The 219322-nt window shown below is 42.7% G+C and overlaps 1 protein-coding gene across 4 annotated transcripts; it reads right to left on the minus strand.

Annotated features, from left to right (window-relative positions):
* Positions 1-18235: 18235 nt before the first annotated feature.
* On the minus strand, positions 18236-206239 carry APBA1 (amyloid beta precursor protein binding family A member 1). Of its 4 annotated transcripts, none has more exons than XM_081067513.1 (13): positions 206110-206239; positions 82243-83499; positions 57397-57492; positions 52863-52902; positions 49438-49583; positions 39932-39964; positions 38835-38921; positions 38023-38208; positions 34049-34228; positions 31533-31745; positions 25204-25323; positions 22993-23133; positions 18236-21924 (listed from the first exon to the last, which is right to left on the minus strand). In XM_081067513.1, exons 2-13 carry the CDS (start codon positions 83428-83430, stop codon positions 21853-21855), a joined length of 2502 nt encoding a protein of 833 aa, XP_080923639.1. In that variant the 5' UTR covers positions 83431-83499; positions 206110-206239; the 3' UTR covers positions 18236-21852. The 4 variants fall into 4 exon arrangements, with proteins under 4 accessions (XP_080923639.1, XP_080923638.1, XP_080923640.1 ...); XM_081067512.1 differs by having other exon boundaries at positions 206009-206207; XM_081067514.1 differs by lacking the exon at positions 206110-206239 and adding an exon at positions 205801-205854.
* Between the last annotated feature and the right edge of the window lie 13083 nt (positions 206240-219322).

The following is a 219322-nucleotide window of genomic DNA, read 5'->3' on the forward strand; positions in this document are numbered from 1 at the left end:
TCTCTTCAACTTCTCATAAGGACACTAAATCCCATCATGGGAGCTCCAACCTCATGATTTCTTCTAAACTCAATGATCTAAATCCAGATCCATCACATTGGGGATTAAGGCTGTAACATATGGATTTTGAGGGGACATAAACATTCAGTCCATAGCACTGGTTTACCAGGAAAATAAATAATAGTAATAAAAAAGACATGTAAAATGCAACCCCCTTTTATTATATTTGTTAGAACAGTTTTAAGTTCACAGCAAAACTGAGCAGAAAGTACAGAGATTTCCCATATACCCACTGCCCCCACACATTCACAGTCTCTCCCTCACCGGAATAGTGTATTTGTTGCAATTGAGCAAACACATTGACACATTATAATCGTGCAGAGTCCACAGTGTACCTTGGGGTTCATCTTGGTATTGCACATTCTAAGAGTTTGAACAAATGTATAATATAGTAGCATGCAGAATAGTTTCTCTGCCTTAAAAATTCCTCTGTGCCCTTGTCTATTCATCCTCCCTTACTCCTAATCTCTGGCAACCACTGAATTTTTTACTGTCTCCATAGTCATGCCTTCTCCAGAATGTCATATAATTAGAATCATACAGTATGTGGTCTTTTCAGATTGGCTTCCTTCACTTAGTCATATGCATTTAAGGTTCCTCCATCTCTTTTCATGGCTTGATTGCTCATTCAGACCCCTTTTAAAATGATTAGATTCAACCATCACAGCACTCCTCTATCAAGTTAACATTTCAAAACACCCTCATAATCTGAACTTGCTCTTTTCAGGCACCAGCAACAAACAGTTCTTGGCCATGTCTGAGGCCTGCACCTTGAGGAGTGTTGGTTGGGGTACCCATGCTAGCCTGAGTTTCCCGGTTTCACTGGAGCTGGATCTGCATGGCAGGCCCTGGGAAGGGTGATGAAGAGGACGGGGAGAGGGGGCGTGGACAGACTCCCTTTCCTCTGCACCCTCACAGAGAAGGTCCAGGCTTTTCTGAGCCGTGGGATTAGGAAGAATGGGAGAGGGAAGAGACAGCTGCCACCTCCACCCAGCAGGAGAGGAATTCAGGAAGCAGAACAAAGGAGCACATCTCCACCACCCTGGCGGCAGCAGAATGCAGAACAATGGCGGGGGTGAGGCAGCGAGCCTGAACAAGGGCGTCTTTTTTACTGATTCTCCTCCCTGGGGCCTCTGCCAGGGAGGCCAAGTCTGGGGCCCAAAGGCACCACATTTCTTCCACTTCTCTCTTTCTGTAGGAGCCTTCACCCTCTTTCATTCAGCAGGAATTTATTGAGCTACAGAGTACCAGGCCGTGGGCCAGGGGCTGGGGACAGAATGCCGAGCAGGGAGAGAGGGGAACAGACAAAAACAATACAAACAGTAAATGCGGAGTTACATGTCTCTTGCCCGCTACTGAACTGCTTCCAGGCCCCAACAGGGAGGAGGGGCTGGTCCCTGTCTTGTTTGACTTTGAAGACCAAAGGCCTGATTTATCAGAGCCCTGGTTTGAAGGGGTCCCTCACTCCTGATTGTGAAACAGGTCCTGGCAGGGCTATCCCAGGAGAAGCTCTGCACCCAGTGCTTGTGGCAGCAGGCGCTCACCACCTTGGGAACTGTTAAAGACAAATTCTTCTTACAGCTTAGGGAATGCAGCCAATAATATTGTAATAACTATGTATGGTGTCAGATGGGTACTAGCCTTTATCGGGAGAATCACTTCATAAATTGTATAAATGTCTAACCACTATGCTGTACACCTGAAATCATTATAAAATAACATTGAATGTCAACTGAATTAAAAAATAAAAAATAAAATATTTTAAAAAAGAAAAATTCATGCCGCCTGTTAAACATGGTAAGCAAGAATTTATTCAAGAAGGAACCGCTGCAGTGGGGTGCTGCAGTAGGGGAAAGAGCAGGCCCAACTCTGAGTACAAGGACAAGTGGAGGTTTATAGCCATGGAGCAGGGTGGGGGGTCAGTGGGTGGAGAATGACTAAGAGGGGACATCAGGGCTAGGGGCACTCTAGCTTCACCAACGCCACAGGACTTTTGCTGAAGGTAGGCCAAGGATGGGGGATGACGAATTTGATCAAATATTGAAGGTGTTAAAAAAAGAAACAGCCAAAATGGAGTCACTTTTGCTAAGCCATGTCACCAAACCAACACTTAATATCTAACCTAACTGCAGTTTCAGCCTCTTCCAGGACTGGAATTTTAAACCGATCAATCTAAAATTTTCTAGGTCAGCACTAGAGAGAAAATCTGCCTGATAAGAACCCCTGCTTTCCCCTCAGGTAAGGTGACCTTGTCACTCTTTTAAATTCCTGACTCATCGTCTTTCTGCCTATCAAAACTTTCCATTTTGTACAACGCCTTGGAGCTCCCTTCTAGTTGTTAGAGAGGATGCGACCCAATTCCCGAATCGCTTAATAAAGACAATTGGATCTTCAGATTTACTCAGTTGAATTTTGCTCTTTAACAAGGGGGATCAGATACCAAAGGTTGGGGGATTTCCACTGAACAGACCCAGTAAGATCCTTGTTAAACCTGGACTGAGCAGGCCAAAGACAGAGCTTGGTCAGAAAGAGGATTCAGAGGAGCCAGACTCAGGTTTGGTCAAGGAGAGATTCTTTGTCAGAATCTGCGAACACCTACTCTTGGGAGTGGGAACCTCTCAGCACCCAGCGTCCCTGGTCACAGGCGTGTCACTGTCTCAGCAGGACTATTCTTTTTATTCCAACAGCTGGCAAGATCCCTTGTGTTTTACCCTAACAAAGGAGCTAGGGTCAAAATGCAGAATAAATTCTCAGCATCGATAGAATCATGATTTTCCCCCTTATATTTTTAACGTGGACAGTGATGTTAATGGATTTCTAATAGTGAACCAACAGTTTTTCTTTTTGCTGCTCTGGAGTATTTTATAGAGCATTGGGTCATCGGGTCTTTGAAGGTAGGGTAGAATTTTTTGTAAAAGTGTCTGGATCTCGTGCTTTTGTGTGAGACAGTCCCCCAATAAAGTTCTCTATTTCTTCTATGGAATTGTTCTGTTTAAACTGTCTAACTCTAATGGGGTCAACTTTGATAATTTTTTTTGTATTTCCCTGAGAAATTCATCCATTTCTTCTTGTTCTTCAAATTTATTTGCATGAAGTCTGCAGTCTCTCATAATTCTAAATTTTTCTTGTGTTCCAATGGTTATTTCCCCTGTCCCTCTTTACTTTGTGTACTTGCATTTTCTCTGACTTTTCTTGATCCAGTTAGCTAATGATTTGCTTAGTTTGTTAATTTTTTAAAACCATGATTTTATTAATTAATTACATTAACTGTTTCTCTAGTCTTTCCCATTAATTTCTGCTTTGATCTTTTATTATTTTCTTTTTTGTCCTTTTTTTGGGTTTTCTTTGTTGTTCCTTTTATAGTGTTTTGACTTGAAAATTTAATTCGTTTGATTTTATTCTTTTGTTTTTACAGGTAAATGTGTTTAGTGCAATGAATTTTCTTATTACTGCTTTAATTGCATCCCATATAGTCTGATACATTTTTATTGTGATTAGGAAACCCTTTTGAGGATTAAGAATATAAAACTATGAATATAAAATTAGGTACAGGGCTTTGAAGGGGGCCCATGTAAGTGAGTTGCCATGATATTTAAATCTGACCAGCTTCACAGTCTATCCACATCTGTGCAAAAATAAGGCTTGGGAGTTTACACCCGAGTGTAAGTGGTTGATATTTTTGAGACGGGCAGGAGTCAGGGAAGACCCTGACACCAGGAGTCACAGAAGAAAAGAAGTGGAAAGAGAAGAATTGTAGTGGTGCACATCTTATGCTAAGTACCTGGCAAAATGTATCTCAATAATTTTTACCACATGCCTGATTATTTTTCTATTGCCATTTTATAAATGATTAAAAGGAGGTTCTGCAATGTTAAATAACTTGATTCAGATCACACAATTGCTAAGTGAGATTACAGCCATCCCAGTCCAACTCAGAAGTCTGTGTTCTTTTCCATACACACACCACATTGCTGGTGCCCAGCAAGGACTGGTCACATGCTCTTCCCACCCTCTCCTGAAAGTTCAGCAAGTTCCGGAGCCCTCATACAGGCTTGCGTTCATCCACTCGTTCAGCAAGTGTTTATCAAGTGACAACTAGATGTTGGGCACCGCTCCAGGAACTGGGAATAAACAGAGAACAAAACACATGAAGTCCTTGCCCTCATAGAGCTTATATTGTAGTGGGATAAAAAGATAATTAAAATAATAGCCATGATAATAAGGGCTTCGAAGAATTGTAAAACAGGATAAAGGGATGGGAGGCGATGGGTGTTGCTGCTTCAGGCAGAGTGACGGGGTGAGGCCCTGCTGCACTGTAGTAGAGGAAGAGCTCAGAGAAGCCCTCTCTGGTGAGGTGACATTTCCATATATATCTGCATGAAATGAGGGTGAGCCCCATGGATGCTGGAAGAGGGAAAAGCCAGGGCAAAGGCCCCAAGGCAGGAGTGTTCCTGGTGTGTGTTCGGGGACTACTGCGGTTGGAATGGAGTGAAGAAGCAAAGGATGGATAGGAAATGAGATCCGAGAGGTAGTGGGGCCAGATCGCACTGGGCCATTGCGAGGCCCTTGGTTTTAGTCTACGTGGAATGGGATCGATTTGGCAGGATGTGCGCAGGGGGATGAACGTGATTTTTGCCACGGTAACAGGTTTGCTCTGGCTGCTGGTTGGAGCGGGAGGAAGTGAGAAGAGAGAAGACGGGAAATGGTTAGGAGGCTGCTGCAACCGGCTAGGTAAGGACAATGGTGACTTGCTCTACGGAGGGCATGAGACGTGGTCCAATTCAGATGTGGCTCCTGCCACAACTGTTTCTGTCCACGAGGTGGCGCCGCTGACTTACGGTGACTTGAGGACGTTTCTGCCACGATTGTAAGTTTCTAGCCAACGGGTGACCCATTCTTTGAACAAACACGGTGGTATAGACCCCATGTGCCAGGCACTGTGTTAGGCATAATGGGTAAAGCAGGAAGACAGACAGTCCCCTCCCGTGTGACAGTCACGGAAGCGCCGGGAAGAGAGACCGATGAAAGGCACAGGACAGCACAGTGTGCCGTGTGCTGTAGGAAGCGCGCGAGACATTGCACAGCGCTGAACAAGCCATTCTAGGAGGGGGAATGGAAGATCCAAGAGGATTTCCAGAAGCAGGAACAGGCTGGTAAGCATGACAGGTAGAGGATGAAGTCGTGGCGAGGAGAAAAGCTGAGTTTGAAGGACAGTCAATGTCCAGAAGCAGTGAGGAGTTGCCACTGCTGAAAACGAGGCAGGACACGAGTTAGAACCAGGTCTGGAAAGGCTCTGCAAGGCCACGTGATCGGACTTGGTGCTGCAGGCACCTGGGGCTCCTGGAAGAGCCCAGACGCAGCACGGAGCATGGGGGAGAGTACAAACCACTAAGATGTTATTGCTAATACCATCAGGAAAGGTTCGGGAGTTAAGAACAAAGATAGCAATTGCAGCATCATTTAAAATAGCAAGAAAAAACATTGAAATTGGCCTTAATTACCAATAAATAAGACTAGTTAAATTATTTTACATTTATATTTTTAAAAAAACTATATGTGTGCTAGAATGATATATTTCCATGAAAATGTTTTCAAAGAATAATTAATGGCACGAGGAAGAATTGACATTGTAATGTTAAATGAAAGAAGCAGAATCTAGGAAATAGAGCATGACACACAGCACACACAGGCTGAAAGGAAACATACGAAACGTTTACAGCGATTCTCTCTGGGTACTGAGATTATGGGTAATTGCCATTTTCTTTTTTTCTACTTTTCTAAACTTTTGAACATGTTCACAGGCATAAGCATTAGTTTTGTGTTCAGAAAATCAGTTATACATAAAGATTAAACAGTGATTTAAAGTAAGGACTTACTTTATGATTAAGAAAGGTGGCCATAAGAATCTGATTTAGAGGATTAAATACTTTGGAAGCAGAATTGACACAACTTTCTGGCTAAAGGGATGTGGGAGAGAGAGGCAAGAGTCAAATATACCTTCAACATCACTTTTGCAGGCCTTCTCCATGCAGCAGCCAGAAATATCCTGTTGAAACATGTCAGACCAATTCCCTCCTCTGTTCAAAACCCTTCAATGGCTCCCACCTGGCTCAGAATAATAGCCAGAATCCTTAGAGTCACTTACAAGGCCCCACATAAAAGTATCCACCCCACCCGGTTATCTCTGACCGATGTCTTACCCTCTCCCTCCCTCCTCACTCTACTCTGACTGCTCTGGATTCCTCACTATTCTGAACATGCTGAGGTGTTCCTGCCTCAGGGCCCTTGCACCTGCCTTCTCCCTGCCTGAATACTTCTCAGAATCTCTTAGTCTTGCCCTCTCAGCTCCAAGGCTTGACTCAGATGTCTTCTTCTCGGTGAGAACATATCTGGCTACCGTCTTCAAAATTGTGACTCTCTGGCACTCCCATCCTTTCTCTGCTAAATTTTTCTCCTTCTCATACATCATGGCTTAATATAAGTACATATTTTACTTATTTAACTTGTTTGTTTTTTTATCTCTTCCATTAGGATATAGATTGAAGGAGGACAGGAATTTTGTCTGTTTTGTTCATTGCGGTCTCCCTAGCCCTTGGCACAGAATTAATGCTAAATAAATGCTTGTTGACAGACTGAACGACCATAATCTAACTAAAGAACCCAAACATTCCATTTACCACTAAAGACCATCAGATTTACCATGGGTTAGTAAAAGCCATTAGATGGCTAGACTTCTTTCAATAGTAAGTTCTCTTGGTACATTTACAGTCCATTTTTAAGAATTCCCTTCCCACATGATCCATGTATTTGTTGGTTTCTTTGTATTCAGGAACAGCGTAACTCTATTTGTGGCTTAGAGATTGCGGGTGGTTGTGGGTCACAGAGGCTAGGATTCTGGGAGATGCTGTGCTGATACCTCTGAGAGCGCATGTCGGGGCCGACCCTAGTGTGCTAGCTCCAGTGTGGTGCCCAGGACATTTTCGTAGCACTTATTGGTCTGGTTCTGGCTGGGGAAGCATGAGTCCAAAGGAGGCGTTGGTGATTTCTGCTTAGGGAGTTTCTGGGCATCAATATCTAACATCCACTGAGAAGGCAACTCCAGCCTAATGTCAACATACCACCAGGGTGAGCTGTGGCTCCCCAGGTGTTCCTCGTGACTGGTGTCCAAAGGCGTGGAGTCCCAGCCCAGGAGAAATGCCACCTCCTGTCCATATAGGCTAGGACCCCCAAGAACAAAATGAGAGCCATTGCACTGGATGGAAGGTTCTGGAAGTCCGGGCAGGGTCAGTGGAAACCCCTCTCTCCTTTCCCAGTTCCAAGCTGATGTCTCCTCTCTACGTAATCTATTTTTTTTTTAAATGGAAGTAACTAGAATGGAAGGTTTTATTCCATGCTGTATCTTCACTCACTTTAGATAAGCCAAGGGAATGCCAGTTGACTATTTTCTGTTACTAAAGAGAAATGAGGATTACATTGGCCCTGCGCAATCCACGGGGAATGAATCTCGACCATGCCGGCCCTCAGACTCATTTCCCGCTAGGATCAGACCCATGGAATTTATTGAATTAGCTGCTGTGTTCCCATGTGGCCCACCAGGTGGCTGTAGAATATCACAGATTGGCCTAGCCACCAGGCCAGGACTGGAGAAGGCCAGCAGAGCCAGGCACACCATGGAGAGACCTGGCCACCTCCACGCGGGCCCATTCTGAGTCTGGATTCCTATGGAAGACCAAACTAGGATGTCGGCCCCTGAGACTGTCCTCGGATAAACATGGCTAACACTCAACGAGAGCGTACCATGGCTAGGCGCTGCTTAAGGACCACATCTGCTTTATCGCATTTACTCTTCAAAGCCAGCCTCTGAGGTAAGCACTGTGATTGTCCCCGATTTTCAGACGAGGACACTGAAGTACAATGAGGAGATTGAGTAATTTACCCGATGCCTCAGTGCTCATGAGGATCAAAGTCGTACGGGAAGCAGACCCCACGGACGTGCCCACCTCCAGCCACACAGCAGACGCCAGGCCCTTGCTGTGCACCTTCAGGCACAGCTGGCACCTCTCGCTCGGCCCTGCACCCTCCGTTCCCAGCACAGTGGCTGGTACCACGCCGTGCTCAGAAGTTAAAGGAATGGACTCAGGACGTCTGTAGGGTGAAAATGCAAGCTGGCAATCAACAGCACAGATAGAACTCACTCGTGCAATCCCCTAGAGCTCTTTAGTGAAAAGTGAAATAAAGGAAACAAAACAAAATTGCAAATGGACTTGCTCCAGTCTGGACAAATCTAACTGTAGCCAACTTGTCCTGACAATCTGTGGATTGACTATGCTCCCCGTGACCCCAAACATCCTGCTCCTTGGTCCCTACTGCAAGGTGGCTGCACACCTATCTCCTCACGTTTCCCTGCCATTACCCTCCCCCCAAGCTCCCTGTAGGTGACGTCTTGTGAAGATCATCCTGCTTGGCATTCCAGGTACCTGGGCACATGCAGGCCACACCCTGACCTGCAGGAAGAGGGGAAGGCCCTGCATAACCGGGAAAGTGCAAGATGGGTTGAGTTGAAATCATCACTCTGGTACTTCAGGCAAATTACCTACCACATGTGAGTTCAGTTTCTTCATCACTAAAATGGGGTAATACCCACTTTGTGATATTGCCATGCAATAAAATGATATAACAATGGAGCTCATCTGCTTGGCATTTTAGGCATATTAGAAGAAGGTTACTTCTCATTATGAGTGTTAACGGGTCTGGTTGGAACTTACCAAATCCTGGAAACTGTTTTGCTTTGTTTCTAAGTTACTAAGAGAAATGGAATATTGGAGGATTTCCAATGACTGGGTGAGGGAATTGAATATAAAGATTGCTTTGTATTGTTACCATTGAATTGTGTCCGTGCTGCAGTTGGAGGTTTCAGGGGGCTGGGACCTGGCAGAAGTTTGCTCAGCGCCAGCAGTCCAGGGCACTGAAGGGACCTTCAGATATCACCCAGAATGCACCTCTCTTCTCCTTTAGCCAAGGCAGGCCTGGGCAACCCCACAGAACCTGTCCTTAGTGTTGTGACAAACACCCAGCAAGACTTGCTGACACTTCGACCTGTTTGCTCCCAAATGGGCCATTAAAAAATTATTATTTATTTTATTAACAAATATTTGGAGGCCAAGTCTCCACAAGAAAGCTCAGAAACAGCCCAAGCAGAGTAAAGAAGCTAGACTAGAGCAGGTGTGCTGGTAAGTGTTTAACAACCAGCTCTGAGGGAAAAATGATGAGTGTGTACACACACACACACACACACACACACACACACTAAATGTAACTGATATAAAGGATGTGTAGCACACAATTTACAAATAATAAAATACATAATGATAAATTCAATAACGTTTAATGTAAATGCCACATACACTTCATTGTGACTTGATATTTCTTGCAAACTCCATCATCAGTTTCCATAATTCCAGCACTAAGGATAGTGTCACAAAACCAGACTACAGAGAAATGCGTGATTACTATCTGAATCAAGGTGTCACTCACGTCATTGACACATGAGTGTAGGTCTGACATGAATGTTAGCTGATGTTTTTGTTTATGTTAACAGTAAGACAAAAGTGAGAAAACCAAGATGTATGTCAGAATGTCACTTGTTCATCAGTGATGTAGGTTCTTTGCTGAATTGGATGATGGTTTTTGGATACTGAAAAATTATTTTCTCAAGGTTTTGTGCTAGCCACCATGTAATGGCCACAGACACGAAACGTTTAAGTTTAATCTGTATTATTAACATTTTCTCCATCACTTTCTTAAGTCTAGACAATCAACAAAATAATAAATCAAGCCCTGATGTGAAGTGTTTGCCAATATCTGTGGTGTAAATACTCCCGCCCTGGCCAATTTTGAGCTGTCACTATGATGTCACTGAGTCAGAAGAAGAAATATGCAGCAGCACATCAATAGACAATGTTCCCATGAAACAGACACAGTAGATACGAATAACCTGAAGAGCATGGATTCATAGTAAAATGTAAAAAATAATTAGGCAGCAATTGCGTTTTGATTATTGATTACCTTTGTTTTTAAATCTGTTAATTAATTTTAATAACGACTGTGTTTAATGACAAAATTCCTGAAAATGTAACAGTCGGTTCTCGAGGGTGATGACCTGGCTCCAGCACACCGCTGGCTAGAGAGGTCACACACCCAGGACAGACCTCATCCCAGGCTGCCGAGGGGCAGCTGCAGCCGCCGTGACATGGGAGGGGTAATGTGAGGGGACTCCAAGGTCAGATCAAGTTGGGTGGTCATCCTCTCAAGATCGGTGGCCCTCAGGAGTCATTAAGTCCTGTGGAGGCCACGAGCAACCGAAGGTTCCTCATCATCCATGGTGTGATCAGTGTTTCCTCTGACAGGTGAGGGACCCAGGGCGATTCTGGGGACAAGACGTGAGTCTGGGGGTGTAGGGGAGAAAGTCATTCTGTTGCCCCACCCTAGGAGATAAGTTACTTCACTTCTGGTTTTCCTTGTGAAGTGGCTTGTGGGTACGGTCCCTAACCCCCAGACTGGGGACGTCTGACTTTAAGCCCTCATTACTCAGCGTCTGTGTATCCTTGGGCCATGTCTCCGCCTGAGTCTCTGAGCCTCAGTTTCCTTATCAATGGGGAGGATGCAGCTGATTGGGGAGGACTCAGGTGTGCCCAGTGATGGAAAAGAGTATATTTCATGGACATGCCCTACAGACCTCAGGGTTTCATCTTCTCAGGGGCCAAAACAGTTTTTCCAGCACTGCAGCTCTTCATGAGAGCAAACTCAATGTGGACCTGGAAAAGTTCTCACATTTATAGCCTCCACAAAAAAAGGAATGACTTCCATCTGACAAAATCCAAGAGTGGGAGCAGCATCTCAGGACCCATGTATTCTCAGCCAGAAGGAGTTGGAGGAAAACAAAGTTGAAGCTATTGAGCAGGGCTTCCGAAGTGTTTTGTGATCAGCCCCAGGTCACGTTTTCTCCTCATCTCTTCCATTTGCTTCTGAATTTAGCTTTGATCACTATGCATGATATGTACTAAGGCATAGTAAGTATATGGATGACACAGCATGCAGTTGTGAGAGCTGGCAGAGAAGTCTGTGGAAAGCTGTGCCTGTGGGGCCAGGAGGGATGGCTATCCTTGTAAAGAATAGTAAATGTGAACTCGCAGGGTGGGGACCAAGGAGAAACAGAAAACTGTGAGCACAGAGTGGCATTAAGCGGGTCTTTCACCACTTCCCACCTCAATGACGTAGTGACTTAAAAGAGGAGCTGGCTGAATACACACCTGGCCCAGGACCAGAGAAGCAGATCGGATTCGAAGGAGCTGCTGGATGGTCGCCGTCCTCACCAACAGTGGGAACAAGGAGCCCAGCGGCTCTGTGCCTGAGCTGTAACAGCAACTGCTCTGCGCTGACCTTCAGTGCATTTGGGCTGATGCTTCATGTCTGCCATCCACATCTCACTCACTCAGATTTCTCTTGTGGCCAGCCCTAACTTGGAATCAGACAGGGAAGGGAGTTCTGGAAAACCAAATTCCAGCTTAGATAAGTTGACACACCCTGTTTGCTTCCATAGTTCCAAGTGCTTGTGGATACCCTCACCGTGTTCTTCCAGGCTTCTGTGCTTCTGCATGGAATGTTCTTTCCAACCATGTCACCTGGCAAACTCCTACAGCACCTTCAAAACCCTGACACTTCTCTTCCAGAACTAGTTCTGTACTTGGTATGTAATGACTGCCTCAGCTGCACTTGCTAAATGCGTCAAGGGCAGAATCTCTAATCTTGAGTGCTGAGCCAAGCTGTGCCTATTTTACAGATGAAGAAGTATTTCCTCAGAATGGTTGAGTAACTTGCCCGGGGTCACACAGTGAGAATACAATTAATATAATAGCAGAGCTATAATTTGAAACCCTGTCTGTGATTCTTCTTCCAATTATAACCCACTGTGACTAGAAAGTTGAGAAAAGCTTGGTCCCTGCCGGTAAGAAACTCTGTTTAGTGGAAAGACAGCTGGTGAGATGCCAGTAGGAGCAGAATGTGGAGTGGTCTCTGGGGAAGGAAGCCCAGAGTAGCAACAAAGGCAATGCTTCCGGAAATGGTACCCTCAGCCCTCTAGGCATGGCATCTCCCAGCCTAGCAGAAAGGAGGGGGAACCAGCAGTTAATTGTGCCCTTCTTCTCAGCTTTCACAAAGACTCTGGAGGTGCCCCAAGGCTGAAGTCCAGGCTGCGGGCCTGGCCAATAGGAAGATGAGACCCCTACCTCCGCTCCGCCCCGCCCCTTCCTTGGTGTCTGTCAGCAGCTGGGATTGCACAAGGGGCATCAGCCTGGGAGCTAGTGGAGTGAGGTTCTAACTGTTTAGGGTTTTATTTCCCTTATCTGGAAAACAAGGGACCTGAGATGGGTGGCTAAGAGTCCTCATTCACTCAACCACCATCTGGGATTCTAGGTGGTTAGCGGGATTTGCCACTTCTCATGTTGTTCCACCCGAGGGCGCCAAATCCTAGCTCTTGCCAAATCGATCGGTTCCTGAATGAAAAGGGGTGATTTAGCTATGTGAGCTCAGAGGAAGTGATGAGTGTGAACTGAGCACGATGAAGTGTGTGTGTGTGTGTGTGTGTGTGTGTGTGTGTGTGTGTGTGTGTGTGTAGCACCCAGAGTTCTTACAATCACCTGCGTCTACCACCCCTATCTGTGGTAAGGGAGACCCACCTGTTTGGGGCAGAAACCACCCACAATCATCTCCCACAGGGGCAGCACATCTCGGGGGTTTGCTGAGAGGTGCCAAAGAATAGGCTCTACTACCAGCTGGTTCTCACCTCACCTTGATGATATGAGTACCACAGAAGGGTGCCGCCATTTGGGGGACTGCAGAATTCAGGTAAGGAACCCTCTACTCCTCTCTCCTCGCCATGGGATAAGGAAAGAGAAGCATTTCTCTTACCCCCAGCCAAGAACTGCTTGTGAAGCTCGGGTGCCCGAGCCCTCCCCCAACGCGAAATGAGGCACTGGTGACTTATCTAAACGTGGCTGAGGGACTGGCCCCGTGGAACGTGCAGCACTGTGGTTGGTGGAGACAAAAGTCTCATGACATGCCACGTGGGAGAGGGTCAAGAGCACCTCGCCTTGCCCTCTGAGGGGGGAGGAAGACAGACCCCCAATGAGCTTGCTGGCTGGTGAGACTGTGGGCTGCAGACTTGCTGGGGACACAGCTCAGGCTGAAGAAGTATATACTTTAGAGAACTATGGCCTGAGACCTTCTGAAGGATGGGGCTGAGGGCTCGAGGATCCCCCAGAACCTGGGGGTGTCACTCACCATTTATCTATATTGAGCCGCTTGTCAATGAACTGGATTAGCAAAAGGAGCCAGACAACGAGAGGCCCATGACCTTTCCAAGAGCAACACCCAAAGTTGCAAAATCACTGTCCATCTCCCCGCCACACCATTAAAGGGGACACGCAGAGAGGGAGGGAGGAGGGGGAAAGCAAAGCCCTCTCCCCCAGCACTCTCCCTTCCTGACCTCTGTGAAATGGGCTCATGCGTTGATGATATCATGTTAAAAGGTAATGATTTCACCCTTTCACGGGAAACTCTTGTTGATTCTTTATGCCATCACCTCAAAGATCAAAGATGGGTGATCAGTCCACAAAAGATACAAGGCCCAGGACACCGTACCGCAAAATTTCTTGGTGTTATTTGGTCGGGTAAGACCAAAGGAATGTTATTACATAGGTAAGTGAACCTCTTAAGTTGTTTACTGCCTTGGACTATGCAGCTCTTAACAAGCATGTGCCGCATGGCTACATATATCATGCTTTCCCTTTCCTGCAGAAATCCACTGTTTCACTGGTGCCCAAGACTCCTCTTCAGTCTGTAAGTTCCCTTAATAAACTCTTCAAGTATTTTTGGAGTTGTCAGCCTCTTCCTTAGGACTCCAGTCTCAGGCCCTAGGAAATTTTCATAACTGGGGAACCAGCCAGGAGACAGGAGAAGTGGGGAAGGGAAAAGAGGCTTCAGAGGGCGAAATGATGAGTTGGCCCTTGACCTGTGTGGGGATTGGGGGCCCACGTGCTGGATGCTGTGGCCTGCTGCATGAGTACCGGATACCCGGAAAACACCGGCTGGGTTGGAGCGGTTGTTTGCTGAGTGTCTCTGGCTTGTTGTGGTAAGGGAGGGTGGCAAGTGGCCACTCCAGTGGGCTGGCCGCTTTATTGGCAGTTGGGTTGGTAACTGACACCCTTTTTTAAAAGGCCAAGGCAGAAAGTTAGGAAACTAGAAGGAAACTCCAACTGGAAAAGGATGTACATTTATTCAACTCCTTCTTGGCTACTAACTTAGCTGAGCTTGAGGAACAAGATACCAAAATAGAAACTGTAGCTTGCTGCTTTGTAAAATTGGAAGGGAGAACGTTACAGTGGCACAGGATACAGGCAATAGTCATGAAAGCAGAATGGGAGGCAAAAACCTTGGAATCCGTGGGAAAGACAACAGTAGACTTTCCGCGTGCCCCCTCAGGGATAGTTACACAGTCCCACCATATGCCATGGGCTTGTGGCCCAGGTTTTGTCACTCTCCCTTCCTGACCTCTGCGAAATGGGCTCATTGTATTGATGATGTCATGTTAACAGGTGATGGTCTCGCCATTTCACAGGAAACTCTTGAGTCCTTATGCCATCACCTCAAAGACCAAGTGTGGGGACAGAGCCAGGAGAGCAGTTTCCAGGCTCTCGGCCTCACGTGGAAAGGTGCTGGCTCGGGTAGTAGATGGTCATCAGCTATAACCAGTTAGCTAATTAGCCACTAATATAACTGCTGTGGCTACTCTAGGGGACTGGTTGGTTGGCAGAGAAGTTGACGGCAGATTGCACGTTGTGTGGAGCCTGCTTCCTGTGTCTCCAACCCAGCCGCCAGCGAGAGTATGGTGGTGTGAACCCCTTATCTATGGCTCCGTGGGTGTTCCTTTTTTGCCTCACCATATTCTGCGTTCTTATGTGGGGAGTGGGACCAGAGACCCCGTGTGACACCAAGGATGGGCGGTCAGTCCACAAAAGATACAAGGCCCAGGACACCATAAAACTTCTGGGTGTAATTTGGTCGGGTAAGAAATGCCTGATGCTGGGGTAGTGCTAGATAAAGTACAAGAAGCTCCTGTTTTCAAACAATAAAAGACTGGATTGTACTAAGAAAACCCTTGTGGGCCAGTGTCATGTGGGGTCTCTGGTCCCGCTCCCCACATAAGAACACAGGACATGGTGAGGCCAAAAAGGCACACCCACGGAGCCATAGATAGGGGAGTCACACCACTATAGTCTCGCTGACGGCTGGGTTGGAGACACAGGAAGCAGGAACCACACGATCCACAATCTGCCTTCTGCTTCTCTGCCAACCAACCTCACTTGTTAATTGCAATCCGCACTTGCTAGCTTAGCCATGGCAGTTATATCAGTGGCTAATGGCTAATGGGTAACAGCTGATGGCCAACTAGTCACAGCTGATGGCCATCTACGACCCGAGCCAGCAACTTTCCATGTGAGGCCGAGAGCCTGGAAACTGCTCTCGGGGACTCTGTCCCCACAGCCAGCAACTATGAAAGCTATTTGGGACAGATTGCCGGCCCCTGGAGCGGGTCTCCCTGTGTGTCATGTCTCTGCCCCTTCTCATATTTCTCCCTCTAGTAACTTGGAAGCAGGTGCTTTGGCTCAGATGAAAACCTTGGTGCCAACACAAGATTTAGCCCACTGGGTCCATCAAAAAAAGTGGACATTGAGGGGCAAAAGTAGGATGGACTATTGCAAGGGAGTAGGTTTGCCCATAAAGTACAGTGACATCTTAGCAGCTTTACCAATTGGCAGCAAGAAAGCGTCCTCATCCGCCTGTGCATATGCACAGAGCTAACAACCCAGTAAAAGACTGACAACTAGATTATACTGGCCCCTTGCCTAGTAGCAGAGGCTCAAAATATGCTCTCACCTGGGTAGAATCAGCTACTGTCTGTTACAGGCTTTCCCTTGTAGACAGGCAATTCAAAAGACAACTATAAAAGGGTTATTCAAATTAAGCACTGTGAATGGACACCCGTGTCACATAGATAGCGATCCAGGATCTCATTTCAGAGGACATGGACATTAGATAATAATATTGAATGTAAGTTCCATTCACCATATAACGCTGAAGCCGCGGGGCTGATAGAAACGTAAAATGGTTTTGCCGAAACAAGACGTGACTGTTGTTAGGAGAAGGCTCCTTGGCTGGGTGGAGAAAGGTACTTGAGTCGGCCTTAATTCATCCTAATACTAACTCCACAGGGCCTGTTATGCTGATGACAGATGAGAGGCAGATGGGGAAGCCCTCATGCTTTATAGGTATGGAAGGAGGCGCCTCATGCCATCGTGCCCAAGGTCCTGGCAGGGAAACGAATCCTGCGATTTGGGACCCCATTGTCACTGATGCCTGGACAAGGCACAGTTGATTGGGGGTTACGATGGAAGGTGCCAGCTGGCCGGATTGGATATTTTTTGCCACAGAGTGAGGACAGTCCTTCTCAGTTTGGTCTCCTGTTCTGGAAGCTGGACCTCTAAAGGCACTGTATACTTTACAGATAGCCAAAGATATTCAGAGAGGGCCCCTAGCATGAATCCTACTCTGGCACCCCACCCATAATGACCCTGCAAGTGGCCCAGGTGCCCAGTCCTTCAGCTCAACGCGTCTGGCATGTACCTCCTTTCCAGAAGCCTGCAGCAGCAGCTGTTCTGACCACAACAGACCAGGCTGCCAGGGTGATTTTCAAAGGAGAAGACCTCCCATGCAGGTTCCAGCTAAACACCTTTTTATTTGCCCCCAGCTTCTTGATTTTTATGCTGTTGCCTTCAGGGCACACACTCAACCCCAACCTGTTCCTGCAACGGACTCCTGCCTGGGCTCACATATGTATTTGTTCTTCCTGCTGGGTGTGTTGGCGTGGTTCTTGGGGCTCCTGGTGGAAACAACCTCTCCTTGTTCTTTTGGTCGTCATTGTTATTGCTCTTTTTTGGCCCCTTGCATGTGCTTACATTAGTGTTGCGACCATTGTCTACAATGTGGACAACTGGTGTCATGAAAAGTGGCATCTAGGTCCCTCCATCCCCTCACAGGCCCCAGGGACCATCGTGGAAGAGGGCCTCATGTGAGATTGTGAAAGTCTGTCACGAGGGGTGGTTAGACACAAAGATTCCCAATGCTTCATGTGACCGTCACCATCTTACAAAGCAAGCTGACTGCTGGTTCACGCCAGGAGGGGTGGAAAGGAATGTTCTGCATCGGGAAGTAGCGTGGTGTTCGCTGTCTTGGGTTATACAGTTCTTCACGAGCATGGGCCATGTGACTACATCGATCAAGCTTCCGTTCCCTTTCTGTGCCAAAATCTACCTTCTCACTGGCGCCCAAGACTCTGCGTTTGTAAGTTCCCTTGATAAACTCGGGATGCAATCCTGGAGTTGTCAGCCTGTTTCTCAGGTCTCCTGGCCCCAGGAAATTTTCATAGCAGCAGCCCCAGGCACTGTGACTGGGCTTCACTGGGAAGATGGGCAGTGGTGTTTGCAAAGAAAAAGCATGAGGGGCATTTTGCTTTAGGAACAGGGTTGGATGCTCTGTGTTGGGGGGTCCAGTGTCCCCAGCATGCCTCTGGCAGCAGAGAGGTCATGCCCAGCAAGCTTCAAAATGTGGAATTACAAAGTACATCAGACATGTTCCAGAAATCCTCAGGACTCTTTAGGCAAGCCTCCCCCAGGGCATAGCTTCCCTTCCACTATCCACTATTGGAGGCCACGTCCCCGCACTAGAGATTTTTTTTGGAGGAGACGGGAAGTAACTAACTCCTGTTTCCCTTCCCTCATTGAGAAATCCAGAGGGTTCCTTTTTCCCATCCAGTGTGCTTGCTCTAAGGTGGCCGGCAAGACTGGAGTATCGGCTGTAACAGGTGACACAGACTATTGTGTTTAAAACTGAGTCGGTTGCACAGAATATGCCCATTTAAAAACTGCCTGGGCTCTGGGCATCAGACATGCTCTACGGGATGGGCAGGTGGTAGTCTGTTGGGGAAAAAGACAAAGTCTGTCCCTTGCCTGGGTCCCATCCTGTCCCATCCCTGCAGTGGTTAAGATACTCAGCCAGGGCCAAGAAGTGAAGTTCTTGTTTATTGTTGCGGCAACTCTTACAGACATTAGCGTTCAGTTAAATAAAGAAAACATTAAATACATCACAATCCCCAAAACACTACGGAGGGGAGGGCGGTGACCAGACTGCCAGAGGAAGTACATTCAGTGGGTGTGCAGCGTCCACATTCCAGGCTCACGTGTATATATACTTTATATATATATTTATTTATATTTATATAGAGAGATCATTGAGTTTTGTGTATACAAAGAACGATATTGTTACAAATACAATACTATACGTCTCCCAATGCTTTACAATAAGTTCTATTTCACCCTCTTTACAGACCAATAGTACAAGTTCATACTGTCGGGGCTGCTGAATATGTACTACAAACTTCCTTCCCACCGTCTTCCCGTGCTGCCCTGATGGAGGCGGATGGAGATTCGGGTTGTGTGTGAATTCAAGTCGGCCAAACCAGGAAAGGAGCAGACAAACACAAACTCAAACCGACAAGTGGCCTCGTAAGTGGGTGAGTAAACAGAGCTAAGGGGAGGGGCCCTTGGTTGTAAACATTGGTAACAGCCACACCCCTAGGTTGAGGGACCCAAGAAGGGCTCATGGATGCGTTTCATCAGCCTGCAGATGGGGGCCTGGGGGTGACAGGAGCAATGGGGGAGGTAGTAGGTTACTCTGGGACCCTCCGAGGCCAGTGTGGATGGGTGATGTTCACGAAGCAGGGCTGTCTGTAGGGCCTTGGAGGCCAGCCCCAGGATGGGCCCCAAACCCCACAGAGCCTGCTCTGGTGAGGGGACGGTGCTCCAGGCATCCGTCTCTGGGGGTTTCATCACGGGAACCTGAGGCTGGAGGTGGCTCCCTGAAATGTTCGAATCTGAGAAGGCAGAGATGGGGTGGGTCCTGGTGCCTCCTCGCTGGACCAGGAGCGGGTAGATGAATCTGGGAATCTGTGCCCAAAGCTGAATAACCAGCATCTCCTAGCTGAGTGGCCAGAGTGGCTTTCTGCCAGGGCCGTGTTTGGGATGCTCTGTAGGTAGCCTTCCCCATTACAGGGGTATTCAGATATTTACATACATAACGATACATGCTGGGATATCAAGGGATATTGACTGCCACTTCCCATGGGACTTCCAAAAACAGAGTTACTAACGTTTAAGATTCCACCTCCTTGGTTAACCAAGGAAGATGAACTTCCTCCATCCAATGGGAGCAGAGGGAAAAGAATACGCTTCCGCCTGGTGACCTTGTACCGAGCTCCAGCAACAGGTGCTATGTGGGTGGGATGGGCCACTTTTACCAACACGAGGGTATGAGGTGGATACATAATCTTACTCTTCGGCTAAAATATGAGTCTTCTCAGACAGCTTATCAAACTGGCTTTTTCAGCACCTGTCAAAACTAAGATTTTTGCGCAGAAACATTGGAAAGTATATTCTCTCTTCTCCCCATTGGCGGAAGACCCTTCATTGTACTTACTTGGGAGGCTGCACAGAGAATGCTGGCGGCGCCCCGTCCCTGGCCAGCCGTGGGCAGGCCTCTGCGCAGGGGCTTTGGGCCAGCAGCCTGAGTGCTTACCTGGGGGCACACAGGTACAAGCCCTCCGATCGTTTCCCGAGGTTCCCGATGCTTGAAATACCACCAATCACACTGCATTCCTGTTTCCCTCTCTCTTTTTGATTACAGGAACGATGAACGTACGACTATTTATGTTATCAGACACTCTCCAGTTTGATAAATGGAGAACCTGGAGCCATGGTTGCTGACTGCCCACCTGACTCCCCCGGAGAAGAGGCGGCCCTTTCCCAGAAACAATGTCGGGGGGCAGCGCGGTCCCTCTTCCTCAGGACTTGTACCACAAACTGAGAGATGAGCCGCTGACACCTTTGAAAGCTTCAGTGTTCCTGACTCTGAACAGAAAACTCAGAAGGCACAGAGATCCCAGGGGAACTGACTGCACACAGCTCTCTGATGTAAGTCTCCTGTTCCTCTTTATATTCACTTTTCTCGCCCCACCGCCCTCGCCAAATCCATCCATGCAACCAATAGTTACATACGACCCAACTTGTGTTCACCGCATTCCTATTTCCACACACACACAACATAAATATCCCAGATGCAGAGAACAGGGGCTATTGTTAATATTATAAAATAGTTTCTCTTCCCTGTCTCTGCTGAGGTCATGAATGAAACAAAACAAAAACCAAACCAAGCTACACCACATCCACATGAAAACAAAATGCTCTTTGGACCAAGAATAAGTAAGAACTGGTTCAGGAGGATGTTACTACAATTTCTGCACTGAACTGAGACAGAACCATACACGTGAGGCACCTGATAAAAACATGTAACATTCCACACGGGTTAAACTCTCACACCCATGAGGCAGCAAGATGATGTTTCTGGAACACATCTGGGGATTCTGAGGCATATCTTGAGGTCATCAGTGACCCCTCAGTGTTGTGGTTTATGTACTCTTCTAGCCTTTCCAATGTCACATCCCGCCTAGTGGCCCTGAGCAGAAAGGAAAGCCGGTCCTGCCTGGGAACAGGACGTGTGACATGACTGTACCCACATCCTCATCTTGCAGGTGAGCAGAGCCTTCCCAGACTCCCTGTGTGTGGGGGGTGGGGGGCGCGGAGGTCACTAGGAGAAGACGTTGAGCCAAGGGCCAGGCCTTGCTCACAGAAGGGCATCTCTCTCAGGACAGGGCTGATCAGCCCCTGCAGGTCTCACCTGCCAGGGGAAGGGGCCTTGCAGAGAGGTGACGTGGGTTTTCCAGGGGCTCTGTGTGCCTGCCTCCTGGACGGTGGGGAGGAGGGAAGGGTGACATATATGCAGGTGAGTCTATGTGTCCATAAGCATGTGTGATCGATCCAGGATGCGGAAAGCACCTGCCTATGTTTTATCTCGCGGTTTGTCACCTCAGGACAAGCTGGGGAAGCTACAGATGGCCCAGGGATGGCCCACTATGTGATGGCGTCTTTGTCCAAAGCAGTTCCGCTTGCGTTCGTGAGGGACGAGGCTCCTATTAGAAAACACAATTATGCTGAAACTAAAACTAGCTAGGGGAGAAGCCTAAGGTTGGCTCAGGAATTCTGGGCGGAAATAATGTACGGTGCCCCAAGCACAGGGTGGGCAGGGCACATCCATCAAGACACGGGCTGGTCCCCCGTTCCTACCATATTCCCACACATTGACTCGAGGAGAGCAGAGATCAGTGATTGAATTGTAGGCACTGCTGAAACAGCTTCTTTGCTGCCCCTGGGAGCTCCTTCTAAGAGGTCTGGGAAGGGAAGGTTCCCCCGTGGGCAGTGACAGCCCTCCTCGGGCCGCCCTGAGGGCCCCTCAGGACAGTCAAGTCCTGGGCAGACACCGGGTGGATACTGGCCGCTCTCTATCCTCAAGGGAGTACATACAAAATTTCCCAGGTATTAAAAATAAAAATGCAAACTGAAGACAGACAGAGATAAAGAGGTCTTTGAGGATTCTCTCCTTCCTGTGTAAGACAGAATGCTGGGCACGAGAGGGAGATGTCTCAGTGGGCACACAGATGCAGCACGAGAAACACAACCACGAGTGAGGTGAGTCCTCCATGCACGCCGCCAGGCGGTGGGTGTGGCTTCAGATGTAAACGGGCTGCTCCTGGGCCGTCAGCAGTCGGTACATGGCAGCCGGCATAGTCTTCATGTGAATCTGAGGGCAGAAGCACACGTTATCAGGGGCTAAGGCTCGGGGCCCAGGGCTGGGGGAGAGGGGGCATTTCTCACCGGGGGGGATTTGAAGATACCCACCCCGACCCCACTACTAACAGTGGCCTGACCCACGGGGCCTCCAGGAAGAGTGGAATCTACAGGCTTTCTATAATGTTAGGGGCAGCAGAGTAACATGCAAACCAGGTAAGGTTTATTTTCCCAGTCACATGCTTTTGCTCTCACAGTTTTTTTTTTTTTTTTTAAGAGAACGCTTTAAACAGAAGTAGAACTGCTGTGGGGTTCTGACTGGTCCTGCCTCTCTCTCCTCTGGCAGGTGGGGCAGCTCGGGAAATCATCCCTGGAATAGCCCTTAGGACCTAAGTTGAGTCCATACCAGGCATGCCAGGCAGACCCCTCTGGAGGCTTGTACTGTTGATTAGACTAGAATCTAAAACTTAAGTTTTCCAGGCACATTTGGTGAGATGAGATGGGAAAAAATGGAGAGAACTGGGCAGCCATGGAGAGAAGCTGAGAGCTAAAAAGAGAAGGTGAGATTGTTTTTTCTTCTTGTCTTAGCTTCCACACAGAAGTGAGATCAAACAGTAATTTTCTTTTCCCTTCTGACTTATTTTACTCAGCATTATACCCTTAGCATTATATCCTCCAAAACAAACTCACAGATACAGAGAACACATGAGTGGTTCCCAGAAGGGAAGGGGGCTGGGCACGAGGGTGAAGGGGGTCAACTCCATGGTGATGGATGGTGACTAGACTTTTGAGGGTGATCACTATATAGTGTATACAGAGGTCGGATGATAATATTGTGTACGTGAATCTCATATACTTAAAAAAGACTTGCAGCAAAAGGAATCAAATCGTCCTAAGACTAAAGGGGACTTGATCTTATCTTATGGATAATGGGTTTAAACTCTGGTCTGAGACAGACTCTTCTGGTTGTGGAGGAGAGTGTGGGATTGGGGAAGGACACTTCCTGGAAGGCCTACTCAGGACCTGCGTGAGCCCAAGGCGAGGGGCCCCAGAGGACCCCGGACCTGCGCCCCACTCCTACCTCTCCCACAGCATTGGAGAGGATGTGGACAATCTTCTCATGGGGGGTGGCCACCACGCTCTGTCCGTTGATTTCAATGATCCTATGTCCCACGCGGACTCCTCCTCTCTCGGCTATTCCCCCTCGCATGAGGCTGCAGATCTGTGAGAGTCAAAGGCCAAGTTACTGTGTTGGGCAGGGAACTGGGTGGGGACAGAAGGCTGCCTTTTCTGGAGCCCCCTGCCCCCTCCTCTCTGAGAAGCTGCCATGATGCGGCTCTGGGCGTTGGAATCTTTGTTTCTTTGCACAAGAAATAGGGCTCTGTATGCCCACATGGTCACTTTGTTCATGCACTTTGCACAGAGAACATTAGCAGGTCACTGGATTTCACAGACACTGAATTCGGACTACTTTTCATTCCAGGTGGGTCCTGTAAAAAGAACTGTTTGGGCCTGTCACCAAGTTGCCAGGGCTTTTCAAACTGGCAGCTTGTATATACCTCAGGTGAATATTACTTCCCACAGTCATCACCAGGACTCAAATGTCACACTGTATAATGCTAGCAGCTACTTTTTAGGGTCACAGTCATAGGAGCCAAAGGGGCGACAACCCCACTTGGTGTTCCTAAGTGTGCCTGCTGGAGGGGAGCTGCTCCTTTCCGCTTTCCCAACTCACAGAAATGACACTGTACCTGGTTTTCATCCCAGTGGGTGGGCAGGGGCTGCAGGTCGCTGGAAATGAGCCTGCATTCCCTCATGTGGATGGCTCTGGGCTCCACCCTGCAGGCTATAGCCACCCCCACCTCACACACAAAGCAATCAGAATTTTCCAAGAAGGGTATGTTTTGAATTTACCAAGTTGACTTTTCACTCCCGACTACGCACCTTTATTTAAAATCCTATGCAGAGAAGGCTGCAACATCTTGTCACAACACACTTCCTGTGTCTATGGGCGTGTGAAAACCTTCAGCCTCTCACGTACTTTGGGTCAAGAGATTCCTTAGGGGCTACCCACAGTTTGAAGAAAAAAACAAAGGATGCCAATAAACCCACATCTGTTACATAACAACCCTTTGTTCACACCGGAACTTTTAATATTATTCAAATATGAACAAAGCAAACAAGGAAGTATACAGAGATAAAATATGATATCAGACCCAAATTATTAATATAAAGAGTGACCCAGGCTCCTCTCCAAAAAGCACATGAGGCTACATAGGTACAAAGAAAAGATGAACTGGGTGGATTTTTCAACTCCGATTAGGAACCTCAAATGGCTATTTCTAAACCTTAAACCATAACTTGGAATACATTTTTGATTACCTACAACTCTTGAAATTTAAGTAGGAAAAAGAATAGACGTGTTGTATCTGGAAAGATGAATGCCAAGAGAGGGAGGGCATATCCAAAATCTGTAAAATCAAGAAGGTTACAGATAGAGGATAGATTTGCCACTCATATCCAGAATGATTATGGGTCCAGAAAAGTAAGCAATGCTTAAAAGGAAGTGGTATTGAGTATGGAATATCTGTTTGGGATGAAGAAAAAGTTCTGGAAAGAGATAGTGGTGATGGTTGTGTAACACTTTGTGAACGTACGTATTGCCACTGAATTGTACGCTTAAAAGTGGTTTAAATGGTCAGTATAATGTTGTGTAGGTTTCACCATGATTAAGAAAAAAGGGAAGTATTTTTTTAAGGCAGACATCCAAATGATAAAAACACTCTGTATCCCTAAAGTGCAAATTGAGGTTAAAAAGGCAAAGCACAGACCAGTCATGCGTAACAGCCCTGGGGGTTGGGGTTCCCAATCTGGGCTGTGAGCTGCAATCAGGGGTTGCTTTGAAGCTCAGCCCCCAGAGCTCCACGCCCAGGCTTGGGGACCAGCAGCCGCTCTGCAGGGTTTGTATAGACAGGGTGGTGACAGGGTGGCAGTCCCTCAGAGCCAGACGGGAAGGAAGCCCTTGCTGTTACCTCCCAAATGATCTCCAGCTGACAGCTGGGAGGGCCACCCTGCACAGTCACAGAGTGACTCGGGCTCTGAGGGCCAGGGCTCTGAGAAGAGCCTCCCTTGTCTCCCGTGGAAAGGCACAGAAATCTCTGCCCATGGAGGAAGCTGAGCCTGCCTTCACCCATTCCTCCCCTTCTTTCAGGGAACTGACCAGCTTAGAACAAACAAACACTGGGCCACATTTTTGTCAGACGTTTGGAAACGGTTATGGAGTGGCACTTACAATTCCATTCTGGACGCTGAAACCCAGCTGGTAGCGAAGGTCCGGTCTCCTGATCAACACGGTGGTCACCGGAGGACATCTCACGATATTCAGCTTTACCCGGGCCTGATTCTTCAAGCCCTGAAAAGTGAACAAAGCGCAGTGGACATGGTGACCACTGAGGCCGACAGACGGGATGGGGGCAGACGGCACCAAAGGCAAACGAAGTCCCAAGGACACTTGTTTTTCCATCGACTCCTGACGTTACCTGCGGGCCGCTGCTACGCTGTATCAGCACGGGAGAAACCGCCTGCTTTACACGCAGGCCTTTCCTCCGTGCAGACACCAGTGTCTGTGGGCAATGTCTTCATTTGTGGAAATGGGCTATGTTCAAGGGATCTGAATAAAGTGGTTATCTGTGCAACTAAGAGGAAAACTGCCGCGTGGACTTTCGGGCTTGGAAGATGGAGGGTGCACAATCTCTGTCTCTTAGTCAGGAGAGAGACAAGTGGCAAACAGACTTTTTCTCTGAAAGGCAAACTCTAGCGATTCCTCCTCTTCTAACAAAGAACATCTAATTCACAGCCACTGGCCCAATTCATCCAGGCTTGTTGTCTGTCTCTGACTCTCCTGCTTCCCCATGCTCTCTACCTGTTACATTTTATCAACATTTCCACAAGCACCTGGGGAAAAGCAGGGAGCAGACAGGAATCCACTCGAAGGCCTCCGTGGGGGCATGAATAAGGTGCTGGTGGAGAAGGAAGAAGAAAATAAGAGTTGGAGATTGTCTGCAGTTTTGTGATGCTTGGTAAGACGCCCCTCCCTCTAAATCAGAATGGAAGGCAGAGGGAAAGGTGGTCTTTGAAGATCAAAAGGGGACTTGGTCTAGTTTCAGAGCCTGTTTAGAGAGCTTCTCCCACTCCAGTCTAGTCTGTGGTGAGCACAAGCCTTCCTTCCTGTTTCCTGAATATGCATGACCGTGACCAGAGCCCTAGAAAATCATCACAAAGCTGTTTTCCCTCTCTCAGGCAGGGAAAAGCTTTTGCCCCTGCAGGTCCTACCACCCTAAGAGGAGAGTGCCTGATAAACATAATTCAGCCCTGGGATATAAACGCCTACCTCCCTGGTCTCCTGGAGCCTGCCTGCTCAGCTAACTGCTGCCTGATGGATTGTCCAGGCCAAATGGCCTACAGCAGGTGCTTTCCGACCCTTTTCAAGTCATGGCACACGGAGAAAAAGAGGGTCGTTTTGCACCCTGTGGTAGGTAAGCAGACCACAGCGCTTGTGGTTGGCAGCCCTGCTTTGAGAGGTGAGGTGGGAGATCCCAGTGCTCCTGTGGGAAATACACGTCCCACTGGACTCCCACGTAGCAAGGCCAGCTGACTGGGAAATGGCTACAGGTCAGCCGGGGGCCCTCGCCTCCGAAGGGGCAGAGGGGAAGGGGAGAAGCTGTTCCTACACGCTGGTGCTGTGGGGTAGGTGGGCAACCCCTCCTGAGGGAGAGCTCTGAACACCGGAGGCGGGACAGGTGTTCAGGAAAAGAGGGGCTCTGTGCCCCCCAAGTCCACTCTACCCCCTTGGAGATAGCACTCGATCAATTCACAAACGGGTACAGCACGTGCCCTCGATGGGCAGAGTGGAAAGAGAAGTCTGGGAGAACAATGAGAAATCCATTTCAGTCTGAAAGGGGGCCACCTCTTATGCTATAAATAGATATCTGCAAATTTCACAGCCACCACTGTCAGCCTTCCCTCCTTGACCCGTGTGCAACAGCTCTCTGTCGGGGGGCAGAACTGAGGTGATGACTCCCCTGCTTAGGCCTCTGCTTTCCTCATAAGCACCTCGCTGAGCACAGAGGTGAAACTGGTATTAGATGACTTGAGCACCGACAGAAATTTGTGGCAAGAGTGCGATTTGCCTCTCTCAGTGGCAGAAGTGACCCACACACCTTTTGTTTCTAAGTAATTAAGATATGCTTTAGATTGAGGGATGGATAGGTGTTTTTTTTTTTTTTTTTTTTTTTTTAACCTCTGGTAGTCTGGCTTTATTATGCTCGGCTAACAAGTATATCAGTGATTCCCAAAAAGAGGACCCCACACGGGCAGCAGCAGCAAGACCCGGCCACTTTTCTTAGAAATGCAGTCTGGGGTCCACCCACACCGACTGAATCAGAAACTACCGGGTGGGACCCAGCGTTCTGTATGGTAACTAGTCTTCCCGGGGATACACACTCACTGTTGAAAACTGTAGAGACGACTACTGCAGAACACGAACTCACCTGTATCCAGGTGACTTAACTTCTCTAAGGGATGATTAGAGCCAATGATGTCCATTTACGACTCACTCCTATGGCCAGTGTGCTCTCCGAGAGTAGGGGCGAGCAATGTTGGGTGGGGGTGATAGCTTGTGGGAGAGATGGTTGGCCTGATGGCCACTCGTCCATCGGCATGTCGGTACCATGCGTGAGCACCCCTAAGACCACTGTCCCTCAAAACCCATCCTGATAATGAAACCAGCCGAACCATCTGTCACTGAACACTGGCTTCTTGCTGGGTATTAACCTGGAGAGTCGCAGGAGCTGTCTCCTTCAATCTCCTTGACAAACTGGCAGCTATAATTATGCCCATTTTATGGAAGAGGAAACTGAGGCTCATAGATACTAAACAACTCGCCCAAGTTCACCCACAGCAACTGTCAAACCCAGGTCTGTCTGCGTTCAAAACCACAGCATTTTCTAGAGACAGCGGGAGAGGCTGTGTCATTCATCCATGAGTAAGGCTTGCTCAACGAGAAGCCAGAAAGAGCAAGGGAAGAACAGATCGTGTCCCCATGTCCTTTATTCCAGCCTGGCACGGGGGCCGTGCTTTCTGCTAGCTTTCCTGCCTGGCGAGAGTTTTTCAGGGCTCTTGCCACTTGCTTCCCCACTGCTTTTGATCGATTTCAGTTTGTCCTCTCCACGTGTGCATTTTCAGGAGCTCCATTTAATTTCCCACCTCCAGCGGTTCAGCTTGTGTCCTCGGTGTTCTGAATCACTCTGTTTTCTGTGGGGTTTGAGCCTCCCAATAGCTGTAACGTGGCTTATGGTGACTTGGGGTATGCACACAGGCAGCCATTACCAGCATCAACCTGTGGTTTCTGGACTACCTCTGGGAAACTTCTCTGGTTCAAGAAATGATTTCAAAGAGGAGCAATGAACGAATGAGCTGACAGCAAGTCTCCCTGATCTTCGGCCAGACAGCAAGTCTGTCATCCATGCTGACAGGGGGACACTCTGGCTTTTTGCTGCTAACAGCAGGGCTTGGTGACAGGACTCGGCTGTGTTAGGAGAGCTGGGCTCAAGTTGTATTCCTGCCACCACAGATCCGTGGGGTCTCAGACACCCTGCTACCCTCTTCTTCCACCTTGATCTTTTCATCAGCCAAACAAATGGTGACATCGTCTAAGCTCTCTTCCACTTCTCATTTCTATGATTGCACTCCTTTTCGTGCTTTTTTCTCTCTTTCCTAAATGTGTTTGCCGACAACACCGCACCTCAACCATTATGCTTAGAAACACCTATTTTTAAAATTAAAAATAGGCTTCTTTTGCAGAACACGGGGGTGGAGTTTCTTCAGATACCATTCATGCATGTTTCTTTTTCCTTTTCGTGCTTCCTATTTTTCCCTCACTTAATCAATAAATATTTAGTGATCATTTGCTATGTGCCAGGAAATGTGTTAGGCACTGGGAGTGAGTGGGGCAAGGCCTCCAGGAGCTCGGGAGGGCTGTTGGGCATAACCGGGCAGACAGAGGCCTTGAGTCCTTTCTCTCTCCACAATCATACGAGGCCAGGAACATGTGGGAAATAAGAGCAAAGAATGCGGAAAACCGGGCAACCAGTTAGAATCACAACCCTTCCGACAAAGCCACCTGTGTTAAAGGCTTACATCTATTAACCACGGATTATGTAGGTATGTTTGTGAGGTACAGGGCAAGCTTAGAAAGCATACTGAAAAACAAGAAAATGACTATTTTCTCAATGTTACCTAAAAGTTCATGTTGCTCTGATGGATCCCTTCCTTTTGTGTGACTTAAGATGCCAGATTTGTCCCTCCGCGACAGAATTTCTAGATGGGGGAAATGTGCTGCATGATGAGGTTTGGAGAGATGGCAATTGGAAATAACCAGACCATGCATTTGCTCTGCTGCTCCTCATCAATGCTTTACGTTGGGTCTCATTAGCTTGGATTTCTGAGCGACCATTTTATTGGAGATGCCCATTAAATAAATGGTCATTCTGTCCCCATGACAACGGTGGAATGGTGCTGCAAATTAAGAAATCTGATGGGAGGGGAAGGGTAGGGAAGTAGGGAGGGGAGAGAAGCCAGAATGGTCTCTATGGCAACGGGGAAGCAGAACCAGGATAAGCCCAGGGAACAGGAAGGGGAAGCAGTGCTCTAGTTTAAGAAAGAAAAAAAAAAAATCAGGAGGGCAGGACCATGGAGGAATTGAACAGGCAGACTGCTAGCATGCTTTGCCTGCCAATTATTATGGTTTAGGAGTTATGACAGAAAAGATAAGAGTTAGGGAAGAAAGCAGTTAACACAATTCAATACCTATAACTCTATTCTAGCAGTGTATTCTATTTCCTACTACTGGGGGAAAAAAGGTCAGCATGCATTAAAATGGCAAGACTCAGAATACGTGGCTTTAGACCCTGGGTCCTCAAAGCACAGCCTGACTGGTGATGTCATCACCCAGGAGCTTGTTGAAAATGCAGAATCTTACCCGAGACCTGCTGAACCAGAACCTGCATTTTAACAAGACCCCTGGGTGATTCAAATCAGTCTGCAGAGCACTAATTTATCTGGATGAGCGTTGCTTGTGACATTCATCGCCAGGAGCACTGACACAACACTGAAACAAACCATGCTGAAATGAAACCATGAAGAAGCCCAGAACATTTCCTGCAAGGGCCCCAAGGTGGCGAGGGAGCGACAGTGTGAGTACCTGCTCAGGTGTGGGCAGAGAGGGTGTGCTGTACACAGAATTCAAACAAAAACATTAGTTGCTGCAAAAGTCATTGAGGGTTCTGCAATTATTTTTAACTTTTTAAACCGCAATGACTTTTGCACCCACCTAATGATACAACCCAACTAACTGTCCTCATTTGGGGCTGGCCATTCTAGCTGAAATCAGTGGAGCCAGAGGCACCATGGTTGGGCCAACCCCCTTTTTCCCTTCCACAAAGCGGTGCCTCGGGGCACAGAGGAAGGGCAGCTGGTCCTAGCTGGGGCCTGCCCGCTCAGTACGTCTCCGCTGAGGGAAGCCACGGACACACTGGTTTTCTTCACACTCGCCATCCTCACCAGCTACATCTCTGTCACCACCTCCTGGCCTTTTAATTTTCTGCTTCCACAGAGGCTCCCTTTACAGACATTGGAGGTCAGCGACTCATGCAGACAACCTTTTTCCGTTAGGACCTTGCTCAGGCAGTGCTGACCGTGCTCTGAGCGGGCCCTGCTTCCATCCGTATGTGTGACCCACCCATGATGAGGCTCCACGTGCCCTCCGTGGGCTCAGCATGCCTCATCCGCCTTCTTCCTGCAGAGGCAGGAAGGACGGCCGGCGGGACCTGGAGTTGTTTGTCAGGGCTGGGAGCGGGGTCCCGGGCACGTCATTCGTCATTCAGTCTCTCACGCCTCATCTGTGGGCTCTGCCATGAGGAGGGGCGCTGACGGTGCAGGGCTGGGCACGGCCTGGCAGGTGTGTCACGGGCACCCGCATGCCGCCTGGCCAGTCCTCAGGAGGTCCTACATTCCTGCCAGGCCTCAGCCCCACCTTCACTCCGAGTACCCCTCTGCCTGCTCCTCTGCCCCAAACCTTTCCAGACCCAGGCCAAGTCCCCAGAACCCTCCCTCACTGACACCCCTCTCACGAGTTCTCTCCCCCACATCTGCACTCTATCTCCCTAAGGCATGCTTTCTCAGCCTCAGCATGGCTGCCATTCGGGCTGGGGGACCCTTTGCTGTGGGGCGGGGCTGTGCACGGGAGGCTGTTTGGCAGCATCCCTGGCCTCTACCCACCGGATGCCGGCAGCACCTCCACCTCCCTGGTTGTGACAAGCTGCACTGTCTCCAGACAGTGGGGGTAGGATTCAAGAACCACCGCCCCAGGTGACTGTCCAGATTACCGAGCTGAGAAAAATTCTGCTGAGGCCGACTCTGGGCTTCGTGGGCGAGTGCTGTGACTGATTAGTAACGCCTGGGACGGGCGTGGTGTGAGAGTAAGTGCATAGCGACTGGACTACAGTCACACTTCCTGTCCTTTCAGGGCCACAACAGAAGTTACTTCCCCCCACTTCCAGGTACCTTAATAATGCTCTGGCAGGTGGACAGAGGCAGGCCCACCAGGCTGGTGCCATTGATGGACATGATCTGGTCCCCGATGTTCAGCCTCCCTGACTTCTCAGCAGGCCCACCGTGCATCATGCTGGCTATGATCACGGTCGGCAAGATGGACCCCCAGCCGGACTCCACGATCACCACACCTAGGATCTCTCCCTTCTGCTTCTCTATGAAGACCTGAAAAGGAGACAAACGCTTACAAAGCCGGAATCAGCAACCATCCAGGGCAGCTACAGAAACCAAAGCATGTCCACTTTTCTTGTCTGGCCGAAAGACACAGTTCCCTGAAGACTCCAACCCAAGAGTCCTGTCGTCTCGGTACTCCATGGCATTGGGGTGTGTGAGACGCGATGTAACACAGGCCCCTACTTTTTTTTTGTATTTCTTGTTCCATATAAGCAGTCTTGACTTGGCAATATAACCACGAAGGGCACCATGGTTTGTTTTTTCTCCTATCGTCCCCTGGGGGTGGGGGTAGGAGAAGAGACTGTGCAGGTGGGAGCTTTGGTGGAGAGTTACGGTTTCCAGAAATAGCTTTTGGAGTCTATACACTGGTTCCCCTATTCCACAGTGCTTTGCAAGTTCTCGCCAACATGTAAGAGTTAGTTAAAAATAAATAAATATCCGTTACAGAAACACTTCTCTGCAAGGAGAAAGCTTAGGAAAAAGAAAAAAAAAAAAAGATGCTCAAGTTATCACAACCAAAAGGCTGGCAGTGCAAACAGGAAGACCGTACTCTGGACATGTGTAATTTTGTGTGGTCTTCCCTGGCAGGGCAGAGGAGATGGGAGTTAGTTTTGGATACCTGCCATCTGGTAAGGTTTGCAGAGACACCACAAAGGGGTAGGACACTTCCGGGAAGCATCCAACAAAGAATATGTGTGCGTTTACTTATTCCTATTCACAGATACACATATGCTCTAACACACACTGCAGTGGTGGCTGTGGGGGTTTGATCCTTCACTGCGTGGTGTCCCTTTCCTCTGGCTGCCGAAGCTCACAGCTGGTCCCTACCCTGGAGAATTTCCTTTAGCCTAATGAGAGACAGCCCCCCTCCCAGTCACGGGTTGAATTGTGTTCTCACTCAAATTTATGTTGTTGTCCTAATGCCCTGTGCCTCAGAATGTAACCTTATTTGGATACAGGGTCTTTGCAGAGCTATTCAAGTTAAAATGAGGTCATTAGGGTGGGCTCTAATCCAATATGACCAATGTCCTTAAAGAAAGGGAAATTGGGACAGAGACATGCATAGAGGGAAGACCACAAGAAGACACAGGAAAAAGAGTCATCTACAAGCCAAGGAGAGAGGCCTGAAACAGATGCTTCCCTCACAGACCTCAGAAGGAATCCACTCTGGTGACACCTTGATCTCGGACTTCCAGCCTCCAGAACTGGGAGACAATGAATTTCTGTCATTGAAGCTATCCAGTCTGTGGTACTTTTGTTATGACACTCCGAGCACACTGATAAACCCCCATCAAACCTTGGTGTCAATAACTGATTGGCACAGGGTACAAAACCTGCCAGATCCTTGGCCCAATTTGGGGTAAGTCTGTCCTGTGACTTGTCACTCAGAGCTTCTCTGTGGATCAGGATGAGGCTCATCTCCAGTGAGGCCACATTCCTCTGGAGAATCCCCACTACCCTGCCACCCACACTCTTTCTTCTGAGTGCATTCTCCCCCAGAGTCCCTTCAATGAGAATCCCTGTCTCTGGCTCTGCTTCTAAGGAACCCAGTCACCTAACATACAGTGGATTAACAGATCACTTTCTCATAAGGGTACTTCTTACTGATTGGATAAAGTCCTGGCTGCTCAGCTGGACTTTTAAACCTTCCAGTTCTGACCCGAACTCCGTGCTAGCTAGCGTCTTCCTGTCCCTTCCACATGCGCCCCTTTCTCCAGCCACACTGCCACACTTATGGCTCCCCAGACCATTCCTGAGTTTCATGCTTCTGTTACTTTGGCCGAGCCCTCTGCATGCCCCTATACTTTCCAAAGAACACCCAGGCTTCCAGGCCAGCTCGGATGGCCCCATTTTCTTCCAGACACGCCTACAGAGCTGCGTCTGAAACAATGGAGCTATCCTGCAGGAATGAAGTGCTTATTGTCTGATTTGTTCCATTTTGCCAAGCGTAGTCTTTTCCGAGTGCTGCTATCAGCACCACCATGTCACGCTTTCTGTGCCCTTCCCTACACTGTGGGCTTGGTACGGGCGGAGTGCAGGTTCCGTCTGCCAGTGGAACTCACCCCAAACTCAGTTCAGGATTGTCGGGGGCAGAGAACACGCCGTCTCATTGGAGATGGCCCTGCACTGCAGTCTTGAATCACAGAGCCTCAGGCAAGGGGAGCCAGAGGTGGCCCGAGCCCTTAGCAATGTCGCGGCCACACCAGTCCTCACGCCCCCATGCCCGCCCCGCGCTCCCGGGGGCCCCGACCCAGCTGTCCCAGCGCGGAGAGCAGCTTCAGGAAAGCACTTACGTCTTTGCAGTTTTCCGACTTGGAGAAGTGGACCAGGTCGTCGTTGTACATGTCCTGGGTATTGAGCAGATCGCTGTACTCCTTCTGGCTGAGGTCTTCGGGGTTAATGCCGTTGGCCCTGAGGAATTCCTGGTACGCCACGCTAAAGGCCTGCCCTATGGACTGTGCGATCAGCTGGGCCTAGAGAGCAGCCGGAGAGGGAGGAAAGATGGAGGTCAGCAGGGCAGCCCTACTGATGGACTGTCGAGCGGTAGGTACGCCAGGCCATGGACCTACATGGAGCACTAATGCCTGCCAGAGGTCATTTCAAAATTAGCGGGGACAGTTTTGATTATGACAACAACCATAAAGGAGCCACCAGCAATCAGTGGACAGGACTCAGAGACGCTGGACTTACAGCCATGCAAAAGGACGGTCCTACACAGGGATGAGTCATTCTACATTTTACACAATTTTCAAATATCCCACTGGACAGTGATGGACATGTAACCCCTGGGTCTAATTATCTGAGTCCAGAACTCAACTCAAATCTGTATAAAAACACAAAGTCTTTAATTGCACCCATCAAATGTTCCAAGAACAAAATTACTGTGTAAACTGAGAGAATCTGATACTTCATATTACCCAGCACTTTACCAGGAGCAAGCTTCATGACTTGGCAAAATCAGCAGCATTAAAATTGTTCGTGGTATCTGGGTAAATTACATCACTCTCAGCCTGCACATCTGCTGTCCTGTGGGGTAATTCTGTGTGTGCGCCTGTGTTTGCCTACCTACTTACTTATCTAATATCTTAATTAGCCCTTAATTCAAAATGTCAACTAGAATGTGTTTACAATATTCAGCCGAGTGCTATGTTCTCATATCCCAACTTATTAATCAAGTAGGTGTAAGCACCTGATGACTCCATTATTCCTTCCGGAACGCTTAGGCCTCAGCATTTCCATATTGTGGTAAAAGTACAATGTTACTGTAGCTTGCTTCCCTTGGTTTCTCCTTTGTGTTACATTTATGACAATGCTTAGGTTAGTTTGTAGAAATGTTTTCAAAAGGGGAGGTTTTATTATCTATGAATTTCCTGTAGGGATGACAACGGGGCATTTATAAAATATTTGTTGAGAACTCTGATCTAGTCCAATGTTGCATTTTCTAGGTGAGGAGACTGCGGTCCAGAACCTCAAAGGAACCTGCTCAAGGTCACACAGCTCACAGAACGGGAACTCTGCTTCCACTGTTCTTTCTGCTGCACTGGGCTTTGATAACCATTCCCTGTATTAATTCATCAACATTATGACTCAGGGTAGCCACCAAGCACTTCGTATGTAGCCACACTGCATTCCGTGCTGTACAAGGACCATCACAAAAATCGTCACATTAAATCTATGACTGATGAAAGCATGACTGGTCCACAAGCTCTTGAGTCTGTCTCACAATACAGAAAATTTGGGATTTTAGAAAGGGAACAGGATGCGTGTATCATACATTGTATAATAACCCTTTTAGGGCCTGGGGAAGTGTCCTATCACTAAACACAGTAATATTCCTGCAGCAAAATGTGTAAGATTCCTGGTAAGCTGGACAAATCCTATAAATAGCCTCATGGCAGTTCAGGGCAGGTTTATCAGCAAATTGGCTACAAAGCTCCCTTTTGTTTCTCAGAGCTCTTTAGACTTTGGAATTGTGGCTCTGTTTTATAGTCCCCATTGGACAGATCGGGAAGCAAGTGTTGAGAAGTTTAACTGTCCATTCTCTGGGAAAAGGGTGAGGTGGGGGACTGAATCCTGGTAGACTGATTGCAGAGCCCACCCTCCCTGCCCACCACACCGGACTGCCTCTCTGTGAAATTCAGACGGGTAGAAAAATAACCAAACCAAACCAAATCTCTAGAGTGATGTTTTAGAAAGACACAATTCTAACCTCTTTTCCTACCTTCCCTAGTTTTTGCTAAAAGCAGCCAATTAACAGTGACAGTAGGACTTTCTGTGTGGCTGGCCGCGGGAAAAGAAACATTTTTCTCACTCTGAGCATCTGGTGACTTCACGTGCCACAAGTCACATCAAGGACCACCACCTGCATCCTGCTGCAAACTGGAGGTGAAACCCTGCTTCAGCCACCAGAGGCACAGTGGACAGACACCCGAAACACACAGGCCTGGGACCTTGCTGAGCATCACGCACAGCCGGCTGACGTGGCTGACGCACAGGCTGCGCTGTTCACGCAGCAGCAGTCACACAGCAGCCCGATGAGGGGGACAGGGGCTCTCATCTTACAGAAGCTAAGCGGCCACACAGCTGGCCCGAGCAGGCAGGCGTCATAGCCAGCTCTCCCTGGTCTGGAGCCAATGACCTTCTTTCATCCTCTGCTTAGGAAGCCAAGGGGTGAGATTCCCAGGTCCTAATCTTGCTCTCCATTCTTTCCTTTCATCATCTTCCTCAACAGGAAGCCCAAGGCACAGAAACCCCTTCTTGGAGCTTCAAGCCAGAAGAATGTAGCAGAGCGGTCCTCATCGGTACATATATGCATGCCGGGAGCCTCCGGCCTGGTGAGCAGAGCTAATCCCACCTTTTCATTGGCCTGCCGGACACATGAGGCTTAAGATTCTAAATTTAACTCTTTTGAAACTTTCCAAGAACCTTCTAAAACTCATGTTCTCTCAGTTTGCAAGTTTGGCCTCAGTTTGAAAGGCACAGTAGGGAGAATGGTGAAGAGGGGCACTGCAAGCTCTCTGCCTTCTCGGCGACCTTGTCCCGGGGCTGCTTTCTAGAGAACCAGATCAGGACAGGATGGTGCAGGAAGTGAAAGCATCACCTCCTCTCCAAGGCTGCAGCTGTGACAGGTCCAGTTCCTCGGAGAAAAGCTGCTTGCCCCTGACTCCTAACTTGTTGGAAGAAGGCAATATACTGCAGTTAGATAGATGAACACTCTCCTGGAGAAAAATGACCTCTTTTAAGGAGCCAAGGCGACCACATGCAGCTTAAGTAGTAAGAGCTCCCTGCTTGGTATGAGAAACACTGCTTATTCCACTGCGCAGGAGGAAAAATTAGCACCGTCAGGGGCACTGACATGGCCTTCTCGGGGCTCTGCAGTTCGAAACCATGGTGGGGCTGTGGCCCTGGCCTGGAAGGGGAGCTTCTGAGGCCTGCCACGCTCTAGGAGGTGCTCAGGGGCTAACGCAGCTTGAAGCAGGTGGCCTCGCCAGCAGTTCTAAGCACAACTGGGAGGGGAAGAAGGCTGAATGGAAGAATGGCTCCCCTCTGTTATAAACTAATTTCCTCTGTTGACTTCATCACCTGGAGAGATAGGGGGGAGGGGTAGGAATTACTGGCTTTAGGAGAAGGGGAGCAGCTGGTTTTCCTAAGGACTATAGGTGGGTGGGTGGATAGGGACAGAGATTCTGACTTTCCCGTAGCCCCCAAGGCAGTCCTGCACAGCCGGAGAACTGTCCTCCCAAATGCCCCTCCCAAGGGCCCAGGTGAGTCCTGCACAGGCCCCCAGGGTCTGACTGAACTCCTCCCATTCTTCTCTCACTTGAAGCTCTCCAGCAGTCCGGTCTCCTGGCCTTTCCTCAGCTATAACAGGAGCCCCTGCCTCAGGGCTTTTGCCCTTGCTCTTTCTCCTCTGACTTCATTCAGGTCTCTGCTTAAATCTCGCCTCCTCAGAGAGGACTTTTTTTTGAAACAGCCCCTGTCCCTCTATCCCCTGACCTAGTTTTATTTTTTCTTTATCAAACTTCCCATTATCTAATTTTATATTAAATCTATCTATCCGTTTATCTTCTGTCTTCCTACAACCCTCATGATGAGTGCTTTGTCTGCTTTACTCAGCCTTGTATCCCTGGCACTAGCACAGTGCCTGACACATAATAGGTGCTCAAGAAATATCTGTGTCCCGATGATTCAGGTTCTGAGAAATAGAATCTAGGCCCCCAGGGACAGCTCAGGTCAAGGGAGGGAGCTCACGGAAAGCCACCCTTACGTCCTCAGACTCAAAGACGTGGCAGATCATCTTGTACTGCCTTTTTCCGTCCTGGGATGGGTGGGAGGCTTCCACGTTCTCCTGGGAGTTGGAGCGCGGCATCCGCCTGCGGGCCATCAGCACAACAATGTTCCCAATGTCTGCGATGTAGGAAATGGTCCTCAGAGGGTGGTCCATCATTGTCTCCTGGAGGGCGGGAGGGAGAGGACGGGAAGTCCAGTGCAGCATCTCATGACCCCTAAGAGAGTCGGCCACCCCCCCAGCCCAGCCAAGTGTGGTCCACAGGTAGGGGGCGCTCCAGGGCGCCCTGCCAACACCCTGCTGGCAGATTTACCGGCACCCGCCCAGGCCTGGGGGCAATTCGCTAGGCTAATAATAACCCAGGACGTGGTCTGTGGCAGCTGAAAAGACGTTTCAATCATTTTACAACCAGTAGAATCTCTGGTGGGGAAGCTAAAAAAAAGATAAAAAATCTACACAGGATGGCTGCATTTTGTTTTCGTGTGTGTGTGATTTTAAACAAAATTTCTTGAAAGGCTAATCTGTTCAAGTTTGTGAATTTTCTGATAAAACCTTATGAGAATGATTAGCAAATAATACCCATGGTTTATTTTTTCCTTTGACCTTTAAGAAGAGTCTCAAGGTCCGCCCGGCCCTCTCCACCAACCCCAGCAAGCACTGCAGACACCACCTTCTAGCTTGTACAGAAGTCAGCGTCTGGGGGCAGGTGCCCTACAGACCGGGTACAGTCTCTGAGTTGCCACGCTGCTAAGCTTCGCCCCGGGGAACGGTGGGAGCCAGCTAATTACTACCTGTGTGTCAGCGTTCAGCACTTTGATTCTCTGCGTAGAAATGAAGAGGTCCACTTCGGTCATTGGCTGAGATTCGCCTTCAGGAGCCTGAGAAGAAAAATGCACCGAGGAAAGCTTAGCACATTCCTCGGACGCGCGTGCATGGGAGCAAGGCGAGCTCACACACAGAGGCACTGAGACTCAGTCACCAGAACAGCAAGGCAGACTCCAGAATTAGGTCGTCAAAGCTGAAGTCACCACACAGAGGATGGACACACGGACGAGAGGGAGCATCTCCATGTTACAGGGGAAATGCAGGGTCCCCTTTGCTTCTTCCCCTCTAGAAGCAGTCACTCACTGCCGTCGATTTGGTTCTACAACCAAGGATCGTGAATGGCCCTTTCTGCAAAGATTTCAGAGCCCAGAAGACTGAGGAAACAGGGCACTGACTGATACCCCAGGACCCTGGCGAAGTCAGAATCTGCCCCTGCTCAGGGGATGGGGAACAATGCTTATAGCAGGTGCAAACAAAGTCATTTGGATGCAGTTCTGGTAAGAGGTCTTCATGTTCACACACCCACACAGCAACACAGAAGCACTGCCCTGAAACCACCCCATTAAGAAAGAGCCCCAATGTCTCAACATCCCATGGGTAGCTCATAAGCACCTAGAAGCTCCACAACCAAAAAAGCACATCCGTCTAGTTCATTTAGGGCTTAACTCCGCACGTGTGTGGTTATTAGCGAGTTTTCTTTTTTGCATCCAGCAATCTGACAAATCCGCAAATCAAACATGACTATAATTGAACAGACCCAAGTCCCTGCCACAATAATGCTCCTGAATGGTGGAAACTTTCACACTACTGTACGATTCATTTAGCATCTCCAATCTGCTCCCTGCCGTTCCTCTGAAGTGAAATGACTCATGAGCAACAGAAAACAGCCACTTTAGGCAACTGAGTTTTAAGAAACGGTGGCTTATGGGGCGGTTCAAAAAGAAATCTGAACAAAAAACTTGCTGGATGCAGAAAACAAAAACACGAAATAATAATAAGGTAAAACATAAATAAATGAAAAGAACAGGCAGAACACCAAGCTGATGAAGTATTTGTACTGCACCTTCTTCCTGCTTTTGGCTAATTTCTGGGCCATCTGCTTAGCATGGAACAAACAGAGACAGGAGAACAGTTAGAAAAGAATTTGCAGAGACTCAAAGTCAAAGAAGGAATTGACAAACTAATACCGATAGTGGTAAAAGCATTTCTGTGGGAGGTGGACTGAAAAAAAAAAATCCCACTGTATAAACAAAGGATTTCCTAACTCAGAATTTAGCAGGTGTCAGGGGCAGTAGGAGGAAAAGAAATGGATTGAGTCACTTCTTATACGTAACCGCAATCAATGTTTTCAAAGAACCAACTTTTGGTTCTGTTGACTTTATTGCATGCCTGTTTTCTAATTCATTGATTTTAGTCTATATCTTTATTTTGTTCTACTTTTTCTGGGCTGAATTTGCTGATTTTTTCCCTAGCTTCTTGAGATGAAAACTTAAATGATGGATTTTCAAATGTTTTTCTTTTCTGATATATTTATTTAAAACTATGAATCTCCTTCCAAGCACTGCAGTAGATGTAGCCCACAAATTTTGATATGTTGCAATTTAATTATCATTTCATTCAAAGCATTTTCTAATTTACACTATGATTTCTCCTTTGGACTTTGGATTATTTAGAACTGTATTCTTAATTTTAATATATTTGGAGTTTTTCTAGTTATCTTCTTGGTATTTATTTCTGAATTAATTTCACTGGGTCAAGAGAATATACTCTGATTTCAATCCTTTGAAATTTGCTGAGTTTTAGCTGTATGGCCCAGAAGATGATGGCTTCGGTGACAGTGTTGTGTAGACCTACAAGATGCATTCTGCAGTTGCTGGGGATGACGTTCTACGAATGTCAATTAAGTCAATTATGTTGGTTAAGAGTATTGTTGAAATCTTCTGTTCCTGATTTTTTTTTTGTCTGCTTGTTCTAATATTTATTGGGAGACGTGTGTTAAAATCTCCAGCTGTTACTGTGGATTTGTCCATGTCGACTTCTGTCAACCTTTGCTTCACGCATTTTATAACTATAAGGTACATACATATTTAAGATATTTATGTTTTCCTATGAAACTGATCTTTTATTGTTGTACCTCTTTAGTCCTTCTTGCTTTAAATTTGTATAATATTAATGTAGCCTGGACCTAACTAGAAATGGGTATAGTGTACCCTTTTCTCATAAGACGTAGTTGATAAAAGCAGAGAGTCTGGGGCTGAATTGTTTAAAACTGAGTCTTGGCTCTGCTACCTAACTAGTTGTATGACTTGGAGCAAGCCACTTAACATCTCTGTGCCTCAGTTTACTCATCTGTCAAATGAAGATAAAAATAGCATCTACCTCAATAGGGCTGTTCTGAGGATAAAAATGACTATATGCAAAGCTCTTACAATAGTGCCTGGTATATTGTAAGCACTATATTTGTGTTTGCTCTTATGTGATTATAATTCACCTGCACCAAGATCCAATGTCTTGGCTTTTAGTAAGGCTTGCTATATACACACAGATCTCGTACGAATAATGGCGAGCCAACGGGCAAACCAGAACACTGCTGTGGTGATGGGGGTGGGGTGGAGGAAGGTGCATTCCTTGGTACTCACCTGCTAGAAAACCTCTTTTGCCCTCAGCAGCACATCTCTGTTTTATTAATGACTAAAATGTGTTGTCTATACTACTTCATTGTGGAGAAACTGAATGAGTCAACCATCCAAACACCAAATAGCTCATCTGTGGTACACCCAGGAAACTAGGGCAGCCCAACTCCCACACGCCACCCTGTAACTGTTCATGGTGGTCACCATGAACAGCGCGCTCTGGAAAAGTCCAAAGGCAGCAACTGCAAGTGTTATCCTAATGCTGTGCATGGCAGTGGAAATATCTCTGCACTGAGGAGTGGCCCTATGCTGATGTTACGTCACACCACAGATTTCCTGTGTGGAATCAGAGACTTCTGCCAGGGGAATTCTGACCTGTGCCAGTTATAATCCTACGATAGATGACTGCTGTGAGATCCTAACATTTGTCTGTTTTCTACCACCCCTCCTGAAATGATATGACATGAAATGATATGGCAGTAACATAAGAATTTCCATTGTTTTTGATACCAAAACAAACAGCTATTGGTCAAAATTCTTCACTCTAGGGAACAGAGATCTGAAAGGGCCCTTTCAAAGGAAAACAAATCTGCCACCAGTGGGATGCCCAAATACGTTTTTAGTTTTTTTGTTTTTACTGGAATGGGTGATAAAGGAGACAACCCAAAAAGGCAGATTGAGTTTCATGAAAGGCTTTCTGAAATAATGTTGATGAAGTTCAAGGTATTTTATTCACTTAGAGAAGTAAATCCCTCATGATACTCAAGTGCCCTGGAACAAATTGCAATTAAAAATTTAGACGCCACATTAGAAATGCTGATGGGGTCGCAGCCAGAATGAGAACCTGGAGTAGCAGAGAGAGGTGAGAACCATAAGACCAGCATGCATCTTAAAGCAAGAAATGACAACATCCATTTAAATCCTCGTGTTTCATGGGATTGATTACGGCTTATCATCCAGGGTGCTATGTGCAAGGTCATAAACTGTGGTACTGGCCATCCAGTTGCTTGATCCACAATGCGTATCAAGTGTTAACTGAGGTTATTTATGCTGGAGACCCTCCTGACTATTCTAACTTTTCTTTCCCCAGCTGACAGCATCCTTCTAAGTGTTTCACGTCTATCAGTGTAAAAGCTTACAGCCCAGTGAGGTAGGCACTACATTATCCTCATCTTCCAGAAGAGGAAACTGAGGCACAGAGAGGCTAATGAACTTGCCCAAGGTCACACAGTGGTTAAATGGCAGAAACAGAGTCAAACCTGGAAGTCTCACTCTACACGGCAAACTGCTGGCTATGCGATCTGGGCAAGTGTTTTATGTCTAAACTTCTCTGTCTGAAAAATGGGGTTATTAATACCTACCTCCCAGGATACCCCATCCCCCTCTATTTTGAGGTACAAACGAGGTAATGTGTGTGAAAGGCCTGCTATAAGTGTCACCGTCCTTTCTATCAGCCACAGCTCCTTCACGTCAGACGAGAAATCACATGGCTGAGACAAAGCGACTGGGAGAATTGTTAATTTTACAATTCAGTTCTAATTTTTGACACCTAAGAGAAAAATCTTCCCATTAAAGAATGGAAAAATCTGATCTTTTGTGCTATACTAGTAAAGACAGATATAAGAATATTTGATCATGAGTGATCCTTACAAAAATGTATGGACCAAAAAATGTCAAATCATCATTTGTGAGCTAATTAGATGAGCTTCACAAATGTAGACGAAATGGAGACATACACACCACACTCTGCATGGATATGAAATAGTTAATACAGCTCAGGTAGGGTTCAGCAGGTCCCCCCATCTTCCAGTTGAAGCATGGAGGTATACTGGGCAGAGAGGAAGACAAGTGAGCTAGCGGCTCTGCCTCCAAGTTTGCTTCTTTAGACAGGGTTCAGGCATGATTCTCATTCTCTCTCTCTCTCTCTCCCTCTCTCCCTCCCTCCCTCCCTCCCTCCCTCCCTCTCTCCCTCTCTCCCCCTCTCCCCCTAGGTACTTTAGATACTGACAGTGTGAAGGGCAAAACTCTCTCCAGAAGTTTCTCCTAGAACGTGTTCCAGAGACTCCTAGCAACCAGACTGTAACAGGCATCACACAGGGATAATGCATTCTCGGTCCAAATAACTAGGGGAGCTTCTGATTAAAGTGAATGAAATCTCCTTAGCACAGGACTTCCCAGCATCTTTCATAGGCAAACATACATGGCAATTATTCAGAAAGGAGATACGTTTTGCAGTGTTTCTTCCGCTTCTTTGCCAGCGGAACCCTGTCAGTGAGAAGTGCTTGGCTTGACTGGAAAGCCACAGAGCCAAGTTGGAGAACAGATGCAACACAACGCCGGGTGGTCCACCCTTCTCTACGGCAGTGGCTCCCAAATTGTAGGGTACATCAGACTCTCCTGAAGGGCTTATGAAAGCACACATTCCTGGTTCCTACCCCCAGGAGTTTGAATGGGGTGGGGCCTGAGAATCTGCATTTCTAACAAGTCCCCAGGAGATGTTGCTGCTGGGACCCCAGGGATCCCACTTTGAGAACCACCGCTCTAATGCATTCCTTAGATATACGGGAACTTCCTGGAAGGATATTATTTCTTCTCAATAATGGTGAACAACAAAGGCAGAAAGAATACATTAGAAGGGTCCAAAGATGATAAAAAAGGTTTTCAAAAAAATGGCAGATGTCTTCTAATTCTGCTATTGCATTCAGACACACCGTATTCGTTGTATTTTGGTAGATGGAAAAGCCTTTTAATTTCCGATTCCTCAGCCTGCCTTGTATTATTGTTACCTCAATGCTCTTCTTGACTCTCTTATCAGACTGCACGTTTTCAAGGTCAAGGATTAGATCTTGGTGAATTTTTAGCTCCTAAGATGCCGATAACAGGGGTCTAAGAACAGTTTGCTTTTTGAGCCAAATTTCCTTCGTTTTTATCTCACATTAAGTAGAAAATACCTACTAATGTGGCCAAACCACAACTCCCAATTCTCTCCTCATTTGGCAACTACATCCGTAAATTCTTTGCTAAATGAAAAAAATCATAATTTTTACAACTCTAAGTGTAAATCCAACATCAATATTCAATTCTAGTATACAGTTGGTGCTCTGTGAGTGACTGATGCCATAATTAATGAACAGAAGAGAAATTAAAGACTGTTTTAAAATGGAAACCAAGGCTTCAGGTTCAGCGTTTATTCAGAGCCTAAGGACCACAAACACCATGGCTGGACCCACAGTGAGGTAGGTCTCACCTCATGCATTGCCTCCGTGGGGTCAGAGAATGTAGCTGGAGGAAAGAGAGTGGCAAAATGAAACCCCAGCAGGGAGTGAGGGAGGAAGAAGGTACCTGAAAGGAAAGGAGGAAATTCCTCGGCCTTTGTGTTGGTAAGAGCACCCAGGCAGAAATTACTCATCAGTTTTTGGTGAGGATATTGCTAAAAGGATTTCCCAAATAGAATCCCTACAGCTTTTCCCCTTCCTTCCTGGGTGGACACTATAAAGTCTGTAGCCACATTCTGCTCTGCATCTCTCTAGAGACGGCCTAGAAAAATTCTTTCCTGAAAGGGCAGTCTCTCTTTAGGAAAACGCATGGCCTCTCCTCCCTTAGAGAAAGGTCTCCTAGGCACACGGGGGTACTAGTTCCAATAGAGAAAGGTCTCTTAGGCACACGGGGGCACCACAGTGCCCGCTCCCCTTGGAGAAATGCTCTCAGCCCCCTGGTTCCCTCTGCAGGTGATGAAGTCTCTGTGATGCTGCTGAGTAACTTTCTAACAGGTGTGGGAATAAACCACGGGTCTGAACATAGCTGTCTCCACTAAGAATCTGAAATAGTTTCAGGCTGGGTGTAAAGGCCAGCGCTCCGATGGGCATTTAAATGAATGTAAAAGGAACACAGGTAGGAAATATCTAATGACAGACAACAGTTCCTTCAGATGCAGAGAAGCACACTGTAAAATGAGGCTTATAAATGAAATGTAACCGTTTAATCTTACCGCTCCATACCGAATTCCTTACACGAGAGTAATCTTTGGTAAAAATAAACATACGATGTCTTCCAGATGCCTATACTGCTCTGGGCAGGTCTAACATGGATTTATAATCAGACAGCCCCTCTCCTGCTTATTCTGTTGAACAAAGCCATCAAATGTTCTGTTTAAATGAACAGTGGAACTTGTGGACACCAACCCTATGGAGCTTCAAAGTAAACTTTCTGGTTTCCTACTAGGGAGCTGGACTTTGAAGAAGGGAAAACAGCACTCTCGGATACCACTGTGGAAAGCAGAAGATATACAGGCATACCTTGGAGTTACTGTGGGTTCAGTTCCAGACCACTGTAATAAAGCGAGTGTCTCAATAAAGTGAGCTGCGGTGAAGGGTCCCGCCTTCAGTTTGTAAAAGACACTGTCTATGAAGTGCAACGAAGCGGAAAGCAGTAAGACGAGTCCTGCTCGCAGTTGACGGCACACGGAGTGGGATCTGGCACAAGATGCCGTCGTCTACCCTGAGCAGTGCTTTCTGTTCAGGTCATGGACCTGCTCTCCCCTCCTGGCCAATACGACATACGTGTCACAGTGGAAAGACAGAGCAACTCTGCCAGTCAGCAGGCCAGGAAACAAGGTGCCCAGAATGAAACCTGAGCTTTAATACGTCTGAAACCTGACGGACAGAACCTAGGAAAAACTCATCTCAAAGCAACATGCAGTGTTTGGTCTCAGGGGTCTTCAGTACTCTTTTGAGGGCGGACTGTTGCTTTGTTCTGGAAGATCCACCTCAATGGGCCTTGGGAGTATTCCTTAACAGGGGTGCTGGGGGAGGGGCGCTCCGGAATTCTGGAGGAGATTTATGTTTGGCGCGTGTCTCTATCCTGCACACTACAGCGTGTTAAGCGTCCCTGGCTCTGACCTACTAATGCCAGTAAAAATGCCCCCAGACACTGTGGCAACCAAAAGTGCCCCCTACCCATTTTCAAATACCCCTTTGGACGTCCCTCCCTGTCCCACAAGCAGTGAGTGAGGCATGCCAGGTCTTTGCATTCCCATCGACCCCGGGGAAGCTGACGGCACCATTACCCTGGGGAACTACATGCTATGTTGAGAGCTTAGCTAAGCTACTCCATGATTTTGCTGCCGCAGTAATGGCCTCAGTAATGGCCAAGCAGCCTGTGGGGACCTTAAACTGACACTAGCCCCTCATGCAAATGCATGTCCTGGATTACAGCCAGAGTCACAAACACATGTAAGCTCCTGATGTGACTTCCCAGCAGCCCTTGTGAGCAACAGTCTCCTCCTATGCGACCCCTATGGAGCTTACCAAATCCCAGATCTGCTTTGGTTTGAACTGACCAATCTGGCCTTAGATCAGGAACCCCAAAGCACTCTCCCCATGGACCCCACTAAAGGCAGGTGCCCAGGCCCTGCGTCTCTCTCTGCCTACACCCTGCCTTGACCTCCCCAGGTGGACGCTCTAGGACTTCCCCAGGACCTGTGAGTAGCAACTTCTCTATCTTAATTCCTCTTGTGGTCTTTTGCTCATCATCGGGCACCCCGGGGCTCTACTTAACAAATGCTAGTTTAACTCAATCATAACACACTGTGTTTGGTAACTGTGGGGCACGAGGAGTCAGAACAATGACCCCAAAGAGCTTTTTTTTGAAGTTCACTGCTCTGGATGAAATAAGACGGGCTGGTGCTTGAGAAACAGCTTGTTCTCTCAGAGAGGTTTCTGTGTTCATGCTTTGAACACTGTGTCTGGGAGACCCTAAATGAAGAAGAAGACAGTAGGAAGACCTGGCAGTACTAACATCACCTCGTTATGATAAGGGGTGACAGTGAAAAGGAATTGGGTCAAGCTTGGATGGGCAGCTCAACAAGAACCTGACGTCCTACCAGTAGCATCACTGTAGGTGTGAAGGGCAGGCTGACATGTTTTCACGAAGCTGTCCTGTTGGGAAACACGGGGTAAGATGCATCTCTGTGGATAGGGGGTGGGACTTCCCTTGAAGGAAGTGGACCTTCTCACTGTCAATCATCCTGAAAGAGGCTAATTTTGGGAGAATACATGAACACCACAGAAGTGGGCCTGGTGGCTGCAGGGTCTCTGAGACATAAACAAGAGTTGTGCAGCCCAGATGACGTGGTGGAGTGGCTCCCTGACACATGGAAAAACTGGTAGGCCCTTGTCAGTAACCTTGCCATTGGGCTACCTGTGATGTGGTTGTACATTCCTCTCTGGTTTATACATCCCAATTCCTAAAACTTCAGTTGTATTTTCAAAAGTTGCAGCATTGGTTTACTATACTATGAAGGATAAGTAAGGGAAGGGTCAGTGCTGAGCTTGGGAGAGGACTGCCTCCTCTAAGCATAGATAGGTGGTAGGAGCAGTGAGTGACTCTTGGAGACCCCAGCAGCAGGAGCCATGGAGGGAAGTTGAATGAGGAAGCAATTAGAGGGGACCTGGGGACATTCACACAGCACCTCAGAAACTGCAGAATAACTGGGCTCAAAAACCGTCATAATTATGGCATCAATGGAAGTTTGACCTTGTCTAGTCGTCACAATGGCAGAGCCCGGGTATGGGAGTAACACCGCAATCAGCTCAGATGGGGCAGTGCCACCTGAAGCACCACCTCTGTTCTGCAGAACCTCTGTGAATTGCTGCCACTCTTCCCTTCAAGCTCTCAGGTGCTGTCTCGCCTGTCGAGGGCTTCCCTGCACTCCTACAGCACTTACTATCTGACACCCGTCTCTCCTCTTCAGGGATACCCACACATTCTCTGGCTTCATTCATTTCTCATTTGTGCTGCTGACTTGGAAGTTAAGGATCTCACTTCATAAATCGCCATTGCCCTCCTTCACGAGGCCTTGCACAACCTGGAACACCTAAGTGCTTAAAAAATACTTTTTCCTTGATTGAGAGATTAAGAACTCTCCATTACTGCATCCTACCCATGCTTTCTCATTCCACATTGCTACACAAACACCAGGATGACACGTGGGAATGTGTAAATGACAAGATACAAAAAAAGGAATGGTTTATTGGGAAAGAATTGATTTTGACCAGGTGACTGGATAAAACCAATTCTGAAGTATCCTAACCTGTTCTAACTTGACTAAAATACCTGGTTCTGGGTTTCAAATCTCCCGATGGTTCCAGTGTGGCTGCCCAATGGTTCTGGGTGCTGGTGGCACTTAATGACACTTGAATGACATGATGGCAGTTTAAGTATCCCTGTAGTCCTGCTTTTGTTCATAATTCTAGGTGGTATTGGCCTCATGAAGATTCTAGACCACTGCATTTCCATGGGCTCAAACCAGTTCTGGCTGGTTCAAACAAGTTGTAGATGATTTAAACTAGATGAAAGTGGTTCTTCCTAGATCAAACAGGCTCACTCCTTCTAGATCTTAAAACATACTCGAACAGGTTGACTAGCTCAAACTAGTTTAAACTGGGTTAGCCCTGCTCAGACTTGTTCAGACTGGCCAAGTTAGATCTGATCAAATGGTTCGTTTTACTTGAAGCAAGCCAGTTCAGTTTAGCTTGAACAGGATCAACCTGTCTGAAAGCCATGGGACCTCGTTTGAACCACGCCAGCTGTCAATGGAAAGACTGACACCTCTCACACTGGAGACGTAATACGCACAGTGATATTCATTATGTGAACTTGTCAGAGTTTATGATCATAGGGACTTTTTCTCAAGACTGGCCAGTAAGAACAACTGAAATATCTGGTATTTATACATAAGGACCCCAGGACACTTTGGAAATCTTTTTGCTGTTTAGAACTGTTAGCAAGCACATGGATAAGCAATGCCTGCAAGGTCATCCCAATCCACTCTCCTGTACATTCGGGACTAGATACGTGAGGTGTGGGGTGATCAGTATGGACGGCTCAGGTGCCCACCTCTGCCTACCACCCCCATGGAGCACACACGCCCTCTCACCTTGATCCTGCTCACAGCTTCCTGGGCCTGCATCATGCGCACGTTTTTGGAGGGAGTTTTGTCTGAGAGCAGCTGGGTGGAGCCAAGGTAATTGGCAGCAAAAATGATTCCATCGATTAAGTCTTCGGGGTCACACGGTCCGGGAACTGTAACATACAGAGCCACAGTGGTAAGTGAAGCCACCCAGAGTGCGGGGGTTGCCGAACCCCTGGCATAATACCTCTCCTCCATTGGCACAGGGGGCCCAGTACCCAAGACCCCTGAGGGCTGCGTCAACCTGCTAGTCTCTGTATGCCTGCCTTCACTCACCCTTCATCTTCAAACAGAAGGAAGAGTTTTTTTCTTAGAGTGACTTACTTCACCCATGCCATTTACTGTGAGAAATGATGGGAATATTTATGCAAATACCAAACATACAATTCAGTGATGAAGGATGTTGTTTCTCCTGTTAGACTGAGCTCTTTGGGGACAGAGACTATACCTAGTCATCTTTGGCTCTCTTGTGTCTCATCAGAATCTGTCATCTAGTGGGTATCAAATAAATGTTTGCCTGCCCAATGGTGAGGTAGGCAGTTCCCTGACTCGCCACCCATTCATATCTCCCCCTCTCCATTTTATCCACAATGGGGAACACAAATTTTATAACTCAGAAAAAATGGGATATGTGTGTCAGAATGTCTGGATTCCCATAAGAGCCTCTGACTCCCAGTCTGGGAGACAGATAATGGTATCCCAAAGCCATGGTCTCATCCTGCCAACCTTGCTGACTTACAGACTATAAAGTTCCCAGCCTGCATCCACATACAGATCAATTCCAAGGAAAATCAGCATTTTAAATCATTGATCAGCCTTTTAAATCTAACCTTAGTTTTAACTATTTAAAAGGAAGGTATCTGATTCTACCCACAATCACCTGTAAACTCTCCTTGAAACTAAAACATGTCTGGGACTAATACATAACTTTACAACACACGCCTTAAGAATGGTATTCTAATTCTGCCATGAAAACACATGTCTTCTTTGGCTTGGGTGCCGTATTTGGGGAGACTAAAATATACATGTTAACCCACAGTTAAAAAACTTCAGGGTCTTAAATTAGATACCTTGAAGTGGAATCATCTGCTTTTTCCTCCTGGAGAGCTAATCTGAAATGGTTTTAATTCTTATCCTTAAACATGAAGCTCACCTTGAGCTTAAATACTCACGTCCCATGATAAACTACTTACCAGGATACAGATTTAAAATAAAATCTATTCATTTTTTCCCCTAAAACCAAGATGGTGGTTGAAACAAAGAAATTAACAATGTTTTAGGAAAGGCCTTCACAAAACATCTGTGTGGTAATGAAATAAGGAAACCTGTTATTTGTCTTATTCTCGATCTTTCCGGGGAACGACTTCTGGACAAACACTGAGTCACACCTGCCTCCACTACATACCAGCAATTTACTTTCTTCTCAACAGCCACATGCTTCCTGCTCTGAAACTTTCATAGATGTGACAAGGATTCAGGTTATTTACAATACATAGTTTAGTTGTACAGCAGGGAAGCACTAGTCTAATAAAACAACATATGGACAAGTTTGGACCCACACTATGCTGTCTAAAAAGTAAAAGATTATCATTCTTCTATTAGAAATTCCTGTGATGATGTACAATGTTACTTAAACATCATTTTTGCCAACCAGGTACTGAGAAAAGACCTCACCTGGGATAGCAACTTTTAAAAATGTTCCATTTATTTTGTGAAAATAAAAAAAAAGTTCAAAGAAACATAAAAATCAACCACCTCTCTACATGACTTCCGATATCATGTGTTCATCTCTGATTTAGCTCTACTCACTGAAAAGAGGCCCTCTTCACCTGCAATAAGTGTGGATACGCAGATTTGTTTAAGAGCAATCCAAGTAACATTTAAATGACTGTGTAAATATCAAGCAGCCCAGAGACAGAAATATTGGACCCAAACAAACTGTACATTCAAGATATAATCTTATGTCCTTTATCCTCCAGGGAAATTGATTATATTCAAATGTCACTGTCACTTTATCATACCCTGAAAAAAAAGTGCCCTAATGTCCTAAGTTCTTTTTAGGCTCAGATGTTAGTATATTATGAAAAAAGTTAAAAATAAAGTTACAATGGTCTTAAGTCAAAGAATTGAGTTCTTCTTTTCAGTGATGCCTTTGTGTTGCCCTGCAGGTGAACAAACCCACACACTGTATCGTCATCCTTGTGTTAATGCTGAGCCTAAACCACGGGATAGGAAGAACGGAGTTTCCAATCTTCTGAAAACTCCCTGAGGTGCTCTCATGGAATTCTGGAAATTCGCAAAAATGGTGAAAATAATTTATAGGTTACTCAAGAAAAAAACCCGAGTAAGTGAACCAAACCTTGGAGCTTGTCCTGGGCTTCAGGCCCGAAGGAATCCTGATAACTCATTCCCAGGCAGCGGAACACACCGACTGTTTACTCACAGGATACAAAGGCCAGACATGGCCTCAACTTGATGCCTTGGCCTCCAGAAAAATCCTCCTTCAAGGAAATAACAATCTAGCCTACCCTCCTGGTAGAGGATCAGTGTTACCGCTAGCTAGGGAGTGCCTTTGTGTGAATGAGAAATAGGTGCTCCATTTGTGTGGCCTGACCTCAGCCTAGGGTGCCTAGCTTGGGCTGAGTTTTGGCCCCACTAGTGTCTGGGTATCCTTGCGCCGTGATAACCTGCACAACCGCGTGTGGCAGCCTTGCACTGAATACAGAGAGGGCTGTGGAGTCAGACGGCCGGGGCACTGCCTGGCTCTGCCACTTGCTATGTGCGATCTTGGGAAAGCTGCTCACCCTTCGATGCCTCAGTCCTCTCATGCTTAACATGGGGAAAAATAACAAGATGGATGTGAGGATTCAGTTAGTGATTACATGGAAGGTGCTTAGAACAGTACCTGGCAAAGAGTAAGAGCTGATAAATGTTACTATTACTAGCTCTTCCAAGCAAGAGAGCAAGAGACGGGAGTCATTGGAAAGGTCTTTTTCTCTTCTTCTTTTAAGGGAAGAAGTCCAAAATTTCTCCGTTAGTTAGAGCTCATTCCCACTTAAATAGTGCTTGATAGATATAAGAGGTGTACGGGACAGCAGGTGGAGAGACTTGGGCTTCAGATCCAACATGACCATGACTAAGCAGGGGGAAAAAGTCCCCCACCCAGCCTCAGGTTCTCATGGACAGAATCAGCAAAGGCAGGGAGGAGGCTCTTTGAGAGGCTTACAGCTATTGTTCTTCTTGTCTAAGATTCTAAGACTGTTAAGACTGTGAATTAAGTGACTCTGGCATTTCTTCTCCACTGAAGTCTTCCAGCCCCGTGCTTCAAACACCCCAAATGCTAAAAGATTCATGAATGACTCAGTACTCACTATTTCCTTCTCAGCTCTTACCTTCAACGTAGGTTGGGAATGAAGCCAAGCTTTTTCTTGACTGTAATTAAGACAAAGAGATTTCAGAAAGGGCAAAGCATGATGAAAAATGCATTAACACAACCATCCATGCAACATGAAAAATAATACACTACTAATGGCAGATATTAAGCTGTTGGCAACCATTTCTGGTTACAAAAAGTCAAGTGTAAATAAACATGTACATTTTTTATTAAAATGTTACCCAAAGCCCAGAACCATCCATTCATATATTAGATAATCTGAAAATCTTACATTCCACAACAAGAGAAATATCTGTCAGCTTAAAAAATACCCCCAGACCAAAATTCATAATCTGCAATAGCAATACAAAGGGCTCAATTTCTATTTTTAAGAATCTGGGTTTCTAAGTGAAAAACTGCTAATTAACAAAAGCACCAAGAATATCATTATATGTTGAAATTAAGAATTTCCTTCGAGAATTTCATTGCACTTTAGGTCTTTGCTTGCGGTGATCTCTCATTGTGCAAAAAATGTTTGCTAGAGTTTTTATCTCTTCCTTTCATTTATTACTGATTTATTTTAGTTTAAAAATTCCATTATGTATTTTATTACCATGTGCTACCGTGTTTCCCCCAAAATAATACCAGGTCTTATATATTAATTTTTGTGCCAAAAGACACATTAGGGCTTATGTTCAGGGGATGCCATCCTGAAAAATCATGCTAGGGCTTATTTTCTGGTTAGGTCTTCTTTTCAGGGAAAACACGGTATTTCAAAATAAGGACACAACAAACAAAGGAGTAAATTAAAAACCCTGGTATTTCTTATATTAAGTAACACCTTGGAGCAAAGGTCAGTTTTCCAACAGCACCATTGGAAATGGATATGATCAACTAGAACCCTTCTAGAACCTGATTGGATGGCAGTCCAGTGCTGGCTCTCAGAGAAGCAATACTTTCCATTTGGTTCCTTTTACCAGTGAATGCCCTGGAGATAACTCTGAGTGGAACTAAGATTAGGAGTAATGGAATTTACAGCTGATCTGTCTGGGGCAGGGTGATGTGAGCCTTACAGGAGAGTGAAGAGCTAATGTCAAAGACAAAAGTCTCCAAAATGGGCAAAAAGTAGGGATTGCATGGCCAATGGTTATCCTCAGAAGGCTTAAAGATTTTCATTGCTAAGAATCTACCAGGAGTCAGGGGATCATTTCATCATTTTTAGAAGAAGGGTATCTAGTACAGCACAGCTGCTTAGCAGGTTGACTTGAATCGAGGGTATACTCTGAAAAGCCTGGTGGACTGGAAGGGTGAAGAGCCCTGCATGAGGGCTGAGAGGTCATGGGAAACGATCATAATAGTTTATACAGTGTTCTTTACTTGGAAGATGGGGATAGCAAAGGGATGATAAATTAGTCAATACTTGCACAACATTCTAAAAAACAGTAGTGTTAATTGTTATGTGAAAAATTGGAGGCAGTTGAAGACATCTAATTTTAGGAATCTAACTCAATTCGGGAAAATGACAAGAATTCAAACTAATCACACAACACATTGTGCAGTAAACCTGCTGCCGATGTGTTCATTGGGATGAAATGGTTCCTCACACCAAAGAGGGCGGGTTTCTAGTTTCAGAAAGGATCACTTTTAAAGGAAATAAAGACACAAGTCCACCAGGAATAAAAGATTATTGGCTGTTAATGAATTCATGGGAAAATGCACACCACGTGAAAGCCAAGATATGCGGATAGGAGAGAACTCCAATTTCAGCAGTACTTTCCATTAATTTTACTTTCTATTTACCCAAGCAAGAAGACAGGCCCAGTTGAGTGCCAACAGCCAAGTCTGTCTAATTCTGGTTGGTTTAAAGAAAAACAATCTATAACTTCAGGATATGCAGACGGACGCTAGCTTCTTCATAAGGCCAAAGATTTTAAAATTATTATCCCCCAACCATCTCTGTCTTTGTCCTCAGCTGCTAGGGGCCTGGGGTAATAAGGGTTTACTTTGTTTAATCAAAATGGTTAAGCCTCCAGGTAAACCCAAGAAACCTATTCATATTTCCTTGGGCTATTAGGACATTTTTCTGAATGCTAATCTCAAGGACAGTGTCCAGATTTTAGCAGAAGCTACAGAAGAATTACTTCAGTTTAATGCTCTAAAAATTGCCGTTTCATTTAGAACCACAATGGAAGGCATTTGGTACATTCACTTACTCTCTATTCATGAGCTCACAACTGGCTTTCTTTAGCCTCTGGAGTAGTAATTTTATTTTTTTAAAGAGTTTTGTGAAATGAAAGAATCTCTAATTATTGCACACAAAGAGGATTTCATCATTATTCCTAAGGATATGCAGAGACATGTGCCAAGTCCTGCAGGACCTGAGAAACTAACAAATTTGCCTTGCTTATTATATCTGATGAATAATCGAATGTTGAACATTCAGATGTCTGATTAGCCTTTTGTTTTCTCACATGTGGGCAGAGATGAATATTAGTTGATACTTAACATTCAAAAATTAATAAAGCCACAGTGAAGAAGATAAAGGCCAAAACCTTTGGGATTTTCTAGGAGGACACACAAACCATGCGCAGAACCCGGTAGGCCTGACAACTGGAATGATGAAACACAAGCTACCTTGTCCATGCAGTATGTGACCTGCAAGCACGTTTCACCCCGAGCACAGCAGAGCCTGGGGTTAAGAGCCTGGGCCCACCACATGTGCTCTGGATTCAAATCTTCGCCCACCCAGTTGTGAGCCCTGGGACCTCAGGTAAGTGATTCAACCTCTCAGCTTCCTCATGTCAGGTAAGTGATTCAATCTCTCAGCTTCCTCAACTAACACATGAGGACAATAGTTCCCGCCTCACAAAATTATTTTAAGGATTAAATGAGATACTATCTGTGATTTGTTTGGCCCAGTGCCTACACACTGTATATGCTCAAGAAATGGTCAGTCTCATTCCTGTTATTATCACGGTGGACGCCATTCTTTTCTTCTTGCTATTTGTTCTCACCTCGTACTGTGAATAAAGTATAAGGCAAAGCTGGGGAATGCAGGGGCAGCAGAAACTGTGACTCCATTAGGCCTGTTTCTGTGGCTTGGGGTCTGAGGATCAAGCCCAGAGGAAGACCAAAGTACATTTCAAATCTAAATTCTAATGGTGTTGTTTCAGAGAAAGTCTCTTTATGTTTGTTTGGCTTAATAGGAACAGATTATTAAAAAAAATACACGTCTCCCTTGCATGAATATTTAATGGTGAATGTATGTGTATTCAGTGATACTTTAAAGGTAAGTCTTAACTAAAGCTCCCATTAAAAGTGAGCTGCCACTCAGGTTAAAATGGAGATTGCTTTCTTCCTTCCATTGCACTTCACATAAAAATTATTAGCAAGAGGAGGGAAAGTGAGACAATCATTCATTATGCGGTTTACCGCCCTAATGCATATCCTCACTGGTGATTAGGGAGCATTTACACATTTACAGCAAGCTGCGCCCACACAGAGATCATGACACAGGTCACTATCTACCTGATGCTGGTTCATAAAGAGATGGGGGTGGCAGTTAGCTGGGTGTAAAAAGATGACAGTGCTGGAGAAGGCAGGGCCTCCCCTCAGGGAAAAATACCTGCCCTGTTTAGCCCTAGAAACCTCAGGGGGAGCAAGCAGCATCTTCTTGCTTAAATTTTATCGGCCAGAGCTCAGTCTGGCCTCCCTCAGTAGGGCGATACTATGATTTGCTGTCCAAAGGGACACGTTAGGGCCATACTGTCCAGGAGCTCTTTGCTGCACGTGGCTGCTGAAGTGAACTGAAACTGAATAAAATGAAAATGTCAGGTCTGTGGTCCCACCAACCACATGTCAAGGGCTACCTAGTCGCCACACATGGCTGGTGGGCACCACAAAGGACAGTACAGAAGTAGAACTTTCCCATTGCTGCGGTCTGTTCTCTGGACAGCGTTGCTTTCGAGAGAAGGGGTGCTTATCAGTTGTGTTGTTGGACAACAGGTGTCAACTGGAAGCACTGCAGGTAAACCAGGACAAGTGGTCACCCTGTCCTCATGAAAGATATTTCACTGGGGCCTGAAATAAATGGGTATTTGAAAATCCCATTTCCCAAACCACATAGCCACTGTACATCCACGGTACCCGAGGCTCCTAACACCATGAGGCAGGATGCAGCTACACCGTGTTTGATGTCTAATGGCCTGCACTGTCCAAGAGAACTTTCTGTACGGGTGGAAACGTTCTGTCATCTCCCCGTCCAATACAGTTACCAGTCACATGTGGCTACTGAGCAGTTGGAATATGGTGTGTAGGCCGGAGGAAGTGACTTTTTCATTGTATTTACTAATTAACATAGAACCCTGTGGCTACTGGCTCCCAAATTGGATGTGGCGGCTTTCATCATCGAATTGCACACTGGACAGGAGGAAACAGAACTGGTCTGCCCAGGGTGCTTTGGGACAGAAGCTCTGTGGGAGGCTGGAGAGAGTACAAGCCAGAATTAGAACGGAAGAAAATGGGCTTTTGAAACAAAACGGCATCCCACCTACCTCTTTGTTCGTGGAGGCTTCTGCGGGGTCACTGGGGTGGAGGGGTGTACTCGAAGACTCTGCGCCCAGGGGCGAGGAACTGCCGGGCGATGGAGACTGGAACATAGCAAGGGGATAACACAGTGAGAACCTGGGGGACAGGTGAGCACCCAGCCTGCGGACAGGGATGGGGGAGAGAGGAGAACACGGTACAGAACTGAAGACATATTTCAGAGCGGAGAAAACTGCCCCGGAAAAGAGCTGCCAACTACACATCCGAGAATGCTCCAGCTTGTCAAGCTGGCTTTGAAATTTCTGCCATGTTTTCAAAGGAGCACTTGGAGCACGGTTCCCCACCCCTTAAGCCAACATATAGCAATTTAATTTATATATAGTAAAAGTTGAATGTCAAACTTAAAGCTCTGGATAAAAATTATGGTGATTCACAAATGTTGGTGCTCTTAAATTTGTTTCTTACTTAAAGATACAAAGACTTTGGATAATAAATGTCATAAAATCACCTACTTTCCCATTTGAATGGGAAAGAAGAAATTACAGCACATATTTTTAATGAGGTAGCTTGGATTGACCTGAGTGATTGGAAACCACACCACTTGTATTTTCCTAGTCAGTTCAGATTTTAAATATCTTGTCTGATTTAATCCACAGGTAACTGAAAAATTCAGAGAAACGACAGCATCCAAACATTACCTTCTCAGAAAAGTTCAAACATTCCTTGTTAAATGATATATTTAAAGCAATTCTACTTCTGGGTATTAATCCAAAGAAAACAAAACCACTAATTCTAAAAGATATATGCACCACCATGTTCACTGTAGCACTATTTATGACAGCCAAGATATGGCAGCAACCTAAGTGCCCATCAATAGACGACTGGATAAAGAAGACATGGTACATTTATACAATAGAATATTACTCAGCCATAAAAAAGAATTAAATCTTGCTATTTGCAATGACATAGATGGACCTAGAGAGTATTATGCTAAGTGAAATAAGTCAGACAGAGAAGGACAAATACTGTATGATTTCACTTATATGTGGAATCTAAAGAACAAAATAAATTAACAAATAAAACAAACTCAAAGTTACAGAGAGCAAAATGATGGTTGCCAGAGGGGATGAGGGTGGGAAGATGGGTGGAAAAGGGGAAGGGAATTGAGAAGTACAAATTGCCAGTTATAAAGTAAGTCATGGGGATGTAATGTACAGGGAATGTAATCAATAATATCGCAATAACTATGTATGGTGACAGATGGCTACTACACTTATTGTGGTGATCACTTCATAAGGTATATAAATGTTGAATCACTATGTTATATACCTAAAATATAGTAATATTATATCTTGACGATAATTTAAAAATCAAGAAAATCTTTAATGAAAAAAAATAAGACATGAAAATAGTTTCGGGGTGTATGGTTCCCATCAGGGGTGCTACTACCTCAGGTGATAGGTTCAGGCTCCTTGCACAGACAGGCCTTACTGGAAATATGACATCCCAGGCCAGTGCCTGACACATAGCCCGTGCTTCATAAATACTTGCTGAATCAATGATGAGAGCAAACAAGCAGGCAGAGGGATGGGACTAAGCCAGGCTCTGAAAACCTTTGTCAGCCAATACTTGAACATTTCTGTATGCGCCTGAAACCTTGGGAGACAGAGGGACTCTTCAGGTGATTCACAGGGATGCTTAAGAATTCTACAGCGACGGTTCTCTGAGAGTCAGAACGGACTGCTTCACAGTTTGTTGGTGATGTTTGATAGTGGACATAAAACAGAACCCACACAAGGATCTATTCTCTGAGGAAGTGTGGGGATGTGAGTGAGGGGAGGTTAGCAAAACAATCAAAATAACACGAATGGTTACTTGCATCTCATCTGACCTCATGGGACTGGCCCCCTTGGGGAAGGTGAGGTACAGAGACGTCAGTAAAATACCTGTGTGGAAAGGAAGAATGTTACACAAAGCAGTGGTGCTGAGGAGGGGAGGGGACATGTTAATGTACAAGAGGGACCTCAGTGAGCAGTATGTGAAATCTTAAAAAAAAATCTTTCTCAAAAAGTCTGAATTACAGGAAACACAAGCGACACCAAATGAATGGAAAGAGGATGTGGTGCAATGTGATATTCTTCCCATGGAGACGTTATGGTTCCAACCTATTGCTGTGGGGCCTGGATTTGTTTCCCATGAGCCCATGTGCCTGATTCTGAGCGGGCAGGTGAGGAGCACTGAGCCTCTAAAATGTTCACATGCAGAAATCAGTCGCTCTGCAGTAAATCCAAGAGGATGGGTAACAGCAGATGTAAAGTAGACCAGGCTCCTCAACCTCCGGATACAAGAAAATAGCCCTGCATGCCTTTAAAAATAACACAGAATTTTCCATTTAACATCCAAGAGAGCTGGTGGGTACTTGCAGAGTTAGCTCTCTGTTTGGCTTACTCAAAATTAATGTAGTAAAGTCTTCATGAGAATTTGATGCCTTTAAATGTCCCAGTTTTTCAAATTTGAAGAGCTTCCTTAGATATTCACATCTATTTTTCCTCCAAGTAATTTTCTCTGTCACAAAGATTGTAAAGGTCTAGTCCCTGGGGAAGCTATATGGCTGTTTTTTCTTTAATTATTTGGTTTGAAGGTGGTGTAACAACGTCATTAAAAAAAAACAACCACCCTGCGTGGCCAGATGGCTCAGTTGGTTAGAGGGCTCTGAACAACAGGATTGCCGGTTCAATCCCCACATGGGCCACTGTGAGCTGCGCCCTCCACAACTAGACTGAAGGCAATGAGCTGCCAGAGGGGCGGCCGGATGGCTCACATGGTTAGAGCACAAGCTGAGCTCTCAACAAGGTTGCCAGTTCGATTCCCGCATGGGATGGTGGGCTGCGCCCCCTGCAACTAAAGATTGAAAACGATGACTGGACTTGGAGCTGAGCTGCGTCCTCCACAACTAGACTGAAGGACAACGACTTGGAGCTGATGGGCCGTGGAGAAACACACTGCTCCCCAATATTCCCCAATAATTAAAAAAAAATTTAAAAAACAACAACCCTCCCAAGAGTCCCACAGTTCCTATTTCTTTGTCTATTTTCTGTTGCAAATCTTCTAAAAATTGATTCTTTGCAATGCCATGGGCACCAGATCATCTCAGGATGATGTGAGAAGACAGGTTATGCACACAGTGGGCTGGGATATGAAAGAGGCAGGTCAGACCCTACAGTAGGCTAAGTGACCAGTGCTGGGCACCCATCATGGAACACTGGAGAAGAGACACAAATGTGACTGCACTGAGCACTGCTCTACTGAGGCTCTCGGGGGGCCCACACCAACCTTTATCAGCGCCCACTTCCCCTCAGACAATGGATGCTCTAGCCTTCTGCATGCAAATGAGTTCATTCATGTTTCCTTCCAGTTGTGTGTGCAGTTAATTACCTCCACCCAGAAAGTTCTCCCTCATTTTCTCCTATATTCAATGCATAATTGAAAAGCCCACATCTTGCTGAAGCTTTCTTACTCTGTTCATGGTACATTCTCTCCTGATGGCATATTCCAGGCTTTGTAATGATTTGTTTCTGTGTATGTCTGCCCTCCCCCAAGAGCTCTTTGGGAGGGATCTTCTCTTATTCATCTTTGTAATCCAAGTACCCAGGCTTGGGTCCCATAAACAGTAGGCACTCAGTTAATGTTTACTAAATAAATGATTTCAATGTAGTTTCCAGCTTCGCCATGCACCGAAAACAGATCAACCACTACTCTCTGTCCTTATATTTTAGTGGTCAATGGGAAGCCTTTTTTGATATAGCGCTCCTACACTGTTACATGGAGAATGTGAAATCTGCATTTTGAATTAGAGAAATGGTCTTTGCTTGTGAAGATCCTGACCTTAGCTCCAACAAACTCTTTTGAAGCAGAAAGTGGCCCCAGCATGAGAGAGGACCCCACAGAGCACAAGCTTACTGCTGACCACACCACTGTTGACCAAGTCAAGGTGGAAAAATGCCTTTTGAGCAGATGCAGCCTCCATGAGGCCTAAACAAAGGTGCTAGTATCAGCTCTTCTCAAACACCTACTTTGAAAGCCCTTTGCCTCTTACCTCCAACTTCTGCCTTGTTACTCTCAAAAGTGGAGAGAAAACCAGACATTGGAAAACATTTTTTACTTTCAAAGAATGAATTGGAGGCAAAATTTACCCAGTGAGATATGATACAAAACTAAAAATTATTATTACATATATCTGTGACTGGAGTCTCATGCCTTCTGGGTTAACAGATCAATATTCAACTTTAGGCAAATAAGACCAACAGTGGGAAGCACATGAGGGCTTAGAAATTCACAAAGGTAAGTGCCAAACAGGGAGATGACAGAGGGAGTGTTCAAAGATGACTCAACAACTCCCTGTTCTGGGTAATTACAGGAGGTCTCCTTGAGCTCAACAACTTGTCTTCTGCAGACGGTTTTCTAGCAGATTCTCCCAAACTATGATCTCAACTTACAGTAACAGGTCTGGGGTTACAAAAAGCAGAGCTCTCATCCTGAAGACTTGAATGCTTCAATGCCAGAACAAGAGATGGACAGTCCCATTCTTAGGTCAGAGGTGGCCTAATGATGCTACAGGGTCCAAAGAGAGAGCCAATCTTTCATTTAAATTCTGACTAACCACCTCCTGGGGGCAAATACCGTATTGCTGATGGTAGTGGTGAGAGAGACAAATAGCTGAAGGAATTTTCAGGCTATGCTTGCAGAGGAGAAGAGCAGCACATGAATAACTATTATTCATTTATTCCTTCTGCAGACATTTCACTGCCTACCTGTGTTCCTAACACTGGGTCAGGAAACAGAGGAAAGAGACGCTGCGGTCCTGTCTTCCATCCCTTTCCAGACAATGGGAGGAAGCAGATATGTGAAGGCAGGGCTCTGGCAGGTGGCCATGATATTAATCTGTAAGTGGGGACACAGGGTTGGGAAGGATGGATTCTGCAAGAGGGGAGGGGTGTGTACCAGGCGATTTTTCACTGGGAAGGAGATGGCTTCAGCTGAATCCTGAAAGTGCAGTATTCATGAAGTAGGATGGGGCAGGGAAGGGGGAAAGTACTGGAAACAGAAGCAGGGAGGTATAAACACAGCTCTACAAGGAAGCAAGGATGAGCTGAAGAACAGGGCAGGGCTCCTCACGGGAGCCCACTTGGTGACAAGCAGTGCTTACACTCCCCAGAGGTGTTTTCTTTGTGAGTCATGGTCCTGTGGTCCTTACTGAAGAAGCCTAATCAAGGCTCTTCCTAGCTATTTCTGAGCTGAACTGGAAGAGATACAGGATTAAGGGACTCAGGTATTACTTTCTCGCTCTTTCCCCTAATTCTCTTTCAACAGTGGATATCTGCATGAAGAGATTACAATCTGGAAAAGTTGATGGCATGATAATAAGAACACCCCAAAACTAGATGTAAAGGGACCCCTAGCTCTTCCCAAGTGGACAATGTTCTTTTCAGAGAGGCCTACGGACAGAGAGCAAAGCTGTGACTTGGGGAGGTGTACCGAGATCTTAAGAGACCTCTGGAGGAATGCTAGTCAAAAGACATGAAATCATGAGTTCTACCTGAGTCATTCATTCATTCATTTAAGTAAAAGTGCTGACAGTGCCTGAGGAAGCCCACATCCCTGCCTGTGCTCGAGACGCTTCTGGTCCATCAAGGAGAGAGACCTATAAACACACGGAAGGTGTCCTCTGTAAGCAGTGGTCACTGTCTGAGTCCCTGAGGAAAGCAAGTCACAGTAACACGAAAACAGCCCCTACGGTGCCAACTGCTCACAGTGATAGTCTCCATGATAGCAGTCACCCCCAAACACCAGCATCTCCCTGGTCCACGCTTTGGCAGCTGGTCTCTGTTGACTGTTGGGACCATCTGGCATCAGGAGGCAAAGCAACCCCTGCCCCAAAGAGCAAAGGCACTGAAGAGTTTAAGTGCAAGTACTGTCAAAATAAATATAAGGCAGAATTTTGTAAAGTTGAAGAGGGCGAAATTGAAGAACTGCTCAAACCAGCTACAGATAATCGAAGAGCTGGTGGGGTTATGTCAGTTAACAATTAAGAAGAGAAAAACGGAATGTTCGAGGTGCTTCAAAAAAGCATGACTGGAATATCAAATGATTAAGAGAGGCCCTGGGGAAAACTGAGTCAGCTCTTAGGTATTTTTGCTGAACTGGTCCTCTGCATGGTTGAAAGGATCCTTTCTGAACATGCTGGAAAAGTTACATGGGAACTGAAGAAGGCTACTCTATTGTGTGATTGAATGACTTAAAAAAAATTACAACTCTGTAAATCAATACTCTGTTCTAAGAATTCGTGTATAGTTATAACCTACATGTTTTTAGTCAACAGATAAACTAAGCTAACGCTTATAATTTGTAGGATTAGTTTTCAAGGTAAAGTTCTCATCAAGTCCCCTCTTCCCCATACTTGCTTTGACTTGTTTTGAAATTTTAAATGAATTAATTTTACATTAGCGTTTTGAAAGTACACTTATGGGGTAATTCTTTAGAACACTCCTGCCCCCTGTGGTTAAAATGTGACGTGACGGCTGCCATAACAGGCGGGGGTGGGAGGGGCGGGGAGAGACATGTACCTGCTTTGGCTGGGGCAGGACAGAGTTCCAGTAGCGGAGACACAGAAGCTTGTCCTGCCACAAGACCCAGGACTCAGAAGGCCCTGGAACAAAGCCTGTTGGTTGGTGGAAGTAAAAAAATCTATCAATGCCTAAGACACTGGGTCTGGTCTTCAAATACACCAGTATATAAATACTGGTGTATTTATATATATACCTATAATATAGGTATATATATATATACCTAATATAATATACCTATAATGGTATATTAGGATCCATTTTCCAAAGCATAGTGTGTGTGATCACAGGGAACACAAGTTACATTTCTCCTTTGAAAAGGACTTTGATGTTTTAATTTTATGTTGTGGCAGAACGAGTACAACTTAACTTAGGCTTCAGGATAGCGAAGCGGGCAAGTGCTCAAGCCCCAGCTTCTGGCCAGTGAGTCTTAATTCTGGCTCTACCACTCATGGCTCTGATCCTACTGAGAACTAGGGAAACCAGTTGCTACCCACCTCCTGGGGTTGTCGTGAGGGTTAATTAGTGGCAATGCACAGAGGGTGTCAGCTCAGCGCCTGGGCATGCACAAAGTTCTCATCTGATATCTCATAAGCCTTTCAAGAGCCCAACAGTTACAAAAAGGATTTCTCCCCAATGGGGGGTGCTCACAACAACTCACACCCATGGGGATGTTTTCGTTGTCTCATCTTCTTGGTTCCTTCCTTACTAAAATTTTATTCATGTTTAAAATTAAAAAGCACAAAAAAAGGCTCTACAAGATTATACCACAAAGACTCTAAACGCATTTATAAGCCTCAAGACTCCGACGGGTACATTGGTAAGAACAGCTCATCAGTAGGTAAGACAGGGCAGTATATGCAATGGTTGTGTGCAGTTACGGGCATGTCCACTGTCTGCCACTCCAGACAGCATTTTGGAAGATGAGTGGTGAGTGACGCCGTACGGTGAGCGATTTACAAGAGAGAGCCAGGTGCATGTGCATTATACAGTGTTCATGGAGCGCATGGCTCATGCATGACCATGACACACCAAGATATGCCACTGTTTCGGACACCTGGTGAAAGACCCCAGCTGGCTCTAGCCAACCTTGATGAGTCCCAGTACAAGTTGGTCCCTTTCCTCCAAGGAAATTCAGTGCTAAAACTTTTACTGCGACAAAGTGTAGGAGAAAATAATTCTTTAAAAACTACAGTTTTACCAAATCTATTTATAGTAATTTCACCTATATGGAACAACTCACAAAATCTGAATAAAGTGGTTTTTTTGTTCTGTTGTTTAATTTTTATAAAGTCACCAAACAGCCAACATACCACATGAAACCCAAGCACCTCATGAACCTGACTCGCCTGTGTTATGGACTGCATGTTAGCGTTCCCCTCAAATTCCTATGTTGAAACCCTAACTTCAGTGGGATGGTATTAGGAGGTGAGGCCTTCGGAGGTAATTAGGTTAAGAGGATGGAGACTTCATGACAGGATTCGGATCCTTAAAGGAAGAGACTTGAGAGAAGCTGCTTCCTCTCTCTCTCCTCTCTGCCACGTGAGGACAAAGCAAGAAGAGACGGCCGTCTGCAAACCAGGCGGAGAGTCCTCATCAGAAGCCGATTGTGCTGGCGTCCTCATCTCAGACTGGCTCCAGAACTGGGAGAAATCAACTTCTGCTGTTTAAACCACCTAGTCTAATCTGTTTGATTACAGCAGGCCAAACTGACATCTAGAGACTTCTCATTTAAGTACCTATTAACTCTCATTTTTAAACACAGTTTTAACAATCTCTGAGCAAGTCACTCCTCTATTCAAAAACATTATTGGCTCCTTTTTGCTTACAGAATAAATCCTAGACTCTTTACCTTGGCACTTAAGACACTGCAACACGAGGCCTTAGTTTCTTTACCATTTCCCCTTCTAATTCTTACTCTCTATTGTCAAGCCAAACCGATCTACTTTCTATTCCCTGTACACCACATGTGGGGGCTGCTCAGTGCCTCTGTTTATGCTCTTTTGAATGCCACATGTCCACAAGCCCTCAAAAGCCCATTTCAAATATTACTTCTTTCGTTCAGTCTTCCCAATTCTTAGGTGATAGGAATCCATCTCCTACGAGAATTGCTTGTATTTTATCTGTGCTATTCTTATGATGCATCAATTTTCCCCTTGCATATCATTAAAAAAATCTCAAAATACTATACACTATTTACAATACATTTTAATTATATTTTAACAAGCACCACTAAAAGCAGGATTTGGTATTAATGTTCATGTTTTCTTCTCCAAGTGCTTAATACAGGGCTCCCCAAAACATAGACAACAGGAGTTCCATACATGTGTTGACTACATAGAAGGCTGCATGGCACCAATCCTTCTGTAGCAGAGGAAAAAGGAAACGGGTTTATTACCCGTATAGGTCCTGAACACACGTAGCAGTGCACTTATGTGCTCATGGGGATATTTGTACCCCCGTGTAGCTCAGGAATCTCCACTGGTTCTTGATCATGGTCTGCCTCCATTCTTTGACAGACATTGCTGGCAAATCATGTGTCCTTGTATGATTAGAAAAGTACGGTGGACACACACAGGGACAAGTGTTCTCAAAGATGGCATTTCCTATAGGCTATAATGAAACACGTGGTCATTCAGTTCCTTTTCAGCCTGAACATTCTGGTTCCAGGCCCTTCTCCATATGAAATTTCCAAGGCGTGGTTAGCAAGGGCCGGCCACTGCACTGGCTCACTAGCTCTTCTGGTAAACCATTTCAGGGACTGGGTGGGGCTTCTCTCGGTCTACTGTCCTCAGACAGTTTTTCACTATGCAGGTTAGTTTGACTAGCTTTATCCCATTTCTTAAATAAATGTATTGTTTTCCTCATTGATCTAAATGAGGAAATTGTTTTAAATTCACCTTATTTCACCTTAGAATTATTTTTTTAAAAAGGAGACGATTAGTTTTTTTTCTTGCTCCAAGATGTATCTGTGCTTCTGAAGATTGAAACTGGTTAAGAGATTCATAATTATTCACTCTCAATTCAAACTGTATTATGAAAGCACATTTGTATTTCCTTAAAGTGGCGAAGTCGGAAAGTGAGCACAGGCATAGCGGTGGCATAATTATGTCATGAAAATGATAATCGCCTGGGACTAATACAGTATTTCATATACACATTTATAACAGATTAGATTAATACCAAACAGGGTATCTTACAACCGAGGGGTGCTTTTATTGTTGGAGGTGGCCACAAAAATAATTCATTTTGTCACCATCAAAAGGGCTCTAAACTTCTGAAGCCATGTTCTCAAAGAAAAAAAAAGATGAGTTAATTATGAATCAGAGTCATCATTATAAGGTGAGATAATTTATCCTCTAACAAAGCTGATCTATAAACAGAGGTTATCTTTTCCCTTTTGAAACAGCCTGACAGTACTTAATTGAAAGGCATTATAACTTGTGATGGACAAACGAGGGAACGTGTTATTCATTTCCCCGTCTAGGTCCTTTCAACCCTTGATGGTCTTCTTGTACTTTTATTCCCAGGCCACCTAATCTGAGACCAGTGAGCAGAAAGAAATACCAAACTAAAAGAAGTAATTTTAGTTTGTGTGAAGAGATGCAAAACTATTTGCTGTAATAACACATTACCAGCTCAGAAAAAGAGCCACCATTTCAGGAGGGCTTTCTCTGGGCCAGGCACTGGACAGTATACCTTATGCCCATTACCTCATTTACTAGCAGAGCAGTTCCTCATGTGCAAGCTACTAATTTCCATTCATTTTCATGAGCACCATGGAAGCAAAAGATACATCACGGAGCAAGAAATTAGAGGCTCCAGTGCCCAAAGTAACTCATTTATTAGAACCCAGCGAATGAGAACACAACGTTGCCGGAGAGAAAGCAAAGCACACAGCATCTTTCCAAGTGATCAAGCGGCCTTTTCTCTCTGCAGGTCATCTGGGACTTCCCAGCAACAGGCAAACCTGATTACCTTTCTCCCACCTTGGGTACTGTTCACTCTCCTCATCTATTCCCGCTCTGCTCACTTAGTGCTGCTATCATGGGAAACACAGAGGACAGACAACTTACAGTCGGATAGGACTAGGAGAAGAAATGCAGAAACAAAGCAGTGAAGCCTGAGGATCCACCTACCTCGTCGTCATGACACTCAAATTGGTACATCCAAAAATTCTCCATCTTTACAGGTGCTCTGGGGGCAGCAGGGCCAGCTCTGGGGCATCCACTTGGGAGCTGAGGCTAACTCCTGACCGCAGTGTCTGTCTGGTGGCTTGTTTCCAGGGGTGTTAGATGCCCCAGTCAATAATGCAACTTGTTGTAACAAGAGCTGTGCCCACCTCCCAGGGCATCTGACCCATCAGCATTAATGCCTTGGTGCCTGCACGGCCCGGGGAAGTCGTGGATCACTGGTCGAGAAGCATCACCTGATGTTTCTGAAAAGAAACATCTACCTCTCCTGGCGGCGATGCCTACTATTTCTGGGGAAAATAAACTCGGTTCTGAGGTGCTACCAGAAACTCTCACGCGCTCTAAACCCTGCTATGTTTATAGAACCTGTGAAAAAAGCACCCAGCTTATGTGGAAGGAAGGGGCGGGAACTGGGGGAAGAGGCTCTCTGAAGACCTGTGTCGGAATGCACCTGAGCACAGGTTGCGAGTTTAGAGAACATTGTGGTCAGCCAAGGCCTGGGCTTCTGGGGACACGGGCTGCTGGAAGTGGCCCTTCACTGTCTCTTCAGGTGTGCTGACATCCTTGCACTGCAATCTGAATAAGGGGGATACAGCAAACCAGCTACACAAATACAGAAAAGAAAGCTGCCCCTGGGGCCAGAATGGTATGACCCAAACCAAGAGATAATTGAACCCAAACTGGGTTCAAGAGCTGGACCATATCTTCTGGTCCTCAGCAGACTAGAGGAATGCCAAGACAAATACGGGTGGAATTGGGCTGGAGGGCGCTCATGGAAACAGAGGCAGGCAGGGTGGTTCTGAAGGAAGAAGACAGGGGGGACAGCGGCCTCCCAGAGCCAAACTATCTCTTAAAGATCCACGGCAACGGGGAAGGAAGCGGAAGCATGAAAGATGAGAGGCACAGAACTGCCAAGAGACGTATCCTGATGGATGGCGTCAGCCTCCTTTCTCACCATACCCTTTATCAGGTGTGCTGACAGGTCTCTGTCTGAGGCCTCCTGTTTAGTTAGCAAGTTGTGGAAGGGTCATAAGGTAGAAAAAAGAGAAACAAAAGACCTGAACAACCTACAGATGGAAAATTCCTGCACGCTAGTGGACAGTTTCCTATGCTGTGGACAACTCTGTAGGCCAGACTGGAAAACAGAGTCAGATGGAGGGTGTCCGCGGGCACTTCCCTCTCCCTCCTTTCTGCTGCCAGCGCTTCTGACCACTCTTGCTGGCAGTCGGATCGCACCAACTGAAATCCTCGTCAGTCGGATGCCCCTGTTCAGAAAAGCCCCTTTCAAAATGGTGAGCAGTATAGGAGGTATTTCTTCCTAATTTATCTCCCAGGGCATCTCTTAAAACACACTTTCTTCTTTCCATTGATTATTTAAAAGATAGAAAATCTCTGGGTGTTGCTTCTCCAGTATCCATATTGAACACCCCCTACCATTTAGTTCTCTCCGACTCATGGGCGAATTCATTTCCCCCAACTATCTCTCTTAAATTGGTTTGCATCCATGAACTACTTAGGACAGGCTGAAGCCATGAGAATCTTCATGGCTGCCGTGGAAAGCTTGTAATTTTTTCCATTATTAACCAGAGAAACACCATCACACCTAAGATTTAAAATCACTAGACTACCAAAACCCAAACAAACAAAACAAAAAAACAACCTATTGGGCCTTCTGGAAAGTTACAGAAGGTGTCTACATATCGTGGAGTGACAGAATTCAAAATTCTTTTCCTGGCTCTATTATTTTCACTCTTTCCTTCCCTTTAATGTTCAATTTGCACCTGAAACCTGCTTAATTATTCACCACTACCTTCTCCATGCCCCATCAATAATGGATAATACCTGTGATGGAAAACTTGACCCGCAGCAAGGAGGTGGTTGAGATGGGAGGAAAAAGAATTGGATCCACACTCCACCCCCGAGGGAGAAACCAAGGCACCGAGATGTCAGCCAGCCTCAAGGCCTGTTCTCTCCACACCAGCAAGACCCCTTAATTCTGCCTCTCAACCTTCTGTGCATCATGGCACATAAAGAAATGATAATGTTCGTACCACATACTGGGTCAACTGGAAAAGCTCTGGAGCCCCAGATGAAGTTGCTGGGATTGAAGGCAAATTCCCAGCGGCCCAGGTCACCCCTATTCCCCAAATTCAGGGGGGTTATCAGCACACTGGTTGAAAACCTCTGCCTTAACTTACAAAGGAGTCTTTACAACAAATTCTTTGGACACTGGCAGTCCCTTGTGAATAAAGCGAAAATCCTTCTACTTATGAAAAATCCACGTGGACATACTTGTTCCTTCAGGACAATCCCTCCTCTTTCCCATTTTCACAGGCCCTCCGGAGCCCCAGCTTTCTCTGACATAGCCGCCTGCCTCACCTCTGTGCTGGCTCATTCCCCTGGCTTCAGTCTGTTGGTCATTTCAGAATCTGCAGATCTGCCTTTTCTCAGCTAGACAACAAAATATATGCAGCCTAGAAGTTGGGAGTGGCTGACAAGGCCAGCTGGGGAGGACACACATGGCCAGCAGCAGCTGTGTCCCGAGGTTTTCAGCCCAGCAGCTCTTTGCTGGCACAAGGTAATGACAGACACCAAACATGTTAGGTAGACTTCTCAGATGGCCCCCAGTGATCCCCACTTCCCGATATTCAGACCCTCATGTAATCCCCTACCTATGGAGGGAGTGTAGGCTCATGCCTTATTCTCAGCAAGGGTGATGCGATGCCCTCCACCTTGCTGAGTGGCTGTGAGTGGCTGACCTCCATCTTGCTATCGGACTCTATGGCCTTCTTGGGTTGCATAATTTATTAAGCAAGCTGCCATGTGGGAGAGTGCCCATGTGGCAGAACTGAGGATACCTGTGACCAATAGGAAGTTGGGAACTGGGACTCTTAGTTCAACAGCCCGTGAGGAGCTGAATCCTGCAACAAAGCACATGTTCTTGGTAGTTCTTTCCCCAATTGAGCCTTAAGATGACCAAAGGCCGCTGACACCTTGATTTCTGCAGTCTCTGAGAGACCCTAGAGCAGAAGGCCAGCTAAGCTATGCCAGATTCTTGACCACAGAAACTGTGAGAAAATCAATGTGTTTTGTTTTATGCCACTAAGTTCTGGGCAATTTGTTATGCAGCAGTAGATAGCTATAGCTGAAACACCAAATAAGGCTTCAGATGAAAGCCTCAAAAGCAGAGGCAGCGTGGCGGTCTGGCTGAGGGTTTGACAAAGGACTAACTAGAGTTGATCATAAAGTCCACAGGCAGGGCCTGCGTCCATTTTAGCCACCGCCTGTGTCCCAGCTGCTACTATATCACGTTGGGCACAGTGCCTGATCTGTAGGAGGAACTTGAGAATATTTGTTGAATGAGTAGATGATAAATCATGAGATAGGCTTTCAATTTGTGACTAAAGACAGTAGTCACCATTTCCTCTGGTTCACTGACAAAATGACAAACAGCACAGCTTTGTGACTAGGCCCTATTTCTTGTTCATAGACAACGTCCTGTATGAATCTGGTGCTCGATTAAACCGAAGAGTGTTGCCAGGGGAACAATGATAACAACTCAACCTGATCACTTTATGGCACTTTGCATGGCGGATGGCTGAGAACAGCATGTTATTCCTTTGATAGCATTCACTTGTCTAAGGAGAGGTGTCCTATCAGGTTTTGAGGTCTGCTTGGCGACATACACGGGGGCCCATTTTTGCTGTCCTGACAGCAGATCCTTTGGTTCAAAGGTGATGCTTCTGGATAAGCTTCTGGGATGTTGACCTGGAGGGTCTGCCAGCCAACCTTTTTCTAAACAGTCTGAACCATCTAAGAGAATAAAGTTGGTTTCAGAGCCAATACTGGGATGTCCATTCTTCCACTGCAGACCAAGAGGAGAATCTGAGATAAGGACGCATGAGGTCTAGTCCTTTTCAGGCCATTAGAGGACACAGAAGGGAACTAACTATCCTAACTGCCCCCCCCCCACGACACACACACACACACACACACACACACACACGCCAAGAATACATCACATTCCAGCTAGGAATTGATCCACTTAGGGAAATCAGGCCCCAACAGAACACAAATTTATCCTAAAGTCTGCCTGTTGGACTTCAGACCCATTTCAACTCCATCCTTTGCTATGCAGATCCTGGAAAAACTATGGCTGGCCAGAACTTCCTGAGAAGGTGTGGATCAGCAAGAGAAAACCTCTCCTTTCAGAATACCTTCACAGGAATCTCATGAAAACAACCCTCCAGCAGTAAAATGTTCTTTTTACTTGTCCTTGTAAGCTTGACAACACAACCAGAAGGTCAAAAGGTTAAGATGCTGCTAACAAGCCTTAATGAATTAGCATGTGCATTTGACCTCGATCAAAAGTATCCTAGCAACAGTAAAAACAACAAAAAACAAAACATGTGGGCTCATGCTGAATTCAGGGCAGGGAAAAAGGGAGAGAGGACAGGGAGGAGGTGACGTCAAGAAAATCGAGGCCCAGATAAAGCCAGGGAGCTCCTCCGTCCTTTACATCGGTTTTTTGTTTTGTTTTGTTTTGTTTTGTTTTGTTTTAAATGGTGGGCACAAAAGTGCACATGATCAGGGCAGGTGTGAACATCAGGCCCTCACTTCCCAGGGTTTCGACAATACCTCCTTCTCAGCAAGTGAGTGGCTGGTTTGTGACTAAGAAGTGTTAGTGCTGAACCAGTTTCCTGCCTCAAAATACTTTTTCCAATTGGTCTTTGGAAAAGGAGTTGCCAATAAAAGGTAAATATTATCTGAAGGGGGTCATGCGTGTTGCCATTATCACTAAATATCAGTTGTATTTGATTTAATCAAACCAGTGCTGGAGAGAAAGGCTGACAATATACTGCTGTTTAAGGTGGAAGTGGAAACCTTGGGTCATTTTGGAGTGTGTGACCAGGATTGGCCATTAGCACAGTGAAAGCATGGAAGGGATCTGAGCTGGGGGGGGGAGGGGTAAGACTCGAGAAGGTGAGGAAAGGGTGCTAATGGCCAACTCCCCCTAATTCAGTTTGCTGTTGACCAAACCCTAAATGTTAAGTGAGCTTTGACCTACTGAAGCAACTAATACACCAAACTTGTGATTCTTATTTTACATTTCCATAGAGAATGCAATTATCTGCAAAGCCATTTTCTCCCATAGTCATCCCAGAAGATAAATCTAATAACTCATTTTACTGATGAGGAAACCCAAGCTGAGGAAGAAAGCAGGTGAGCCACTCAAGGTAACTGCAGCAGGTCAGCTGTAGGGCAAATGTTTACATATAATGAATACTTGCTGAGCATCCACTCTGTGTGATACAGAGGAGGATAGGACCCTATGCCTTCAAAAGACTTGACAGTGAATTACAGAGGCAATAGATTAATACATGTGAGACAAGATAGATAATACGATGGTAAAGAATCAAGTGTTAAACTGTAGCCCACAGTTTAAGTCGGTGGTTACCAAATTTGTGTAGGCCTCAGAAATACTGAGACCAAGACCCAACCTCCAGAGATGCTAATCAGGAAGTCCGGATTCCTGGAATCTGTCTATTTAAAGCCTGGCCCTGACTGTACTGCATAGATGTGATCTGGGTGGAGATGTCACAGCCAGTGTCGTAAGAAGTGTAGTATGGAGGCAAGTCTGGATACATAGAAGTATATTTTGAATTTGTAAGTACAAGGTCAATGAGTAAGCCAATGTGTGTAAGGGGGCGTGGTGCTCCTTACATGTCACAGGAGCCAGATGGTCTCCGTTCAGTGGGGTTGCCTCATCATACCTGGAATTTATACAAGGGAATTACTTACTGAGGGTATCTCCTTGTCTTGCCCAAGACAAAGGCCGTTAGACATCCAGGATGATTTGCCCTCTAAAGCTCTGTGACATGTGCCAGACAGTGACTGGAAGGTCAAAGCCCCAGGGTCACATAACCTAGTTATTTTCAGCCATTCCATCTGGGAAACCGAGGTCAAAATACCGAGGCCAACTCCAAACTGCCTTTGACCCATTCCCAAGCATCCCACTGGCAGGGTCTGATCAACTAAAGAGGTCAACCAGGCATGCCCACCAGACAGTTGAGAGTCTGTTTCCCAATATAGGGAAAAGCAGGAGAGAGAAACTGCCAGTGGGCCTCTTCAGGAGAGTGAGGTGGCCTTTGTGGAAATAAAACAACACCCTATTGCTGCTCTCAAGAAAGTGGTCAGTGAAAACTGTGTTTCAAAGAAAGTGCACTGAGAAACTATATTTTTGTATTAAGAATATATTGCCAAGTTACATTTGCAATGGAAGTAGTTCTCATTTTGAAGATGATGTTCATAGATAAATCACATTTCATAATTCCCCAGGACTACTTGAGCCCAGAATTTAATTGGGTTACATATGGAATTCAATTATCTAGGAGATATCTGTTCCTCTCCCTGCACCTTCCCTTCCTCCCCTATACAACCCCAGTCCACTTATCATAGAAAATGTCCAGAGTGCACAGTTGCGGGAAGCTGACACAATTTTCCAAAAGACTTCTGGGAAGTGTCTTGAGCTCCAACTTATTAAGCAAGCATGTCAGACATCCAAATGGCGGTCCAACATGCTGCGTTTCTATCTGAAAAGTATAACAAAATTCTCTCTGACTAAATCGTCCATTTTCTTCCCTGCAGCTCGTCCTGTCACTACTTGGCACAGTTTCAGACATACACTGACTAGTGAGACAATCCATTAAAAAGCTGAGAAAGATTCCCTTTGGGAGTGGAGTCAGGTAAAGAGAAAAAATTGAAGCCTGGGAGTTAAAAATAAGCAGTCTTTCCCATCACTGCCTTTCACGCCATGAGCACGAAGTAATTGCAGCCCTTGCCTTCTGCTGTGGAGATGACCGGACAAGTTTGCTCTGGTGAGTCCAACACGGCAATGGTCTGATGTCAGTGGGCAGACACCTGTCCGGCCCCGCGAACAGTGTCTTCCTGGAGCTGGACTGACAGGTGAAACCCTAAAGGTGAGCTACAATAACCAGAGATAATACTTTAAATCCAGGAGGAGAGAGCAAAAAGCACACATTCTCCTACCTCCTTTTGTTTTCTCATGACTCAAATGAATTATTTGTTCTCTCATAGGGACTCAAGGTCGAGCCTTTCCCTTTTGAAGTTGTAACAATAAGATCATTACATTTTTAAAAAGTTACCCTGGTTACATTAAGTCCTCGCAGTTCATAGAAAAATGGTTCATTTTTTTTGTTGTTGTTGTTGTTGACAACTAAATTCTCTTCTGTTGAGCATTACTCCCCATTGGCAGCGATATGGAAATTTATTGCTGATCCTAAGTTGCAGAATTGGCCATTAAATGTACAGGAAGTTATCTTGAAAACATTTCATTTTTAAAGTAAAAAAACAATGAACCTAAATAAGTATACAAACCTGAGGAAAAATGAATGTATCACATCTGATCTCAGCAAGCATCACTCCCATTGCACTTATTAGTATTCTTCCTGATATTCCTCCCACACAGGTTCAGTGATTTCCAAACTCTAGCCCATTATCAAGCCCACAGCTCCTGAATACTTCAGGTTTTTCATTGTCAAGGAGCAAATCCACTTAACAATTAGGGTTCTTCAACTTGAGTGGTTCAGCCCCCACCGTGACCTGCTTTTTACTTCTTCACTCCTATGCATGTAGTGTAAGCCGAATGGAAGTGTGTGTGCTTAATACATAGGCAAACACAGCATGAAATTAAAATGAAAAACTTGGAACATTTATCTTACTATCTATTAGGTTGAAAAGTAATTGCAGTGTTTGCAATTATTTTTCACCTTTTAAACCACAATTACTTTTGCACCAACCTAATAGCATAGTTAATATAGCAGTCATTTCCTATAAATTGTATACATACTATACAGAAGTTTGCCTTTTTCTATTTTTTCAACAGACAGTAACAATGAAAGGATCCCTTTGTACAGTGAGTGATCTCTGAATAATGGTTCCAACTCTTTTATATTTTTCATTTAAGGTAAATAAATACATGAATATAGTTTTTAAAGTCCAACAATACTGTATGGCTTAGGGCAAACCCCGAGGTCCTTTTCCCCACTCCATGGTCCCACTCCTAAGTCTTTTAGCATTTCTTCTGGCATTTACTTTGATACTCACAAATAGTGTGTTTAATACTGCCTCACCTTGATTTTTTCAGTTTAGACATTATTTCTTGGCTTCTACTATAAAAGATTAGGATTTATCACTTTTATACTATATGTTCCCTTATCCTCTCAACATTACAATTTTTGGTTAACCAATATTCGGTGTTTGCATTCTAAAGGCTGCACACATCCTCTTCCTTGCTGAGACACACACATTACATTACTACATTTCACGGCTGTATCACAGTTGTTTCTAGTGAGGTAAATAATTGAATTGTTTTTCCCTTTGCTCAGTTTTCAGTGTACTGATCAATAATTTATGCTAAACTCTCCTAAACCGAGCTAAGATTCCTCTCAGTACAATCATATTAGGAAATCTCTCATTTTCACTTTCTGGAAACCTCCCTGGAGCCCTCCGAGCTTTGGTCCACACTGGATTGGTTGCTGCCTTGGCCTTCTACACCGCTGTCCTCTGGGGTCTCCTTGCTCATCACCCTGGGGAGTTTGTCTCTTTGCCATGTTGGATCCCATTTTCCAGATCTTGCAACTTCTTTCTTGATTTATACTCCCATTTTGGGGGAGCAACTGTCTACTAGCTTCCCCGAGAAAGGGGATACAAGAGGCACATTTTCTGGGACACGCCCATAAGTGAAAAGATCTTCATGCTTAACTGAAAATTAGACTGGGTACAGGCCTCCCAGTTTCCAGGGTGGCTTTTGAGAAGTCCAACACCATTTTGATTCCTGATCATGTGTAACCTGCTTTTCTCTCTCTGAAAGCTTGTAGGATCTTCTCCTTCTCCCTTCTGTTCTGAAATTTCTATGGGTCTTTTTTATTTCATTGTTCTGGTGACCCAGGGTAATCTTTCAATCAGGAAATTCTCATGTTTTTTGTTCTAGGAAACAATCTTTCATAATTTCTCCTTTTAAAATCTATGTTCCTACTACCGTGTTTCCCCGAAAATAAGACCTACCCCAAAAATAAGCCCCAGTTAAGATCGTCAGCCAGACGGACACATTTAGTACGTTATGACGATGTTCCAGAAGAAGATGACATGACTGTATTCAAATAAACATAGATTGTTGTACATGAAAAAATAAGATATCCCCTGAAAATATGCCCTAATGAGTCTTTTGGAGCAAAAATTAATATAAGACCAGTTCTTATTTTCGGGGAAATATGGTATAAGACTCAGTCTTATTTTCGGGGAAACACAGTACTTGCCATCCTTTTGCCCTAATTGTTCTACTTTCTTGATGATTTCTTCAACTTTGTCTTTTAACCTTCCTAGTACTGAAGGATTTAAAAATATTTAAATTTCTGTCACATTTTTAGTTTAAAAATTTGGAGGGACTATTCGTTTTGAACATGGAATCCTATTTTAATGTAATGCCTCCCTTGTCCTGTCTGACCTTTCTGAGGATATTGAGAAGTGTTCCGTAGTTTTCTTCTGCGTCAAGCCCTACCTTCATTTCTCCACGTTCCTTTTTCCACTTGCTTTTTTTGTGTCTTTGTCTTTCATGTCTTTATTCAAATGTCCAGTGGTCCTGGGATGTCCACTCACATTTAACTGATTCCCCAAAAGCCCACTGGGGGATCCACGTGTGGCAGTAACCTTCAATGTGGGGTGATGAGATGGGGACTCACGTCCTCCGCTGGGAAACCCCGAAACATGTGTATCTGTAGGTCTCTTCTCTTGGGATCGCTTCCTCAGAAACGAATGCTCTCATCTGCCAGGGACTGGCGGCTGGCGGTGAGCGGGCTCTAAGCCTGACAGCTAAGGATTCCAAGGCTTCCCAGAGTCTCACTGCTTAATAGGCCCTTTGTTTGTAGGTGCCTAACTCCCCTTTTCAGCCGTGGCTGGTGTCCCCAGGTCCAGCACTTCTCTGCTTCACCCATTCCTCGTAGTGAACCTCCCGTCTTTTGTGGGGCAGGGGGAGTAACCTGTCAGAATGGGCAGAGAGGATCTTGAATCTAACGTCTCTGGTGACAGACTTTCAAACAATCCTCTATTACCAGCCATAGTCCTGCCATCCGAGGAATCTGGTGTCTCAAATTCTCAAACTTTTCTTGGGGGTTCACAGCACAAATCCTCATAGTCACTTGGCAAAGGAGAGAAAACAAAAACCTCATCACTGTATTAGTCAGTATCTGTCAGGCTCTGCTGTGGTAACAAACCCCCCAAACCCCCAAGGCTTAAAACAACAACAGCTGATTCCTCTCTCACACTACATGTTCATGGGGTCAGCTCATCACGATCACTGGGGACCCATGCTAGAGGCTCTGTGTCTTGTGACACCACCATCTTAACCTGAGGCTTCAGGGGAAGATGGCTCTCAGCTGCTCCTGCCTAGAAGCAGAATAGCACTTCATGGCGCCTATTTTGTTGGCCTTGGCTAATTCCTAGGGGCTGAGGAAGGGCAGTGTAGTCCTCTCTATGCTTGAAAGAAGAGACAGCTGGAAATACTGGGGAGCACTAATACCTACCACAATCGGTCACCACTTTGGTGTTCCAAAATGTTGCTGTTCTCAGTTGCTGCTGTTTCCTGCCATACGGTGCTTGTGGCTTCACATACTTTTATTATTTTACTGTTATCTGAGTGCCTCTTTAAGAGGGAGCAGAGATAAACATCATTTCAAGCTGTACAACATACAACTCAAAGTAGACAACACCCTCCAATTTACGCGGTGTGCTGCTGCCATCCATCTCTCTGATCTACTATGACTTGGTTCTCAGAATGATTCTGTTGCCTACAAAAAGATCGGTCGGCTGTGAACCTTTTTAGAGTTGGTCATTCATTAGTAGTATTTTTCAAGAATGGGGTTGGGAGGCAGTTTTCAAACATATATCTGGAAAAGAGAACTTCTTTCCTGGAAGCAAAGCACTAATAAGTATTGTTTAAATTTTCAGCAAACAAATTATTTCCCCCCAATATGGAGCGGCTAGTATGTGTTCATAAGTTCTTGCTAATGAGCAATCCTATTTTTGTATTCTGAACAAGTCATCGGCCGACAAATGCCAGTTAGCTCCAAGTGAAGAGAAAAACACTGAAGTTCTAAGAGAAGTAAAAGTAGTGTTAAAGATAGATTGAGCTATCAGCAGTTCTCTCTGGCAAGTGGTAGTACAGGTATTTTTTATTTGCTTCGCTATAGTTTCTGATCATGACAATTTGTAGTAAGAATTGCAGGACCTCCAGCTCTGCAGACCATAACCGTAGTAGGACAGCCCCTTTGTTAAAACCATGCCTGTGCTAATAAAAGAGTTAAGTCTCAAAGCCACAGATCTTACATGGGGAAACTGCCCAGATGACATTTTTTTTGCCTTTAAATCAGTGGTTCTTAATCTTTCACATCTTTAAGAATCACAGAGAGATTTTACAAAACAAAGCAAAAATAACAAACAAACAAACAAACAAACAAACAAACAAACAAATCCCAGATCACTGGCTCCCACCTTAGGGGTCCTGATTTGAAAAGGAAAGGCAGAAATTTCTATTTTTAACAAATATCTCTTGGACAGACTTCAGACCAACACACTGCTTTCAATAGTGCTTTTCTATTCCCCACAAGAGCATACATGGAATGAGCATTCAGTAAATATTTTTTGATGCTGAGGTGGAAATCAACAGAATGTATATATTACTTATAGCTGAATTTCTGAGTGTGAGTTTCTAAAGCATTGTTCAATACTCTATAATTAATTCTACCTCTGGAATGAAACACTGCAAGAGGGTTAAGTTGCTGTCCTTGTTCAAGTGAATAAAAGCAAGTCCCCAGCCCTAGTGTTGGCTGTACTGTGGGTTCATCATGAGGCTGCAGGAACCAGGTGGTTAAGGTGGTACATGTGAGAAAGCTGAAGGAAGAGGCCAGCCTCTGGACGCGGTGCTCCTGCAGCTTTTTCTCTGACTGGCTTTCTAAGTTTCTAAAACAATGTAGAATCTGGCCTCTTGCCAGTTCCCTACTTTTGAAAACCCGCTCTGTTTTCACTTCATTTGCAAAATGGTTGCTGCATTCCCTGCCTCCTAGTCAGGAGAAGCCTAGAAATAGCTAGAGGTCATGGGGAAGTCTACATGTGAGCCCATCTGTTTTGAACCAGTTGGACGCGGAGTCTGAAAATAGGAGAGAGAGAGATACAGAGCATTGGGGAACTAACTGACCCAATGCTGCCCCCTTGCTGGGGAGGATGCAGAATGCTTCTGGACCAGTTTCCAGTTTTTCCTTAAAGGTGTCAGCGATTTAATCAGCTAACATCGAATGTTGACTGTTACTAAAAGAGAAGGTGAACGGTACCTCTGACCTTCATAGCCCTTTCTGAACAGCTTCCAATAATGGTTTCTCACTCCAAAAGATACACTGCAAAACAGCCGAGTGCAATCATAAAATGCAGAATTAAATGAAATTGAATGTAACCTCTTGACTCTTCTCTTACTCCAAGTTCCCATTTTAAATGAAACTGCTTAAAAATTTTTCAAGAAAATGGAAAAGTGAGAGTTGGAGCAGAAAGACAATCTTTATAGTCAGGTAGTGGGGCAAAGGTTAGTCTTCTTGATTTATTTTGAATAGATTGTGACACCCAAGTTTGCCATGTTATCAAATTTCTTAGGTATTTCAAAAATGGCAAATAAAATGTTGACAGGGACAGCAATAGCTTTCTGTAGCTTCTCAAAAAGAAGCACAATTCAGCACAAACGAAAAACATGTCTTTGGGGATATGAGAAGGACATCCTGGTACCACCAGAAGTGAAAATTAAGCACTCCCTGAAAGCCAGAGTAAGGCTCAGGTGGGTGAACAACTGCAGAAACTCCTGGCAGGAAAGGGCTCTGAAATATTTCCGGCAAAGAGGCCAGACAGTCTGTCAGGGGTTGCTTTAAGGCAGTGGCCTCAAACTGCGGTCCTTAGACCAGCAATACCAGCATCATCTGAGAACTTATTAGTGACACTGTCGAACTTCACCGGAGCCCCGTGATCCTAAAAGACAGCGAAGGTTAAGGACGCCCCCCTCCACCCTTTTGTGTTCTGGAAACAGCTTACTGCACAGAAGGTCCCTTCCCATATGACTTAGATGAGACTTGCACATGCCCCCTTGTTTACCTATGACAAGGCCAGACAAGTTCCCATTCTTTACCTGACAAGTGATTAGCTGAACTTCAGATCAATCAGAACAAACTGCTTGTTAACCAATCCTTGGTTAAGCTTCTCTCCTTCCTCCAGATCCTTGAACTCTGGCTAGTTTACAATCCCTCCTCAACAGCCCCTTCTGACAACAGGCTGGTCTCAAGTTAAAACTGTTTCTCATCTTCAATGCATTCAAGCCATGCTGCTTTCCTCCTACTTTCTCATACCTGTCCTTTCTAGCCTTGTTTACTCCTCCTCTCTATGAAAAAAAAGCCCTTTTTGCCTAACCCTAGAAATCGCTGCAGATCTCATAGTCAGATTCTCCTATTGCTATAGTTCTCCCCCATTACAACAATACCTTTCTTCCTTTTGCAACACCCCTTTCCAATAAAGTCTCCCATTACTCAATCTGGACTTGTTTTTCATTTGACATTAGAAATAAAAAGGCTCAGGCCCCACTCCAGATCTTTTAAATGAGAAACAAGTGTGTGTGTGTGTGTTAGGGGTGGGTGAGGGTGCGCCTAGAAATCCATTCCGGAACAAGCTCTCCAGGAACAGTTTGAGAGCCACTGATTCACAGCAATCCCTCTAAGGTATGGTAAGCGCATTCAACACTAACTCCCAGCCACCTGTGTTTCACTCGAGTTTAAGTGCAAGCAATTTTTGAGGCTTACGGTGGACACATTTTTAGCATCCCCATGGATCCTTTATCTCATAAAGTCATTTCCCAACGACAAGGTCACACAGCACCCGTCTCCCGTCCTGGCCGCGCATGGGGTTGAGCAAGCCCGACCCCGCACGTACTTACATCTCCATCCCCCGGCCTCTGGTCGTCGCAATCCCTGGTGGGGCTAACGTCCTGACGCATGACCCAGATGGGCTCTTTGGGCTCGTCGGGGGTGTAAGGCGAACGGACGGTCCTGGTTTTCACCTCTTCGATAGCCTCCTTGATGTCCTTGATGGCCAGCGAGATGGCATCCCTCTTCTCTTTGCTGTACCGCTGCACCGCCTCGCCGCCGCCGCCCGTGGTGCCCGCCGCCCGCTGCTGCCCCGCCGGCACCTGCGGCCCGGGGCTGCCGGGGCGGAGCCCACCGGGCGTGGAGGGGCGCTCCAGGTCCTGTTCGGCCTCGGGCATGTCCTCCGCCGCCTTGTCCAGGCTCTGGGAGCTCATGCTCTGCTTGACCTCAGCCACGATCTGGTCGATGTCCTCCTCCTGCTCGTAGCTGTCCATGCGCGGGTAGGGCGCGAACTCGGCCTCCTTTTCGGGGCTGTCGGACTCGCCGTCGGAGCGCTCATCATAGTGATGCAGCCGCGCGCCCAGGGCCTCCTGGCGGTAGGCGGCCGCCTCGTCGCGCTCCTGCTCGTACAGCCGCAGGCCGTCGCGCGCCTCCAGCTCGGGCGCGTCCCCTATCTCCTCGTACACGTGCTCCTGGAGGCCCCCGTAGTCGGCGTAGGGCTCGGCGTACGGCTCGTCCTCGCCGCGGTGGAAGAGCCGGTGCGTGTACACGTAGCCCGAGTAGGCCGCGTTCATCGCCTCCTCGTGCTCCAGCGAGTGGAAGTGCAGGTGGTTGGGCAGCGCGCGGCGGTGCGTGGCCTCGGCGTGCTCGGCCTCCGCCTGCTCCGTGTACTCCTCGGCCTCGGGCCGGTACTGCACGGCGTAGGCGCTCTCGTCCTCGGGGTCCTGCGCGCGCTCCGCGTCGTCGCCGTCGCGGGCCGCCGCGATCACGTCGCCCTCGGCCGTGTCCGTGTGGTTGTGGAAGCCGCTCTCCGTGCTGGCGGAGCGCGCCAGGCACTCTCCGCGCTCCTCCTCCTCCGGCGGCCCCGGCGGGGCGCGGGGGTCCTCGACGGCGCGCCCGCGCGGCGGGCGGCCCGCATAGCGCGGCTGCTCGTCTTCCACCTCGGGGCGCTCCAGGTCGGCCTCCACCGACTCGTTCACCTCCCCGCCGGGCGCCTCGTCGCTCACCTCCACCTCCGCGGCCCCCTCCAAGTGGTTCATGGTGGGTGTCGGGGACAGCTGGCGGAGAGGCTGGGCCAGCTCACTGCGCTCTCATTTTGCTCCACCCGGCTGGAAAAACAAGAAGGGGAGGAGGGGAGTTCAGTGGTTCAGCTGGAGCCCTGAGCTGAGCATCAAGATGGCCGTAAAAACAGCTGCTATTGATCCCTTCTGAATCCGGGTCAATTAAAAAAAATGATTGCAAAGTTAAGCTCAACCTGACAGCACACAGTTCATTTTCTTTGTAGCCCTTATCGTCACTGGTAATTACATATCTACTTGTTTAGTTGCTCACTGGCTCTCTCCCTTCCCCACCCCTCAAGACTGAGAGACTCATGAGCATTTTGTTCTCCACCATGCTTACTATTCAGGCTCCATTTCTGATGTATAGGAATACAGAGTACTGCTAAATTGAATGGGCCAAATGACACACTTTCCATCTGTTAAGGGATAAATCTCTCTAAACGAGGATCCTGGATAACTTGAGAAACAATTCTGGAAACAAATTTCAAGAGAAAGAAATCTTAAAATGTTTGGAAGCCATTGCTGTCAATACAAATAAGCAGCCATTCTGAGGGAGGCTATCAACCACCAGTGGGTTCTCATCCTGTCACAACTGGCTGTTGTTACCTTGGACAAGTGGCTTAATTTTCTGGACTTCTGCTGTGAGACTGGACTCATTTCCTACAGCAGGCTGTTAACAGCTGTTACACAGGGAAAAGAGACTCTGTGGTCAAATAAATTTGGGAAATGCTGACTTTGAATTGTCTTCTCATTGTGAATATTCAAGGGGAGGAAGATACAGGCTGAAGGGGTTTCCAAACTTGTTTGACTAGGAAACACTTTTTCCCTAGAGGTCAGAGTTCTGACAAATACACTCAAAGAAACACTGACAAGCTCACTTCCCCCATACACCCTGGATCTAAAATTCTATGAATTACCATTACAGCTGGAACTAGATAACATGGCTAGTTTCTTAAAAATATAGGTAGGTCTCTACCTATTTCCAGAGGAATTTGTAGCTACAGAGATAGATGTGGATTCTACCTCTCTCAACTTTTCTTATCACAAAATAGCTTTATAGCATAATCTGAGTCCAGTGTATGGAAATAAACCCAAAGGATGTAAAGAACAGCAAGACAGGCAGGATCCCTCTGATTTTAAGACATCTGTGGTAAATGGGTTCAACAATATGTGTAAACTCTTCTCACAGTATTCTTCTGGAGCGCCCATGTCACAAGTGGACAAAATGGATGGGAAGTGAACTCTTTAATAGCAGAAAACTCCAGGGACCAGGGACATCTGATAGACTCCCTGATATTGGGATGCAATATATTCTACCCAACTTCCCGCCACAACCACGGCAATTTCCTTCCAGCGCTATGAAAAGCCCTGCAATAAAGGAGGCCATTTTGTAGCTACCTAGTTCCCCTTAAAGCGAAAGTGTCTGCCCGCTCCCCCCATTCTTCTGTGGATCTACTCCTGACTGACACGTGCTGGAAGAAAACAATTACGGTTTCATAGAGATGATCAATCCTTATTACTTCCCTTTTTGACAAGAGTGCCACTTCATACACATTAGATTCAGTCTCCTTTGAAAAATCGTGCCCTCCTTTCATTAACCCCTGAGAACAGTGACTACGGACTTGGTATAAGAAATCTTTCCAAAAGCAAGTGTGAGTCTCCATTCAGACTTTGAGGGATGCTTAATGATCTGAACAGAAGAGGCAAGCATTGGTGCTGGGGCCTCCTGGTTAAGTGGCCTCCCGTGGACCATGGAAAATGCAAAACAAATGTTTAGTTCAATACAACGCATGAGCAAGAACGGTCTACCCATGTTTTCTTTCTAAGGACTCCTGGAAAAGACAACAGATTGAAAACTACATTAATGTACAAATCGAAGTCTGATGAAGACAAAACACGTGTTCACAGAGAGGGATACGAGGCATCTCAAACACTTCTCCGTGTGCTATTGCCCTGTAGTGTGTCCGCTATGCGTGTTCAGTGTTGGAAATACCATAACCACCGAAAGCACCCACAGGCCCAACAGTTCATGGCAATCACATGCACAACCGACCAAAACAGTGGCGTAAGTGAAAATACAGTTTTCTATTTTATGTGTATTAAAAAATAAATTTTAGTTTATTCCGGGTTAAAATCGTATTTGACTAGCAAAAGGTGCTGTGTCATAGCACATTTATTGATTCAAAGGAAATGGGATTTCTATGCGTGTATGAGTACATATACGCATAAATCATACTAAGGAAAATTACAAGAAACCTGTTCTTTAGGAAAGAAAATACTATTACAATAATGTCGTTTGGTACAGTGGAGCTTTCTATTCACTGAGTGCGTTCTCCTCATACTCCCATCCCCAACCCTCAGGGAAGTATTTATGCATGGAATGTTGATATGGTTTCAAGAATATAGTTTGGGTTGTGGTATTGGCAACATGTTAATTAATAACAGACATTGATTTGAGGGATTTCCCTCGGACAAAGGCAATGAACAACTTTTAAAGATGCAGCTGACACCGTTGGTCAGGTCCATGGGTAGCACATGAGAGAGCTATTCCCCATACCCTGGCAACTTTGGGGGTGATATTTATCAAAGAATATTGAGGCTATTTTGAATGAATCCTAGGTTATTGTGGGAGTATATATTGGTATAGGCTTTCTGAAAAGCAATTCGGCAAGATGAATTAAAACCTTCAAAATGTAACATGCCTTTGCCGCGTTTTGAGATTTCTATTTACAGAAATCTCAAAGGCAAAACTCAGATATGGGCCAAGATGTTGTGGGGACAGAGCCAGGAGTGCAGTTTCCTGGCTCTCGGCCTCACGTGGAAGGTGCTCACTCGGGTAGTAAATGTCTGTCAACTGTGATTGGATGGCCATCAGCTGTGGCTAGTTGGCCGTCAGCTGTAACCAGTGAGCCATTGGCCACTAATATAACTGCCGTGGCTACGCTAGCAAAAAATGGGGGCTAGCAAGAAGATGGTGGTTGAGCTAGCAAGAGCGGATTGCAGCTAGCAAGTGAGGTTTGTTGGCAGAGAGAAGTGGTTGTGGATAGTGTGGCTCCTGCCTCCTGTGTCTCCAACCCAGCCTCCAGTGAGACTGTAGTGGTGTGACTCCCCTCCCTATGGCTCCGTGGGTGTTCCTTTTTGGCTTCTCCATATCCTGCGTTCTTATGTGGGGAGTGGGACCAGAGACCCCGCATGACACCCCAAGAAATCCTGCATGACAGATGTTTTTCATAGTATTTGCTTACTAAGCAAAGGTTCTAAACACTAAATATTAAGTGCTAACATTTATTAAGTACCAATATGTCCAGTCATAGTGCGATCCAGGAAGATGTGGGTTTTCTTGCTGGGCAGCTCCACCTGGCATTCCCACAGCACTCAAACTCAACCTGCCACAGCTGAACAAATCTCTTCATCCTCCCTCCTCACCCTTGCTGCCAAACCTGGCCCCCTTCCTATATTTCCTATATGAGTGAATGGCACTACCAGATACCCAGTCACCCAAGCCTCAAATCCAGGAATCATTACTGACTTGTCTCTTTCCCTCATCTCCTTCCCCAACCTGATGAGTGTCTTGCATCACCTTCTTGCCACTGCCTGGCCTTGGTCCACCTTGCCTACACAATTGCTTCCTTGACTAATTTCCCAGCCCCCTCTAGTCCATTGTCCCCACTGCTAGCCTGATGATCTTTCTAAAAAACAAATCTCAATCCCATAACCCTCTTTCTCAAACCCTTCAGTGATACCCCTCTCATGCACAGCACAAATGATTAGCCAACTATACATTAGACATTTTTTACATAAAGACCCATTTCTACGTAATGGCCTATGTAATTCTCACACTAGCCTATGAAGACAGTACTCTTCTATTCTCCTTACAGAGAGTATTATCAGCTCATTTAAAAATGAGGAAATAAATAGAGGCACCATAAGGTTAGGTGATCACCTCGGTCACACACCTGGTAGTGACAGAACTGGTAGAACTGGTGTCTGACCCCCGCTTTCTAGCTCTAGGCTCTGGGTGTGTGAGTCCTACTCCTGGCAAACAAAGCTCCCTCGGCTTTATCTCCACACTTCACCTACACCTTGTATTCTAACACCCCTGAGTCCTGACACTGGACCTAACTGCCTTCCGCATCCTCAGCATATTTGTTACCTATGACTTCTCTATGGTGAAACTTTCTCATCTTTCCCAGAGCAAGTTCCTATCTGAGGAGTGTCAGCCTCCAGGCAATGTCGCAAGCACTGGGGCAGGGCAGTGACCAAGCCAGATTCCAAGACCAAACTTCCTCAGGAGTTTCTCTGAGGAAGCTCCCCATTCTAGCGCATGAGGAGGTGAGGGGAAAGGAGAGGGGAACAGTCATTCGTTATATTAACAAACAAACAAGATAACCTCAGATAGTGAAAAGGTCGATGAAGAAAATAAAATGGGGTAATGGAATAGAAAGTGATGGAAGAGAGGGGGTTATGTAGATAGTGGCCAAAGGAGGTGATATTGGAGCTGAGGCCTGAATGATAAAGAGGCAGCCAAGTAAAGATCTGAGGGCAGGGCCCTGAGGTGAGAAAGGACTTGCTTTGTTTGAGTATAGAAATAATATTTGTGAAGTGAGTAAAAGATGGGGTGGTGGGAGATGAGGACACAGAGATGGGAAGGAGCCAGCAGGACAGGGGCTGGTATACCAGGAGTTTGGATTTTATGTCAAGTGCAGTGGCACGCTATTGGGGAGTTTTAAGCAGGGAAGTGATAAGGCCTGATTAATCCCTCCCCTTGTCCCTACTATACTTTGCCTGCTATCTATCTGTCTGTCTATCTGTCTGTCTGTCCGTCCGTCCGTCCGTCCGTCCGTCCATCCATCCATCCTTCCATCTATATCATTATTATATATATAGTACCTATTATTCTGAGTAACAATTCTTTAGAAATACGAAGTCCTTGGGAAAAGACCTGTCATTTATCTTTGATTCCCCAGTGCCAAGCACAGAGGGTACTAGAATAGTAGGTAGTCAATAAACTTTTAGTGATTAAAAAGGACAAAAAAAATTTTCTCCCCTAATATCTGGGGACTTCTAGACATTGGCATGCTTAGCCTTTGGAGAAGAACTCATTTCTTCTTTCCATCTTGAATCTTTCCTGCCCTCCTCCACCCATCTAACCTCATTCACCTTCTGATGCTTTAAGTGCCCAAAGAACTCTAGTGATTAAACATCTTGCTACATTTGAGTGTGCTGATCCAGTCGGCATTTCTTGGACACGTACCAGGCAGGCACTGGGTACGGCAAAAGGGATACAGACATTTCTAAATCGTGGTTCCAGCCCTCAAGGGCAGACAGCTCCGGTAATTATAATTACTGGTGATATGCACACAATAGAAACAGGTTCAAGCTACAGAAGGAGCGTAGAGTTAAAACAACAGCAACTGTATCACCTTTGTGAATCGTGTAACTACTGCTCTTCTCACAGCTTCTGCATTTCATAAGCTCGTCAGCATCCTAGGAAACTACCGCCTAAGAGAGGAGGGCTTGTGTCCTTGACTGTGACCCAGGTACCTCTGGAGGCTGCGAGAGTAGGAGCAGGAGCAGCTGGTTGAAGAAAATCCCTCCTCTCTACAAAAAGCAGGATGACCTGGATATACACAGGCAAGACAGTTCCCTCCGCTGGAGGCCTACACAACGGAGAGGGGGTGCGGGGGCATCTTGGCTATAGGAGTGAGGGAATCCAGGCTGCCAGTGGTGAAGCACAGATGGCTCTGACCCCTGGTTCTGGAATGTTCCGCAGCCAGACTGGAAAAGATGAACAAAGGGAGGCAACTCCACGGCAGTGCACCATTTAGCAATAAAACATTTCACGATTCAGCAGTTGAATCCGGTATCTCATAATGTTATCCAGGGAGGCTCATGTTGGTTTGGGATTAATAGAGAAGGAGACTGTAAATTACTTTGGTTTATCTGCCCTTGAGTAGTCACTGATAAGAATTTCCCTTTTAACACATTCAGAAGTAGTTTTAGAAGAAGAGTCTGACTGAAGACAAAATGCAATGTAAAAAAGAACAAAAGGAATTATACCCGGTTGTTAATACAAAGGGTATTGTATTTTGGGGGTGGGGTGGGGTGTGACGTAGTAATGCGGGTGTTGGGAAAACACATAAAGGCAGAGGGCGGAGAAGCGGGAAGACTGTACTAGCCATCCTCTCCCCTGAAAAAAATAGAATGAACAAAGTGATTCCATTTATATACGTTTTTATACTTTTGCATATATTTAAAAAGTACAATTACTTCCCGGGAACTTCATGAATGTTTCTGATCTCTCCCCTCAGGAGTTGGAAGGAAAGTCTTATTTCTTGGGATGACAGCCTATTTTAATTCACCTGCACATGTACTGTTCCAGGAAACACGGTATCTGCCACCAAGCTATTGGAGGGGCCCACCAATGACCCTGAGACTATGGCAATATATTAATTTCCATAGAAACAAGTAGTGGTTACCAAGCAAGATTATACCCTGGATGTAGTGTGTGTACACACACACACACACACACACACACACACACACACACACAATCTGCATAGTCTAGGAGATTAATGGTGTTCATTAAAAAAAAAAAAAGACGACAGAATAAGAATACCCAGGTATTCTTATCTATCTTTTCTACCCTATAAATATGTTTTGTTTCCATGAAATAGATGAATTGCGAAACATCTATAGGGAATCCAAAGGACATCAATACCCCCACTCAAAACATTTGCTCTTCTAAACACAATGCATCTATTCATAAGAGTAACATATAGAAGATGGAAATAAAAAAGACTAGAGTTCATTAAAGCTTAATCTCCTTTGATTCATTTGGAAATTAAATTTAGTAATACTGGGAGCCAAGGTGGATATAGAACACACATTTCTCCTTTCTAAAATCACTTCCGGTTTAAATAGGCTCACATGGTCAGAAAAAATCCTTCCTCACAGAACATCTTGCCTCAGCAAACTATTACTTTGTGTCCCCTAATATCCTTGTGCCTGAAATTGCAGAGCATGGCTTGGCAGACAGTATTGGTAATGATTTCAGAGTGAACTGAACACCCGAACCCGAGTGTTGCTGAATGGCTAGATGGCAACCTGAGCGAGGTCTCTGATTGGACCTCAGGGCTGTGTCCTTGACCCTATCCTGAAGACATGGGAGCTAGCCATCTTCAGTTTCCCCTCCAGATCCATTCCATACCTCCTTCACCCTGCTCTGTGCCCTGCGAGTTTGGCCCCTTCGGGCTATATCAATAGCTCCGTGTTCCTCTGGCTTTTGTTTGGGTTTGGTCAATGGGGAGCTCTGTTGGGACATCAGAGAGAGGAAGGAGACTGAGGCTGGGACATTTATTCTCCTACTTCCCTTCCTATAAGATTGCCTCAGGCTGGCAGTGTCCCTTGTCTAAAGGGCACAGCCCGTGTCAGGTGGCAGTCTCCACCTGGTTTCATCTGACGACTCCTTCCCCTTCCCTTCAGGCTTATGGGTAGCAGGGGTGGTGGGATCCCAGAAAGGCCACTCCTTTGTAAATAGTCCCTCTATTCAAGACTCCATTCTCTGCATGTTACCTAATTTGAGTGCCCTATCTATTTCCTGCTGAGACCCTAACTGATACAAAAGTGTGATACTCATGTTGGTAGATGACAAAAAATAAATTAATACCTAGTCCAATTAAAGTGTAAAACAATAAATAGTACAGCTATAGTAAAAATCACAAACAAAGGTGGTACCCTATGGGGAAATACCGCACCAGGCTCTGCTGTGTCTTCCCAGCTCCACTACCCTGCCTCTCCAGAGGCTCCATGGCATGCAGGGAACTGATGGAGGAAATTGACACAGGAAGCATAACGGGCATAAAAACCTGCCTGCCGTCATCTCAGTCTCTACATTTTTCCTCTTTCAAGGGCAGAGGTAATCTGACCTTCTCCTACTGCCCTAGTCTGTCAAATGCAGGCTCAGCTTGATCCCAGTCTCGATCCAATCTTAATCTTAGACATAGCTTCCCCCCCCCCCCAAGGATTGGGGTCAGGACCTTGATCTCCCACCCAGTGATTTGGCTCTCCCCCTGTGTACAGGCTGTCCCAATATTGGCCGCCTCATCACCTTGGAGACCCCATTTTCTGGATCAAGAATGCCAACAGCTTGTCTGGATGGGCATTCAATGATGGTTTCCATTTCCCTTAAAGATGGTAGAGAGCCTGCTGGACTGAACTTTCGTGCAAACATGCAGCTGAATTTGCCTTCCAACACTTGCTCCACACAGGTGGGTGGGTCCTTGTCCTTCTCAACATGCCTTGGTAGACTCTATACTTACATGTGTAAAGGCTACTGCCTTTGTTCAAAAGACATTGGCCACTCCTTTATTGGAAGAGATTTCAAAGTTAATTTACAGGATTTTTAAGTGACCAGAAGATCATGCTCAATATTCTATAGTCATATTTAATCGTGTTTGCTTTTTGACCGTAAAGGATTATCTCCCACCTTATTTACAAGAGCTGGTCATAAATGGTACTTGATAGTCATCAAAGATCAAATCTTTCCCTGAAGGATCAGCCTGTCATCCACTAAGTGAGGTATTGTGCTGGTTAAGGGGCCAGGTGTGGGCAACAGACTGCCTGAATTCACATTCTGGTTTCATCACGTACTAGCTCTTTGACTTTAGATAACTTACTCATAGCAAATACTCCAATTTTATCATTCTACAATGTGGGCAGTAATAGAACCTACATCACAGGATTACTGGACGATACAAATTTATATATAAAATAGTTAGAACAGTGTCTGAAACATTATAAGTGCTATTTAGCATTTGGCTGGTGCATTTTCTGCACACAGCATAATTAGTATTTCATAGATATAGTTAACATAGTATTTAAAAAGAAAAAATTAAAACAATGTTAATAGAAATTATTTGAGCACCTGGTACATTTATCAATATTACCCCTTCCCAAATAAGGTTATGTAGGGACAGAGAACAAGCATTTAAGCGACCTTTAATCCATTTTGAAATAAGACTGGGTAGAAATAAGTCCATCAAATAATAATCACAAACCCTGTACTATGTGTAGGCCTATATATGTGACACTCGACATACTGTATTTCTAACCCTTGTAACAGTCCCAGTGAGAATCTCTGAGCAGAAGCTCAGAGAGCTTAAATAACTCGTCCAAGGTCACTTAGAGCTGAAAGGGGCGGAGGTGGACCCATCTGGCTCTCACTGCTCATGTTCTTCCTATTACATTTCACTGAGCCCATAAAGTGATGCAATTGATTTTTTAAACAAACATCTAAATTGGCGTAATCCCTTTTAGAATCGTCACCTTGGCAAACTCTGTACTTAACATGTTCCAAGGGCAGTGCCTTTGCCCAAAACGCGTAGGACACTCTTGTATTGGAATTGATTTTAAAGTTAATTTAAGGGTTTTGAAGCTACCAGCAAATCATTTTCAATATTCTAGAGTCATATTTAGTCATATTTGATTTTTAACCCCAAAGGGTATCCTCCAATTTTATAGCCCACTGTGCTCACAAGATTTGACTGCAGATGCTGTTGGATGTTCCCCAAATATCAACTCTACCCCTAAAAGATGAAGAGGTACAACCACCAAGATTATTTAAAAGACTCTGGTTCAAGCTCTGAAGTCCATTCCAAAAGAGGGCTTTAAAAAGTGTTTTGGCCAATGGCCACATCTTTAACATAAGCTTTTATCTTTGCAGAGTAAACAGAGGGGCAGCGGCCATTTGGATGAATACTTTCTTGTGCGATTACTGCAAAATCAGGTTCACTACTTTCATCCACCTTGAAATCTGTATAATTGTGGCCAACACTAACCAGGCAGGAAAATTAATTCCTCCACTTGTATTAATTCAGATGTGTCAACCCCAAAGCTCTGATCACAACCCAGACGTTGATTAAAAAGAAAGTCTGAATTTATGCAGACTTCCTTATTGTCCCACTCTTCATCTAGCACTTTAACCATCAAATCATTCATTTATCATTCTGACTCAAATAAAATCCATGAAATAAGGTGAAAGCAATCATGGAAACTCAGAGCGGAAATTTTGCAAATTTTATAGAAAACTCAAAGGACATTTTCTAGAAATCAAAACCAACTGAAAGTCTATCTGAATTTTTGTGAAATGTTCCTGGTATAAAATCAAACATCACTACATAATCCATATTTATTGAGGGTTACACAAACTTGGCATTTTTTTCTTTTTTTCTTTTTCTTTTCTGTTAAATCCCTTTCTTCATGCCCCAACACAACTTCCTTTTCTCACCTCATTACATTTATTATCTCTGTGACCACATTACCCTCAGTTCAGAGGTATTAAATCACCAGTTACAATCAATCTGAACCATTTTCCTGATATTTCTGTTATACAGAAAGCCGTAGACATACAACTCTATAGTGTTAAAGATAGTAAATCTCTAAGATCAGTTCAACTGTTGGTTTTCAGAGATTCATTACTTCATACCACAAAAGGAGATGGAAACAGGGGAATATGGCTAAGGATGAATGAACAGTAATTCATTAAAATGTAGTCTTTCCTTTGAGACCACATCACCTCAAATTTACTGCTATTGTTACTTTTACAAATTATTTGGCTCATTAGAAAGTCAGTTAACTTGTTTTTTTTCTATTCCCTCAAGTTTTCTGTAGCTTCCTCTAGCCTTCTCCTTTTGAAATTCACACCAGAATGTCAACTATGATCCTAATTATGAAGCTTCAAATTCAATTCTTGTTTCCAAGCTTCTTTTCATTCACAGGTCAAGAAAGCAGCATAGGATATGCTGGAGATAGTCCTCAAACATTTTTTCAAATCAAATCTGATATGCAGGGGCTACACTAGCTGATTAAACACAGCCATATCCAAAAAGGTTTCTCCCCTGATAATTCGGTTTCACAACTACCCAATAATGAAATCTATTCAGCAACCATTAGGTAGCAACATTGGTGATGACTTGAATTTAAATTTAATGAGCCAGAAATCCCACATTGATTCAAACCCTCCCACGCCAGTCAACTCTCTCAATTCAGTCATGTTACCAAAAAGTTAACAGGGAAAGAAACATAATGTGGGGAAAGAAGAAAACTGCTTTCTTTTAAAAACGATTCGTGGACAGTCTGAAAACTCTGAAGAATTCATTGGACATGTTGACGAGAAGGTAAAGAGACAGGGAATCTGCACTCTACACTCTTCTTCTATTTATCTAAATGTAGACTAGCAAAAATTCAAACAGGGTTTAGACTAGTGAATATAGACTAGTGAAATCTAGACAAGTGAAATTCAAACATGTCTAGGACTCAGAACTTTTCAGTCACCTCAAGGGAAGACATAAGCTTCTCCATAGGAAATTCTTTTTAATTTGCTTGATTGAAAAGCAGCGTAGCTTTTACCGAAGATTTCATAGTGAAGAGTGAGGGGAGAGATTACATCACTCGTCACACCATTACCCTCCAAAAAAACCTCATTGGTTAAATTTTCACACGTCTTCTTTTTCAGTCACCAGCCACAGAGCTTCCCTCTCTCGAGAAGCTCCCCCTTACAGCCCTGAGTCTTCCTGGCTCTTGTCCTTTCCTTCTGGATTATCACAGTCTAGTAGAAATATAACGCGAACCACATCAGTAATGTAAATATTTCTAGTAGTCACATTAAGAAAGGGAAAGAAAGTACAATTGATTTTAGTAATATACAGTTGACTCTTGAGCAACATGTGTTTGAACTGCAGGGGGTCCACTTTCGTATGTGCATGTTTCTCCATAAATATGTACAGTACTGTAAATGTATTTTCTCTTCCTTATGATTTTCTTAATTACATTTTCTCTTCTCTAGTTTACTATATTGTAAGAATACAGCATATAATACATAACATACAATGCATGTGTTAATTGACTTTATATTGTTGGTAAGGCTTTCATTTAACAATACGCTATTAGTAGCTAAGTTTGGGGGGGCATCAAAAGCTATACATGGATTTTCAACTGTGCAGGGGGTCAGCATCCCTAAACCCTGCATTGTTCAAGTGTCACTATATTTTATTTTACCTAATATATACAAAGTATTAATATTATCATCACAATGTACGAAGAATATAAACAATCATTAATGAGACAGTTTGCAGTCTTTTCTCCTTCGAAATCACCAAAGTCCAATGTGAATTTTACACTCACAGTACTTCTCAACAGGACTGGCCACATTTCACGTGCTCAGTCTCCACATGTGGCCAGTGGCTGCCATATTGGACAGTACAGTTCTAGGTTTTCCTTCTGGGCTTCCCAAACTCTCTCCTTTCCTTGTGTATAACAATGTAGCTGTGCTACAGCTCTTCCAAAATGTATACCATCCCCCTCCTCCATCACCCTGTTCAACAAACTGAAGACCCTCCAGTTATCAGAAATTTCCCTCCAAATAACAGGAGACTATGAATAACAAATAAATGAATGAGTGAAAATGGTGGTTGTTGCTGTGACCCAAAATCAAGTCTAATACTATCTGGTCAGCAGTCTCCAAGGGGATTGGTCTCACATACCGTGTTTCCCCGAAAATAAGACCTAGCTGGACAATCAGTTCCAATGCATCTTTTGGAGCAAAAATTAATATAAGACATGGTATTATTTTACCATAATATAAATTCAGGACTTATATAATGTGATATAAGACCCGGGCATATATTAATTTTTGCTCCAAAAGAGCATTAGAGCTGATTGTCCAGCTAAGTCTCATTTTCAGGGAAACACGTTACCTCCCTCCTCCAGTTTTTACCACTGTCCTTTAATCTTAGAGCTCTTTGGGCCCCGAGGCCAGTGTCACTGTCCCTGCTCCTTTCCCCTCTCCATCACTCCCAGCCTCACCCTCCCTTTTCCATCTATCGCCCTCACCAATAACCTTCATGCTCATGGCTAGAGCTAACCAACTGCTCCTGCCATTCAGCACCCAGAACTTCTGCTGCACAGAATAGTAGGAGTTGCTCAAAGATTCCTCATACAGACAATGAGGCGAAGGGGAAGCCAGGTGACATAAGAAGAGAAAGAACCCTTTTCTGTCACCTGGAGGAGGGGCGGGAAAGGGGAAGAGAAGACAAGGAACTGGGAGATCAGGTCAGAGGCAGTACAGCGTAATGGTTAAACACACACAGCATCAGACGGCCTGGTTTCAAATTCAGTTCCAACACTCTCTAGCTACATGACCTTGGACAAGTCACTTAACCTTACCGTGCCTCAGTTTCCTCTTCTCTACATGGGGGTAATAATAGCACCTACCTCATAGGGTTATTGAAGAATTAGGTGAGATAATATCGCATTAGGAACAAGAATGAAAAATATACTTTTCAAACCCTTGGAATTTACACCACCAAGAATAAACCCCAATGTGACTTTGGGTGAGAATGAAGTGTCAATGCAGGTTCATCAGTTGTAATAAATGGACCATTGTGGTGCGGGAGTCATAGTGAGGGAGACCATGCATGAGTGGGACAGGGGTATGTGGGAACTCTCTGTACTTTCCACTGAATTTGGCTGTAAACGTAAACCTGCTCTAAAACAGGAAGCATATAAAAAAATACATTCCATTATTTATATATTTATATATGTATGCATATATACTTTATATTGTGCAGATTATATATAATATATGTTGTAGAAGTTAAAAATATAGATATGTAAATAAATATTATATATACATGTTACACATATAAAGAATATCAATATATTTAAATATATTGCATATCACATAAATATATCAATTATGCTATATAGGAATATATAAACATGTATCTGTATTTTATTATTTAACATATGCAAGCAAGGTTGCTCCGCTTTAGAAAGGACCTCACTACTCCTCACTAGGGCTTAAATGACGTGTGGGTTGGCCACACTCAGCCACTGTTCTATCACTGTCCCAATGATAAGACCTGATGAATCTGGGTGTGGGTGGCAGGCATCTGACTGGCACAGGGAGTCTGGCTCCAAGGCATGTGTAACTGCTATTTCTGGAGCCACTGACCACACCGGTGCCTACACCCTGGCCTTCTGGCTCACAAAGTGCCTGCTCAGACATTGGTAGTGCTCGGCTCACATCTGCCACTGCGACTTCCCAGCACGCTGCAACCAAGCTATGTTCTCTCAGCTTGTGTTTCTGCATGCTGTTGAGTTGTTCTGCTTGCCCACCTCACAGCTGCCTGCCTCCGCTTACAATGCCAACCTTTCCGACCTTGGGCTACTCCCACCCAGCCAGCTCCAACTCAGGAAAACCACACCTGTGAGCAGGCAAGCTGTTTCCATCCCGTGACTTGCAATCATAAATCCTTGTCACCTTTCCTCATCTATAAAATAGGTCAATGAAGGGTAATTTGAAAATATCAATAAAAATCACAGAGGAATTTACATATATATTCACACACAAGTATGTGAAAATGACTTACATGCAACTATTTAAATCACTAAAGCATAGTTTGTGTTCACAAAGAACTGAAAAGTAAAATGTGTCCACTGTTAGGAAATAGGTATGTTAAATTATAGATAGAATGCTATAAAACACAAAAAGGATGATATTTATGTACAGTTAATATGCTGACTCCATGATATGTTAAAGTAGAGCAAGGTTGGAGCAGTGTGTAATGAATACCGTCATATACGTAAAAAAAAAGAATGTACACATGTAAAATTCTCTGAAATGACAAAAAACCAGTACCAGTAGCTATTTCTGTTTTGTTTTTTTTTTTTTTTTTGGCTGGGGGGAGGGTGAAGAATGAGAACTGGGCACGTGCGGCACTCAGATGGAGTGGAAGCTTTTCACCATCTGCCTTTTTTGTACTTTCTGATATATGAACCATGAACCTATTTAAAAACACTAAATACGTAATGAAAAGAATAATCTGTTCTGCCTACTTTATGGGGATGGTCACTACTTTATGAACTGTAAAGTGCCTGGGAAATTTATCATCTTTCTTGTTGAGGAGGTTTTGGGATGGGGCTGATGAGCCGAATCCCTCTAAAATTTTTCTGTTACTGGTGGAAACGTCTCACCATGCATCAAGTTTCTGGCTGCCGTGCTGTTACTCAACCTCTGTTGTTCACTGAGCCTCCCTACCCAAGAGTGACATCTCTGTTGACAGACTGCAGGGGTGGGAGCTGTAAGAAGGACTGTAAAGAGTTGCTAAACTTATGCAGGAACGTCCATTTTAGACGGGGGTCACTCACATCTGCACCCCAGAAACTCAATGATTATCAGTTCACTGACAGCATTATAAAGTGACAAAAATTTAGAACTGAAAGGGTTGGCAAGCCCAACAAGTTTCTTATTTTACAGGTAAGGACACCAACAAGAGGAGAGGTTGTTCAAAGTCACCCATGTGTTGATAAAGCTAGCACCAGCACGCTGCCCGTTCTCTTTTCACACCTCCTCCCACTGTTCCACCATAATACCAATTTATCAATTTACAAAGAGGACATGCTACCTAGCTATGTGACAAGACACAGGTCCATTAAATGAAAGAAAATAGTTACAAAAAGATGCAGGGTTGAACGATATTCAAACAAGTCAAAGCAAATCCAATCAACATGTCATCCTTTTTACCCACAGAACACCTGACTTTCCAGGGTCCAGAAGGCACATGCCTTCTGAATGAAGGCCAGGGGTACATGCCATTTATACATAGTTATGCTAGTTGGATACAGAATGTGGAAGAAAAGGTTTGTTGCCCACCAAAAATTTGAGCTCACCGTCTGTAAGTTAGAGCTGCCACCAAGAACTACATTTCCAAGCCCTCCTTACATCCAAATGGGGCTGAGTCTAGCTCTCTCCAAGGAAATAAGTGGAAGCGAGGATGTCCTTTCTGAGCTGGGTCATTTAAGAAGTGAGTTTGCCTTTTGCCTGCTCTCCTTCTCCATCCACTGTCTAGATGCAGAAGAGTCTGAGACCTGCAGGATAGCAGAATTACAAGAAGGAAAGGGCCTGGATCCCTGAGTCGACCATATGGAGGAAAACTGCCTATTGACCAGAAATAACCCACACTGGACTGCCACTGTGAGTACATGAACTTTTAATGCGTTGCTGCAATAAAATTTTGGAGCTTGTGTATGTTATTCTAGTCCCTCAGTGCACAGGAACATTTCAACATTTCAGTGGGGCTTCAAAACAAGTCATTAACTCTCAGCTTCAAAAAAGGATCACAGAATAATGGGAATAAAAATATCCTGTTTGTATTTTTAGTTCTTCTAGGGGTTGACTCCATAACTCTACATAATACATCACAATTTACTGACTTAATTTTGGCATTCTCGATTATGTTCCTGCTATGAAAGATACTGAAAAATGAGAACGTAGCTCATTCGATCTCTCCTTTTCCTTCTGTATCCCAATGTTTAATAATTATATTTTTTTCTTTAAAGTTTATTGGGGTGACAAATTAATTATATTGTTTATTGGTTACATTTGTAATTGTAAACATTACCTTTGAAAAAAATGACTTATTTTAAAGTAGTTTTAGCTTTACAACAAAGTTGAGAGGGAGGCACAGAGATTTCCCATGTACCCTCTGCTCCACACATGCACAGACTCCTCCTTTATCAACATCCCCCGGCAAAATGGTAAATGTTTTGTATTTGTAATTGGCCTCAAAGTATTTTGATTCTGCTCTTACACTCAATTGATCATTGGACATAAAATTCTAAGTTATAACAATTTTTTTTAATATCCTGAAGTCATCATCCTTTGCGTTCTAGCCGGTTTATGTGCATATGAATTACCTGGAGATCTCGTTAAAAGAGCAGATTCTGACTAGTGGGTCTGGGGTGAGGCCTGAGATTCTGCATTTCTCATACGCCCCCAAAGATGATTCTGCTGCTGATCTGACGACCATGCTTGAGGAGTGTTTCTAGTCTTCAACGCTACCGGTGAGAAGTGTGCTATTAGCTTAATTCACAGCCTTTTGTATCTCTCTGGTATCTTTCGATATATTGTTATTCTTAGTGTTGAGAAATTTCAGGAGGATGAGGCTTTAAATATTTCATTAATCATTGTCCTCTGCACTTGGTAGGCCATTTCAGTCTGAAGATCTGTGTTGTCTTTCTTCAGCTTGAGGGAATGTTCTATTATTTCCTTTCTTTTCCCCTACTATTTTCTCTGGCTTTACTTTCTGAGATTCCTGTTGGTCAGATGTTGGAGCCTTTTCTTTTTCCAGCTTTACCGAGATAACATTGACATACAACAGTGTACAAGCTTAAAGTGTTTAACATGTTGACTTGACACACTTATATATTGCAAAATGATTACCACCATAGTGTTAGCTAACACCTCCACCATGTCACATTATTACCATTTTGGGTTTTTTGGGTTTTTTTGTGTGGTGAGAACGTGTGAGATCTACTCTCTTGACATCTTTCAAGTACATGATACAGTATTAACTATAGCCACCATGCTGTACATGAGATCCCCAGAAATTACTCATCTTAAAACTGGAAGTTTGTTCCCTTTGACCAACATCTCCCCATTTCTCACACTCCCTAGTCCCTGATAACCACCATTCTACTCTGTTTCTACGAGTTCAGTTTTTTTCAGATTCCACATGTAAGTCATATAGTATTTGTCTTTCTGTCTGACTTACTTCATTTAGCATAATGCCCTCAAGGGTCATCCATATTGTCACAAATAGCAGGCTTTCCTTCTATCTCATGGCTGAATTTTATGTATATATACGAGGTCTGACAAGTTTGCAAGCTCACCCCAGAAAAAGTGTAACATATCTCACTGCTGAATGTCACTATGGTCACCTTCGAAGTACTCCCCTTGGGAAGCTGTGCATGGACGCCAGCGCCTAGTCCACTCTTCAAAGCAAATTTGGAACTCTTTTTCTGGAATGGCCATCAGAGTAATACATGAAGTATTACCCTTCATGTCCTGAATGTCATCAAAATGTCTTCCTTTCAATATTTCCTTTATCTTCGGGTAAAGAAAGAAATCATGGGGGCCAGATCAGGTGAGTAGGGAGGGTGTTCCAATACAATTATTTGTTTACTGGATAAAAACTCTCTCACAAATAGAGCCACGTGAGCTGGTGCATTGTCGTGATGCAAGAGCCATGAATTGCTGGCGAAAAGTTCAGGTCGTCTTACTTTTTCACGCAGCCTTTTCAGCAAATAGTAAACTTGGTTAATTGTTTGTCCAGTTGGTACAAATCCCTAATGAATAATCCCTCTGATGTCAAGAATGGTTAGCAACATCGTTGTAATAAGTTCGTGAACTTCATTGTCAGACCTCATAGACATTGTTTACATAACCATTTCCTCATTAATGATGATTAAGTTATTAGCATATGTTTTATGGTGTTTCAATAAACATTCTAACAGATACTCGTTATATGGGTTGATACAGTTATTTCTATGGAATAAATTCCTAAAAGAGAGATTGCTGGTTGAAAGTCACACACATTGTAAAACAACTTATCATTCTGGAAAATTTCAAACCTATGGAAAGCTGGACAGAATAATTATTCTCTTAATTTGATTGAGAGAATGCAAAACACAAGTGCACACGCCAAAGACCGGTCTGGAGGCATCCACACCTCTGCGATTTGCTCCCTCCTGTTGGATTACAGGGCAGCACACGCCAGGCCCCAAGTCGTGTCATCCAAACTGATACATGTTCAAATGTTAATGGATACTTCCAGGTACCTCCCCCCAAATCTTAGTAATTCTCTTTCAATGCCAAGAAATTTCTGTTTCTCTACATGTAGCCATGGATATAGTTTTCTTTTCTTTTTTTTTCTGGGAGGTGGGTGCAGGAAACAATAAACATTCCTCTCTACCGTTCCCAAGTTCTGAACCAGCAAAGTGATAGATATAGGAGCCACACAAATGGAGATTTCCAAAGGTCATCTGAAAAGCTGGATTGGATGATTTGCCTCTATATGGTTTAGCCAAACTGTCTTACTGATACTTTCCCTCTGCATTAGATAGATGGGCCGTATGTAATCACTGGGACGTCAGTCAACCACAGGTGTCGAGCCTGCCTAGGGAAGACTATTCAGATGGTACCAACCCAATACCTTTAGGTTCCTTCCTCAAAGTCACAGAACAGTCCTCTTCTGGAGAGTAGGGGGTGAGGGGCAGGGAGAGAGGCCACAAGTGGAATTCCACAAAGAGTTATGAGGTGGGGAAATAGAGTTCCCCCAACAGATGTTACGAATGTATTTCATTCTTGCCAGTCGAATGGGTAATGTTTTAACTTGAGTTTCCATGACAACTAATAAAGTGGCCTCTTTCTTATAGGTTTATTGGCTACTGCATTTCCTTTCCTATGAACTGCCTGCTTTTCTATTGTCTTTTAAAAAATTATTTTAAAAATTGTTTTCAATTATAGTTGACCTACAATATAATTTTGTATTAGCTTCCAGTGTACGGCATATAAATTAGACATCTATATAATTTATGAAGCGATTCCCCCTGACTAGTCACCGCCTGGCACTATATATAGTTATTACAATATTATTGACTATAGTCCTTATGATGTACTTTACATCCCCGTGACTATTTTATAACTACCTATCTGTACTTCTTACTCTCTTCACCTTTCTCACTCAGCCCCCCAGTTCCCCTCTCATTGCGTAGCCATCAGTTTGTTTTCTGTATCTATGAGTCTGTTTCTGTTGTGTGTGTGTGTGTGTGTGTGTGTATGTGTTTGTTTTGTTCTTAGATTACACATCAAGTGAGATCGTATGGTATTTGTCTCTCTCTGTGAGTGATTGCGCTGAGCATAATATCCAGTCTTTCTTATCAGTGTGTAGGAGGCTTTTTAATGTTAAGGATAGTATTAACCTTCGACTGTCACATTGTTGCAAAGGTTTTCTCTCAGGGTATCACTTGTCTTTTGACTGGATTTATAGCTTCTTTTTCCAAAGAGAAACTTAACAATTTTCATTTAGTAGTGTCCCTCAGCAAAGTTGAAGAGGGCTTTGAAATACAACAGAATCTTGGGTTTGCCAGATTTATTGAAAATACTGTATAACTCCACTGAAAAAGGATGAAGCCTCTTATTATTATTAATGCAGTAAAAGGTCATGCTATAATAGTTTTTCCTTTTTCCCCCTTGGTTGACAAGGGTAATCTCATTAAAATCTACTAGTAGTTCCCTAAACGATCCATATGTGATCTGGCCACTTACGTGGGCAGAAAATTATAAAATCAATTTAAACAGTGTGGGAAATGAATGAGGTCACTTCCAAAATGATATTATTGCTCTAATTGCACCTGAAGTGCCTGCACACATTTCTCTCAATTTTGAATTCTAATTAGGGGTTGACATCTTTAAAATCCCTTGGTGATACACCCTGGAGGGGTTGGGAAATCTTGCTGATTTTCTCTTCCTGATCTGTACGTGAAAGGATTTGCTTCCATCCCAAATCTATGGAATTTGAGGATAAGAAAGGCATTGAGAGCTTTCCCAACCCAACCTCCCCTTTTGTTGACGAGAAAAGGAACTAAAATGGCTGTTTCACCTCTCTCTAGACGCCATCTCTAACTTCCTTTCCTGTCCCCCTAGTCTGGGTCAGGGATCTGTGTTATTCATGTCTGTAGCCCTCACACCCAGCACTGTGCCCAGCACACAGTAGGACCTCAAAGAAGTTGGTTGCATGACGAGTTTCTCTAGGTTACACAGCTAGTAAGTATCAAAGCCACCCTGACTCCTGGCTCAGGACTCCTTCTCATACTGTAAACTGTCCAGACTCTGGAGTGAGAAAGATCCGAGTTACAATCCTGACTCTGCCACATACAAGATGGGTTCCCATGGTCAAGGTTATTACCCGGTCTGAGTCTGTCTCTTGGTTTCTCCTTTCTCTTCTGTTCGGTTGTAAACCCATTCTTTCAATTGCTCAGGCAAAATACTGGCGTCATTCTTACATGTGTTCTATCACATCCTATGTCAAATCTGTCAACAACTCCTCTCCTTTCTACTTTCAAAACAGATCCAACAAAAGACTTCTTACTCCCTCCACTACAACCACTGCCAATCTTACCTGGACCACTTTAACCGCTTTCTAATTGGTCTCCAGGCTTCCACCCTCCTGCCAAAATGGAAGTAAGATCGTGCATCTCGTCCAGTGATTTCCTGTGTTCCACTAAGTAAAACCCCAATCCTTACAATGACCTATGGGCCTCCTCCAATCTGGTCCCCACTGCCACTCTGACCTCAACTCCCACGCTCCCCTCCGCTAACCTTTGCACAGTCACACCAGCTTCCTTGCTATTCCAAAAAGTGCCTTTGCATTCTCTGTTCCCTCTGTCTAGAATGCTCTTATCCCAGATAGCCACATGGCTTATTCCTGTCATTTCCTCATGTCCTACCTCAAGTGTCATTTTGTAAGAGCAGTCCTCTCTGATAATCTATAGAAAATAGCAGTGCCCCCTCACTATCTGCTTACCTTACTTTCTTTTTCTTCTTTACTCATTATTTAATATTACTAGATTTCTTACTTTTTTCCTTATTTCATCATAGCACTTTGCACCTGATATAATACATATTTATTGTCTCCCTCCCTCATCCCTGTTATGTTCCCAGTGTCTGGGACAGTGTGTGACAATTAACAAGACCCCAATACATATTTTTAAGAGAATGAATGAACAAGCCTCTATTTAGTAAAGACTAAATGAATGTATGTAAAGCATTTAATACAGTATGGGTACAATGTGAGTTACTCAATACATTAGTAACAAAAACCTAAAACAAAGGGGGGAAAGTTTGACAGCATATACTCCCAACAGAAGGGTAAATACACTACAGAAAAGCAATTTATTAATAAGCACACTAACTTTTCTTTTTAGTTCCAAATCAGAGTATGTTGCTTGAGACTAATACAATCCCTGATCTCTGGGACAATCCCAGTTTACACTTAAAAAAAAAAAATTACTTTTATAAAATATAATTTTATTTTTGAAAATAATTTTAAAATATTTCTATTTATAATAAAACTGATTAATAAATATGGCAAAATTGTATAATTTTTAAAAATAGACTTTGTTTTTGAGAGCAGTTTTAGGTTCACAGCAAAATTGAGCAGAAAGTATGTAGAGTTGCTATATATCTCCCTCCACTAATAGCTCCCACCGGTATGGTACATTGTGACAACTGATGAATCTACATTGAGACATTATTATCACCTAAAGTCCACAGTCTGCAAGAATGCAGATGGTGTGTGTGTGTGTGTGTGTGTGTGTGTGTGTGTGTTGTACATTTGGACATATGCATTTTGATAAATGTATAATGACAGGTATCTACCATTATTGTGTTACACAAAATAGTTTCGCTGCCCCAAAAATCCCGTCTTCTACCTATTCATCCTTCTCTCCCTCCTTGCTCCTGGCAACCACTGATTTTTTTTTCTACTGTTTGTACAGTTTTGCCTTTTCCAGAATGTCATATAATTAGAATCATACAGTCTGTAACCTTTTCATACTGGCTTCTTTCACTTAGTAATATGCATTTAAGGTTCCTCCGTGGCTTCGTGGCTTGCTAGTTCATTTCTTTCTAGCGCTAACTAATATTTCTTTGTCTGGATGCAGCACAGTTTATTTCTCTGTTCACCTACTGAAGGACATCTAGGTTGCTTCCAAGGTTTGGCAGTTATGAAGAAAGCTGCTCTAAAGATCCAGGTTCATGTTTTTGGGTGGACGTGTTTTCAACTCCTCTGGGTAAATGTCAATGAACACAATTGTAGATCATCTATATAGTAAGAGTATATTTAGCTTTCTTAAGAAACTGCTGGACTGTCTTCCAAGAAAATGTACATAATTTTAATTATGCTTAGTGTCTGTTTTGTTCTCAAAAGTGTCCAAGTTTGGGTGATACATTGAATGGTCCCTCTACTTGAGACAGATCATCCCTCCTGAATCACAGAAAAACAGTATCTCACCCTAGCATTTCTGCGGTGGTATTTCTCTGAATCAAATCAAAATGAATCACACATAGCAAGTAATCACTGAAGGACAACTGGGGAGGAGAGAGAGAGGGCAAGTGACCCAGCTCTTTCCCTTGCAGTGAAAATCAGCACAGTGAGGGTTAGAGGCTCCTGCAGGCCCCAGCCAGCCAGCTGCACAGCGGGCGTGCAATCAAATCTCTGCAAACTCCATTACATGTGCCACCCTCTCTCGACCAAAATCTTCTTTTATTGTCCAATTAGTCAGGGTTCTTTAGCTTCTCGGAATGGCACTCAATGGATGTAAAATGGAAGTGTGTCAGTCCTGAGAGGGGTGGTGCCCGCTCATTGGAGGGATGCCCCTGACGGATCTGTGAGCCTGGGTTGGCAAGGATGTCTCCACCTGGCCTGCCCTCCACAGCCTGAACTGCGCCTGGGGTCCCGACTGCTGTGTTAGTTCCCTGCTCGTGGGCAGAGCAGAGGTCTGGAAACCATTAGAAAGTGGAGAATGACGGGGCTGAGGAAGTACATGATGTTATACCCTTTCTAGACTGCCCCACTGATTTGGCTGTGGGCTTACCGCATGAGCACTGGCAATTCCCGTCGGAAGTGCTAACACACCAAGTCGGAAGTGCTAATACACCAAGTGCACAGGCTCCAGGCCAATTAAAAGCACTGAGATGGCCTTTCCCATGTTCCAGGGACTCTTCTACGCACAAAGGTATTATTTAATTCCTATATCAATGCTATTGAAGTAGTTATCTTCAGTTGAAAGAGGAGGAAACCAAGGAATAGATAGATATCAAGTAGCTTTCCCAAGGTCACAAAAGCAGGTAAGCGAAGGGGTTGGGATTCGAACTTGCACAGTCTGTTTTGTTCCAGGATTTTGTCTCAGTGATGAAGCTATGTGTCTCTTCAATGTGCCAGTAAGGTCCGAATTTTCCCCAGTTAAACACATGGGTTGATTGGATCTCTTTGTCCTCATTACTTCCATTCAAGGGAATATTTTACACACAGTAAAAGCACTTTAATTTTGGTCTAAATAATTTGATGTAAATTGCAGGCCTCTTAAACTTAATTTCCTTCCCTATAAAATAGGGGTAGGTACAGTATCGACATTTGATGTAAGAATAAAAGATGTTTATAAAATGTGGCGTCCTTGTATCAAGAAACTGCCACAGTAATACTAGCTTCTTTTAAAAATAGTATTCTTTTACAATACTATTATTTTATTGTTACTATTATTGTCAGGCTGAAATGGAACTTTCCCTTCACAATCTCCACGAAGGAAATTTGAAAAATGGTGCAAACAGTGCTGTCAGTATTTAAGGTACCTTTAAGGCATACTTTAAAACACTTGAAACCCATTTGCTCATGTGTCAATAATCACCATGCAAATGACAAGTCATGCATACATTTTCCTTATGGCACGTTGCAAAGGACCTTTTGTTTATCAACCCTTTGTTGGCCCTGTTCCTGTTACTGAATGGAGTTGAAAGTAATACAAAGTCAGTTAATTTAAATATTCTCTGTCATTCAGAATCGGCTTTCTACCATATTATATTTATGTATATAACATGACACCATGCAGTAAGGAGGCTATAGACAAATTCATGACAACACAAGAACCAAAAAAGGGGGATCCTTCAAATTCATGTGTAGAGCTTCCTGTCGAAATCCCAACCAACACTCCCAGCTACTTACAGAGTCTCTCAGTCCACAGCTAACCTTCTACACTGGAGTAAGGGGGACTTGTGCACAAGAATAGCTGAATAACTTTACTCTCAGTGCCCAGGATTGAAAAACATATACGATGACTAAAAGATAAAATTAATTCAGTAACACATTTAAAGGAATTTAAATTGCATGAATTATAAGAGCACCTACATAAAATCGGAAAACATCTTCACCCATATGCTCAGGATACACGGTTTATTAAGTCTGTGGAGAATGCTTATTATCCATATAGACCGTTTCAAGGAAGAACTTCCTCGATAAATAATGAATTTCTACTCTCCCGCCCACCCTTCCTCACCCAAGGCCCACAGGTGCGAAACCAATGGTTTACTCTTCCATCAGACTAGAAGACACCTTTCGGGGTCTCTGTGCAGCTTATCACAGTTCTACCTTCTCTAGAATTGCTTTCCCATCATCCACATGAGCCTAGGGGTTGGCCTTGGCTAGTCTCGTTTATTCCACCGGGCCTTAGTTAACTGACTAGGGGTGGGTCCCTTACACATGATAAGGCACAGTTCTTTCAGCAGAAATTTAGAAACGGGACTAAGAGATTTCCGTTCTAATCTGTGCTGGTTCCATGAATGGAAGAGCAAAAGCCAACTGAGCCAGCTTGCACAAAATGGGCTTGGTGGAAGATGTGCTAACCGGAACTGAGAGGCTGAAACCGAGACATAAAAGGCGGATGGGAGACAGTGAGGCAGAACCAAAACAAAACACCTGTTTGGATTCTTGCTAGACTTCCAGTCCCTCCTGTGACCAGCTGCATGTGCTGGGGATCCATAAGACACTTACGTATTCTTTAAATACTTCTCCCCACTTTCTTCCCTCCTTCATCTAGCTTGAGTTGTTTTTTATTACTTCCAACCAATACTTCTAACCAATACAAACAAGAACACAGGATCACGTTGGGCAGGAGACATCTGCTTAACTCAAATAAGATGCTTGCAAATAGTCCTAAAGCACTGCATCTTTTTGCTCTTATTATTTACTAGGTGTTTAATCTGTCTCTCTCTTTCAATTCTAAATACATTGATGGCAGAGACCAAGCCCACGCTATAATTAGTAACCTTCTGGTGCCTTTCATAACATAGGAAGCCCTCTGGACATTTGCATTCATGGTGATAATTTGTCAATATCCTGAATTTTACTATTTGGACTCAGATGTGAAATTGGTTTCAATGCTAAAACAAAACAGAATTTGAAAGCAGGATATTTAAGCCAATTAATTGAATGGCCTTCAACATGGGGGTTTTTAAATGTCACAGAAGATGCAGGTCAACGTTGTCACCTCTTCAAAGAGAAGGAAGGCATCTGAAGAGCGCTTCTGCTCTGGCTGGTGGGAACACGCTCTTCTTTATTCCTCTTCAGTTTATACATTTTTCTAAAGTATTATGATCTTTGCAATGATGCAAGATAAACTTATCTTTAAAAGTTCACAGTTTGGATTGAGACTTCTCCAGGCCTCTAGATGGACGGAACAATCTGAAAATGAAGGTGTCGTTTGTGTTTGGGGCTGTCATTTGTACTGTTTGGCCTAGAGTCCATTTCAGCATCATAACAATCAGTGTTTTGCCTTTCAGGTTAACCCATGAGACTTAGGAAAGCTGAAATCTTTCTGACCAGATAGCTCACTACAGTAGGACAGTGAGTCATTCTTACTCAGGGGTCTGTGTCCTTTAGTGCTGTGAGGTCACTGCCAGACACAGGTGGGGGGCTGCCCTTTCTGTCCATAATTCCGTTTCTTCGGGAATTGTGCCCACTCTGCTGAGGGGATATCCCAGATTGCCATGGTTTAATTAGAGAAGGTGACGGAGAGAGCTGGGGGGAGTCAGAGAGCCCAGAGGGCAACGCTCACTATGACATCTGGGGTCACAAATCCATTCCGGGGGCCTGGCTATCCTTGTTTCTAAGAAGTTCCTCAGTGGGCATAACCAACTCCTCCTTAATTAGAACTAGCCTGAGTGGGCTGCCCACTCCAAGGGAGGGGGAAACCTTGAGAAGAATAATCTTGTAGTTTTTCCATATTAAATACGCATCTCAGGCAAAAGGACAGTATGTTTGTATCATAAATTGGTGGTTCTTTTAAAATATAACATTAAGGAATAAACCTTAAAGTGAGGAGCAGGAGAGAGCAAATCGCTTAGAGTCAAAAGATATAAAGAAGGATGTGGGGTCACAAGAAGCCTGTCAAATCTCTTTGTGCCTTGGTGTCCTGGACTGTGAATGAAAGCAAGGCCAATGTCTGACCCACATGCTTCAGAGTATTATTCTGATCATAAAATGAGGTAATGTATGTGAAAAAGCTATTGCCATTTAAAAGTGTTGTACAAACATAACGACTCTTTTGTAAAAAATCACTTGACAGGGTGATTAAGACAAAGTCATTTTTCACAGCTCAATTCCTATTGCTAGAAGAACACTTGTGAATCTTGTGATAGTCTTCAGAGTAAGAATCAGCTATTACAGCACTGAGACCAGTGAGGAACTAAATTTGACTGCTTAGCAACAGCGTGTCCCCTACTTCCTCCCGTCTCCAACCCCACCATTGGCATATTTTCTCCTATAAAAGAAATCCAGAAATGGGTAGTCTGGGGCTGATATGGGGTTCCACAATATTGGCTCTCTCCAGCTTCCCAGTCTGCCATCATAGGTAAAGCTTGCTGCTCATCCTCACGCTTTCATACTGAACACCTACCATCGTGTGTGTCCTCCAGGCAAGCAGAGGAAGCAGGGCATAGAGCAAGAAAGGGTGTGGATCCGCTGAATCAGCTCCTTTTAAAGAGCCTTCCTAGAATCTCTATTCAGTGATTTCAGTTTATATCTCCTCAATCAAAAATGTGTCACACTGACCACCCCGAGCTGCAAAGAAAGCTCAGAACCATCGATTTTTTCAGTTGTTGTCTGTTTTGTTTTTTGGCTGGTCACTTTGCTACCCCAAATAAAACCTGGGGTTCTTTTAGAAATTGAGAAGAGCAGAATGAATATTGAGTAGGTCTTTGTTATACCAGAAATTGAAAATTCTGATTATGAGAATGTTAATTTCAGCCATTTTCAATTTCTAAGATAGTTTAAAGCTGAACATCTTGGCAATATCCTAAAAAACAAAACAAAACAAACAAAAAAAAATGCAAAAAAACCCCACAAAAAACGAAAAACAAGAAACGAAAGCTGTGCAGCATTGGCCAGAGTCACGGCTACCGGGCTAGAATGATATCCAAGCTTGCTCCATTCCTAGTCAAAGGCTTTATTCCGTGGGCCACCCCTCGTCTGGTTTCAAATACAATCATTCAAGGCCGGCGATCAGTGGTGTGGTTGGAGGAATGACAACCCCCAAAGATGTCCATACCCTAATCCCCAGAACTTGTGCAGACATTACCTTACGTGATCAAGGGATTTGTAGATGTGATTAAGGGAATGGAGATGCGAAGATCATGCCAGATTACCTGGGTGGGCCCAATTTAATCACATGAGTCCTTAAAAATGGTGAACTATTCTAGCTGTGTCAGAGAGAAGAGACTGAAAGAGACTGGAAGCATAAGAGAGACTTGACCCCCCACTGCTGACTTTGAAGATGGTGGGAAGGGGGTCGTGAGACTAACAAAGGAATACAAGCAGCCTCCAGAAGCTGAGACCAGCCCTCAGCTGACAGCCAGCAGGGAAATGGGGACCTCAGTCCAACAACTGCAAGGTACTGAATTCTGCTGACAACACGAATGAGCAAAGAAACCAATCCCCCCCTAGAGCATCCAAAAGGAACAGAGTCCTGCCCACACTTTAATTTCAGCTCCATGAGTCCTGCGTCAGCTTCTGACTTACAGAACTTTAAGATAATAAATGTTTTGTGGTTTTAAGCTGTTACATTTGTGGTAGTGTTACAGCAACAACAGGGAACTAATGTAAGTGGATCGGCAGAGGCTGCAAGCTCTTCTGTAATGTTTTTCATATTTTTAAGCGAGCTTCTCAGTGAAATGTCGCCTTACCTGCACAGGAACAGCTTCTGACAAATTCACAGATAGAAGCCATTAAAGGGTGAAAGGTGGTCAGCATGCCTGAGCTCCCAGGTATTAGAAGAGTCACATTTTAATAATAAGACGTATCAGACCTGGAGTCAGAGAGGTAAGTTAAATGAATGCAGCTGTAGGTGTGTGTCTGTTCAGCGGTGGGGACCGTGGCATGAACTCGACAGTGCATACCCCGTTCAAAGACTTTCAAATGTAATTTGAGTTAAAACCCGGCACCAGCCAAACAACATTATTCAAAGGGCCAAATTTGGCCCCTGCATTACCACCAGTTTCCGCTTTGGCCACCAGAGGGAGGAGAAAGCCATGAGACGATAACAAAGGGAGAAAAGGGTAAAATAGGAAAGGGGATGAAATGAGGGAATAAGAAAGAAAAAGGAAAAGATGGAGGAAGAAATGAAACCCTGAAAGAGAAAGCACACGACTGCATGGTGATGGAGACGCCCTGGAGACCGGCAGCATTGGGCCATCGGTGCCCCCAAGGCCAGCCATGTCTGAGATGCTCCATTTAGAACATTCGGCTCATTGGTGCCCCCCAAACTCCTCAAAGCCCCTTGGTTGTTTTCCTGGAGGCAAACAAGGTCATTCGACTTCAAATCTCATCTAGAGTAGAAGTAGCTGACTTCTCCTTTGTTACAGGAGCTGCTGAGGCAGCAAGAGCACTGAAGCTCTAAAACGCTCAGGGCACTGGTAACCAAACCACTCAAAACAAGAGCACAGAAGTAGATTTAGGGCTTGTGTTCACAATGGACAAGGTGAAAGAGAGCAGACAGGGAAATCACAGGGAATCACAGGCAATCAAATGTCTACAGGAGCCAGGCAGGTGCACAAAAAAGCAAACTATAACAGAGTTCAGCGTTTAGGCCACCAACAAACAAACCTGGCTATAGGCTCCATTTGCAATCTCATATTTAAAGTAAAGTACAGAAAATATTAGTGGAGGCATGCTGTCAGCCACTCTGCTAGATGGCAGAGGGTTTGGGGAAGAAAGGGCTGTGCCCTTGCTGTCCAAACATGCAGCGCTGTGCCTGGGACACCATAGGTGCATAGGACAGAGTTTCATTAAGAAAATAATTCTGTCGAGGGTCATCATATCCTTCTGAGGCCTCTGTACTTTTTATCCTCTCGTGTATTCTGCCACTGTCTTGTTCATAGGTGTCTAAAACCCACAACTATTTTATTGCCTGACACCTCAATCCAATGAGTTATCAGCTTTACACCTTGTCTGGAATCACGAGGTGGTCTGTAAATTTTAATTCCCGAGTTCTTTTACAACTTCTCATAAACCCCTTAGTGGTCTTGGCCTTGCTGGCCTGTAAGTGACCTCTCGTGGTAAGAGAGGGTAACTGCAGAACTAACTGCCATTAAAATCCAAACAATTAGATTCACATCAATTCAATCAATAGTTTTATAGTATCTGTGGGAAAAAGAGAAAATGAGAGTAGAGGACTTCTAAAATAAGTTTGTCATTTTTTTAAAAAAATGAAAACCTTAACGAGGATATCAAGATGGAAAGGAGGCTTACATTAGGACAGAGGAGATATTTTCTAGTTTCTTTTGTGTACCTTGCTTCCCAGGATTCCGCAAAAATTGGAACTGAGTTTTTCCATCAAGTATTATAGGCTTTAGATTTTAAAGATCTGGCACCAAATCTGGAATCTGGTATGCACAAGATTTATAAACCTGAGTCATGTCCTTTAGAGTCTCTGAGACTCAGTCTCCACATCTGAAAAATGGAAATCTAATAATTATACCCATAACAATGCTGATATAGTTGTTACAAGTATCAATTAGATGAGGCATGTATGGTATTTTCTATATTGGATCTCCTACTCTTTGGGTCAAAATATAGTCTCATCATTAGTCCTCACAGGGCCTGCTTTTATTTATTTACCATTTACTTACTTTAAAATATCATAAACTGTACTGTAACCATAAAGTGCTATACAGATATGAATTTCTTAGGGATTCAGGAATAAAAATAATAAGCTCTGTTATAAATGATGCAGTTTCTATCCACCAGCCATCTTTCCACAATATAAAATGGATCAGACTGATTTCTTCTTCCTCCCTTTTAAACGCTCTCTGACATTTTCCTCTACTTTCTCAGTTCACCTTGGGTTATTCATTTCTTTTATTTTTACCTCTTCTATACTCGCTTTGTTCCTATGTTGTGTTATAAGTGCCCTTCAATTAATTTATGAATGTAGTTTCTTACTGGAAATGATACAAAGGGAATTCATGTGTTTGGTAGAGGGTTGGATTAAATGACCTTTAAGTCATTCGTTCATTGAGCACATATTTAATGAGCTCCTATTATATGTGTGGCATTGTGCTGAGTGCTAGGAATACAAAGAGAATAAAACAGACAAGATCCTTGCCCTTGCAGATTTTATATTGAGTTTACAATACAAGTAATCAAATATATGCTATGAATACTGAGAAGGGCTGTAAAAATAACAAACAAGGGTAAGATACAGGAGATGTGCAGGTGAGCATGCAGGTACCTGGGGGAAAAGCATTCCAGACAGAGTGAACAGCAAGTTCAAAGGTCTTGAGACAGGAGGAAGGAGGAGCATTACATTGCCCCACACCACGTGCGAATAATTCATGGGATACCTCACAGATGTGTAGGTACCTTCTATTCATGTGAACACATACAGGTGTATAAATACATATACTATAGCTATTGTACATGCACATATGTGTAAAGACACATACATACATGATTACCTTAAAATTTTATCAGCAGGAAGGTTACATCCTTAGCGATGAGAAAAAATAGTGTTGACATATTCTGCCTCCAGATAATTTTTATTAAACATACAGTTTTATGAAAAGAAAAACAGTTGGAAAAATAATTCAATGGATATCTTTTGGATCTCTAACCAGCTATTAGGCCTTGGTGACAGATTTTAGGGGATAATGTCACAGCTGCTAGTCATGCTGCCACACACTGTGGCTCACGGCAGATTGTGGGGCTTTAAAAATTAACGTTAAATTTTAAAAATAAAATACTATCCGTTTATCTATTTTAACTTTAGCTCATTGAGTTTTAGAAACAATTTATGTTTCACCTGTTGAACTATTTTGTTACAAAAATAAGTCTAAGTCTGGGGGTGGGGGTGACCTTTTTTGTTCTTGGAACGAAAATCTTAATTACTTGGTACTATGAAGTTTTGAGGGCAGGGAGAGACAGGGTTTTGAAAGGCTCCATGAAATCTTTATTAGTGCAAAACCTGTGTACCATGAAATGGTAAATCTGAAACATTTCATTTTTTTTCTTTTAATCTTTGCTGTTCAGAGAGAGGCCAATTTCTCTTTCTCCACTTCCCTAATTCTGTAAACTTTGAATGTCTGCTCTGTGGAAGGCATGGTGTTGTGGTTAATGTAGAGAGATGGCACATGGCACATGGCAAGGGGAGAAATGACTTGGGCTGAGAAGCCAAAATGGAATTGTTCAGAGAGTGTTTAAGAAATACACATCATTCACTATGCATAGAAAGCTCTGGGCAGGGATCCCTGCAGGAGAGTGAGGGGACATGTCTAGAAAGACCGAGAAAATATCATGAAAGGTACTACAAGAATATACTTTGAATACTGCAACAGAAGAAGTTGTTTACATTATCATGAAAGTTTTTAAGGAAAACATGAAATGAAAGAGTCGGTGTTTGCCTTCTAGGTGATTTTCCTAAGCAGGGTGTTTATTAGGCTACACCTAGCTATGTTTCCCCCTTGCTTGATTCATTGTGTTTTTCTCTTCAAGTCCTAGAAAAAGCATACCACAGAGCAAGCAGAGGGTAGTCAACAAATGGCCTAATTTTTATGCATAAAATGAAGAGGTCCTGCATGAAAATTAATTTACATTGAGTCCAAACACACACTCCCATTCATCTCTGAGTAATTCCTCCTCCTGCCTCTCCCACGGAAGGGGCTTTAACAAACCCAAGATGGGAAGATGACTTTCCAACATAACTTGTTCTTTCCTCATACCTGAAATATCGATGCATCCAAAGAGACATTTAAAATTAATTGTCACTTCTATATTCAAAAGAGATACACCTTTTCCCATTTCAGGGCTAGAACTCACTATCAAAGTAAGTACTGTTTATTCTGTTTCAGAGCTAAAACTGTACTTTAAAAAGTTGGATCCAATTTATTTGTCTACTGGGAGATACCCTGATCAATTTTATTTAGTTTTAAAATCAGAGTTCAATGATAGATTCATTTTTATAGAAACAGAGCTTATAAAAGTGTAAATCTCAGAAACATTGATATTGTAAGAGTTAATCTCTCTCTACTCTCACCTTACTTACTCCCCCAAACAAAATGGGGTACTATCTTGGACACTTTTTTTTAATGGAGATATAATGGTGTATGCACAAATTTTAAGTGTACAGTTTGATGAACATGTATGTCTGTATACATATCTTGTATCTACAAGATAACAGCACTTCCATCACCCTAGAAAATTCCTTTCTGCCCCTTCCAAGTCTATTCTGACTTCTATCATCATAGATTTGATTTGCCTCTCCTTGAACTTCACAAAAATGAAATCTTACAGTATATATTCTTTTGTGTTTGGCTTCCTTGGCTCAACATAATGAATTCACCCATATTGTTGTATCTGTCAATAACTCAGAATTTTTTTATTGTTGAGTAGTATTCCATCATGTGAACATACTACAATTTGTTCACCTATCCTCTTCTTGCTGGTTATTGAGGTTGCTTCTACTGTGGACATTGTTTTTGACAGATCTTCCTAAGGTTTAATACTGGGCTAGAGAGGCATCAGAATTGAACTGAGAATTCTAGGTTAAGAGCACAGAATTTTTTTTTTTTAATAGCTTGTTCTGGATACTTTACAAGCTCCTCACAGAAATAGAACATACCTTTCTCACATCCCATAAAGGTCTGAATCAGAATTATTAAGCATCCAATTAAATATATTAGGCTCATCCTGGAGCTAATGAGTACAAAAGTGTAGACTGAATCCTTTATATTTGAGGTTGTTGGTTTCGCTGGTGAGAAGAGCTTCATTCCCAGGTCTCAGAAAACAACAGGGACCCCCTGAGTCACTCACCAGTGCATGCTCTTTAGCCCAAAATTAGTGGAAAGGGGTTTGTGTATATCACCTAGAAAAATTCATCCCGACTAGAAATGTTACCCAAAGTGCATCATGGTCCATTTGAGTGAATTATAAAGTCACTGGAAAAGCAACTTATTCAAATACTTATCCAATGCTAATCAAATGCTGGAAGTATTCATGGTAATTAACACATGTTGGTTCTTATATATTACATATATTTAATCCTAACAACTCTGCCAAGTGAGAGTTGTTATTTCCACATTTCAGGTGAAGAAACAAACTCAGAGGTATCAGATGAATTAAGGTCATGGGGCAGAGCTAGAACTTGACCCCAGGGTGTCCCATTCCAAAGCCCACCCATCCTCTTTACATTCAGATACCTTTATAAAATTAGTAGGCACCATAAATTCAGTACTTGAACAAGTTAGATATAGGTGCAACTGGTTCGCTTATGAGCTCTCCACGGTTTGTGATGATGATGAATCGAGACTTCTACTATCTCTCTGCCAAAAGAATTGGCACTCAAACAGATGCCAGAGCTTCCATCAGCACCCAGCACTTGCAGGGAGTTTAAATACTATACAACAAAGACCTATCCGATGCGCTTATAAGAACAGCTTTCCTCGGTGCTTCAGTGCCACACCAGGCAAGACACTTCATTTTAATTTTTTTCTACCTTAAAAATAAAAATTTAAATAAATAAATAAATAAATAAATAAATAAATAAATAAAATTATGTTGATGGTGGGATTTTGCTACTGCCTCTCCAATAAGTCACACCCTTTAAAAATAGCAGAGAATGGCTGGTATTTTTAGGTTAGAAAAACACACACATTCACACGGTGGTATCTTAGATTCCAATGATAAGTCTTTCTATGAGAGCTTTGTCTATTCATTTTGATTCAGTACTAAGGACACCTGCAGAAAGATTGGCTCTCTGCACGTGGCAGTTTCTTAAGAATTCGTCACAGGCATAAACAGATGACAGGCTAGAGAACAAGCTAAGAGAGCTGAAGAACTACTGATGATTCCGATGTCTTGTACAGGTCTTGAGACGACAACATCCTTATAATTTAAGTACGTGTTCAAAAACTAAGTGAAGCACTGGAGACATTTCAACATCAGAAATTCGTTTTGCCTGGAGACACTCCAGGTTTCTTCCAAGCAATAGCAGATGATTTAACCACCGACACAAGTTTTAATATTTGCACAACCATTTCCCAATGTACGGGAGAAAACCTCTACATGGTTTCACTCAAGTTTTAAACATTCCTTAGGCTGTATGAAGTGGAAATACAAGGAATGGATGACCACCCTCCTGATCAGCAGGTGTGGAGCCCACACACACCGCCCATCTTCCCTTAGACCTTATCTGACTATGCGAAGTGAGGCATCTGGGGCTAACCACAAGGTCATTTATCCTTTTCATAAGCATCTCTTCTGCATTGTGTGAAATCTGCCTACATGTACACTTAATGCCTGAAAGTATGACATCGTATATTTGTGCAGTAATTTGTTTGATCACTGTCAACATTTAAAAAAGGGCTCATCTCTAGGTACAAAAGACTGCAGAGAGATGGGTATCTCCTCTCTCTATTGGCATGCTTGGGAGTATAGTTGGTACAACAATTTAGCAAACATTTTCCAATATATATCAAAATTTATCAATTTAACAAGATAACATCAAAGTCTTTGATGCTTTTTTATAATTAAAATTTGAGAAATAACTTAAGTAACCTACCAGAGCAGAATTTCAAAGATGAGAAAGGATATTTCATGGTTGTTTTGACATTTCTGTGATTCCTAGTGAGTTGAACAGTTTTTAAAATGCCTAATGGGCATCTGGATTTTCTCTTTAGGGAATTGTTCATGTCCTCTGCTCACTTTTCTATTGTGGCTTTAGTGATATTCATAAAAATTATATAAGCTATTTACATAATGAGGATACTACATATTTAACTGTCCAATTTCATGACTAGGGTGCCTGTTTTAATCTAAGCCTAAAGAAGGAACCCAAAACAAGGAAGCAGTTAAGGGGGTGGGGGGAGAGGAAAAGAAAAAACAAAAAAAGAAAAACCAAACCACTTTCACATTTATAGTTCAACACGAATTGCTACTTGAGCCTAAATCAGAAAAGCATTTAGACAATTCTCCAACTAGGGATTCACATGCAGTGAATGAAGTCTTTTATAGGGACCTTAAGGCACAGCAATTACACACACATAATCCAGAGAAATCAGTTTCTGTCACAATGACATGTCCTCCCCGCTTATATTAAGTGGAAAAATATCAAATTAGTTCAAATATATTTGGATCTGAGAGGGAAAAAAAGGTTTCCTTCGGTCAGCAAGAACAAACCAAAGCATTTATAACTTTGTTCAGTCCACATAGTAAAGACTGAAATCTTAGTGGTAAATACAGGAAAGCAGAGAGATGCTGGCTGCAGACACCCAGACTGGAAGTTTGTGGGCAAAACTGTGCTGGACGGCTTGTTATATTTCATATAAATGTAGCCAACGACGACTTCCACTGTGCAAAGAATTCGGATGCCCAGGGTTCCTCACCGAGTACAGTGTAGTTTATTGCTTTGTGCAAAGGGACCATTGGCACTTCTAGAAAAATACAAACCTGAGCATTGTGTATTCCTTAAAGCTAGGCATGATGTCCACTCTCAGTAGTTGCTTTTGCTCTCCAATTATACTGTAACATCAACTGTGACAGGTTGTTTTAGTCCTCTTGTGTCAACCAACAACACTCAGGGGATATACAATTTGGTGATCAAAGACTTAACTTAAAAATATTAAAGATTCTGGACAGGCTGATATCTAGTATGCAAAGGCAGAAAGGAGAAGGAAATCACCAAACATTCTGCTAAAATGTTCTCAAGGGCAGGGTTTCATGGTAATAAATGGAATCATTTCAAGCTTGAAGGAGGTTACCTGTGGGAGACTGCACACATCGCTCCAGGGATCACTGGGTTTCGTCAGCCTAAAAATGGAGCTGCCTGTAGAATTTCTAGGTCAGCAAAAGATACAGAAGAGATACTAAAATCTGATGAAATGAGAGACTGTCACGAATATAAAGGTTTAAGAACACCACAGACGAACAAATTAGGAGGCTACACACCAAATCTGGTATGTTATAACCATGATATTGAACAAGGTTATCTGTAAACCATGGAAAAAGGAGGTGAAACATGTGTAAGTGAAGTCCGATACTCATACTGCTCCTCTACAATCTTCGAGGTGAACTTCTGATGACCAGCGACAATGAATAACCCAAAATTCATCACAGAATTCTTTAAGATAATTGAAGACAACAGCCCCTGCCTCCCCTCCCCCAGCTCCCTGATGCCCTGTCGTCCCTTGTCAGGAGTGTCTGCAACTCTAAAGACGACTGTGGGTGAGAGGGGAGGGTCTTATTCACTGATAACTTCTTTCTCTTCTATGAAGACAGCTGTCTATGAGTTGTCAAAAGATCAGAGAGTGGGCAACCAGATGGGAAGGCAGCAGCAGATGTTTGTGACTGGATGACTGCAGAACAATGCAATCATTTAAAAGTTTCACACCAGAGGCTGTAGGCTGCAGAGGACTTTTGTTGGATTTTATTGTGAAGAAGGCGCATTCTCTCCTGTTTGCCACAAGTCTCAACGCTCCCAGTTGTCTTATACTTTGTCTGGTTTACCCTTTATGGATCCTTCTTTTTGACCTCCCACATGTTCAATTTTGCAAATGATGTGTGTCGTGCTTAGGATATATATTGCTTAACTATTGGAACAGGGGTCTTTATATATTCAAAATATCAAATTCATTAATAATGGTCAACTCTTCCACATCTTTGGTCACTTTTACCTACTTTTAGGTATCATTTTCTGAGAGATGCAGGTAAAAATCTCCCATTTGTAATTATGAATTTGTCTGTTTCCCCTTGTCATTCTATAAAATTTTGCCTTTATTTACTTTACGGGGTCAGGCTTAGGATTTTTATATCTTCCTGATGAATTACTCCTAAAAATATATTTTTGCCTTAAAGTCTGTTTTGCATGATATTAACCCAGTTGTATTGTATCAGCTCTCATTTAAAAATATCTTCCTGATATATCATTTTCTATCCCTTTGGCTTTGTGTAATTTGGTTTGGGAGTCGCTCTTATAAACATTATGGTAGAATCTTTATCTTCTAACATGTTAAAAGTTACATCTGTTAATATTATAGTTACTAATTTATATTATAGTTACTAATTTAGTTGGACCTATTTCTTTCATTATTTTTTTCTATTTACCATGCCTTTTTCTTTGCTTGCTTTTCTCCTTCCCTGCTTACTAATAGATTGAACTTCTTAATTCTTATTTTACAATGGATTAATATGAAATTTAGATATTCTGTTTCTATTGTTTTTCTGACTACCTGAAATTTTTAACATTGACTCAAACTTAATCAATATTTCTATGCTTCTTCAGAAAAAAGCAAGGATCTAAGAATGTTTTAACTCCAATTACCACCTACCACACTCACTGGAGTATTTTAACTCCACCTTGCTTTTAAGCCCCACACTCCAAAGACTTATTATTGTTGTGAATGAATGTTTGTTTAAATGAAATCTCTTACTTAACACTTTCTTTTCCCACTGTTCATTATTACAACCCTCTCCAATCCTCTTGGTTCTATCTAATTCTTACAGATATATTCATCTTTAGTAACTCTTTAGTGACCAATTACAAAAAGCAAACTTTAAAAGTCTCTATTATTCCCTCTCTTTTTAAAAAAGATATTCTTTTTGGGGGGGGAGGTCAAAATACATACAGTGAGGTATGTCATGTGCATGCATGTACAAGGGTTAGTTAGCTTGATAAATTTTTTCATACACCCAAATAAATACCACCCAGATCAAGATTTATAACATGTTCATCACACCAGAAGGTTCTCTCATGCCCTTTGTCAGTACTCACCCCCACTAGTCAGACATTTATCACTCCTGATTAATTTAGCCTATTTCTTGAATTTCATATAAAAGGAATCTTTTGTATCTGGCTTCTTTCTCTCCTAATGTTTATGAGATTACTGTTTTTATCAGTAGTTTATCCTCTCAATTGATAAAATTGATAAATTTTATCAATTTATCCTCATAATATTCCATGTTATCATCACACTTTAATGATGGCTTACAGCGTATAGAATTCCAGGTTGCTAGTTATTTTTTCTCAGCTTTTGAAGATGTTATTTAAACGTCTTTTCATTTTTATTGCTTCCAGAAAGAGGTTTGTTGCCAGGTGAACTGTTTTTCCTTTGATGGCATTTTGCCCTTTTCCTCTGTTATTTACTTTTTCCTCTTCTGGTTATGTTTAAAATGCTCCTTTCATCTGTTCTAAAATTTCCATATTTTATATCAAGATGAGGATTTGCTTTTGATGATGCTAAAAGAATGGACAGAAGACAACATGCTTCATCCATCTGAGGGCTTATGAGTCTTTGGGTCTAGATAATCTCCCCAGATTTCGGCATCTCTGGGGTAGATTTGGACTCCACAGCAGTACATGGAAAGAGATGGATGGATGCAAATTTTCAAGTCTCCTTCTTGAAAAAGGAGTGACCTTTGAGGAGCTCAGCTTTCTATGAGGTTTAAGTTTTAGCTCCCTGCTTGTAAAGGTCCGGTCACATCTACTGTCCCTGCATGAATGGGAGTTAACACAAGGGTCTATTTCCAAATCCAGTAGCTCCCTGGATCCTACCTTCAGGTTTCTTACTTGGCTCCTTTGAGCTTCCACTTCCTTTCTCACAACTAGTGATCACCTTTCTTTCTTTTGATTTTAATTGTTATGACATTTTTTGAAAAGTACATTTTAACTAACTTTTCTATTTGTTTGTGGTTCCAGGTGACTCTATATGAGCTTTGTCCACCATATTGCCAGAATCCGAATCTGATTTACTCATCTATCATTTATCTGGCTGGCCCTTCGGGGCTTTTGAGTGGCTAAGAGTAAGGGCCCTGAAGCAAAACAGACCTGATTTTGAATCACTGCTTTAACTTCTGACTAGCTGTTTGATACTGGGTAGGTTTTATAATGTCTCTAACCCTCGGTTTCCTCATCTCCAAAAAGAGGATAATATAAATTCCCATTGCCAACAGTTGTTGTGTGGATAAAACATGCCAAAAGCATGTGACGCACGTGACACACTACCTTAGGAAGCACTCATCAATACCATTAATACTATGAGATACTGCATAATATTATCAAGGTTATTAATTTACCTACCTAGGAATCAAATTTATGTCCCAGGTGGTACTACATTGAAACAGAAAAGTATCTTTCATGAAAAAGTAAACTGAATAATAACTAAAAATGTGTGGGGTTATATGTGGATTATATAATGTTACTCTTTATAAATGCAGCCCCCCAAAAATCCCATGTTCTCATGTTTTACACATTCAGAGCTGAACTTTCCAAAGTTTGGAGAAAATCCTTGAAAGTCAGAGGCAGAACATTAAGAGAGAACACACTGCCACTTGACTTCTCCCAGACTGTAAATCAGTGCACTCGCTTCCTTCATTGAGGAAGTTGCCGCAATAAACAGATGGACAGTGTGCTCGGTGAGGTGGTTGGTTTGTCTAGAGAGCATGGTGCGGATTCCTTCAACTCACTGAAGACCAATAACAAACAGCTCGCTGACTGGGTATGAGGATTCCACTTTGATAGCATGGCTTTGCTATAAAAGTAGTATTGTTGTTATATAGGAAGGAAAGGGTCCTTTCCTCAGAAAAGGGTGCTCAGGGACTGAGTCAAACAGTTACCTCAGGTAGAGAACAAAACTATTTATGCTATATAGTTAAAGAAAGTTCATTACTGGCTTATAATGAACCAATATACTGGAGTCTTGACTATACTTGACTTGGATGTAGGTGGAGCTGCCAACTTATCATTTGTGGGTGTAGGGGATGTTTTCCAGTAACCATGACCAGCACAATGTTCATTTCTGCGATTTGCCCTCTAACAGGTTATTTTACTTTATTTTATTTTGGTAGGAGGCAATAATTTTTCTCTATGAGTTTTTTCATTATTTTCCCCAGAAAACAGTAGTTGAACTGACCTCTTGTACTTCCAAAGTAGATCTAATAATATTTTCCATGTATTTTCCAAAGGAATTAGCTTGCTATGTATAAGGCCAAATCAAACATTAAATTTAATTCAGAAGCAATTTTTAAAGACTTGTAATGGTACAGCAAGAAAATTAAACTTTACAGTGTAAATATTACTGACACTCAAAACATCCCAGATTTTGTTGATTCTATTTGAATCTCTGCTTTAGTCAAAATTTTAAAGATTAATTTACGGACTACGAAAAAAACAACATATTGTGTGTGCCTGGCCTGTTGCAAAGAGAATACACGAGATCTGTCCAAATAGAAAATTTTAATTCTGGGCTTAAAAATATAATGATATTTTAAAACACTCAATTAAAAATGATAAAGTTAAAAGCAATTAACCTGATTAAACAGTATTGGTAAACTTGAACACTATAGAAATTGATTCTTTTAAAATTTACTATCACTATCATTTCCAAAAGGTATTGTTCACCAAGTTTACCTCACTACGTTGAAAATGATTGTTTTCCAGATCTTGAACAGAATTGAAAGTCACCGCACACACTATCCTTAAAAGCCTTCAGTTAATCTTTGCTCTGGACGTAGTCTGGGCCAGTCCATTTGTCAATGCGACACTTTCCATACCCAAATCTCAAGTCCATCTTATCCTATACACACGAAGTCACCTAAATTTGCCAAGAGTCTTAAAATACGAATTACATACTCTTTTAGTTTGGGGTTACACACCATTGTTAATACATTTAAGAAAAAGTATCTCGATATCCAGCTGGTCATTTTTTAATTAAAAATGACTTGTTTTCCCCATCCACTCAAAATGGATTTTGAAATTATAAAGAGTTTGCTATTCAATTTCTCCTTTACTCTCACTAGCAAAGGAGACACCATCAAAACTCCTCTTCGAAAATGATTACAAGTGAAAAGCTGTGCTTGTATTAGCACAGTTTTCATCAAGATCCAACTTAATGTCCACTTTCTCTTTTCTGAAATTGAAAAAAACAATTCTTAAATTCAAAAGTAGTAAAGGTTAATGTATTGGTTAATATTTGAGTTGCATGGCTACCAAAGAAGGCACCCAAACAACCCATACATTAACCTTTTCTACTTCAGCCGACTCATATTGGTGGAACTATATTGGCTCATAGCATTTGGACTTCACTGATTACTTGGTTTTAATTTTTAAAAAATTGCTAGAGAGACCTGTCTGTCCATCCATTCATCAAGATTTAAATCACTCCGAAGACTCCAAGCCCTTCTAGATGAACTGCTTTGGCTCCTGTGGTTCCTAACACTCTGATGGACCTTCTCCGAGATGTTTGAGAGAACAGGAGGTCTTTAGCTTTGCTGAAGACTATTTCCCGAGTACCCATTGACTTTTGTTCACGTAAAAGTCACTGGGATAAAATGTCGAGAAATACAAGCTACCCGTTTTGAAAACAATAGTACAGGCTCTTCTCAATGTCAGTTCTCTCAGTGTGTATGGTGGCATTCACTGGACAGCAAGAGAGTGTTTTCTGGTGGCGGTGTTCTATTCCCAGTGACATTAAACTCATAAAGTGCACATAAAATGCAACTCCCTAAACTCCGAATTCCAGAAGCTTTCTTCCAAGCGCTCTCTCCTGACTTTTTCTAATAACTACCTCTCGGTTTCAGAAGCACAGGCTTGCAAACGAACTATGGAAATCAGAACCGAATACCGTTCGTTTGAAGAGCAGGGGAAGCACAATTTCATCCCCGTGGCAACACTTTGAAACCCAGTGACAATGGCAATGGTGTTAATATCTAATGACAATCTCCTTTCAAAAGCTTTATGAATATTAATACTCTGATCAAAGAGTAATATTTAAAAACAAAGAGCATGCCTCCACTTTCAACTGCAACATGTCTGAACTGTAAAAGGCCCATTTTCTCATCATTTTTAAAGGTTACGGATGTGCATTTAAAGGTTACGGATGTGGGCTTGACATTGCTTCTGCTGCTGGAGTGCGAGGTCACTAAGTGTTTGTATAATCTCTATGCTCTTCTTCAACTGACAAAAGTGAAACTCATGATTCTAACCTCTCCATTTTTAAATAAGCACAAGTAAATAACTGCTATGCGCTCAGAACAGGGCTAGAATTTGGGGGAAAAGAAGTAGGAGACGTCATTCCTATCTTTAAGGAGCTTGCACTCAAATTGGGAAAAGATTACTCATGTGATCGAACAATTACACTACAATACAAAATGTTTTATTTCTACCCTGTGCCAAGGACTCTGCTAGTCCCAAGGATATAAAAAGATCAAGATCCTTTCCTTAGGCCCTGTCTGGGGTGACAGACCGACATGCAAGTACAACAGAATAATAACAAAACATACAATAAAATAATGGTACGTAAGATTTAGTGAGGACTTACTACATAGGTATTAATATGCCTGGCACTGCATGGGATACTGTGAAAATTCATACAGACTTCAGCAGGGGTTGGAAGGGGGAGTGAAGTCAATTCTCATTGTGAGAAAATCAGAATGAATACTATTACGACAATCAAGTCTTACCGAGAATGATCAGTTCTGCTTTGGCCAGGCATGATTCACTAGATGTTTGCTTTTCTCTTTACTGTATGAAATATTTGTTTTCCCCAGCCTCATTGAGATATAATTGACATGTGATATTGTATAAGGTGTATAATGGAATGACTTGATTAAATGTATATATTGTGAAATGATTACCACAATAAGGTTAGTTAGCATATCCATTACCTCACAAAGTTACAATTTATGTGCGTGTGGTGAGAACTTTTCAGATTTACTCCTTAGCTACTCTCAGACCTACAGTATAGTTAATATGGTACCAAGCTGTATGCTACATCTCCAGAACATATTCACCTTGTAACTGGAAGTTTGTACCCTTTGACCACCTTCACCCGTTTTCCTTCACCAACCCTCCCCCACCCCTGAAATGTTGCTAAATGTGAATTGAGTGAAAAGGCCGCAGCTCAAGTCTGTAAGAAAAAAGGCACATCTTCTTTTGTTGCTCCTCATACACTAAGGGCATAAAGCCAAGAGGAGAAAACATTCTAAAATACTCTTTCTAATCCTGAAGTAAGAGACAGAAAACAAGACTGATTCTTCCTTTGCAAAAGCCTCCAAACAGCTGACATGTGAAGGTGGTTGGAAACACTTGCCAGGCAGAGGTCTCAGCTCATTTATCATCCTGGCAGTCACCTTTACAAGGATCCTCCCGTTAGCAGGGCTGCCTCCACCACTTGTGATGGGCCTGAGATTTAAATACACATCTGGGGAGAGTCCTTAGGTGGTCTTTAACACAGGTGTTCCTCAGTTCTCTCTCTCTGCACACTGTCCAAGTGATTCCATCCATCTCCACGACCTTAATTACCTGCATGCTACTTCTCACAAAGATATATCCTTTGTCCACACTTCCCCGTGGAGCTTCATTCCTGAATATCCAACTGCCTGCTGACGAGCTATCTCCTTTGCAGCTGTCTCAGACTGCCCAAAGATTAACTCATCATCTTTCTCTCCCATCACAGCTCTTCTTTTATATTATATTATATTACATTATATCTCGAGAAACAGCTCCGACTCCCACCATTCCAAGGCCACACGCGTCCTGGCAGTTGTGGATGGCTCATCTTTCTCTTTTAGTCTCCATGCCCAACGGTTTGTCCAGTCCTCTTGCTCTGTGTCCTATACAGTGTTCAAATCCACCGCTCTGCCCAGTACCCACAACGTCCACTCTCGTCGAGACTATGGTTTACCTCTCCTCCCTGTCCTTGCTGTTTTCCAAAAAAATTCTCTGCCATGCAGCCAGACTTATCTTTTTAAACTGCAACTCTAAACATGTCCCTCTTTTCTTTAAAATGCTTCCCACCTGCCACCACTTTCCAAGTAAGGACCCAAGCCCTCTCGGACCCCACCCACCAGCCCAGCTATGTCTCCCATCGTACTCCCGCTCCCATTCTAGCTCTGTGTTCCTTGCCCCTGTGCTGGACACTTATCTGGACTCTAGCCCACCTCCTGGCCTAACCAGCTACTGCTCATCCTTCAGAGCTCAGCCTAAAAATCCTTTCCTCAAAGGTTCTTCCCTTCCCTTTCCCAGACTGAGGTAGATCTCCCCACTGTATCGCCTCATAGCAACATACACCGCTGCTTCCGGTCACACAGATTGGGAACGTCCCTGACACTGTCTTCCTCTGGGAACTCTCCTCCTGTGCCCTGTCCTGGTCTCTTCACCCGGATTCTGCAGCCCCCCTGGCCCCCCCACCGTTTTGAACACCAGAGCACTAACAGAGTGTGCTGCTGTTGTCTTTTTTCCTGGTGGTTTCCACACCTATGCGAAGGCACATACTGTGTCTTTTATCTGCCACTCCCCAGTATCTGGGGCAGTGCCAAGCACATACTGCTGCTTGATAAATGCTGGTTGAATGAAGGATGATAAAAATGATCTGAAAGTGGTTCTTAGAAATCAGATCGTGTCACTTGCCTGCTCAATAGCTGTGTACCTCACTTAGAATCAAATTCAAAGTCCTTTTCATGGTTAGTCAAAGCTTTGCATGATTTTGGCCCTGACTATCTGTCGGACCTCATCTAAAACTGTCCTTTCTGTTTCTCAAACACACCATACTCATTCTCACACCAAGGTCTTTGCACCTGCTGTTCCCTCCACCTGGAACCATCTTCCCCCAGATAACCTTGTGGCTGGCTCACAGCTGCATTCGGGCCTTTGCTCAGATGTTTCCCTACCCAGCCTGGCTCAAACACCACCAGGGCCATCTCACCCACCATCACTTGAAACTCTCCTGCCCTCCTAACTATTTCTTCATACCGTGTTTCCCTGAAAATAAGACCTAGCCAGACAATCAGCTCTAATGCATGTTTTGGAGCAAAAATTAATATAAGACCCAGTCTTATTTTACTATAATACCGGGTCTATAATATAATATAATATAATATAATATAATATAATATAATATAATATAATATAATATAATATAATATAATATAATATATAATATATATGTACTACCACGTCTTCTATTAATTTTTGCTCCAAAAGACGCATTAGAACTGATTGTCTGGCTAGGTCTTATTTTCGGGGAAACACGGTAGTACATTATTATCTGACATCAGGTATTTGCTCTTTGTTTACTGTCTGCCTCATTGTACTTGAGTGTCAGGTTTGTGAGGGCTGAAACTGTCCATATTGTTCCTGCCTGTTTTCCCAGCTGCTGGAACAATGCCTGGCACCCAGTAGGAATATAAGAACTATTTGGTGCATGAATGACGAATGGAAAAATGCTCAAAATTGAATGGCTTATATGCATCAGTATTTCCTGAATTATTTTATAAGATCATTTATTATAATGTCAAAATTCTTGTGTGGCATTATCCATGGACTCAACAAGTATTTATTGGATTCTGTACACAGCAGGCGAGCCCAGAGGACGAATCAACCATTTCCACACAGAAGAAACATGATTGGGGTGGGCTCTGGGAGATGAGCAGACATCTGCTAGACAAAGAAGGGTGTTCCCCAGAGAGAAAATCGCACCTACAAAGGGGAAGGCCAAGCTTCTTCCAGCACTAAGAAAATTCCTGCCACACCCACCCACCACATAGCCATTCATTGAACCCAAGTTGTTAATCTTTGAGTTTCCAACATTCCTTGTTAACCTCCAGTCCTGGATTTGGAATCCATCCTCCAGCGTCAGTCTGGCCAGACGGGCCTGTCAGAATGAGCCGCAGACCATACGAGGGTTCTTGACATCCTGCGTGTGGGACTCCCTGCACTGCTTGCCATCAGCCTGAGCATCTCTGCTCCAGGAGTCTGTGTGGGGTGGGGGTTGGGGAGGGGGTGAGCTGCATTCCTCAGAGCGCAGGAGGCAGGAGAATCAATGGAGACCTTGGGCTTGTGCTGAGAGCCCGGAGAAGGCTGGCCTGCCCTGGCTGTTCCTCCCTCTCCTTTCCCGACTTTGCCTCCTTCAGAAAATCGCTCCTTCTACCCTCACCCCCAACAATACATTTAGACGTTTTGCCAAAAGTGCTTAACTACCACACTGAGTAAGAGAATTCTACATGCCACAGCCGCTCTACACTGCCGTGCAGGATGAGCAACCAGACTGTCTGCGTGGGACCCAACACAGGAATGTATTCGGCTTCCAAAGGAGCCACGGGAGCCACTGGGATTCCCTGAGAATGTCTCACGTACCCTAAGTGACAGTTCTCCTTTCTCAAAGCTCCTAATCAGAGTCCGCCTGTGATTACACTTCAGCAAGGGAGGAAAAAACACCTCATGGAAGATCCAGAGCTTTCTTTTAGCTTTTGGGTGAGTCACTCGCATTTGAAAGTTTAAATTTGGGGCAGAATAATCTAGTTAGGAAGTCTGCATTTTAGGGCTTTAATATGTTACTCAACATTGAAGAAAACGAATTACATAGAAAGAAAGCCAGAATGTGCTCATTATGTCACATGTAGTCAACAGAAAGAGAACCCGCCTTCCCCCATGACTTTTTCTGGTCACCTGTATTAGAATTTTAAGTATATCTGCACTTCCTCCAGCCCCCTCTCGTTTTCAACCAGCGACAGAAGAGATTGTATAAAACACGTAAAGGGCATTTATTTAAGTACTTTGTGATACAGTCATCAGAGGTTCTCCATAAACAAATCCGCTAATCGTCTGGAAGGTAACAGAGTGTAGGGGTCAACAGTGAGCCCTGCCATTTAATAACTATGTGTGTTTAAGGTGCTGTTCCTGTTTCCTCCTGGGGAAAAGTGTGATATTAATAGTGCCGACATTACAGAATTTTTGTAAGGACTAAAAGACATAAAGGGTAAAGTGTTTAGGATAGAGTCTGGCATGCAGCAAGCAATGCAATGAGAGTAGCTCGACTACTTCCAGCTAAGCATGTTGAATGTACATGTGAGCCAGTGGAGAAGAACTGGACTTTCCAGGAAGGTTTGATCTCTACAACCTGATGGATCTCCAAAGTCTAGCTGGAAAAGTAAGCTTACAGCCAAAAGAGGGGAAACAGGAAAGAGAAAATATCGAACCATTCTCTCCTCTACCACTTAGCTATGGAACAGGCATTCTGTAGTTTGTTTACCTCCTCTGGTGCCTTCCCCGCGAAAAGGAAAGTTAACTGGGTCACCTTTCCGTGGAGACTTCTTTCATTCAGGTGTGGCTCAAAACACAACACCACCACCACCACACCATCACTCCCTCCACAGTGGACAAATATTTCTAAAATAGGAGGTTTTTGTATAAGAGATGAAAGACAAGCAGAATTTGCCAAGTGCTAAAACTATATGAGAGGATGAGAAAGTGTGTTATGTGTGTATCTTTCTCTCTCTCTGCATGGTTCTCAACTAGGGATGATTTTGTCCTCCCCCCATTTCCCAGTGACATTTGTCAATATCTGGAGACATTTTTGATTGTCACAAGTGTGTGTGTGTGTTGGCGTATTATTGGTATCTAGTGGGTAGAGTCCAGGGATGCTGTAAAACATTCTACAATGCACAGGACAAACTCCCATACAAAGAATTACATAGCCCAAAACGTCAATAGTGCCGAGATTAAGAAACCCTGAAAAAAATATTTACATTTATTTCTATTATTATTGAGGGTGATTGAGGCAACACTAAAAATTTCTACTAAAATGAAGAAACAGAAAGCTTCGTCTGCAAGACTTAACATTCTCATGACATAAAACTCTGCTGTAGAGGTGAATACCAGGCTTACAATGGGGAAAAAAAAATCATCCTACTTTTTTCTGGAATAACACTAATTCAAAAGTGGCCAAGAAACTTACTAGAGTCTTTTTTTCTTCCTGGGCAGAGAGGAACAGCCTGGATCAAGCTCCAGAAATAATTAAATCAAATTGCCAGGCAAGCAATCTTCATTGTGGGTGAATGACACTGTAAATTCTTGTTCCTCTGCCAGGTAGGTCAGAATTAAGGGTGAGGTTTAAATGTATTCTAAGATAGAGAATCAGAGAATATTAATCAGGGTTCTGAGAAGCTTGAGAAGGCACTTAACTCATTGCCTCTCCTTCTAGCAAGAAGGGGGTGGTGCACATGTCATTCAGACTAATGGGAACCTGTCTAGGTTTTGGGACCTAAAGGCTCCTTAGCACATTTCACTAAGGATCACTTGCTTTATGAAAAGGAAACATTAAATATAAAATGTATTGAGTGCCTACTATGTGCCAGGCAGTGAACACACAAATGAGAGTGAGACCCAACCCTTGACCTCTAAGTGGCTCATGATGGAAAGAGGCACAATGAAAGGACAGGTCATGGCAGAAGGGCACCAGTTCAAAATACAAAGAATCCAGAGAAAATGCAAAAGAGTCATGATCTGGGGGTAGTTAAAAGAAGGCATCCTAAAATGCAGATATCTTCTTTGGGTTTGAAGGGTGAAGAATGTTTTCCAGATGTATTTGATGGGGGTGGGGGAGGTGGCTATGCAAAGGTACTGAGGTGTCAACTGGCCCTGTGTGGTCAGGAGGCTCAACACACTGGATTTCTGGAGCTGAAAGAGTGTACCGGTGTCAGGGAAGGAGCTACTCTGGGGGATATTGCTGGAAATACAGGCTGGGGCCTAACAAATAAATACGATTTTGATGGTATGAAGTTAAGTTTTCTCATTGTCATATTGGATTATTTCAGACAGTTTATAATATTATAACCTATCCTTCGTCTTAAACTCCAAATGACTTCCCAAAGATATTTAATCCCCTTTAAGCATCTCTTTTTTACTGACATTTAGAGATTTATAAACAGATATATTGTACGAGAGAATGGTTCCCTAAAAGAGCACTAAGTAAATTCTTTTGTAATAGAAAAAAAGACCTATCTTCTAATCAGTTTGTAGCTCTTTCAAGACGTTTTGGAGATGCTTTGATAGAGCAGCCCCCCTTTCACTTTTTTCCCATTACCTTTTACCTAACTAACAAATTATATCCTCGCTGTTACAGGCTAGATTCTGTATTTCTCTCCCTCCATAGTGGGCTAGGTGCCATATATAAACATGAACAGGAGATAAATTAAATAACATTTCATTCTCCGAGCCATAGATTGCCAGACCCTCTGATTAGAATCTCAGTTTTCCCTCTTGGTGTGTTTGTGACTATGTTAAGAAACAAAACAAAACAAAACATTAGACTCAATAAATCAACATGAACAATATCCACCTAATACAGCAAGTCTCTTTCAAGTTTTATTATTTTTTATACTGAGAAAATAATTCTCTGGCTCTCAGGTGGGAGTGAGACCATGGACACTATGAGGCCCTCTTCAAGCACCCCACTGAAAGCACAATTCCCCACCGTTTTGTGGCCACACTGCCATAGTTACACTATGCTTTCAAAAGGGGCGACATTGAAAGGGCATTGTTAAGGATTTCTCTACCTCTTCCCCTCCTCCTTTCTCCAAACCCAAACCCAGGACTGGATGTCAAAACGAAGCACAATTTTATTATGAATTGGTGATTTTGTCAATTGTAAAATGATGAAAAAATTTTTCATTGTTGAATGAATTAATGCCAAGAGTTGAAAAAAAATTTTTTTAAACTAAGTCATGAAAGTAACCACATTAGAGAAAATAAAAGGAGAAACAGTCCGTAACCCCGACATTATTCATCGGTTTTCTTATGCCGGTTTTACATGGCTACAACCACAAACTCCACACAATTTTGTGTTCTTGTCTTTTATCTATTTAAATAATTACTTGTCTATAAAATAAATTATACAGTTATTAAAATGTGTGCTTTCTGAGAATACTTAAAGGCATGCACGGGATAATGATTTTAAAATATTGTTAAATAATAAATACAAATACAAAACCATGAGGTCTGACAAATAAGTTAGCAAACTTGTTGCAAGGATGTTGCTAAACTTTTCTGATATCAGAGTGATGAATTTGTACCATCTGGACAAACAGTTAACCAAGGTTATTATTTGAAAGTGCTGAAAAGCCTGCGTGAAAAAGTTAGATGACCTGAACTTTTCGCCAACAATTCATGGCTCTTGCATCACGACAAGGCACCAGCTCACACGACACTGTCTGTGAGGGAGTTTCTAGCCAGTAAACAAATAACTGTATTGGAACACCCTCCCTACTTACCTGATCTGACCCCCAATGACTTCTTTCTTTACCCAAAGATAAAGGAAATATTGAAAGGAAGACATTTTGATGTCATTCAGGACATCAAGGGTAATAGGATGACAAATCTGATGGGCATTCCAGAAAAAGAGTTCCAAAATTGCTTTGAAGGGTGGACTAGGTGCTGGCATCAGTGCATAGATTCCCAAGGGGAGTACTTTGAAGGTGACCATAGTGACATTCAGCAATGAAGTATGTCGCACTTTTTCTAGGATGAGTTCGCGAACTTAATTGTCACACCTTTGTACGTATGTGTTATCAATCACATTTTCTTTGTCCACTCATCCATCCAATTTAGATTGTTTCTATGTCTTGGCTATTGCGAATAATGGTGCAATAAACATGGGAATGCATATCTCTTTTTGAGATAATGATTTCATTTCCTTTAGACATACACCCAGAAGTAGGATTGCTGGATCATACGGTGATTTTTTGAGGAACCTCCACACTGTTTTCCATAATGGCTGTACCAGTTTACATTCCCACCAACTGTTCACCAGGGTTTCCTTTTCTCCATATCCTTGCCAGCACTTGTTATCTCATCTTTTTGATAATAACCATTCTGACAGGTATGAGGTCGTATCTCACTGTGGTTTGGATTTGCATTTCCCTGATGATAAGTGATGTTGAGTACCTTTTCACGTATCTGTTGACCATTTGTATGTCTTTGGGAAAATATCTATTGAAGTCCTTTGCTCATTTTTAAATCAGATTATTCATTTATTTACTTTTCACTATCGAGTTGTAGAAAAGTTCTGAGCTTGCTCAAGGTTGTAAATCATTACATTAGAACTTCATCTTTTTCTAGCTGTAATACAGTGATTGCCTCCGCAACCACATATTTTCCTTTCTTTCAATTTAAAAAAAAAAATATTTGCTTTTATGCACCTTTTCTTTACTGACAACATCACTTGTTTCACGCTGAGTTGAAAATGTTGGCCGGGAGAATTAGACCCAGTTTAAGAAATTAAAAAAAAATTTGAAGTCTCTATGTATATGAGTATAGATAGCATGCCATGAAGCAAATTAATTTATTGATCTCTTATTGAAACTCTGGCAAAAGAGATCCTGTGAAGTTTCTAGGGAGCTAAAGTTTAAACAGTGTAAAAGGTCATGATAATTCTTTGTACTTAGTATCATGGTTTACTCCTATTTTAGGTAAATATGAAAAAAATTTGTAAGAACGTCCAGATAATTTTGAGTAAAAAATAAACCGAGTCTAACTGAAGAAAATACCAAATCATTCTTAGCAGACCTGGTACATAGACATGGCAACAGCTGGGAAAGAAGGGATGGTTGGGAAGCCCTGGCCTGGGCCTATGAAACCCAGGTGGTTTTCTGATTTTCTTGCGAGGGCCCACTCCAGTATACCCAACACACAAAGTGAACAGTTTCCCCTAAAACCATCATAAAATAGATGGCCAAGGGAGAAGGCTTCGGAAAGAAGATTGGAGGGTTTACAATTCAGGACCATGGAGACGAGGCAAATAAGGAGTCATGGTCAGCTCGTGAGTGAAGAAATCACATGAGGAAAATGTAACTCAAATGAAATTATTTTAAAGACATGATTATCATTATTATGAAAACTTAGTATCACTTAACACAAATGGAATCGACCATGAAAATATATGAATAGTAAAGAATGTTCATCTTTAGCCACTTGAAATTATCTGGCTGGCTAACCACAGTTGAGGAAACTTTAATTTAAACTCTTCATATTTTAGATGATGAGAATAAGGTCTAGAGGGGTTAAATGACTTGCCCAAGGTTACACAGTGGAATCCACGTCTCTGAAATTCTTCACCACGGCAACCCCAGTGTGGCATCAATCTAGGCAATCACCAAAACTGGCCCAGCTGGAGAAATCCTTTTGTCCCAAATGACTCTGCAAACACTCTCTCTGTACCTCTTAGCGGATCTAAAGTAAAGTGTCTCAGATTTGCTGTGCTGAAGGTAACTGTTAAAGGAGTCTAGAGGCAAATTAGAAAACATTGATTGCACTTTCTTCCTCTGGAATGAGAAATTAAATCAACCAAACAAAATTTGAATATCTCAGCAGCAGTGTCAGGGGACCCCCAGTAAGGCCCAACACAGCATGAGAAGCAGAGAGGCAGCCCTGTACAGTGAAACACGGAATCCAACCACTACATTTTCCCTAGGTCCCCTCAGAGCCTACCACTCCGAGCCAGAGCCACCTAGAAACATGGTGGTTTTCTTTGTGAGTATGTGCTGATTCCTATGGGAAGCCGAGGGCATCTAAGGTCAAGATACTAATCATCTTTTGAGACTCAATTCACATGCCATCCCCTGTCTGAGGTTTTTCTGAGTCTTCTCACCTTCACTGATTTCTCCTTTCTCTAAATTTTACCTAGAATTTTTATAGAAGGGGCTTTGGGATGGCAATCTGGGTGAAAATAAACACATTGATTTTATTTCGTTTATATGCTTTAAATAAGAAATTGCAAAGTTTCTAAAGTACCTTTATTCGCACTTTACAAAGATTGAGAAATCAATTGCCTATAACTGGGGATAGTATAATATAGAAGATGTGGTGGATTTTATGGGAGCAGGGAGTCCCCTCTCCTGGCCACCAATGGTACCTTCTCTGATTCCCCTTCTAGGCTTTAGACAGAGTCTAGTTCAGAGTCACCCGAAGTCTGTCTGCTACCATAGGATATCTGCATGTTAACAAATGCAATTGTACCAGAACTTCACAGAAAGTACATAGCTCCACGAGGACAGGGACCGTCTCTGTGTACACCATTATACCCAGCACCTAGTACCACACTAGCACGTTAGGCATGACATATTTGTTGGATGGATGGATGGATGGATGGATGGATGGATGGATGGATGGATGGATGGATCAGTGAATGAATGAGAAACCTTGGGCTGTCAAAAACTACTTTCTAGAAAGTCATTCCTTCAATGGGTAAAAGGACTAGGGACAGAGTTCTAGCAATAACTGAGTTCTATTTCCTACAGAGATTCTCAATGAGCTTTTTGTACATAAACGGTACAGCTAAAAAAAAAATGTCCCAAACATCACTAAGAAAATTCAGTATTTTGTTAACATGCAGCTCAATATTAAGAATCTCCCTCCCCACCACGTCCTACCCATCCTGCTGGGACCAGCCTCCGCCCACTATAATTGACACATTGTAGCATAATCAACACATAGTGGCCATAATGTACGAAGCCAGGTGAAGAGTGCCACTGGGAACCGAGCAGCCTTTTCTTTTTTTTTCCTAGGGGTGGTACTAATTCCTGAGTCAGATTGGATCATCAGAGGCCACGTGAGGGATACCATGTTCCCCAGTTTATGGGCTCTCCTAGACCAACTCCAACTACAAGAGAAGTATCTGTATTTTTCTGTTGCATTTATTTATTTATTTTACCAGTCTAATTCCTCAATGAGAGTATAAAAGCAGGGGTTATATTTTATAATCATCTATGTAATAGTAAAATAATTTTTCATCCTCACAATAAAACGATGTTGGTATTAGCCCTGTGTTACCACTGAGGATTTTGCGATTTTGAAAGTTAATTTGGCTGAGCTCATACAGCTACTAAGGGAACAGGGTGGAGAATCCAAGCCAGACATGACGACCTAGCCAATTCTGTTAAGCATCTTGCCAAACTTGTCGGGTGCTCCCAGAATAGTAGGAGGTCTCCATTAATGCATGTTACCTGAGTCCCGTAAAATACATGATAATTGAAATGAGAAGGAAAAGAAGTAAGCCAGTGGGGTCGGGGGAGGAAGGAAAGGACAATAAAACAGGGAAAAGCCAATTTGGGAGTAGATCTAATTTGATTTTTGCTCGTTCTATCCCATTTCTCAAGAGCCAATTAGCTACACACTGGTTTTTACAGTAGTGCACACCTGACTGTGTCAGCCAGCCTGTGACCCAGAGCTGGGCTCTCTGGAGCCCCAAATGGAGTTTCTTTTTTGTTTTCACTTCCTTAAAAAACACATAACCACATGTGCCTGGGGGAACCATTCTCAAAAAACCTTCACTGGGCAGCGAATACAGCCAAGCACAAGCGAGGAGATGGGAAGCTTGGTTCTCTGCTTTTGAGAAACCGATTTTAAATACCCAGATGGCACAGGGGTGTTATCTTGCCTGCCAAACCCCAGTGATTGATTGTGGCTGCCAGGACCCTTGTGCTGTGGATTCTGAGCCTGAATCCAGGCTGAATGGGTCACTATTGTTGGTTGGCAATGTCAGCCAAGGGCACACAGTGGAGAAGCTTCTAGCACAGTGCCTATACTGAGTATATACTAAACAAATATTGTTTCCTTTCCCTTAAGTTAAGCCCTAGCAACCTTCATATTGACCAAAGACACCAGAGTTCAACCTTTTGCTTACCCAGACGGACCGCAGGACAGATAATAGGCATTGAGAAAGGAAGATGGACTTTACCTGATGGATAAAAATCAATATGCCAGTGGTCATGACCAACCCTTCTGACCTCTGTCAACAAAACCTATTGGCAGCGATTAGTATCCTATTACTGTAGCAAAGCCCTAAATTTCTCCTCATAGTGGTTTGATATTATCTAATCGGCTAGAACGCTCAGTGAAGTTCGATTATGGCACAGTTATTTTTTGCCCTAGGAAATGTGCTGACAGGCCTCCTTTAAAAACCCAAAAGCATGACATGTTTTTCACTCTCCTGAATGGCGTTCCATGTCCCACACGACACATACTGATTGGGCCTACAGAACCCTGTGGACTATCTGAAGTACCTTCCGCTTGCCACTGCATAAACTTCACATGTCCCTCTCCATGTCACCTTGGCAGTACCACAGGGTTGTTCTCAAACGGTTAAATAAAATGAACACCCATTAGGAGCTGAATAGTTCTCCTTAAACTGGAGAGCTGAATTACTTTTCCAGACTCCCGATGAGGATTCTGACCTGGATCCATCCTGACACGTCTCTATGAGCCTCTGATAGCTTATATAATTGATAGTTGCTCATTTCCTGAGCAGCAGGTGACAGAGATCAAAGATAGCCCCAATCAGTGACACCACTGAACCGCCCTGCAAATGGCATCATCTCTAGCACCCTTTTCTGGCATTCTAATTTCCTGATACGTCTGACCTAAATCAAATTCAGGCTCACAATAGGCCACATAAATGGTATCAGTCAAAGGAAGAGTGTCAAAATACATTTTTCCCTCACCCTGCCCCACAATTTCCTCACCTCGGGGTTATACGTTAGCATGACCATGGTTATTATTTCTGTTGCAAGTAAAAATAAGATCAGCCAGTTGGATTCACTGAGAAAACATCCCTGACATTTACCTTAGTGCTTCCAGAAAGCTTAGCTTACCACACTTCTCCGAGGAGAAGATAAAAAAAAAAAAAAGAAAGAAAGAAAAGAGTCCTGACTCCTTCAAAGAAGTTACATGAAGCAAGGGGTCAAATCATTTTGTTAAAAAAATATACTGTCTTTAGGTGTGTGTGTGTGTGTGTGTGTGTGTCTGACTGCATGGAACTTCCACACTTCAAGTACTCTCATATTTTGCCATTGGAAGTCTGGTTTCTGAACAAGAAGGCAGAGATATGACCAGCTTAGTACAATTCCCAGCACACAGTAGGCACTCAATTAAATATTTAATGAATGGAGGAAGGCCTCAGCAGCAAGAATATTCCTGACTGACAAGGTTCTAGGAAATAAGCAGGGTGGAGAAAGGACGATTGCCCCAGGGGCAGCAGAGCTGAGGACATCCCACCTGTTACTTCCCAGTGGGAAGTAACACCCACTAAGACTGTTCACCTCACCCACCGAGACTGTGCACCTCACCCACTGAGACTGTTTCCTTGAGGGTAATTTGAGGGTAAGGACAAGAGTTTGGCTTCTCTCTCAGAAATGTTGATCTACAAAATAGGTACCGCAGCTGGGGAAGGGTCTAGTTGATTGATAAAAGGAGTCCTGGCTTGAGGGCCAATATTAGGTGTCTTTGTGGGACTAAACTAGCTTTTTAATATAGATAAAATGCGCTATAACTCTGTGTGACTCTTACAAAAGGTGCGAGCCCCTCCCTTTAATCATCATCAAGCTATTTACACAGGAGGGAAAGAAGAAGCTACATTTTTAGCCAACAGGCTCCTATTCTAAGTGCCCTTGGGCATCTAACCTAGCACCTGTTTTCTCACTTAACCTGTCAGATACAAAGTAAGACAAACCAACAATGGGAGGCCCTTCAATAGCTAAATTCCACTTTTAGATAGTAGAGGGGTCCAAACAAAGAAGTGAAATATTTTGCTGTTGTAAATCATGGTAAGAACATTTAATATGAGATCTCCCCTCCTAAGAAAATTTTAAGTGCACAAAAGGAAGTGAAATCGTGCACTTTCCAACCCGCTTCTAGTGCAGTTAAATAGCCCGCCCACTGTCAGGACTGGTTGCTCTCTCCCTTCGATAATCAGACAATGAGCTGGTGATGCATCAACCCTTCAAACTAAACCGCAGACTTTGAGATAAAGAAACACGTAAACTGGGGATTTTTGCCGATTTTAAGCAAGCCCCAGTCACTCTCCTCGGGCCCCTGTTGCTCCCGTCCTATCTCTCCAGTCTCCTCTACTCAGTTCCCCTGTGAGAAAATGGGGCAAATACTACTGATAAGGAGAGACTACTGTTCTCTCCTTTAAAAGTCTTTCCACTTCTACTCTATTGGCTTTTTCTTCCCGGTCAGACTATTCCCACTTCGGCCTCCCTTCACCAGCCCCAGCATTAGGGGCTCCTTCTTCTAATTGGGGACTTAGCCCCCACCCCACACACTTCCCAAATTTCCCGCCTTAGCTTGCTTCCTTGGCTCTTAGCTATGGAAGTGAGTTAAGATCCATGCAAGCTCGAGTCTGTCATGTTCACTTACCACCCATCTTATGTAGGCTCACAATATATATTTGCTGGATGAGTGAAGGAAGCAAATGAATGAAGACACATATAACCTGCCTGTATAGAAACCCTGGGTGTTAATGGTTTCGACAACTGGGATTTATTTTAAATCTATTACTGCACTACAAAATTACCCTTCATCAATCAGACACTGTTCTTAAGAACTCTATCTTAGTGCCTGTATCTCAAGTAATTATACTGAAATGGTGTTATTAGAGCTAGCTCAAGAAAATTACCCAACAAATGAATGGGATTTAAAGCAAAAAAAATCATCTTAAAAGAGATTTCTAATTACACAGTTTAAAAAAATTACCAGGGTTTCCATCCTGACTACGCCCTGTATTTCATAAAAAGCCTTAGATAGCAGCAGATTTCATGACCAACTGATTTCCTCTCACCAACGTTATAATGTGTGGTATTGTGTACTCATTAAAAACACTGGCTCCGTAGCTCGTGCTAGTCAGCTGGGGGACTGAGGCACATACTTCTCCTCTCCAGGCTTCCATCTCTTCTTCTCCCAAATGTGGATAACAGTACCTAATTTCAAGGGATGTGGTGAGGATTCAAGGGCATAATCCACGTGAAGTGCTTTGCACAATGTCCAACACATAATGAGCAATGAATAAATGTCAGCCATTTTCTTTCTACTTGTAAAATGTTTTTCTATCAGGTCAGTTGAAGAATGGCTAAGATTTGCCATCTTGCCAGCAGTGAGTCACATTCCCTTCTTGTGTATTTGCTAAATAAACGTTGTTGAATGTCACTGGTTCTCCTCTCCCAACTTCTGCCAGGGAAAAATACGGACCAACCCCAAATAAATATCTAATGATGTGTGTGTGTGTGTGTGTGTGTGTGTGTGTGTACATATACACACGTATATAAAATAACACGTGTGTATATATATATATATAAAGCATATAGATCCATGTTGTCACCTTTACAATACTATGAGATCCTAGAAGGTGGCGGATGAAAATGGCTGATACCTGTTGAGTGCTTACCCTGAGAGGCAGACACTGCTTTAAGTGCTCTGCATGTACTAACCCATTTGATCTGCACAAGAAGCCTATGATCCAGTCAACATGTGTTACTTACCCTCTGTTCACTTAGTAAATGAAGACCTATGTGATGTTTACCAATATACCATTACAGGCTGCATAGTCTAGTGGTTAAGAATGCTCCTGGCTCCTCTATTTATTAGCAGCATAACTTTAGGCAAGTTACAAAACCTCTTTGTACCCCAATTTCTCCATATACAAAATGGGGAATAACAACAACCACCACCACACAAGCAACTGTTATAAAAATGAACTGATACATGTAAATGGCCTTAGAATAGTGCTAAGCACACAGTACACATTTGGTATATTTTAGCAAACCTTACCATGACTCCATTTTGAGAAAGAAATAATACCCTTTCTATGAAGTAAAATCTATTTCATTGGTTACAAATACAAACAAGCAAAGCTCACTTTTCTTCTCTTGGAAAATGAGGGGGAAAAAACGCTCAATGTTTGAATTGACATAAAAGCCTGAATTACCGTTGGAGTAGCCAGGAAAACAAAGAAATGGTCATTTATTGTCCAGGATGAATTAGTCATCATTCACCTATGATATCCTTTGATAATTAGCTTAAACCTGTGAATGATCTCATTTGGGTACAACACATCTATGAACAGAACTGAGCTAGCCAAACCCATTAGAAGGGCATTTATTCACATTTGTTCATTCCACAAACATGTTGAGCATTTACTTTGTGACACACACTGACCGAGGCACCAGGGCACCCAGTAGTGAACAAAACAAAGTCCCTGCCCTTGGGAGTTTGCAGTCTTTTAGGTGAGGTAGGCAGTAAACAGATATACACATAACATGTCAGGTAGTGATAATATCATATCCGATTAATAAATTTGCATTTGAAAAAAAAAAAATAAATAAATTTGCATTTGCAAAATTATCTGCTCCTTAAAATACTAAAAGCGGAGGAGAAAATTTTAAAGACTAAAACAGTTGCTGAAGCGATGAAGCTGATTAGACAACACCTTGATCTTCACCTGAATGAAGAGTATCTAATTATCTGTATCTTTGCAGTTAGGTCAGCTGACTCAGCTACTTGACCCCACTCTCTGCCAGCGTCCTCTGAATGAAAGCAGAAGAGGTGAAGAGAAGAGCCTCGGGCACAAGGGAGAGGGTATGTGCTAGCCTCCTCCACTCCTGCCAGGGTGAGAGGCTGGCCTAAGCCAAAGCAGCCTGGAGAGTCGGGGAGCACGTTGGAGACTGAGCCATCCCTGGCTTTGCTTCCCAGCTCTTGCATCTTTCCCCGGGTCCCGTGATGCCATCTGACCTCCAGCGGCAGGCTCAGCCCAGCAAAATCCCCACATCTCAGTCCTGACCTGCTGGTGCTGGTATTTCTAGAGCTCTGATCTGACATTCAGGGCCCACCCAGATCCCCTTGACCATTTCTGACCTGTATTGGGGCCGACATGCCTTTCCCGTGCTAATTTCATACCGTCTTTCATAGAGCCCTGGGTTGGCCTGTGCTACCTGCGGGCAACCTTTCCCAGCATTTTCAAGTCGGGCCCCTTTCTGGACTGCCCACCGATGTTTATGCCTGCCTTGTCACCTCATGATGGAAGCCTGCCACAATCATTGATTGCCTGGCCTGTGAAATTTGCTATGTTGCCATGGAGCTCCTGAATCCCTTTGTGGCTGCTCAACAGGATTTCTACTGGGGCAAGCCATTGGGACCAGCACTCAATACCCCACCTGCGTCCTGTAACTACTGAAAAGACAGATCCGTATGCCTCTAGGGTTTGGCCATTGCAGTAGTTAACAACATATACCAAACAGTTTTATCCAGATTGACACCTCGAATCTTCCTGCCCCCTACTGCATAGAATCAGCCAAGAATCAGGTCTCCCTGTAATATGCTCCAAACATTTGCACATCTCTATTATCCAAGTTTCTGTTTTGATATTTATTTGATTATTTGACTGGTAGCTATCTCCTCTACTTGACTGTAAACTCCATGAGGGCAGTAGATGGGTCTGCTTTGCTTACATTGCATTTCCTGAACCTACTTGAGAGATGGGTCATCAACCGAAGGTGGCCTCTGTTTGACTGACACAGGGGTCAGCCTTGATTCAGCCTATGCATGATCTGAAATCATGGTAAACTGGCTTCAGGGCAGAGGATCCCAAAGGAGGATCCCCTTTGCTGAACATTCTTCTTTGTCTTCTTTTTCTAGCCACAAGTTGGTGATCTCATGAGGGCACTGCTTTCCCTGAGAGGTTCTCAAATGGTGGCTAGTTTTCTTTACCACAGCCCTTGTTTTCCTGGACTAAGAGAAGCAGAAGGTACCTTCCTTACTTCTCAAAGCTGTTCTCAGGTCACACTCTCCTTGCTACCTAAAACCCCCTCAGCTTTGAAACTCACTTTACCATACTATATATTACCTACTATCAGCCATTCAACAATCTCAGAGTCCCTTAACTTCATTCCTTGGATTCTGGGTCCCTCCCAGCGATCAGAATCCTGGATGGTTTCAGTGTATTCGTACATAATTCTAACACCATGACTCCAAGTTCCTCTCCTCTGATGATCTTGTGCTCGCCTCCCTTATCATGAGCTATAACTGCATTCTCTGTGAACTCAGTAGCAGTGGGTGATATAACGTAAGTCCTAGCTGCCAACAACTAACAACTCAAAATACTTACTTAACTGGAATGAAGCCACTCAGGTTTATCCTTAATCAACGAAAAGTTCAGGCTCAGGTAAGAGAAATCAAAGCACCGAGAGTTTCCATGTACTTTCACAAATAGCTGTGACTGTACAATATGCTTCTGATAGAGGCCATTGTTACCAGAGGTAATTTAAGAAGAAAAAATCTTTCCAAAAATGTAGTCCATTGATCCTGAGATGAACTAACTTGGGGAGTATTTAGAATTCTAAATGTTGGTTGATAAATCTCATGAGCTGTTGTAGTGGATGTCTGATTGTTTTGCCACAGGCATTTATTCACCCTAGGTCCCACAAGAGGCCTTCAATATTCACCTGTCCTCTAATCTTGATTCCCTGGGGTTCAATTGTCTCCCTGGTCCCCTAAATCCAGGCATGGAGTACACAACCTTCCTTGGTCACATGACCTTGGTCATAACAACCGGTTGTGTGATGGGAAGGTGACAGTCAGAGTCAGCGAGACTCCTGCTGGGCTTCCATCAGCACTCCTGAGATGGGCCAGGTACTCTTCCATTGTGTTTCTGTGCCTGTGCTCATTCCTGTCTTACTTTTTAAAAATGATGAGATGTGCCAGCAATCTCTCTCTCCCTCATAGACTATGAGTTCCTCAAGGTAAGGGACCATGTCTTACCCCTCTTAGAAACTTCAGGGCTTAGCCCAGTTCAGTGAGATACAGTGCGGGTCAAGAAATAGCTGTAAAATTGAATGGTGGACAGATTGGCATCGTGTTGTCAGGGGAACAGGAACCTGTGGACGTGGGAGACCGTGGTGCGAGGCCTGCCTTTGGGTTGATTCCCTCTGTGCTGCAGGGGAAACTCTGTACCCTCTCTGGGTCTTTGCTGATCAGCTAAAATAACGGGGCTGGACCAGCTCAGCTCGGAAGGCCTCACAGCTCTCAAAATGAATGATGTTGTGCGCACAGATGGGAAAGCAACTAAAGATAATGCATTCACGCAGGCTGGCTTTCCAAGCCTCTCCAAGGCTTTCACCATTAATCACAATTCTCCAGTCTGACAAAATCCCTCCCTAAACGATCTCAAAAGGATGCTGCACACAATGAAGGAGAAACAATCACCCTCAATTTGCAGACAGATAACCATGTTCTAATATCTACTAATTGTGTCAGTCTTTTTCCGGCCAATTGCACATGCTCTGCTTCCCCTGGCTTCTCCCCCACCCAACCCCTCACCTCTTCACTTCTCCAAGGAGGGGTGGGCAGAAGACATGGGGCTGGACAGGGGACATGCCTGGGTGCCTGATGAAAGTAAGGTCCTGCTCCCTGGCATGCACTGCAGACAGCTAAACAACACAGAATATTCGGCACATTTTAATCTCCGGATCTGGTTCCAAACTCAACGTTAAAACCAAGGTCTTAAGAGAATGCTGGGGGCTTTCAGCAGAAAGTGTCTTGCCAAGAGCAAATTTGGTCAGACCTGGGAAGAAAGGACTTTCCCATCGTTGCCATGACTCCAGGAGGGCCCCTGTATCTCTGTCCCAAATTGCGAGAAGAGGTAAAAATTGCCTATGCTGCTTCCCTCCTGAGGCTGAGGCAGAGCTCTGGGAAGACAGAATGTGCAGCCTATTAGGCCCCATTTTTCTAAATGCTTTCAAGATAGAGCTTCTGATTTGAAGTTCTGATGTCTCCTAATTAACTACATTTCCTCCTCCCTCTACATGCTTTTCTTCTTCCCTTCTCTTTAGTTCTGTCTGTATTCAGGCTTCTCTTGTGGATTCTGGAATCCACAATTATTACAAAAATCTTCCAGGGGAATAACATCTTATACTTTGAAATGCACGTGGCATACAGATATTCTTAAATAGCTTAATGTATACAATGTCCAATCTCTTCAATTAAGTGCACTTTCCAAGCTGAGGACCACGTTTGCCATCAATAATTCCTGCTCGGTGCCAATAAGCCAGGTCCTCAATCCAAGCTCATGTTTCCTAACTGGCTTTGATGGGATAGGTGTTGTTAAACAGTGATGAGTCCTCATCTTACTTGATCAATGCTGACATTAATTTTACACAATGCATTCTGACTGGATTACATTTTCCTGCTTGTAAGAGTGATTTCTTTTTTTCCTTTTTTCTTCTTGTAGATATTCATCATCTTCAATAATTAGGAAGCCACTTACCTAAATTACCCCTTTTAGGTTGCTAAACAGGACACTAAAGTCCCCCTAAACACTAAGTCATGGTATTTTATGATAGCTTTATTCCATGTGGATCCACAAAGCTTCTGGTTACTGTGCCAAAGAAAGTGGCTTCTTAAATAAGCCTTTCTTTATACTGCTAAGACCAAAATTGTCCTGAACCTGAAAACTAAACTGTAAATATGACAGTGGTCCATTACTAAAGTTTTCTGTATACATAGGAATGTTCTATCATTTTACGTGAAACCAAGAAGTGTTACAAAATGCCGTACAAGAAACTTACTACTCATTCAAATACTGTAGATTCATTATCACTGCTAGCAGACATTTGGCATTGCAATATCTATCCCTCATAAAATCATGGTATTTTTCCAAAGATAACGTATATAAAATACAAAGCCAAGAGCCTGCATTTCTATTACATTTAAAATATTTACTCACTGAATGTAAAACAAACTGTATTTCTTCTTATGACAGTATTTGGAAGCTGATATAAATATATCTGTGGTTATCTTTGTCCAGTCGTTTTAACCATGTGAGAAACATGACTTTTTTTCCTTCTAGAAATGGTTTTTAAATCCGCAACCACACTATTATGCATATATGATGTGTGATTGCCTTGATAGGAAAAAATGCAGTGTGTGGTATCTCACTTGCTTAGATTCCATCTAATTATCACCAAAAAAAAACATCCAAAGAAGTATAGCCATAAGAATTATCAAACAATCATAAACAGGGGGACAAAAAGAACATGAGGGACACCCTGAGAGGGTGATGAGCTGAGGTTCATATGTAAGCAGAGAACAGATGGAATATGCATTTCAGGAAATTACAGGAATTAACGTTGCAAGCACATGCCTGAAGCATAAACATCTCTTCTATGCACCAGCTTAGAAAACAATGGAGCAGAAAACAAAGGTTTGACTATTTGCTGAAAGGAAATTTCAAATGAGGTCAATTCTTTCACACTCCTATTGACTCCAATAAAAGCCAAAGTAGATAAGAGGGCAAGAATTAGGAAAAAAGAAAAGAAAACCCCATATTAAGCAAATGCACAAAATACACACTTACTTTTCAAAAAGGGAATCTTTTGTTTCATCAGCTCTTTTTATCCCCGAAGGACTCATTACTTATGAAAAGAAATTCTGTTCAGTGAAGCTTTCTTACCTTCCCTTAAATGACTTCCATGACCTCGATGACCCAACTTGTATTTAACTCTCAGTAGCTTCTCAGTTGGGCTGAATGTGTTTTTAGTGCATTTGTGCAAAACAGAGGTGTTGGCTCTCCTGGTGGTAGAGGCCAGAGATGGTCCTTGTTTCTGCTGAGGACGCCTTGGCTCTCTCCTCCCCTGGGCTTATCACACCCGAGTTGAGCCATAGGATCCGGGTCTTCTTCCTGTTGGTTCTGCTCATGCTTTCCCCTTGTACACAGTGTCGGGCATTATCTACGCCATATTATGGCTGCAGTAATAAACCAGGATAGTGCTTCTCATACCTTAATGTACCTAAAATTACCTGGGGGTGGGGGGGAGTAGTCACAATGCCAATTTTGATCCTGTAGGTTCAGGTGGGGTCCAAGAATCTACATTTCTATTAAGCTCCCAGGTGCTACTGCTGCTGCTGCTCCACACATCGCACTGAGTCACAAGGAACCAAAGTGCACAATCAAGTTCACAGGTCCCCATGTCCTCTGGTGAGATGTCAAACCAGCCCTGGGACGAACAGTCCTCCTTATTATGTATCTGGATTATTATTTCCCATGAAAGAGGTGATCAGATGAAAGACAAACCAAGGAATGTGAGAGGAATGAAGGAGTGAGCGAAGGGAAGAAGAATGAGATAAAGTTATTTGGAAGAAATGATGGAGGCAGGGTGGTTGTGGTGAGTAGCATATGATTGGGCATGATAGTAATATATGATGATATGATTATGATATAATTGGGGATTATAATAATATATAAGGATATGATTAGGGATTCTTGGTGAACAAAACACTAATAGGGCAGGCTCATCCAACTGACAGCCCAAAAAGTTCTGAAATACTTTCCACCTGACATTTTCCGTTTTTCTGATGACCAGGCATTACCCAAATCGTGTAATCCTTTCTGGTGGGGAAACAGTGGTTAAAAAGCACTGCCTTAGAGTCTGACAAGAGTCCAGAATCACATTTTGCTGTTACTAGTTAGGCAAGTCACCTAACCTCTCTACACATAAATTGTTTCATAAATTGTCGAATAGAATATTAACAACTGCAATTTAATTGTAAGAATTAAATGAGAAATGTGGTATGAAGTACTTAATACAAAGACTGGCACAAAGTAAACACTCAATTCATAACAACTATTATAAACATTATTAATCACAAAACATAGGTTCTATATACACACGTAACTGTTACAGTGCCTCTTGAGGTGATGATCGTGGCAATGAAGAGCTGAAAAACGAAAGCTCATAGAATCTTTGAACAAAAGCTGCCCCTGAATGCCCAGGTAATGCCTGTAATGTTGCTTATTGGCTTGAGGTCTAACACTTAAACACCGCGAAGGCAGTAAGTCAAAGAAATACTTATTGAACATTTAATATGATCAATATATATTTAAATACATGTTTTCAATACATATTTAAATAATTAAATACGTAATATCTCACATGGTTTCTCTTCTGACGTGGCTTCCATGGGAATTTGTACTTATGAGGAACTTCAAAGCATACTAAAGAAAATCCACCTAGTCCATGACTTCTGCCTTCCTGTTTATGAATAGAATCATGGTCTGTTAGAATGGCAAAGACCTCTGAGATTGTCTAGCCCAACCTGTTCTCCAGTGCTTGGGGCTATGGCACTCTTTCAAGAAATATTTTAGTGCCTCTCTAATTCATACACCACCTTACGTCCATTGCCAGCCGAGAGTAGCTCCATGTCTCTCATGCAATAAAGGGGGTGGCTGGATGATAGCAGTTACCCTTCAGATAAGGTACGCGTTGTTTATTCATAGCTTCACAGATTATCTCCAGATGGTTGAAGTTACTAAAAGTTCATCAGCTTCTGGCTAAATCTAGCCATATCCACACTGAGTTTAGACACTCGGGATCAACTGGGCTGGTGGTAAAATATGATACTAGGATGCCTAAGGGGACATCCCGGGTAGAAGTCAACAATCGGAGGGGTCTGCGGGATAGCTCTATTTACCTCGCAGAATTTAAGTTTGGGAAGAGACCTTCAGGTCAGGCACAGCAGTTTTTAAACTGTGTTCTGCGGCAATTCATGACCAGAATTGCCTTGGAGGCCTCGTAGAGAGGAAGGCAACCTAAGCCAGTTGGACTCTGCACACTGCCACTCATCAGAACCACTTCCTTGTTATCTGTTTATATGTTGGGGTTCTGCTGACAATTTTTTAAGCTCTAATGTGAAATGTTTGTATTGTTCAGGCATCCAAATCCTTTTATCAAACATATCTGTGTGTTAGTTAACAATGACGTTTAGCTACCAGTGACCAAGACACAAACTAAAAGTGAATGAACAAGATATAAATTTATTTCTTTCACTTGAAAATCCAGATTGTGGCTGGCCTGACAGCACGAGTCGTGTGAGGCTAGAAAGCTTCAAGTTTTCTGCTTCACCTTCCCAACTGTGTTTTCCTTGTCCTCAGGGTTCAAGCTGGAGCTTTAGCCATCTCATCCATGCACAGGTATGTTAGAAAGAAGGGTACACACCATCCTTTAAGAACACGTCCTCCACAGAAGCTGCGATCTGCTGGTACGTCATTGACCAACACTTAGTCATGCTGGCTACTCATACCTGCAAGTGAGGCTGGGCAACGTGGCCTTCTCTGTTCTGGTGGCTATGTGCCCAACTAAATATTGGGAATTCCCAATAGCTAGATGCAGAGAGAGATACTGAAGGACAAACATTTCTCTTCTGTCACACTCCATCTTCAGCCTAGTTAGCCCAGGTTCAAACCTTAAAATATCTGATTTTCTCCTTAGATCTTCCTAGAGCTAGTGGGTTAGAAAGGGATATGAAGACAGCTTGCAAAGTGACAGCTGAAACAGCAGTGGCTGCGAAATTACATGCAGCAGCTCAGAGCCATTTACTGGGGGAGCCAATCAATATTTACCATCAAACACAGAGCTGGGTTATGGAGGAAAGGTTAAATTATGTTTGGCATACTCTGCTGAAGGCATGGAAGGACTGGTACACTACAGAAAGATTCCCATCAACATTGTTAAACATTTTAAAAGACATTTAAAGTCATGAGCTTCATCACCTGGGAAATCTACCTGAAGCAGCATATGTCACTCTAACTATTCCAAGCCTCCCATGGAAGCTTTGGTGCGAGTGTGTGTGCGCGCGTGTGCTAAGGGGTGAGGGGGCTAGGGTAGGATTAGGGTTGGGGGTGGGGGGTGGGGAAGCGTAGGGAAATATAGGGAATCTGGCTCCCTTCTAGGTCCCTGAACCCTGAACAGGGTCTGGCACCTAGTGGACGCTGAATGACAAGCTTGGGGGCCTGAGACCCAGCTGTGCCTTGGGGCATTCCAAGATGATATGGTTCTTGTAAGAGAACCGTAGCAGGAGAGGGAAAGAAGGAGCTCGGGGCCTATAGTGCATTGAGAAATAGGTTTCAAGTGATAGTGGACAGCAAAGGAAGACTCTTAAAAGCCCGAAGATCAAGCTTTCTACCATGATTTTTTCCCCCAAGCTTTTTTTAAGTTTATATTCCATTCATCGTTAGGCTTATTATTACTGTATTGTATAACTGTTTCAAAATTTCTTCAAAAATTCGTCTAAACCAGTCACAAAAGGACGAATATCATATGATTCTACATATGAGGTACCTAGAACAGTCAAATTCATAGAGACAGAAAGCAGAAGGGTGGTTGCCAGGGGCTGGGGTGGGACGGGAAGGAGAAGTTGTGTAATAGGTGCCGAGTCTCCAAATTACAAGATGAAAAAGTTCTGAAGATGGGTGGGGTCACGGTTGTACAACAATGTGAATGTACTTAATGTCACTGACCTACACACTTAAAAATGGTTCAAACAGTAAATTTTACGTTAGGTTTGTTTTACCACAATTAAAAAAAATTAGTCTAAATATTAATTGCACATATTCGAGAACTGCATTTCATTCCAACTGCCAATATTTTAAAAAGTGTTTTAACCATAGCATATAACAAGCTTGCAAATGCTATAAATGGTTTTTCAGCATTTCCACTCACTCACAATAAGCAGTGTCCCTTCCAGGTCATCCAGGAACTCCTCCCACAACGTCCGCAGTGCAATTTCTAAAGGATTCACCAAACCAACTTCAAATCACTTAGTAATTCAGCCTCACATATTTCTTCCAATACCAAAATACTCATCAATGCTCTTAACCCAGCTTGCCAGAGTTTGATAATTCGTAAACTCCCACTATCAACATGGCATCTACCTGAGGAGAGCGTACTTGAGCTTTCACCAAATTCTCTACAGTGGTGGTTCTCAAAGTGGGGTCCCCGGACCTGTAGCACCAGCATTACTGGGACTGTGGTAGAAATGCAAATTCTCGGGCCCTGCCCAGACCTCTTGAACCAGAGACACTGGGGGTTAGGGCCCAAAGGTCTGTGTTTTCTCAAGTCCCCTCAGGGATTCGGAGGCATGCTGAAGTTTGAGTACCAGCGCTCTAAGGGTCTGTGACTTCCAAAAGGTTGAGAACGAGTGCGTTCACACCAGAAGGGTGTGCACAGACAGAAAGAAGGCCAATGTGAGTTTATATTTCTGGGTTTTCATGAGGTTTTTTGTTTTGTTTTGTTTTGTATTTTTGTTTTTTCATAAGACTGACCCAAGACAGTGTGCCTGTGGAATTTCTGCAAACATTTCATCTGAGTACAGCCTCCTGTCCCTGCAGGAAACACATTCGAAGCTCCCTGCACTGACCTGCTGGTTTGTGTCCTGGGAGCCGCAGCTGTGCTCCCCTGTCTTACCTAATCTGTCAATTGCCTGGTAAAGGACCAGGGAAAGGGACTATTTCACCACGGTGGCTACCATAAAAATCAGCACCTCTGTCAACTCTGTTTTCTTTGCCTTCTTATGGGCGCTCAGAGAAGGACAGAAGGGTGCAGGCCGTGGCCACCTATGATTTCCACTGACTGTGGTAAGGTGATTCTGTAGGAATAGCACCAGGTTTTAGGGGTGGAAGACCTTGGTTTGGGTCTGTTTCTGTCTCTTACTAGCCACGAGGCCCTGAGCCTTAGTGCGCTTATCTACAATACTGGGGTGGCAGGGTTCTTGTGGGAGTCTGAGAAGAGGTCAGTCAGAGGCCCTTATTAAAAAACAACCTGAAACCAGCTCCACCACTTATCAGCTATGAGTGACTTTAAACTAGGATGTCAACCCATCAGAGGGCTGTTATGAGGATTAAACGAGATAATATAAATAAAAGGCATAGCACAATTCCTAAAAATGGTCAGAACAATCATACATTCTTAATATGAATAACAGCGGTAGTAAAGCTTATAGCTATATCAGGTGTCCTTAGTATAATTTTAGAGCAAAAAAAAAACAAAGAAAGAAAGAAAAATGGATAACTATGTACAGCCAAGTCACATATTTTAACAACAAAAAAGATGCAAGCTTTTGAGCTTATTCGTTTAATGTGAGTAAGAGAGATTATTCACCTTTGAGAAAGTTCAAACGCAAAAAGTTAACATATTCCAAATCCAAAGAGTCTTAAACTCCTTTTTTGATCAGGAGGTCAATCTCTGAACATAGCTCTTCAGACAGAATAAAGATGAAGTTATTTAACATTCATATAACAGTAAACACTCTTTTAGCTAATGTTATATCTATTACCTCAGAGAAAATATAACACGAGAAAATCACCCCTGGTATAGAAAGGGATTTTTTTCTGCATGACCTTGTGTTAAGGAAGATCTACAACCATCCCCGCCTCCATAACCGGTATTTGCTGACTTGCATGATATATAACCACCTGCTGGCACCTAGTAAGTGGCTACGTTACAGGAACGCTGATAAATCCTCCCAGGTCGTGCTCACTGTACAGCCAAATGTTTAGGGTGATGGCATTAATCTGTTTTGACAGAATTTGCTCTCTGAAGAATACCAGATTCATAGGGACCTTACACTGACTTAAAACGAGCGAAGCATAAAAGAGTTGGAAAGATTTGAATAGAAACTCTCCTCCAATGTTAAACAAAAATATATTCAGAAGTCATCACACTGCAGTCTTCTTGGGTAGCGCTAGAATCAATCTCAACAACAGGCAGTTACTCTAATCTCTGATTCACAAACCAAATTACTTTTCCAGACAGACTCTACTACATTTTCCAAAGTGTATTCCATTTCCCTCTGATCCTAAATAATACTCAGGTGCCACAGAAAGCCGCAAACTTCCCAAACTCAAGTGTGTTTAGCCAGGTAACTCCCAAGCCATACAACTAGTGACACACACACCATGCTGGGACAAAAATACTTAGACTATTTTGTTACTGAAAACAAAAATTAATTTATCCAAAAGGTGTATTTATCAAGCATCAACTATGACTATGTGTAAGGCATATAATTCATTCATTCTTGCTTTTTTCTTTTGCAATTTTAAAAACTGAGATATAGCTAATATTCCAAAAAAGTAATCTTTTTAAAATGAACAATTCAGTGGGTTTTAGTATGTTCAAAGTTTATACAACCATCACCACTATCTAATTCCAGCACATTTTCATCACCCCCGAAAGAAACTATAAACCTATTAGCAGTCACTCCCATTCCTCTCCCCCCAGCCCCTGGCACAAACTAATCTACTTTCTGTCTCTGTGGTATGTATTCATTCTTATTATTTTTGAGCACCTTCTCAGCACCAAGCACTGTTTTAAGCACAAGGGGATGGACTGGTGAACAAAACAGGCTATGAGTCCCGCCCCCCGTAGAGTTTTTCTTCTAGCAACTACATGTACTTTACGAAATTAACACATATATATTTAACATACATATATTTCCTTCTTAACATATTATATTAATATGTACTATATCTTAATATAATATATAATATATATTTAACACATTAATATAATATATACAATATATAATATATATATAAAGAAGGAAACACATTCAAGAAAACGCAATATGCAATATGCTCAATCTGACAAGATAACCCCCCCTTGTAGACATGTTACCATGAAATAAGCAAAATAGATTCAATCATCTTTCTTATCAAATGACTTTTTCTTGATAACTGATGTGTGGGAATTTCCACCTCTTTCTTCCTTCTGGTCGTCTGGAAGGGTTGCAAGGGTTGCAATCAAACCAAACAGCTAACAAGCATGAGGCAGGATTTGAACCCCAACCTGGGCCATGTTAGCTTCAGAACAACCAGGGGTCTTTTCTCATCTTGTGTTCACATCCTTATGCCACAAACCACCATCTAAGCCCAATCAGTAGCTTAAGACCTCAGCTTCAAGCCCCAAATAATAAGTTTCTGACAAAGGCAAGATCATCACCCAAAATAGCAGGTTCCAACCAAAACTTCTGAGCCCCACCCAGATTGTGAAACCTTTGTATTAGGCAGGACACAATGAAACAATTTCACTTTTAATTTTTGAAGGCAGAGTGTGTTTAGGTCCTACAAGTTCACTGTAACAGGATTTGCAGGATTTGACCTCCTGGATGTGAAATGTCCTGGTCAGCTCACATTTGAAAAAGTTTTGCTGAAGCTTAATTATTGCTGCAAACTGACTGATCCCAGGCATTTCTATGATAAACTTGCTGTAATTCCTAAGAGAGACAATACTAACAGGTACACATATATCGCCATAGCCTTATAATAAACATTTCCCAACTGTGCAAACTCAAACTCAGTTGAGAGGAGTGAAGAAAGAGAATAAGTGATGAATTAGAGTTTGGGAAACAGCTTCTTTGTTTGAATCTAATAGGACCATAATGCCAAAGGGTTTTGTGTAACTAGAGTAACCTTATATTTTATCATACAAATGAGATACTTTTGAGAGTGAAAGGGGCACCCACAAACAAGTGGAGACAGCAGACACAAGCCTGGACAGTACAAGACAAATGGATAGATGTGCGGTCACTCTATGTACAGGCATTATACCAGGTTCCAACCGAGATTCCCCTCCCCATCCTCTCCCGGAGCCTAATCCTGGAAGGGAAGATTGGATACTCTATATTACTCTTTAATGCTCCTCGGACAGGCCCAAGTTACCCTCAATCCTAAAAGCGGTTTTAAAACAAATCTTGCAACCCTGTACAAAGCAGTTTATAATGAGGACAGATCCAAAATAAATAAGTGATATATATAAATTAGTCAGAAGAGATTACCGGCCAACATTTGTGTGAGTGTGCATGTGTGTGTGTGTGTGTGTGTGTGTGTGTGTGTGTGTGTACGTGAGCTCATACATGTTTAAGTAGAGAGGCATGACAAGGAAGAAAGAAGTTGATATAATTTTTTTTCTTTTAAAAAAATCAATGAGAAATACTGAAAAGCATGACAATTCAGTCATAACTCACATAAAAACAATAGCTCACAACTGCACCTCAGAACACAGAATGATTTTGGGGTAAAAACAATAGTTAGACAACCTTTCTTCACAGCCCTTTTCTTATTTTTCTGACAAATCAAGGATATAATGAGTTTTTCCTAACTCATTCCTATTTCCAACGGATTTTAGCTATAGATAAGCTTTCTCTGGAACAATGTTTCTGTACTTGAATAATGGTGCTAACCTCCTTTATAATAAAAAAAAATGATCTCAGGTCTGCCTCAGGCTAACTAAAAATAATTATTATAAGGCTATAAATTCCTTACGTTTTAAGCACTTGCATAGCTATAAAATAAGAACGGATTTATAACTGATAATACAAACAACTCACAAAGCTAATAAAATCCAAATGAATCACATTAATTAATCTGATATAGACTATATTATTGAAATTAGATTTCTACACTGCGGTCTGGTTCTTTCGAGTTTGGGCTTCCCAGTCTCTTATTGTATGTTATGCGATGACTCAGTCCTCCAACCACTTTTTCTGTTCAGGCTCTTCATGCAGCTTTCATTGTTGCAGACACTGCCCCATATTGTCATTTGGCCTTGCCGTGGTTGGAATATGCCATTTGTAATTATATTCACGTCTGTTCTTTGAGCCACTATTAAAGAAACACCACTGGATGCCAGTACACTACTAACCCACGGCATTCTGGGCACTGGGACCTCAGCAGCATCCAGTTTCAAGGCGGTCACCCACAGACTGCAGAACATGCTTCCATTAAACTTGTTTTTAAATTATTATCATAATGAATTTCACCCAAATTGTAAGCTCCATGAGGTCAGTCAGGGCTTTTGTTCTGCTTTGTTGACCGTGGTGTTCCCAGCACTTAGCAGACCCCAGCATAGTAAGCACTTATTATACACTCATTGACTGAACGAGTAATTGAGTGAATAAATGGAAAATTCCCAAAGAGAACTCATGTACCTGTAAGACACATACCCATGGTCCTCAGTCCCCTGGAACCTGAAGGAAGAATACAGGCAGTGTCCTGTCAATAGGCTCAACAACTGTAAATATAAAAAAAAGAACCCACACATACACTCACTAGGTTTTATATTCTACACTGAAAAAAGCCTTGGTATGCAAGCAAATGAACGGATTTTTCTCAAGAATATCAGGGTGGCAAAGTGGGCTCCTTGCCCTCTGTCAATTAACAAAGAATTGCTTTTCATTAACAAAACCCAACACAGGCCAATGGTGGTGCAATGGGGTAGGACAGAGGAAGGAGGGAACTAGAACATATTATATTAGTACCGACTACAGGCCAGCGAACACTGTGGTAGGAACTTGGCATCTGTGACCCAGTTTAGACTTCACGAGAGCTCTAGGAGATAGGCTTTACTGTCTCACGTTTTTACAGATGAAAAAATTGATGCTCAGAGAAGTTAAACAAGGTCCACACAGTGAGTGAGTGGGACGTAGGTTTTTAAACCCAAGTTTGTCCAGTTAAAGTCCTAACTCCATTTTCAGCCCGTGTTGCTTCCTTAAAAGAAGTGACACATGGTGATGAGGGGGCAAGAAAGCAAGTGGTAAAAACAGAACAAAACAAAAACCTATAAAGAGAAGATTTCCAGTCCTGAAGGTAAATGGGTAAATTTTAAAAATGAAACAATACTGTCCCATTTTTTTCTAAGAAACACAGTAGAAACTCTTTAAAAGAAACCCCTACGACCTAGCCAGAATTTTATTTGCCCCAAAAATGAGAAATTCAGCATTTAGTTTATTCTGTGATTATCTCTTTTAGAGTGAAGAAAAGAGGTGGCAGCAGCATCCAGTTACTTCTAGAACTGGTGAATGGACACATTTATAGTTTTTAATTCACTCTTCCTCTAACCTTCAAAGCTAAGCTTTCCCCATGTACTTTGAATAATCCATTGTAATACTTATCCCTAAAAAAAACCATGTACTTTCTTATATTTCCCCCAAGTATTTCATGTTAATTTTTGAGTTTCTAAAGTATAACATTCATTTATCGGACAAAACCTGGTCTGCTTGTTCCAACCAAAGGCTCCTGGAAGGCAGTACGAACTCGTGGTTAGAGCTGCTCCTCCAGAGGCAGGCTGCTAGGGTTGGAATCTCAGGGTTGTCTCTTACTGACTGTTTGACCTTGGGTAAATTTCACAAGTTGGTTCAGCCTCAATTTCCTTTTCTGTAAAATGGGGATATTACCAGCGGCCCTCTCACAGGGTCTTTGTGAAGTCATGCACGTAAAGCACTTAGCCTGTGCCTGTCACATAATGAGCCAAATAAATGCTAGTTATTATTATTAGATCATGCCTAGGAAAATATTAGTGCTCACAAGATCGCCTAGGAAAGAAACAAGCCACATCTACTATTTTTTAGATTACTCTGACCACAGTAGGTGATCACTAAATTGGAAGTGCATCGTACTGTAAACTACCCTACAACTCACCCTTTTTATATGCAGTGGCATTCCCCCAAGAACACTTAGTACCACATTTGGAAAAGAAATTACAAAATATTTTGAATTACAATGACGAACACTGTCAGCTGTAAACTCAATAGGAAAAAACAGAAATGTTTATCAAGGTGGAAACTGCTACTGTGATGAATTAATATACCCATCCAAGATCAGGTACATCTTAATCCATCTGGTTTCTTCTTTTATTTTATAATTGAAAGGAATTTTGGAATCTATACCATCATCAAATTACTCCAAAGGAAAAAGGGGGGCAGGTGGATCAGAGAACAGAACCATAACCAATACTCACAACTAACTTGAACTTCAAAACCTCAAAAGGGCTACCAGGAAAATTCAGAGATGAAGAATGACGACAGATTGGGAAGGGAAGAGGGAGCACTTCTTGGGCAGGTCTTATTTACGGTGCTGGTCCCCATCAAGACAAGGCTTCCAACATGCTACTTCAACATACACAGGGAAAAGAGGGCACACAGGAACATCTAAATACCATTATCTTCAAGAGGCCTCCTTTGGGTCTTCTCCTTAGAAGCAGTAATACAGACCTGGAGAATAATTACGTGCAATTACCTAAAGCAAACTGAATTAAAGAGCACTCATACCGAGAACTTAGATTTTGGTCCTAGTCCCATGAAGCACACTTTCCCAACTTTGAGCCCTAATTACGAATCTATTGTTTCCATCTTCCTCCCTCCTCCATAGATGTGGCTTTTTGTCCACACTTGTGCCTAATAATAACCACTAATATTTAATGAGCTCTTCTTATATGCAAATAGGTGATACCTACTGTGGTATGGTTTCTGCTTTTAACCTATCAGTTTAACCTATAAGCATGTACTGTATATGTGACAGACTAGACCAGGCACTGCAATGAATAGAAAAACAAATCAGAGGTCAATTCTATTTCTTCATTCAACACTGTTTTTTAATGCTTACATTTATTTCTTGCTGGGCACTGTACGTGGGAGTGGGACCAAGAAATGATGCCGAATAAAAATAATGGCAATTCATGTCTCAGAGTTCATATTCTAGAGGTGGACTTATATACTGTATAAGAAGACTTATATACCACCAAGATGTCATAGTGTAGAAACTGCATAGAGCAGTTATACTTATAGTGCATAACACGTAATGGAATCTAATGTAGGGAGTAGGCGCATATCCCTCCAACCAACAAATACTTATTGACTATTCCCTGTACACATAGCCCCACTTTAAGAACCAGCAATATGGCTTAATAAGAAACTCAACCCAGATCACGATACCTATTTGCTGCAGGCTTGGGGAATTGTTAAGAATATGGGAGCATAATGGAGAAGAAATGGGATTATACCTCTATTCTCCCCTAAACTTTATCCACCCTACTGCTCAGCCATGCAACTGTCAACTCCAAATATTTGGGACTTATGCCTCTTTTTTTAAACTGTGGTAAAATAATATAAATGTATCATTTTGTGGTGTACAATTCAGTGGTATTAAGAACATTCACGCTATTGTACAACTATCTTTTCTTTTAAATCCTGCTTTCTTGCCAATGAGAAGATTGAGACTGGGTGTTTAATGACATACTTAAAACAGGCAACGCTAAAGATCTGACCTCCAGGTGTCTTACCATCAGGCTTACACACACACACACACACACACACACACACACACGCGCGCGCGCGCGCGCGTGCGCACACACACATACACACCACACACACCCCTAGGCAGAGTGACACAGAAGCAGCAAATACGTTTTCTTAAACGTCACCTTTACTTGCTTGATAACGTCTGTTGGAAAGCTGTGTGGCAGGTGGGAGTGGCAGCTTGTAGGCTACCTACTGATCATCCTTGGGCTAGTCATTTCAGTGCAGGTTCATAGAGATGCACCAGAGCGCAGGCTCTTCGACAAGCACACAGCCATAGAGAATCGCTTTGTGCAGCACCCCCAGCACTTCTCGGGCGATTTGGTAGCTGCTGACCTAAGCAGCTGGCCTGGTACCAGCTACTCTTCTAGGAACCACTCAGCTTCTCTTGATTCAATACACATTTAGTGTATTCTTCCTATGTGCAAGAGACACTGTTCCAGACACTCTAACAATGAAATGATAAGTAGGGTAAGTTCCAAACCCCTAAAAGCTTACAATGTAGAAGGGGGTTAAGGCAGGTACTTGAATAACTGTTACGTGAGGAAGGACATGATCCTTTCCATGGAAAAAAGACATACCTCCCTCCAAGGTCTGAAGGGAGTTATATCAGTTATATTTGATTGAGACTGATTAAAAAAAAATAGCCCGCAGGGTTGTGCAGGTAGAATCAGGCAGGGTGAGAGACAGGCAGACCCAGGCAGAGAAAGAAGTGTGGTCTATGGCTCAGGGCGGATCCACTGACAGAAAGAGAGGCTGGGGCTCAAGATCTGTTATAAGAAGTTTCTAGCAAATATTTTCAGCCTTTGTTTTTAAGGATATAATAGATAGAATAAAAGGTACAAACATGTTGGAACCAGAAAACTCTGGGTTACAATCACAACCCTCCACCTATTAACTGGGGGACCGAAGTCTCTCTACTTCTCTGAACACAGTATCTACAAAATAGGGATGCTGGTGTTACTTTGACCGGCTGTGTGGAAGTTAACCGAGATGCAGTTTGTAGAGATGCATTAGTAACATTTATTGAAACAAGCACGGTATTTGTTGCTTTGAGGCAATTCAAAAGATATTTCAGTCTTGAGAGTCCCCACTCTCAAGGAACCCAGCTAGTGGTGAAGAAAACGAAATGTATATCTTAAAGGGGCATAAGAAATCACTTTCATGAAAAGCAACACTTACCATGAACATTATTTTAAAAACATACTTCCTGAGTGATTACACAATAGTTGTTTATGAAGGCTGAGGGACCCAGTGAAGCAACTGGAGAGATCTCTATAAATTAGGGAAGGAAATATGAAATTCATAAATATTACAAGCACTTTTGCTACTTCAGCCCTACTATTTACTAGCTGTGTGACCTTACACAAATTGCTTACCCTCTCTGAATCTCTACTCCCTCAACCATGAAAAAACAGATGAATCTCTCTCTTATCTGTCTCACTTGGGTGTCGTGAGAGTCAAACAAAATGATGTACATGGAGAAGCCCTGCCAACCATCGAGAGCCATACAAAGGCATGGCATCATTATTATCATGATCTCAAAGAGCACAAGAAAACCTCTTAGTTATTAAAACACAGGCCACCTCCTCATCTCTCCTGTACTTAAATTAGGAAAACAGAAAGGCCGAGATGAACTTTTTCCTGTGTACAAAATAAAACCTGCTTAATGAAAATTTCTGAGCCTGACACACACTCATCTCTTATTAAATTCTGGGTTTTAATGGATGTGTTCTGACCTAATTATTCACATCGACAGAGGTACTTAAGTTTTTTCCTGCAATGTACAACACACAAACACACACACACACACACACACACACACACAGAGTTCTACTTAATGCCATAAACAGCAATTTTTCTATTCCTTGTTTGCACAGCCCACAAAATTCCCTGACAAAAACAAAAATTCTTACTCTGGATTTCTGTACGAAAAGTTACATGAACTCCCTAGAACATTAGGAAAAATAAAAAGATTCCGAACACTTGAAAACAGGCAATTAAATACTGAAGTGAACACAGTCTTCTCTTGACATCTTGGTCTCAAAGCCGTGACTGTCTGCTGCAAAACTAGGTCCTAGTTACTAGCATCGCCTCTTCCTCTCTGTCTCCAAATTCAATCTGGCAGTTAGCACTGGTGGCTTGCAACTTCTCCTGAGCATGGTCTACTGGGTTTAAACACAAAATTATTCTGTAAGCCCGTACAAAGCCTAGCATAAATTCTAGTCCCCTTCCCCCCTGTAAATTGGCATGACCAGATCTCAGAAAGAAAATGAGAGGCTGTAAGGTACATGCTAAGCTGAGAGAATGGGTGAGATGAGAGACTCTCCCTGGAGACTGTAATCAAGACAACATAGCAGCTCTTCCTTCTGTGTCCGGCCAGGAGAAACCCCAGGGTCACACAGCGGCTGCAGGGCCCTGCCCTGGCCCTTTCTCCCCACTCCACCTTCATGGGATATGCCCATGCGAGGGGTCAAATTGAGCAGGTCCAGGCCAGTCTGGTCATACTAAGGAGCTTCACAGGCAAATAGTGAGGTTCCAGAAAGGAAGAGGCAGGCTGAACCAGCAGCAGGGCACAGCAGGCAGAAGGAGTCAGTACTGCTGGGAATTGACGCGTGCACTGGGGTTGAGTCTGGACTCTGCCTTGCACTAACGGTGAGTTACATACCCTCGCAGGGCTTCCGTCTCCTGACCTGTAAGATGGGGATGGAGAGGACTTTTAGTCACGATCAGTGTTTGGCACAGAGCAAGCATCCACCAAACGGTGCTTACCACCACCAGCAAGGTGAGGAACCTTACAGGTGCTGACTGCCTGGCGAGCTAGTCACCTTCACGCGAGTGGGATTGCTTCGAGTACGAACCACAGGTGTGTTTTGTGTAGCGTTACATGAATTTGTTAAGTGTAACACATTTGCACTGTTTCATGTAACATGACCTTGTCTGGTACTTCAACACCACTAACATTCTTTGCTGAAAGGTTACCAAGGAGGTCCGAGTTGACTGATTGCTTCTCTCTCTCTCTCTCTCTCTCTCTCTCTCTCTCTCTCTCTCTCTCTCTCTCTCTCTCTCGTTTTCCACTTACTTGACACTGCACCACTTGACTGTATATCTCTCCCTGACTTCAGAAAAGCTGGGTCCTCTTGGTTTTCTGCACCCGCAGTCTCTTGGTTCTCCTGTTCTCCTTTGACTGTTCGTCTGCCTTTAGCTGGCTCCTGGCCCACCTGGCCCAGATGGGAGGCAGCCCCCATGGCTATTGTTCCCTTTGGGTCTCCTGGCATTCTCTGTCCTGTTCCTTGCCTGTGTCACCCATGTCTATTCTTCTATGTCCCCACTCTGCTTTTTGAGCCATGTCTCCTTTTCTGAGTGTGAGAGCTACCTTTCCCCAATGTCCATGATACACCTCAAACTCAATTTGACAAACAGATCTTTACCTGCCAAACCAGTGACTCCTCTGCTGCCCTATTTGGAATAATGCCCAACCAACCTCCCCGTCAACCAGCCTAGAAACCCAGAGCCAAAGCAGACAACCCAGTGACAACCTCATCCATGGAGAGACTGTATAGCACCGTGGCCCTGTGGACCCCTCGTGAGTCAGACTGCTCAGGTTCCAGTCCTGGCCTCAACACTTAGTAGCTGTAGGCTCATGGGAAGCTATTTATTCTCTCTGTGTCTCAGTTTCCACTTCCACAAAAAGGTATAAAAGTAGTCCCACAATATAGAGTGGCGGTGAGGATCAGATGAGCTTACGTACCTCAGATACTCAGAAGGGTATACCTGGCACACAGCACAAAATGAGGACTGACCATCATTACAACTATCCTGCATGAAAATATTAGGAAAGTATAAGTGAGTTAGACTCAGGACGCTTTGCAGCCAAACGTTCTATGATCTTTAATCTGCTTTCTACATGTGAATAAACCATGGTATTTGGTAGAAACAAAGCAATTAATTGGGACCCAATGTTGGCTATGATTAGCAACAAACCACGTTCTACTCTCCCAAGTGGCAACCTGATAAACAGGAGACATGTTGCCTCCTACTCCATTAGAGCCACAGAGGTCTTAAACATCGCCTGATACAGCGGCCAGCCAATTTGAGGGGCACAGAAACATCTGGGGAGCTTTTCAGAAAACACAGATTCCCAGGACCCAACTCTAAAATTCCGTTTCAGGAGGTCTGGGCCTGTCCCAGGAGTCCGGGGATATCATCACATTTGAGATCCACTGATTCAATCAGTTCCCTTCCTGTCAAAGAAGATGAAACTAAGACCCAGCAGAATTAGCCCACTTCCCCCATGTCTCAGAGTAAGAGGCACCGCAAGGCTTACACAGGTCACAGATGTCTTTTCCAGCAAAACCATCTCTAGGAAGTGAAACAAAGAAATGAATCATGTACTAAGAGCTTAATCTCCAAAGGTGATTCAAGATGAGCATTTCAGTATCTAGTTTATTACAAGAACAGGCAGGCTATGACTAGGTTTCATGAGTTTTCCATGTGTAGAGAGATGTGCAAGTAAGTGACAGGTGATTCTGGCCTGCAAAGTCATTCGGTAACAACAGCATCTAAGGCCAGTGCAATAAAACCAAAGCCTGCTTTCATACCTTTTTATACCAAGCAGCCTTTCTTATCTACTTGTGACATGTTCTTAAGCCCGAGAACAACCTATCCAAAGCCCAGGAATTAAATTCTTACCAAGCTAAAGACTTCTCCTTGGAAGTTTCAGTAGGGATAAGAGATATAATTTCCTACTTATGACAACCGCCTCTAATGTTTGGAAAGTATCTCATAGTCAGCTGTGATTTGGGCGATCCCAGTGCATAGCAACAGAATCTGCAACAATGACCTCACGACTGAAGCATCCACACCCTTGGCAGAGCCAGGGGTCCTCTCCAAAGACTCTGTCAGGGTGTCGCACTAGAAAGAGAAGGCCCGAGCTTTACCACTAAAGGGCCAATGTCTGACTTGATCTTTGGCTCAAACAGCCACGTTGTACTTGAAAACTCTGGAAAACAGCAAGTTCAAGAGAGGCTCACCTAATAACATACCACCTAATAACATACCACCTAATAACACACATTTTCAATCTGTAGTTATATTGAAATGTTCACCTTGTAGGTGAGTGCTGACCTGAGACTGCAATGAAATAAATGACATAAGTGTGATTCTATAGGCTCAAGGAAGACTTCTTTTTCCTACCTATATTCTCAAGTCTCCTCTATTTCTCCAATAGATTTTCTGGCTTTTGTCTTCTTTCTTTCTTTTCTTGCCTAAGACTTGGTCTCTGTCGCAAGTCAGGAATCCTATGAAGGAATGGTACTTTTAGCTCTTGCACATTTTCTCAGAAGGGGTTTGATAAAAAGAAACAGGGAGTGAGCTTGAAGTATTGAAGGGAAGACCAAAATTTAGAGCAGAAGGTAGACGGGTCAAAGGAAATCTTCCCAACCTCATAATTTTGCCAACAGCTGACCTTGACTAGATCTGCTAATTGTTCTCTATTTTACCACATACTCGTATAAAGATAAGCTGGGGAAGAGTCCTTTAAAAATGCAGATTCCTAGACACCAAACATAGAGATTCTGATTTGGGGTGGGGTCCTGAAACCCGCATTCTAACAATCTGCTTGGCCATTTGGATGCATGTGGTTGGCCCCAACACTGGGGAACATAGCACGTCCTACTTCACAACGTGAGAAACAAAACTGGTGGACAGGTCTGTTGGTTCTAGCTTTGTGACCTTGAGTAGGTCACCTTAATATCTCTGATTCTCCTTCCATGTGTTGTAATACTTCTCATATGTGGATATCCTGAGAATTACTTAAGGTAGGTGTGAATAGATTTTCAGAAACATAAAGCAACATAAAATGTCGAACATAATCATCACCATCCATTTTTCTTCCTTTTCACTCATTTATAACCCGTATTTAGAACATGGTGGCAAACTGCTTTGGAGGGATTCCAGATATGAAACAGAAGGTTCCAGGAGGCCCAAATTAGGATACTGTGCAGTGTGAGCCAGTTTTCAGTAAAAATCAAACCGTCTCTAAATGTAATAAAGAGGAACGTGGATTTACAACATAGTGAATTGTAAATGGCATCCACCTGCATAAGGATGAATGGGGGGAGCATCCCACACACTTACAGAGCAAATAATACTCATTCTTACTGTACTGATCTGCTCAAACCGAAAGAAAAGCACATTCAATTTTAAAACAATTTTTATAGTTCCAATGATTTCTTTATTCTCTTCTCTTATTAATTACTAACGAAAAGACCCACAAAGCAGCATTCTTTTTTTTTTTTTATTTGAGAGTGAGAGGGTACTTGTTCAGTCCATGTTGCTGTCCTCGCTGGAAGTTGAATATGGCTGCCCCATCCCCCCACCACAGAGCTCAGGTGAGGGGCCCGGAGGGTCAAAACCCATGGTTTCACATTTGTACCTGAACTAGACCTGCCTCAGTGGAAGGCTAAATGTGTTCTGAATTCTAGAGAAGTCAAATTCCACTGAAGTCAAATTTCTAAAAAATGACATCAATCTTTGCAACAAAATTAAAAGGATGTGACCAAAACTTGATGCTTGAGCAAGGGTTTTAAAACGAAGCATAGGGCCGACCCGGTGGCTCAGGCGGTTAGAGCTCCATGCTCCTAACTCCGAAGGCTGCCGGTTCGATTCCCACATGGCCCAGTGGGCTCTCAACCACAAGGTTGCCAGTTCAATTCCTCGAGTCCCGCAAGGGATGGTGGGCAGTGCCCCGTGCAACTAAGATTGAACACGGCACCTTGAGCTGAGCTGCCACTGAGCTCCCGGATGGCTCAGTTGGTTGGAGCGCGTCCTCTCAACCATAAGGTTGCTGGTTCAACTCCCTCAAGGGATGGTGGGCTGCACCCCCTGCGACTAGCAACGCCTACTCGACCTGGAGCTGAGCTGCGCCCTCCACAACTAAGGCTGAAAGGACAACAACTTGAAGCTGAATGGTACCCTCCACAACTAAGATCGAAAGGACAACAATTTGACTTGGAAAACAGTCCTGGAAGTACACACTGTTCCCCAATAAAGCCCTGTTCCCCTTCCCCAATAAAAAAATATCTTTAAAAAAAACCGAAGCATAATTTACACAGTGTAAATTTTCAAAAATGTAGAGAAATACAGATGTGAAGTTGAGTTTAAATAGACATCAACAACAAATTTAAAATTCTTCATAGTCTCTTTCTCTACTGTCAAACAGAGACATATTTTTTCCAGGTTCTCCTCCCATTTTTCAAAGGAAAAATAGGTCATGGCCAGCTTTTGCTATGGATAAGTAATTGCTAACCACCAAACCACATCAATCGTCTCCTAGTGGGTCTCTTGCCTTCATACTGCCTGCATGGAGCTCACATTCCAGGGATCTCTGGGGTCCAGCTGTGCTTAAAATAAACGCACATCCCTTCTCTGCCTCCAGGGCTATGCACAACCTTCCCTGACATTGGGCCACCTTTCCCCTTCCCACGGCACTGCAGTCACAGAGCCCTCTTCCCCAGCCTTCAGTACATCAGGCTGTCCTTCTGCCTGAATGCTTCCTCCCCTCATCTTTTCCAGGACAGCTCTTTTTTGACATTGGGCTCTCCATTTAAAGCCTGTATTGTTCAGTGAGACCTTCCATGAACACCCAATATAAAGTATCTGTCTCATCACTCTTTATCATGATGCATTATTTAATTTTCTGCAGAGGACTTATCTCCAGCTGTTATTTCTCTTGAACATTTATATTTTTGCTTATTGTCTTCTTCCTCAAATGGACTGTAAGCTCCATAAAAACAGGGATCATGTCTGGGTTGATCACTGTGGTATCTCCAGTGCCTAGAACTGTTCCTGGCACATAGTAGGTCCACAAATATGTCTTAGATAAGTGACTATGGGAAACAGCAAGGTGGCCTGATCTCAGGGCTCAATAATAATTGGGCTTAGAGATGTATCACTCAAAGACCCAATTAGTTTAAATTGCTATCCTCTGCTGGAGCTAATTTAGTTAAAACATATTCATACTTCTCATTTGTTCTTTGTTAAATTTAATATTAACCATAATTATTATTAGAGAAATGCTACTAGGGTCTGAAACATATCCTAACAACTATACGAAGTTTTGACTCAATGTACAACCCTGAACTTGAATACACAAGAGTACAATACATGCCACTGGGCTCGAGTTTCATCACAACCGGAATTACTCTGTGGGAATAAATTCAGCTGATTAATTATTAAGAACGTTATTGGGGCAGTATATCCAACGCCACCCTGGTTATCTGCAAAGGTTTTATCTGAGTTCTTTGGTAAGGGGATTAACTTGGATACTGGGGGGGGGGGGGGACTCAAACATTAATTACCATTTAGATGTGATTTTAGGTCTAGGAGAAAGCAATTTGCTAAGTACAGGCTACGTCAAATTTTTGTTTGAGCCTTTCAATGAGGTTACTATTTTTCTAGAACCAATTAGTAGATTCTCAACATAATTCACAAGCTCACAAGGTCAGTGAAGGCCCATAAGCCTTCTGGTGATGTATGAGGCTACGTTGATGGCAAATTGAGTTTTAGCCATAACACCTACCAGCTGTACTGGTTCAGATTTTGGCCCTGGAGTTCTTTCTATTGCATAGGAATCAACTTTTTTTGACTGATGTATGTGAAGAGCTAGTAGTACATTCAAAGGATGATATAAAAGGCAACAGTAGGGATCCAGTAAATAAAATTCAAATCAATATTTCTCCATTCTAATATATTATCACCCTCCCCATCATGGAGTCAGAGCCACACATTTTGTTATAATACACAGGATAGTAAGAAAGTGCTGTAGGCTAAACTGCATAAACAAGCATCTACTCAAAAATAGGGGATAGGACAAATGAAACATGCTGCCCTCTTTATCTATCAACTGATTTCTGAGAAGCACCTGGCACTCTTGGCCATGTACGTGAATTTACTTTTTAAGATTTGGCCAAATCTCCTTAAGAGAGTGAAACAGGAACATAAGCTTTCAAAGCCTAACAAAAGAAGAAATATTATGATTTTCTGTCATGTCCTAAGGCATACCATTAAAAGCCAATGGCATCTCTTGTCATATTTATTTACCTACTAATGTCAGCCATTATGTCCCCAAAGTTTATAATCCTGAGGCCAGTGGGAGGAAAACAGCACTTGTAGAAAAAAAATTTTTTTGGATAAATTCAGAATTATTATTTCAAATAATGCCTTTGCTTTTGCAGATGTCTACCTCAGTAAATTTGGCTGTTAGTGCTTAAAAGTGCCTTCTTGTCACTATTCAAAACCCTCCATACAATGTTTCACACTGCCAACCCATTCTTTATTTTGAATAAAGCTAATGCACGCTGTGGGCCTTTCCTCAAGTACTTCAAAAGCAAGTCATTAGTAAAAATGTAAACAGAAATACACTGCATTATAATTATGAAAAATATGGGCATTCTCCATGTGAGAGGTTTTTAGTTTGTTTGTTAATCAGACTATACTGTCTTTAGATTCATTATAGTTCAATGTAGTTAGATTCACCCGAGGGTTTTTATTTTTTCTTCTTCCTTTCTCAGGCACATTCTGAAACACGGTTCTTCCGTTAACTAGATCTCTGGGGAATATATCCTTCCTTAGGTGGCCTGCATGGGAAGGGTAGAGTTTCTAATTTTATAGCAAATATAGAGTATTTGTGAGTGGAACGTGCTTGTTGAGTTCATCTGAACCAGCTCCCACTCTGACTGCAGAATTCCTTCGACAGTACATGAGCTATCTAGGTGTCAGATTGTTGTTACAATCCAAAAGACTTTCCTGGGTGACATCATGAAAAACCAAGTGGACACTGTGTTAATGCCACATGAAACACAGATGACAAATACCCCAAAACTCTGGAAACAAATTTCCCTTTCCTCGGGAACAAATTCTCTCTTTTTCCTTCTTTTATCTTCGGGGACGCTCTACTACCCTCAAAGTAACCAAGAGAGATCCCACAACATAGACAGAAGCTTGAGAAAGGAACACAAATTAGTCCCACAACTAAAAGAAAGAAAAAGAAAAAGGAAACAAAGCCCAAATTCCTTCATTTCATGTCACTACTCACTTTAGCACAAGACATGATGCACGTGGGGGCTGAAAGGCAAAAACACCAGTGTGGGAATAAGATACCTGAGCATGGTGGAGAGACTCTCAAAGGACCCCAGTGACCCTGCCTCCTTCTCTTCATGCCTTTGTGTAATCTCCTCCCTTGGAGTGCAGGCATGACCTACGACTTGCTCCTGACCCACAGAACAGAGAAAAGTCATTCCCATGATTATATAGTGAGAGAGTCTCCTTGCTGGTTTGATGAAGTAAGTATCCACATGGAGAAGTCTACATGGCAAAGAGCTGTGGACTAAATCTGTGGATTGGTTATCTACAGATTTAGATAAGCAGTCTGCACCTAGCAAAAGCTGGGCTCTCAGGCATGCAGCTTCAAGGAAATAAATTCTACCAACGACCTGAATGAGCAAGGAAGCGTTCTTCCCAGGCCAAGCCTCCAGATGAGACTGTAGCCCGGTAGACACCTTGATCGCTGTCTTGTGAGACCCCCCAAAAAAGGACAAAGCAAAGCTGTGCCCAGATTCCTGACCCGTGGAAACCAGGAGATAAGAAATGTGTGTTGTTTCAAGCTGATAAGTGTATGGTAACCTGTTATGCAGAAATAGAAAAGTAATTTCACTGAGAGAAGAAATAAGGGTCAGAAGTCCTCTGCCCACTCTGAAAAGGAATCAGACTCATTCTAAGTCTGGTTACAGAGCTCTTGGCTAACCTCCCTCCTCTGCAGACAATTACAGGAAGAAACATTCAGATAGTGTTGGACAGAGCCAGCTGAGTGTGTGTCAACCGCTCCAAAGGGTGCCTATTAGCTTCTTAGATGTTCTGGGCCCTATAATGGAAAGCTTATTAACCAGAGAAGCTTCTTAAGCAGACAATGAAAAATAATGGGCATAGTGACATGTTCTAAAATCTTATTATACAGTACAGGGAACTTCTAAGGAGCTTTACTTAAAATTCCTAAAAATGCAGATCAGTAGAAACAATCCATTTGTCTTCCTCTGCTTATAGCTCGTGTTTTTGCAAATAAGTTTCCATTAAATCTCTATATCTGTGAGTTCATATCAGAGTTCTGAAAAAAGAGTGAATTGCAAAGAATGCCTAAGTGGCTGTCTGTAATACTTGGTGTTTGCTCAGTGTTACTTCAAGTGCGAAGCTCTACCCAGGTTAACTCTTAATTACATTTCTTAGACTTTCAATAATTTCTTCATAGCTTTATAACAGGATGAACATTTCAAAAACCAACCACATAATGTTGCTTATATAAAATATACAAAAGGTAATGTCAGAATATGTAGCCTCTATAAGTGAAGCAAAACTGCGCAAAGTACAGCTAAAATCTGAATTAAAACCAATTACATAAAACTCTTAAATATATGTGTTCAAGATCTCACTAGGGTTCCTCTCCTTCACTTATTTAATGTCAATGTCAAGTATTTGGTTAATAACAAGGTTGGTTATCTAGGTGATATTTGGAATATTTACTTCTTAGTTGAATTTTTATTCCACATTATGATTAGACATGCTAATGTTGAGGTTAGCCCACTCCCGATTTTAATCATGATACACGCTACAGATTTAGATAACCTCTAAGCTTCCTTCCAGTGCCCATATTTTTCATAATTATAATGCAGTGTATTTCTGTTTACATTTTTACTAATGACTTGCTTTTGAAGTACTTTACGAAAGGCCCACAGCGTGCATTAGCTTTATTCAAAATAAAGAATGGGTCAGCGGTGTGCAACATTGTACAGAGTGGTTTGAATAGTGACTAGAAGGCACTTTTAAGCACTAACAGCCAAAATTACTGAGGTAGACATCTGCAAAAGCAAAGGCATTATTTGAAATAATTCTGAATTTATCCGAAAAAAGTTTTTTTTCTACAAGTGCTGTTTTCCTCCCACTGGCCTCAGGATTATAAACTCTGGGGACACAATGGCTGACATTAGTAGGTAAATAAATATGAGAAGAGATGCCATTGGCGTTTAATGGATATTGGTACGCCTTAGGACATGACAGAAAATCATAATATTTCTTCTTTTTTTAGGCTTTGAACGCTTATGTTCTTGTTTCACTCTCTTAAGGAGATTTGGCCAAATCTTAAAAAGTAAATTCACGTACATGGCCAAGAGTGCCAGGTGCTTCTCAGAAATCAGTTGATAAATAAAGAGGGCAGCATGTTCATGATTAAGCTTACTTTCTGAATAATATTTATTAAGCACCTGTAGGTATTCAGAAGCAAAAACAGGCTTAATGTCACCCATACAATGATAAGAACAAGTTGCATTAAATGGAGCCGGAATCCATATTTTGTGTTATTGCAAATGCTGAAGTTCCAGAAATTTCCACAGGGACCAAGCATGACAAAAGTCTGATGATTGACAGTCCAGGTTGAGAGTCATGGGTCAGCTGTGCTTAAGGCAAGTCAAAAGCCTTAAGTCTGGGAGTTCAGTCAAGTTAGGAAACGTAACCATCACCCAACAAATATTTATTGAGCCCCTACCTGTACTGGCACAGTGCCAGGGCTGGATTTACACCAGCAAATAGGACTGATAAGGTCCCCTCTTGAATTCTAGGTGAAGGGCAAATAATTAACAAGCAAGTCCACAATCGACCAAGGTAATTTCGGGCAGTGAAAAGTTAAGTCAATTCAAAGGAACATACTAGTAAGATTCCACTCCTTGGCAAGCAGCATTCGGGCTTGAGAGAGTCATCAGTGAACGACACAGACATAGATTCCTGCCTCGCAGAGATCACATTCTACGAGGGGCGAGAGACAGTAATACAAGTCATAATAAGTAGGTAATTTATATACTGTGTTACTAGGTGGTATGTGCTATGTTAAAAAAAAAAAAAAAAGAGCCGGCTAAAGGTAATTAGAAGTGTGCTTGTGGAGGGGCAGTGGGTCATAATCCCAAATGAGGCAGTCAGGGCAGGCACTGACAAGGCCACTTCTGAGCAGGAAATGCACTACGAAGGGAGTGACAAAGGGCTATGATGGAGTGGCTGCAGGCAGGTGCAGGGGACCACTTTAGATCCGGTGGCCAGGAAAGTCTTTTCTGAGGAGGTGACGTTTTAGCTGAGATCTCCACATGAAGGAGGAGCCAGACATACAAAGATCTGGGAGCAGAGCATACCAGGGAGAGGGAACTGCAAATGCAAAGGCCCTGAGGCAGAACCGAGTTTAGCATGAAGGAACAGAAAGAAAATGAGACTGAGTAGCATAAGAACCAAGGAGTGGGGCTGTGGAGTTGGGCAGGGGCCAGTTCACATAGAATTACGTCCAAAAAGTCAACTTTGTCCCTCAGTTGTTCTTCCCACTGTTATCCGGCCCCTGTCTGTGAGTCCTGTTCCAAAGTTCTATTATCTCCTCTCTTTAAAGAACCACTACCTTCCTGGGTACCACCCAATTTCTTCATCTCTCTCAGCCAAGGTAGAGTTCAGATGTGCTGCCTCCACCTCGGGCCCACCCATTTACTCTTCGGTTCACTCTAATTGGATCCCTCTCCTAACATTGATCTTGCTAAAGTCACCAGTGATCTCCATATGTCCAAATCCAAGGGACACCTGTCCTTGTCTTATCTGACTTCCCGCTGTCTTTAGTATAGGAGACCATACTCTCTTTCTAGAAACCTTCTCCTCTCTCCATGACACCACATTTTCTCCTGAATTTCTGGCCTCTCCTCCACTTCTGTTCTTGGGAATGACTCGTAAATAAATGTCAATGTTCAGGGGGGAAAAGTTCGGTTACGTGAAAGCTCCTTCGTTGGCCTTGATGGCCCAGGGCAAGTCACTGAGTCTCTGAGACACTATGGTGAAGACAGAATCAGAGCCAGTGAGACCTGGGTTTGCACTTTCTAACTGTGTGACCTTAGGCAAGAAACCACACCTCCAGGACTCGGTCTTCTCACCTGTAAAATGGGGATTTTAACAGTTGGCCTTGTTAAAACTGGATTTTAACATGTGTTATGAAGATCAAATAATTTATCCTTCTGAAGTTCTCTGACCCGTGCCATAGATGTTGTTCTGTTGTTAACTGTCCTCTGAGGCTCAAAAAGAGTACCTTCTGTCTGAATAACAGAGGAAAGAAAAATAAGATTAAAGGAGGGGGAGAGAAAAGCCATCACTAAATTGTTCTAGGTGGAATCACTGGTGATGACTCACAAATGAACTTTGCTTTGTAAACTTAAAATTCTCAAGTGTAGGAAGAGATTTCTAACATATAAAATCTCTTTCCAATCATCACCTGGAAGCAAAAATTAATTCATTACTGAACACGGCAACCTCCCCTCCCCGACACATGTACTTTACATACTTTGACTTGATTGAGTGAGAGGCAGTATGGGGCAGGAGTGCAGCTCCGAGCCTGGACTGCAGTCGTGCCTCTCCACTTCCTAGCTGTGAGACTATGGGCAGATACCTTAATCTCCCTATGCTTCAGTTTCCTCAACTGCAATAGAGGACTAAGTACAGTATGTATCTGATGGGAGTCCTTGAAAATTTAGTGAGTTAACATAGATGAAGTATTTAGAACAGTAACTAGCACAAAGTAATCTGCTAATAAATACGCAGATGAGAACAGTGACGCCTTCTACAATTCTTAGTCCAATTATCCCTGGGGTTCTCACTTCAAACCCACAAAGTGATTTGAAATCAGATATCTGAATTGCTTGTCGACACTTGTCATTTTGCTGCATAAAACAATCCTCATTAGTATACTTTATAGGCAAGAGATGTTGTTGGGTATTTTCCATTTGTCTCTCCGGATCCATTCACCTTCTGTCCTCTGTTCCAGAAGGCTGACCTCTGCCTCCACAGGCTTCCCTATCCACTGGCTTCTGGTTGGATTCAGGCAATGGGAGGCATTGATAAGAAAGAAAGGAAGAGAGGAAGAGAGGAAGAGAGAGGAAGGAGAGTACGTTCTGCGTGTCTATTCCTCCAGTTCCCACTCTGCTGGGTCACCAGGGCTGACCTCTCCCATAGGACACAGCTCCTGGCACGTGGCCCTCACAGCTATAGCTACTCTCTCCAGGGTTTGATCATCTTCCTTCTTCCAGTCCCTTCGGGCCTACAGAGGGAAAAGGCTCTCCACTGTTGCAAACCCCAGGATGCTTCACCATCTCTTGTTGTTTTCCATAAACCTGAACATATAGTTTTAAATAGTCTCTTCATTAAACTCTCCTACATTACTGGGATCTAGATTGACACATAAGTCAAGCTTTGGGATATACGGTCATGCAAAGCAAGAAGGAAAGGTAGCACAGTGAATACTTTGTACATGTGAAAAACCAGCAGTTGAGCCAGAAGGCTGAGACTCTCGCCCAAAGCACTCTACTTCAAACTCTTCTGTCATTCCAGCTGGGAGGGCACAATGAGGGACTCTAGTCCTCTCTGCATTTACTGTCCTCACTGACCTGCTGTTCAGGTAAATGCTATTTCTTCTGAAAGTTGCAGGATAAGAGAACTTGCTGGTACTCCATCTCTCAAATAATCAAAATTTCTTCTCCATCCACATTCAATTCATCAAGGCATTTGCTACCATGCCCTTGACAACAAGTTCAAGTACAAGTTTCTCTAATGCTACTGCACCTTTTCCAAGCTGGCCTAGCAGAACAGGAGTTAACAGATACATCCTGGAGTTCTCCCTGTGAACAATCAAGCCAGCAGTAATACTGAATGCCCAAGGGCTGCAGCTCTTAATTATAACCAGAAGCTTAATTTTAGAAGGGGACACCATCAGCGGCTTTCAGCTTCAGATATGAGTTAACCATTAATTGCATCTTTAGGTCATACTCTACGCATGTACGAGAAAAATTCTCACTACATGTTATGGGGAGCTTTAGCTCTTTTGCTATGACGTTTGGATATGTTTTCCTGTGCTTTGCACTATCAACAACAAAGATGTTTTGTGTGCCACATTGTGTAACATTTTGTAATAAATTGTTTATGTCATCAATGCCATTAGATTCTAATTTATCTATACTTAAATCTAATTGATGCCACTTAGTATGTTTTGAGTTTTTTTGCTAAAATTCAATATGATGGTAAATTTATTACCATATAATAAAGGTTTGAAATAAAAATGTCATTTATGTACAAAGCAACTTCAAATGTTATTAAATGCATAAAACAGACAAAATATCAACTTTTTATTTTTTGCGGATTTTTGACACATTTTGAAAAAAAATCTTGAAATCAATTAACACAGTGAAAAAGTTAGTGATAAACCATTGGCCCAAGTAAATAAAACAGGCAGAGTATGTTTCAGTACCCTGGAGTAGCAGACCCAGGCAAAGAGGCAGTCATAATACGAAGAAATTCTAGTGTAGAAAATCAGCGTCTTGTGTAATACTGTCAATTTGACGTGGACTTAAAACACATAAGAACTAAAGTGATATAAAAGATTAAGATCTTCAATATTGTCATGATCTTTAAAAATCATTATGACCAATAATGCTGAAATTATATTTTATTAGGAAAAATGGATAATAGGTCTTCACACGGAGCCAGAGAAGAGGTATTCAACATAGGAAAAAGAGAACCAGGACATATGAGATAGAGAAAGGAAGAAAACTCAGGAAAATCAGGCCATCTGCATTGTTCAAGCGTGGCACATTTTTCACAAATCATGACAATACCATGAATGCCTTCCTGCAAAATCCATAACTGAGAAGCACTAGCAACCTCTGAAGGTGGTGTTGTCTCTTCCAAAACATGACGCAACTGATGAGCTGTAGTTTTATGTACTCAAGAGATATGCTGCTGACAAGCTGTATATAAATCGGATTTTTGTACAGAGAATTATATTTGAAATGTACTAGGGGATCTAGCTTTATGAACAAAATGCTCAAGTGAATACTTTGTAAAGTGAATAATAAAGCCCTTGTCCCTGGCCCACTCTTCATTTATGTGTATGGGGTTAAAAGTTGGTTCATGCATGTGTATGTACGTGTGTGTGTGTGTGTGTGTGTTTAAATAGTTTTAAAAATCTCAGGTTTCAAGACAGCAAAAAACTGAGGCGATTACAACTCCCATCAAATGTTTACTAAGAAAAAAAAAATAACCTTGGAGTCAGTCTAAGCAAAGAGATGAAAAATATTTTACTTCAGATGGCCTCAATGCCTACTCTGAAGTTTAACGGAAAAAAGATAAAAGGTGTAATTAATGAAACCACAAGAGAATAATGTAGAGGTTTAGCCAGGGACAGGGCTTCTCAAACAGGAGGGTCCATGCCCTATTCTCAGGGACCGGAGAACTGTAGGAGAATTTATAGAGGTTTTAACTTCTATAATAATCCAATCTACTGCTCTCACCACTTGACTAAATTATTAATAAATGCAAAACCCCTCTACTTTGCCATGACAGTTTGCAATTTAACAACATTTCTATAGTATTATTTTCATTTGTCTATTCTTAAATGAGGCCTAGAGCTCACTGAAGTTATATGCACATGTTTCTCTTTTTAAAGAGAGTTGTAGTGTTGAATTTGAATGGGAAGGATCAGCATGAATTTATGATGCCTTTTATCTTAAAAAAAAAAAAAAAAAAAAAGGAGTTACCAACTTTGTTCATTAAATTGGCCTGAAAATAATGAGCAACCCAGTAACAATGAGTAGCCCAAATGGATTGTGGTCTTCACCATTTCTTACTAAAAGAAGCCAGGGTTCTTACAGAGAAACGATTGATTCCAAGTCTGGAGCAGGAAATATGAAAGATAAACCTGGAATATCCTATCACACTACGATTAAGGAAGCTATCGAAGACTACTAGGATTATATGAAAAAGATTCAGGAGTCAATTTTAATAGTCTTCTATTGGCCAAATTGTAATGAATTTAAAAACATCAACTGTGTTTAAATTCATGGCACTAAAGTCAACAGTAACAATAAAAATTTTCTCCTCACTGGTTACATCTGGAGGGTAACCAACTCCTTATTTTTAAAACTGATAAACAAAGAAAAAGAATCAAGCAATTATACTGCCTTGCCAACATGACCTGTACTTCAAAGTAATCAGATAGTTTACAAGGAGAAATTTCTCTTCATAGAGATTATCCACCTAATAAAGGAGAGAATGGTGAAATTAGAATGTCATCATTTGAAATGCCCAATATATTAATACATTGAGAAAAACAATTTATGAAATAGTCTTGCAAAAAATAATTGAAACTAAATCTAATGAAGCCTCTAGTTCTGACTAAAGAGCATATTAAATGACACCACAGGGGACAGTCAACAACTCCAGACTCTGGACATCTTATAGGAAAATCGACCAGTTTGTTTTTTCAACAAATAAATTACAAAGGGAAGAGAGACATAACAACAACAAAAAATATTAATGATAACAGCTTTATTCAAATTTGAGTCTATTTTGCACAGTATATACTTGTATAACTTCTAAAACCAATACACACACACACACACACACACATTCACACACACTCAGACTCACACAAAATCCTATATGCATATGTAAACAAAAAAAAGTTGCCTTAAAAATTACTAGGAAACTATTACAATTGTAGAATATAGTGTTTTTGATTGGGTAATCATGAAAGTTAGTGTGAGCCCTCGCACTTAGCAAATAAAGCAAATTTAGAAAATTTAGGACAATAATCTTCATCTGTAGCACAAGCACCCTTTGGGTGCTTGCAAATTATATTAATAACATAAGTTTTATATTTGGAAAACTGAAAATATTTAGTGTACATAATATTATGAAGAGTCAATGTTTGTTAATTTCTTAACAAATGCCAGGTTCTATACTAAACATTTTGTATATATTACATAATAACCATATGAACAAGTATTATTACCCCTATTTCTCAGAACAGAGGAACTTCCCTAAGGCTATATAGCTAGTAAGTGGAAAATCCAGTACATAATTCCAGAAATTGTGTGATTTTTTTTTAAGCCACCTACAATTCTGCCTCAAGAAAAGATGGATCAACTCATGTTGGATTCTGGCATACATGGAAGATATATGGCTTTTAACCAGGATTTGATGTCTGGGGTATGAAAAAAAATCGTTTAGAAGCATTCTTGAAATCTCCTGGAAAAAAATGAGATTTTTTTTTTTATGTTGATCATACTAGGGCATAGATTTTAAGACATAAGGAAACAGTACCTTAAAGCCTAACAGAAGAAAACAGAGAAAAATCAATTAAACAAACAGTTGATTCTTTAAAAATATCAATAGAATTCACTAACCTCTAGCTAAACTGATCAAAAAAAAGGAAGAGAAAACACAAATTACCAATATCAGAAATGACATGAGACATCACCACAAATCTTACAGACATTACAAAGATAATAAGGAAATATTGTCAACAACTGTACATTAATAAATTTGATAATGTACATAAAATAGACAAATTACTTGAAAGACATACAATCTGCCAAACCTTACTTAAGATGAAATAGATAAACTGAGCAAAAAAATACAAGGGACATTATGTTCTGCATCTTGACTACAGTGGAGGTTACAAAAATGTGTACATCAAAACTCATCAAACTGTAGACTTTACAAAAATAAATTTTATTGTAGTACCTTACATCTCAATTTCTTTAAAAAGGGGTAACAGTCAGTGGTTAAGTAAGCATTAAGAAAACTAAAAATATTTCCCTAGGTGCCAACAGCCGTTGCATTTTTTGAGACTCATGAGCTCCCTGTGAGGTCCTCCTTCACTTGCCCAATTCCAAGGACCTTGCCCTCCTCAGCGGCATTTCCAGACCTCTCTTTGGCATAGAATAGTGCCTGAGTCAGTGACCATTGGGTTGAAAGAAGCAGGCACTCACTCAAGCTGGCTTAAGTATACATGAATTTACTAACAAGGACATGGGTATTTGATAGACGTTGAAAACCAAAAATACAGCTGACCTCAGGAAGGTTTGAGATCAGGAACTGGCCTATCTCTTCTCTTCCTCAAGACTCAGTGGTCTCTTTTACCTTTTTCTTTCCTGACTCATGCTGCTTCTCTTTCTTGCTCCAGAAACATGAACCAAACATGGCCAGCCCAGCCTTGCCTGGCCTCCTGTCACTTTTATAAAATCTCACATCCAAATTCTCAGGAGAATTGGATTGATTCATCTTGAGGTCTCTTCAGCTGTGGACACACAGCTCATATTATGTACCCAATGATCAGGCACTGGCTTCGGAAACAATGGTTTGGGAAGGGGATATGGAGCAGTTTAAAAATGACCAGCCTTGTAGCCTATGAAGCACTACCTGAGCTGACACTACCATTTTTCATGCGATTGTCCTTTATCTTCCTGTTATTCCCCAGGGCTCCGGTTATGCTCCTGCCTCAGTCTTTACATTTGCTGCCCCTTTTGCCTAGAGGGCTCTTCCCACAGATATTCACAAGGCTGGCTCCCTCACTTATCAGGTCTCTGTTCAAAAGGTCAGGCATTCCACGACTAAAAAAGCAACCCCTATGCCACATTCTTTGCCATTACTCTGCTTTATATGTCCTCAGAGCACTGTAAAAACCTGACAATGATGATATACATGCACTTGTTAATATTTTTTTCTCTATTAGAATGCAAGCTTTGTGAGAGGGAGAACTGTTATGTTCCTAACTACCACCAGGACTCTTAGTAAGTGTTCCATAAATATGTGTTGAATAAAGTAATTTTTACATACCTGTTTTATTTCAATGACCACCATCACAGTCCACTTATCCCCACTGACAATATCAACGTAGCAGGGTATTTCCCGTCATACCTATGTCAACATTTTGTACTCTTTCAAGGTTGATGCTAGCTTTTTTCTATCCCCACAAATTTTGCAGTTAGTTCTCAATCAGAGACTGAACTCAATTCCTCTTTAGCCATTTAATCCCATTCTTGCAGCTTCAGTTTGGTTTTCCCTATCCGTAAGACCCAAATGCTCTCACTGCAGAATTCTATTTCTAGAGGCCCAGAAATACTGTTCTTCTCTTTCAAACGTGGTCATGTCTTAGGTGGGAACTCAGGAGTTTAACCTTGTTTAAACACCCACAGGACTCGGACAGCGACTTGCAAAAGATTTTTAACAAGTGCTTGTGGATTGAGACTACTGATTGATCATTCAGTACATGGAGCTAAAAATAAAAACCTTTGTTCCAGACAATCTAACAATAATAAGCACATACTATTGTTGCACTGTCGTGGGGGCTGGAGCCAGAAGAGATGAACAATACACAGTCTTTAGACACTGCCCAGGGACAGACTGTTCTCTGTAGGGATTAAAACATCCACACAGATAACTAACAAGGCAAATTATAAGAAGAGTAGCAAGAAGGAAAAAAATTCTCCAACTCAAGGAGAGTCGAGTAAAATAGACTGTGGATGTGTGATGGGGGAGGCAGCATATAAAAAAGACCTTGAAAAGGGAGAAGAAAAATATTTAGAACTGAATTAGAATGTAAACGTTACATGTGAAAAATATGGAGATGTGGTTACAACAGTATTTGGAGGAAATGTTATAGCTTTGAATACATTTATCAGGAAACAAAGAAGGTTTGAAAATAAACGAACTGAGCATTCAAATTAAAAAGTTGGGGGAAAGACCCACAGCAAACCCAAATTAACAAAAAGACGGAAATAATTAAGGTAGACACCATTAATATTAGAAAACTACAAAAACAAAATAAAAAAATTAATAAAACCAAAAGATGGTTCATTAAAAAAGGTTTGAAAAGATCGACACCTGCCAAGCCTGACCAAGAAAATAAGAGAAGATTCAAATAAAACAGAATGAAAAAGGAGAAATTATAACAGATCCAACAGATTTAGAAATAAATGAGTAGAAAATGTTTCGACAGATGGATTTGGGGGAAGGCACTCCAGAAATAGAACATCATGTGGGCAAAGACTGGTGGGCATGTTTGGGAGACCACAGTAATCGGTTTCAGTAGAGGAAGTTGCGGATGTCTGCTGAGAACTGTGAAATGATGCCGGATGAAGAGCCAGGGTCCTAATGGTGAAGTCCCTTGGAAGCAGAATTTATTCTGTGGGTAGTGGGGAGCCATTGATGGTTTTAGAGCAGGGGTAGGCAATGAGATCTGTGCTACAAGAAGACACTTGGTAGCAATAAGTAGAATGACAGTGACTGTGATTGCTCATGTTAGAAGACGACAGGGCCTGAACAGAACTCTGGAAATGGAGCCCTAAAAAATAACGTGGCAGGGGAGGGAGGAAGAATCTGTACAGGTTGGCAAGTGACTAAAAGCACACGTGGAGATGGGACTGGCTGTCTGGGTGGGAGAGTCTGTCTGGGTGGGAGAGGTATAGAAGTCCCTGGGTTGTTTGTTAGAAGATGCATCATAATCCTCAAGACAACAGTTTCAGAAGGAGATTGCATTGCAAAGCACATATAAATAAATTGATTAAGGGGTGGAATAACTACAGCTTATATGTTCTTTGTTGTTTCCAAAGCCTTTTTCATCTTATTTGATCCTTACTGACCTGTGGGATAGGCAGGTAAGAAAGACTGTAACTCGTCCAAGCCACATGAGTCAACAGAATTGAAGTCAATTTCTCTAACATGATTGGGATGAGAAGTTGGTTAATCATTCAGAAACATCAGTTAAAACAAGGACTCCTAGCAACATGACACACACAACACATTTTTCTTTCATTTGGCTATCCACTGCCCGAACTTCATTCTGTTTGATGAGTTCACCATTTTATGAATCCAGGTTAGACAAGGCAAGATGGCCTCCCCCCAACATGAGAGAAAAAACTAAATACCTGCTTGGCCAGTTTCCCTTATAGCTCAAGAAAAGGCAAATGACCTGGGCTCTGCCAACTAGACAAACCTGCATGGGAGGCAGAATCAGACACTGGTGATGCAAAAGGGGAAGAAGGAAGGCTTACTCCCTTCACTGGTGGCAGGAGAGGTGGTTGCCGAGTGCCTGACACAGAGAGAGCTGCAGTGATGGCAGGGCCAGCAGGTGCGATAAACTTAAGGCCCTGGCACAGAAGTCACTTGTCATCGAGAGCTCAGAAGAGGTGGCATTTTCTTGTCAGACCAGTTCTGAGGCTTGGTGTTGGGTACTATTCCAGGAAGCTCAACCTTCATCCCAGCTCTCCAGTTCTCCCGACAATTCTGCAAGCTACCCAGTAACTTTTCTGCTTGGTCAGCCAGAGTCACTTTCTGTTGCTTGCGTCTAAGAATCATGATGGATACACATTAATACTGTAAATGTTTTATTTTACTTAGCTTTACTATCCATTTACGACTCTCACAGCCAGTTGAAAGCAAGTCCCCTAACAGATAAGCAAGATGAAAATAGGAAAAGTGTTCTTTGATATGTTCCTAGGCATCATTTTCTAGATTTAGTAAAACTTCTTTATGATATTCTCAAGTGAAAAGAGGCAGGGCATAAAATAGTGTATATGCTGCATTTTGTTGCTAGTGGGATGGGTGACATTGATTTCCTTCACTTTCCTTATGTATAGTATAAAACTTTGCTACTGTGCATGTGTAATTCTTGTTTGATAAAAAGTTATTTTAACACTTATAGAAGCATGTCTGGTTCTTTTCTGCAGGTATGCTGATCATGACTTTCCATCTCCTTTGGAATGTTCTACGAACAACTTCCTTTCTTTGGTCTGATGTTCCCACGAAGATTCAGAATTTGCAGTTAACCCTAGTGGCTTCTCTGGCCCATCCCACCCCCCACCCCCAGCATTCACCCCTTCTCCTGGGAGGGGTTGTGTCTAGTGCGCAGGGGGAGTGGGGAAGAAGTCCTGAGCGTGCCCAGCTTCCACCCTTCCTCTCTTCCACCTCTGCCTGCCCATGGGGGTGCATTCCTGTCTGCTCTCTGCCCGCAGGTGAGCTTACCAGAGACCGGCTGCCCCTGCTGTGGCAAGGCTGACAGTGTGAGTGAGACGAATTCCAGACAGTCCTTGGCGGCTACACACGTAAGGCACAGTTCCCATGGTCTTATCAGTAACAGAGCTCCGTTTGTCTCTTGCCTTTTGCTTCTCATCCATCTCCAAAGTTGAGAGGGGAATGGCAGGACATGATTTAGTGGTTCCAGACACAAGCAGGTACCCATGATTAACACTATTTCTCGAGGCTTCTCGGTACCCTCCATGCCTAAGTCCTGGGACATAGGGGAACACAGAGCAGTGGACTGCTCGTCTCAATCACCTGTAACTGGGGAGAAGACATGCTGCCCCCAGATACGCTGCCAATCCAGCCTGCAGCTTTTCTCTTTGCTGCCCTGTCAGGAAATTCATCCTTACTTAATATTCAGAACCCCACAACAGGATTCAGTGCCTTAGTAAGAGCGTTTTAAAACCTGTGTCATCAAATACAATATCTGAGGCTGGGCCCTGAGGTTTCATTAGCAGCAAGACATTTTAATGGGATCATAGCTCTTTTTGTTCAGAAAGCGGGCACTGTTCAAGCTTAGAAAGCTTATCTATTGATCTTAACCATTTCCTTCACAAAGTATGTGAAAAGGAAGCAAATGGTGGAATCTCAAATCTGCAGTTCTACCTCGGCTATTTTATTATTCCTCGCTTCCCTCAGATAAAGTATCTAAGTTTCATAAGTCATTACTCTTAAAATCAAGTCATAAAATCACACCTATCATCCTGAGTTTATCAGCTGTTTTCGCAAAGTAGCTGGATACGGCAAGTGCTTTAAAAACCACAGTAAAGTAGCCAGCCACCTTCCAAATAGTACATGCAATCTCTATCTGTAATCTCTAGCTTTCAAGGTAGACAATAACCAAAGTCAATTACTTCTTTCTCAGGTTTCCTGACGATTTTTTCCTCAAATTTATTCTTAAGCTATAACTCAAGGTCATGAAAGCAACAGTTGAAGATATGCATGTCATTAAACAGAAAAGCAAACCTCACTTAACCAAACCTTAAAAGCTGCTTCCTGAATGCACCAGAATGTACAGTTAACAAAATGTAAAGATCTGACCACACACAAATACACAAAAATAATACTATCAAGTGTCCAAAAATCTTCAGATAAAATGTTTCTGACAGCACTGTTTTCTAGGAAATCAAACAAAAGGTACTTCGATGACTAATGAAGCACACAATAAGTCCTTTCTAATCAATCGGGCAGGCTGCTGCGTAGGGTTTTGGTGGCTGGCCTCTCGGGAGTTGGGACAAAGGGGTAATAAGGACAGGGCCCGAAGGTCAGACGGTGTCACAGCCCAGGCTGAGCCACATGGCGGGCTGCAGCGTGGGCCTGAATACTGCAGCAGCGTGGCTCTGAACACTGAGTCAGAGCTGGAATGCACCTCGGACGTCCTTGACGGTATCTGGGCAGGTGAAGGGCTCGTCACCTTCCCAGAAGTGAAGAGCATGGTTAAAAGTCCTCCCTGCTGGCTCCTCATGTCTGACCACTAGTCCCTGAACTTCACCATTTCTCACCAAGACCATGCCCTTGGGGGAAATCTAACAGAAGATACCGAGGACAGAACAAAACTGTACCACACACTGGGTCAGAATACACGAATGGCCGGAAGTTCACCATGAAGTTAGAAGAAGCACATGACTAAGCTGCCCTAACACACCTAGAGCTCAGGACCGAGCAGTGACTTTCCCATGAAATCAGCAGTTGATATTGTAAGCTTTACTAATTTGCCAAGTTTGCATGTAAATGCATTTATAAACATTTCCCCACAAACTCTGCATCAATGTTAAAGAACACTTCCACACTGGCAAACCATAGCTGCTCAGGCCTGTTTCTTTGCAATCTGTTTGTACATTTCACAGTGGGCATAGAGACGTTTTCAATTTAAGAGCATCGACCACACAGCTATGATCGAGCTCTGTGGTTCTAGGTTCCAAGGGAATAGCTCAGATGCAGGTCAGAGAAGGTCTGAAGCTTTGAGAAACGGCAATTCAACGAGTCTAGCTCCTTCCCAGCTCTATTCCTCACCCATTCTGCCTTTTCAAAGCACGTGAGCTACCAAAGCTCAAGGCATCCCGATGGCTCAATCTCATTTCTAAAGCTATGCTTGGTTAGCATAACCTGTAGGCCAGACCTCCCCTTAAAGTTCTAGACTCCTATATCCAAGTGCCCACCTTAAATCCCAACTTGTGGGCCTCACAGACACTTTAAAGTCAGTCTACACTCCCTGCCCACCTCCTCAACTGAGTCATCTTCCACTTTCCATCCCTTCTTTCAGTGACTGGAAACCCCATCCCACCAGCAGCACAGAAGAAAACTTGAGAGTCCACCATGATGCTTGTTATTTCCTCACTCCCACCCCCAATCTACCCCCAAGTACTGATGGCTTTACCTGCTAAAGAGCTTCCCAGTCCGTTCATTTCTCCCAGCTCTTCTGCCAGCAGTATTCCAGCTCACCATCTCCCACTTGGAGCTTGAATGCAAATCACCTTCCAACTTGGAAAATGTTTACAAATATGCTTTCCCTTTGCCCTCTTTCCAAGCTACTGTCATAGAAAATCACAAATCTGATTATGTCTTTGCTATATTTTAAACACTGAAATGGCTTCTGATTGTCTTCAGAATAAAGAGTAGTTTGGAGCTCCTGCCTGACCAGGCCCTGGCTCCATGTTCAGCCTGCTGGTCCCCACTGTCCCCCCAAGACATGTCCTTCCCTTCCCAGGGCCTTGGTGTATCCTCTTCCCTCTGTCCTAAGTCACTTCTTCTATTCCACTTCAGTTACTTCCCCACACAGAGAAGCCCCTCCTGAGTGACGCTGACAGGATGGGGTCTCCCTGTCACACGCATGCATGCTCAGCCTTCCTGCAAAGCACTAATGAGTCGCAATGACAGCAACAGTGGTGTGTGTCAGTGTCATCTCCTGTGCTCTAAAGCTCCCTGAGGAAAGGGGCTACAAAGGCTCCTCCTGTCAACCCCGCCAGGGTGTGCCCAGGGTTGGCACACTGTCCGTGCCCAGCAAGTGTGTGTGGAATGACAACAAAGGAGAGTGAAGATTGAGAAAGGAGTTGGTGCTCAGATCGTGGTGGTTAAGGCCTATCTCACTGAGGGTCATTCTCTTGTCATACAAGGGCCTCAGAACATATGGAGGAATATGCAGTCTCCCCCACAACAGATCTCCCCAGTATGACTTCAAGGCTTACAACGGGGGAGGGAAGTATTCTTTTAACGTGATTTTTTTTAAGACAGTGACAGCAGGTTGGCATCATTTAGGCATCTGATTAATGGAATCTGTTAATGTAATAATAAAGATTTTAACTGCTGCAGTTCCAATCTAAACTGAAAATATGTCTAGGAATTGAGAAAGCATCAATGCTCTTTCCCACAGCCCCCTTCCCATACATAGAAAGATGAGACAAAATTAAAAGGCAATACGGTATAGTGATTATATGTACACTAACACTGGACCCTGGCTACCAGTTGGCTATGTGACCTTGGGCAAGTCCCTTGACCTCTCTGTGCCTTACTGTCCTCATCTATAAAATGAAGATAATATTAGCATGACTTATAAAGTTGTAAGGATTAAATGAATTAATGTATGTTAACTGCTTTGAACTATGTCTCATGTTACTTATAGTAATACATAAATGTTTGCCATTTTATTATTACTAGGTATTGCTTAAAGCATTTTTACAGTATTCTAGCTAATATACCAAGTATCCCTGAAATAAGACCCAGCTGACAATCAGTTCTAATGCATCTTTTGGAGCAAAAATTAATATAAGACCCAGTATTATATTTATTATATTATATTACATATTATATTATATTATATAAGACTGGTCTTATATTATAGTAAAATAAGACTGGATCTTATATTAGACTGGGTATTATATTATATTATATTATATTATATTAGACCCGGCCTTATAGTAAAATAAGGCTGGGTCTTATATTATATTAGACCAGGTATTATATTATGTATATGATATGATATGATATTATATTATATTACATTATGCCCGGTCTTATAGTAAAATAAGACCAGGTCTTATATTAATTTTTGCTACAAAAGACGCATTAGAGCTGATTGTCTGGCTAGGTCTTATTTTCAGGGAAACATGGTATAACTGATATATTTTGGTTAAAATGGGACTGAAATGATGTTTAAATATAAGATGATAAAAATTAAAATATGCACTGGCCGGTTTTGTACATAAAACTATTTTTAATGAAAATATTCCGAATGCATAACCTTGTTGATTCAGGTAAAGCAAACAAAATGCCTGTTAGTGAATGGTTGTTGGCTTCTTAACAGAGTGTGACAAAAACAGTCCTTAAATATGCATGACTAACCTGGTCAGTATCCAGTGAATTCTTATATAATATAATATGTCTTTGATATACAAAGTAACAAAATTACATTCAGCCAGCCAACCTACACAATAAAATTAATCAGAAAAAAATCTATTAAAGCACATCTGTGCATTAAAGCAGAACATATATACCTACAATTTATTCTTGAGTTGTCAGCAGTACATGTTAAGATTATATCAAACAGAAAGGTACTTATCATAAAAACAATTAAAATGTTTCTGACTAGACATACACTATCCTATGACCAAGGAACTCTACTCCTAAATACATATCCAAGAAATATGAACAAAGACCAAAAGACATGTACAAGAATGTCCATAGCCATTTTGTCCATGTAGCCCCCAAACTGAAAATAATTCACATGCCCATCAACATAAGATAAACAAATCATTATGTTTTTATACAATTGAATACTACACAGCAATGAGAAGAACTACTGACACATGTAATAACATGGATTTATTGCAGAGATACCATGTTTCCCCCAAAACAAGACCTAGCTGGACAATCAGCTCTAATGAGTCTTTTGGAACAAAAATTAATATAAGACCCGGTCTTATTTTACTAAATTATGAGACCCGGTCTTATTTTACTATAAGACCAGTATAATAATATAATATAAATACAATTAATATAATATAATATAATATAATATAATATAATATAATATAAAATACTGGGTCTTATATAAGACCAGTTCTTATATTAATTTTTGCTCCAAAAAATGCATTAGAACTGATTGTCTGGCTAGGTGTTATTTTCCAGGAAACACGGTACTATGACCAGTAAAAGAAACTGGACTAAAAAAAAAGCACATGCATGAGTCTCTTTATATGAAGTTCAAGAATCATCAAAGCTGACAAATGATGACATTAAGTCACAGCAGTAGTTACCACTGTGAAGGGCAGATAAAGCGTGGCCTGGACAGTGAATGAGGGAATCTGTCAGGTTCTGGCGAAGTGCTATATCCTGATTTGAGTGGTCGTTTCACAGGTTTCTACAAGTGTAAAATTCTTCAAACTGTACACTGATGATGTGTGTACGTTATGTATTTTACTGTATGTGTTTTACTTCTGTTATAAAAAAAATCTTCCCAACTAGTAGTTTCACTCATGACTGATTCTACTTTGATTTAACAAAATGGACTGCCATGTGACTACTTCATGTTAGAGCGCTGGCAGTGTGCTCTCCCCAATACACACCAAACCAAGTGTTAAGGACTGAATTTGTGCTGCCCTCCCTCCCCACAACCCCCCATTCATATGCTGAAGCCCTAACCCCTAATGCAACTGTATTTGGAGACAGGGCCTGCCTTTACAAAAGTAATTAAGGTTAACTGAGGTCATAAATTGGAGTCCTAACCCAACATGACTGGTGTCCTTATGAGAAGAGGAAGAGACATCAAGAATATGCACCCATGAGAAAAGACCATGTGAGGACAAGCAATTAGGCAGCCATCTGCAAGCCAAGAAAGAGGCCTCGGAAGAAATCAAACCTTCTGACACCTTGATTGTGGCCTTCCAGCCTCCAGAACAGAACAACATAAATTTCTGTTGGATAAGCTACTAAGTCTGTGGTATGTTTTTGGCAGCCCTAGCAGAATAATACACCAAGTAAAAAAGGCTTCAAGAAAAACTCCAGGAGCTCGATACAGGCCCTCTGGAGCTTATGGGACACAGGTGTTGTCGGTGTTGTCGTCTGGCTGTTGCTTCGCAAAATCTAAAAGCTAGTCCGAGCTAGCAGGGCAAAGACAGAAGATATTGTGTTCCCAGCAAAAGGCACGTCTACTGCCAATGGAACAGGGGTGTGTGTTTCCTGTGGTCATAATGTGGGTTCCAGAGAAGCAGCCTGCTTGAGCAGGAGGAGGGGAAGTATAAAAGTAGATGTGTTTAACACCACTACACACTTACAAATGGCTTGAGCTTCGTGAATGGTATGACACCAGGTGTTGACAAGGATGTGGAACCACCACAATTCTCACAACCTGCTCTAGGGTGTGAAAATTGGCACAACCACTTTGTTCTTTTGTTTGTTTTGGTGTTGTTGGGTTTTTTTGTTTGTTTGTTTTTTGTTTTGTTTGTTTTTTGTTTTGTTTTTTTGTACAACCACTTTGAATAACTCTTTGGCAGTATCTCTAAAACTTAAACATACACCTATTCTATGACTCAGCAATTCCACTCCTACGGAAATGAGTACGTAGGTGCACCAAAATAAATGTACAAAAATGTTCACAGTGAAACAACCCAAACGCCCTTCTGCAGGAGAATAGATAAATTCAATGGATTCCTAAATAGCAATAAAAAGGAATGAACTAGTTATAAATACAACAACATGGATGAATCTCTAGAATAATATTGAACAGAGAAGTCAGATACGAAAGGTTAAATATGGTTCCGTCTGTATAAAGTTACAAACAGGCCGAACTGCTATGTATGGTGATAAAAATCAGAGTAGTGGTTACCTCCGGGGTACTGGTTGGTATTGCCCGGGAATGGACATGAGGCAGCATGAGGTGGGGCAGGGAGGGGTGGGGAACGTTCTGTATCTTGATCCAAGTGCTAGCTATATGGGTTTTCAAATACATGACAATTCAACAACTGTACATTTGAGATCTCTGCTCTCACCGTGTTCAAGATACATTGAAATTTTTTTTAAATCAAAAATTAGGTAGGAGTGTGGAATTTCATTATTACTCTGGACTGTATTATGTGATTAATAGACTGGATTGGACATTTCCCCACTTAAGAGTAACTGGGAAATCTAAGGGATCGGCCCAAGATTTTATTCCAAAGGAGAAGACTGGTAAGTGGGTAGGAAGGAGCCATATGAGAAGAATCAGGGTGGGTGCTATTTGCACCCCATTGATTTGGGTCCATCAATAAATCTGTTATACACAGAGGGAAGTTTCTTTCACTTGAGATTCCTGAGCACAAGATAGCATTTTTTGGAGCTTGCCAAAGTTATTCCTTAGGTTTCTGTTTACTCGTCAATTGCCAAGATTAACTTTGATGTAATAACATGGGAACCATGCTTCATGCTGATATCAGCAGTTTACTCACCTGTGTCTGGTGTTACTCCCAAAAACACTAGGAAAGAAATAAGTCCCCTTGTTTAGCCCAAAGATATCCACAGTAGCTACTAGCTCACATGATCCAGATAATGGTTATAACAGACTGCAATTATTTCTTTTGGCTAATACAATACTTTGCTAGATAATACTTAGATTAATTCTCAACTATTAGACTATTTTCATGAGGTGACAGGATGTAAATGTCTGAGCATATTGAGCATACGTGTGTGCGTGAATGAGAGGGAAGAAGGGAGAGAAGCAGAGGGAGAGGGAGAGGGAGAGGGAGGGGGAGAGAGGGAGAGAGAGAGAGAGATCATTTCAAGATTCTACTTTAGCTTTTGGTTTGGGTGGTTAAAGGTGACAAAATAACCCCATGTATATTTTATCCCTTTCCTTTCAAGACCCTGCTTAATGCCTATGAAGAATAGATAAGGTACAAACCCACAAAGAGAATATCCCAAACAAGAGACTTCAACACATTTCTTTGGAACTGACTGGACTGTAGAACCGCAGGATGCAGGCCTCACAAGAGAGGGGAATGGAGAAGGCTCTGGAAACAGGTGATTCACAGGCATTTGTATCCCAGCATGCTGCTCCATGCAGCACACACATCCCCAGGAGCCAGCGGCTACTCCTCAGGAAAAAGACTGGCACTGGGGATTCCCAGTGAAGCAAACGAGAAGCTCTCTGCCTAACCACGCCAAACAGAAGCCACTGGTCAGCTGGTGGATAATGTTGGGGTCCTGTCCAGCTCCTCATCCCACCAACAAGAAGAGCTTTGCTCCCAAAGCTGCACTGCCTTTGCCATTTCATGTGAAGAGCCAGAAATACCTGAGAAGTAGTACTCCCCCTCGCGCCACCCCTCACTGTCCCATTTCACCCAGGCCTTTACCCAATAACTAACAGGAATGGAGTTTGAAACACTGACCCCACTGACTTTGGTGGGGACAACCCTGAGGCTCATTTACAGTCCAGGGCTCTCCTCAGGACTTTGAGATTGCACCATGTTTCACTGCTTCCCCTTTTCCCTTCCCAGATGCCCAGGGAGCATCTCCTTCACAGAGCAGAGCCCACACACACCAACCCTCTTCTCTGCGTCTGCCCTGGCTAGCCCAACCGAAGACTTCCACAAACTGTGACAACTGATACCGACCTCCGGCCCGCGGCAGTCTCAGCACTACAGAGGAATGGACAATCGACGATGACAGACATTTGCTGAAAACCTCCAGCGTGGAAGGGAGTGATACCTATAAGCCATGGGACGTAAACAACCCACTGTAAGCCCCCAAGTGGGAGAAGGGAGAGGGTAAGAAAGAGGACAATTATATCAGAAAGAAGTTAAGATTCGCAGTGCAGATAACCTAATGAATGAAACCTTAATCATCCACCTTCATAAGCAGTCTCCCTATTTCATCAAGGGGAGCCTCATTCCACATGAGAAACTGCAGACAGATGGTTAATTACCTCCCCACTGCCTTGGAGTTCTTGGGTTAGCCTGCCCCCTCCCCCTCTGCCTCTATCTACTAAGGGTAATTTTGAAAACAGTCTTTGCATCACCAGTAAGTAGTATGTTGTGTCTCACCTAGAGCAGCTCAGACATAATAAGAAACAAAATCCGGAGCCTCTCAGCCTCCATTCTTCCCCAAGCAGGCTTCAAACACCTCCCAGGACTTGAATGTAATAATGCACTTCTAACACTGGCTTAACATTCCATCTTCAAGGCGAGACAACATCTACCAGAATGGTAACAATTTATGCCGAGTCGAAAGCACACTTTATAATTTATTTTACACCCGCGGTGGGTTTATTTTCCACATTACAGCAACTTAATATATTTTGGCAGACTAAAAAAGTCAAATGCTTATTCGAAAGCTGACTTAATTGTCCCTTCCTTAACAAATTTTAATAAGGAGTATATACTATTGATAATTTTGGTTCCAATTTTCCAGCATATTCCTGTTCTCCCACCCCTTAAATATACACACATGCACACATCTACATATATATATATATATATGATTTCCTCATGATAGAACAAAGAAATATATTCATCAGACTATTTGAAAAATAACACACATGCATACACTACTATAATTCCACCATCCAGTTTCTGTCCACCTCATTTTGAGAAGAATGTTTTAAATCCATATATTTCCTAACAACTCCATTCCGAGGCTTTTATTTATTAAGAAAATGGGAACTATGTTCAAGGCTTTGCTCTTCAGAGATGTGTGCCATTCCTTACTACATGTTGAGGAAATACATGTATCAAAGTTAGAGACATGATGCAGAGATAAAGTACATTCTACGAGGTCCTCTTCATTTATATCCAAATGCATAGAGTTCTAGCAGTTTGGGGAAAGCACAGCAAAAAACAGGGCTGCTGGCAGCTGAGACAGAAAAGCACGTCAGCTTTCAAAACTCCTACAGTGACAGAATGCCCCAGGGACCAAAGCTAAATGTTTGGCTACTTCAGTTATTCTCTAATAACCCTTTTGATGCTGAAAAGTTGGTTTTGTTTTGCCAGTTTTTTTTCCCCTTCCTTTTTCCCTGAAATTCTTTTCCTTTTATGGTTAATGGGTAGGATGGGGTTGGGGAACGGACTTTAAGGCATGAATCTTAAAGTCCTTAAATTTAACCACAGAATGTTAACTCAGTCATTCCTAAAGATTTACTAGAGAATAAGCAGAATTTCTATTAAAGATGGAAAAATAAGATACATAGAAAAGAAACAGATTTTTTTACCCCTATATATTCAACAAATATGTATTCGGCATATACTATATATGTGTGTGTATATGGATACTAGTTACCGTGTTTGCCCAAAAATAGACAGACCGGACCATCCGCTCTAATGTGTCTTTGGGAGCACAAATTAATATAAGACCCAGTATTATATTATATTATATTACATTATAATATATTATATAAAACCTGGTCTTATATAACAGTAAAATTAGACCGGGTCTTATATTAATTTTTGCTCCCAAAGATGCATTAGAACAGATGGCCCAGCTAGGTCTTATTTTTGGGGAAACACGGTGTATGCTATTCCCCTTCCCAGTGCTAAGGGAGATGAAAAAAATGTAGGTGGGGGTGTATATTTTGGAAGTACAGAGAGACATGGAATAAAGTGGGCACGCATCGCTGTAGTCCAAAGTGGACTGTGGTTGTTGGCTACCAGGTGGTACAAAGTGCTGTGAGCATTTACACCAGGAATCAGCAAAACAAGTTCCATGTGACAAATCCAGCCCATCACCTGGTTTTGTACTGCCCGGGGGTTGGGAGTGGCCTTTACCTTTATAGATGGCTGGGGAAAAAAATCAAGAGAGGAATCAAATTTGTGATACTGCAAGTCCTATAAAATTCAAATTTCAGTGTCCATAAATAAAGTTGTATTGGAATACAGCTATGCTCGCTGGTTTCCATAACGTCTATGGCTGTGTTGCTGTACAACAGCAGAGCTGGGAAGTTGTGATACAGACGGCATGGCCGCAGAACCTACGTCCTCTCTGGCACTATACAGAAAAGGGTTATCGATCCCTGGTTTAGAGGAACGAGATGTCACTTCTGCCTAAGGTCATTATGAAGGAAGTGACACATCTACCTTCCCTTTCTATAGCCCTTTATATCGCATTTGACTCTCCCAGCAGCCCTGTGGGAAAAGAGATAGAAAGGCCAGGCATCGTCATTTCCGTTTCCAGCTGGGGAAGCTGAGGCTCAGCCCAATCTAGACAGTGTTCGATGTGGGCAGCTAATCAACGGCAGTACCATATTCCAACGGTCCTAAGCCTTCATTCACCCCGTGGTGCCGAGTGGAGAGACTGCAACAGCAACACACACACACACACACACACACACACACACACACACACCGACGTCCCATATGGGACAGGGGCCTAATAAACAAGCAAGTCCAGCTGGGTGGGGGGGTGGAGGGGGCTGCTGTGCCTCAGGACAAAGGAGACTTGGGGACCAGGGACTGTTGGGGCCGTTCCTATCCCTGGACCTGAGGCGGGTCCCCCATTTCCTGTCCTTTAGTCACGGAGAGAAACTCTGCGAGCCTCAAAGTCCAGTCTGCATGTCTTTTCCTGATACGATTATGAAGAGTAAATGAGATCGTTATGAGAAGCAAATGAGTGTCTGTACAGTACTAAGCACAATGCCTGGCATTTCGTAGTTGTGACGTTAACTTGTTTTCATTAACTGGATGGGGAGCCTGCTGAGGTTTCAAAACAGGAATTGATACATACTTACCTTAGACAACTGGTGAGCCATAACAGAGGCCATCACACCTGAACATGAGAATAGCTTACACTTTCATACTAATACTATAGAAACATTCCATCTGTGGAACCAATTCTAGCTCCTTTAGGAGAAAATTCCCCTAGGTATTAGCTGAGGAAAAAAGATTCTTGTACTTTCAAGTTCTTTGGGAAAGAATTGCGTATACAAGCTATTTTCAGATTCAGGAAGACATATATTCGCTTGAAACTGAGAATTAAGTAATTGAACTGAACATCTAGAACTCCCAGGGTTTGGGGGGGGGTGGTATCTTGGGAAAGAGGCAGGAAGGGAGAAGGACAGGAAAGAACTGCGAGGAGAGATTAGCCAGACCAGTGAGTAATCAGCTCACCAATTAGGCACGGGCCCAGCCACTGGGTACAGTTTACACAGCCCTGGAAAAGCCACTTGATTTAAGAAAGAACCCATCCATCGTACTCTGCTTTCCATTTTACACACTAATAATTTCTTTTTTTGGAAATTTGGAAATAAAATATTTACTCAAAAATAGTTTCCCTTTAGGATTATTGTGACATCATACACCCATACTGCCAAATATACAAATATTCTAACAGTCTGAAACAAATGGAGGAAAAAAAAAAAAAACTTCTGACATGAAATTATTTCACACTATAAGGAAATAAGCACTCTCCTGATGGATGTAATACAATAGAGTGTTTTTAAAACTGCATTGTCAGGACCCATTAGTGCTGAAATCAATTTAGTGCATTGGCAACCGTATAAAATAGAAAATAGCAAAGTGTATCACATATAATCAAGGACAAGTATTGTTGAGTGAAACTTTGGTTTCAGTGATATGTTCATGAGTGTGTGTGTGTGTGTGTGTGTGTGTGTGTGTACATACACTTATAAATTGTATTCTTACTAGGGATCATGGTCTAAATGTTTAAGTCTCCAAAACAGAGTGATCCACTTTAGAAAAGTCCAGTATAAAAATCCTAATTCATTGAATAGCCACATTAAGGGATAATGATTCCTGTTAAATGGAATTTCTTTAAATGACAAACTCTTCCTCTGCATTTAAAATACACTACAATTTACAGAGGGGTAAAAAGGGATTTATGCACGTCTTGTCAAGTGTATCACTTCTTTAAAATATGGTGTACCTGTTAATATAAAACGGATCTCGAGACACAAAATTTATCAAAAGTCAAAAACATAAACGATTGCATTGCTCAGAATGATGGCTAATCAATTCCTTTGTGAAATAAACCATTGCTGTATTTTTCACACTAATTCATCCACCATGGAGTAGAAGAGGAGGAGGCTGGAGAGGAAATTTAGTGGGCAGGGATGGCTTTACTGCCACCATCCCTCAACAACCTACATGATCACTCTGCATATGTAAAAACTAGAAGAGATTTCTATTCTCCTCAAAATTATATTTCAGAAAACAGAAATTCGCCTTACGTTTGAATCTATATAAAGTCTCCGATATTATGAGGCATTCTCTCAACTACTTTTTTCCTGAATGCCATAAAGCAAAAAGCCTCTTATCTCCAAAATAGCAGGAATTGAAATCAAGCAATTCATTAATGTTGGATTAACGGTAACTGATTTTAAAGGGAGAAACCATGTCCAAAACATATTATTTTGTAAGACTGAAGATTTCATGAAACAGAGATGTATGTTTCAAAGGTTACTTGAGAACTATTTGGACCAAATAGCCAGAAACAACCTCAATCAATATTAATAAGGATGCTTATGGAGGTCACAGGGTTGAAACAGGATAGATGAATGAATGAAGAAGGCCAAGATTTCAACTCCAATTTCAGTAAATATTCCTTCACAATTGACTGTACTGTATGTCTTCATACAAGTCACACCTGGGTTGTAAGGATCATGAATATACACCTACAGGAAGAAAGGAAAAATATAAATGTCTTTGTTATTTGAATAGGCACACAGGGCTTGGGATAAAGTTTGTACTGGCAGCATTATACAGAAGTTCTAGAAGGATGACATTTCAAACAAGTTAGATAGAAATAAATACTCTAAAAGTAGCCTAATAATGAAAAAGACTCATAAATCAAAGAAGTACGTGAAACATTTGAATAAATAATTTCATAAAATGTGAACGTAGAAGGATGTTATATTTCTAAATGATTAATTTTATATGTAAGTTTAAACATATGTAAGTAAATTAATAAATTAAATAGACATTTCACTCTTTATATCCTGAAAATGTATATATTCTAGGTGACATAAAAACTTTTTAAAAACCATCTCCTTGGAAAATTGGGGACCACCTTATAATCCAGGGTATCTTATACATGAGCATATATGGTAATCTGCATCTCAGATAACTGAGGATTGTCAATAGTTTGCTTGTGAGTAAACTGAACTATAGATAACTATTGCAATACATTAAAATCCCTAAATTAAAATACCAATAACTTGACATCCCCGTGACTATTTTGTAACTACCAATGTGAACTTCTTAATCCCTTCACCTTTTTTACCCAATCCCCCAACCATAGGGAATGTAGTCGATAACATTGTAATAACTGTATAGTGCCAGGTGGGTACTAGATTAATTGGGGGATCGCTTGATAAATTATGTAGATGTCGAACCACTATGTCGAGCCACTATGCTGTACACCTGAAAAAATAAAATATAAAATAAATATGAAATGAATGTCAACTGTAATTGAAAAAAAAGAATTAATACAGAATAAAAAAATACTAATAACTGCTATCACGCCAATTCTTTTTTTTTTAATCGCGCAATTCTTATCTGTTAGAAAATTCTGACATCTCTGCGCCATGTGGGACGATACTGTTGCTGCCCTGCCTCATGTCCCCTCCGCCCACTTCTGAGTTCACCTACTGCTCTGATGGACACTTACCCTGCACACTGACCGCTTCCCACCCCCAGCCCACTGCGCCTCTCTGCTTATCTACCCGCGGGCTTTCTCTGGTGCCTCTGGAGCTCCCTGGGCTAATGGCAGCCCTAAAGTGCTGGGGATTTTCTGCTCCCAGCATTAAATGGTGGATGAACATCCCAGTTTCCCCACTGCTTCGTGGGAATCAAAGTTCATTCCACATGATACCAGCAGAACCAAGCCTCCACTGCCCACCACGGTAACCTTCTCATTAGCCTACCTCGTATCGGCTTTCTTTCCTCCTGTCACTCACTCATCCTTCCTGGGATCACCCCCCCAAGTAAATTACTTGCACCCAAGCCCTTGTCTGAGGCCCTGCATGCATAAACTCCTTTAGCATCATGTGTCCATTTTAGTGTCCTCTCTGAAAAACAACTCTCTGCAGAAATCAAGGTAAAAGAGCTTTTTCACTCTCATTCTTTCCATTTAAATTACTTAGCTCTTTGGAGATGTCTCATCCATTCCTTTCAATGCCTATTTGATGATCCTTTACTAATGCAAAGCATTTTTCTGTGGGTTGTAGGGTATACTCAGATGAACAAAACATAGTTCTACCCTCAAGGACCTTACATGTGAGAGTGGGATATGAAACATGGAGGAAGAAAAGAAACCCTATAACTACATTAGATTCAGAATGCGGAAAAGTGATGTGGCACTTCCCAGAGAGGGACTATTAGCTGACTGGTATTTCATCATTACCCAGACAGAGCCACTCTTCACGTTTTCTAACGTAAATGTTTGACTGGGGACATCCATCTTCGTGTAAATGCAGCACTGATTCACCCCGTTCAGCCCTAACATGGTATGTGGTGATACAGCCTTCTGGGCCACTGATTCACTACCAAAGGGCAACACATTACATTGCAGGGTCCCTAAGTGACCACTCCATCTATCAGGTGCAATAGGACATGGCCAGGTGAAGCAAGGGAACCATGAGGCTTCCCTGCTGTTCCTTGACCATGCCAAGCACATTGGCACCTCAGGCGCTTCCTTCTGTGTATTCTGTCTAGAAGGCCGGTTCCCCCATGAGCTGCCCGGTTCACTCCTTCATATCTGAGCTCTCTCTGCTCAAGGCCTTCCCTGACCTCCCTATAGAAAGTAGCATTATCCTCTTCCCCACGTTGTCACACCCTGTTGCCTTCCCTGCTTTATTCTTCTTAGCACTTACCACCACCTGACATAGCACATATTTCCTTATTTATTAATGTTTAAATCTCTGCCCATTAAATGGTCGGTGATGGTAGGGACTTACTCCCCTCCCTCCTACTCCCCAACCCCAACCCTGCTGTATCCTTTGCACCTAAAATAGTGTCTTGCCCAGAGAAGGTGCTCAAGGAATATCTGTTGAAAGAATGAATAAATGATTTCATCATGAGAGCCTCAAAATCATCACCCACCACAGCTGAAATTCCATAAACTCATCTAGAACCAGGACACAAACCCTAACTCAAGGATCTAAAGCGTACACTTTAGATTATTTTGTAAGACAAAATTTGTTTTTGGTAAATCTACAACATATGTAGGAGGTATGAATAAATAAAATTGTTTTAATTCTATCAGAAACTTGTATAGGGCGTGGAACGCAATTCTTTCAATGTCCACGTGGTATGTAAGAGATCCTGAAATTTTAGATCTCAGATACTATTAAAAAAATTTATTCATGTATTCATGCGACAGATATTTATTGAGTGCTTATGAGAGGTATGGTGTTGGGTGAGGTGCTATATTTGATTTTTCTTTTGAAAAATCGACTTTACACTTCACTGTAAAGCCATATCCTGTCATTATAGATAGGAAAAATCTCATCTTTTTTAACATACTTCTGCTTTTTTCCATTATTTTACCATAAGCTTTATTTATTTAAGTCAGCCACCCCTGAGAGAAAACAGTCACAGGAAATACTCCACAGGGGGAGTCTTTTATTCAGCTAATTTTAAAGGTAAATAATTTTCTCTTTTCATTGAGTTTAAGGGAAGGAGCCACCATTGTATTGAACAACATTTAATGCTCACTGCTACAAAAATTACATACATAGTAGTTAAACTATAATTATACAGGGCTAATTGGTTCCACTACAAAGTCATGCTCTCCAATGCAGGAGGACCTCATAGTTGGGTGATAGTCTTTTATTCACCCCTAACTCACTCACTGCTACATTTCCACTCCAAGTCTTTCTCATTCTACTCATAGTCTCAACCTGCCTACCTCTCTTTTGACTTTATACTTAGAACACTGTAGCTAAATTCATTTTGTTCCACCTCAAAATCCCCATGTTTCCATCTCAAGAATCTTTCCTTTGCTTTTATCCAGTATGCGACCATCTTCTTGAAGATTCCATTTCATCAATGTAGCCTCTCCCTTACATTTTCAAACTCTCTTCCCTTCAATGGAGTCTTCTCTATTTATAAAGTAGGCTCAAGTTTTCCTACCCTAACAACATTAGTTGCCCTCTACTATGCTATCACTTTGATACATCAAACTCTGCTTCCTCTTCACCACCCGAATTATAGAAAAAGAAGTCTGTCTTCACTATTTCCCATGTACATCATCCCACACTCTTCAACCCATGCATCCTGGCTGCCATTTCCATAAAGATAATCAAGGAAAGCCACGCATCAAATGCAATGGAATCTCCTTCATTGCACCCCACCCCTGTGGGGTGTGCTGTCTGAATGAAGTATGAATGATGGTAGCTCCCCTTTCCTAACTTCCATGACACCAGACTGTTTCCACCATTTTTCTCCAACTGCCCCTTATTTAATATTGTTCTACTCTTCTTTCTCTTTTCCCATCCAACATCTTCCAAGGATTCTACCTCTACCTTTTGCTTCTTCTCGCTCCATTTTGTTTACTGGCCATTTCTGAGACATCAAAATTGCTCCTGAATAGATAACTTACTGATCTCTTTGTAACTGTAACCTCGCTGTCTGAAGACCAACACCTGCATGCTAGTCCCTTCATTTGGACAAAACCTGTCATGCCCAAAATGAAACTTCTTTTTTCTCCTCTTCCTCATCTTCCTCTGAACCTTCTGACAACGACCCAATCATTCTCTCAGCTGAGGCTGACAATGACCTTTGATTGCCCCGCTCAGTCTTCAGATCATTCCTGCACTCTGTCTCGAGTCTGTCTCTTCCTCTTCATTCCCCCTGCCTCATTTCCTCTTCTCCCTGATTTGACTAGAATCTGTCTGGTCTCCCCACCGCCAGTCTCTCTTCATTTCATTACATGCAACACAATGCGACAAGATCATCCCCCTAAAGCACAGATCTGGTCCTGTCCATCCTCCTCCTTGGAAAACTTCCATGGCTCCCAAGTACTTACTGAATAAAATCTGCATACAAGTTGCTGGACAACCTTGAGAGAACCTCTCTTTTTCACCTCATTACCTCTCTCATCACATCTCTTGGCATTCCCTGTGCTCTAGCGAAAGCACACTATTCTTTGTTCCAGGTGCAGGCACACACCTTCCCACCTCTAAGCCTTTGCTACGTGTGCCCTTCCTTCCCTGCCAGCCCAAATGCCACCTGTATAAATCCAGATCAACAGCTATGTCTTCCATGTAACCTTCCCCGATGCATCCATTTGAAGTTAGTATTGTAACCTGTGAACTCCCACAGCACTGCAGGAAGATGGCTTTTTCAGCACTTACTCTTTTCCCACCATTTTTGTAGTTAGTTACATGCATGCTCTCTCTCTCTCCTTCCAGGATCTAAGTCTCCTTATTCTTCATATCTTAAGCTCTGCCAACATTTCCTAAGCCCTATCAAAGGTATGTAGTGCCTGAGATGTAGTAGGCAATTAACAAATATTTGGAAGTTAATGATGGTAACCCAGAGGGTTAACTGTGGATTTCAGGCTTGAAATGATCTCAATTTTAACAATTAGTTTTCCCTTGTAAACTACAAGTCCCATCTCTCCCCCTGGTGCCATAGTTTATTCTTTTTGGCCCCCCAGGTCAATTTTCAAATGTCTTTTATTTCCAAGTCTTGAAAAACAAACTTCTTTAAGAGACGCAATAATGAAAAAGGAAAGCATTAATACTACTTTAAGTGAAGAAAACACATCAATTCAAAACAAATGGCTGGCTGCAGGCTACAGCAAAAGGTACAACTGTTCATCAGACTGAATTACAGGATTCAACCTTACTAGTCCAATCTTCAGAGAAGCCAGGCATTGCATTTTAAAATTACCACATTTGCTTTAGAAAGAAAATCACTAATTCCTGAGTCAATTCAATTTTGCTGTTATGTAATTCTTTTTCTAAACAGGTTATTTACCTTGCTAATTCCTAATATTCTTAAACTTTCTGGTAAGGTGTTTACATCTCTGGATGTTATTTGCAAATATAAAGACAACAACCTAAAAAAAAAAAATAAAAAACCTCTTGGAATGCCTTTTAAATTCCTTAAGTACTTTTCTCAGAAAGAAATTGGCAGAACTCATAAGAGAGTAAAGAACTAAGATTCAAAATTCGTTTTCATAAATCTATCCTTAAATCTTGGATGAGCTCCAACCATCTCACATTAAAATTTTAGAAGGCTTGACTTGAAGGACATAGGGAAGTTTAATGCTCACAATTTCAAGAGCACCTGGTTTATGTATCATCATTAATAACGAGAAAATAAATGGGAAGAACGAAAATGTGGACTATTTTCAATGTAACAATGATATGCAACCTTTGCTAAAACAAAACAAAATTTTTAATAAAAGAAAAAGAGAAAGAAACCCCTGATGCCACCATGCTGTATATTTACTTGTGTAGTCATGACTGCTATGGGCTTTTCAAAGAGGACGGGGGCCGCCAGTTTGGATTCTGACAGCAATGCAGCAGAATTTAAGGTGTTAGGCTTCAAATATGTTCCAAGCAGGTTACTCTAGTCACACAGCATTTTAATAAAGAAGTATCAAGATATTAAGTTAAAGGTGCTTTCATTCCCACAAATACCACAAGAGAAATACACAGGCATTGGGAAGTCAAACTGCAGTGGCCACACATAGGAATATACTGTCTCCCTTCCTATCTGTCTGTCCAACCCCACACGAGCCTATCTTTATTACGCAGAGACAATTAAACAGCTATAGACTCTAGATGCAGTTTTGTATCCTGGCTCCTACTGGGTGACTTATTGCTAGCCTGACATTTTCCAAATTCCCTACTAGCAGGCTACATTGGCTAGGAAAGCAGACTTCAGCAACCAGGGACCCCATCACCTCAGGTCTTGGGGGATTTCAGTTCTCGAATGATACATGGCACCACCTAGCCATTGTGAAAGCTGGGAGAGTGGATGTCACTAGCAATAGTAATAAAGTATCCTTTTTCCTAAGGAAAACACCCTGCCTGTGTGATGATGACCAAGGATGTAGGGAACATTTCTCAGTACGATCGTTTTCTTCTTTTTAAATGCTCCCCCACTACCAAATATCTCTATGCATACCTCCAGAGTTCATTGTACAAGAACCAACATGAAGACCACCCAGTCTTCAGCCATTAGGTTTCCAGTGTTTAAATGTGGAAGGGGAGGGTCTAGTTGACATTCAAAGTTGTGAGGATTGAGAGAGGAATATGGCCATTAAAGACCCTTCTCCTTCAGGTCAGACAAGAGATAAACAATAGAAACTGCAGAGTCAGGGCGTCCAAGACCCTTACAGAACAGGCGCTGAGGAGAAAAGTGTCACAGGATGGAAGCTCCTTTCGAAATCAGGGAGCCAGTCAGCCCAGAAGGGGTAACCATTATCCTGTTTCACTGCCATGCGCCCAAAGCCACATACACACTTCCACATCCCCATGTCAAGAGACCAGGAAAAGGGGAAGTGAGAATCTCTAAACCCGGCCATCCACACGCAGGACCCGAACAGAGACTGGACTCAGAGTTGCAGGGTCAAAAATTAACAAACACTGTCCCCTAGGCAGCGGTGACAGCAAGTCAGGGCACGAGCAGATCCCTGGGTCTGAGCGCAGTTGGGGGAGCGTGGATGCAATGAGACGAGTACACACACTCACACGCGGGATTTTACAAACCCGCCCCTACCCCACTGCCTCCCTGCACACTCAGCCCAAGTGCATCCTTCCCACTTGGTCGTTGCCATCACCACTCTTCCTCCCGGAGAGTCAGCAGAGAGACGTGGGATCCTAGCGGGGATTCCTGGAAATGTCATTCCCCAACACCTTTGGTCCGCCACCCCCAATCCCCTGGGCTGTATCTTTTACACACACACACACACACACGCTCTCCTACCACATCTGTCATCAGGCCTGCCCGCTGTCCCCAAAGCTCTGCATCTCAACGCGCAGCGGACACCAGGCGTCCCTACCTGCAACGTCCCCTTTCACCGCCCCGTTGGCTCCATCGCTAAAGGAACTGCCTCCTGGATGTCACCGGCTGTCCTTGGTCATCAGCACTATTGTTCCACGCAACCCCTCTGGCCCCCGGGGGCGCCCTTCGGCGAGGACCCGGGCTCCGTCGGGGGCGGCATCCGCGCCGGGCCCCCCCATTCACCCACCCCTCCCTGGCGGTGGTACCTTGCCTGACAGCTGGGATCGCGGGCCCGCGGGAGCAGGCGGCGCTAATGACAGTGTAGGAGCCGAGCCTGGGAATAAAGCTCCGCTCCAGCCGCTCCTACCTCCAACGCCACCATCTTCTCCGGCGCCGCCGCCGCCGCCGCCAGGACCGCAGCCGCCCTCGCTCAGCTCCGGCTCCGGCTCCGGCTCCGCAGCCGCCGCGCGGGCCCCTCTGGTCCCGCGGCCCCACCCCCTCCTCCCCACCCTCCCGCCCCTCGTGACGCGCGCCGGGGCCGAGCCGGCCGGCCTGCGCGGGGGGGTGCGCCGGGGGAGCGCGCGCGCACACGCCGCGTGCCAGCGGCGCCCCTGCCTCCCACGCCCCCCCGCGAGCGCGCGCGGCGCGAGCCCGAGGCAGAGGGGCGGCGTCCTCCTGGAAGCGCGGGTGGGTGGCAGGGGGCCGATCGCGCCCCGGCTCCCGCCTGAGGCCCCTCCCGCGGCTGCCGGCCGGGCGCACGCAGCGGGAAAGGTGGCTGCAGCCCCGAGGGGCCCGACAGGGACCCCCACCCTGGGTGGGCTCCTCCGGAGGCCTCGGGTTTCTCCGTTAGCTGCTGCAGCCAAGGTCGGCCCTGCAGCGCGCTCCCTGTCCCGGGTGACTTCCGAGCTTTCCCGCTTCCCCGGTCCTTTCGGTGGTGCCTGCACCTCTCGGCCGGGCGGCCCACGGGGTCTCTGAGACGCGCTGCCCTGCTGCGTTTTCGCTGCTTGGGGGCGAGCTTCCCGGGTTTGGATCAGAGCGCCGCGGGCCGCGTTTGCAGCCTTCGAGGGGGCCTGCCCCGTCTTGCGGGAAAAGCAGAGAGCCTCGGGATTACGGTGCCGGGAAATGCTCGGCTTGGTGTTTCTGCCCGCTTCGCAATTCTGGTTGATCACAACTTGAAGTGTATTTGAACGTGGCTCAGGGCGTCAGCACCAGATATGGCTGGGAGGGAGGGGAAAAAAGACGGAGGCAGGGGACCCTTGCGGCAGGGACCAGGTGGCAGGTGCTGTGCACTAATGAAAAGCAGTGGGCTGGACAGGCCTCGGGAGACCTGGGTCCTGGCGCCAGCCTCACCTGTAATTGGCGGTGTACTGGGAGCCAGGTCGTTCCCCCTCTTCGGGACACACATTTCTCAGTAATAAGTTATATTTCCATAAAGCCTTAAACTTTACAAAGCCCTCTTGATACACGTATTATCATCTAGTAAAATGAAGATAAGCCTTGGTTATCCAGATCCCTTGGAAAACAGATCTTTTTCCAGACCGTGTTGCCATATTATTTTAAGCACAGTGCCTCCAGAAAAATCGGGGGCTGTATCCTGAAGCATTTTAAAAGTCTTGTATTTTAGCTTTAAACTTCGTATGAATTTTGCATTCTACTCCGTAATGAATCTTTTTTTTTTGCTTTAATAAAACAATAGCTTCCCCCACCCCCAAAAGATCTCTTAGTAAAGTTGAAATGTAATATAGCAAGAAGATGTATCATGCTTGTCCTGTGACATTACTTTTTCTTTTCGGTAAATACTTATTCCGTGTGTATTCCAGACATGGTCCTGGTTCTCCTAGAGTCCACAGAACTCTAGAAGAAACAGGTAGTAAACAATCAACTAATATTTAAGTGCAACTGTGATCAGTTCTTCAGTGCAAATGTGCTAAGGGTTCACAGGGAAACAATCTATAGACTCCAGAATTAGGAACACTTTCCAAGGAAATGACCTTTCAGGTTGCCCAGGAGAGGCAGCAGTGAGACACTTGCAGGTAGAGAGAAGGACAAGTTGCAGAAGCCCACCAGGTGGGGCTGAAGTGAGATGGAGTGTAAAATGTGCTGGAGAGGTGGGCAGCCGCAGCCAGACCCTGCAGGTCCTTGTGGGCCATTTTAAATAAGGATTTGTTTTCTTATAAGAGTTGGGAGTGGGTGGTCATGATCCCATTTTAGTTCCTGAGATTCTTATGTGAAAAACCGATTCACAAAAGGCAAGGTCCAGGCTGGAGAGACTCTCAGCCAGTGACATCCTTGCTTCCGCTACTTGGGGAATATTCAAGCTTTTCAGTTTCTACCATAACTGCTCTTTTGCTTGTTTTCAGTTCTTGCCTCCACTTTCATACCTACCAGTTTGGGGTCGGGGGTGGGGTGGGTGGGGGTCTTCTAGAGAGCGTCTCTGTAATAGTCCCTATTCTGTTACTTTTAATCTGCTGTGGTTTTAGGAAGGAAATTAATCTTGTTAGAATTTCACGTTAAGTAAGGCATATAGATTCTGACTGAGAGGCTCTTTTTCGTGCATACACTTGGTGCCATTGATTTGTTATGTCAGAGAACTTTCTGCTTTCTTTCTACTTTTGTGTTGTGTTTCATGTGAGTCAAGTTCCTTGATGCATGAGTGAAAAATACATTATTGCTTTAATAATCCCTCCCCCTCACGTCTTGCATCACAGGATTTTTGTGCCGATTAAAGAAAACATGTGAAATTATTCTACAAAGTATTAAGTGCCATATAAAGAAAAGTAATAGTTGTTATTATGGCAGCTTAGAGACCTCCAAAAGTAACTAGTTACTAAGTATTCATATCTGCCAAACTCTTTCCTTCCTGCTTCCCCTGCCCTTCCATAAAAAATAGATATGCCTATTCCTCAGGGAGAGTGTGATTCATCATCTTAAGTGCTCATGTCGCTCTTTGTGCCTTGGCCGACAGGAAACTCAAAGCCAAATTTGCAGGTCATTGTAGGAAATGGGTAAGTCCATATGGCATTTAAATCTATGTCTGCTCTTCCTTTGGCCTTGTTCTCCTATCTACAGTTTTCCTGTGCCTGCTTTATTGGTATTTTTCTACTTTATTATGGGTATCATAAGCCACTTCAAATATTTGTATCCACCTACTTCTTTTAACAAGGGGTCAAAACTGCTATTCAATGTTTCAGAAGATATTATATAAAATAATGGCCACCTACCATCCAGTGTAGCAGGTAACAATACTATAGATATTGTGCCAAGTGACTTGAGTATAAATGCAAGCCGCATCCAACATGGCATGTGGATCAGAAGTCTCTGTGCAATGCCAGTGTAGAGCCTCTGGTATTACAGGCAAACTCAGCTTTGTCTCCCACTGGCTTAGAGACAACTTCCTTTAGTGTGATCTCTGAACTCCTTTGGCCTGCCCTGTACCTACAGGTATATCTTTCTGGTACAAGCACTGTTTGTCACTTGGGAAGAGGGCAGGGATCCATGAACTCTTATTCATTTAGCTTTAATTTTGCCAGTAAAGATCCAAAGATCCCAGGACTCACTAAATTTATTAAAACCTCACAAGAGTATGACCATGTCATGCAGCCTCTCATGTGATTCTAGACAACCAAAACCAGACTTGTCTCTTCTGATAGCAGTAGATACCTTCTCCTTCATTTCAAATTCCTTAGTGATTGATTACCTTCATTCTTGCTCAGTCCTTGCATTTAAACTTAGGAACTGGGGTTGTATGTAGGAAAAACACTCAACCTTCAGGTAATGAGGTTTTTCTTGAGGATTTCAGTTCTGCTAATAAGTGGTAATCCTGCAACCTTTCTAATCTACAGAATAGCCATTTTTGTCAAAGGATTTAAAATGTGTGAACAAAATAAAAATTATGAAATGTACAAGGTCTGACAATTAAGTTTGTGGACTTGTTGCAATGACGTTGCTAACCTTTTTTGTTATCAGAAGGATTATTCATTATGAATTTGTACCCACTGGACAGTTAACCAAGTTTACTATTTGGAAGTGCTGAAAAGGCTGCGTGAAAACGTTAGACGACCTGAACTTTTCGCCAACAATTCATGGCTCTTGCATCACAACAATGCACCAGCTCACATGGCACTGTCTGTGAGGGAGTTTTTAGCCAGTAAACAAATAACTGTATTGGAACCCCCTCCCTACTCACCTGATCTGGCCCCCAATGACTCCTTTCTTTACCAGAAGGCAAAGGAAATATGGAAAGGAAGACATTTGGATGACATTCAGGACATCAAGGGTAATATGACAGTTTTGATGGCCATTCCAGAAAGAGTTCCAAAATTGCTTTGAAGGATGGACTAGGCGCTGGTGTCGGTGCATAGCTTCCCAAGGAGAGTACTTCGAAGGTGACCGTGCTGATATTCAGCAATGAGGTATGTAGCACTTTTTCTAGGAGGAGTTCGCAAACTTAATTGTCTTACCTTGTATGTATTCTAAACTTCAATACATTTACTTTCATATGCTGATTCTTATCTCAGCAGCTTTTTCTCTGCACATAAATTTTGTTCTGGCTTCAGAGAGGCCCTCTTCTCGTCCTTTCTACTCCCTAAACAGGTTAAGCTCCCCCTCTCTTTTTTTCTTGAATCATGTTCAATGCACCCAGAATTTTGTACTATGGCTATCCTTATCATTGGAAGACATTGTGGTGGCACATAGAATAATTCTACTCTGAAAATGAAGTTTCTGAATGAAAAGGGTCATGGGAACATAATTGCCTTTTTTTAAATGGTTATAGACCCCATCCCTGAACCTATCTCCAGAGCCAGTGGCATGGCTCCCATTCCTGGAGCTGAGTCAGTCCTCTCCAAACCACATGGCTGAGCAAGTCCTAGGAACCGCCAAGTGTGGGAAATAGACTACCCCGTTCATCTCAGGCTTGTAATAGTGAAAAATGAGGAAATTTAACGTACAATAATAAGGGAATTAGTATATAGATTGACATATCTTTATAATGTTATATTATGCAATATTAAAGATACTACAATCAGCTTTTTTTAATAACAGAAAATTTAGTTCTTGTGAAAAACTTAAGTTCTTTAACTGAAATAATCTGGATACAAAATTATCTAGGCCATTGATCATGACTATTACAAGTACACAGAAGAAAAAGTACATCAAAATGTTAGAGTAGTCAAGTCAAAAAGTAGGGTTATTTTCCTCTTTCTATGTCTTGGTAGTTTAATTTTTTTTATTTATTTTTTGCAATGTACATATGACCTTAACAACTTGAAAAAATAAATTTAAAACGTGGCTGTAAAATTTACAACATTACTACCAGATGCCTTAAAAATAACTGTTGGGTCACTTTGCATTTCTAGTGTCTTTTTTTCCAGATTTGATTTATCCTTCCAGGCTTATTTCAGATACCATGTACTTCAAGAAAATGTTTCCAGACTATGTTGCTCTCATTAATGTGCCCTATTGTCTGAGCATTTGTTGGTAGTATTGGCAGCCTTTTGGCCTCTATGCAATGTCAAGCTATAAAGAGACAAAAAGTGATAAAATTGTTTGCTCATTCTGTTTAACATCTGCTTACATAGATTGTTTCCCAATTTATTTCAGTGGTAAAATATCTGAATACTTTGGTCATCTGGCAGGAACATCATAGAATATGGATATGTTTAATTCACCCTACAAACTAGAAGCAATTTTACCCGAAGAAATGATCACTGCTTCTATATACAATAAATATAACATTATAATCAGGAGTATATATCCTTGAAAATAAGAAGCTGTGAAATCCAGCACTCAGCAACTTCAGAAAAAATTTTCTCTCAATATGTATTTAGTACAGAGTTAGATTTTTTTTGTCATCTTATTAGTAGATAACTGGTAGTAAACACCAGTGGTTTAAGATGTGTAGGATAAAAATATAAAACGGAGAAAATTCGAATAACCAATTTTTTTTTTTTACGAGTTCAAAAACCAAGAAATAGGTGATCGTTATTCTTTTTTGGCAGAAAACACCTCAGTGCTGTTTCTAGAATAGCACTGACACATGGAAGCATGATTTAAAATCACTGCTCTATTACTGTTTTCTGTTAGGTATTTTGTTGAAGGTATGTTGGTATCACCTCCCCAACTAGTTCATGAGCCCTTCAAAATTAGTGACCAAATGTCAATTATATTCTCTTTGTGTTCCCTCCACCAAACGCCTAGTGTATAGTAGAGCACCTACCATGTTTCCCTGAAAATAAGACCTAGCCAGACAATCAGCTCTAATGCGCCTTTTGAAGCAAAAATTAATAAAAGACCCAGTCTTGTATTATAGTAAAATAAGACCGGGTCTTATACTTTTTGCTCCAAAAGACGCATTAGAGCTGATTGTCCAGCTAGGTCTTATTTTGGGGGAAACACGGTAGGAAATACTTATTACATATCTGTTGATATATAAATCAATTATCCTTCCAATTACTGTAGTTAAGTTGCTCAAGATTATCAAAGTGATTTACCTTTAAAATCATTTCTTCTTCCTTTGTTCCTATGTTATTCCCATTAAATAGCCTCTGAAAAAAGTTATAGATATTTCTGTTGACTCAAAATTAAGGAACCCAGGTAAGGATTTAATAGTGAGATCAATGTAAGCAGTTTATTCAGACCTTCATCCCATCTGTCAGCCAAAGGGATCCCTCTCTCTCTCTCTCTCTCTCTCTGTCTCTCTGTCTCTCTCTCTCTCTCTCTCTCTCTCTCTCTCTCTCTCTCTCTCTCTCTCTCTCTCTCTCACACACACACACACACACACACACACTCACACTCACACTCACACAGAAGAGAGATTCTATTTAGCTTAAGCTCTACTGGCTGGGAGTTTTCCCCATACTGATACTGGGTGTTTGCACAGTATCAGTATTCAGGGTGAGCAATAACAATATAACTAAGACATGGCCATACTGAAAATTTCCAATAGGTTATACTGTCAAAAAGCCCCTAATATTTAGATCTTCATTTTATAAACTGCATGAAGCTCCTAATATATGCTAGCCACTATGGTAGACATTTGAGAGACCAAGCCAAATATCACAAGTTCTCTACCCTCAAGGTCTTTTCTACCTTTTGAAAGCAGACAGACCTCATGTAAACAAATCATTTCAGTGAAGTGCACTGGCTGTAATAAAAGATGTACAAAAGAAGGCCAGGCCAAATGTGTTTTTGTTGTTATTGTTGTTTGTTTGCATTGCTAAGTACAATGTGTTCAGGGAATTAAATCAATTCTTTATGTTCTAGAAGTCAGGTTTATAGTTAAATGAGCAGATTTTTTTCTTACAAGAAGTTTTGTTTCATGACTGTAAAAAAAAAAAAATTATGATCACCTAGCTTCCTTTGATGATTTTCTTTTGACTAAAAGGCTTGTGAATTTCTCCTAGCTGAGAAACATGTGCATTTTAAAACACTGGATATACAAATGTGTCTGCTTCCAGAAAAATAATAGAGATTATCCCCCTCATGGACAAACCTTCTGAAAACTGAAAAGAAAGGACTCAAGGTTTTTGACTCTCTGTTAAACAGAAAACTGACTTTTCAAAAGGGACATTAGTCAGCATAAATTTTAAAACAAAACAAAACAAACAAACAAAAAACCCAACTTTCCACTTTTAGTCCTCGGATAAATTTATCCCCTTTCAGTCTTCTACCTCAGACTCATATCTTTTTATTAAACCTGACAGTGGAGATGCTTCTAAGTTAGGTCAGTTTTTGCTATGGATTGAATTTTGAAGGCACATTTTAATTTCAGCATTCACACAGCTGAGCACTACTAAATTGAATAGGCTGTGGTTATGGGAACTGCAGGAACTGAGATGGAACCAAGAAATCTGTTACTAGAGAAAGCTTTTGAGAGCTGACAGATTTTTAAGTCACTCTTTATAAGGTCTGATAGGTTAAGGAATAACACGTACTGGGATTCAGGAAAGCAGCTTTTCACCCTGCCTTGCCATTTGGGAATTATTTTCTTCCTCTCGCTGCTGCAAACCTATCAAGAAAACTGAACTGAAATTGGTCTCAGTGAACTGTGTAGCATAAATCTGAAACTTGTGCAACAATAAAATTCTTTTGCCAAGTAGATAGGTAGGGCTGTGTTGCTATCGTCAGGGATGCATTTTAATTTCATTTGCATATAACAAAGAATAAGACTTTAGGCTTCTATAAAGTCTGCTAAAAAAATGATGGTTGAGAGATTTCAGCTGTAGACTGTCTTGATCAATGTTGAATATTAATGTAATAAAAAGTTAAGTATTCCCCAAATTCTTCCATGGATCACTAGTTCTGGGAAAAACAGTGTCTATTATGTGGGGGGGAAAATGTTTCAGGATCAAATAAGCCCAGAAAACCCTGGAGTAAACTAAATTTTACAGTTTGTTTTTTGTTGTTGTTTTGTTTTTATGCATTGAAAGGCTTCTATGAGTCTTTAATTGTGAATTTCCAGGAGGAGAATAGTGATGGAAAATCTACATTTAGTGTTCCCTTTGAAAGAAATCTTTTGAGGGACAAGCAAGGCTGTGTTATGATTGTCGTGTGCCCTTTCCTTTATAAACAAATATTAAGGATTCTGTTTTATGTCTGTGTTTGTATAAAGCTGAATGTATTATATAACAAAGCATTTTCTTTGACCTAAAATTTCTTTTTTTCTGCTTCTAATTTTGAAAGGAATGATAACATTTTTGTGCACCCCTAAAAGTAATGTGGACCTTAGATATTGTACCTACTCTGTCCAATAGGTAAGTTGGAAGTGGGGACAGGTGTTACTTAAGAGGAGTGAATCAATGCACAAAACACACACAGTGGAATCCCAAGGCACAATAAGGCATTCCATCAGAGGTACTGAGGTGAGTGGTTGCAGGCTCATTCTTTTCCTTCATGTTATGGTAACTGAAGAAACAAAAGGAGAGTCTTAGACACACACACACACACACACACACACACACACACTCACTATGGCATGAAAGCAGACTGGCAAATCTCCATGTCACTGATTCTACGTGAACTCTATCCATTCAGAAATTTCCCTTAAACTAAAATCCTATGTCTGTTTTTATGTGTTCAATGTAAATCTACACAGGGTTAGATCTACTAGCTGGAAAAAAAGAGTCGTAGTTAACCACTCACTTCTACATATGAATCTAAATACCCATTCATACTCAGGGCATCTTTGAGAGGAAAATTTCCAAAGCTAAGCTTGATGTCACCAACCTTTATTATACACAAAACTTTTGATTGGTGGTTCTATTATTTTGTCCCAGTGAACTCATTGGGCAGAGGTAATGAGAGATGACCGGTATTAATCCTTCCTTGACAAGTAAAGTAGGGGTACAAAACTGTGGGGATGGCTCACCGTGACCTGGGCATGAGACCAAATTTGATCTTGTTAGGCACGTTAACTGTATCACCAAAGACTGATGAGTCACCTTGAAAGATAAATTAATAAAAGGGGATTTTCCATAAGGGATGTTCAACTGCACGACAGTAGTGTTTTGTTTTTCTAAGAGGATCTTTACTCAAAAATAAATTGCTACTTTCTGACTCAGGAGAAAAGGTAAATGGACTCAAGACATGTACAAGGTATATATGAGGCTTTATAGTACATCATAAATGTCACACGTAAAATTAGTGTGGACAAGATAGATAATTTAACAAGTGATATCGGGCCAACTGACTCGCCGTTAGTGACAAAATAAACTGGATCTCCATGTCATCGCTTACATCAAAATAAATTCCAGATGCTTCAAAAGTAAAATGTGAAATAATTATATAATAAAAAATACTTGAAGGAAACATAAGTGGATATTATGTATAATCTTGGGCATGGAGAATACTTTTCTAAGCATGACACAAACCCCAACTTAGGAAATATTGATGAATATAACCACATTCAATTTAAAGAATTCTATGTCAAATAATTGAAAATGAAGAGTTAAAGGAATCCCTTAGAAAATCATGCATATATCATAATAAAGGGCTACATTCCCTGATATAAAAGAGCTTTGACAAATCAACAAAAAAAACAGAAACAAAAATATGGACAAAGGACAAGAATGGCCAATTCCTAGAAGAAAAATGGATGACCAACAGATCTATAGAAAGGTGCTCAACTTCTCTAATAATTAAAGACATACAAAATATGACAATGACAATGTTTTGTACCTATTAGATTGGCCAAAACAAAATAAAACAAGATAATATACAATATTGTTGACAATGTAAGAAAATAGGCATTTTCATTATACAGTAGTTGTGAGTATAAACAACATTTGTAAAGCCCTGCTTAACAATAAGCTTTGGCTTAGAAATCCCATTTCTAGAAATTTATCACATAGAAATGCTCAAGAAGAATAGATATTTATTCTCAAATAATCAAACATTTTAGACATTTTGCATTGCACAAGAACACAAAGACACGTATATATTTAGTGTAGCATTATTGTTAATAATGAGTTAACCAAAATGACTACCAATAGGGAATTGGTTAAATAAATGACAGTGTACCAAATAAGGAATATTATATATCATTAAAACAAATGGGGGGTTGGCGGCATGTGTTCTTACAGGGAAATTGCCTGCAATATACTGTTAACTGAGCATTCAAGTTCCAAAACAGTATGTCTGTCGTGATCCCATTCTTATTATTATTATTTTTTTATTGGGGAATATTGGGGAACAGTGTGTTCCCCATCAGCTCCAAGTCACTGCCCTTCAATCTAGTTGTGGAGGGCACAGCTCAGCTCCAAGTCCAGTCATCGTTTTCAATCTTTAGTTGTGGAGGGCGCAGCTCACTGGCCCATGTGCGAATCGAACCGGCAACCCTGTTGTTTAGAGCTCGCGCTCTGTAACCAACAGCCATCTGCCCGCCCCAATCCCATTATTCTTTAAATGTTAGATATTCAAACAAAATTTGGAGTAATATATACCAAACTATAATAGTTATAGTCACTCTCTCCATCATAAATACCTGTAACACTTGAACCTTTTATAATAAGGTTTATTATTCTTGTACTCAGAAAAAGTAGTTTTTAAAAAGGGCAAACAAAAATTACTATTAAGAAATTTTAGTAGAATTGTATTTCTTCTAAAAGTTTTTTTTTTCCTCCTCAGGCTCAACTAATTGTTTGATCTCTTATAGCATTGAAGTGCCTCGTAAGAGAATTCATGGTCGGTAAACCTTTTCCCCATATACCTGACCTCTGTGTGGCTGCTAGTGCCAGATGAAATTGGGAAAATCTGTCACCATTGGCTTACCAGTTCATACCCATTTTCTTTATTCAAGTCAGAAACCTGGAATCTATGATGAGCAAATACCATGAAATTTCCCTGCTGGTCTAGACACAGCAGTGATTGTTTACTAGTCATATCATATACTATTAAAATATAAAGTAATATATTCTCCTTATAGAAATTTGGTAAATATAAAGAGTTGAAAGAACAAAACTACTCATAGCTCCTCCACTCAAAGCAACTGTTAGCATATGCTTTTAAAACTTCTTCTTTCCTGACTTCATTTTTACAAATATGTGATCGTATTGTATAAACAATTTTGCATCTAACTTTCCTCATTTCGCACATTTTATCACATTGTTTTAAAAGTCCTTTTGAAACACTATTTTTAATGGCTACGTAATATTTTATAATTTATCTAACAATCCCCTATATAGCTTGACATTTAAGTTGCTTCCAAATTTTCATTATTGGTAATGCTCAGTAAACATCTTTTACATGAAGCCTTTCTTCAGAATTTTCCATTTAGTGTGATTCCTAGATATGGGATTACTATATTCAAGGATGTCAAGATTTTATACAAACAACTAAATTGCTCATTTTTATTTACGTTCCCACCAGTACTAAAAAAAAAGGGGGTGTTTATTTATTGCTCTTGCAAACATTTGGTATTGTTATTAAAAACACACAAACCCTAAAACTTTTGCTAATTTGATAGGTATAAACTGAAGTCTTACTTTAATTTGCATTTCTTTGCTACTAAGACTGGGTATTTTTCTGCCATGTCTGTTAAGCACCTTTCTTCCTTTTGTGAGATTGTGTGGGGTGTGTGTGTGTGTGGTGTGTGTGTGTGTGTGTGTGTGTGTGTGTGTGTGTCTGTGTGTATACTATTTCCTTTACCCAGTCATTTACTGGATCGTAGTCTTTTCTTACCAAGCTGCAAGAATTCTTCTTATATCAAGGGTATTCATAAATTCTAAAATAATCCTAAATTTACAGAAAATTTGCAAGTAAAATGTAAAGAACAACTTTTTTTTTTAATCTGTGGCATTTCTGCAAATGTTGCATTCAGTTCAGAGTTTATCTTTTCATTGTTAGGATTTAGTTTTAATTTTAGATTTAAAATCTGAGTTTACTGGGCATTTTTATCTGGATTATTTAATCCTTTCTAAGTTTTCCCTGCTTGAGAAATTCAATATTTACTTCTATTTTTGTCAAGATCTTTTTAAATGGTTCGACTTATTTTTATTTTTTCCTTTTAGTCCATTCAAAAGTATGAGATGAATATCTGAATTTTTCCCAAAATATTTAATGAGTGTTTCCCAAATAATTTATTGAATCTTTCCTTTTGTTATTGGTTTACAATGCCCCATTGATCACATATTAAATTCTTAAATACAGTATAGTTTGTTTTGTACATGTGTCTGCCTACTGCTATGCCTGTACTAGATGTCTTAAATTATTATAGATTTAGATGTCTATTTCCCATTAATATAGTCACTTATTTTTCCAAACTTTGTAATTATTTTGTAGAGAAAATTGTGACTTTAATTGGCATTAAATCATTTGTTTAAAATATGATAAACTAACAAATTTTCAAAATGTGTTCCCTTCATTGAAGAACATGTTTCTCCTTTTATATCTTAGCAGTTTTGTGGTTTTATTCATATAGTCCTTTACATTTCTTAGGATATTAGAATAGATTGCAAATAGAATATTTTTCCATTGTATTACGTTTTGTAACTCATTACTACTGCCATATTAAGAACAAGCAAAAATGTCGTCTAATAACAAAGAACCAATTGCATATTTATGTCTAGCACGTTATTGAGCTTTAAACAATCCTGCAAATTTCATTTTATTATCATAGCTTTTCTAGTATATGATTCACAAGTAATGATAATTATGTTTCCTCTTCCAATATTTAGATCTCACTTCTGTGCCATGTATTTTTTGCATTGGCTATAATTCTAACTCAATGTTAAATACTAATGGTGAAAGTTGTATACTGATTTTGTTTCTATTTTTAATGAATACATTTCTGTGAATAATTATGTGGCTATTGGTACCAGATAGATTTTTTTAATATTAGGATAATAGCCTAGGTTATTAAGAGCTCTTAAAAAAATCATGGACAGTCTTGACTTTATTTTATACCTTTTCAGCATCAACTGAAATTATCTAGGGCTTTTTATTTTCTCTTAGTTAGCCTACTGATGTGATACATTAATTATAAATATTAAACCATCTATAAGTCCTTAAGATATGTTAAACTTCCCTTCTATATTATAATGTATTATCAATTAGATTATCTATTTGTTAACTGTAGAATATCC

This window comes from Rhinolophus hipposideros, assembly GCF_964194185.1.
Source record: "Rhinolophus hipposideros genome assembly, chromosome: 11".
NCBI lineage: Eukaryota > Metazoa > Chordata > Mammalia > Chiroptera > Rhinolophidae > Rhinolophus > Rhinolophus hipposideros.

Coding starts and splice junctions, on each gene's coding strand:
- APBA1 (XM_081067513.1), bottom strand. CDS start 83,430: ATGAACCACTTGGAGGGGGCCGCGGAGGTGGAGGTGAGCGACGAGGCG. Junction 38,922..39,931: donor TAGCCAAAAGCAGGAAGAAG/GTGCAGTACAAA, acceptor TTTTCTTCTCAG/GCTCCTGAAGGCGAATCTCA. Junction 25,324..31,532: donor CCTGCCAGAGCATTATTAAG/GTACCTGGAAGT, acceptor TTCACTTTTCAG/GGCTTGAAGAATCAGGCCCG.